General features: G+C 43.7%; 1 protein-coding gene across 1 annotated transcript; it reads right to left on the bottom strand.

Moving 5' to 3' along the window:
- Window positions 1-106,574: 106,574 nt before the first annotated feature.
- LOC136628571 (CD109 antigen-like) lies at window positions 106,575-283,761 on the bottom strand. The gene is made up of 35 exons (XM_066604580.1): window positions 283,688-283,761; window positions 283,330-283,492; window positions 265,688-265,848; window positions 262,875-262,903; window positions 260,760-260,990; window positions 247,187-247,312; window positions 223,073-223,112; window positions 222,882-222,966; window positions 221,096-221,192; window positions 220,231-220,348; window positions 208,296-208,405; window positions 206,633-206,866; window positions 204,194-204,295; window positions 201,182-201,244; window positions 198,924-199,100; window positions 198,135-198,287; window positions 197,331-197,402; window positions 193,430-193,493; window positions 183,642-183,765; window positions 183,411-183,528; window positions 172,480-172,593; window positions 170,261-170,473; window positions 155,623-155,767; window positions 153,827-154,000; window positions 152,058-152,139; window positions 148,158-148,386; window positions 135,576-135,741; window positions 133,299-133,489; window positions 126,444-126,596; window positions 125,263-125,328; window positions 121,334-121,476; window positions 115,703-115,859; window positions 115,493-115,595; window positions 108,378-110,807; window positions 106,575-107,929 (listed from the first exon to the last, which is right to left on the bottom strand). Exons 2-34 carry the CDS (start codon window positions 283,395-283,397, stop codon window positions 110,638-110,640), a joined length of 4,278 nt encoding a protein of 1,425 aa, XP_066460677.1. The 5' UTR covers window positions 283,398-283,492; window positions 283,688-283,761; the 3' UTR covers window positions 106,575-107,929; window positions 108,378-110,637.
- Window positions 283,762-288,358: the final 4,597 nt, after the last annotated feature.

Raw genomic sequence — 288,358 nt, 5'->3', positions numbered from 1 at the left:
GCTGCTGTCCGCTGGTGGAGAAGAGAAGTCTGGGGAAATCCAGGCTTTGTTCATCTTGATGAGTGTAAGCCTGTCGGCACTGTCGGTTGACAGACGGGTACGCTTATCTGTGATGATTCCCCCAGCCGCACTAAACACCCTCTCTGACAAGACGCTAGCCGCAGGACAAGCAAGCACCTCCAGGGCATACAGCGCGAGTTCAGGCCGAGTGTCCAGCTTCGACACCCAGTAGTTGTAGGGGGCAGAGGCGTCACGGAGGACGGTCGTGCGATCGGCAATGTACTCCCTCACCATCCTTTTACAGTGCTCCCGCCGACTCAGCCTTGACTGGGGAGCGGTGACACAGTCTTGCTGGGGAGCCAGAAAGCTGTCAAAGGCCTCAGAGAGTGTTCCCCTGCCTGTGCTGTACATGCTGCCTGATCTCTGCGCCTCCCCTGCTACCTGGCCCTCGGAACTGCGCCTTCGGCCACTAGCGCTGTCGAATGGGAATTTTACCATCAGTTTGTCCGCCAGGGTCCTGTGGTATAGCATCACTCCCGAACCCCTTTCCTCTTCGGGTATGAGAGTGGAAAGGTTCTCCTTATACCGTGGGTCGAGCAGTGTGTACTCCCAGTAATCCGTAGTGGCCAGAATGCGTGTAACGCGAGGGTCACGAGAAAGGCATCTTAACATGAAGTCAGCCATGTGTGCCAGGGTACCTGTACGCAACACATGGCTGTCCTCACTAGGAAGATCACTTTCAGGATCCTCCTCCTCCTCCTCCTCCTCCTCCTCAGGCCATACACGCTGAAAGGATGACAGGCAAGCAGCATGTGTATCTTCAGCAGTGGGCCAAGCTGTCTCTTCCCCCTCCTCCTCATCCTGCTCATGCTCCTCCTCCTCAACGCGCTGAGATATAGACAGGAGGGTGCTCTGATTATCCAGCGACATACTGTCTTCCCCCGGCTCTGTTTCGGAGCGCAAAGCGTCTGCCTTTATACTTTGCAGGGAACTTCTCAAGAGGCATAGCAGAGGAATGTTGACGCTAATGATTGCAGCATCGCCGCTCACCATCTGGGTAGACTCCTCAAAGTTTCCAAGGACCTGGCAGATGTCTGCCAACCAGGCCCACTCTTCTGTAAAGAATTGAGGAGGCTGACTCCCACTGCGCCGCCCATGTTGGATTTGGTATTCCACTATAGCTCTACGCTGCTCATAGAGCCTGGCCAACATGTGGAGCGTAGAGTTCCACCGTGTGGGCACGTCGCACAGCAGTCGGTGCACTGGCAGATGAAACCGATGTTGCAGGGTCCGCAGGGTGGCAGCGTCCGTGTGGGACTTGCGGAAATGTGCGCAGAGCCGGCGCACCTTTCCGAGCAGGTCTGACAAGCGTGGGTAGCTTTTCAGAAAGCGCTGAACCACCAAATTAAAGACGTGGGCCAGGCATGGCACGTGCGTGAGGCTGCCGAGCTGCAGAGCCGCCACCAGGTTACGGCCGTTGTCACACACGACCATGCCCGGTTGGAGGCTCAGCGGCGCAAGCCAGCGGTCGGTCTGCTCTGTCAGACCCTGCAGCAGTTTGTGGGCCGTGTGCCTCTTATCTCCTAAGCTGAGTAGTTTCAGCACGGCCTGCTGACGCTTGCCCACCGCTGTGCTGCCATGCCGCGCGACACCGACTGCTGGCGACTTGCTGCTGCTGACACATCTTGATTGCGAGACGGAGGTTGCGGAGGAGGAGGAGGGTGGTTTAGTGGAGGAAGCATACACCGCCGCAGATACCACCACCGAGCTGGGGCCCGCAATTATGGGGGTGGGTAGGACGTGAGCGGTCCCAGGCTCTGACTCTGTCCCAGCCTCCACTAAATTCACCCAATGTGCCGTCAGGGAGATATAGTGGCCCTGCCCGTCTGTGCTTGTCCACGTGTCCGTTGTTAAGTGGACCTTGCCAGTAACCGCGTTGGTGAGGGCGCGTACAATGTTGCGGGAGACGTGGTCATGCAGGGCTGGGACAGCACATCGGGAAAAGTAGTGGCGACTGGGAACTGAGTAGCGCGGGGCCGCCGCCGCCATCATACTTTTGAAAGACTCCGTTTCCACAAGCCTATACGGCAGCATCTCCAGGCTGATAAATTTGGCTATGTGCACGTTTAACGCTTGAGCGTGCGGGTGCGTGGCGGCGTACTTGTGCTTGCGCACGGCTGGACGGTGCGCTGACAGACATTGGTGGATGGGGCCGAGGACAGCGGAGGTGAGGGTGTGGGTGCAGGCCAGGAGACGGTAGTGCCTGTGTCCTGAGAGGGGGGTTGGATCTCAGTGGCAGGTTGGGGCACAGGGGGAAAGGCAGCGGTGCAAACCGCAGGCGGTGAACGGCCTTCGTCCCACCTTGTGGGGTGCTTGGCCATCATATGTCTGCGCATGCTGGTGGTGGTGAGGCTGGTGGTGGTGGCTCCCCGGCTGATCTTGGCGCGACAAAGGTTGCACACCACTGTTCGTCGGTCGTCTGCACTCTCAGTGAAAAACTGCCAGACCTTTGAGCACCTCGGCCTCTGCAGGGTGGCATGGCGCGAGGGGGCGCTTTGGGAAACAGTTGGTGGATTCTTCGGTCTGGCCCTGCCTCTACCCCTGGACACCGCACTGCCTCTTGCAACCTGCCCTGCTGCTGCCCTTGCCTCCCCCTCTGAAGACCTGTCCTCAGTAGGCGTAGCAAACCAGGTGGGGTCAGTCACCTCATTGTCCTGCTGCTCTTCCTCCGAATCCTCTGTGCGCTCCTCCCTCGGACTTACTGCCCTTACTACTACCTCACTGATAGACAACTGTGTCTCATCATCATCGGCCTCCTCACCCACTGAAAGGTCTTGAGACAGTTGCCGGAAGTCCCCAGCCTCATCCCCCGGACCCCGGGAACTTTCCAAAGGTTGGGCATCAGTCACGATAAACTCCTCTGGTGGGAGAGGAACCATTGCTGCCCAATCTGAGCAGGGGCCTGAGTACAGTTCCTGGGAGTCTGCCCGCTCCTCAGAATGTGTCATTGTAATGGAGTGAGGAGGCTGGGAGGAAGGAGGAGCAGCAGCCAGAGGATTCAGAGTTGCAGCAGTGGACAGCGCAGAACCTTGGGTGGACGATAGATTGCTGGATGCACTTTCTGCCATCCACGACAGGACCTGCTCACACTGGTCATTTTCTAATAAAGGTCTACCGCGTGGACCCATTAATTGTGAGATAAATGTGGGGATGCCAGAAACGTGCCTCTCTCCTAATCCCGCAGCAGTCTGCTGCGATACACCTGGATCAGGAGCTCGGCCTGTGCCCACACCCTGACTTGGGCCTCCGCGTCCTCGCCCGCGTCCACGTCCTCTAGGCCTATCCCTACCCCTCAGCATGCTGTATTACCAGTAATGCAGAAACAGAACGCTGTAATTAAATGTGCCGCTTATTGGCCTGTGGTTGGAGGCTGACTTCGCTTACGGAACGCCAGGAAATAATTTTGTGCAAGCCTGCTGTAACACTTAGCTGGCTGCGTATGAGTTAGGAGGACTACTACACCCAGCACAGACCCAGAACACTGAGGACAGTCACAGGCAGCCCAAATAGATTTTTTTCCCCAAATGTTTTTGCAAAGGCCCACTGCCTATATTCAATAAATATATCTCTTGTCTCTCTGCGTCACCGCTACTGGCCCTGGAGTATGTCAAATAACTGCAGAGTGTTGCACTGTGGACTGGAATACAGTGGTGATTTAACAGCCAACACAGAGCCAGGAAATAATTTTGCGCAAGCCTGCTGTAACACTTAGCTGGCTGCGTATGAATTAGGAGGACTACTACACCCAGCACAGACCCAGAACACTGAGGACAGTCACAGGCAGCCCAAATAGATTTTTTTCCCCAAATGTTTTTGCAAAGGCCCACTGCCTATATTCAATAAATATGTCTTCTGTCCCTGCCTCACAATATATGTGTTCTGTCCCTGCCTCACAATATATGTCTTCTGTCCCTGCCTAACCACCACTTCTGGCCCTGGAGTATTACTGCAGGGCACAATGCTCTGCACGGCCGATATATAAAAAAAAATGTGCAACACTGCAAAAAGCAGCCTCCACAGTACTGCACACAGTTAGATGTGGCCCTAAGAAGGACCGTTGGGGTTCTTGAAGCCTAAAATACTCCTAACGCTCTCCCTATAGCAACTCCACCAAGCCAGCACTTTCCCTAAACTATGTCAGAACGCATCTGTGGCGAGCCGCGGGAGGGGCCGATTTTTATACTCGGGTGACACCTGATTTCGCCAGCCACTCACTGCAGGGGGTGGTATAGAGCTTGAACGTCGCAGGGGGAAGTTGTAATGCCTTCCCTGTCTTTCTATTGGCCAGAAAAGCGCGCTAACGTCTCAGAGATGAAAGTGAAAGTAACTCGAACATCGCGTGGTACTCGTCACGAGTAACGAGCATCTCGAACACGCTAATACTCGAACGAGTATCAAGCTCGGACGAGTACGTTCGCTCATCTCTATTCAGGACCTATCGGGGTGTGTTCTTGCGGGACCGGAAAAAATTCTTTGTCTTCTGGGAGGCTTGTAAGTAGTTTTTTCGCTTGTGGCCTCGTTCCTCTTGGTCGAAGCCCCAACGGGTGGGGATTGTTAAGTCTCTGTTCAGAGAAGGCCCTCAGTCATGGGCCTATTCTTTACCGGCTGATTCTGATTGTCCGCAGTTGGTAGACTCTTTTTTCATTGCGCTTGGAAATATTTTTGATGAACCCGATTGTGCAGGTTATGCAGTCAGTAAGTTGTTGGCTCCACGCTAGGGGCGCCAGTCGGCAGAAGAACATTGTTCTAGTTTCAGGCAGTATTCAGGTTAATCGGCATGGAACGAATGTGCGCTCAAAGATTTGTTTTTGGTAGGCCTGTCTGATGCAGTAAAAGATCTATTGCTGTCCCATCAGTCACCCTCTACTTTGAATCAGGCTATGGAATTGTCAGTCAGAGCTGATCATAGACTCAGGTCTAGAAGGGAAGCTAAGCTAGAGTACCGTCAAGAACATGGTGCTAAGTCTCTGGCGACTTCTACAGCCTGTACCCCATTGTCAACCCCCGGAGCTGAGGGTATGGAAGTGGACCAGTTGAGTCCGGAAGAACGGAGGCGGTTCAGGGTTTCAACCAACTCTGTTTCTACTGCGACAAGGCTGGGCATCGCATCGCGTCCTGCCAGGAAAGGCAGATACGAAAGCAGCAGGAAAACTTCAGCTCCTAGGTGACTGTCAGGAAGGTAATCTAGGAGGTCAGGTACTCCCTAAATTACTGGTGCCTTGTAGTGTGTCTTACAAGGCCTTTTACAGGGTGGGACAGGCAATTATTGATTCTGGGTCGGCCACGAACCTTATCCATTTGCAGTTCGCAAGACCACTGTTATCAAGTTTTACCGCGTTAGGTTTGCCGATCAACTTTACCAGTATCGATGCAACCCCTCTGACCTCAGGGGTAGTGCGTTGGAGGACACCAGAACTTCGGTTCATGGAGGGCGCATTACATTGGGAGGTTATTTCATTTCTGCTCATGGAGAAGATGTCCCTGAATATCGTTCTGGGATTGCTGTGGCTAAGGATGCACAATTCTCAATTCGATTGGACTACTCTGGAGCTAGTTCAGTGGGGAGGGTTCTGTCAAGATCATCTAGGGCCTGTTACATTGTGCTCCACCGATACTATTAGTATTCCAGACTATTTATGGGATTTTCAAGATGTGTTCTCTAAGAAGCTTTTTGAGGTATTACCGCGAATGGGATTGTAGGATTTATCTGGTCCCGGATAGTCCCATCCCTAACGGGGCCATATTTAATCTGTTGGGTCGGGAGAATGAGGCTCTTAAATCCTATATTTCAGAGGCTTTACCCAAGGAACTTATCAGACCATCAAAGTCACCAGCTGGAGCAGGCCTATTTTTTGTTGAAAAGAAAGATGGGTCTTTGCGGCCTTGTGTCGACTATCGGGCTTTAAAGAAAATCACCATTAAAAAATCAGTGCTCGCTCCCTCTGCTCCCTGATCTATTGAATCAGGTGGTTGGAGCACGCTGGTTCTCTAAGGTTGACCATAGAGGGGCTTATAATGTTATACGTATTAAGTCTGTTGACGAGTGAAAGGCCACGTTCAACACTCCGTTGGGGCACTTCGAGTGTCTGGTTATGCTGTTTGGGTTATGCAACACCCCTGCGGTTTTTCAGGGGTTTATGAACGTGGTCTTCCACGATTATCTAGGGGTTTTTATGGTTGTCTATTTGGACAGCATTTTGGTGTACTCATTGGATTGGAACACACATGTCAGACATCTCTGTTTAGTGTTAGAGTGGCTACGGGAGTACCAATTGTGTGTTAAATTGGAGAAGTGCTCATTTGGGGTCAAACGCGTGTCATTCCTTGGGTATATCGTTACTCCACCTGATGTGTATATGGAGTCAGGCAGGGTTGCGGCAATCGCACAATGGGCTAAACCAGATAATTTGAAGGCTCTTCAGCGCTTTCTTGGGTTTGCCAACTTTTACAGAAAATTTATCAGAAATTTTTCATTGATTGCACAACCACTGACTGATCTCACAAAAGAAGGAGCGGACATGATGTCATGGTCTCCGGAAGCTTCAGAGGCGTTTAAGCAACTTAAGAGGGCTTTTTCCACCGCGCCGGTGCTTATTCAGCCGGACCCTCAGAAGCCCTTGTTCATGAAGGTAGACGCTTCAGAGGATGCGGTGGGAGCAGTCCTCTCCCTGGAATTGGGGGGCAGTTCAGGGTATAGTCCGTGTGCCTTCTTTTCCCGTAAATTCAGTAGCGCCGAGCGCAACTATGATGTTGGGAGCAGGGAACTGTTGGCAATAAAATGGGCATTTGAGGAATGGTGTCATCTTCTGGAGGGGGCTCAACACCAGGTGACAGTCTTCACTGATGACAAGAACTTAGTGTATCTTGAGAATGCTAAGCATCTCAATGCGCGGCAAGCCAGGTGGGCGCTTTTCTTCTCGAGATTCAATTTTACAGTCACGTACCTGCCAGGAGATGTGAAAGCTGACGCCCTCTCCTGCAGTTTCAGGACTCCAGAGGTTAAGGACTCTTCTCCAGAAGGCATCCTCCCGCCCGGTGTTATGGTGGCAGCCCTGACACGGAACCTTTCGGCTCAGCTTCAGGAATATTAACAAGAAGCACCGGAGGGGGTTCCGGCAGGGAAGTTATTTGCACTGATGTCTCTGCAGTTGTTGGTTCTGGAAGAGTCTCATTCCTTCATTTTTGCAGGGCATCCGGGAGTCCAGGGGACTCCTGAGCTATGTTCCTGATTCTACTGGTGGCCCGGCATGGCATGGAAGGTCTGGGAGTTAGTAAATCGGTGTTTAGCTTGTGCACATGGTAAGAGCCGCATAAGAGCCCTGAGGGACCGTTAATGCCGCTGTCAGTATCTGGTAGTCCATGGTCGCAAGTGTCCATGGATTTTGTCACTGACCTGCCTTTGTCACAAGTTTGTTCCACCATTTTTGGTAGTTGGTGACAGGTTCTCGAAAATGGCCCATTTTGTTGCTTTGGAAAAATTACCAGCTGCTGCTATATTTGTGAAGATTTTCATTAGAGAAATTAAAAATTTGCACAGAATACCAATCAATGTAGTTTCGGATCAGGGGGTGCAATTCGTGGCCCAATTTTGGAGGGTCTTCTGTAAAAACTTGGGAACATCTTTGTCTTTCTGATCAGCATTTCATCCGCAGACGAATGGGCAAATGGAGCGTAAAAATCAAGACCCAGTACAATACTTGCGTCCTTTTGTGGGCGAGATGGTCAGTCAGTGGGTAGAGTTTTTACCTTTGGCCGAATTAGCTATAAATAATCATATTAGTTCTGCGACTGGGGTGTCACCCTTCTTCTCTGTGTTCGGTCGGCATCCCCGGTTCCTGACTTCTATTCCAGTACCTACAGCTTGTCCCGCTGTTGATGTTGTTACTATTGAGTTGCGGGAGGTCTGGAATGGTGTGCACAAGAATCTGGAGGAAGCAAGTGGTCATATGCAACTACGTAGTTGTAAAAAGTCCACTGTGTCTGAGCCATTTGAGGTCGGTCAGAAGGTCTATCTGTCCACGAAGAATTTAAAATTGAAGCTCCCCTCGGTAGAGCTTGCGCCATGTTTTATCGGTCCCTTTGCCATAACTAGAGATGAGCGAACACCAAAATGTTCGGGTGTTCGTTATTCGTAACAAACTTCCCGTGATGCTCGAGGGTTCGTTTCGAACAACGAACCCCATTGAAGTCAATGGGCGACCAGAACATTTTTGTATTTCGCCGATGCTCGCTAAGGTTTTCATGTGTGAAAATCTGGGCAATTCAGGAAAGTGATGGGAATGACACAGTGACGGATAGGGCAGGCGAGGGGCTACATGGTGGGCTGCATCTCAAGTTCACAGGTCCCACTATTAAGCCACAATAGCGGCAAGAGTGCCCCCCCCCCCCCCCCCCACTGTCAGCATAAAGATCGTCCTCCTCTGGCACAGCTGTAACAGCTGTAGCAGAGAAGAACGATGTTTGCCCATTGAATTCAATGGAGCGGCAATACAGCATGTTCCACTGAATGCAATGGGCTGCCCGCGATCGCAGGATGAATGGTCGGAAAGGGGTTAAATATATAACCCCTTTCCTGCAATTCATCCAGAAATGTGTTACACTAAAAATATATACCGGCGTATAAGGCGACCGGGCGTATAAGACGACCCCCCAACTGTCACCTTATACGCCGGTATATATTTTTAGTGTAACACATTTCTGGATGAATTGCAGGAAAGGGGTTATATATTTAACCCCTTTCCGACCATTCATCCTGCGATCGCCGGCAGCCCATTGCATTCAGTGGAACATGCTGTATTGCCGCTCCATTGAATTCAATGGGCAAACATCGTTCTTCTCTGCTACAGCTGTTACAGCTGTGCCAGAGAAGAAGGATTTGTCTTCTATATGTTCTCAATGGGGTCAGCGCTGCTGCCGCTGGCCCCATTGAGCGCATATAGAATGCATCCATAGCGAGCAGCGGGAGGGGCAGATTTCAATACTCGGGTGACACCTTATCTCCCCAGCCACTCACAGCAGGGGGGTGGTATAGGGCTTAAACGTTGCAGGGGGAAGTTGTAATGCCTTCCCTGTCTTTATATTGGCCAAAAAAAAGCGCTAACGTCTCAGGGAAGAAAGTTTAATTTACCAGAACACCGCATGGTGTTCGTTACGAATAACGAACATCCCGAACACCCTAATATTCGCACGAATATCAAGCTCGGACGAACGCGTTCGCTCATCTCTAGCCATCTCTAGCCATAAGTCATTAATCCTCTAGTTTATGAGTTGGATTTACTGAGTTCTTGGAGGGTGCAGAGGGTGTTTCATAAATCCCTATTGAAGTTGTTTATCCCTCTGGAGCCGAGTAACAGAAAACTTAGTGTAACTGTGAAAGAAAGCCTTAATACCCTGGACTATAGACTAATTGATATCAACAGTATATATGGTTGCATTTTAATGTCATATTTGTATAATGTATACATATTTAATCATCATAAAGTTTCTACATAGCATTGCAATATGAATTCACTCATTGGATTTATTTACTTTTTGTTTGTACCTGTATATAAAATAGTTTTATGGCATTTGTTTACTATTGTGTTTTATTCTAAACTTGAGTTGTCAACTATTACTAGTAAATTTATAGCATTTTTACATCAATTTGAATTTATACTCTGCCAAGAAATAACAGTTAAAACATCATAAACTGGAATTAAGTTTTTCAACAAGACTCTGCAAACAGTGTCCCAGCAGATATAAAGAGGCTCTGAGTATTATGGCTCTGATTATTAGCCCTATATTTAGTTCTAAGAACAGGTTTGGATCCCATCCAGTTCATTCCGTCCAGTGAGGTCCTTCATTGTGAAGGCTTTCCTGATCTCACAGGAGGGGATTGAATCCCTTCCTTGGCTCTTAATATATGACATATGCTTGGAGTTATAATACAGTGATGTGCACGAGGCTTTAATAAAGTATGCCAGGTTTTGGGACTCCATCAAACTGCAGTAAATACCATTATCTCCAAATGGAGAAGACTTGGAACAATGGTAAATCTGCCTAGTGCCAACTCATGTAGAAAGTAAAAGCAATTCCAAAAGAACATTAAATAATCTCCCAGGCCGCTCAAGCCTCAGCTAAAATGTTTTTGATTACCCATTAAGAAGAAAATATAGAAAAATGGGATTCTAGGGAGTTATAAGACAAAAACAACATTTATAAAACCATCAATTCTGCACTTCAATCCAATTTTGTTCATCTTTATTTGTAACTAGTAAGGATCATTTTTGGAGTAGGGATACAACATCTTTTGGAGTACACAGTGCATGCCAGACTCCATTTCTGGTAATTAGTAACCTAATTGGGTATTACCATTTGTAAGGAATAGTGATGAGCGAACTTTTAAAAAGTTCAGTTCTGTCAGTTTGCTGAACTTATGCAAAAAGTTATGTTTAGTTCAAATTAATTTAAATCAAACTGGAACACTAAGGGCCATAAAAGTCCTGTATAACACTCTGGGAGTGTCATACAGAGCTTTTATGGCTCTTATTGTTAGCACAAGTGTTCAAGACTAGTGTTGAGTAAACCAAACCAGTAGAACCCTGTTTCGGGTAGAACTTTGCTGAAAGCTTGGTTTGGGTTTGTCTTTAACCAAACTTTTAGCAAAGTTTGACCCACAGGGTTCTGTTTGTTTGGTCCACTCAACACTAGTATGTTACTGTAGTTTGTAGCTGTTGAAAATTCCCTGCATGTGAGTGTTGCTACAGAGAGGTCTATGAAAAAAAGATCCATTGTTTGACACAGTCCCAATGCAATCTTAAGGAAATGTATAGAATAATAAGAAGAATTAGTAAAATTATTTTCCTGTACTCCATCAAAGATCTTACTGATTAGTGTGTAATGATAGACAAATCTGCAGTTACCGATTGCAGTGGTGACTGAATGCAGACTGAGCAAAAAGCAGACCTCCTTCATTGAAAAAGAAAACAAATGCCATTTGCATGATCTATATAGTAATGCAAAAAGTAAGACTTTTTATAAGAACTTGGACCAAAATAGAGGCCCAGAGGTCATTATAAGAATGGTATAACATGGCCAGCTGGGCGCTACATGGTCAATCTTGACTTCACCTTGTTTTAGCTGTCACCTTTCCTGGGTACTAAACATGCCTCCCAGTCTTCAGATGCTTTAAGGACGTACAGTAGAACCGAATAGTGTAACAACTGGATATTGCAAGAAATATTGATATTTTACAGTGTATAAACACAGTAAAATGCAAAAGGTACTGGGAACTCACTATTAGGATTTATTCTGAAGCGCGAGTGCATGCAAAAACCTCCGCCACAAATCGCATCAGACAGCACACTGACACCCTCCTGAGTGCTATCCGAACTGTGAGGACAGTGCACATTGCCTCTTTTCTTCATCAGTGATACAGATGGGAATAGGACATGAGGCAATTTTTTTCACACAGGCCATTGATTTATGTGAAAAATCACTTGTGTGTATAGCCTAATAGGCTATACTGGCTCAATGTGATGTCTGTGAAATACAAGGAAAGCATGCTAGCTCTCCCTACATCTTTCCCTAATTTCTCCATGATACTATCCCTCGACACCAGGCACTACTGCCCCTAAGAAGCCCTCAGCTGTCCATACTGGCATCCCTGTATCAAACACTATTCATGAGAGCAAGTGGACATGAGAGGCCAGACAAAAAGCTAACAAGCAATGCAAAAATATCCAGCAAGGCAAACAGAAATAATGAATGACAAGATAAAACATGGGCTAGAAAATACAGACTAGACTAGAAATAACCAAGGAACAAGATACTCTGGACATATTAGACTAGACTAGAACAAGATATTCATAAGTAGAACAAGTGTAAGGGTTAAACTAATATGCATATCTAATGAATACTGGAACTATATATCTGTAAGGAGGTCACATGTGGTCAGGTCTTGCTCTGAAGCTTTGAGTTGCCAGGACCTTAAAGTGATGCTGATTGACTGAGAAACGGAGCACAAAGTGATGCCTTTTTCCCAGTTTCCATTATCATGCAGCAATGAGAATGGAGCAAGAGAGAGCTATGTGGAGAACATTGTTAGCGCTGTAGGATAGTCACATCCCGCGCCCTTGTGATATACCTGCTATCTGAAAGAGAGGGCATATGTTGCAGCAACTGATAGCAGGCTTTGGATCCTTTCTTTGAAAGTAGCATCCACAAATGAGAGACTCTGGGAGGAAATAAAGTCAGATAACATGCTACCTGTAGCACTTCCTTTTTTGCACCGTTACCCTTGACTCTATTCAGCATCTTGCTGGTTCTGGATCCTGTGAAAGAGTCACCTTATGGAAAGTACTGTCATACTGATCTATACTGAATGTAGAGACTACTTTTCAGACTTGTGGCATATACCTACAAGCTGTGTGAACTTTACTAACTTCTGGGACTCTTATTAAGTACCTGAATCTGAACTGGAGCTAGTTTATACACTCACATTGAGGAAACTCTCGAGTGCAATGTGGAATTTACTGTTATAGTAAATCCCTGGATAGGGTGAAGTATTGAACAAGCTTTTTATAAGAGTAAAAGTTTCTCATTTTATTTAAAGGAGAAAGGACGTTATTAAAGATACCTAACTATGTGATAGGAGGTTTCTTTCTACCATTATAAGGATAATAGAGTATTGTGAACACTGTTTATAAATGCTTCAGTAAAGAATTGTTATTACTATGGTACTTCATGCAGGCTCTTGATATATGACATCATATTCAGCACCTGTTACACAAAGAATGCTGTTTTAAATATTTGTTGTCACAGCTATCAACTGCACCACACTGCTGAAGCCATGAATACTTAAAGAGAGACTACCCAGTCAGACACTCCTCTCTGAATAAAGCTCAGACTTAGCAATGTGGTCACTGATCCTGTCCAGCGAGTCAGCTGTGTGAACAGATGCACAGCAACTGCCCCATCAATAAACTGAGAAATCAAGAGATAACTATGCAGCAGGAGACCTTCTACTGACCGTAAGAGATGGGCCCTTACCACCAAAACTTTTCTTCTAGTGTTCAGGTTCAGCTTAACTTGTCATTCCAGTATACCAAGCAGGTTTTTTTAATAGTTTGGTAAGTACTTTGTCAGAAAACTGTCTTGAAAGATAAATACTTGAACTTTAAATGGCAGTCAGTAGAGAAAACTTTCAAAGTTCTTAAACTGAAATCTGACACAAGAATTTTGATAGAGCATTCTACTTACTGCAATGAGGAAGAGATTAACATCAGAGAAGGCTAAAATTCCTGGATCACATCTATGAAAATCAATCAGTTGAAAAGATATTCACCTGCTTTAAGCAGTGACAGCAATGGATCACTAGGCTGGGAAATGAATTCTACTGGCTGCAATAGATGGTGTTAAGCCAGGGATACAGAATAAAGAAGACACATGCTATTGCAAATAAAATAAAAGTTTTTCAATCTGAGATATTTGTTTGGCTTGTTGCAAAAACTCATATTGCTGCTCATAAAGGAGCCATATATTTAGTGCATTTAAAAATATGATGTATTTCTGCATGTTCTGAGAGAATTTTAGCTGGAGTTAGACTCCCAGCTATAAAGTTAATCAGTGGAGTGGGTGCATAAGTCAAATAGCTAGAAATGTTTTTTGCAGTTTTAAGATCTTGAGAAGGCACCCAAAGTAGTTTTGTTTCGGTGTTCCATTGGACATTTATATGACAAGTGTTCTTCATTATTGAAGATGGGAGCAATTTTCAAGCTTGTAAACCATAAATACCATGTGAAGTATCTACAGTTGCTCAATGTAAACCCATTCTTGCCACAAAAAATACTGCTCCCATACCAAGCAATATTACAGACTTTGGAATGACAATTCCCTAGTTGTAGCAGTGTTACCAAATACAAATGGTATAGATAGATAAAAGCGGAGAATGAAAGTGTTTAACCCCTTTCTACTGCAGCCAGTTTGAGCCTTTCTAACATAGCCTATTTATGACACTTTATGTGTTAATAACTTTGTAATGCTTTTATTTTTCAAGTAATTTAGAAGTTATCTTTGCAACACATTGTACGTCTTGTTAATGCTGAATTTTAACTGGTATGTTTCGCATGTATTTATTTAAAAATCAAAAATTGAGAAAGTAGAAAAAGTAGCTTTTTCAAAATTTGGAATTTTCTTGTTGGAAGACCGATAATCATGTACCATAAAATAGTTAATAAATAACATTTACTATATGTTGGCATAATTTTTAAAATGTTCTTTTTATTATTTCAAGATGTTACAAGGTTTATAATTATTTTAAGCAATTTTTCTAGTTTTCAAAAACATTTCCAAAATCTATTTTTGGGACCAATTCTGTTTTGAAGTAACTTTAAAAGAGCTACATATGAGGAATTCACCATTAATTTCCTGATTTTAAAAACTACATCAAAGTGTTCAAAATAAAAAAAATTTAAAAAAAACATTTTTCTTCCAGATTCTTAGTTTTAGGGCTTATACACACGGGCGTATATTGTACGAGTGTTCATGTCCGGCCGGTATACGCTGCCCTGCTGATGTATTGGCTTATAATGCATCAGTGCACAGGGGCGTATTTCCATGGCATAAAAGCACCCGAACCACACCGGCGGTTGCAGCTGCATAGATCCCTATGGGAGCCTATGCTGGCTGTTGGAGAAGGGAGAAGGGAGGGAGTTTAGCAGCGTGACTTAGCTCTGCCCCCACCCTGCACCCTTCCATTGCAAATGGCCGAAGGGGAGGAGAGCCCTCAGCGTAAATTGCCCGGGTCCTTTGCGGTTCACATTTTTACAGCGCCGTGTAAATGGTCCTGTAAATGGGTCCAGGTTTTTCTGTAAAACAACAAGAGTTAACACAGGAACAAAATTCAATAATTATTACCCCGATTAAAAAAAAAACAAGCAGCTTCACACAGCTTCATTGACGGCAAAGGTTTTTCATTTTCTTAAACATAAATTATATTTTTTAAAACATAAAACTATACAAATTTGGTATTGTTAGAATTATACTGACCCCCAAAATAAATTTAACATATCATTTTTATTGCATATTGTATTCTGCAAAAATGAAAGCCAGAACGGAGGTGCACAGTTACGTTTTTTTTGGTTTCCACCCCACATAAAATCTTTCAGAGTTTTTCTTGTTTCAATGGTTTTTATTGGATTTTGCATTTTCAAAACAAGATACAGCAGATTGAGTACTTTTCTGGCATGTACACACATTATACCAAAAGGTTCCCGTAAATATAAATCATACAATGACTGAGCAATGTAATAAAAGGTCATAAACATTAAACTTTAAAACGTGGAAAAAAGAAGTAGTAGGAAAGTAGTTACTAGGTAATCAGAAAATTTTGATACAGGTAGCTCCAGGTAGCAGTCAATTGAATAAAGCTAGCACAGAGATATTGCAGTGAAGTAGAAATTTACAAGCATCTGGATATATAGTAACTACTTGACATCAAAGCAGATATGGTTAAATTTAGAAAGGGCAAAGGCATTGCATGCAATCATTTACTCATAACTATGTCTGATTTATCAAAGTTATCGTTTATGCTTAGAGATGAGCGAGCACCAAAATGCTTGAGTGCTCGTTACCCGAGTCAAACTTTCAGTGATACTCGAGAGTTCGTTTCGAGTAACGAACCCCATTAAAGTCAATGGGCGACTCGAGCATTTTTGTATATGACTGGTGCTCCGCTAAGGTTTTCATTTGTGAAAATGTTAGCAAATCACCAAAGTCATGTAAAAAACACAGAAATGGATAGGGCAGGCGAGGAGCAACATGCAGGGCTGCATTTCGGGCTCCGAGGTCTCACTATTAAGCCACAATAGTGGCAAGAGTGAGACCCCCCCCCCCCTTGCACTGTCAGCATAAAGATCGTTCTCCTCTGCCACAGCTGTAACAGCTGTGGCAGAGAAGAACGATGTTTGCCCATTGAATTCAATGGGGCCGGCAATACAGCCGGCTTCATTGAAAGCAATGGGCTGCCGGCGAGCGCAGGATGAATTTTCGGGAAGGGCTTAAAAATATAAGCCCTTCCCTGAAAATCATCCAAAACTGTGTAAAAAGTTAAAAAAATATATACTCACCTTGTCCCGGCAGACGGAGTTCAGCTGCGGCCGGCCGGCAGTTTTCCTGAACTGCTGTGAGTAGTATTCAGCCGCGGCTGATCTCCGGCTGCAGGGACAAGGAGAGTATATATATATTTTTTATTTTTACACATTTTAGGATGATTTTCAGGTAAGGGCTTATATTTTTAAGCCCTTCCCGAAAATTCATCCCGCGCTCGCCGGCAGCCCATTGCTTTCAATGGAGCCGGCTGTATTGCTGGCTCCATTGAATTCAATAGTCAGTGCTCATTTAATCGAGACGAGTACCGCCTGGTGCTCGTCTCGAGTAACGAGCATCTCGAGCACCCTAATACTCGAACGAGCATCAAGCTCGGACGAGTATGCTCGCTCATCTCTATTTATGCTATATTGGGGGTAGAGATGAGCGAGCATACTCGCTAAGGACAATTGCTCGATCGAGCATTGTCCTTAGCGAGTGTCTCCCCACTCGGGAGCAAAGGTTCGGGTGCCGGCGCAGGTGACAGGTGAGTTGCGGCAGTGAGCAGGGGGGAAAAGGGGGGAGAGAGGGAGAGAGAGATCTCCCCTCAACTCCTCCCCGCTCTCCCCCGCCGCTCCCCGTCCGCTGCCGGCAGCCGAATCTTTGCTCCCGAGCGGGCAGGTACTCGCTAAGGGCAATGCTCGATCGAGCAATTGTCCTTAGCGAGTATGCTCTCTCATCTCTAATTGGGGGTGTTAACACTTTCCAGAGTCTCAAAATAATTCGATAAAGCTAGCACTTTACATCCCAATACATGACATTTCAATGAAATTACATGTTACCCAGTATTCATCAAGGCTAGGGAAAAAACGTTTTGGGATCACATGTTCATCAAGACAAGATAAGAGCTAAAACACAGAGTCCTATATTTTTCTGAAGCATGGGTAGCTCCACAATATATTAAGCAATGTACCCCTGCTAACGCAATTCCTACAACAGTCATCCGTACAGTTAGTGGATACGTAATACCATTTCAGGGTTATTTTCACTATTGTCTCCACATGTGAACTACATGTGAGAGCTTTATGTGTCAAGTGAAAAGTTAATTCTAAATTCTTGTGCTACTCCCACTCTTTTAATGGATACATTTACAATGTTTAAGGGTTTTAACCCTTTGATTTCCCTTGAATACATCTATATATATAAAGACGAAAGCCATCACTGACTCACTGACTGACTCACTGACTGACTGACTCGCCAAAAGTTCTCCAACTTCCCGATGTCTTAGAAACATGAAATTTGGCACAAGCATAGATTATCTCCAAAATAGGAAAAGTAATTGGGTCCCAACTCAATTATTCAATTCTAGCGCAAAAGAATTGGCGTCGAAATTTTACGTACGTAATCGAAATCTCTCACTTCCCAATGTCATAGAAACTTAAAATTTGGCACGGGCATTGAATATGTCATATATAGGAAAAGCTAATGGGTCCCAACTCGATTATTCAATTCTAGCGCAAAAGAATTAGCGTCGAAATTTTACGTACATAATCTAAATCTCTCACTTCCCAATGTCATAGAAACTTAAAATTTGGCATGGGCATTGAATATGTCATAAATAGGAAAAGTTAATAGGTCCGAACTCGATTATTCAATTCTATGCGCAAAAGAATTAGCGTCCAAATTTTACGTACGGAATCTAATTCTCTCACTTCCCGGTGTCATAGAAACTCAAAATTTGGCAGGAGCATTGATTATGTCATAAATAGGAAAAGCTAATAGGTCCCAACTCGATTATTCAATTCTATGCGCAAAAGAATTAGCGTCCAAATTTTACGTACGGAATGTATTTTTCTCACTTTCCAGTGACATAAAAACGTGAAATTTGCCACGAGCATTGATTATATCATAAATAGGAAAATCTAATGGGTCCCAACTCGATTATTCAATTCTATGCGCAAAAGAATTAGCGTCCAAATTTTACATACGGAATGCAATTTTCTCACATAGAAACTTAAAATTTGGCACGGGCATTGATTATGTCATAAATAGGAAAAGCTAATGGGTCCCAACTCGATTATTCTATTCTATGCGCAAAAGAATTAGCATCCAAATTTTACGTACGGAATGCAATTTTCTCACATAGAAACTTAAAATTTGGCACGGGCATTGATTATGTCATAAATAGGAAAAGCTAATGGGTCCCAACTCGATTATTCAATTCTATGCGCAAAAGAATTAGCGTCCAAATTTTACGTACGGAATCTAATTCTCTCACTTCCCGGTGTCATAGAAACTCGAAATTTGGCAGGAGCATTGATTATGTCATAAATAGGAAAAGCTAATAGGTCCCAACTCGATTATTCAATTCTATGCGCAAAAGAATTAGCGTCCAAATTTTACGTACGGAATGTATTTTTCTCACTTTCCAGTGACATAAAAACGTGAAATTTGCCACGAGCATTGATTATATCATAAATAGGAAAATCTAATGGGTCCCAACTCGATTATTCAATTCTATGCGCAAAAGAATTAGCGTCCAAATTTTACATACGGAATGCAATTTTCTCACATAGAAACTTAAAATTTGGCACGGGCATTGATTATGTCATAAATAGGAAAAGCTAATGGGTCCCAACTCGATTATTCAATTCTATGCGCAAAAGAATTAGCATCCAAATTTTACGTACGGAATGCAATTTTCTCACATAGAAACTTAAAATTTGGCACGGGCATTGATTATGTCATAAATAGGAAAAGCTAATGGGTCCCAACTCGATTATTCAATTCTATGCGCAAAAGAATTAGCGTCCAAATTTTACGTACGGAATGTATTTTTCTCACTTTCCAGTGTCATAGAAACGTGAAATTTGGCACGAGCATTGATTATGTCATAAATAGGAATATAATTTTCTCACTTTCCGGTGTCATAGAAATGTGAAATTTGGCACGAGCATTGATTATGTCATAAATAGGAAAACCTAATGGGTCCCACCTCGATTGTTCAATTCTAAGCGCAAAAGAATTAGCGTCCACATTTTACGTATGAAATCTAATTCTCTCACTTCCTGATGTCATTTTATATAAAGGAAACGTCGCATGGTTACCTCTCATGGTGTTTCCTGGGTAACGCAGAGAACTATGCAAAATGGTGAACATATGTTTTTCCGGTATCTCTAAAGTAACCACGACTTTATAAGATTTCCGTGTGACCACCAGATAAACACCAGTACCAAATTAACTTGGGCGAAGCCGGGTATATCAGCTAGTGTTAAATATATTCAGATTACCATAGAACTTTGAGAGTTTGGGAGCACTTACTAAATGGTAAGTTTGTAGGTATTTGTAGTACTTACCTGTAGTCTAACAGTATTGAGATGATAGCTGTTCATATGGTACAAGAGATTCTCCTTGTAGTAATTGTGCCAGATTGGAAATAGCTAATGAAGTCCATGTGGAAATGTTCAAAAAGGGTACAGCATGCTGGAGTAAATCCAAGAAAACATATTCCTTCGGAAGGGCTCCTTGGGGCTGTGTATAATCATGGGATGTATTCTATGCCCTTATAGGTATGTAGGTCACTAGGAGGAGACAGTGGGACAGGGGCAAATTTCATGAAGGGATTACAAGTAAAGATTTTATTTAGGCAGGAGATGTTAAAAAATTCTTGATAAGTATCCAATGTATCTGTGTCTCAGACCGCCACCATGGAGCTAATCCAAAAACATGTGCCAGGTAATCATAGATATCCGGGAGGCACAGACCTCCTACACACCTATCTTTTGTGAACATGGCGCTACCTAGGCAAGATTTATGTTGCGTCCAAACAATCTGAGATAGCGCTCAACTCATAGCAGCAATTAAATATCTTGGTAATTCAATGGGAAGAGTGCGAAATAAATATAACAGTTTTGGCAACATGATCTTATTAAAAGTAGCTATTCTTCCTAAATGTGATATCTCAAATTTGGATAGTTTTTGAGATTCGTCATGCAATGTCTTTAGCATAGGTTCAAAATTATATTGATAGAGATTCTTTTGCAACGCAGTTATTGTATTGCCCACATATTTAATACCCTTATATTGCCAATTGAAGGAATATTTGTCTTGTAGCTAATATAAAAGATCATTAGAAATGTTAAAAGGCAGAATCTGGGAGTTCTGTGTATTTATTTTTTTAATAGAAAATCTGTCTGAATTTTTTGATAATTTCCAGTGCACTGTCCAAGGAGACTATTGGATCTGCTAATATCATCCGCATGTAACAATATTAAGTGGGTATGATCCCCAATCTGTATTCCTTTGAATAAAGGGTTTTCTCTAAGAGTCTGAGCTAATGGTTCTAGTGATAGCATAAATATCAATGGGGAAAATGGAAACCCTGCCTAGTACCATTCGTGATATTGAATTATCTGACAAAGCCCCATTTGTAAATACTTGAGCTGAGGGGTTTGAATATAATGTGGTGATAGCTTGAAAGAAACGCCTCCAAAGCCCATTTTGCCCAAGGCCGCAAAAGCATACAACCAGTTTATATAGCCAAATGCCTTTTTAGCATCTACCAATAGAAGAACTGCAGGGATTTTCCTAGATTCAACATAATGCATTAGTTTTTAAAGCCCCCTAGTATTGTCAGGTGCCTGTTGGTCTTTCACAAATCCCACTTGATCACCTCTGATCAATATTGGAAAAATGTGTGCCAGTCTAGAGGCCAATATTTTGCATAGATTTTTATGTCCATATTTAGTAAAGAAATAGGTCAGAAATTTAAGGGAACATCCGGGTTCTTTCCCTGTTTGGAAAGGGTAATTATGAGGGCCTGTTGGTTTTCCCTACAGAAAGAACCTTCCGTAACTGCTAGCCGAGAGGCTTTACACATATGTGGGGATAAAATGTCTTGAAAAGATTTATAATAAGAATTTGTAAACCCATCTGGTCCTGGCAATTTTCCAACTGGTAAGAAATTGATATGGTCAAGCACTTCTGCTACTGTGATAGGGGAGTCAAGGACTTCCTTTTGAACTTTAGAAAGTGTAGGAAGATTAATATTTTGTAAAAACGATTGAACATGATGCACTGTGTTAAGGAACACAAAGTGATCATCTTTCAAATTATAAAGAGCTGAGTAATAGTCCCTGAAGCTGTTTGTTATGTCTATGGGATTTGTTAATTTCCTTGTAGTTTTTGGACTCAATAGATATGGGATTCTAGATTTGAGGTGTTGGGCTTTAATCCTAGAGGCCAATAATTTCCCAGATGTATTGTTTTGTGAGTAGTACTGGGCTTTAATTATTTTAAATTTCCTTTCATAGTTCTGAAGTAATATATTGTAGAGTTTTTTGCCAGCACTGAAAAAGTCTTCCACCTTCTGTACCATTTGTCCTAGCTTATTTTGTTATTTTATTTTTCAAGAGCCTTCATTTTCTCCAATAGTTTATCTAAAGGTCTACTTCTTTCTTTTTTCACAAAATGTCCTAGTCTGCTAAAGGAGAAGATCAAACCAGGTAATTGTCTTGATCTTTTATTCCTAATAGAGTAGTAATAAGTTCCTGTTAAGTGTGAGCATATCAATCCACGAATAGTTACTGTGAACGTTTCAATAAAAAATAGTAGTCTTTTTGGAACTATGCATTGCTTGCCATACACTGAAAAATTCTTTCTTCCACGATATATAATCTGGAGATTGGACATGTCTATATAAGTTGGAGGTTGTAGTTACGTTAGCATCTGAGTCTGCATTAAAATCCTCACAAATAAAAGGTTTGCCCTGTTTGTATTGAGAGACGATGTGTAAAATTGTATGGGTAACTCTCCTATGCCTTTTATTTGGAGGATAAATAGAGGCTAGTGATGAGCGAACGTACTCGTCCGAGCTTGATGCTCGGGCGAATATTAGGGTGTTCGGGATGCTCGTTACTCTTAACGAGCACCACGCGGTGTTCGGGTTACTTTCACTTTCCTCTGTGAGACGTTAGCGCGCTTTTCTGGCCAATTGAAAGACAGGGAAGGCATTACAACTTCCCCCTGTGACGTTCAAGCCCTATACCACCCCCCTGCTGTGAGTGGCTGGGGAGATCAGATGTCACCCGAGTATAAAAGTCGGCCCCTCCCGCGGCTCGCCTCAGATGCCTTGTGAGTTAGCTGAGGGAAAGTGCTGATGCTGGTGCTGCTGTAGGGAGAGTGTTAGGAGTGAGTGTAGGCTTCAAGAACCCCAACGGTCCTTCTCAGGGCCACATCTATCCGTGTGCAGTACTGTGGAGGGTGCTGTTAGCAGTGTTGCACAATTTTTTTTTTTTCAAAATCGGCTGTCTGCAGAGCATTGCGCCCTGCAGTAATACTACAGGGACAGAAGTGGTGGTTAGGCAGGGAGAGTGTTAGGAGTGAGTGTAGGCTTCAAGAACCCCAACGGTCCTTCTTAGGGCCACATTTAACAGTGTGCAGTACTGTGCAGGCTGCTGTTAGCAGTGTTGCACAATTTTTTTTTTTCAAAATCGGCTGTCTGCAGAGCATTGCGCCCTGCAGTAATACTACAGGGACAGAAGTGGTGGTTAGGCAGGGAGAGTGTTAGGAGTGAGTGTAGGCTTCAAGAACCCCAACGGTCCTTCTTAGGGCCACATTTAACCGTGTGCAGTACTGTGCAGGCTGCTGTTAGCAGTGTTGCATTTTTTTTTTTTTTCAAAATCGGCTGTGCAGAGCATTGCGCCCTGCAGTAATACTACAGGGAGAGAATTGTGTAGGCAGGGCCAGAAGACATATATTATTGATTGAATATATTCAGTGGGCCTTTTCTTTAAAAAAAAAGGGAAAAATTCTATTTGGCCTGCCTCTGTCAGTCCTCAGCGTTCTGTGTACGTGTGTGGTGGGTGGAGATAGTAAAAAAAATCATACGCAGCCAGCTACGTTTAACAGCAATCTTGCGCCAATTTATTTCCTTCCTGCCTGGGGAAAATCACCGCTCTGCTGCACTTCATATAACTGCATTTCTGTGGAACACATTTCTTATCTGATTGAATATAGTCAGTGGGCCTTTTCTTTAAAAAAAAGGGAAAAATTCTATTTGTCCTGCAGGCTTGCGCCAATTTATTTCCTGCCTGGGAAATCACTGGTAATACAGCATGCTGAGGGGTAGGCCTAGAGGACGTGGACGTGGCCGAGGACGCGTAGGCCCAAGTGAGGGTGTGGGCACAGGCCGAGCTCCTGATCCAGGTGTATAGCAGCCGACTGCTGCGCGATTAGGAGAGAGGCACGTTTCTGGTGTCCCCACATTCATCGCCCAATTATTGGGTCCACGCGGGAGACCTTTATTAGAAAATGAGCAGTGTGAGCAGGTCCTGTCGTGGATGGCAGAAAGTGCTTCGAGCAAGCTATCATCCACCCACAGTTCTGCGCCGTCCAGTGCTGCAAATCCGAATCCTCTGGCTGCTGCTCCTCCTTCCTCCCAGCCTCCTCACTCCACTACAATGACACATGCTCAGGAGCGGGAAGACTCCCAGGAACTGTTCTCGGGCCCCTGCTCAGATTGGGCAGCAGTGGTTCCTCTCCCACCAGAGGAGTTTATCGTCACTGATGCCCAACCATTGGAAAGTTCCCGGGGTCCGGGGGATGAGGCTGGGGACTTCCGGCAACTGTCTCAAGACCTTTCAGTGGGTGAGGAGGACGATGACGATGAGACACAGTTGTCTATCGGTGAGGTAGTAGTAAGGGCAGTAAGTCCGAGGGAGGAGCACACAGAGGATTTGGAGGAAGAGCAGCAGGACGATGAGGTGACTGACCCCACCTGGTGTGCAACGCCTACTCAGGACAGGTCTTCAGAGGGGGAGGCAAGGGCAGCAGCAGGGCAGGTTGCAAGAGGCAGTGCGGTGTCCAGGGGTAGAGGCAGGGCCAGACCGAATAATCCACCAACTGTTTCCCAAAGCGCACCCTCGTGCCATGCCACCCTGCAGAGGCCAAGGTGCTCTAAGGTCTGGCAGTTTTTCACAGAGACGCCTGACGACCGACAAACAGTGGTGTGCAACCTCTGTCGCGCCAAGATCAGCCGGGGAGCCACCACCAACAGCCTCACCACCACCAGCATGCGCAGACATATGATGGCCAAGCACCCCACAAGGTGGGACGAAGGCCGTTCACCGCCTCCGGTTTGCACCGCTGCCTCTCCCCCTGTGCCCCAACCTGCCACTGAGATCCAACCCCGCTCTGAGGACACAGGCACTACCGTCTCCTGGCCTGCACCCACACCCTCACCTCCGCTGTCCTCGGCCCAATCCAGCAATGTCTCGCACCGCACCGTCCAGCCGTCGCTAGCGCAAGTGTTTGAGCGCAAGCGCAAGTACGCCGCCACGCACCCGCACGCTCAAGCGTTAACCGTCCACATAGCCAAATTTATCAGCCTTGAGATGCTGCCGTATAGGGTTCAAAAGTATGATGGCGGCGGCGGCCCCGCGCTACTCAGTTCCCAGTCGCCACTACTTTTCCCGATGTGCCGTCCCAGCCCTGCACGACCACGTCTCCCGCAACATTGTACGCGCCCTCACCAACGCGGTTACTGCCAAGGTCCACTTAACAACGGACACGTGGACAAGCACAGGCGGGCAGGGCCACTATATCTCCCTGACGGCACATTGGGTGAATTTAGTGGAGGCTGGGACAGAGTCAGAGCCTGGGACCGCTCACGTCCTACCCACCCTCAGAATTGCGGGCCCCAGCTCGGTGGTGGTATCTGCGGCAGTGTATGCTTCCTCCACTCAACCACCCTCCTCCTCCTCCTCCTCCAACGCGACCTCTGTCTCGCAATCAAGATGTGTCAGCAGCAGCAGCGCGTCGCCAGCAGTCGGTGTCGCGCGTCGTGGCAGCACAGCGGTGGGCAAGCGTCAGCAGGCCGTGCTGAAACTACTCAGCTTAGGAGATAAGAGGCACACGGCCCACGAACTGCTGCAGGGTCTGACAGAGCAGACCGACCGCTGGCTTGCGCCGCTGAGCCTCCAACCGGGCATGGTCGTGTGTGACAACGGCCGTAACCTGGTGGCGGCTCTGCAGCTCGGCAGCCTGACGCACGTGCCATGCCTGGCCCACGTCTTTAATTTGGTGGTTCAGCGCTTTCTGAAAAGCTACCCACGCTTGCCAGACCTGCTCGTAAAGGTGCGCCGGCTCTGCGCACATTTCCGCAAGTCCCACACGGACGCTGCCACCCTGCGGACCCTGCAACATCAGTTTAATCTGCCAGTGCACCGACTGCTGTGCGACGTGCCCACACGGTGGAACTCTACGCTCCACATGTTGGCCAGGCTCTATGAGCAGCGTAGAGCTATAGTGGAATACCAACTCCAACATGGGCGGCGCAGTGGGAGTCAGACTCCTCAATTATTTTCAGAAGAGTGGGCCTGGTTGGCAGACATATGCCAGGTCCTTCGAAACTTTGAGCAGTCTACCCAGGTGGTGAGCGGCGATGCTGCAATCATTAGCGTCACCATTCCTCTGCTATGCATCTTGAGAAGTTCCCTGCAAAGCATAAAGGCAGACGCTTTGCGCTCGGAAACAGAGCCGGGGGAAGACAGTATGTCGCTGGATAGTCAGAGCACCCTCCTGTCTATATCTCAGCGCGTTCAGGAGGAGGAGGAGGAGGAGCATGAGGAGGATGAGGAGGAGGGGGAAGAGACAGCTTGGCCCACTGCTGACGGTACCCATGCTGCTTGCCTGTCATCCTTTCAGCGTGTATGGCCTGAGGAGGAGGAGGAGGAGGATCCTGAAAGTGATCTTCCCAGTGAAGACAGCCATGTGTTGCGTACAGGTACCCTGGCACACATGGCTGACTTCATGTTAGAATGCCTTTCTCGTGACCCTCGCGTTGCACGCATTCTGGCCACTACGGATTACTGGGTGTACACACTGCTCGACCCACGGTATAAGGAGAACCTTTCCACTCTCATTCCCGAAGAGGAAAGGTGTTCGAGAGTGTTGCTATACCACAGGACCCTGGCGGACAAGCTGATGGTAAAATTCCCATCCGACAGCGCTAGTGGCAGAAGGCGCACTTTCCGAGGGCCAGGTAGCAGGGGAGGTGCGGAGATCGAGCAGCATGTACAGCACAGGCAATACAACAGTCTTTAAGGCCCTGGACAGCTTTATGGCTCCCCAGCAAGACTGTGTCACCGCTCCCCAGTCAAGGCTGAGTCGGCGGGAGCACTGTAAAAGGATGGTGAGGGAGTACGTAGCCGATCGCACGACCGTCCTCCCTGACGCCTCTGCCACCTACAACTACTGGGTGTCGAAGCTGGACACGTGGCCTGAACTCGCGCTGTATGCCCTGGAGGTGCTTGCTTGTCCTGCGGCTAGCGTCCTGTCAGAGAGGGTGTTTAGTGCGGCTGGGGGAATCATCACAGATAAGCGTACCCGCCTGTCAACCGGCAGTGCCGACAGGCTTACACTCATCAAGATGAACAAAGCCTGGATTTCCCCAGACTTCTCTTCTCCACCAGCGGACAGCAGCGATACCTAAGCAATACGTAGCCTGCACCCGCAGATGGAAGCATCGTTCTCTCTCACCATCCAAAACGGGGACATTTCTGCTTCATCAATCTGTGTATAATATTCCTCCTCCTCCTCCTCCTGCTCCTCCTCCTGAAACCTCACGTAATGACGCCGAACGGGCAATTTTTCTTAGGGCCACAAGGCTCACTCATATAATTTTTCTTAAAAATTTTTATACGTTTCAATGCTCTTAAAAGCGTTGAAACTTTAACTTGAACCAATTTTTCGTTAAACTGGGATGCCTCCAGGCCTAGTTACCACTTAAGCCACATTAACCAAAGCAATTAATGGGTTTCACCTGCCCTCTTGGTTGGCCAGGGCCAATTTTTCTGATGTACATTAGTACTGTTGATACAGCAATTTTTGTGGGCCCTCGCCTACAGTGTAATCAAATTAATTTTTAGCCCACCTGCATTACAGCTGACGTTACATCCGCTGTGTTCGGCAATGCAATGGGATATTTTTATGTACCGCCGGTGGGTTCCAGGGAGCCACACATGCTGTGGGTCCACAGGGAATTATAAATACATCTGTTTCCACTTCTAAAGAACCCCAGTCTGACTGGGGCATGCAGTGTGGGCCGAAGCCCACCTGCATTAAGCACGACATTACTACCTCAGCTGTGTTGGGCAATGCAATGGGATATTTTTATGTACCGCCGGTGGGTTCCAGGGAGCCACCCATGCTGTGGGTCCACAGGGAGTTATAAATGCATCTGTTTCCACTTCTAAAGAACCCCAGTATGACTGGGGCATGCAGTGTGGGCCGAAGCCCACCTGCATTAAGCACGACATTACTACCTCAGCTGTGTTGGGCAATGCAATGGGATATTTTTATGTACCGCCGGTGGCTTCCTGGCACCCACCCATGCTGTGGGTCCACAGAGAATTATAAATGCATCTGTTTCCACTTCTAAAGAACCCCAGTCAGACTGGGGCATGCAGTGTGGGCCGAAGCCCACCTGCATTAAGCACGACATTACTACCTCAGCTGTATTGGGCAATGCAATGGGATATTTTTATGTACCGCCGGTGGGTTCCAGGGAGCCACCCATGCTGTCGGTCCACAGGGACTTCACAATAGGGAGTTGTACCTGCCTGTGTCTATGAATTAAAAACCGCGGTCTGACTGGGGCATGCAGACACCTTGACTGAATGAATAGTGTGTGGCACATAGGTTCCCCATTGCTATGCCCACGTGTGCAGCTCCTGATGGCGGTGGCACGGGATTATATTTCTCATTGCTTCTGTACAGCATTGTGGGCTATCGCCCCACCCCTTTTAAAGAGGGTCGCTGCCTAGCCGTGCCAACCCTCTGCAGTGTGTGCCTGCGGTTCCTCGTCATGGCAGACGCACTTATAAATAGACATGAGGGTGGAGTGGCATGAGGGCAGCTGAAGGCTGCGCAGGGACACTTTTGTGTGCGCTGTGGACACTGGGTCGTGCGGGGGGGTTGGGCAGCATGTAACCCAGGAGAAGTGGCAGCGGAGTGTCATGCAGGCAGTGATTGTGCTTTGTTGGAGGTAGTGTGGTGCTTAGCTAAGGTATCCATTGCTAATGAGGGCTTTTCAGAAGTAAAAGTTGTTGGGAGGGGGGGGGGCCCACTCTTGCCGGTATTGTGGCTTAATAGTGGGAACTGTGAACTTGAGATGCAGCCCAACATGTAGCCCCTCGCCTGCCCTATCCGTTGCTGTGTCGTTCCCATCACTTTCTTGAATTGCCCAGATTTTCACACATGAAAACCTTAGCGAGCATCGGCGAAATACAAAAATGCTCGGGTCGCCCCATTGACTTCAATGGGGTTCGTTATTTGAAACGAACCGTCGAGCATCGCGATAATTTCGTCCCGAGTAACGAGCACCCGAGCATTTTGGTGCTCGCTCATCTCTAATAGAGGCTAAAGTGTAAGTGTTAATAGTAATTTGTAATCGCAAATAGAACTCCTGTAGACCTGGAGGCATAATGAGAGTGAAGTATTGTAGGGTGGTTTGGTAGAGACTGTCTGTGTCTCTTATGCACATAAAATATCTGGGGATAACTTTTTTACATACAGCTTGCTTATGGGACTGTATAGCTGTTATCGGAGCACACCGGTACCGATCTGATGACCTCGTTGCCAGGTGCCAAATTGGTAGATATGGAAGCTCGTGATGAGAAGATTTGCTGGCAATTATCTATCAATAGCATGAAATCACTCCATGTTATGTCAAGACACTTCTCCATGAGAACTCAATGAATTCTACTTTATTATCAACATTACCAACTCTTATACAGAAAGAAGAAGGCGGATTCAAGAGTTACTTGGTACAAAGATTAGTGTTACATGGTGACAAAGCTTATTGATCATAAGGCTTATTGACATCTAGCGAATAGTCTCAAAGCTCTTAAGGCTCGCCTCAGACATAGAAATTACCTAAGTCAGGATATTGCTGTTGCATTAGACAATATTTCTGCTATAGCTGTGTGTTTTCTTTGTTAACATATTTAATTTGTCTGTTGACTTCTTATCTTAAAATCCCAGTTACCGACACTACAAAGCATAGGTTTTAGTCTTCTATTTAAGGTTCAATAGTCCAATACAAGGTAAGAAACATACTTGCATTCTGAAATGTAACACTTTATATTCCATGACATAGCCCTATAACATTTAACAATACTACCTGAATCACCAAAATTAACAATGCATAGATGAGGCATATTTATGCAGCGTTTCATGCAAACAGAGTTGTGCAAAATTACCATCCTAGAGGCATCTGTCTTGTGCCAAGTAGGCCGGTAAACAAAAAAGAAAAGAAACTGGAGAAAAAAAACAATAACAGCAACCAATCTTTCGTACAACTGTAAATACAGAAAAAAACATTGCAGCTTTTCCAGAGCTGGGCAGTGTGTGTGTGGGTGGGGGTAAAAAATTTTGGGTGTATTCAAATGGTTAGTGTTTCATCATTACGCACCAGCAGAGCAGGTTTGTTGATTAAGCATGGGCTTGTTTATAAACTTTCACCAGGTGCCATTTTCCTATCAAACAGTGGATAGATTGATTAAAGTCTTTAGTGAGTATGGACACAGTTAGGTTACATTGATGTAAGAGGTTGGTTCCATCATCCAGTGATCTGATGACAAAACTTGTGTTGTTATTGGTGATCAGCAGATGTACAGGTAACCGCTATTTGTATTCCCCTAAGCATTGTGGTAACAGGGAGTAGTTGTCATCTCTGTGCTTAAGGTTGCTGCTGATAAGTCAGTATGGAGAGATAATGATTGGTATGGTGCAGGTAGCAGACCAGCTTTACTAGCAACCTTCAGTAATTTTTCTTTCATGTGGTAGAAATGAACACAGACAAGAACATCTCTTGGAATGTGGTCAGACAGATGCTTTGGGCGAGGAAGTCTAAGCATCTTACCTATTTTGAAATCCTCTGTGGAGCACTCTGGTAGCAATGCTTTCATAAAGTACTGCTGATATTGCATCAATTCGGAGGCAGACACAATCTCTGGGGTCTTGCAAAATTTAACATTATTGGGTTGTGACCTATACTCCAAATCAGCCACTATAGCTCTCAGTCAATCTAGCTCTAATTACAGAGTATAATGCACATCAATGAGGTCGTTATGCAAAGTTGCAAATTCTGCCATTTTGGCTTCCACGTGTTTAATCCTATTCTCTGCCTCAGGCCTCAGTCAGACGGGCGCTTTTTCGCCCAATTTGCGCATGCGCATGCGTCCGGCGATTTTTTAAAACCATTGCTTTACAATGGTATCGGACACATGAACGCTTTTTATGCGCTCGTCCGATAAATTATAGAACAGAAATCGCAGATCGCACCTATCTGCGATCTGCGATTCCTGTTCTCTTCTCTATATGCGCTCAACGGGGCCGGCGGCAGCAGCGCCGACCCCATTGAGAACATATAGAAGACCAATCATTCTTCTCTGCCACAGCTGTAACAGCTGTGGCAGAGAAGAACGATGTTTGCCCATTGAATTCAATGGAGCCGGCAATACAGCCGGCTCCATTGAAAGCAATGGGCTGCCGGCATGCGCAGGATGAATTGTCGGGAAGGACTTAAATATATAAGCCCTTCTCTGCAATTCATCCAGAAATGTGTTAAAATAAAAAAAATATATATACTCACCTTGTCACGGCAGCCGGAGTTCAGCACGGCCGGCCTGCAGTGGGTGTGAAGGGGGTGTGAGTCAAACCTGCCCCCTGATAGGCAGGTCTCACTCACACCCCTTCATGAATTCATGAAGTGCCCTATAGTGCAATATGCATGAAAATAGAGTATGCTGTATATTTTTTTTCACGAACGAAAGTTTTATTCACTGCGCATTACGTGTGCAAATTTTGCATCCATAATATGAAGTAAAAATGTGTTCATGTGAATAAGCCCTAAGTGTTATGTTTTGTATGCCCACATCTACCTATTCAATTGTAATGTTATCATGTGACTACTCCATGTGACCTATTCTGGATAGTGTGTTCTTTATATGTAATGAAGAATGATAATGCTGAAACATTTTACTGTCTTGTTTGTCCCTAATGGATGTTGGATGCAGGGTTTTAATTTTTGCTAAATAAAGCAGAAGTTTTTTATAGTCATACTCCTGGATGCTGGACTGTTTTTTACAATTGAAGTTTGTCTGCTGTTTATCCATTGCACCTTGGATTGGATCCATGTATGGAGTGGAGGAGGTATGTTGAAGTCTGTGAGCTGGTAAATTCTGAGACTAATAATACACAAGCATTAACAAATAATAATAATCAGAATTAAAATCATTTTGTCTCTTGTAAGGCTGGTTTCATGTCTGCGTTAGAACTTCTGGCTAGAGGTTCCATCACTGATCCTGCTGACAATACCAGAAGAAAAGTGCTGCGTGCAGCTGGATGGAAAGAGGGCAGACCCCATTATACCCAATGGGGTGCATCTGGCGCTGTTTGACTCTGTTCGCGGGGATTCCCTTTTCCTGCTCCCTGCTGCAGATGTGAAACCACCTTTACTCCTAAATTTCAAATCTTTAACTTTGATAGTAAAAATAATATGAAGTGGAGTTCAATTCACTAATCATTTGATTAAAAAAATTACAGTGTTATAGTATATTCTCAAAGCTGCATGTTCAATACTTGAGGATAAGACGGAAAATACTTGGAAAAGCTCTGACCTTCAGTAGTTGTTAGAATGTGTTAAAGACATAAAAGTCTTAATAAAAAAGTACAAACTATTTTACTTCCTTTTTAGGGCAAAGAAGCTTTGCAGACCACAAATATAACTCATGTTTGAACAAAATGTCTAATATACTAAGGAAAATATATTTTGATACAGACGGAGTGCTATTCCTAGGAATAAGATCGAGGGACTGTTCTCATTTTTTCCAAATTTCTCCATAGCACATTTTCCAGCAGGATATTCCAAAATGATCATATCCATGTTAAACTTTTCATGAAAAGAAAAAATTGTTAATGTGATGCCTGTAGATTCTTCTTCAAGAAGGAAAACATACAGTAGCAATGTCTTCTTCTCACATAACCAGCAGTGCATAAGAAAAGGCAACTATTTGTGAAATTACTCTATCGTTCCCTGAAATTGTGTGCAATTATTTACAAGTAGAAATTAACAAAACGGAAGCATATATTTAGCTGCATCAACACACAGAGCTCGATGACGTTTACCACATAGCTAGGTTTAACAGACTAGGTCAAACTAACCTAGTTAGCTCCACTCATGCCAACTTGGGCAACATCAAGCATTAACTTACCATAAAACATGCACAGTTATCTAATGCCAACTTGTAAAACCAACATAAATAGATCTTAGATAAGTGATATAACTACAGTACCACCTCAACCCCCAGAAGCTACTGCTGTTGCCATTTTTACCACCACCACAAACAACTGCTTCTGATCATAGTCAGTATGTTAAAAAAAGGTTAGCTCTATCTGTAGCATCTGACACCATAGATCCCCAACTCCTCTACAGTATGCTCCACTTTCTTGGCCTTCAGGGCGATGCACCCCTGTTACTGCATGAAGAAGACGGCGGCACTGCAGGTGCGGACGACTCTCCGCACCGCCGGAAGAAAAAACACATGACCGGCAATAGAGCTGTGTTCTTTCTTTCGGCGGTGCGGAGAGGCGTCTGCACCTGCAGTGCCGCCGACTTCTTTGTTCAGTAACACATGCTCATCAGCACCCGGATGCGCCCGTGTGACTGAGCCCTCAGGATACTGATTTCCTTCTTTTCCTTTTACTTCTTTGACAGCTCATCCAGTGTGTAATTTTTCATCTCTACTTCTCTTGCTGTTGAGGTTTTTTAGGGATATACACATACACTTCTCCTGATATCACACCCTCAGTATTACAAAACACCAGTGATTGTCTGACCACTGTCTCTAGCAACATGTGCTCTCTCCGTCTATAACTGAATCTTTCAAAAACTGAACTTTTTGTTTTTCTTTTGTCTACTAAATGACCTAAACATGATATTTCCATTTCAGTTTGCAGTATCATCATATCTGGTCTTGGGGTCTTTGATCTTTCCTTCAATTTCTATATTAAATCATTTCCCCACTCATGTCACCTGCACCTCAAAAATATTTCCAGAATCTGCTCTTTTCTTACTGTGGATACCTTAAAAACTTTTATTGTTGCCCTAATTCACTCTCTGCTTGATTACTGCAACTTACTACTAATTGGTCTTCCCCTCACTAAACTTTCCTTTCTCCAATCTTTCCTGAATACAGCAGCCAGACTTTTCTTTTTGTCCAATCGCTAAACTGATGCCTCTACCTTGTGCCAGTCACTGCGCCGGCTTCCCATCCACTATAGAATTCAATTTAAACTCCTCACTCTCATCCATAAAACTCTCCACAGTGCTTCGCCACCCTATATCTTTTCCCTCATCTCAGTCTACCACCCTACCCATGCTCTCCACTCTGCTAATGACTTTAGAATTTAAATTCTTTATATATATATATATATATATATATATATATATATATATATATATATATATACATACACACACACACACCTGAGTATATGTGTATGGCTTCTTCAGGACCTCTTACTCGTGTATTTACTGATGTTATTCCCAGTATGTTATATGTAAGTACTGTTGCCATTTTACATACTTATAGATTATTATTATAACCTTATTTGGCATTTCTGTACACTTAAAGGAGATGTCTCGAGGAAGCAGTGATTTTTTTTTTTGCCCAGTCCCCCTAATTAAACATACATTACTAATTACCCCTGTAAATGACTTTCCTAGCTGGTTTGTACTTACCGTTCCAGCGTTTCAGCAACTTATAAAAGTTTCCCCAAGATGGCCGCCGGCTCTTTCCCCGTCGCTCGCTGCAGCCCGACGTGCGCGCTCCCGAGACGCTGCCAACTGTGTCTCCATGGCAACCGGACGCCCCGCAGCCGCCGACCAGACGCCCCGCAGCCGCCGACCAGACGCCCCGCAGCCGCCGACCAGACGCCCCGCAGCCGCCGACCAGTCACCCACCGCCAGGCAGCAGGTAACCGGCGCTAGCCCCCGGCTCCCCAGCGCTACGCTCCCGGCTCCCCAGCGCTAGACCCTCAGCCCAGGTGAAGGCCCCGGAGCCCAGGTGAAGGCCCCGGAGCCCAGCGCTAGGTTCCGGAGCCCAGCGCTAGGTTCCGGAGCCCAGCGCTAGGTTCCGGAGCCCAGGTGAAGGCCCCGGAGCCCAGCGCTGGGCTCCGGGGCCTTCACCTGTCAGTGAACATCACCCCCGACCCATCACTTACCCCCCTGGCCCAGCGCTAGTTCCCCCGGCCTAGCGACAGCCCCCCCATCGCAGCGGCAGCCCCCCCCCGGCCTAGCGACAGCCCCCCCATCGCAGCGGCAGCCCCCCCCGGCCTAGCGACAGCCCCCCCATCGCAGCGGCAGCCCCCCCGGCGCAGCGACAGCCCCCCCATCGCAGCGACAGCGACGACAGCCCCCCCCGGCGCAGCGGCAGCCCCCCCGGCCCATCACTTACCTGGACGGCAGGACAGCTGGACGGCTTCTCCGGACAGCTGGGCGGCTCTGCACCTTCCTTTAACAGAGGATGGTACAGAATGGCCGCTCCAGCGCGCTCCCGAGCAGTGACAGCTCATCTGCGCATGCGCAGAAGAGCTGTAGCGGGGAGCACACTGAAGCGGCTCGTGCTGAAAGGAGAAGACCGGACTGCGCAAGCGCGTCTAAAAAAGCAAGCTGCCAGCGAATTTAGACGGAACCATGGAGACGAGGACGCTAGCAACGGAGCAGGTAAGTGGAATAACTTCTGTATGGCTCATATTTAATGCACGATGTATATTACAAAGTGCATTAATATGGCCATACAGAAGTGTATAACCCCACTTGGTTTCGCGAGACCACCCCTTTAAGGCCCTTTTACATTGGACGAGTGTCGGGCAAACGATGCCCGACACTCGTCCCTGTATCACTGCGCTCCCGTGGAGCTAGTACAGCTGGCTCACACACGGAGCGGCCAGCAGAGGGGCGAGGCAGTGCAGGAGATTTCTCTCACTCCCCCGCCCATCTCCATTCACATAACACAGGCACCGTTCGCTATTGAACAGCGGCTGTTTAAACTGCACAATGGGTGATGATCGTCATCTTTTGTGCTGCAAAAAGATGAGTGATGAAGATCATCAGTCATCGTACAGCTTAAACAGCTGCCTTTCAATAACGAACGGTGCCTGTGTTATGTCAATGGAGATGGACGGGGGAGCGAGAGGAGGGAAATCTCCTGCACTGCCCCGCCCCCCTGATGGCCACTCTGTGTGTGAGCCAGCTGTGCTAGCTCCACAGGAGCGCGGTGATACAGGGACGATTGTCAGGCATCGTGTGCCCGACACTCATCCAATGTAAATGAGCCTTAAGTGATGCAGTGTAATCTGAACAGTGCTCCTTGGTATATCTGTTTATTGTAATTTACAGTTAATTCTCAGGAAGAGATCTTTCCCTAATTAAGGGGGCTTTATCCTGGGTGGAGGCACTGATAGAACTCACACACCCACTCTTTCATTCAAGTTTTGTTGTGGGAAGGACAGTGTTCATACCCCCCCCCCCCTAAACAGGATTACACGTATGTACCCCAAAATTGTACCAATTAAAACTACAGCTCTTCATGCAAAAAAACAACAAGCCCTCACAGAGCTCTATTTATGTAAAAATTTAAAATATTTATGGGACTTTGAATGCAACGATGTAAAAAACAATAATTTCCAAAAAATGTTGAATTTATGCTGAATAATTAACACTATCAAAGAAAAAAAAACTGTGATGAACTGATGGTTTTCCTCCCTACCCTCCAAAAAATAAAAGTTTTACAATACATTATATGTAGAAAAAAATTGGAAAAATTGTACCAATAAAATTATATGGTCATACTGATCAGTTCGTCGTCACGACTGATCGTTTTGGTTGCTTCCTCTAAGCAGGCTAAAATGGCACTTAGATCTCTAACCACTCCACCAAGTGACCGATTCATACAGAACCTGCTAACAGCATACACCATTTTATATTCTCTGTTGCTGGCTTAGTCGCTGCAATAGATGCAATGTGTAATTCTTTTTTCAAGATCGATACAGTGTAACCAGTGGGGATTTTACAGCAGAGCACAGAACAGAAAAGCTGCATCACATTTATATGCCTATATAAAATGTAATCTGTTGTTAGGGGCAGATAATCTACAGACGATATACTGCTGCTGCTGTAAGAGTGTGTATACTGGGGTTCTATTGGAAGGACCAGAGGAAGAAGCTGCATCACGTTTATATGCCTATATAAGATGTGATCTGTTGTTAGGGACAGATATTCTACAGAAGATATATTGTAGCTGCTGTAAGAGTGTGTATATCGGGATTCTATTGGAGGGACCAGAGAAAGACGCTGCATCATATTTATATGCCACATGATAATAAGCTGATCACATTGTTGAGACACCAAAATATCAAAACTGTAATCTATAAGCAAATCTGGCAGCAAATTCATTTATTTATTAGTTCCATTGCAGAAGAAATGAGAAATTACTCACTCCCGTTCACATCAGTGGACAGGTTGGTGTCTCCAGGGAGAGAAAGATAGTCTTGGTAGGCATTCTTTGCTGTGGCTAATTCAGTAGGATCTTCTATAGAGAACAATCCTTCTCTATTAACTCGGAATAGAGTATTTGTAAAAGGGATTTCTAAACCAGACAACCCCTAAATGCTAATATGGGTGCATGATCAAAGAAGCTATAGCTAGCAATGTTTTCCTCTGAAAGCCTCTGAGGACTGTGTATATGACTTGTGGACCTGTGCGGTTCTTACATGTTTCCTTCGAACAATGCACTTTAATGCTCCATGTGCTCCATAGTAATAGATCGCCTGTAATTAGTTCCATTAGGTAATGTGAAATTGCTCTTTGAGAGTGAAGGATTTCAAAGGTCATTGCCGTTCTTAGCAAACTCAGTGGGCTTGATATAATACAGAGAAAACATTCAAATTCAGTCATTCCATTAATGGGAACCATCTACAAAATGCATTTTCACAAACAAACCAATTAATGAATTCAGTAATACTAACGCATTCTTCTAACAAGTGAAGAATGCTTCTCTGGATTTCACACAATGTCAGTGAGAAAGTTTACATATTGTTTGTGTTAATTTGAATGTCAAATGAAGCACAGACAGATGGACCAAACATTTTCTGAAGTCTCATCTGGAGTGTGTCTGTTCAGGCAGGATGACTCATAGTCTAGCAGAGAAGAAGTGTATAATCAAACGTATCATCATATTCATCCCATGATCAATAACTATACTGTAAATCTACAGAATGGCTACTTTATTAGGGACGCCTTCCCTTTTATGATTGGAGCTTCTCTGTAAGAAAAGTAGACACGTGATCCCAGATATCACATGACAAGTTTTCTGTGGATCAGTTTCAGTGTGAATGCACATTAGAATTGGAAAAACTACCAACCTTGTTGGAGGTTTCTAGTGCAGTGGTGTCAAGAGTATACCAAGAATGGTGTGAACGACAAAAACATCAGAGAAAGTAAAACCTGTGGACGTAACCAACTCCTCAACAAAAGGGGTCAGAAGAGGTAGTTAAGAATCATTTTGATGATTGTGCTTTCTCCGAAATGCACAATTTTAATACAAAAATAATGATAATAATAATATTAATATAGTAGCAACATATTCTGCAGGGCTCTATAAATAAGAAGGTACATGAACAGACAAATTTAGACATTACATACACTAATAAAATATTGAATAATAGGGGTGAGGGTCCTGCCCAGAGGCGTAACTTGAAGCTTCTGGGCCCCAATGCAAAACCTGTAACAGGGCCCCCAACTATAATGCTTTACTCATAGTACTGGGCTCCCTATATGGAGAAGAGAGACCTTATGGGCCCCCTAAGGCTCCTGGGCCTGGGTGCAACCACATCCCCTGCACCCCCTATAGTTACGTCCCTGGTCCTGCCCCCAAGAGCTTACAAACTATAAGGAAATAGAGATGACTTAAGAGGTACAAGTACTTGTTCTCTGCAATGGTCCAACCATCTTTTATATAAATAGGGAAGTATATATTAAGTAGCATGAGCCGATCCCCAAACCGTAACAGTGTATGTATGAACATGAAATACATTACTGTATATGGAGTGTGGGTGATACTGTTGAATGAAAGGGATCAGGTTCTATGGAAGAATTTAGAAAAGGGGTAAATGTAGAAGAGTTAGATTACAGAATGTGGTAGGCCTCCCTAAGGAGATGTGTTTTTAGACATATGCTTACTGATGATTAACCTGATTGTCTGGGTTAGTGCATTCCACAGAACTGATGCAGCTCAGGAAAAAAGACCGATATGACTGCAGTGGATAAACATCACCTGGTCACATGAATCCAGATTTCTGTTGTAAAAATGATAACAGGAGAGTCAGAATTTGGGTCAAGCAGCATAAATCGATTAAGCCTTCCTGTTACGTCACAGTCTAAATACAAGTTCGCTCACCTATGAGCAGATGTAGAGACCCATGGAGAACAATCAAACAAAGGAATCCAGCACAGCAAGGGACGTAGTTAAAAACTCCATCTTTATGTCCACTTTTGTATTTCAGGGTATTGAACGGGTTAGCAGGCCACAGAGGGGTGGAGACGAAATACAACTGCTGTAGAGCTGAGTGGCCATGTGGATATTTATTTTACAAACCAAGGTTACAAAAAGATTGAATTTCTCCAAGACTTGCTATTCTATTATGAATGATACTTTTTACCAGCACTTCTTCAGTTATCATGTATTTTACATGATAAAGTACACAAAGTGATTGTGTGAGGAATATGTTCTTCACACACCCTGGGCCCATTGATATCGATGGAATAGACATTTGGACAGTAGGGTTCACCTAAGCAATGTGGCCAACCAAGTGCATTCCTTTGTGGCAATGGCTTACCTTTTGGCAGAAGGACACTTTCAGCAGAACAAAGCATCATGCCATGGATTGGATTCAGGAACTTGACAGTGAGTTTTCCTTACTTCCCTGGTTTTCATAATACCAAAATCTTAACCCCATAGAGCATCTCTGGGACTAGGTTAAACGGGTTGTTTAGAACATGTCAGTCCCCCCCATGTAATTTACAGCAGCTGCAAGAAGCTATTCTGTCCACACGGGCCAATATTCCTGCATAACAATTTCAAAAACTAGTGGAATCTATGCCATGCCAACTTGCTGTAGTTCTGAAGGTTAACGAAGGTCCAACATGCTTCTAGATAGGTGTCTCTAATAAAAGTGACCATTTAGTGAGTATACACTATATGGACAAAAGTATTTGGACACTGCAGAAAATCAGCAAATATGCAAATACTGAGTTTGCCGAATGGTAGGCTGGAAAAGGAAAGGGGAAAATAAGCTGCTCATTTTGTAATAACTATTCATTCATCTGATCGAGCACTTGTGGGACAAACTGGAGCGATGGGTACAACACGCCACCCACGCCCATCTTCACAACAATCTCTTCTCACAGCCTTATAAGAGGAATGGGGAGCTATTCCTGCCCAGACTTAGAGAACTTGTGGAAAGTATTTATACAGATAAAGCAAGTCCTTACATATAACAATCATAAAGAACTGCTGGAAGTTGAAAATCATGTTCTATATAGAGGACAAGAGCTTCTTCACTGTCCTATAGACAGCATATAGTGTAGCAGAAAATAACATGGAGCCACTCACATCTGTGTCCAAAGGAGCTGTTCATCCTGGGACGAGTAAAGGACAGTGCAGAACACATAGTACCATACTATACTGTAGACAAATGCTACTATATTACCAATCATTGCATGCGGTTCAGTAATACAGTTGTTTTATTAGTGAAGTGCCCATGCTAATTGGCTGAATTTCCCAGAATAGTGCACATACCACAGATCCCTGATAATGTATGTTGAACCTGGCTTCAAAATGCACTGTATTGTATGTTGAAAATATTGTATTGTATGTTGAAAAGGTTATCTGTTTTTTTCTTTGTATGTATGTTTTCCATATGTCACTGTAGACATTAAACTAACACCAGGTTGCAGCATATGTTTTTTACTTGAAAGGGCCAATAAAACCACCAATGAAAACATCATGAAAAATACAGCAAGACTCTGTGTGAAGTTCAAACCTAAAATTCCATAAAAGAGCAAAGATAAGATAATGATATGCAACCAATTACATATTTAAACAATAACATATGTATGCTTTGGAAGGCTCATCCCCTACAAAGAGAAAAAGTTCAATCCCACAATTGTGTCCACCTCCCTCCACTATGACAAAAATTTGAAACATTTTTTTGTAAAACAAAATGTTATTCATTATCAATGCAACATCAAAAAGACTTCTCGGCAGAGGTATTTAATATTATCAAATAGATGTTTACAAAATCCTATGAAATGTGACCCATGAATTCGAAAATAACATAAACATGACAAACAGATTAATATAAACAATTCCGTATTTGTTCATGAACAGCAGTTCATGAACATAATATGTGGCACAAATCAGAATTAAAGCGACCCTCCAGTTACAGGATAAAATTCTGGGCCCTGTTTTCTTCCATTCAAGCTATTTTCTTACTACTTAATGCACACTGTGCATTGTTCTCTGATTGCCCAGTGCTGATCACAAGAGGAGCTCTAGCCAACAAGAGTGCAGGTGTAGTGCGTTGGTAATCTAGCACTGCCAACGCACTGTCTGCAAATTGTGTCAGCCATCTTGAACATCTAAAAACGAGACCTGGAACCAGCAGATGGAAGGGCCAGCAGAGACATACAACTACAGCTAATATAACCCCTTTCCCTCTAGCCCTGGGACAGAGGTTTGTTCTGAAACTGGACGGTGACTTTGAGATTTATTTAAAATTATATTCTACAAAACAAGTACATGAAAATTTCGCAGTAAGCCTGCAGCAAAATCCTCATGTCAGGACGAAAACTCACTGCTGTGAGTTCAACTATGCTTGGTAGTACGGAGCTTAGCTACGTCTGAATGAGGGAGATTTTCTCTCCCTTGCCAGCAGTTCAAATTCTGTGCCAGAGTGCAGGAGTTTGAAAAAAGAGGTGGGAAGATAGCATGTCCTATATTTTCTTGGCCATAGTATTCACAGATGAGAAATCCCAGCAGTTAAAACAAAACCACTGAACTCCTATTGAGATCAGTGGTTTAGTTTTTTCCGTTATATGGCGGTAATTATCATGCTCATGCGTTTAAGCAATAAGGTGGAATTTGGTGTAGATGTGTAGATCCGGAGTCCCAACAGGACTGAGGGTCTACTGACTTGAATGACTGCGAATGAGTAGTTCAGCAGTCTAGACAGAGTACTTATATTATGGGTGCAAAAATGTATCTCTATTACGGACATGCAAAAGTGACTTGAAAGGGGTATTCTGGATAGGTCAAAATTGATAGATCTTTGGGGGTCCAACTTCTTGAACCTCCACCAATCCCAAAAATGGGGGACTGGTAGGCCTCCAAGGAAACAGAATAAAGGCCATGTGCAGCGACCGAGACGCAAGGCACACCACCAAGGAGTTGGCGGGGTAGCTGTTAGGATATCACGGTGGCATAACAAACTCCTCCCTTGCCATGTGACCCTTTGCCAAGGCCCTCACAGACCTCTCCAGGCAACATCGGTGTAGCGGTTATCTGAATAAACTTGAGTAACTGAACTTCAGATTTTGCCATGGGTAATGCCACCGTTTCTTACTCTGTGGTGCATCTGACGTGAAATAATAGAGTCCACACACACGGGATAACTTGAAAACACTCAGTTGCTGGGAACGGTCGGCAACCGGAACTTTACTGATACCGGTAGAAGGCACCTTGACACGGCATTACGGTCCGTAGATAAATTCACACGCCAGTGCAGGAAAACAATTGAGGAGGTCAGGGAGGAAAACACAGGATAAAACCGGGCCTACAGTCCAAGTTATCTGTATGACTTCACTCCTAAACACACACATTCCGAGGAGGATAAGAACACTCTACTGAACACTCACTCATTACTGAAGTCTTTGAACACTGTACGGCGGATTCTCTCTCTACTTCTCTTCACTCTCTTTCAGGTAGGGGTCCTGGGCATGGACTACCAGAGTGCCTCACTTCAGCCTCCATTCTTCACCACATGAGGGCTGAAGGTACCCCCATGTGGTTGGCACTCACACTCCAACTGCCACTCTACTAGGCTAGTGAAGAAAGACAGACATTTGCACCTTGCAATCACATATATCCTTCATACTCAACATTGAATAAACGAAAACGGTTACATTTCCAGACGTATCCCAAACATTCATAGATGTTAACCTCTTCCATGCTGCAGCTGTACAATACACATAACTAGTGACAAGACAATTTGCACAGAGCATCCACTCTGAAGACATGACAATTTAGACAATTACAGAGGGGCCAGATATTTGCATTGTGGGCCACTACATATACAAGCGCACTGCCACTCTAGCCATTTAAATGAGAGTAATGGAGATTGTTGAGTTCAAGAACTCTATTGGAGACCAGCCTGATTTTCAATCTATCAGTTTTCAACTATTCATTGGATGGATGAAAACTTGAAAAAACAAAAGCAGAACCTAAAGAGAGAAAGTATAATGGAAAGATTGGCATTTCTTCCATATTTTGAACTAACTCCTGGTTTTGGCTTACGAAATACAGATAAAAAATACGCCCATATGAAGGAGCCCTGATTCTGCACAAATTTGATGACAAAAAATGAAATGCTCCATCAGACTATGTGTTTAGGGAGTTTTTTCCATACTGAATGAGCACAACAGAACCTGTACAGTGATACCGGGAGGCATCACAGCTCTGTTCTAAAGGAGCCACACGGGCTTTGTGCAATGTCGTACAGGCTTGGCTCCAGTGTGCCTGATCCCTTCTATTTATTTGGACTAGTAATTATGAAATGCCAACTAATCTGATGAGGGATTAAGTGAGCCTCACCCTTTATAATGCTTACCAGAATGAATTAATCGTATGATGTCATTCTGTTTAATTATTGCTGGATTGCAATATACCTATGAGACTGGACTTGCATACGTAAAAGAAAGGCTTGTAAATGAAAGACAAATGTGTCTGGAATGAGCATTCCCCATTTACAACACATGTACAGATGGTGATGTCTGGAATGAGAACTAGTCATTTTCTCTCTTTCCTTTCACACTGCTCAGTGGAAATGTTCATATACAGCTTTCGGAATACTTTGGCAAAAGTGAATAAAATGCACAGTGGTGCCTGCTATTTAATAGTCTGTGGAATTTTTGTCTGATTTATTAATGCTGTTGTTCTTCCTGTCCCAAATTCTAGGAAAAAAAATGTCAGGAAGATGAAAACATACTTCTAGATCTACATGTGCTTGTTCCAAATGGACTTCTTTTAGTGATTGAGTCGGTGACAATATTTATTTTCATTCTAAGGGCTCCTTCACATAGCTGTGTTTGTGCGCAGTTTTGCAGACGCAAAATCTGCGTGCGCTAAAACCAGAGAATAAAAGCCTTTGATTCCTATGGGGGCCTGCCCTATTGTCCTGCGTTTTATGCAGCAATAGCCCCATAGAAATCTATAGGATGTGCGCAAATACGCAAGACGAAGGGTGAAACACTGCACAAAATGCAGGAAAAGAAGACAGCTGTATCTGATGAGGCTCAATTCCATGTAAAGGGAGTGTCACTCGTGCATGTGGACTAGCCCTGCGCGCAAATATTACAGTAATGGTGGCTGACATGCACACAGTAGGCTGATTGTGGCTCTTCAAACATGGTTGATTTGCAAAGTCGCTGCGCTGAATTGTGAATTGGTATTTTATAGTAGTTCGTACAAAAAGTGATACATGAGGAGCTGCACTTTCCAAAAGCATGAAAGTGTGATTATGAGGGCTTAAGCACATGGGCACATGCGCAAATACGCTTCCTGCTGCGGAATGTATCTGCACATGAATCGGTGATTTTTTTTTTAATTATTCAAACTCTGTGCCATTGTGCGTGAGTTAAAAACAAAACAAAACAGGAAGGTAAGTCTTGTCCTATTCTTTCTCACATGTAGAAAAACTAATAATATTGCGCGAGAATCCCACTAGTCAAAACGAAACCATTGAAATAAATAAATAAATCACTTTAACATCACCTCAATGCTGACGACACCCAGCTATACACCTCTTCCCGTGACATTTCTGCACCTTTCCTCCAAAACATCACCAATAGAGATGAGCGAACGTACTCGTCCAAGCTTAATACTCGTTCGAGTATTAGCGTGTTCGAGATGCTCGTTACTAGAGGCGAGTACCACGCGATGTTCGAGTTACTTTCACTTTCATCTCTGAGACGTTAGCGCGCTTTTCTGGCCAATAGAAAGACAGGGAAGGCATTACAACTTCCCCCTGCGACGTTCAAGGCCTATACCACCCCCCTGCAGTGAGTGGCTGGCGAGATCAGGTGTCACCCGAGTATAAAAATCGGCCCCTCCCGCGGCTCACCACAGATGCATTCTGACATAGCTCAGGGAAAGTGCTGCTGATGCTGGAGCTGCTATAGGGAGAGTGTTAGGAGTTATTTTAGGCTTCAAGAACCCCAACGGTCCTTCTTAGGGCTACATCTGACCGTGTGCAGTACTGTTGAGGCTGCTTTTAGCAGTATTGCACAATTTTTTTTTTTGTATATCGGCCGTGCAGAGCATTGCGTCCACAGTCTGCAGTCATTGTACAGAGTATAGGGCCAGTACTGGTGAGGCAGGGAAAAAGATATTCAGGCTATATAGGCAGTGGGCTTTTTCCAAAAAATTGATCGCCGTCATCCCGCCAGAGCGAAACAGTATACATAATATTATACGCTGCCTACAGTATCTATCTGCTGGAGCTAGTAGTCCTAATTAATACGCAGCTAAGAGTTACAGCAGGCTTGCGCAAAATGGTTTCCTGGATCTGCTGTCTCTGTTACATCAGCGCCGTCATCCCGCCAGTGGGAAACAGTATACATAATATTATAAGCTGCCTACAGTATCTATCTGCTGGGTTAGTAGTCCTAATTAATACGCAGCTAAGCGTTACAGCAGGCTTGCGCAAAATTGTTTCCTGGATCTGCTGTCTCTGTTACATCAGCGCCGTCATCCCGCCAGAGGGAAACAGTATACATAATATTATATGCTGCCTACAGTATCTGTCTGTTGTATCAGCTCAGCATTTAAAAAAAATAGAAACAAAATACTTAAGGCCTACTACTGGCCTTTGGCCACTTGACTGCTTCTGCGCTGTGAATTCCACTAGCTCAGTCATACGCACCTACGTCTCACTACAGGCGTGCGCAAAATTGTTTCCTGGCTCTGCTGTGCGTTCCGTAAGGGAAGTCAGCCTTCAACCACAGGCCAATAAGCGGCACATTTAATTACAGCGTTCTGTTTCTGCACTACTGGTAATACAGCATGCTGAGGGGTAGGGGTAGGCCTAGAGGACGTGGACGCAGGCGAGGACGCGGAGGCCCAGGTCAGGGTGTGGGCACAGGCCAAGCTCCTGATCCAGGTGTATCGCAGCCGACTGCTGCGGGATTAGGAGAGAGGCACGTTTCTGGCGTCCCCACATTCATCTCACAATTAATGGGTCCACGCGGTAGACCTTTATTAGAAAATGAGCAGTGTGAGCAGGTCCTGTCGTGGATGGCAGAAAGTGCATCCAGCAATCTATCGACCACCCAGAGTTCTGCGCCGTCCACTGCTGCAACTCTGAATCCTCTGGCTGCTGCTCCTCCTTCCTCCCAGCCTCCTCACTCCATTACAATGACACATTCTGAGGAGCAGGCAGACTCCCAGGAACTGTTCCCGGGCCCCTGCCCAGAATGGCCAGCAATAGTTCCTCTCCCACCGGAGGAGTTTGTCGTGACCGATGCCGAACCTTTGGAAAGTTTCCGGGGGTCCGGGGGATGAGGCTGGGGACTTCCGGCAACTGTCTCAAGAGCTTTCAGTGGGTGAGGAGGACGATGATGATGAGACACAGTTGTCTATCACTCAGGTAGTAGTAATTGGAGTAAGTCCGAGGGAGGAGCGCACAGAGGATTCGGAGGAAGAGCAGCAGGATGATGAGGTGACTAACCCCACCTGGTTTGCTACGCCTACTCAGGACAGGTCTTCAGAGGGGAAGGCAAGTGCAGCAGCAGGGCAGGTTGGAAGAGGCAGTGCGGTGGCCAGGGGTAGAGGCAGGGCCAGACCGAATAATCCACCAACTGTTTCCCAAAGCGCCCCCTCGCGCCATGCCACCCTGCAGAGGCCGAGGTGCTCAAAGGTCTGGCAGTTTTTCACTGAGAGTGCAGACGACCGACGAACAGTGGTGTGCAACCTTTGTCGCGCCAAGATCAGCCGGGGAGCCACCACCACCAGCCTCACCACCACCAGCATGCGCAGACATATGATGGCCAAGCACCCCACAAGGTGGGACGAAGGCCGTTCACCGCCTCCGGTTTGCACCACTGCCTCTCCCCCTGTGCCCCAACCTGCCACTGAGATCCAACCCCCCTCTCAGGACACACGCACTACCGTTTCCTGGCCTTTACCCACACCCTCACCTCCGCTGTGCTCGGCCCCATCCACCAATGTCTCTCAGCGCACCGTCCAGCCGTCGCTAGCGCAAGTGTTGGAGCGCAAGCGCAAGTACGCTGCCACGCACCCTCACGCTCAAGCGTTAAACGTGCACATAGCCAAATTTATCAGCCTGGAGATGCTGCCGTATAGGGTTGTGGAAACGGAGGCTTTTAAAGGTATGATGGTGGCGGCGGCCCCGTGCTACTCAGTTCCCAGTCGCCACTACTTTTCCCGATGTGCCGTCCCAGCCCTGCACGACCACGTCTCCCGCAACATTGTACGCGCCCTCACCAACGCGGTTACTGCCAAGGTCCACTAAACAATGGACATGTGGACAAGCACAGGCGGGCAGGGCCACTATATCTCGCTTACGGCACATTGGGTGAATTTAGTGGAGGCTGGGACAGAGTCAGAGCCTGGGACCACTCACGTCCTACCCACCCCCAGAATTGCGGGCCCCAGCTCGGTGGTGGTATCTGCGGCGGTGTATGCTTCCTCCACTAAACCACCCTCCTCCTCCTCCACCTACGCAACCTCTGTCTCGCAATCAAGATGTGTCAGCAGCAGCACGTCACCAGCAGTCGGTGTCGCGCGTCGTGAGAGCACAGCGGTGGGCAGCCGTCAGCAGGCCGTGCTGAAACTACTCAGCTTAGGAGAGAAGAGGCACACGGCCCACGAACTGCTGCAGGGTCTGACAGAGCAGACCGACCGCTGGCTTGCGCCGCTGAGCCTCCAACCGGGCATGGTCGTGTGTGACAACGGCCGTAACCTGGTAGCGGCTCTGCAGCTCGGCAGCCTCACGCACGTCTGGCCCACGTCTTTAATTTGGTGGTTCAGCGCTTTCTGAAAAGCTATCCACGCTTGTCAGACCTGCTCAGAAAGGTGCGCCAGCTCTGCGCACATTTTCGCAAGTCCCACACGGACGTTGCCACCCTGCGCACCCTGCAACATCGGTTTCATCTGCCAGTGCACCGACTGCTGTGCGACGTGCCCACACGGTGGAACTCTACGCTCCACATGTTGGCCAGGCTCTATGAGCAGCGTAGAGCTATAGTGGAATACCAACTCCAACATGGGCGGCGCAGTGGGAGTCAGCCTCCTCAATTCTTTACAGAAGAGTGGGCCTGGTTGGCAGACATCTGCCAGGTCCTTGGAAACTTTGAGGAGTCTACCCAGATGGGGAGCGGCGATGCTGCAATCATTAGCGTCACCATTCCTCTGCTATGTCTCAAGTTCCCTGCAAAGCATAAAGGCAGACGCTTTGCACTCGGAAACAAAGCCGGGGGAAGACAGTATGTCGCTGGATAGTCAGAGCACCCTCCTGTCTATATCTCAGCGTGTTGAGGAGGAGGAGCATGAGGAGGATGAGGAGGAGGGGGAAGAGACAGCTTGGCCCAATGCTGAGGGTACCCATGCTGCTTGCCTGTCATCCTTTCAGCGTGTATGGCCTGAGGAGGAGGAGGAGGAGGATCCTGAAAGTGATCTTCCTAGTGTGGACAGCCATGTGTTGCGTACAGGTACCCTGGCACACATGGCTGACTTCATGTTAGGATGCCTTTCTCGTGACCCTCGCGTTACACGCATTCTGGCCACTACGGATTACTGGGTGTACACACTGCTCGACCCACGCTATAAGGAGAACCTTTCCACTCTCATACCCGAAGAGAAAAGGGGTTCGAGAGTGATGCTATACCACAGGACCTTGGCGGACAAACTGATGGTAAAATTCCCATCTGACAGCGCTAGTGGCCGAAGTCGCAGTTCCGAGGGCCAGGTAGCAGGGGAGGCACAGAGATCAGGCAGCATGTACAGCACAGGCAGGGGAACACTCTCTAAGGCCTTTGACAGCTTTCTGGCTCCCCAGCAAAACTGTGTTACCGCTCCCCAGTCAAGGCTGAGTCGGCGGGAGCACTGTAAATGGATGGTGAGGGAGTACGTAGCCGATCGCACGACCGTCCTCCGTGACGCCTCTGCCCCCTACAAATACTGGGTGTCAAAGCTGGACACGTGGCCTGAACTCGCGCTGTATGCCCTGGAGGTGCTTGCTTGTCCTGCGGCTAGCGTCTTGTCAGAGAGGGTGTTTAGTGCGGCTGGGGGAATCATCACAGATAAGCGTACCCGCCTGTCAACCGACAGTGCCGACAGGCTTACACTCATCAAGATGAACAAAGCCTGGATTTCCGCAGACTTCTCTTCTCCAGCAGCGGACTGCAGCGATACCTAAACAATACGTAGGCTGCACCCGCAGATGGAAGCATTGTTCTCTATCACCATCAAAAACGTGCACCTTTCAGCTTCATCAATCTGTGTATAATATTCGTCCTCCTCCTCCTGCTCCTCCTCCTGAAACCTGACGTAATCACGCCGAACGGGCAATTTTTCTTAGGCCCACAAGGCTCAGTAAAGCATTGAAACTTGCACCTGAACCAATTTTTATTTTAACTGGGCTGCCTCCAGGCCTAGTTACAAATTAAGCCACATTAACCAAAGCGATTAATGGGTTTCACCTGCCCTCTTGGTTGGGCGTGGGCAATTTTTCTGACGTACATTAGTACTGTTGGTACACCAATTTTTTGGGGCCCTCGCCTACAGTGTAATCCAATTAATTTTTTGCCCACCTGCATTAAAGCTGACGTTACATCAGCTGTGCTGGGCACTGCAATGGGATATATTTATGTACCGCCGGTGGGTTCCAGGGAGCCACCCATGCTGTGGGTCCACAGGGAGTTGTAACTGCATGTGTCTACTTCTAATGAACCCCAGTCTGACTGGGGCATGCAGTGTGGGCCGAAGCCCACCTGCATTTAATCGGACATTACCTCAGCTGTGATGGGCACTGCAATTGGGATATATTTATGTACCGCCGGTGGCTTCCTGGCACCCACCCATGCTGTGGGTCCACACGGAGTTGTAACTGCATGTGTCCACTTCTAAAGAACCCCAGTCTGACTGGGGCATGCAGTGTGGGCTGAAGCCCACCTGCATTTAACATGACATTACCTCAGCTGTGATGGGCAATGCAATGGGATATATTTATGTACCGCCGGTGGGTTCCAGGGAGCCACCCATGCTGTGGGTGCACACGGAATTCCCATTGCGGAGTTGTACCTGCCTGTGACTATTTATAAAAAACCTCGGTCTGACTGGGGCATGCAGACACCTTGACAGAATGAATAGTGTGTGGCACATAGGTTTCCCATTGCTATGCCCACGTGTGCAGCTCCTGATGACGGTGGCACAGGATTATATTTCTCATTGCTTCTGTACAGCATTGTGGGCTATCGCCCCGCCCCTTTTAAAGAGGGTCGCTGCCTAGCCGTGCCAACCCTCTGCAGTGTGTGCCTCCAGTTCCTCCTCATGGCAGATGCACTTATAAATAGACATGAGGGTGAGGGCAGCTGAAGGCTGCGCAGGGACACTTTGGTGTGCGCTGTGGACACTGCGTCGTGTGGGGGGGGTTGGGCAGCATGTAACCCAGGAGAAGTGGCAGCGGAGTGTCATGCAGGCAGTGATTGTGCTTTGTTGGAGGTAGTGTAGTGCTTAGCTAAGGTATGCATTGCTAATGAGGGCTTTTCAGTAGTAAAAGTTGTTGGGAGGGGGCCACTCTTGCCGCTACTGTGGCTTAATAGTGGGACCTGGGAACTTGAGATGCAGCCCAACATATAGCCCCTCACCTGCCCTATCCGTTGCTGTGTCGTTCCCATCACTTTCTTGAATTGCCCAGATTTTCACAAATGGAAACCTTAGCGAGCATCGTCGATATACAAAAATGCTCGAGTCGCCCATTGACTTCAATGGGGTTCGTTATTCGAAACCAACCCTCGAGCATCGCGATAATTTCGTCCCAAGTAACGAGCACCCGAGCATTTTGGTGCTCGCTCATCTCTAATCACCAACTGTCTGCCAGCTGTCTCTAACACCATGTCCTCCCTTTTCCTCAAACGTAACCTCTCAAACACTGACCTTCCAGTCTTTCCGCCCTCTGCCAGCTGACCTCCCCCCAACATCTCCATATCAGTATCTGGCACCATCATATCCCCCAGACAGCACACTCACTGTCTTGGGGTCACATTGGATTCTGACCTCTCATTCACCCCCCACATCCAATCTCTGGCCTCACCTGCCACCTGCACCTCAGGAATATTGCCAAAATCCATCCGTTTCTCACCACAGACACGCTAAAGACTCTCATTGTTGCCCTCATCCATTCCCGACTCAACTACTGCAACTCGCTGCTCATTGGCCTTCCCCAGATCAGGCTCTCCCCTCTCCAATCTATACTAAATGCGACAGCCAGACTCATCTTCCTATCCAGCAGCTTCTCAGACTCCTCTGCACTATGCCAGTCGCTGCACTGGCTGCCCATGTATTACAGAACTCAATTTAAACTCATCACCCTCACTCACAAAGCTCTCTATAGCGCTGCGCCACCGTACATCACCTCCTTCTATCCATACATCACCCAGCCCACGCACTCCACTCTGTCAACACAGTCAGACTAGATATCCCCCTAATACAAACCTCACATGCTCGCCTCCAGGACTTCACCAGAGCAGCACCGACCCTATGGAACGCTCTACCCCAAGACATCCGGACAATCCCTGATGCACAGAACTTCAAAAGTGCCCTAAAGACCCACCTCTTCGAAGAAGCATACCAACTCTCCTAATTTAGTTCACCACCCTCAAATTATGCCCATCATGTACATTCCCTGCCCCCATACCTCCTGTACCACCCCACCCCATCCTGATTGAGCCCCTCATGCATCAAAAGGCCTGCGGAATAAGTTGGCGCTATACTAATAAAGATTAATATTTATTATATTGGAGCTGTGATTCACATAGCCGTAAAAACCTCCAAAATCATGGCCATTTGAAGTAGCCCTAAAAGAATATTTTGTTATGTGCAGAAAACAGACAACACTGAAGACGTACTGTGAAAGCTTTTAAAAACAGAAGCAACATTCAATTGGTTTGGATACATATCTAGTACCCATTATGTTTCCCTATTTCTTGCTGTGCCCACCATTTGCATTTCTATAGGGGCTTAAACAGACAAACGTGATTTGCAATATGCTCGCTCCTGCGCCATTATCTTTGCACAGTGAACAAGTGTATTTAGCGCTTAAGTGTATTTGCACAGGCACCACTCGTGATTTCCCTGCCCTGCTTCAACAAGCTTATTAGCCTAATGCTGGGCTAGTGATCACGGCGCGGCCAGATGTGAATGTTTGCGTACCTCCCATAGACCTTTATGGGACATCTTTGGTGCGCAACTATGCATAGAATAGGGCAGATCCTATTTTTTTGCACCCAAAAACAATGGGAGCCAAAAAAACCATGAGAACGAACGCATTGAAATCAATGTGCTCTATTCTCTGTGTTATACTTTCCTGCACTCAAAAAGTTTGAGCCCTACACCTGGTATTACACAGTCACATCACTAATACTAGGGCTCATGCGCACAGCCATATTACAGCTCCAGTTTGTATGGAGCTACAATAGAGGTGAAATAAGGTTGTATATGAAGGTATGCAGAGATTGTTTGTGTTGGTTTCTGTCTGTATCAGACTCCGTATGTACTGACGTATTCTCCATTTGCTTCCAAGCTCATTGAACTGTGGTAAAGAATCTGTATGCTCTGACAGGTCATAAGTCCTTCATATTAGCCCCTGTAAAGAGCATAGTTCAGTAATGTATCATCAGTTGGATCATCTAAAACAGTGGTCCCCAAGCTTTTTGGCACCAGGGACCGGCTTCAAGCAAGACCATTTTTACAAGGCCCGGCAGGGTGGGACGGGACATGGGTGGGGCTTTGGTTATATGGGGCGGTGTTATGAAGGAATACAATATACAACTTCATGTCAGTGCTAAGCCCCTCAATGCAGTCCTTCAGAAAACTGGTTCCCATGTCCAAGTACAGTGTCTCTTTAAATATCACAGTCCATAGAACAGATTTGAGCTCTTTAAATGTCGCAGTGTTCACAATACTAGGCCTTCCTATAGCAGGCTTGACAATGTAGTGTGCCTAGTAGTGTGCACATGTAGGAATTTTTACTGAACTCGGCCTCACTTACAATCCGTGCCAACAAACTCCTAAGTGTCCTCTTTAGTCTTGGCCTGTTGCTCTACCATGTAATCCTGGGCTCTTCTTGACTGGCAGCAGAGAGTCTGAATTTCCTTTGCCTGGTGCTCTCTGCCTTCTGTAAATAGCCTCTCTCATCCAGAGGTTCAGGCTTCTGCTGTCATTTCCTCTCTGGCAGCAGCAACTCCTCTGCAGATCATTGCACCTTTTCAACAGCAGCACCTCAGCTCACTTAGGCCACTCTCACATGGGTGCTTTTTTCCGCTTTCACAGCAACGTTTTGAATGCCACGGTAAACGCGGTATAATGCTTCCATTGATTTCAATGGGAGCCTGGAATCTTCACATGCAATTGCTTTGGCTAGAGATAGTGATAGATATTGAGTTTGTTCATCTACCATCGCTTGTACAGAGTCTATCCTCACACTCAGAGCTCACTCATACATACATCAGTGGCAGAATAGTCAAAGGAAAGCTAGATCTACAATGTCTACTTGCATGTATACACAGCCTGCAAGCAAGTTTAGAGCCACCCACCAATTTAGTAATAAAGCGTGTCTGCAAAAAGCTCTACCCATTCTTCTGTCACTGGACTGAAGCAAATGTATCATGATTCAGGCAACAGAGATGTACAGAAAGCAGAGTCTAGACTTACTGCAGAACAAAGTGTACAATGCAAAAGTGTGATCGAACCTACACAAAAGATTAGAGAAAACTCCGAAGCAACCAAAGATGAGTTTTGCAGCAATCTGGATGAGTTATGGGAAAGAACTGAGCTCTACATAGCCGTTCTTCAATGCTTTAACAATGACGCAGCAGATTTAACTGCATCTTTGAATTTTTGTCTGCCGCCTATGATCGCTACCAGCGTCTGTCTGCAAAATGCATCACATTCCTGAGTAACTCCGAAATGGAAAACGCTTCAGCAGAGCTAGCTGAGACAGAGACTCTACTCCAAAGAAAGGATGCCTTAGTGCAAGACCTCAAGGGTAAGGCAGAACTCCGCATCACACACCTGCAAGAGCTTAGGTCACATTGATCAACCTCAACCAAACTGGCATCTCAATCTTCCAGATTGTCTTTCTCCAGAGGGTCAACATTATGGGACAAACTCATAGAAGTCTGTGAGAATGCAGAAGAAGCTAGTTAGAAGTTCCTTTGCTAGGAAGGTAGCTGAGATGGCACACATGGAAGCAGAGGCAGCAGGCCAAGGAGAAAGAACAGAGGTCCAATTGAAATCCCAATTAAAAATTCTCCAAATGGAAAAGTAAGAAGCATCTGCTTGGTCTAGACTGAAAGTCCTTGAACAAGCATGAATACAGATCTGGACTGCTTCATCCCAGAAGAAGAGGAAGACCCAGCTGATTACACTGCTGATTACATGCTGAGGGTGCTTTTACACGTAACGATTATCACTCGCCCGAGTGAACAGGAACATGTCCCAATTTACTCATTGCTTGTGCAATCAATTTAGATGCAAAGATAAGTACTTGCTTTTTTTAACAGGATCATTCAGTCATTCAGTTCACTGTACAAATGATTAGCGAAAGAGCTAACGATGATTTTTATGCTTGAACGATAAGCGAAGAACTTATCGTTCAATCATTTGTCGTGTTTATACTGAACAATTAGCATTCATTTTCACTCATTTAAACAATTTTTTTGAACTATAATCGTTCCGTGTGAAAGGGTAATCATTGCCTAGGCCCCCTGCTAGTCACAATGACCTCAAAGCAGAAACCTCAGGCTGCAGGTACCAGAGCCACTTCCAATCCGCACAGCTGCCTACCAATGACAAAATAACTTCCACCACTGTTCAAGCTTCAGCCAGCAGTACTTACAGATACTTAAACACAGTTTAACCCTAATGTGACATCATTCTGTTCTAATATATCTCAGTTTTATATGCCAGAAAATTTACACACCCCAGAGGTACCACAAGTTAATCCAGCAACAAGGAGTGCCAAATCAAACATGTCTCTCAAAGTTTGGTGACTGCGCTGAGAATTATAGAGCCTGGAAGTCAACCTTTGAAGCTGTAATTGCAAATCCTAATATTACCATTAACTAGTTATGCCCAGATTCTGAAGAAACCATCAGGATAATAAGAGCAGTTCATGATGGCCAGTCAGAAGAGGTCATGCTGCAGCATAGGACAAGCATGAGCAAACCTACAGCAACTCCAAAGTTTTAGAAAGTGCCTTATTCAAGAAATTTCAAAACTTTCCCAAAATAATGAATAAAGACAAACAACAGCTCCAAAATCTGAGTGACCTGCTAAAGGAAGTAAAACTAGCTAAGTTAGATCCCTGTCTGCCAGGACTGAGTTACCTAGACACCGCTCACAGAGTGATTTCAGTATTGTCCAAGCTTCCATATAGCATGCAGGAAAAATGGGCAGACGAAGACTTAAGGTACAAAAGAGAACATTAAATGTCCTTCCCCCTTTTCTCTTACATTTGCTGTTTCAGCAGTGACCATGCTCAGAAGAAGAATGATCCTAGCTTTGACTTTGCTGACCCTGCTCCGTCATCTTCATCATCCTCAAGGTATGGTAACATATTAACCAAATGTAGAGATTGAAGGGGAACAGTGTCTGTAAGAAAGACGGATGTTTACCCTTCACTCCTAGGCAGAATTCTCCTGCTCATAAAGAAAAGGACCCCAGTTGCATATGCCATATCGATAAAAGACCTCACCCTCTTAAGGAATTTTATGGGCTCAGGGCAAAGACTTTGCAGGAATGCAGAGACACTCTCAAGTAGTTTAGGATATGCTACAAGTGTTGTGCCTTCTAAAGCCACACTGCAAATGACTGTAAAGCTGTCATTAAGTGTACTGAATACAGTAGTGCCAAACACTTTAAAACTATGCACCCTACTCCACCTCCTGTCCATGCCAAAACCTTCAGAAACACTTAAACCCACCTCAAAGCATGTCAGGAGCCAAAAGCTCATAATACCACCACAACCACTAGAAGCGCAGTATCCTGTTGTGCATGGAAGTGGGGAAGAGCACAGGTCCAAATGCTGTGCCAAGATATGTCTGGCCAGGGTCTGCCTAGATGGGCATCCTGAGAACGCTAACATAGAATCCTTGAATGGTAGAGTTGAAAGGGACTTCCATGGTCATCGGATCCAACCCCCTGCTCAGTGCAGGATTCACCAGAATGTATGCCATTATAGTTGATCAAAGCAACATGTTTCTGGCAAAACCTAATTTTTTGACATAAAGGTACAGGCGACACAGTATACCCTAAATACCTGCTCTGGCCATATTGAGAATTCCAGCTAGAGCAGGTGTTGACGCAAAAGGGACAGTAGGTTAATTGTCTCCTCAATCAAGAGGGATACACACATGCCCTTGCCAATGTCAATGGAATGTGTCCAGTTACCTGATAAAAGGGAAGAGATTTCCACCCCAGAAGCTGCCGCATCAGTGCCTCGATTTAAAGCACTTGATTAAAGAAATTCTTCCTATGGACACGAACGCTGATATTCTAATCTTACTAGGAAAAGACATTCTGAGGGTCCTTAAGGTGCACCAACAATGCAATGATCCAAACGATGCCCCATATGAGCAAAAACTCGATCTAGGCTGGGTACTTGTCGGCGGCGTATGCTTGGAGAAGAGCTATAAACCATTTGAAGTTAACTCCTTCAAAATCCACATGCTCAAAAATGGCTGCATGGCTTTAAACCATGCCCTCATCATTGCAAAGTGAAAGAAAGGTTTCCTAACCTTATCTAGGCTCCTGACGTTATCTCTACCCGCTATGATGATACCTTAGGGAGATCAGTGTTCTGCACAACACAAGATGACAACATTGAAGACAAAGAATTTATGAAAATAATGGATAGTGGATTTGTCAAAGATGAATGTAAGCGCTGGGTTGCAACCTTGCCCTTTGGGGCTACAAAAGCCAAGCTTCCAAATAACGTAGAACAGGCGTTAACCAGATTCAACTTACTGCAGTGAACTTAAAGAAACAATCCAGAAATGAAGCATCATTTTGTGGCCTTCATGGACAATATATTTTTCAATGACCAAGCAGGGCTAGCTCCAACTTTGCAAGAACATGAAAAGTGCTAATATCTTTCCTCCTTTGAAATATATCACCTGCGCAAACCTAAACAGATCAGGGTGGTATTTGACTCAAGTGTCAGCCATATTGGTGTATCTCTGAATGATGTTCTCCTCACTGGTCCTAACTTGACAAATAATCTGGTAGAAATGCTTATGAGGTTCGAAAAGGAGCCAGTCGGCAATACTGCTGACAATGAACAGATGATCAATTGTTTTATTGTACAACAAAACAACAGAAATGATCTTATAACACAGTGGTAATGATACAAGCCAAGAAATTATTGAATTACACATGAAGGTGCATGTGTTTGGTGACAGTTCTTCACTAGTAGTTGCAAAATATGGCCAATGTAGGACTCCCTTTGAAGGTGGATCGGAGTATAGCTAGGACATCTGACACTTTGTGACTCAGATCCTTGCCCACTGCGGAAAAGGTAACAGATCATAGAATAGTAGAAGTTGAAGGGACCGCCAGGGTCATCAGGTCCAACCCCCTGCCCAGTGCAAGATTCACTAAATCATCCCAGACATATATTTGTCCAGCCTCTGTTTGAACACTTCCATTGAAGGAGAACTAACCACCTCTCATGGTAACCTGTTCTACTCATTAATCACCGTCACTGTCAGAAAGTTTCTTCTAATATCTAATCTGTGTCTCCTCCCTTTCAGTTTCATCCCATTGCTTCTGGTCTTTCCTTGTGCAAATGAGAATAGGGCTGATCCCTCTGCAGTGTGACAGCCCTTCAGATATTTGTAGACCGCTACTAAGTCTCCTCTCAGCCTTCTTTTTTTGCAAGATAAACATTCCAAGAAGCTTTAACCGTTCTTCATAGGACATGATTTGCAGACCGCTCATCATCTTGGTAACTCTTCTCTGAACAAGCTCCAGTTTGTCTGTGTCTTTTTTTAAAGTCGGGTGTACAGAACTGGACACTAAATCTGCTCAAAAGGACACAAAATATGCTTTCTAAAGCTTATCTGAGGTTAAGTACAATTACTTCCAAGAGTGCTGCTGCCATTAAAGTCTTTCACCATTCTTTGGTTTTCAGGTTAATTATTTAGGCAGACCATTCCCTAAATGTGGGGTTCTCTCAGTAGTGAACAGCAGATATGTTCCACTGGGATTTGTAACACCCTTGACTATACCAGGAAAATTTCTGCTAAGACAGCTCTCAGACTATTAAGAACTGGGATGCTCTACTGCCCACCAACAAACAGTTGAAGTGGGAATCTTGGCAAAAATCTGTATATGCCTTAAATAAGATTCAAATACCGCAATGCAACGTCTCTTGCCACGAGTCAGAGAAAAGAACCCCCTTGTGTTCTCAGACGCTCCACTGATGCCGTAGCAGCTGTCACCTATTTGAAGGTAACAGGCTTTTGCAATAAAACTAATGTCAGGTTTCTGTATAGGAAAGTTTAATTGCTTTTCAATGTCAGTTTATATACTGTAACTCATTTCAAATATATGTAGTCAGCAGCACACTCCTATATAAAGCAGAACTTTTGCTGAGGCCATATATCTCTATGCCAAACGCCACTTGGAAGTCAGAACCAATACCTCCAAAGAAAGTGTGTATTTACACAACTGTGTTTGTGTGGGTATTTGTGCACAGAGCATAGTACCCATTGATTTCAATGGGTTCATTCTCAGTAACGGGCTTTAAATGTACATTTTGCCTGCAGTAAAAAGTAGGACCGGTTCTATTTTCCTACATTTTCTGCAGCAAACGTCCTTTCGAAGTCTATGGAAGGTGCACAAATACGCAAGGGGAAGAGTGTGCCACTGCGCAAAATGCAGGTAAAAGAACACATCTGGATCTCATTGGGCTTAAATAGAATATGGACTGACCCTGCATGCACAAAAGGTACAGTAATATGCGCTAACACACACGCGAATCTGCCTCTTCAAACCTCTTCTGCACTGCGGCAAGCATTTTTGTGCACAGCCTCATGTGAAGCAGCCCTAAGAGCTTAAACAGATGGGTATGATTTTGTCCTGTTATTCGGCCATGAAAAGCATAACGAGACGAAACCATTGATTTCAATGGGTATCATTTTCGCTAGCGGTATTCTCTGGCATTAATACCATGCCCGAGAAAAGATAGGACTTGCTATATCTTTCTTTCACGAAGTTAATACTACATGCGAGAAAGATAGGGCAGAACCTATCTTACCATTTTTTCTTTTTCAAACAACCTGTTCATGCACAACTATGTTCCATAGCGACGAGTGTAGTTGTGCATCTGTTTAAGCCCTCACTCTGTTTTTCAGTGGTCTGGGCATTTATGTAATATGCTCCAAATCATTGGTCCTTCGAGTGGAAATTAAGCTGGCCATTCACATTGGATAGAAGCAGGTTGATGGTTGAAAAACTGTCAACAAACAATTGCCTGGTATAAGATTTTTTTTCAGATGTAGCTACACACATTTTAGTCCACAGTTTGGCTGTTAGCGTTGCTTAGATTGGCCAAGCATGTTCAGTGAAACTGGGCACTAGATAAATGATCAATCAAAAGATAGTTTGTGGGTGAGAAAATACTTTCACTGAAATGAAAGATATTTCATCGGACAAAAAGTTCAAATATGGCTGACTTCTTTCCAGATGATGACAGTATGTCATCCATCAGCTAATAGTCGTTTGCTGTTAAAGTTCACCCGACTATAGTTTTGGTTGCAATTGCTTATTTTCATCAACTTTAGTCTAATGTGTATGCACATGATAACTTTTAGATTGGTCAAAGATATACTTGAGTGGTAATCAATTATCCACATTACGGAACTTTAGAAGCAGCTGTTGACTCTATCAGAGATCTCCTTATCATGTTCATCGAGTATCTGCATAGCTGAAATTCAAAACCTTTTAAAAACTGAGAGAAATTGAAAGTTAACCCAAAACGTATGATGATGTTGAAATAGAGATATGTAGTCGCTCATTTGTTGGTGTTGTGCTCTGGTCACAACAACTTTCTATGTTCCAAAATATTAAGCTGCTACTCACCAACTGTTACAAGTATTTTTTCGGGTTCAATATTCTGAATTTAAGATTTAAAGAAAAAAAGGTCTTCTTAGGTACTGCTTATATGTAATGTTCAAATAGAAATAAATCAAATCTAATTTGATATATGCTTATAAAGCACTGGTACTTGCATGAGCAAGATGAGTGCCATAATGTCAAAAGCTGGCCAAACATTTTCGATAGCAGACAGCCAAATGAACAGCTAATCCCATGTGAATGTATGCTTGACTTAAACGAATGTGCATATGTTCTGCATGGGGACAGGGGAGTAGGTTGCTGCCAGACACCTCTGACAATGGCTAACAGTATGTCTTGAGAACAAAAGATCAGGAGGCCCACACAAATAATAGATGGTTGTACAATCCCTCCAAACTAAGAGATTTGGCTGACATTAATCTAAAGTGTATGCCCAGTTTAAGTGTATGTTCACACTGCATGGATTTGCACTAAGTACAGTGGTGACTTGGGTTAAGAGTTTAATTCGTTCGTTGACTGAGCTTTTAACCCAAAACACTCGTAAGTCAAATCAATTTTCCCCATTGAAATGAATGAAAAAGCCATTAATCCGTTCCGGATCACGAAGCTCTCCCACTGATTTAAATGGGGATAGTGTTGCCCTATTGAAAGAAATAGGACGCTGGAAACCCCTGCAGTGATTTTCGGGGAAAGGCTTTAAATATAAGCCCTTCCCTGAAAATGATCCCTAGCTGTAGTGAAAAAATAAAAAATATATATACTTCCCTGTCTACCGGGGCTCAGGCGTGTCAAGCCGCCGCTTGTGCTCACTGCACTGCTCTGAAGCTTTTCAGCAGGCAGGGATTAAAAATGCAGGGAGAACAAGTGGCGGCTAGACACGCCTGACCCGGAGGACAAGTGAGTATATATTTTTTACTACAGTTAGGGATGATTTTTCAAGGAAGGGCTTATATTTAAAGCCCTTCCCCGAAAATCATTGCAGGGGGTTGCTGACAGCCCATTGCTTTCCATGGGGCTGCCAGCAGCAGCGGCAGCCCCAATGAGAGCAAGGTTCTTAACCCAAGTAGAGCCTGCTCTCAAGTCAAAAAGCTTGTAAACTGAGGGACTCTTAACCCAAGGTATCACTGTATATCCAACATGGTTTAACAATAATCCACAGCAGAAATCTGCAACTGAAAGCTGGATTTTTGTTGCAGATTGGCATGGGAATCCATGTGTGCTTTAGTTTCATTGTAATTTATTGTAGTGAATGTTACATGGAATCTGCAGAAATCAGCATGGAGTCGGTAGGAATAATGAACTTGATATAGATTATGACGTGTATATTTTTCTTAAACCATGTAAATGGGGTAAAACCCCTTAACCCTATTTGCATGCAATGTTGTGAGATTATTAGTGGTTTCTGTCAGGATTTAAACACAGAATCTGTACCTAAATCTAGACTGAATCTACAACATATGATCTTGACGTAAAGATGAGTAAGTAATTGGCAAATACTTCTGGGAATGGTTTAAAACATCTCAAAATATTTAAAGGCTTCATTCAATCTCTGAAAAATTGCATTTGTAGTAAAATTGTAAGTGCAGTATTTCAGCCCAAGGCAAATATCCTGCCAAGATGAAGAGCTCCTAAGAAGCCCCTTCGCACTTTTTTTGAAGGATTCCCTTGTGCCTGGGAGTTTCCAATTTAATATAGGTTTCTCCATGGAAAATTTGTACATTCCTTTACTCAGTGGAATAAAGATTATATATACAACCTCTGTAAAAGGATAAGTGAGAAGAGATTCTGAAGAGGCTTTTCTTTGCTAACTGTAATTTTTATTACATTTTTCAAAATGTATACACAAAAAAGAGGATAGTTTTGTCAATTTACATACAAACTAGTAAGTAAAAGAAAAACGTTTGCAACCTAATGTCAAAGTACACAGACAACAGAACATTGCAGTGAAAATAGGTTGGCACGAAAGAAAAATCACAGAAAATCCAAACATGACTAAACAAAGATATAGTAAATCACAACAAGATTTCGAATCATACTGACCAAAGACAAACAGGTAAATTATGGATTTATTAAAATAGGAACTATGTGGCTGAATATATCCAAATGCCAGGCACTGATCGATAGTGCCATATGCAACAAAACAACACAAAGAACATAGTGAACAAACAGAAGAATGGTACACAGGAATTTATTAGAAAGGGAACAGGGGAGAGTGGTTATTTTGGCCTTGCCTATTCCTATAAGGGTAGATGGCTACACAAATTTTACCTAGAAGCAAAGATATTTAAGGTGTCCCATGGAGCTTCAACCCTAAAGCATCTGCTCTGCTTACCCTCCGTTGATGCCGAAAATACATTTGACTGGATGTTCCGCCCTTGAACAGATTGGCTTAGGTCCCAGGTTCCTAGGTAAAGTGATGGCCTATATTCTGACCCAACAGCCCAAGTAAAGGCCAAAAGCCTTTTATGTGAACCATTTTCGATTAAAAATGGAACTCGACAAGACTGCCCACTTTCCCCAATGCTGTACACAATTATAATGGAACATCTGACAATAGCGTTTCAGAACAACCCAGGCATACATGGCGGTACCATCTTCCGGGAGCAATACAAAACAGCTCTCTACGCTGACGATCTCCTCATGTATATTTTGCAGCCTAGAAACTTTTCAAGAGAGAGAGAGTTTGCACGCTTCGGCCACCTCAGTAATTTTCAAGTCAACATGAACAAAACTGAGACCCTGAACATATTTTTTCCTGACAGAGGTGGTCAAACAGTTAGCCAGTCATTTTCCCTTCAAGTGGAGATCCTCCTCCTTGAAGTATCTAGGCGTCCACATCTCAGCTGACCCATCCCAGTTATTTTAATTAAATTACACCCTATTGCTGGAGAAAACCCAAAAGTTGAACACCCACTCCAGAGAACACTTATCCTGTTTTGGGCAAATCAACACTCTTCAGTTGGGCATAGTTCCCCGATTCTTCTACCTCTTCTAGACGCTCCCTATTAGAATCCAGGCCCAGTTTTTCAGGCAAACCCAACCAGTCTTCTGCAGATTTATGTGGGGATGGGGGAAAGGGAGCAGGCTGAGCTACTGCAGACCGTAAGCTCTACTGTTTTGTAGCTATACTCACTAGAATGCTTGAATGGCGCTTGTTCTATTTCCAAACAATGGGTTAAAATAGAGAGGGAAATAATCAGAACTAATATTCAGATCCTGCCTTGGCTGTCCCCTACAGACAAACCCCCCTTTTCATCAGACTCTCCACTTGCAGCTAACTGCCTAGATGTCTATAATGGGTTGGTGTCCAGTAAAACAAATGGGACAATGCTCCACATTTGGTGAGAATGCCTGGACCTGAAGCCCTTCTGGAGCCACATATTCTCCTATGAAAAGGTAACACATGAAGTGGTTACCCAATCATCCCAGCTAGCACTGCTCTTCATCATTCCTGGCAGTTTATCAGCAGTAAAAAAGGGTATTCTGTATCACTTTCTTACAGCACTGAGGGCTGTGATCCCTGGGTACTGGTGGAGTACCAGCCCCCCTTCAATAGTTGAATTTGCTTAGGAATTGTGCCACCTGAGACATACAGTATGGAGGAATTGATGGCAGGGGATCATTTATAACATGGGGATGGTCTTGGAAAATGGGTGGCATGGTCCCTTATCCTGCAAATGACAGAGTTTTAGGAAGTCTTGATATAGGCAAGTCAATTCAAATGTTAAGGCTCAAACTCAGCAGCTCCTGAGTTCCAAGCGCAGCCTTCCCTGCTGAGCTATCCAGCTGTCTAGACAGCTCCACTGCTGGACTTAGCCATTTTACTGTACTCCTGGTCTGGTTCCCTACCGTAGCTCCACCCTGCTCCTGATTGGACAGCCTATAAAAGCCTGACATTTCTACTCCAACAGTGCATGATTATTGTGCTCCCTGCCAGTAGTCTAGCCCCTCTATCCATCTGATCCTACATACCTGTTACTGACTCCTAGCTTCCCTCTGACAAAGTTACCTGCCTGCTACCTTCGTACTGCAACTGATACCTACCATTACCGACCTCCATTAGATCTCTAACTACCCTCAAGAACGAAGAAAGGAGAGGGAACTCCCACAATATATGGAAAAGTGTGCCCACATCAGATAGCCATCGCCAGTAAACAGAGGTAATAGAGGCACTAATTGTATGTCGAAGGGCTGGAGGTGTGGTACCAGTGCATTAGGATTTTGTAAGGAGTCTCCTTATGCATTGTGCAAATAGAAGGTTGTGTTGCCTTATTCCAGATGAACAGCCACAAATCTTGGAAGATTCTGGTTGACCCAGAATTGTTTCCCATTTCAACATATATTTATGACAAACCAGAGCCTCTGCAGTAGTAGATACCCCACTTCTACAAATTCTATCAAATAGAGGGAGGGAGACCCTAGAGGAACCAAGTAATCAGATCATTAAAATCTTGAATTTGGTGGTAGTAAAGGCATGTCACTGGACAGCAAGTGATGGGGCTGCATCATGGATTTCAAAGATATAAGTTCCTGAGAAACGGGGTTTATCATATCCGCCAGATGGAAGAACCCAGCCATTGACTAGGATCACATTAAGGCCGCATGCACATGGGTTGGGATTCCGCATGTGGGAGCATGCAGCGGAATCTGCCTAGCTGGTATTCACGTTTACCTGTATTTTCTTGTTTTTTTCTGCTTTTCTCCCCGTCCGCAAAGCCGGGGGTTGGATGGCTTCCATTGACTTCAATGGTAGCCATCCATGCGGAATCTGCAAGAAAATGGAGCATGCTGCGATTTTTTATTCATGAGCGGAAACCCGCAATTGGTTTCCACTCGTGTGCATGAAAAATCATTTTTGCATTGCATGCTATAGGCGTAATCCAGAGACGGTTGCCTGCTCCAGATTCCGCAATTCAAATCCACCAGTGTGCATTTACCCTAACTCTGCAGTTAAACTCTTGGGATTAAGGGATTTTAGTGGATGGGATGCCAGAAACAAGGGCCTATCACAGGAGTTTCAAATATACCTCATGAAGCTCATTGGTCCCTGAAATTTGGCAGGAAAAGGGGTGGATTGAAGACCACAAAAAAGAGTTGAGATGCATTGGAGCAATTCGTAGCTTTTCAATTTCAGTCTACTTGGTATCTCTGACAGCAAGACTATCTGGTAGCATTCAAAGTAGTAAAGTAGTTTGGGCAGAAGAGTCATTTTAACCTCTGAAATACAACTGAGGAGGGATATGTAATGGGACCACCACTTAGGTAAGGAAGATTTAAAGTCGCACATTTTTTGCATATAAAGCAGATTCAAGGCAGATGATCATCACAGACACTTGTGATGATTAAACATATTTAAAAACACAGCAACTTTTTACTTCCTTTAGGCTCAGTGAATCTACCTAAGATGTTTATGCATAGAGAAGCTTCACTATAGCTGGTTAGTAGAGCATTCAATATGATTCTTTATCCAAGGGCCCACAAATAACATGACTGGTATAGTCACAATGAACTACATTGGGTAATATTTCGAGCTCCAATATTCAAGTGAAGCTCCACTTTACTGGTGATGTTAGGTGGTTGATTAAAAAAATTCTAATAAAATTTTATGTTTTTATAGATCTCTTTACAGATAAAAGTGAAATGATCTTCTAGGAATTTCAGATTCCATGGTGCGGGTGCAGACTACACCCACTTCCTTGCAACTCCAGTGCCTCATCTCATTTCACCTCACCAGGTCTGTTTACAAGCTGAACAGAACATCACAGACTGCTGCAGCCAATCACAGACATCATAGGTTGACTTCTGAGGCCTGTGATTGGCTGCAGCAGCCAGTGCTGTCCAGTCAAAAGATTGACAGCAATCAGAGTGCTGGTAAAGTGAACAAACCACTGACAGTGGAGCTGCGGGTAGCTGGGATAGGTGACTAAAGTCTGCTTTATTATTTTTTCTCATGGTCAGTATTAAAAGAACCTCATATAATCCCTTTAAATTGGATAGAAAATTGCCATGGATGGGACTTTACTATCCAGTTTAAAAGACTGATGGGGACAGAAACTATGTGAGATGGAGAGCAAGGAGGTCTCTGTCTTTCATATACACTTCTATGATGCCTTCCAGGTTCTGAAACACATTCTGGCTTTTGCAGTATTCTGTGAAAGAAGCCTAATAATAGTCTGACACTTCCTGTTCTTTAGAGAAAACATTTCAGTGGTAATAATTATTTTCACAAACAAGATTATAATGAAAAGTGACACCGACATAGATAATGCAGGATTCACAATAAGCGATGGTCACAGCTTATCTACTCCCAACCATGCACAATGACCTCTGCAGAGATCACAGAGGATGCCTAGAACACTCTCCCATAGAAATCAATAAGTTCTCTTCAGTTTATTGTGTCTATGGTCCACGAGGATACTCTACAGTACAAGAAGTTTCACCTTGCTATAGACTGAGTGGTTGTAGTTAAAACTACAAGATATAAGGAGTATTTAAAAAGTATATACATATTGACATAAAAAGATTGAAAACATCATCAAAATGTTTTTCTTAAAATATATGTTTAATTGTAACATACTAACTCTGTGAACAAACCTGAGCAAATCACTATCTGGCCCATGAGAGCACTCTCCTGCTCCTATCAGTCAGAGAGATGGGCGCTCTACATGACCTCTCAGTGTGCTTCACTCAGGGCCACTTATTAGGTGTACTGTTTGAACTCCGCTTTGTACTAGTCCTAGCTTGTGTTATTATTATTTTTGTCAGTTGGCTGATTGCCTGGCTATGAACTCCTGGACTCTGCCTTTGTCTTGCCATCTGGATTTGTCTGCTGTTCTCCTAGATTCTGACCTCAGTCTGTACCTGCCTAATCCCTCTGATACCTTCACTGGAATCTATGGTAGTGTGCCTGACTCTTTTTAGTGGACTTGACTATCGACTGTATTTATCCATTCTGTACCTGTATACGCTTGCCTGCTACTATAGCCTGGATAGCACTAAGCAGCCTATGAACAATGCCATTAGCAGCTAAGCAATAACTTAACATTAACATAAAACTTTATTTAACCCCACAGGTGTTTGGTGGTAGCTTACAGTAGGCCATGAAAATTAAAAACGTCAATTTTTAACAAAAAAACATAGGTTTGGGTCCAAATTTTTCATTTTCATAAAGGTATTAGGAGAAAAAGCAATACAAAATTTGCTACCCAATTTCTCTTGAGTACAGAAATATGTTCCATATGTGTACAACTGCTAATTTTAAGGTACCATGTTGCATTCGTAGGGCATCGGAGGTACCTCCCAAAAAAGACTCCATTATGGAAAATGAAATTAAACAAGGGGTTTTGGGAGCATTTTGACTCCACAGGTGTTCGGAATATTTTATTAACATTAGGCCATGAAAATGAAAACTTACGATTTTTCTAATAATATGTAAGTTTAGATCTAAATATTTCATTTATACGTGAGGCAATAGGAGCAAAACCCATGGATGTAAACTGCTGTTTTGGTAGATGATAGGGCTCAGAAGGAGACGAGGGTACATTTTGCTTGAATACATTCTGGAGACCATGTCACATTTTCAGAGACCTGCAGTGCCCAGTGCAGTGGAAGCACCCAAAAAGTGATAACATTTTATAAACTTTAATCCTTATGGCAGGACTGTCCTTTTGCAACCAGACCATGAATGCAGGCCATATAAAATGACATGGCTGGGTGGATTCATTCCATGGGCCATGAGCTGGACACATGTGCCTTATGGTATCCATCTAGGAGTATTTGCTATAATGTGGGGGTATATGTAAGCTGTGCAAAGTACATCAGGACTTAATAATTTTCTTAGGGAAGTGGGGAATAAAACAAAAACCAGCAAATCCATTACTGTCTTGTTTTCACAGCATTCAGCATGAAGTATACATGACAGGCTCACTTCATTCTGCCAGTCAGTATGATTTTATGATTACTCATATTTTTTTTCTTCTGTTTTACTATTTTTGTTCAATAAAAGTATTTTTCATCGCCATACTCAGAAAGTCATAGCTTTTATTTTTAAGTCTACAAAATTGTGTGAGGGCTTTTGGAGGGGGAGCTTACATTTTCATTGATACCATTCTGCTGTACAGATAACTTGTTTATCACTTTTTTCTTGCTTTTTTGGAAGCCGAACTATACAAAAAAATGCAACTTTGACATGACTGTATTTTGCTTCTCCACACCATTACCATTCATACCAAATTTATAATATTGTTGTTTTACTTTTACATAAAAAAAACATTTTCCATAGAATTCTCTCTTGCATCGCTATATTTAGAGAGCCATAACTTTTCCGTTTACAGAGCTGTTTTTTGCAGGATGAGTTGACTAATTATTCTTGTTTTATTCAGTTTTTGGAAGGTGTAATAATCAAAACCAGCTATTCTGGCATTATTTTTTTTACAGCGTTTACCACTTATAAATCACATATTAATTTTTTCCATAGGTTGATATAGTTACACGTTTTTTTCTAGATGGTGCGTCAGCATATTCTGGGGCCATAACTAACTGGGAACTTTAGGCCAGTTAGTTTGACATCTGTAGTGGCTAAACTAATGGAAACTCTCATGAAAAAAGAATATTTGACCACTTAAAAAACAACCTAAACAGCACTGTTTTACTGTGAGCAGATTATGTCAAACTAATCTCACAGATTTCTTTGACTATGTCACAAAAGTGGTGGATGAAGGTAGTGCTGTGGATATCGCTTTTCTGGATGTGAGTAAAGTATTTGATACAGTTTCACATAAACAACTCATAAATAAGTTATTGCAAAATTGGACTCAATCCTTTGTCCAGTGGACTCACAGTTGGTTAAAAGATATCAAAGTAATGTTGAGAAGAAATCCTCAGATTATATCAGGTCTTCTGTGTTATCCAGGATTGAAAGACTTAGGGGTTTTGATTTCTAACAGCCTCATTATGATCCTGGAGTGTGGTCAGGCAGCAAAGAAATCAAGCAGGATGCCCAGCTACATAGGTAGAGGTAAACCAGTAGAAACAAGGAGATTGTGATCCCACTGTATAGATTTTAGTGAAATAAAGGTACCTCCCAAAAGTGACTTCATTATGGAAAATGCACCCCTCTAGGAATTAAACAAGGGGTTTCGTGGGCATCTTGATTCTACAGGTTTTTGGAATATTTTATTAACATTGGGCAATGAAAATGAAAAATTATAACCAGCAGAAAGAGGGAGATTGTGATCCCGCTGTATAGAGCTCTGGTGAGACCACATCCTGAATACTGTGTTCAGTTCTAGAGACCTACATTTACAGAAAGATATTGCTAAAAAAGAACAAGTCTAAAGATGGGGTACAAAAATGGTGAAAGTTCTCAAGGACAAAACGTAGCAGGAAAGAATTAATTTGTACAGGCTAGAGGAATGAAGGGAAAGGGGGGGGGGACATGATCAAAACTTTTTATTATGTTAAAGTTATAAAAAAGAGTTCAGGATCGAAGTGTTTTATTAGGATGCAATGAGCTAGAACAAGGAGGCACAATCTGAGATAACTGGGGGAAAAGTCAGAAGCAATTTCAAGAAAAAAATTTTTACTCAAAGATTATTAAATGCTTGGAACAAACTTCCAGCAAATGTAGCTGGAAAATCAACAATAAATGAATTCAAGCATGCGTGGGATAAGCATATATCTATACTGATGGAAATAAAAAGAATTAATATAAAGGCAGACTATTTGGACCATTTGCTCTTTTCCGCAATCAATTTTCTTCTATGTTTCTAACTTTTTAATTTTTCCTTGTACAGAGCTGTGTGAAGGCTAGTTTTTACAGGACAAGCTCACATTTTCACTGTTTCCATTTTAGTAATCTTGCACAGTTCAGTAATTCTCGTATTGTTTTTCTTTCTTTTCCTTTTACGGCGTGCACCATGTGGGATGGATAACACAGGTCTGCAAAAACAAATTTTTAAGAGCTATTTTGGTTATTCCACGTAATCTTTATATTTTTTGGTACACCAATTCTGAAAATGACCTCCGTTTTGTCATAGGACATCACAATTCCTGACAATTCAGTTATCTATGTTAAATAAGGCAGTACCTCAAAATAAAAATGAACATAGACTTATAAAATTAATTACAAATTTTACATGAAAATCATTTTTGAACTGAAATGAGCTCACTAAAACACACTAAAATCATTTCTTCTTCCCTGTGAGGCTCCTCTTGGTACATTTATGCATGTGAGTAGCATCTGGAAGGTCTCTCTGAAGCATCCAACAGTAGTCTGCCATCATTGTGATGCTCCATTTTCCCTGGTATCTCCTTTCCATCTCTTTAATGTCCTGGTGGATTCGTTCACCTTGTCCTTCACTCACAGCTCCCAAATTTTCAGGAAAGTGGTCAAGGTGGGATTGGAGGAAATGCACTGTCAAACTCATCAGGCAACCGAAAGCTTGAAATGCTTTCAGAATTTGTCCAACAATCTTTTTGTAGTCAGGATCTTTCTTATTGCCTAAAAATTTCTCGACAACCTCTTTAAATACAATCCACCCTTCTTTTTGGGAATCCATTATGGTATTGACAAACTCTTGATCAGCTATAAGCCTTCTAATGTCTGGTCCAACAAATACACCTTCATTCAATTTTGCCTTCGAGAGGCCTAGAAATTTGGTGACCAAATATTTGAAGCATTCTCTATCTCTTGGAAGTGATTTCACGAATTGCTTCATCAATCCCAATTTTATATACAGAGGTGGTAGATGAACTGTATGTGGAGGTATCAAAGTTTCTCGGAGGACATTTGACCGACTGTGAGCCCCTTTGGCTGCCAATTCTTCTTGGTCTAGTGATTTTGACAGTCTTGACTGTCCCATAGACACAGAAAATAAGGACATTTGGTATATACAGCTAGAGGAATCTCATAACGGAAAGCTTTTTTCTTACCCTTGAACCAATTTTGGAGGTCCTCAACACACCATTTGCACACTTTATGAGACTCCCAAACTTTATCTTGATCTCCAAGTTTTAGTCCGAAGCATTCAAAGTACACTTTTTTTCACAAAGTCTGTAATATTCAGCTGTTGCTTCAACACTGTATATTCACCACAAATAAAACAGAAACTGTCAGCCGAATTAATACAGTTCTGCGGAGCCATGACGCTAACTTGGGGAAACACGATTTAAGAATTATGAGCTAACACAAAGAGATTATGGGAGTTACTCCCTCTGTTTCCGTTTGTCAGTGGCTGCAGCAGCAGAGAGCCGGCGTCACTGGCAGCGGCGGCAGACACCGAGCGGATGAGCGAGCTGTCAGCAGACACAGCAGCAGAGAGCCAACGTCTGGGACAGAGCTGAGAGGCAGCACAGACACGTCTGCGGAGGGAGCAGATGGCCAGGGGAGATGCTCTGCGGCTTCGTAACTCACAGTGCAAGGGTTTTGCCAGGAGGATTCTTAGAGCGGCTACAGTATCCCACTGTCAGCGTAGGTGCCGCGTAGCGGTTCACCACAGGGTGAAGGAAGGGGGACAGCTGCTCCGGGAAGAGTGATTGCTGAAGCGTGCTAGGACCTTGCTCGTGGCAGCAAATCAGATCCTGGGGGTGTCACCGCCCTGTGAAGCACCCTGTATCTTGTCTCCACCCATACTTCCGGTGGTGTCAAGATACAATAGTACCACAAGCGAGAACCAAAAAAAAAAAATTAAATCAAGCCCGTGCATGTCAGTGCCTGCATGTTCAGCTTTCCACATGTTGATGCTGGTTTTCATTAGCTCACTCTGGAAGTTCTTTTCTTTGAAAGTTATGTTTTTTTGGCATTGTATATCTTAAATACACTGATGTGAATTAATTAATAGCAATTTTGACTTTAAATTTAGTTTAAAACTCTAAGATAAAAAAAATACCAAAAATTGAGAAAAATGTGCTTAATTTGAAGAGAATTTTGCATTTTGTGGTAAATCCTGATGTCTAGGATTTTTTTCAATTTTTTTTTCGTTTTCAGCATACCAAAATACATGGAAATTAGTTGAAAATAATCAAACAGCTTTTTAGTCACAGATCTGTGTAACATACAGTAATACCTTTATAGTATTGGTCATTAGGAACATGGCAATACCAATTTTGTAGGATTATTTTTGCATTCTACCCATATTATATCATGTTCTATTGGAAAAATGTTGATTTTTATTTTTTTACATGATTTCTATTTTTACTTGTTAACTATTTTATTTATCTTTTCCACACGTATTCGCCTCATGAGAGATTAAAGATGTGATGATTCGATTGCTTGGATACATCTCAAACAGTGACTTTCTTCACTTATTCTTTCGGGGACCTAATAGTCCACCATACATGGCAAATGCAAAGGCCATTATTTGGCTGCTATGTCAACCATTATCACCATACAGTCGCATCACATGGAGGAGAATGGCATCTGGAAGGGGGCTCCAGACCATTTTCATATTGTTGTCAACATTGAACACGGCAATTAAGAGGTCAAGTGGCCTGGATTGGAGTTTGCTCTGATCTCGGCCACTGCAGCAGGATCATTGCTATCAGATACAGTTGCAATCCTGTGGCCTCCTTTTCTAATGCCATTCATAACTAGCACCATACATGTACGGCAAGATGTGGGTATTACTGTCTCACTTTGCCATACATGAATGGCACATGTCGGGAAGGGATTAAACTATAGTTCATTTTCTCATGACACATGTCTTTTAAATTGCTTATTTTATTACATCTTCTATTGCATTATTGTAAATGTGTCGCTTCTTTTCTGTTCAATCTAAGCAGTTTTCACATGCTTTTAAAGCAAGAGTTTTGGATTATATATTGCTGGAAAACAACTTCCTAACATATAAGTATAGGTTCCTCAAAGTTAGATCTATGCTATAAAGCGTGCCTATAGTTAAAAAACTAAATTTCTCTAGAAGCTGCTGTAGATATGTATTAGATGTACAGTAGTGTAATAACAAATGCTGTGTATAACCTGCATATCATTTCTTTTCACTTCTATTCACATGATTTTAAATGTTCATTTCCCCTCTATATGTATGCTGATTGGGCAAGCTCTTCCAGATGTGGAGCAGCAGACCTGTACTGCGTGCACACACTCAAGCCGAGACTGTAAGGTGATCCCCCTCTTCTCCCTCTGTGGTATTCACTTTTTTATACTAGATGGAATTTAAGGGGCTGATAAAATCAGAGAGCCTCCAGGAAGGTAAAGAAGAATGACTGGCTGCCGAGTCGGAAAGAATATGATACTTTCCCCTCATATTTTCACACGTACTACTGATTTATTTTTAAAAAAATGATATATACCTCATAGGTAAGACAGCGTGGCGCAAATGCAGCATCATAGCCAAGGAGATTTATTGTGGTTATTGCTGTTGAGAGCAGAAAATGTTCTTCACCTGGGACCAAAGACAATTATGTACGCTCTCCTGAAATTCTGGAACATTTTGTACCTGATTTATAAAATGTTACTAAGTCTATACGAATAACATGGACAAACATAAGGAACTGCTTAACAAAGCCAATTCTAAACGAACAGTTCAACAGGCAATACATCGAGCAAAAGGGGTGATAGAGTAAATGATAATCTAAGATGGAATCAGGCATTTCCATATATCAGAAATGATTATTCCATATGTTACAAAGCTAAAGGATCACGGTGGAATTAAAATATATAACACATGATTTAAGATATAGATTAAATGTTTTAGTCCAAATTATGACCTACTTGAAAAAGTTTGCATAATATCAAATAAAGTGTCTTCCTTTTTTTGTGAAAAGAGGTTACTCTAAGGTTAAATATGGTAGTGGAAAAAGCAGTGTGTTGCAATAGCTGTAGACTTGGAAAGTTGAAGGAGAGGAATTTGACAAAAAGTAAGGAGTTTGTTGGCAGTGTTAGTGACTGAAGACAGCTCACAGGAAATATCTTTTTCTTAAAAGTAACAGTAGGCTCTCCTGCTATGGTTGCACACTGACACCTACTGGATGAATGCTTAGCTGTTTAAAGAAAATACATTTAAATCTCCATTTTTACTGGAAAGTCTTCAAAATAGACTCTCAATAGATAGATATACTGCTGGTCAAAAGCCTTTGGACACCATAAGCATTTTCGGAGTTTTGGGGGGGAATACTAACAACTAAAATGCAAGAACATTGTTTCACTAAAATATAACATTACTATATGTTAGTAAACAGCTGAATATGCAGAATGTAACCTCCTAAAAGTAAGCATGCAGTTGAAAACACTGATCAGTTTACATCCAGCTTGGCATTTTATCTTTGTGTTTACAAATGTTTATGCTGTGTTTGTAGTTTATCGGTACTTTATCAACATGGAATCAAGTGTAAAAGGGTTAAAGACGAGTATTTACTAACAAGGAAATTATCGTTATTATTGATATCACACAGTCATAAGGATTTGTAGTTCGTGAATAGGAGATGGTTTCCTGGTTGCCATTAAATGTGGACCAAGAGACAAGGGCCTTAATCAATGCATCCTAAAACAAGGATGGTCTTTTCATTTATGTTAAGTCCACTGTTGCATATACCATCAAGTGTTTTCATGAAACTGGGAGCAACCAAGATCAACTGTGAATCGGGAAGCCACGGTTGACTACAAAAACAGAAGATAAGTCCATCAGACTGTTCTCCAAATGAGACAGATGGTGAAATGTTCCTGAAATTTAAGCAGGTTTAAACTTATGCCACAACAAGCAGCTATCTGTGGAATTTCATCGGCTGACCTCTTTGATAGAGTTGCTATGCAGAAATCACTTCTTAAGGCCGAAGTCAGACGAGCGTTATTTGTGCACAACTGTGTGCGCACAAAAAGTCACGTCTATTAGAACCATCGGTTCCCTATGTAGTGTTCACATGTCTATTTTTTACAGGAGCAAAATACTCGCACCTGCAAAAGATAGGACATGCGTGCCTGTAAGGTCCATGCTGCGTGTAACATCAGGCAATGTTATAGGAAGTACTCTCATCACTGAACACTGTGACAGCGCTGTTACAGTGTTCAGTGATGGGGGACTGCAGTGGGGATGAAAAAATCCCCTGCCACAGCTGTCACAGCTGTGGCAGAGGATCGCGATGCTCTCCCATTGCTTTCAATGGAGCCGGTGATGCTGCTGCCCCATTGAAAGCAATGGGGTGCAGGCAACCCCCGCAGTGATTTTCGGGGAAGGGCTTGAAATACAAGTCATTCTTTGAAAGAAAAACCAAGCTGCTTCCCGACACTCTTCTAAAGTATGTTCTGCTGGCTGGGAATTTAAAAATTCCACTTCAGAAAGCGCTGGGTCTGATTGGCTAAGCGCTGTGTCCAATCAGAGGCAGCACTCAGCCATTGAATGACAGTTGAGCGCTGCCTCTGAAGGAATCCCCTGCCATTGCTGTCACAGCAAAGGATCATGATCTTCTCCATATGTCTGCAATGGGGCTAGCGCTAGCCCCAATGAAAGCAATAGGCACGGAGCTTCGGTCACGCACATTTTGAACATGCAGGGAGTGATTTTTTTTTTGCGCAAAGAAAAACGCTTGTCTGACTGAGTCCTAAGGCAATAAATTAACAGAAAAGACTGCAGTGGGGGAAGAAACACAAGATTTGAACTGTAGAAGATTTTTAAAAAGTGTTATGGGCTGATGGTCCAAATTTGAGGTGTTTGGGAGCAAAATAAAAAAATACGTACAATGCTCGATGAACGCAAAGATGACGTCCAACTGCGTTACACCAACTGTCAAACGTGGTATCGGGTCCATAATGGTTTAGGAGGCATTTTCCTATGGTGGACTGAGTACGCTGTATAGAAATCAGTGGAATTCTCAAACAGAAAGGATAGCACAAAATCCTTGTTCACCATGCACTCCAAAACTGCGGTAAGCTAATGATGACCTAAAGCATACCTCAAAGCTTAGCAAGAACTAGCTGGTGAATAAAGAAGAAGAGGATACGATGAAAATAATGGAATACTGTATTTTTTGCTTTATAAGAAGCACCTAGGTTTTAGAAGAGGAAAATAGGTAAAAAATATTTTGAACTCAGCTAGTGACTTTTGTTGACAGTGTAAGGCATAATACAGGGTGGCAGAGGGTCACTTTTACACCTCTTCTTTCTGTTCCACAGAGCTTTGAAACAGCAGAGGTCCGTAACAGTGGCACTCTTGTACAGTGGAGGCGGGGGAGCAGCAGTTTCTCCCGCCGCTGCTCAACACCATTCAGTGGTACGTACAGGCGGCAGTGCAGAGGAAAGAGAACTCCTTACTGATCACACGTTTGTTTGCACGACCACAATTTAGTTTGCACGTTTGCGATTAAACTGTGCCTCATCGCAACAGCCAGCTTGAATTTCGGCAGGTCGCTTTATAAGACGTACTGACTTTTTTTCCCACTTTGGGGGAAAGAAAAGTGCGTATTATAAATTGAAAAATGCGGTATTCACCACAATTGTCTAACTTAAACCCAATCGAATTTCTGTGGTAAGAACTCAGCCATAAAGTGAGGAAACAGTGACCAATCTCTCTAAGAAACCTCTAGAATAGTTTATAAAGCCTCATGGCAATTAGAACAACATGTTTTACAAAGTCTAGTCAACAGGATGTCTAGAGTAGTCAAAAGTGTTTTAAAGGCTAAATGTGGTTTCTTTCATGAAAAGAAAGTTTGATTTTTTTCAATTGCCTCGAATGACAATGTTTTTGTTTAGTTTCTTATACTCTATAAATAACTAATGTTTTCTTTTGTTTTGATCGAATATTCTTGTTTTTCTTAAATGTTTTCACCTTTTAACCATTCTTTTTCATATGGCTAGTTATAATAGATAGATAGATAGATAGATAGATAGATAGATAGATAGATAGATAGATAGATAGATAGATAGATAGATAGATAGATAGATAGATAGATACAGGGGCATATCTAGAGGCTTATGGACCCTGATCAGCATCTTTCAGGGCTCAGTCACACGGGCGCATCAGCGCCGATGCGCCCGTGTGACTGCAGGAAGGAGACAGACGTACCTGAAGACGGCCGTCTCTCTGCAGCGCCGGAGGAAAGAACACATAACCGGCAATGAAGCCAGTCACATGTTCTTTCCTCCGGCGCTGCAGAGAGATGGCCGTCTTCAGGTACGTCCGTCTCCTTCCTGCAGTCACACGGGCGCATCGGTGCCGGTAAACAGATGCCGATGCGCCCGTGTGACTGAGCCCTTAGTTGCATTGCTGTATCTCTAAAGTGAGGCAGTGTTCTTTCAGGGATCTTAGATGTTTTGACCCCACTCCCAGCACCCCCATTCAAAAAATATTTATATATTGAAGTCAGCAGGTTTATAAGACAACTATTATAACACAAAAGACTTAGATACAGTAGCATGGCTCAGTCTTTTTATATGGTAATAATTCCTCCAGTTCCATCACTAATTAATGGCTCCTTTAGGCATCACAGTAGTAGTGCCCTATTAGAGCTCATCTAGTAATACCCACTTTGTGCCCCAAAGTAATTAGAACTCTTTGACAAGGTATTATTAGTAGTCCTCCTGTGTCTTCACAAAGTAACAGAAGTTCCCCTTTGCCCCCACAATGTAAGACTGGTCCCCCTGTGCATCTTGCTCAAGTAAAAGTGGATCCTCTGTGTAAATCCCTCAACAGGAATAGTGGTAATAGGGTTCCTATGTGTTCTCCCAAAGAGTAATAATGGTTTCTCAGTAAATTCTCCCTTGAGGAGTAATAGTGGCCAGTCTGTGCATTCTACTACCCCCACCAGGCATAATAGTGCCCCCTTTCTGAATCCTCCACCCTCCCCAAAAATAATTTTGGCTCCTCTATGCACCCTCCCCCAAAAAGTAATAATGATCCCTCTGTGCATTTTCTACTCCCAGGAATAATAACGGCCCCTTTGTGTCCTCACCCTATGAATGATAGTGGCTCCTATGTGTATTCTCTTATCCACAGGAATAATAATGTCCCCTCTGTTCATCCTCCCCAGAGCAAAATAATAATGACCCCTCTGCATATTCTCCCCACAGGAATAATAATGGCCCTTACGTGCCCCCACCTCCACCCAGTGCATCCTTCCCTGAGGAATAATAATGCCCCTTCCTTGCATCCTCCCCCCAACAATTATAATGGCCTCTTTGTGCCTTCTGTACATCTTCCACCCTAGGAATAATAGTGGCACCTTTTTGCATGTACCCCCTCTGTGTCTCCCATCATCTCTAGTGTACCTTATGCATCCACTCTAGAATATTGGAGCTCTAGGTGAACCGAAGTTGATGAGACTGAGGAAGAGGAGCCAGCACTGCATTGAGGAATGAGATAAAATCAATGATGCGTGCTACAGTGATGGTGGAGTGTAGTGAGGGGGACCCATTTCAGTAAAGTTTATGGGGATAGTGAGAGCATATAGTCTTACATTCTCCTTAGATAAACACTGATAGTAGTATGGGTTTCAGTGACTTTAACCTCTCACGTTCAAGGCTTATTTTGGTACCTAATGTCTGTTGGCGATTCTGGATTTCCTTCTTTTGTTTTACTGCTATATTTTACTTCCTATTGTATATATTGTAAGTAGTGCACAATCCAGAATTTATCTGATTGAGGGGCATTGACCTGAAATGGGTAATATCTGTTGGCATTATTAAAAAGAGAAGTCAGGTCCAGCCTTCACACAGCTATTTGTTTCTTTGCCATGACACCTATGCATCAAAGCTTGTTTTTCATGCCTTCATCTATCCGGCAGTTCACACTCACTCCCCACTGGGTTAGCATTTTTATTAGGCCGGCAGCACGGTTTTTCACCACCACTGGTTGCACTGATACTTTGAATAGGATCACTATCCCTGCAATCCCTACAGAGGATCCCTTTGGGGTGCTCCGTTACTTTTTTCACTCAGTTGTGTAATTTTTTTAAAGCTTTTATACTTTTGCACAACAAAAATAAATGCCCACAGGATTTTTACTTTTCTTTCTATGTAGCTGTGAGGGGGCTTGAGTTTTGCAAGATGATTTGTACATTTTAATCAGTTTTTTATTGCATTTTTTCACTGTACAGGAAAAATAATGTTTTTCTTTTTATTGCATGGATCATTCATTATAGATTAGGGATGAGCGAGCGTACTCGGAAAAGCACTACTCGCTCGAGTAATTTGCTTTATCCGAGTATCGCTGTGCTCGTCCCTGAAGATTCGGGTGCCGGCACGGAGCGGGGAGCTGCAGGGGAGAGCGGGGAGGAACGGAGGGGAGATCTTTCTCTCCCTCTCTCCCGCCCGCTCTCCCCTGCTCCCTGCTGCGACTCACCTGTCAGCTGCAGCAGCACCCGAATCTTCAGGGACGAGCACAGCGATACTCGGATAAAGCACATTACTCGAGCGAGTAGTGCTTTTCCGAGTACGCTCGCTCATCTCTATTATAAATGTCGGAATAACCATTGTTTTTTACAAAAATCAAGGGCCAACAGTGTAAAGAAATAAGTTTTATTGTTTTCTTGCTTGGATTTCTTTTTTTTACTTTTTTGATACATTGCAATACTTTGATTGCCTTTCAGAGAGCCCTAACCTCAACCACAGGGAATACTTTTGAATTAGAATTAGATACTGGTTGCAGACTAGATCTTCTCAACCAGTAACATTGCCTGACCTCACAAGTGATCTTTGGGGTGTTTGCCTACACATTCCCCCAGACACATTAAAATTTTGTGGAAAGCGACTCAGAAGAATGAAAGCTGTTGCAGCCACAAAAGGCATATAGCAATACTCCAGATTAATGCCCATGGTTTTAATAAGATGCCCAACAAGCTGATCTAGGTGTGATAGTCTACATTTTTTGGAAATGTAAAAGGGAAAATTTACTAAGACTGGCATTTTATATGTCATTGTTAAACCAAATGATATTGGAATGAAATCCCTCATAATAAATTTGGTATATCATTGGTTTTCCTTGAGTGAAAAGTTGAAATCTATGCATACTAAGGGTTACTGTTTGCCAATGCAAGCAAGAATGCAGTATGCATAAAAGGCTGTCATGGGACAACCATCGAAATGGGTTGTCCGAGTTATGTAAAGTGCATTTGGATGGGTCTCCCATAGTGTAAAATAAAATAGCTGATACTCACCTCTTACCGCTCGTCTTCCTCTGGCAGTTCTACGTCTACTAGCTGATGTCATCTTTGTCATCTTAGTATGCAGCCTGAGCCATCTCCAACCAAGCTGCTGCAGCCAATAACAAGGCTCAGCAGAGGAGACTGGAGCTGCCGACAGGGGACAAGCCACAAGTAGGGAGAGGTATGAGCTGTTCTGTTATTTGGCACCATGGAGGTTCTTTTGAGATGCTCTTTACATAACATGGATTCGGACGGACAACTCTTTAACTAATTACAAATGTAACGAATTTACCTGTGGGCAATCCTGAAGTACAATTCTTTTGTATCATGTGGTCGCTGTCTTTTTGTTCACATAACATATGTATTGTCTTTATTTACCATATATCATAACTGTTGTTCTCCTCCAGGAACAATTTTTGAAATATAAATAACATTCTAGAATTATATATTTTTTAGTACATTTGGTGTTGTTTATGTATTTGTTCCATAGTTTACTATTAGAGATGAGCGGGCACCAAAATGCTCGGGTGCTCGTTACTCGGGACGAAATTTTCGCGATGCTCGAGGGCTCGTTTCGAGTAATGAACCCCATTGAAGTCAATGGGCGACTCGAGCATTTTTGTATATTGCCGATGCTCGCTAAGGTTTCCATTTGTGAAAATCTGGGCAATTCAAGGCTACATGTTGGGCTGCATCTCAAGTTCCCAGGTCCCACTATTAAGCCACAATAGCGGCAACAGTGCCCCCCCCCCCTCTCAACAACTTTTACTTCTGAAAAGCCCTCATTAGCAATGCATACCTTAGCTAAGCACCACACTACCTCCAACAAAGCACAATCACTGCCTGCATGACACTCCGCTGCCACTTCTCCTGGGTTACATGCTGCCCAACACCCCCCCCCCCCCCCGCACGACGCAGTGTCCACAGCGCACACCAAAGTGTCCCTGCGCAGCCTTCAGCTGCACTCATGCCACACCACCCTCATGACTATTAATAAGTGCGTCTGCCATGAGGAGGAACCGCAGGCACACACTGCAGAGGGTTGGCACGGCTATGTAGCGACCCTCTTTAAAAGGGTCGGGGCGATAGCCCACAATGCTGTACAGAAGCAATGAGAAATATAATCCTGTGCCACCGCCATCAGGAGCTGCACACGTGGGCATAGCAATGGGGAACCTATGTGCCACACACTATTCATTCTGTCAAGGTGTCTGCATGCCCCAGTCAGACCGCGTTTTTTTATAAATAGTCACAGGCAGGTACAACTCCGCAATGGGAATTCCGTGTGCACCCACAGCATGGGTGGCTCCCTGGAACCCACTGGCTGTACATAAATGTATCCCATTGCAGTGCCCATCACAGCTGAGGTAACGTCCGATTAAATGCAGGTGGGCTTCGGCCCACACTGCATGCCCCAGTCAGACTGGGGTTCTTTAGAAGTGGACACATGCAGTTACAACTCCGTGTGGACCGACAGCATGGGTGGGTGCCGAGAAGCCACCAGCGGTACATAAATATATCCTATTGCATTGCCCATCACAGCTGAGGTAATGTCATGTTTGATGCAGGTGGGCTTCGGCCCACACTGCATGCCCCAGTCAGACTGGGGTTCTTTAGAAGTAGACACATGCAGTTACAACTCCGTGTGGACCCACAGCATGGGTGGCTCCCTGGAACCCACCGGCGGTGCCCAGCACAGCTGATGTAACATCAGCTTTAAAGCAGGTGGGCAAAAAATTAATTGGATTACACTGTAGGCGAGGGCCCCCAAAAATTGGTGTACCAACAGTACTAATGTACGTCAGAAAAATTGCCCATGCCCAACCAAGAGGGCAGGTGAAACCCATTAATCGCTTTGGTTAATGTGGCTTAATTTGTAACTAGGCCTGGAGGCAGCCCAGTTAAAATTAAAATTGGTTCAGGTGAAAGTTTCAATGCTTTAATGAGCATTGAAACGTATAAAAATTGTTTACAAAAATTATATGACTGAGCCTTGTGGGCCTAATAAAAATTGCCCGTTCGGCGTGATTACGTCAGGTTTCAGAAGGAGGAGCAGGCGGAGGAGGATGAATATTATACACAGATTGATGAAGCAAAAAGGTCCCCGTTTTTGATGGTGATAGAGAACGATGCTTCCATCCGCGGGTGCAGCCTACGTATTGTTTAGGTATCGCTGCTGTCCGCTGGTGGAGAAGAGAAGTCTGGGGAAATCCAGGCTTTGTTCATCTTGATGAGTGTAAGCCTGTCGGCACTGTCGGTTGACAGGCGGGTACGCTTATCTGTGATGATTCCCCGAGCCGCACTAAACACCCTCTCTGACAAGACGCTAGCCGCAGGACAAGCAAGCACCTCCAGGGCATACAGCGCGAGTTCAGGCCACGTGTCCAGCTTCGACACCCAGTAGTTGTAGGGGGCAGAGGCGTCACAGAGGACGGTCGTGCGATCGGCTACGTACTCCCTCACCATCCTTTTACAGTGCTCCCGCCGACTCAGCCTTGACTGGGGAGCGGTAACACAGTCTTGCTGGGGAGCCAGAAAGCTGTCAAAGGCCTTAGAGAGTGTTCCCCTGCCTGTGCTGTACATGCTGCCTGATCTCCGCGCCTCCCCTGCTACCTGGCCCTCGGAACTGCGCCTTCTGCCACTAGCGCTGTCGGATGGGAATTTTACCATCAGTTTGTCCGCCAGGGTCCTGTGGTATAGCATCACTCTCGAACCCCTTTCCTCTTCGGGTATGAGAGTGGAAAGGTTCTCCTTATACCGTGGGTCGAGCAGTGTGTACACCCAGTAATTCGTAGTGGCCAGAATGCGTGTAACGCGAGGGTCACGAGAAAGGCATCCTAACATGAAGTCAGCCATGTGTGCCAGGGTACCTGTATGCAACACATGGCTGTCCTCACTAGGAAGATCACTTTCAGGATCCTCCTCCTTCTCAGGCCATACACGCTGAAAGGATGACAGGCAAGCAGCATGGGTACCCTCAGCAGTGGGCCAAGCTGTCTCTTCCCCCTCCTCCTCATGCTCCTGCCCCTCCTCCTCCTCCTCCTCCTCAACACGCTGAGATATAGGCATGAGGGTGCTCTGACTATCCAGCGACATACTGTCTTCCCCCGCCTCCGTTTCCGAGCGCAAAGCGTCTGCCTTTATGCTTTGCAGGGAACTTCTCAAGAGGCATAGCAGAGAAATGTGACGCTAATGATTGCAGCATCCCCGCTCACCATCTGGGTAGACTCCTCAAAGTTTCTAAGGACCTGGCAGATGTCTGACAACCAGGCCCACTCTTCTGTAAAGAATTGAGGAGGCTGACTCCCACTGCACCGCCCATGTTGGAGTTGGTATTCCACTATAGCTCTACGCTGCTCATAGAGCCTGGCCAACATGTGGAGCGTAGAGTTCCACCGTGTGGGCACGTCGCACAGCAGTCGGTGCACTGGCAGATGAAACCGATGTTGCAGGGTGCGCAGGGTGGCAGCGTCCGTGTGGGACTTGCGGAAATGTGCGCAGAGCCGGCGCACCTTTCCGAGCAGGTCTGACAAGCGTGGGTAGCTTTTCAGAAAGCGCTGAACCACCAAATTAAAGACGTGAGCCAGGCATGGCACGTGCGTGAGGCTGCCGAGCTGCAGAGCCGCCACCAGGTTACGGCCGTTGTCACACACAATCATGCCCGGTTGGAGGCTCAGCAGCGCAAGCCAGCGGTCGGTCTGCTCTGTCAGACCCTGCAGCAGTTCGTGGGCCATGTGCCTCTTCTCTCCTAAGCTGAGTAGTTTCAGCACGGCCTGCTGATGCTTGCCCACCGCTCTGCTGCCACGACGCGCGACACCGACTGCTGGCGACGTGCTGCTGCTGAAACATCTTGATTGCGAGAGAGAGGTTGCGTAGGAGGAGGAGGACGAGGAGGAGGAGGAGGAGGGTGGTTGAGTAGAGGAAGCTTACACCGCCGCAGATACCACCACCGAGCTGGGGCCCGCAATTCTGGGGGTGGGTAGGACGTGAGTGGTCCCAGGCTCTGACTCTGTCCCAGCCTCCACTAAATTCACCCAATGTGCCGTCAGGGAGATATAGTGGCCCTGCCCGCCTGTGCTTGTCCACGTGTCCGTTGTTAAGTAGACCTTGCCAGTAACCGCATTGGTGAGGGCGCGTACAATGTTGCGGGAGCGGTGGTCGTGCAGGGCTGGGACGGCACATCGGGAAAAGTAGTGGCGACTGGGAACTGAGTAGCGTGGGGCCGCCGCCGCCCTCATACCTTTGGAAGCCTCCGTTTCCACAACCCTATACGGCAGCATCTCCAGGCTGATAAATTTGGCTATGTGCACGTTTAACGCTTGAGCGTGCGGGTGCGTGGCGGCGTACTTGCCCTTGCGCTCCAACACTTGCGCTAGCGACGGCTGGTCGGTAGTGCCTGTGTCCTGAGAGGGGGGTTGGATCTCAGTGGCAGGTTGGGGCACAGGGGGAGAGGCAGCGGTGCAAACCGGAGGCGGTGAACAGCCTTCGTCCCACCTTGTGGGGTGCTTGGCCATCATATGTCTGCGCATGCTGGTGGTGGTGAGGCTGGTGGTGGTGGCTCCCCGGCTGATCTTGGCGCGACAAAGGTTGCACACCACTGTTCGTCGGTCATCTGCACTCTCAGTGAAAAACTGCCAGACCTTTGAGCACCTCGGCCTCTGCAGGGTTGCATGGCGCAAGGGGGCGCTTTGGGAAACAGTTGGTGGATTATTCGGTCTGGCCCTGCCTCTACCCCTGGCCACCGCACTGCCTCTTCCAACCTGCCCTGCTGCTGCACTTGCCTCCCCCTCTGAAGACCTGTCCTCAGTAGGCGCAGCAAACCAAGTGGGGTCAGTCACCTCATCGTCCTGCTGCTCTTCCTCCGAATCCTCTGTGCGCTCCTCCCTCGGACTTACTCCAATTACTACTACCTGAGTGATAGACAACTGTGTCTCATCGTCATCGTCCTCCTCACCCACTGAAAGCTCTTGAGACAGTTGCCGGAAGTCCCCAGCCTCATCCCCCGGCCCCCAGGAACTTTCCAAAGGTTGGGCATCGGTCACGACAAACTCCTCCGGTGGGAGAGGAACCATTGCTGGTCATTCTGGGCAGGGGCCCGGGAACAGTTCCTGGGAGTCTGCCTGCTCCTCAGAATGTGTCATTGTAATGGAGTGAGGAGGCTGGGAGGAAGGAGGAGCAGCAGCCAGAGGATTCAGAGTTGCAGCAGTGGACGGCGCAGAATTCTGGGTGGTCGATAGATTGCTGGATGCACTTTCTGCCATCCACGACAGGACCTGCTCACACTGCTCATTTTCTAATAAAGGTCTACCGCGTGGACCCATTAATTGTGAGATGAATGTGGGGACGCCAGAAACGTGCCTCTCTCCTAATCCCGCAGCAGTCGGCTGCGATAGGATCAGGAGCTCGGCCTGTGCCCACACCCTGACTTGGGCCTCCGCGTCCTCGCCCGCATCCACGTCCTCTAGGCCTACCCCTCAGCATGCTGTATTACCAGTAGTGCAGAAACAGAACGCTGTAATTAAATGTGCCGCTTATTGGCCTGTGGTTGGAGGCTGACTTCCCTTACGGAACGCACAGCAGAGCCAGGAAACAATTTTGCGCACGTCTGTAGTGAGACGTAGGTGCGTATGACTGAGCTAGTGGAATTCACAGCGCAGAAGCAGTCAAGTGGCCAAAGGCCAGTAGTAGGCCTTAAGTATTTTGCTTCTATTTTTTTAAAATGCTGAGCTGATACAGCAGACAGATACTGTAGGCAGCGTATAATATTATGTATACTGTTTCCCTCTGGCGGGATTACAGCGCTGATGTAACAGAGACAGCAGATCCAGGAAACAATTTTGTGCAAGCCTGCTGTAACGCTTAGCGGCGTATTAATTACGACTACTACCCCCAGCAGATAGATACTGTAGGCAGCGTATAATATTATGTATACTGTTTCCCTCTGGCGGGATGACGGCAATCATGTAACAGAGACAGCAGATCCAGGAAACAATTTTGCGCAAGCCTGCTGTAACGCTTAGCTGCGTAATAATTACGACTACTACCCCCAGCAGATAGATACTGTAGGCAGCGTATAATATTATGTGTACTCTTTCCCTCTGGCGGGATGACGGCGATCATGTAACAGAGACAGCAGATCCAGGAAACAATTTTGCGCAAGCCTGCTGTAACGCTTAGCTGCGTATTAATTAGGACTACTACCCCCAGCAGATAGATACTGTAGGCAGCGTATAATATTATGTATACTCTTTCCCTCTGGCGGGATGACGGCGATCATGTAACAGAGACAGCAGATCCAGGAAACAATTTTGAGCAAGCCTGCTGTAACGCTTAGCTGCGTATTAATTACGACTACTACCCCCAGCAGATAGATACTGTAGGCAGTGTATAATATTATGTATACTCTTTCCCTCTGGCGAGATGACGGCGATCAATTTTTTGGAAAAAGCCCACTGCCTATATAGCCTGAATATCTCTTTCCCTGCCTCACCAGTACTGGCCCTATACTCTGTACAATGACTGCAGACTGCGGACGCAATGCTCTGCACGGCCGATATACAAAAAAAAAAAAATGTGCAACACTGCTAAAAGCAGCCTCAACAGTACTGCACACGGTCAGATGTGGCCCTAAGAAGGACCGTTGGGGTTCTTGAAGCCTAAAATAACTCCTAACGCTCTCCCTATAGCAGCAGCAGCACTTTCCCTGAACTATGTCAGAATACATCTGTGGCGAGCTGCGGGAGGGGCCGATTTATATACTCGGGTGACACCTGATCTCGCCAGCCACTCACTGCAGGGGGGTGGTATAGGGCTTGAACGTCGCAGGGGGAAGTTGTAATGCCTTCCCTGTCTTACTATTGGCCAGAAAAGCGCGCTAACGTCTCAGAGATGAAAGTGAAAGTAACTCGAACATCGCGTGGTACTCGTCTCGAGTAACGAGCATCTCGAACGCGCTAATACTCGAACGAGTATCAAGCTCGGACGAGTACGTTCGCTCATCTCTATTTACTATACTAAAAATTCACTGATTAAACAGTGCTGGAAAAGTAAGTTTTTCTGACTGTGTAATATATGACATGCCTGAATTCCAGTCCGGATGCATCACAATATGACCTGCACACTTTATGAGTCATGTTTGGCATAAGCTGTTGTGTAATTTTTATGTGGCTGAAGTGAATGAATTGGAAAATATGTATAATAGATTCCATGGTTAAAGCTTCCCTCTATGTTTTCTTTATTTCTGCAATACAATGCAAGGACACTTTCCTTTGAGGTACATTGTTCAGTCTACATGTGTTTTTGTTTTTTGTAAATGATTACTACATACAAACTTTCCTCTTCAGGACAAACTCTAAGGCTCAACATATACATTGTCTCCACAAACCGGTAGAGTTCAGCAATCATTTTCTGACATAAGACGTTCTTTTCCTTCTCTTTTAGACTTTTATTAATTACACAGTTGGCTAACTCCCTTAATGCAAGCCAAGCTGTATGTAGGTTACCATAAACGTATTTTGTGCACGCATTTAGTTTGTGCAAAAACATATGTAGCATGCTCTAGTTTCCTGTGCAAATTGCGCGTATTGAACTAATTAATTGCCCATTTCAATGAATGGCAGAATGCTTGGTGATTTTTTGGGCTTGCAAATGAGCATGATTTGCATGCACAAAAAGTACAGTAAAACACGCACATGCACACGCAAATACGCAATAATTACATCATTGTGATTTACTGCTTCAAAAGACTTCTATCTGTAGGTTTGACAGGTAGAGTAGACTTGCCTGGGCCGTGTAGCGCCTCCAGTGGACTGCTGAAGGTTGAAAGATGGTCTTGTGGACTAATAAATCAAAATCTGACATCTTTGGTACATCTAGCAGGGATTTTGAACACAATTGTATAGGTTAAAGGGTGGTTGCTGAGTGTGGGAAACCAACTGTCAAACATGGAGGAGGGAGCATAATGGTCTGGGGCTCTTCTGCTGGTTTCAGAGTTAGCAACTTGCACAGGGTGACTATCACATTGGACAAAAGGACTACCACAGCATTTTGATATGCCATGCAATACCCTCTGGTGTACGCCTAGTTGGTCACTGGTTCACATTACAGCAAGACAATGATCCAAAACCTACTTCTAGGCTATGTCACAACTACTTAAGAAGACAAGCAGAAGCCAGTAGGCTTCAAAGGATGGAATGGCCTGTACAGTGTCCAGACTTAAATCCCAGTAAGATTGTTTGGGATAAACTGGACAGAAGGGTGAAAGCAAAGCAAACTACAAGTGCAGCACATGTGTGGGAACTTCTGCAACAATGTTGGGAAGAAATTTCTGAACAATATCTGAATGCAATTGTGGAAAGGATTTCTCGACTGTGTAAAGTTTTTATGTCAAATAGAGGTAGCTAGATTTAATTTGGTGAAACAAAGTTAAACCATTATTTCTATTTATCTTAAGGTTCATTCACATCAGCATTGGAGGTTCTGTCCTGAACCACCGTAGCTGATTGGTGATAGAATGCAGGATTAAATGTCACAGCAAGCAGTGCTATTTCGTCTTGTAAATTCGAACTGCTCCCCGGAATGCTAACGGATCCCATTACAGTCAATGGGGGTCTGTTCCGCGCCATTAGGTCCCATTATAAAACAAAAGAATACGTACAGGGTGAGCCGTTTACCTGCTCCCCGAATGAAGCAGGAAAACTGAACCCTATAACTCTGATGCGAACAAGCCCTAAACTTGTTTATTTGCTATATGCTTTAATTTCAAAGTACATTTGAGACAATCAATTGTGTAAATATCAATGAAAACTGGAAAAATTGAGGTGTTAAAACTTTTGATCGGTAGTGTAAGTTGCACTATTTTTTTTTTTCCATTTAACTTTGCAAGTAGCAAGCTAGGTATCAGCTACTGTATGTACTGCATCAACCCAGTTGCTGGAATTTCATAAACATACTACATGTGTTTTCACTTTAATTGCTCATCCATAACTGATAGAGATGAGCTAATAGAACAAATGTTGATATTTCAAGAAGACCGCATTCATTTTCTGGTCAATGATCGTGTTTCTGTTTTCCTTCAGCATCTATCACAATGTACTGTCAGCTCTAGTTCAAATGTATCAGGATAGAAGATATGATTATTACGATAAAAAATTGTGATTTTTATGATGAATGGATTTGCAGAAGGATGTTAACAAAATCAGTCTACAGATGACTTATGCAGTCTGCTGGGGCTATTTCCCATGGTATCTGTGGGATTGAGAACACTACACAAACTTTGTGTGTACTCTGCTCTCGTAGTCATTTATTACTCCTCGGCCTCTTGTAAGCACTGCAGATCAGTTCTATTCACACATAACATGTTTTATGTTGTTGAGAAGATTAAGGGTCCTTTTTATAGATGAGCGAGCGTACTCGCTAAGGGCAAATACTCGAGCGAGTATTGCCTTTTGCGAGTACCTGCCCGCTCGTCTCAAAAGAGAGCCTGATGGTCAACCTGTGTAAAATGATGGTCAAATGATGGTCAACCTGTGTAAACAAGCAGTCATTGATCTGTTAATGACTGCCTGTTTACTGTGAAGGGAGGCAGGCAGATGGAAGCATTCTCTCGGCTGCTCTGCCTGCATTCACTGAAAAATTCTCTCTCCTGTGCTTTTGCATTGTTAGAATGACTGTTGGACATTTAAGAGCCTGACAACTGTCTTGTGTAAAAGGACCATTAGAATAACAGAGGTGGGAGTGGGATATAGGTTAGAACAGTGAGAGAAGGAAGAGCAGGAAGAGAGAATTTTTTACAAGGCTGAGCCCTGAACTTGTAGGTCCATAAGCATGGATGTAAAAAATATTTAAAAAAAACAGGTCTTGAAAATCAAAGGTATAGTTGCTATGATATAGCTCACTGCACAGCAAAGCTTCAAAGAGATTTGGGGGGGGGGGGGACAGTTAAAGCTAAGTTGACTTAGTAAACAAGAACAGCAGGTATGAATTAGCAAAGACAAACTTCATATATTCAGGCACAAGCATATATAAAGGTAAAGTGTCAGGTACAAAATACAAAATTCAGGGTATTGTTGCAGTCTCTGGAATAATTTGGCCCCCAAGTACAAGAAACAATATAGAAACATAGCAAAGGTCCAGATTCAAATTCAGGGTTCAGGAACATATTAGAGCTGAGTCACACCCATGAACAGCATAGCTGAATTGGCACTTCAGAAATAGTAAAACCAAGTATACAACACGGAGCAGGCAGAATTCAGAGTACAGGCACATGATTCAGATGCAGTATTTAGGTACACCGATTTACACCCCAAGGGTTCCTTGCAAAAGTATGACCTGTTACATTCGTGTCAGCAAATGAGCCCCAGGCCCACACGATCGTTACCGGAGATAAGGACTGCCAACAAGAAACTAACACTCACCTTGCACACCAGCACACATAACAGATGGAATTGCTGAAATATGAGGGATTAGTTCGTGAATTGGACACACCTAATGTCTGGCCACCTGTACAAACACTGGACTAGCCCCTGTTCCAACACATAACACCTGTACAGGCATGCAAAACCAACAAATCCTAGAGTGAAGGATACCAGCTTCCTCTTGCAGAGGCTGGATATTTATCTGCAAACAGACCGGTGGTGATTGGCTAGCAGGAGAACACCACACCCAGCCAGCTTAATCATTACACACCTGTGGGACTGTGCTACTAGAAACCTATGTGGTACAACAGATACCAGCCAGCACAACCCATACAGTAGCTCCCTTTAAAAAAAGGGGTTTCTGGACTCTTAAAGGAGATGTCTCGAGGAAGCAGTGAATTTTTTTTTTTGCCCAGTCCCCCTAATTAAACATACATTACTAATTACCCCTGTAAATGACTTTCCTAGCTGGTTTCTACTTACCGTTCCAGCGTTTCAGCAACTTATAAAACTTTTTCCCAAGATGGCCGCCAGCTCTTTTCGCATCGCTTGCTGTAGCCCGACGTGCGCGCTCCCGAGACGCTACCAGCTGTGTCTCCATGGCAACCAGACGCCCCGCAGCTGCTGACCGGACCCCTGGAGTGAACGCAGCCGACCAGTCACCCACCGCCAGGCAGCAGGTAACCGGCGCAGCCCCCCCCCATCACAGCGGCAGCCCCCCCCGGCCCAGCGCTAGTTCCCCCGGCCCAGCGCTAGTTCCCCCGGCCCAGCGCTAGTTCCCCCGGCCCAGCGCTAGTTCCCCCGGCCCAGCGACAGCCCCCCCCCGGCCCAGCGCTAGTTCCCCCAGCCCAGCGCTAGTTCCCCCAGCCCAGCGCTAGTTCCCCCAGCCCAGCGACAGCCCCCCCGGCCCAGCGACAGCCCCCCCGGCCTAGCGACAGCCCCCCCGGCCTAGCGACAGCCCCCCCCAGCCCAGCGACAGCCCCCCCCCAGCCCAGCGACAGCCCCCCCCCAGCCCAGCGCTAGTTCCCCCGGCGCAGCGACAGCCCCCCGCGGCCCAGCGCTAGTTCCCCCGGCCCAGCGCTAGTTCCCCCGGCCCAGCGACAACCCCCTCCGGCCCAGCGACAACCCCCCCCGGCCCAGCGCTAGTTCCCCCGGTGCAGCGACAGCCCCCCCCCCCCCCGGCCCAGCGCTAGTTCCCCCGGCCCAGCGCTAGTTCCTCCGGCGCAGCGACAGCCCCCCCGGCCTAGCGACAGCCCCCCCCCCCCCCCGGCCCAGCGACAGCCCCCCCCGGCCCAGCGCTAGTTCCCCCGGCGCAGCGACAGCCCCCCCATCGCAGCGGCAGCCCCCCACCCCCGGCGCAGCCCGGCGCAGCGGCAGCCCCCCTGGCCCATCACTTACCAGGACAGCTGGACGGCGGGACAGCTGAGCGGCTTCTCCGGACAGCTCGGCAGCTCTGCACCTTCCTCTAACAGAGGAAGGTACAGAATGGCCGCTCCAGCGCGCTCCCGAGCAGTGACAGCTCGTCTGCGCATGCGCAGAAGAGCTGTAGCGGGGAGCACACTGAAGCGGCTCGTGCTGGAAGGAGAAGACCGGACTGCGCAAGCGCGTCTAAAAAAGCAAGCTGCCAGCGAATTTAGTCGGAACCATGGAGACGAGGACGCTAGCAACGGAGCAGGTAAGTGGAATAACTTCTGTATGGCTCATATTTAATGCACGATGTACATTACAAAGTGCATTAATATGGCCATACGGAAGTGTATAACCCCACTTGGTTTCGCGAGACCACCCCTTTAAGGCATAAAAAGAAAATTGATGCAACTCCTCCAAAACGCGCACGTGTACAAGATTTACTTATAAAGGTCCTGACACCAAGGCAAAGATGGCAAAATGGGAGAGCATAACAAATAGTGCACCTGAAAACAGGGCCACTGTGCCTTACACAATCAGCCTCAGTCACAGTAGCCTGCAAGGAAAAGTACACTAGTCCAGAGCGGAAAAAATGGCAACCCTCCCTGCTGACATAACATGCTCAGGACTTATTCATACTGGCCTGATGCAGACGCCAGCTAGTCAGCAAGGGAAAGGGAATACAAACAGGTACATTTCAAAGCGGTCTGGTACAAAACAGTAGTAGGCTGGTCAATATATTATGTCCGCTGGGCGCTCCTCGCTGCAGCACGGACGCGGATCTGGTATCGTGTTCCCACAGAATGCACTTGCTGGAACACCAAAGGGACAAAGAACTGTATACAGAAACCTGGACTCCTGGACAGACATAAACCATGACATTCAGCATAACCACATACCAACATAATATATGAACACCACTCAGAAGTCATGCATGCTACCAATTCAACCACAAGCTGTATGGAGCCACCACACCCACGGTACAAGGGGAAGGGACGCCAGGCATCACCCATCTGGCATACAAGGAACCTCATGGCTGACATCACCAGCCCACACCACGCACAGAAACATCCGATGTTTGGAGGCTGCACCTGCCAAGGGATAAGGAAAAACCTGCGAGTGAATGCACCTGTGCGGTCACCGTACCACACACTACTGGATGCAGCACCCCTGAACGCCAGGAGGGGAGGAACAGCAGGTGTCCAAACCATCTTCAGGGAATACGTGGGAACTCGCTCCAACAACCACATGCAAAGACATTCCATTCTGAGCACCACCAGAGGCAAATGCAATAGTTATGAGACTAACAGCCACACCAGACCGTCTGCAACATAAACGTGTTACCAATATAACATTTTGCAACATACCATACTACAACATAGTCCAACATAATGCATACCAACATTATGCCCCTCTTTTGAAACTGGGGGCATTATGCTATGTTCATGTGGGCAAATAAGCACCAGGCCCACACGAACGAGACCAAGGATAAGGACTGCCAACAGGAAACCAACACTCACCTTGCATAAAAACACACATAACAGCTGCAATTGCTGTAGTAAATATGAGGGATTAGTTTGTGAATTGGCTGAGTCACTTAAGCCGTGAGCCCAGCGATCAAGTGTCCTCGTGTCTCGCGGTCCCTACCTAAGACAACTGACCCCAAGTTGCAGGGAGAATGGCAAAACCCTACCTGTAAGCAAGGGGATCACCTCGATAACGGTAGCCCCGCGCTTGAACCTCAGTCCTGACTATCCCTAAAGGGTCAATACACTGAACCAGACAGACTGGCACACAGGACACAAATCACACACCAACACACTAGGGCTAACATGCAAGACAGAACAACCACATAGAACAGGACAGTTCACTCCTCATGTTTAGCCACCAGTATAGAAATACAGAACATGACACTGTTCACGCCATATACACAAAACAGGGCTATCCACGCCTAATGTCTGGCCACCTGTTCAAACACATAACACCTATACAGGCATGCAAGACCACCAAACCCTAGAGTGAAGGGATATCAGCTTCCTTTTGCAGAGGGCAGATATTTATCTGCTAACAGACTGGTGGTGATTGGCTAGCAGGAGAACACCACACCCAGCCAGCTTAATCATTCCACACCTTTTAGGGGCTGTGCTGCTAGAAACCTATGTGGTACAACAGATACCAGCCAGCACAACCCTTACATAACCAAAGGGTTTCAGGATACAAGTTCATCATTTAAATACAGTGTGCATATACAAGGTACAGGTCTGGCTCTGAAAACAGTAGTGGAAACATGATACAAGCACAGATATATAGTTCATAATCGTAGAGTCCAGAGACAGTGCAAAGCCACAAGTGCAGACTGAAAGACTCCATGACAGGCACTGACGTAAGTCCATGGGTGATTTAAATAGCTCTCACGTCACTCTGATTAACATAGAATCATAATGTGTAATGCTGAAAAAAGACATGTATAAATCCAGTTCAGCCTATTAGACTGCAATGTTAATCTAGAGGAAGGCAAAAAAGCCCCGATGAGGTAGAAGCCAATTTTCCTAATTTTAGGGGGGAAAATATTCTTCTTGACTCCAACCTTGCAATCAGAATAATCCCTGGATAACCAACCCTTCTGAAGTAATCAGTGATTATAACATGTAATATTATTACACTCAAGAAAGGCATCCATGCCCCTCTTAAACTCTTTTATCGAGTTCGCCATGCCCACATCCTCAGGAAGAGAGTTCCATAGTCTCACTGCTCTTACTGAAAAGAACCCCCTTCTATGTCGGTGTAGAAACCCTCTTCCCTCTAGACGTAGATGATGCCCCCTTGTTACAGTTACAGTCCTTGGTATAGATAGATCATGAAAAAGATCTCTGTATTGTCCCCTAATATATTTATGCATAGTTTTTAGGTCGCCCCTCAACCATCCTTTTCCTAAAATGAATAACCCCAATATTGATAACCTCATTGGGAATTGTAAGTCTTCTGTTTAATATGTATGTATGATAGGTGTGCAAGGTGAACTCTAAAGGTCCTTTTACACACAAAGATTATCGCTCAAAAGCCATCTTTTGAGCAATAATCGTTGCATGTAAATGTGTGCCCATCGTGCATTTACCATGCACTTCAGGTCAGCATGAAATCCTCGTGCCTGATGAGAGGGACTGCATGCTAATAACATTTTTTAACAGCTGTTAATAGCTGCTGTCCCGATGGAGAACAATAGTGCCAACCAACCCTCTAAGGCTGCATTCCCACGAACGTATATTGGCTCGGTTTTCACGCCGAGCCGATATGCATTGTCCTCATGTGCAGGGGGGGAGGATGGAAGAGTCAGGAGCAGGAACTGAGCTCCCGCCCCCTCTCTGCCTCCTCTCCGCCCCTCTGCACTATTTGCAATGGGGAGAGGCGGAACGGGGGCGGGGCTAATTCTCAAAAACTTAGCCCTGCCCCTTTCCAGCCTCCTTTCATTGCAAATAGTGCAGAGGGGTGGAGAGGAGGCAGAGATGGGACGGGAGCTCAGTTCCTGCTCCTTGCTCTTCCATCCTACCCTCCTGCACATGAGGACGACGTATATCTTCTCGGCGTGAAAACCGAGCCGATATACGTTTGTGGGAATGCAGCCTAAGATACACAGATACTTAACAAAAATCATTTTTTGCATGACTAAGTGCAGAACATAGGTTTTAGAAATTACTGTGCAATATTAGCATTAATTATATATTAGTGCATACAAATTACTTCATTACCTGCCGTAACTCAATATTTACTAAGTAAAATAATATATAGTTCATAACTGTGACAATCTCTAACCAATAGGAATCAAATATTTTAATTAGTTTTTACCTCATGTATTTTATATTCAAAATAAAAATGTAATCATCCACACTGTCCAGATGTCAAAAGAAAAACAGAAGACTGCGCAAATTTTCAGCATTCTTAATCCGCTCTTGGAGACATGCCATGTGGAAACATGTTGTAGTAAGACAAAATAAAAACCACAAAGCTACTGATGGAAAATGTCTTTAAAATTTCAGATTTGGTTTTACAAAACAAAGAAAGCTACATGTGCTTCCATACTCAGCCTTTTTCAGCTCATAGGTGTACTGTATGGATTCATTGGCCTTCTACGTTGATCTTGATTGAACCATATATTGTCATGGTGTGATTTGGCTGGCAGTCCGGACTGCTTATCTGTTTCATCTTAGTCCCACCATTCCTTTTGAGTATTGGGGCTCTCGAGGATGATGAAGAGATGATGTGTTCCAGCGTGCTGTCATTGCAGAGGTTGCCTGTTTCGGCTATTCGAATACCTCAGAAGTCCCATTGCTGCAGAAGTACCTTGTGTCGGCGATTGGGAATGTCTCAGGGTTCCCCTCTTCTCTTATCTGCTGCATCATGCCCTGCAGTGCATGTTCTATGTCTGTTTTGTCCAGTTTTGTCTGGTTTGGTGATGCCTGTGCAGGGCATCGTGTATTACTCTGCATACATGTGACATATATGTAAAGGAGGAGGTAGAGCTTTTTTTTCTAGTGTGTCATATTAGAAAACCTTCTGCAATGTAATTATGAGGTTATTTAAAGAGAACCTCCAAGCCTGTACAAACAACAATGGACGAACCGCTTCTCTGGGTACCTGATACACACTGTGCATTAATACACAATAGCAGTCTAAGAGACTACATGCTTCTCTGACTAACTAACATGGCTCATGTGGAAAGCACAGGTTAATCAAAACAAGTGTAGCATCTTAGATGAATGATGCATACTAATACACAGTGTACATCAGGTAGAGAAGTTGGTTCAGCCATCTTTGTTTGTTCAGGATCGGATAGGCCTCTAAAACAGTGTTTCATATTGTTATTGCCCTAAGATTGCTGAGGGCCCCTGTTAACGGCAAAACATGTCAGTGGGGCATTGATCTTAGTTTTTAAAGAGAGTTTGGTTCTGCTCAGTAATTTCCTATATGTGATGTGAACTGCAGTCTCCTCCCTCCATCTACAGCAGAATATTCTTTATTTACTGCCTATGGATGGATACCAGGGGCATATGCAGGAAAGGGGAATCCCTGTAACCAAATGGCTCAGTATCTGGATGGAACCGAACAGCGTTAGATGGAACCCGTTGACTTTCTACCCAACTGCCCGGCTTTTGGACCAAAGAAAAAGCGCTGTGTGCAGTGCTTTCTCTTCTTGTATTTTCAGGCACATCTATGACGGAACCTGTGTCCGGAGGTCCAACGCAGGTGGGAAACAACCCTAACCCTGTGAATGCGATCCCTCAGAAAAGGCACATTTGGAAATCAAGTGTCGACTCAAGCACTTCTGAAGCAAATAATCAAGGACTTTGTTAGTTGCATCAGGTGTGCTTGAGATAAAACACATCAAATACCTAGACTGGCTAGGACTTTGCTGACTGTGATATTTAATTGCATGTTAGAAATATGACAACATAATGGTCCAAAAAGATGATGACCTTGTACAAACAAAGAAATGAATACAAAAAGGCACTGATCTGGAGCATACCTGAAAGTCCACTAAGCCTGAGTTTCAGAAGAAGTTCTGGAAGATTCTGGAGTGGCCATTACAATCGCCTGGCTTAAACCCCATAGAAAAGCTTTGATGGCATTTGAACAAGGCACATAAAGCCAAGAATATTAGTATACTGGAATGGGGAATGGGCTACGATTTCTCAAGTATGCTGTAAGAAGTTGATATCTGGCTATGCATCACATTTGCTGCAGGTCATAACAGCAAAAGGGTGACTAAAAATGCTTCTCAGTAAGGGGTTGAATAATTCTGATACTGCAGTAGTCATTAAAAGTGGCATTTTGTGATGAATTTGGAGAAACCACTTGTTAGTTATGCTGAGCTTTTTAAATGTAATAGTTTTTACTGCAACTACATAAATCATTATCCAAGTTAATTGACAACAATATTGGCTTTCACTGATATTTTACTATCAGCAAGTAACATCTAAATTTAATGTATTTTATCCCACTAGACTCTGTAAATCGTAACTTTCCTACATTCTAAAGGTTAACTTTTCTGACCACTTTTCAAGCACACTCTGAAGAGCCAATCTCTGCAGCTTGGAAGATGGCCTCAGCTAAGCAGCACACACTGACTGAAGAGAGGAGGCAATGAGCTAAACACACTCTTCTCTCCACACAACACAGGTACAAATAGAGAAAAGAACGCCTGGCTCCCATGCCACTGCATCAGTTACATGGTGCATTACTTCCATCTGTCATATTGATGGAGCCCAGGATGGATTGCTGCTGAACGTGAAAATCAACTCATCTCCACCCCTCCTCCCTGCAGACAAATAGAGGTAGAAGAGTAAGGGTCCTTTTACATGGAATAATTATTGTTAAAAAATAGTTCAAACGAGCAAAAATTAACTATAATCATGAGTATAATCATCAGTGTAAATGCAGCCAATGATTAAACGCTAAACAATAAATTGTTCACTTTTTGTTCATCTTATGCAGGCACAAAAATCATCGTTGGCTCGATCACTAATCGTTCAGTTTAAATATCGATTGTTCAGTCGTTCTCATTCATTTACACAGTGAACCTGATTGACTGAACAATTTCTCGCTTGATCGAGCCAACAATGTATCTGCCTGTATAAACAGGCTGCCCAGGTTAATGAGCCAACTCGGACACCATTCCCTCATTCAAACAACAAATTGGCAGGTCTAAATGGACCCTAAGAAAGTCCTAGGATTCTCCAGTGCATACCTTATGTTGAGTGCAGAAGAATTTCACATCTTTGTTATTCTTTTGCCTCCCAGCCAAAGGTGAAGAGCAGAACTTTCACATACAAATAAGATAATATATTATAGGTGTGCCATATCTAATGCACTATGGTCTTGCCATGCTCTAGTATTCAGTTATTATACAGAAACGTTCTGGACTTATGATCATATTTATGAGAATTGGATGCAACCTAATGTAACTATAGTTATTCAATTCCATGTTATTCCATGTTTTTGACTGTGCACAATCCCTATTGAATCCTATGGTGTATTTAATTTCAGTTACAAAATGCATAAAATCTGTAGTGAATGTAAACTTTTGCGGGATGCTGAGTAACCCATTTTGCTTCCTTTTAGAACATGGCTGACCTCTCTGTCACATTTGACCAGGATGTACCAAAACTGGTCCCCTAAACAGTTCCCAGGCTATGTTTTCACAGTGGAACAAAGAACATAATTCCACACCTTACCATGTTATTCCACCACATGTAACATGTGGAATAATAGATGGAGATGGGAACTTTCTCTATATGACTCTGAATAAGAGACCATACCTGTCTCATAAGAACGCACCGAACCCACGTTCCACAGCCACTCACTGTCTCTACCTGGCACAGAAGTAAACAACTACCTGGCACAGAAGTAAGAACACAACTACCACTAGTAACCATAGTACTTAGCTTGAGATGAGCAGGAAAAAACTGGAGACCAAGATCCAGCTCTGATTCCAACAACAATCAGATGAAGACTGAGAATAATCAGCACAGGTCCACAGCCAAGACAGGAATAAAAGCTCTCCCTAATTTCTAGGTAGGTGCAACAGGTAGCAGAACACTCCCATCGACCCTCGCAGCAGTGCGAGAGAAAGCTGATAGGAAAACCCGAAACGGCACTAGCATAAACTAGATCACCATGAACAAAAAACCAAAACCTGCCTAACACCACTGATGTATGAAAAATAGCAATATAGCAGGGTTGCCAGCGGTCTGTTAATTAATGGGAGCAGAAAAGGAGCATTATTACTCATTGGGACAGAAATAACGGCATTACCTACAGAGGCAGGAGAGATGACTTTATTACTGATTGGGCGTAAAAGAGTGGCACCTTTGTGGAGGACACTAAAAGCAGCACTTACTGTGTGATGCCTAATTACTGTCTTGGTCACTATTAATAGGTAGATTATGTAGAGGTGAGGGAAACATAGCAAGCATGCTGGAAAAGCAAAAGCCAGAGATGTTCATGTACCAAATTCTATAGTGACAAGTTGTGGCCAATCAGACGTCATTATAGTGGCCTGAGTCCAGATAAAAAAGAAAAGGGAAAGAGAACAAACAACACCGATCAGAGAAGATGCCCCGTTTGATCAGTAGTGGTAAATGCACTGTAACTGCTATCATTGTGTAGAGCCGGTATATATTATTTAGAGGTATACAAGTACTATTAGGAGGTCAGTAATGGACACTATTAGGCTTTCTTCACACAAGTGTTTTTACACAGCTATTTAGCCGCGTTTTTACATTGGCCGAAAATAGCGACCATCTGAAGCATTGGCTTCCCATGTATTTGTTCAGTTAGCCGATTTTTAGCTGCATAAAAATGTTGTGCCAGAAAAATACCACATACACGACCAAAATCAGCATCCAAATTTATACGCTGCCAGAAAAGATAGGTCTTACTCTATCTTTCGACCAATATACGCTGGCAGCTCCCATAGACTCCTATGGGAGCTGCAAAAAAATGGAGAGGGAGTTTAGCAGCGTCCAATGCACGAAAAAGCTTACATGTGTCTCTATTTAGGCATTAGAAGTCATTCCAAGGATTTATGCCGAGTGACGGTTTTCTAGGCAGCGTCGTATTTTTTTACTAATACGTCGCACCCGGTTGCGTGAATAGACAAGAAAACGCTAATTAAGCTCAGGACTTGGTTGTTTCTTTTCTTCAGTCATGTGTTTTTACGGCGCATGCGGGTGACCGTAAAAACACATACGCTCGTGTGAAAGAGGCCTTACTGTGAGACGATACAAAAGATGTGGCTTAGCATAAAAGGAGAGGGTATTGGACAAAAAAATTCACAGTCTTGCACTACGCATAATGGAAAGTTTCCCCCTCTTTTCCTTTTTCCACAGGTGGGTGGTATGATATGGCTGCTGCTTCTTTTGCCAAAGAAGAAGGCATGACAAAATAAGCCAGGGACAAAGCTACAAAATTAGCCTGTTTTGGAGCATAGTTTATAACAGGTTGTACCTGTCAAATGCATAAAAGCATTGTTGTAATGAGGGAAGCTCCTTCATGATTGAACAGCTCCATACCATAGGCAGCTTTAATCTGGTCCAGAAATCCAGGATCACGGATTATTAACCAAAAATGAAAGCTGAAAAAGAAAGGAAATTAATGTAACATGATGTATCTCAAAACATCTATCCAGATGAATATCAGGGAATGAAAAGCAGATCCAGGAAACAGGCAACAGGATTCCAGGTGGTGGTGGGTAATTCTTCTTACCTGGGAATTCATATGGCAATATTAGAGAAACATTTTTCTATTAATGTAGCACCATTAATAATATGAGAAATAAGGTAAGATGTTGGAAGCCATTGCCCATGTTGATGTTAAGTAGATTCAATATAATCGAAATCATATTTTTACCACCAATTCTTTTTCTATTCCAGAATAGTCCAATATGGCTAAAAGAAAAAACGTCTAGTGTATTCAGTAAAATAATAGGCGATTTAGTATGGAAGAGTAAAGGGCTGCATTTAGCGCAAATATATTTACAGTATAAAGTTAAAGATGGAGGACTGATACAAATTGGAAGAAACATTTCTTGGTATCATAATCAGTGCATTGGGCAGAATGGAATAAGAATTATGTACAGGTAAACAGTATAAAAAATGATGGATATTAATGATACTATACATATATTTGGGTTATTTTTTAAAAAGTCATTGAGAAAATATTTATTTTGGGGACTTTATAGAAAGTGTGGAAGGTGCTGAAAAGTAGTTTGAAAAGAGTTTTTTTTTTTTTACAAAACATTATGGAATTATAGAAGGTACGGGGAATTATACAAGTTAAAAGCATTCGTTGACTTGAGGACATTTGGAATCACAAAATTCTGTGTGCTTTTAGACTAGCGAAAATGTACGATACGAGAATCATTGGCGTTTCTCGCATCATTCATTCTATGCAGGCATAAAAGTCATTGTTGGCTCGTTAACTTGTCGTCACTGATTGTTCAGTGTTTCACATAGCAAACATAAAACATTGAACAATACTTGACGATTGTCGAATGAATCACTGATGATTCTGCCTGTCTCAACTGCCTGTCTGGTGATGACATCACTGCCTCATTCGCTTGTGCAAATGAGAATCATCCTATCTAAAAGCACCCCTAGGCCTTATCCACATGAGCATTTTTATGCGGCTAATCTAGCCCTGCAATAAAATCCTCACCATCTGAAGCATTGGTTTCTAATGTATTCATTCAGACAAACAATTTTTTGCTCGTCAAAAACGTCTGACCGAAAAATATAGTACATGAGTGACTGAAATCAGCGACTGAAATTTCATGCTGCTGAAAAATATAGGCCTTGCTCTACCGTAACACACTGGCGGCTCCATAGACTCATATGGAAGTCAATGGGAGCCATGAGAAAAGGGAGGGAAGGGAGTTTAACAGCAGCTAGCACTGCTAAACACTGACAGGTGCCTCTAGTGAGGTATTTAAAAGTCATTAGTAGTTCTGCCAACCAAAGAATTTTGGGGCTGCAATGTATCTTCCCTGCATTACACCACAGTTGGCCATGTGAATGAACGAAAAATCGCAAATAATAGCCGCGACCAAGTCTTTGTTCATGCAATTTTCGGCAGAGATGCAGGCAGCATTAAAATGCAATGCCCGTGTGAAGGAGGCCTTAGTTATGTTTGGGGAAATGAAAGTATGAAAATTGCTGATTCAATTGATGGGGAGTTTGATTTCCCGCTCACTATGGGGTTTTAGTTTTTTCAAGTCGAGAAAACAAGGGAGGATTACAAAATGGTGCTGGAGTTATAAATTGATCTGTAAATATGTCCCCAAAAAGGTTTAGTTCCAAGTTTTATAGACTACAATTATATGAGTATTTGTCTGAGGTGAGCTGAGATTTATTTTTAAGTGGACTGAAAAGGTAGGCGTATTATCACCACAAGATTGGGACGAGATATTTCAGCAGATTCATCAATAATGAATTTCTCAGAAATCTTGTCCACACGGGACGGCCAATCCGCTGCGGTAAGTCCGGCTGAAACCGCGGCTGCGGTTGAGTTTTAGAAAATAAACATGGTATTGACTTATCGTGTGATATAAAAGCATAGATCTTAGCTTTTATTCACACAAGCATATATTGGCCGTGTTTTCACGCCCGACCGATATACGCAATCATCTGATGCATTGGTTTCCAATGCATTCGTTCACACGGGCGAATATATGGCACGTAAAAACATTGCACCATAAAAAATGGAACATGCGTGACTGAAATACATGCCAGCGATATATGGTGGGTAAAAAGATAGTTCTGGTTCCATCTTTTGTCCAACAAAGCATTGAAATCCCCCCTCCAACAAAAGATTGTTCTGATCGGCAGAGCCAGCGGAGCGTCAGCTTGCTCCGCCAATCAGAGCTGGCACTCAACGGCACCAGCTAGGTGAGTATTGAGTTTTTCTTTTCAGCATCCTTGGCTGAGCTTTCAGCTGTGCTGAAAATGCAGCCAAATTGTCAAAAATGCATGCCAGCGCTGCTGAAACCGCAGTAAACGCAGCATTGAAAAATGCTGCGTTTTTGCAAATGCCTGTGTGAGGGAGGCCTAATTTCTTCTGGAACTGTAGACATATCTTGGTCTTTTTTGATAAACAAAAACTACTTCTTGAGCTGCAATTTTCTGAAAAATCATTCACAAGTATTCCACATCTGTGTTTTCTCCAAACATTTTGCTGGACAAGAGAAAAACCCTTTTTAGAGAATCACTGCTGTAGTTTTGTTTTGTGAAGATTATATGAGAAAGTAACCAAAAAGCTCATTTTGTGCGCTATTGAACAACTAGTTTATTAGGGGGCGTTGAGAACACATGCCACTATAAAGACGCTCTTCTTAGAAGCTAATGCTGCCTGCTCATCTTAACGCTGTCATTGAATCTCCCTTGGCAATCACACTTCACTCTGTGCTCCTACTTAATTGCAGTACCCTCACAAGTTCCTCAAGTCTTGGCGACACATACCGGTAGAGGCTGCAATATGGCCACTGCCACTGAAACCACAGTGCTTCCTCCAGTTGGCTTCTGTTCTCCTCAGGCATACACACCTTCTCACTCACCTGGTACTCCAACACTCCCTCTATGCACTACATTTCACCCCCATACACCAATTGGTCCCTAAGCTCTATACATTCTATGCATAAAAGATGGGTAGCAGTTGAACAAGAAACAACAGAGACACCACTATATAACCTATCATAGCTACCCTCCCCAAACGCCTTAATACATTACTAGCATGGCATAATACGCAAAATGTTGCACCCTGGCTATCAATTCTTTACTAATTCTAACCTTTCCTTCACATCTCCTCTCTTCTCGATCTTAGGAAATCCAACTTCTCCGCCGGGCAATGTTAGAGATGGGGAAGATTCCCCTTTGTACACCTGCCATCTATTTCAACTAGATAGTTTCCTATCCTCATTCCCTTCTTCCACACATACAACTTTAACTTTCAACACCCTTCGCGTCTTTATGCACAACTCTGGGCCAGACCAATCTATTTTTATGATCTATAGCTGGCTCTTCTCAACCTCTGAAAACTGGTTCCTTTATTGTCTCTCCAAAGGGGAAAGAGACCTTCAAGCCACCTGGACTGCTGAAGTAAAATCTTATTTACTTCTGGTTTTGCACGAATTTATAAATGATATATCATTGTTACCAAGTTCCCACAGTATAAGAAAAATATTTCCCAAAGTCTCTACCCTGTGCTGGAGGTGTAGAGGAGAAAAAGTCTCCTTCCTGCACATCTTCTGGTCTTGTCACATCACTGCTTCATTCTGGCAAAGGTCTTTTCCATAATCTCACGGATCATGGATTAGTATTGCAGAAACATTCCATTTCAAAAATATGAATGCTCCGTTTTAAGACATCTTCTCATTGCTGCTAAGGCAGGTGTACTGACACTGTAAATCTTAGACTCCTCCACTCGCAATGGTTTACCCAGATTAATAAGATTATGAGCATGGAGTACCTATGCTTCAGCTTCTGGAAAAGAAAACTCTTCTACTGTTGCTAAAACTTAGTTTTAGTGCCTACAATATATCTGCTCAACCAACTACACCTGCCTCATGACTGACAAGACTTAACCTCTGTGGCGCCTCTATTGACAGTTATACTTTATATGAAACCCTTCTCCTTGTTGCTCCCTATTTTCTTTCTCTTCATTCTCTCCTATCTTTTTCTAGTCTTCTCAACTATGTATTATGTCTAGTGTTGCTTATCTTGATCGCCTGGACAACAAAATCAACCAGGTTGTGTGAAAATCATGGGAAAATCGAAGTTCCCATAATGCCTACTAAGCCTTTTCAACACCTTCCACATTAGCATAGCTATCCACATGTGACAATATCTGGGCTCTATACAGTGCTGCTTATTGTAAACGCCAACATGCTGTCCTAAAACTCTTATATGTAGGGGAGCACAGCTAGATAGCCAATGAGCTGTTGATGGCTATGCAGGACCAGGGTAACACATGGCTGACCTTGCACAATCTGAGGCCAGGCGTGATGTATAGAGGAAAAAGAGCAGGAAGAGAAGGAAGAGGTGGGGAATGGTATAGGTCCAGAGGCATCATAGGGGGCTACACAACATTCATTCTATGCATTATTAGTCTCTGCTGTTATATGTGCATGACGGAACCAGAGGAAGGACACTTTTAGGTCTGACCCCTAGGAATGTGGGTTTCCCCATGGCCACAGGGATGCATCTGCAATGGACAGTAGCTCTGTGATTAAAATAAATTGCAGTTTTGCTAGTTATCATGCTGGCTATCACGTAAGCACAAGTTGTTTGAAATCTTAGTGTCCATTTATAAAAAATATGTGAACGACAAGTGAACAATTTTGTCAATTTTTTTCTAATTCACACTGAACGATTATTTAGCTCAAATTCATTTGTTTGAACGAACTTTGAGCGATAATCATTATGCGTAAATGGGCCATTAAAATGCAGAGATTAGCTGCTATGTTTTAAAAAGTCTGAGGACCTTTGTTAAGCCCCCGTCTGCCATAGAAAATCATTGTAGTTCTGAGACCTTGCTGCGGGGCACCGATGGGTTGACAGATATTCGTTATTAATCACTGCATCTAAGGGGTTAAGTGATTGACGACCAACTTTATTGGCTTCTGTTAGTAACATCCTGCACATCAAAGTGATCTTTTTATCAGAAACTCTGCTGTAAAAAAGAGTCACATCAGAAGAGCTCACCTAGATGATCGCTATAGAATTAAGATATGGTCTGAGATCTATACTAGTACTGTAACTACTATGTGTGAAAATATGAATGAATGTAATAGAGATAAAAGACACGCATATCCAGTCTACAAGATTACTGTAGAAATGTTTAACTAATGTGAAAGTGATTACCATTGTAAACTGGTTTTATAGTAATGTTTGTAATACTCATCAATATTTTACACTACAGTGACCTATATAAGTGCCACACAATAATTTTAGACAATCTATATGTATTTTAGCCTTTAAACCTTTACCTTCTTATAGAATATGGAATACACATAAAAAGAAATTCATTCCATCAGGGCAAAAAGGTGCACGATGCAAACTTTCAGTGATTCATTCACCTTTATCATCGCTCATAGAGTTAAAAAGATTATAAAGTGTGGATTATTAGAATTCAAGGAGAGAATAAGTTCCAGTGAATGTCACATCTTTACAACACCATCACAGAAGTAAAGTAACGAAAGCACATTCCAAAGTGACAGTGGAACAAAACAATATTTTAATAAGAAAGTGCAAGTAGAAGCATTTATAGAGGTACAAAAGCCCTCACAGTCATCTACAACCGTACTATCAAAGCTAAAAGTTTAAGGCAAAGCATGACTATGGAAATTATCAGAACCAATTATGGCCAAATAGAGATCAGTCAGATCAACTTCAGAAACCTGCTTTATGATATCAATTTTTATTCAGAAACAGTAGCTGTCACTTTTATTTATGATTACACTTACAATATGACAATTGTTACTCTTAACCCTTTCCAATCCAGTTGGTATTCTGGTTTTCCTAGAGGGCTTACTCTTTTTCTGCCGTTATACAACGGCGCTATCTGCTGGCTAAAGCCAGTACTGCATGAGGTGACACGTTGGATAGGCTCTGACAACAGAGAGGCTGCCATTATACAGTAAAAGATCCCCGACGGACGTCTTCCAACATCAGAGCTGTACAGCCTTAAATCATAATGTCTTCAGAGGTCAGACAGTGGATTGGAAAGGGTTAATACATGAAACAGCTGATTGCTAATATTGTCTGTTTTATCACTCTACTTGAATACTACTCACAGTAACTAATGAACTTTCATTTAAAAAAAAATTGGGGATATAAAAATAAAGTTCACTATGCAGAAAATGTTACAAAATTGTAATAAACTGTACCGTACTTAACTTATTGTTTCTGTGCAGTTTCTCCAGCACTAATAGCCCCCACACAAGCAAGACATGGGTCTTTCTAGTTTATCGACTTCCACAAACTAATGACCAAATGCTATTTTATTGTGGCACGATTGCTTTGCTACATCAGCATGGATGAAACGACATTTTTGTGGGCCTTGACTGACTACTGATTGACTACTGCAGCCATAAGCTATTATATAACGTGGAGGTCACATCATTATACAAAGTTTCGTAAACAAAGGTTAGGAAAGGGCAATTTTTACCCCCCACCCAAATGAAATAAAATAAAATAAAAATCCTCCTCTTCTGCTAAAAGGTTACACACACCTCTAGTTGCTTTTTTAGCTTTTGAAATGAGGCTCTCAGACTATGTTGGTCCAGTTGTGTTGCATTTGTTAGTCATATAGCTGTACTGAAAAAAATATATGTAACTTGTAGCCCTTGAATACAGCATGTGTTCTCATTGACATGTATTAAAGACAGACATGTCATCTATAAAAAGCTATTAGTACATTACAATATTACAAACTTTTCGAACCCAGAAGAGACATGGACTGAAAGGTTGGGTTGGACTATTGAGAAGTGTTCAAGTTCTTTGCACCAAAACGTTTCCTGCCACTCCACACAGATGATGAGATGATGGAGAGAGAATGAACCCCTACCTTCCATTTACACTTGAAAAAGTCACTGCTAGGCGACGAAACACGTCGGACATATTTGGATTTACTTGTTAATAAAAGTATGTATGATTATTCAAGGAGCCTCTCATTGATTTAAGTCAGAAAGGTCTCTCTGGAGCGCTGGATCTTTTTTCTTTTTCTTATATCTACTGATTTTTCGTCGCATCACCACCCAGTGGTGTGACAGATCCCTGCCTGCTCCTTTTGTTTTATGTTAATTTTTCCGGTCTGGAGGGAGGATTTCCAGAAAGTTTGGACGAAGGTTTTCCAACTATATAAACAACGCCCACCAGGACGTGGAGGTGCTTGGTGGGGGGTCACACATCAGGCCCACCCACCTGCAGCGGGTAAGTCCCATTCACATATTCTCCGCAGTAACCTTTTTCCATAGTGGGAGGAGCGCTGTCTCATAATAGTTTTTTTGTTTTACCTTCCATTTATAGATATTCAGGAAAATGGCTAACCTGTACATGATGCACATAGGGCCTTATTTTCTGATCCTTTTCTAAAAACAAAATTGCCTTAGGGCTGCCAAAAATATCCATAATGCTACATTCACCGTAAAACACAACTTTTAATTGATAATAAAAATAAAATATGAAAACCAAAACCTTGTTAATTAAAAGAGAACCAAATCATTTCCTGATCATAACACCCAGCCTCAATTTGTTTAAAGGACTTTAAATAGGTGCTGAAAACATACTAAACATTTATCAATATACTGTATGTAAACTTTCTTTTTAACTCTCTGATAGTGTCTTATCTGCCGTGTGACATATTTATTGACCATGTGCACCAGAATTTAGAGCCATTTGCGCCACTCACATCAGAGTGTATAAATGTTTTTTGCTTTTTTAAAGATATAGCTTGCCCTGGATTTTGTAACATTTAGAAGATGCAATTTTTCTTTTAAAATGGGCAAATAACCTTCACATCTCTACAGACTCTGGTGTGGAATAGGATACATGCAGACATAAATGTGTCACACCATGTGTCAATAAATTAGCCAAGCTGTTATGATGGCCATGTACCTTGGATAGCTGTCAGCTGAATGCTCATTCAACCAACAGCTATTCCTCCCCACACTCCCCAACATAAAATCCAGCAAACCAGCCCTTCTTTTCCTCAACATTTGCCATACACATTAGATGACTGGTGAATTGGACCAACATTCATCTAATGTAGATGACCACCTTTATATCATACATTGGTTAAAATGGCACCACTTTTTAGCTTACCTTAGCCCTTTCATTTGCTTGGCATTTGTTACCTTTATAATGTCTAAAACGATAACTACTACTGCTGCTATTATGGCTGTGAATACTAGTTTACTTTGTGCATGTATTTTTTTTTTGCTTTTTGTTGCCTGAAACTGCTGAGAAAACCACATACCATGTTTCCCCAAAAATAAGACACTGTCTTATATTAATTTTCGCCTAGCCCACAGCGTCTGGGTCCCTCGCAATGGTCTCTGGCGCTGAGACTGGCGCTTAAAGAACCAATCACATCTATTCAGTGATGTCATTCACTGAATGGCTGTGAATGATCGAGCGCCGGTTCTGATTAGCTGGCGCTCGATCCAATCACTGCACTCACTTGCTGAAGGCGGGGCATTCAAAGCCTAGTCACCTGAAAGAGAGTTGTATGTCAGTGCAGAGCTTGCCGCAGTGCTGGGGACCAGCACGAGGGACTCAGACGCTGTGGGCTGGGTGAGTATTGTTGGTTATTTTTGTTCATGTAGCTTAACTAGGGCTTATTTTCAGGGGGCGTATGTTTCAAGCCTCTCTGAAAATCAGGGTAGGGCTTATTTTCGAGGAAACGCGGTAGTTGTATTTCTTGCAGAAAGAGAAATATAGAAAAAGATTACTTCTGCAAAAATAAATACTATGCTAAAATAGAAAGGATTACTATGATACAACTATGCAGATGACATATTGTAACTAGAAATGAGCTGAAAAACCATCACTTTAGGGTGTTGCTTTCTAGCCATCCAGAAATGGATCCTAAAGACACCAAGATGATAGCAAAGTATATCCACACGTTTTACTGATGTAAATAATGACAAAACAATGTTTTTCCCTCAACACCAGGGTCTTCATCAGGTATAAGTTGTGGCTGACAAAGACATTGGCATAGGGTGAAAAAGCATTTTAATGTAACTATTTTCATTAATAATAAGTTTGGACATGCAGTCTATGCTGTCATTGCGGTGTTTTTAGGATCCACTAGTGGACAATTAGAAAGAAAGCCTTAAGGTGATGCTTTTTTCAGCTCTCTTTGTACACAACACAGCAGGTTTAAAGTTCCAAGACAAAACTTCCCTGCTTACATCATAGCTTGAGAGACGCAAACCCCAGGAATTATGTGACCCATAGATTGAATATACATCACTGGAGTTGTACCGAGTGTAGCATAACTACATCAGGTGAGAGTCTCACAGCACTATTATTTTTTATTGATTTGAGTTCTGCCCTGTGTTCTCTCCTTTTTCCACTTTTTTGAGCCTTATATGATAATGTAACATGGCATTCATTAGACAAATGTAAACCCAGGTTTTTCGTATTTAAAGCATTTGAATAATTTGACATGATACAAGAAACAAATGTTACTTGTAAATACTGTTTAGAATAATGTAAACATGTAGAACACACACATGAAATGTAACATTGCTAATACTGGGAATTGTTTCTTTACAGACATGTGACAAATAATATAAATAACAATAGAGAAAGACATTGGGCAGTTGATGGTCGGGATGCATGGTTGCCGTCCAAACATATGCTACATTCATCTTTACAGAGTGAACAAGGGGACAGTGTCTTCATTATCTCAGAATTGTAACTTTTTACGGCCCTTCTCCCTGTTAATAAGAAAAAGAAATATTGTAGAAGTTACTTAATAACCACACATATTGTTCTGGGGTATTTAAACAGGTATTCTGAGTTAAAAAAGGAGCCAAAACATGTACAAATACTTCAGCACACCTGATGAGCCCATGTAAGCAAGAAATCTGTTTTTACAGGCTCTTATTATCACTGGAGAGCCCTTTATTCTTGTTTACACTTGAATCTGAATGGCGAGTCTATTTATTAATGTATGCAAATCAGACCTGTGCAGGTTTGGAGGTGTTTGTGTGGGTGCGTGAGTGTGCGTACCCATCTTCTTATAATTCTTGCCAGGCTGCCTGTCTATAGCACCATTCTCCCCGGATGCTAGATTCCTGACGAAACATGATGTGTGGTTGGCGTATTGTTGCACTTCACAGTAATAGACTAGTTAAAAACTCACGGGCCTACATAAGCAAACACACATATAACATTATACATAGGATCTCTCATAGCCCACTGATTTGTAGGAGCCTTGAAACTCCAGACATCATGGACAAATGTAAGGTGTTGTCACTCCAGATGCAAGAAATAAATAACTTTAAACTGAGAGCTATATATGTCGCGGCTATATGAGAGAGTCTATGTTTCTAATTGGAGCGGTCAGTATCCAATGCAGAGATTAATGAAAACTCTGCTAGACATATAAATGGCTCTCAATACTGGTTCTAGTGGCACAGTTGGTCAATGGCACCTCATAAGTAGTTTTTAATTTTGGTTCTGAGTCCAGTGCTCAAGATGGTCAATGGCACCTCATGAATAATTCTTAGTTTTGGTTCGACACATTTCTATGTCTGATGGCGACATTTAATCAGGAACCTTAGAGTAATGGTATCAATATTAGAAAGTGATATTGACAGCTAGAAGCTGGGGGGGGTATGGCTGGAGTGACTTTTAACCCTGTCCAATCCACTGTCTGATGTCTGAAGACATTATGATTTAAGGCTGTACAGCTCCGATGTTGGAGGACGTCCGTCGGGGTTCTCTTACTGTATATTGCCAGCCTCTCTGCTGTTGGAGCCTATCCAACGTGTCACCTCATGCAGTACTGGCTTTAGCCAGCAGATAGCGCCGTTGTATAATGGCAGAAAAAGAGTAAGCCCCCTAGGAAAACCAGGATACAAATTGGATTGGAAAGGGTTAATAATTGCATGTATTCTGATCAATCACCAGGACTTAATAGGTTAGCGCATTTATAGTGACTGGAGGCTTATAACTGACACCACCAGAGCTGAATGGACTCTCATTAATAGTGGCTGGGAAACCTGTGTCTGTCACACTCGAGGCACATACACCCAGAACAGCACAGGTCCCAGTCCTATCGAGTCCAGATTGTATAACCTGATGTAGGCCTATTCCTGACATACACTGGGCACGTAGACCCAGAGCAGCACAGTTCCCAGTCCCAATCCCAGTATTCAATAAGTAGATATAGCCTGTGTCTGACGCAGTCTAGGCACATAGACCCAGAACAGCACAGGTCCCAGTCCTGTAGAATCATATTTAGGCGTGTAACATGCAGAGAATAGAACCCATTGATTTTAATGGGTTCATTCACATTTGCATATTTTTCATTCAGTTTTCAGTTGCGTTAAAAAATACACAGCATGTCCTATTTTAGTGCATATAACACACCGAAATAGGCCATTATAGTGAATGAGCCAGCTCAAATACACAGTAAGGGCTTATTCAGACTGCCATAGAACATAGTTGCGCCTGAACGAGGAGATCTTCTCCTTCACCAGCAGTTCAAACTCTGTGCCTGAGCGCAGGAATTCAAAAAAAGAGGCAGGAAACTAGCGGCTGCCTAATCTCTCCCCCAAAAGAGGTAGTGATAACGAAACCACTGAAATCCCATAGAGATCAGTGGTTTCGTTTTGTCCCATTATACTACCATGATTATCACGCCTGTATAAGCGGACAAAACCATGCTCATCTCAATCCGCCCTGAATATGAAGGAAACCTGCATAATCACTGCGTATTTCCATATTTAAAAAATGGGCTCTTCTGCGTATTTTTTTGAGCGTCTAAATAGTCTGCTTATTTATACGCACAAAAAAACCCCCAGAAGGGCGGATTCAGTTGAATGTACTTTTCTCCCATTATACGGCCGTTATGAGTCCTTACTGTCAAATCAGAGTTTGAATAGTCCAGGTAAAAAATACAGTTGATGCCCTCTGTAGCGGTGAGCGTATTAGCGCGTGCCCAGGTTTTTTTTGCCCTAATTGCCACATTACTAGTAGTCAATGCAGAAATACAGATAGTTTCAAAGGGTTCACTTACTTTTTCTTGCAACTGTACCTTCATTCATGATGTGTATGGTAATAGACTCATGTGTCGAAAAACAGATCAACATATCTAGGTTTTTGCCACTTATTTAATAGCAAAAATTAATGGAAACTAATCTGCCATATTTTCTTAGAATTACATAAGCAGAGAAAAATGTTTTGCGGTAAGCATTGTTTGATCAGCTTTTGTTTTAGTCAGTACAGTGTTAAATGTAGTACAAAGTGTTCTAGGAGAAGGGATGGGCAAATCTGCTAAACTACTTACTGACTGGGTCAATTTTGCTTGTATACTATGATGACACCATTCATTTCCCACTGTTTGCCTTTCCGCTTCTCTTACGTGACCTATTACTTCAGTTAGAAATATGCTGACGACTTTTGCATTAAGTCCAGCAAATCACACTTTCAATCTGGCATAAGAATTGGTTACCCGGTTTATTATTCATTACGTTATTTCTTGGAAGCAATGTCCTAAAATAGGCTCATTTCCCACTGCTCATGTTGATGTAAAACTGCATTACACAAAAATATGACCAGACACAGTGAACTTGTACTGACATTTCTTATAATCAATATAATCATCATTCAAAGCAATGCCATATTGTAGAAATGATGAACAATTCATGTTGAACATATAACTTCATGAAAAAAAGAACTGAGAAATTCCTGAAATCTTGCAGGTCTCACACTGGCCACAGAGCCCTGACAAGTGTCAATAGTACAATGAAAGGGTGCCAACACAGGATCATGCCATTGACAACAGATTACAGAGGCAGCTCAGCTGCTACTCCCTGTGCAGTGACTTCTGTCACAGAGCATGTCCACAATCCCTTGCTGTAGAGGTCAATGAGAGGCTTTCTGGCTGATGATTCTTATATACAGGTGCCTGCTGTGAAGCAAATCTGTAAAGTACTTTTCACAGCAGCAGCTCAGGCAAGATGGCTGCACCCATAATCATATAAAATAATTAAATCTATATACTGAAACATACTCACTTTATTGTATATATGCTTTAGCGTGACCTGTGTCATGTTGCAATTCACCATATAGTCGAATTGCAACATGACATGCTAAGGTATTTATATATGTAGGCCAATAGAGGGGGACTTGATACCTTATTATGTATACTGTAAAGCACACTATGGCCCACAGACACCAGCCACTGGGTGGGGGTTGAGAATGGCACTGCATCACCCACTTACCACTGTAGCAGAGAGCAGCTACTATTACATTTACAGGTAGCATCCACATCAAAGCGCTGCACAGGAATGTACAGCATGATGTGGACGGTACTATGTGGTGGGGGGGGTAGGGAAGGAAGGCGCCTCATCCAAACTCACTCCACTATGTCCTATGCCATGACCTCAGCAGTGTAGCAGAGAGCGACTCCTTCTACACTAGCCTGTACGTTTGGCTCAGCTGCTTTTGCTTCACCTGTGACCATGCGGACTAGCGCTGTACATTCTCAAGAGAAAGGAGATATTGTGTACATATATGTATATGTGTATAGATAGTCATTTTTCATAATTGGAATAGCTGCTATCTTTGTATTACAACTATTATTTCTATTTCCACTATATATATATATTGCAGTTGTTGTCCTGGGGGTGGATACCCTTAAGTGGATACTTTTCTATTGCAGTTAATGTCCTGGGATTGGCTATAGACAGACAGACACAGAGTATATGTTGTAGTATATAGTTTTAATTAATTAGCAATACAAATATATGTTTATTTATAAGTAATACAACCAGGTCCCTACTCTGCACTAATGAGGGGAAAGCACCCTGATACAGTGTCTGGTTTGGTTTATATCTAGAGATGAACGAACCCCATTGACTACAATGGAGACTCGAGCATTTTTGTATGTGGGACGCCGAGTCCCAAGCTTTTTTTTTTTTCCCTAGGTTCTCGTTCTCTCTCTCGTTCTCTCTCTCTCTCCTTCTCTCTCTCTCTCCTTCTCTCTCTCTCTCCTTCTCTCTCTTCTCTCTCTCTCGCTTGCCAAAAAATTTGCCAATGACGCGCGCTGCATCACGGCGGGGAGGGGCCAAAACAGGCACCTCGCAGTGGGGAGGAGCCAAAAACTGGGGCAATGCATACCCTTTGCAATGCATAAAAGGTAACTATGTTGCTAATCTGTGGCAAAGTCCACAATGGAAAAACCCTGCTACTTCTGGTGTAACCTCATAGTTTTATTCGGTTACATAAATAAAGCCTGCATATGGATTTCACCACCTGATTAAAGCCCCCGAGGCTAAATATACTTAAATTATGAGGGTAGACATGATACTTTATATACTACATGATCAGTTATCTTGCATGTGATTGATTCTACTTGGCTACATAGGATATGTAAAATGACAGCACCTACCAGGTTCATAGTAGTCAATGACTGATACAAATGCATCTTGAGTATAGCCAACATTTGAACTTCGGGTTGTTGGTATATTCATACAAAACTCTGTTTGGTTGAGCTGAAAGGGGAAATTTCCATAATTATTCCATGTACATTTTAATAACAAATACTGAAGAAAATAAACTAATGGCTTGTAACATAATAAGACACAATAATGCTACTTACAGAATCAAGGTATATGTTAACTTTGTCATCAACCGTTTCCACTTTTTTAATGGGATATTTCCATAAAATACTATCTGGAGCAAAACTGAATCCACTGAGTAAATCCACTTGCAAAAGAGCCATGCCACTTCGAGCAGAGGATTCTCTTTCAGAGTACCTGACATAGTGCATATGATGGAAAACGGATTAAAAATGATAATCAGATTATATTACTATATGTACAGTATGCAATTTATGTTTTGTATTAATTTAAAAGAAATCTACACCCAATGTACTTAAATGGTGCCTCTCTTTAGAACCTCTCCATCTCAAACATCTTGTTGGATTCAAGAACAGCTGTGCCACATTTCGAATCAAAGATGCAGAACTGTAATGTATTCTTTTTTTATACTCAACAACTTTATTAAGAACATTTTTATGATTTTGGATAGAAATGTCACAAGAGAGTTACACACATACAAGATCAGTTGAGGTTTTGCCACAATAAAAAACCTTGAAGGTCCAGTGAAAGACAACTCCATTAAGAGTTGACTTTGGAGCTCTTCACTTCCTATTAGGGTCTTTTTTATGTTTTTAATCACAAAGAAGCTAAGAAACCATATATAATGATAACTTTATGTTGCTATTTAAAGTCGACGTGCATGCAGTATATTATATTGAGATGAGGATGGGCCCTCAGAATCATCTTCTCTGGTGGGCCAAAGAGACTTTGGTCTGAAACTGCAAGCATAATTGTTTTATTTAAATAATAGTCTCACTCAGTTGTTTTGAAGGTAACCTGTCATGTCGCCACAGAATTATAAACTAAGTTACGGTGCTGTCAGGGGACGTAACAAGGAGCCAGGTGATATATTTTTATACTCACCTGTTCCTGCAATCCAGCACTGTCAACTGGTGAAGTTCATGTGGTGCATACAAATCTGGTTCTTTTCAGAGCCTATGGGAGAGCGCGCATGGGTCTTTGAAAAGAGTTAAGTTTTCGTGGATCATGCGGATTTCACTAGGTAGGAAAAAATAAAAACTGCCAAGGAAGAGGCACAAAGACTGATCGCCAAAGAGAGCACAAATAAAAACTATTTTTCAATTATATAAACGGTAAAACCATTTGCACTGAAAGCCCTGGCCCCTTAAATAATGCAGGAGAAACCCTAGATGAGGATGGGTAGGGAAGGTGAGTCAATTAAATAGTTTTTTCTCAAGTATATTCACGAGGAAAAAAGAAATTTGAAACGAGATGCAGGGGGATTAAATGAACCACTTCAATAACTGGAAAAATATTCGAGGGGTTTCTGAGAGACGCCATCCCAAAATACCTTGAGGAAAACAACGGAATAACTCCTGATCAGCATGGGTTCGTGAGGGGTCAATCATGTCAGACCAATCTGATCAGCTTGTATGATGAAGGAAGCTCTAGGCTGGACCTGGGAGAGTCTATTGATCTCGTATATCTGGACTTCTCTAAAGCTTTTGACACCGTGCCGCATAATAGGCTGATATATAAGATGAGACAGCTTGGACTGGGCGAAAACGTGTGTATCTGGGTAAAGAACTGTCTCAGAGATAGAAAGCAGAGGGTGGTAATAAATGGTTCGTACTCTGTTTGGGCCATCGTCACTAGTGGGGTACACAGGGTTCAGTATTACGCCCATTCTGTTCAATATATTTATCAACGACCTGATAGAGGGGCTGCACAGTAAAATATCAATATTTGTAAGTTCTACAAGGTAATTAATACAACGGAGGTAGAGATGAGTGAGCATACTCGTCCGAGCTTGATGCTCGTTCGAGTATTAGGGTGCTTGAGATGCTCGTTACTCGAGACGAGCACCATGCGGTACTTGTCTCGTTTAAACGAGCACTGACCATTGAATTCAATGGAGCCGGCAATACAGCCGGCTCCATTGAAAGCAATGGCCTGCCGGCGAGCGCGGGATGAATTGTCGGGAAGGGCTTAAATATATAAGCCCTTCCCTGCAATTCATCCAGAAATGTGTAAAAAAAAATATATATATATATACTCACCTTGTCCCGGCAGAACGATGTTAGCCCATTGAATTCAATGGAGCTGACAATACAGCCGGCTCCATTAAAAGCGATGGGCTGCCAGCGATCGCGGGGTGAATTGTCGGGAAGGGGTTAAATATATAAGCCCTTCCCTGCAATTCATCCAGAAATGTGTAAAAATAAAAAATATATATATACTCACCTGGTCCCGGCAGACGGAGTTCAGCGCGGCCAGCGGCAGTCCTCCTGAACTGCTCTGAACAGCTGTGAGTAGTATTCAGCAGCCGGGGATTTAAAATCCCCGCCTGCTGAATGAGCTGCCTCTAATTGGTCACAGCCTGACCAATCAGAGGCAGATTCCACTCACACACCCATTTATGAATGGGTGTGTGACTGCTGCCTCTGATTGGCTCAGCGGGACCAATCAGATGAGAGGCAGCAGTCACTCACCCATTCATAAATTCATGAACTCCGTCTGCCGGGACCAGGTGAGTATATATATATTTTTAATTTTTACACATTTCTGGATGAATTGCAGGGAAGGGCTTATATATTTAACCCCTTCCCGACAATTCATCCCGTGATCGCCGGCAGCCCATTGCTTTCAATGGAGCCAGCTGTATTGCCAGCTCCAGTGAATTCAATGGGCTAACATTGTTCTGCCGGGACCAGGTGAGTATATATATATTTTTAATTTTTACACATTTCTGGATGAATTGCAGGGAAGGGCTTATATATTTAAGCCCTTCCTGACAATTCATCCCGCGATCGCTGGCAGCCCATTGCTTTCAATGGAGCCAGCTGTATTGCCGGCTCCATTGAATTCAATGGGCTAACATCGTTCTTCTCTGCCACAGCTGTTACAGCTGTGGCAGAGGAGAACGATCTTTATGCTGACAGTGTGTGTGTGTGGGGGGGTCTCACTCTTGCCACTATTGTGGCTTAATAGTGGGACCTGGGAACTTGAGATGCAGCCCAACATGTAGCCCCTCGCCCGCCCTATCCGTTTCTGTGACTTTCCCATCACTTTCTTGAATTTCCCAGGTTTTCACAAATGAAAACCTTAGCGAGCATCGGCGATATACAAAAATGCTCGAGTCGCCCTTTGACTTCAATGGGGTTCGTTACTCGAAACGAACTCTCGAGCATCACTGAAAGTTCGACTCGAGTAACGAGCACTCGAGCATTTTGGTGCTCGCTCATCTCTAAACGGAGGACAATGTATGGCTGGAAACAGACCTGGATAAGCTGGGGGTTTTGGTAGAAAAATGGCAAATGAAGTTCAACATTGATAAATGTAAGGTTATGTACATGGGCAGGAGAAACGGATGTCACCAATATACACTAAATGGGGTACTGCTAGGGAAAAGTGAGATGGAAAAAGACCTGGAGATACTAGTTGACTGTAGAGTCAATTGGAGCAACCAATGCAAGTCAGCTGTTGCAAAGGCAAATATAGTTTTGGGGTACATTAAAAGAGGTATAGGGGCGAGGGATGAGAACATTATTCTTCCACTATATAAGGCACTTGTCAGGCCTCACATGGAATACTGTGTACAGTTCTGGACACCGCTGCTCAGGAAAGATGTTGCAGTGGTTGAGGGGGTTCAAAGAAGGGCAACTAAATTAATAAACAGAATGGAAGGACTGGAATACCCAGAGAGGCTATGAAAATTGGGATTATTCACCCTAGAAAAAAGACGGTTAAGGGGCGACCAAATAACTATGTCTAAATACATGAGGGGACAATACAAGGATCTCTCTCATCATCTGTTTATACCCAGGACTGCATAGGTAAAAAGAGGGAATCTGTTACGTCTAGAAGAAAGCAGGTTTTATCACCAACACAGAAGGGGGTTCTTTATTGTAAGAGCAGGGAGATTGTGGAACTCTCTTCCTGAGGACATAGTGATGGCAAAATCCATAGAGGTGTTTAAGAGTGAACTAGATGCCTTTTTAGAGCGCTATGACATAACAGGATATAGACATTAAATAACCCAAAGGGTTCTTGATTAGAGATGAGCGAGCGTACTTGGCCACGCCCCTTTTTCGCCCGAGCGCCGCGATTTTCGAGTACTTCCGTACTCGGGCGGAAAGATTCGGGGGCGCCGTGGGTGAGTGGGGGGTTGCAGCGGGGAGTGGGGGGAGAGAGAGGGCTCCCCCCTGTTCCCCGCTGCTACCCCCCGCTCCGCCACGCCTCCCCCCGCCCCCCGGCGCCCCCCGAATCTTTTCACCCGAGTACGGAAGTACTCGAAAATCGCGGTGCTCGATCGAGTAATTACTCGAAACGAGTAGGTTCGCTCATCTCTATTCTTGATCTCAAATGTTGATCCAGGGATTACTCTGACTACCATTATGGAGTCTGGAAGGAATTTTTCCCTCCAGATTAAGGGTAAATTGGCTTCTGCCCACTGGGGGTTTTTTGCCTTCTCCTGATCAACAAGGAGGGGGTTGAAACAGGCTGAACTGGATGGACATTTGTCTTTTTTCATCCTAGCATACTATGTTACAGAGCTGGATCGCGAGAGCAGGCGAATATAAAAAATACATCATCTGTCACATTTCCTGTTAGCAAAATGATTTAGTTTATGGTGCTATACGGACATGACAGGTTCCTTTTAACTGTGCATTTTAGAAATTTACATACACACATTAAAAAATGTATATGTAAACAAAAATACCTACAATATATACTGTGCAAGCTTGAAAAACCTGAATAAAACCCCAGCTCGTTTTACTCAGACATTTTTTTATGAAAACAGAATGTAACTTCTGACTTCACTTGGCTCTGATATGAAAAATAATTGAAACCATATGTTATACTGTGAACCAAGGAAGAATGTATTAAAAGAAAAATAGAAGGAACTGGATATAGTGATCGGTTCCTACCAATTAGTGATACAGAAGAACATTAAATTCTCAGGTGGCAATGATAAAGGGCAATATTAAGATATAGATAGGATCTGCCCACAAATGACAATCATAGCCTACTGGATATCCCCAAAAATGTATGGTAGATGATGGTTCGGCTTCAGAAATGCTGTACATACTTATATCTTTTGTCAATCAAGCTAAACTCCCTAACACATGACAATATACCAATGCTGACCTTTTGAAAACTAAGATTAAATAGCTTTAGTTCAGAACTTTCTAAAACAAAGCAGAGAGATTACTTTGGGAACAACTGGGGTACCATGAGCGACCATGAATGACCCCATTGATCTATTTGTAAACATAACCCCAAATCAAAAAAAGGGCAGATGAATAGAACTTGAGACTCTCTATGTGATGGGTTTTACAGATTTGAATGCTAAAACGGATTATGTGCTGCCTTTGCACAGTGGCTTCTTTGGTCAACTTAATGACTTTCCCAGATGATACATAAAACATGTAAACAAGGTTTTTACGAGTAGATTGTCCTGAGATATGGCCCAGATATTTTCCAACACTACTCACCAAAATGGTGAAAGAAACTATTATGCGATTAGTGTCAGGTAAAACTTTGGAACTACTTAATTTAATTCAGTTTTGGAATATTTCTTGTGCCTACAAAAACTATTGTTATATTATAGCAATGCATTGAAATAGACAAGCTTCTACTTTAACATAAATGAAAACATTACATACCTTGTACATATATTTAAAGTCACAACATTTATATTTTCCATATCATCCCGCAAAGTAACATCTAAATCAAAAGGGTCTTCACTTGCAGTCGATCTACGTGTTCTTTGGGAAGCAGAACTTATTGAATTATAGATGATGTGAAGCTGAAGAAAAAAGAAATTATACTTGTAAAGCATGCTCATTGCTCAGGCTTTAACATTAGAGTAATGCATAAAGGGACCCTGCCACTAGCTCTATGCTGTTTGAACCACAGGTAACATGAAGTCTGCATATTCACCCATGTTAAAGGGCAGTAGGTTTTATTCTGAAATGCTGCAGAATTTCAGAGAAATCATATTTTAGAAAGGAGTCAGAACAAGGAAAAAATCACTAGGGCAGCTTGATGCTGGCTTCGTACCACCCAGATTGGCAGGCCTCTTCCTATACACAAGCAGGGAGAAACCTGTCAATCTAGCTAATCTGGGAGAGGAGAAGCCTGCGGGAGCCTTCTCCCCATTCCATGTTTTAAAGTATGTTTTCTCTGAAATGCTGCTGCGTTTCAGAATAAAACATGCATCCATGAAATATGGGTGGCTGTCTGGACTACATGCTGCCTGTGGTTTAAGTATCATTAATCTAGAGACAAGTTCTCTTTAAATTTAGTAATAGCCATGTTTAAAGCATAGCTAACTTTTCAGAATATGCTGTTGTGTGTGTACATGAGGAATAATCCTATTTCTGATAATATATAACTATATCCTGTATTCTTCCCTACTTTCTTCACTGAAGGCTATATATCTGATTCTCAATTTTCTCTGAACTGGTAGGAGGGGCCTGGCTGTTGTTGTGTGCCTGCTGGGTTCTATGGACTCTACAGAAAACTTCAGATGCTGGTTTCTGTCTGTAACACACACAGACATAAAAAAATATATAGAAATATATGTAGGAAATTATACAGCAAAACCAAACAGTAAACAGTGAATTACTATTAGCTGCAGACAGGGTATCACCTTCTCTATCCCCCCATCCTCCTCCGCTTTATTACTCTCTATATGACTCAGTGAGCATGATGACTCATCACCCTCCTCCATTTCATCCCATTGTCTCTCACACATATAGCAGCAGGCAGCAGACATTAAAGGAGATGTCCCGCGCCGAAACGGGTTTTTTTTTTTTTTAAACCCCCCCCCCCCCCCCCCCGTTCGGCGCGAGACAACCCCGATGCAGGGGTTAAAAAACCCACCCGCACAGCGCTTACCTGAATCCCGGCGGTCCGGCGTCTTCATACTCACCTGCTGAAGATGGCCGCCGGGATCCTCTGTCTTCATGGACCGCAGGGCTTCTGTGCGGTCCATTGCCGATTCCAGCCTCCTGATTGGCTGGAATCGGCACGTGACGGGGCGGAGCTACACGGAGCTACACGGAGCCCCATAGAGAAGAGGAGAAGACCCGGACTGCGCAAGCGCGGCTAATTTGGCCATCGGAGGGCGAAAATTAGTCGGCACCATGGAGACGAGGACGCCAGCAACGGAGCAGGTAAGTATAAAACTTTTTATAACTTCTGTATGGCTCATAATTAATGCACAATGTACATTACAAAGTGCATTAATATGGCCATACAGAAGTGTATAGACCCACTTGCTGCCTCGGGACAACCCCTTTAAGTTAGAAGGAAAGAAGACCCCTAGTGGCCAGTACTTTACAGTGATTTTTCAGCACAAAAAAAATGTAATTTTAGGTAAATAAAGTAAATCTCACTTTTGCTAGTTATTGCACTGGCTATGATATAAGTACAAGTTGTTAGAAAAGTTAGGGTCCATTTAAGGTTCATGCATACAACAAAGGCATGTGCACAGACCCTGTGGAGCAGTACACAGAGTCCCTTTGGCTTATGAGCTCAGTTCCCGGAATCATGTTGGCTTGGTGCCTAAATGGAGAATATTTATTAATGAGTGTATTGCAGAGATGTTTAAAGTAGTTGTGCCAAGGTATACAGTCTTTCTCAGACTTCTGAGCCCAGGGCGAATAGCTTATTGCCCTATGTCCTTCTCTCAGCATCTCCAGCACACCGCTGATTTTGCCAATGCAAGCCATGCCCAGCCAGACGTTATAATGCAGGCAAAATATAGTGCTACGGGATGGCCATTCACATGAATTGGACATCCTGTAATACAAAAACAACATAAAGTTTGCCACAGGGTTTCTTTGTTCCAGGTTAGGGCTTACTTACACGCTCAAGAGAAATGCACTAGTTCTGTGCTTTTGCACAATGCACAGAAGTTGCGCAATATATTAATCCATTGTTTCCAATAGGTTAATTTATACTGGCCTTTTTCTTCTCGCACCAATAGTGCGACATGAGATAACTGAAGCATGTTCCATTTTTTCGTGATTCTAGCCTGAGAATCACCCATTATTCTCTATGGGAGGCCAAAAGTCGTATCACACTCGTATGTACATGTGATTTTCATGCAAGTGCAATGCACTTTTTAAAATTTTTTCCTACTGAAACAACATGCAATTTTCACATGCATGAAAATCACATGTACCGTGTTGTGATTTTCTCACAGAAATGCATCGCACTTGCATAGAGATCACAGATTTAAGAGTGTCCACGTTTCTCAGGCTGATATTGCACTCGCCTTTGTAAATCCAGCCTTATAGAGGTAGTCATACATATAACAGCAGGCAGTAGACAGCAAGTTAGAAGGAAGGAAGACCCCCTAGTGGCCAACACTTTACAGTGATTTCTCAGCAGAAAAAAAATCAAGTGGGTGCTGTGATAGAGCATACGAACAGAGCGTGCCTCTTGACAGAATATCATTAATCAGTGCATTGTACATTATTTAGTGCTCTCTGCATCCAAACATATTAAAAATAAAAGGATTATTACTACATTTTATTAGGTAATATAGAGCTCCATGGTTTTCCTAATATTGTATGTGGCAACATCTACATGCGTGAATCCAAGACTATGGCCATCAATGTGAATCGAAATGCAACAGACCTTTATGTCATTATGCCCTGGGGAATTAGAAAGTTGTTGTACAGACAGATAATATTGTATTGTGGTACGAGGACTTATAAGCTATTGTTTTTCTGTTATTATCCGAAGGCTGAAGCGTATTACAAATTGTTATATATCTACTAAATGAAATGTAGCTACTGTATATACTAACTTTACCTTTTATTAACTTCCCTTAATATAAACATAATTGTCTGTATATGAATTCTGCTCTGCTGTGTATCTAATGTTTTCCGGTGTGATACTAGTTGTAGCTAAGATACACTGTGTAACTAGATACCAGGAGCCTGTACTGGAATTCACTCACTAACTCCTGCTTGCTTTACTCACTCTAGCCCTCCCTACCCTTCCTGTAATATGTCTCTCACATGGATAGCTGAGGAACAGAATGTAATTGGATACTAGGCTGCAGCGACATTTCCCCACGGCCCCCTTACTTTCACTCTGTCTTACTTCCTGTAGCGGTATCTACGTAACTTGTATAAGTGAAAGTAATATATACTACCAGTGTCTACATTGAGGAATAAGATGAACCAATAATTGTTAGCTTTTAATAAGCCTGCTACTGTCTGTGATGTAATAGCCAGTCTGAGATTTCTGAACATATGTTTTCCTCAGGCCGTAATTGTGTCGACACAATAAATCTTTGTTCATTTCCTATGTCCCCTTGGTATACATCAGAAGTCGGATCATACATCAGTATCATAGATATATAGATAGATAGATAGATAGATAGATAGATAGATAGATAGATAGACATAAATATATATATATATATATATATATATATATACATACACATATACACACATATATGTATATATATATATATATATATATATATATATACACACACACACACATAAACATAAATATAGGGGGGGAAAGAAAATAAACTTATTTACATGAGAACAAACTTATTTACCTGCAATATGGCAAATCCAACTCCTTCTGCATGGACTGTAATATTAATGCCTTGCCCAACAGCAATCTAAAATTAAAAAAAAAAACTTTTATTCTTAGCTCATTTCAAGAACAGAATCTATATCACCACAACTAATAATATTCATAAATGTACAGTATGTAATATTGAGTAAGTCATTAGCCAAAATATTTAAGACCTGTAAATCTGTTCGAAAAGTACAAGTAATTATTAGGAAATTATAGTGACAGTGTTTCTGGTGGCACAATGCACCACACAGCTGTGCTACATGGTACATCCATTATGATCCATGCATCACACACACACCTCTACTACATCCATCCTGACCCCACACATTGCACACACAGCACATCACTCAAACAGCTCCTCTATATCCATCCTGACCCCACACATCACACAAACACATCACACACACGGCTCTGCTACATCCTGATTCACACACACAGCTCTGCTATATTGTACATCCACTATGATCCCCACACATCACACACAGCTCTACTACATCCATCTTGATACCCACACAAGACAAACACAGCTTGCCTCCTCCCACAGCAGTGACATCACCACAAGTCCTTTAGCTCACTGGATCTCTGTGGTGGTGGTAGGTCGGTGTCTTCTGTCAGGACTGCTGAGTTGTGTCTGAGATAATAACAGCTTAGTTGTATTCTCATTTTGTTATTTTTATCCTCCCCTTTTCAAGAGTCCTAATTGTGTTCTTCTGTCAGTCAGGCTCTGTATTTTATATATCCAATAGGACCTGCGATGATGTTACCAGGGGGGCGGAGCATGAGAAGAACCCACATACAGTACTGCAAAATGGCTCCTCCCACAGCAATGACATCACTGCAGGTCCTGTAGCCCACCGGATCTCTGTGGGGGCAGTAGGTCAGTGTCTTCTCTCAGGACTGCTAAGCTGTGTGTTAGATAATAACGGCTTAGTGGTATTCTCATTTTGTTATTTTTGTCCTCCCCTTTTCAAGAGCCCTGACTTTGTTGTTCTTCTGTTGGTCAGGCTCTGTGTTTTATATATGTTATAGGACTTTCGATGACATCAACAGCGGGAGGAGCGATGATGTCACCAGGGCCGGAGCATAAAAAGCACTCACAAACTAACTGAGAAGTGGTCATTAGTAGTTTGATTCTAAACACACAAAATGTCTTACCTGTTTGCTTTGAAGTACCATGTAGTTCTCAGCATTGACTCTGAAACTTGAAGAATCCATTTGGTTCCCTTCCAATGTAATGTGCAGATCCGGTTTGCTATTTGAGTATTTTGATGCAAAAGATGACATTGCTTGCAGAGCTACTACAGTGTCCTGTTGAAGATTGAAATAACAGTGCTACTGTATACAGTCATGTCAACTCTGCAATTAACCCCTTCTTAGTCAGTCACTGTATATCATTAGTATTTCATGTTTAGTTTTTATATACAGAGATCCCTCAAGTTACAATATCCTCAGGATACAATAGTGCAAGCTTACTAATGCTGTCTAATAATAATTACACAGTGTAAACTTTAGTCAGTCTTAAAATGCTGGCTCATGCTGGATGATAAATCTGGTATATCTTTAGAATTTCTAGTCTAACTTTTTACCACCTATACAAGTTGGCTTAGCTTATGTCAAAAATTGTATAGGACACTGAGACACTGTACAGGACCCCTGAACGTCTGGTGCAGGCTGTTCTTACAGCGAACACCCAGCGGCAGCAGTTCCGACAAGCCGCGCCGGTCGTGGGAACTGTTAACGCTTTAAATACCGTTGTCTATTCTGATAGCAGCATTTAAAGCTAGTCAGAACTGCTGCCCCCGGGTGTCCGCTGTAAGAACAGCCTGCACCCGACGTTGTATGGAGCGGGATCCACCCGCGATCCCGTCCATACAACCAATTGTTCGGACATACAAACAAATGTACTTGCGAACCGGCTCTTTGAACGGAACCTGTTCGCAAATAGGGGACTATCTGTATTGTATTTGTTTCAGGAAACTGCATCAAAATGGCATGTGAGTCCAACCTTCCAGCTTGATAAATCATCCTTAATGTGTTTCAGTGAGTTTATGGCTCTAAAGCAAATTAACATTAATGTAACACAGGTTTTTTTATTCGGAACATATAATTTATATATTTTAGTTAATTCTATGGAGATGGAAACTTGTTTAGTAGCACAGGATGTCTGCTGAGCTGGTTTCCATTATGCATGCTGCTGATGATGGAAAAGGACAATATCAGAAAATTGTGTTCTTTTTAATTTGTTGTGATGTTCCTCATATTCTTAGTATGTGTTCCTCACAAGCAAGAAAGTCGTTTTTTACTATAAACACAACTGGGTTTACTGTGCAAGGCATGTTATGACTAGATATAGGCTGAACAAATATGTATGTATAGTCATACAACGAAGGCTGTCAATCACTGATAGCTCCGCCCATTGGACTGTTCAGCTCAGAATGTGCAGAGATATAAATGAGTAAAATACAAGTTATACTGAATTTTTCCCCATAAAACTATATGTGAATCTGCTCAGTTCCCCCTGCTCTGCAGGTTGTACAGAAAGTTTAAGCTGACAGAGTCCCTTTAAACCACGTGTCAAATACAAGGCCCGAGGGTCAAATCCAGCCCACTGCCTCATTTTCTGTGGCCCGTGGCATGCCGACGCCACTCACAACTGCAGCGATTACCAGCTGGGGTGCCGCAGCATCCCGCTGGTAATCGCGCTGTTACAGCTGATCCCGGCACACACTCTGATGTCAGTGTACAGCCGGGATCCTCCTCCCCTGAGTCCCCTGCTCTTCAGTTCCGCAGGAGGGGACTCGGGGAGGAAGCGTTCCAGGCTACACACTGACATCAGTGTGCACCTGGGAATCAGCGCGAGCAGAGGAGGAGTGGCGCTGACAGCAGGGAGGAGGTAAGTATATGGGTTGGAGAAGGAAGGGGGGTTAATATTATTGCTGCTGCTTGGGGGTGGGGGTGGTGGTGAGGGTTGATATTGCTGCTGGTGATGGTGGTGGGGGTTAATATTGCTGCTGCTGTTGTTGGTGATGGGGGGTTAATATTGCTGCTGTTGGTGGTGGTGGAGGGGGGGTTAATATTGCCGCTGTTGGTGGTATTGGTGGGGGGGGGGGTTAAGATTGCTGCTGTTGGTGGTGGTGGTGGGGGGTTAATATTGCTGTTGTTGGTGGTGGGGTTAATATCGCTGTTGGTGGTGGTGGGGGTTAATATTGCTGTTGGCGGTGGTGGGGGGGATTTATATTGCTGCTGCTGCTGGTGGTGGGGGGTTAATATTGCTGCTGGTGGTGGTGGGGGGTTAATATTGCTGCTGGTGGTGGTGGTGTTAATATTGCTGGTGGTGGTGGTGAGGGGTTAATATTGTTGGTGGTGGGGTTAATATTGCTGCTGATGGTGGGGGGGGTTAATATTGCTGGTGGTGATGGTGGGGGGGGTTAATATTGCTGGTGGTGGTGATGGTGGTGGTGGGGGGTTTAATATTGCTGCTGGTGGTTGTGGTGGTGAGGGGTTAATATTGCTGATGGTGGTGGTGGTGGGGGTTAATATTGCTGCTGTTGGTGGTGGGGGGTTAATATTGCTGACGGGGATAATATTGCTGTGGGGTTATTACTACTTTGGGGGTTGCTCTTACTACTGGGGCTACTGTGGGGGTCGCTCTTACTACTGGGGCTACTGTGGAGTACCATGTTACTACTGGGGGTACTGTGGGGTACCCTGTTACTACTGGGGCTACTGTGGGGTACCTTGTTACTACTGGGGCTACTGGGGGTACCCTGTTACTAATTGGCCCATTGTGGGGTCAATATATTTACTGGGGCCACTATGAGATTCACTATTACTACTACGGCCACTATAGCGGTCAATATGACTACTGCGACCACTATATAGGGGAAACTATGACTATTGCGACCACTATCAGGGTCACTATTAGGGCTCGTTCACATGGGCGTAATTGTATTTTGGTCGCACAAATACGCTGCGTATTTGCACAATCGAAAATCACTTATGCCTGCATATTTAGGAACGCAAAAAAGAATGCAGATGGGCCCAGTGAGATGGTGCGCAAATATGCAGGGAATACACAGGTTTCCTGCACATTCACCATGTATTTGTGTGGCCCATTCACTTCAATGGCCTATTGGGGTGCGTAGTATGTAACAAAATAGGTCATACTGTGTGAAAATATACATCATGTGAATGAACTCATTGACATCAATGGCTTCTCTTCACTGCATATTATGTACGCAAATACGCTTGTGTGAACGAGCCCTTACTGTACTGTCTTACAATCGGCCCTTTAAAGGTCACTATAAGCCTGATGTGGCCCTCGGTGAAAATGAGTTTGACACCCCTGCTTTAAACCATGGCTGACACGTTGATTCCGGCGATCTGTCACTTATAGAGTAAAGTGCTGTTACCTTTTCATAACTTTTATTTTTATAGACCAGTCCTTGACTGGAAAAGAGTCAATGCCGCGACTGACAGCTTTCTAGTTATGTGCTGTAATACTTAGCTGGTAATCATGAGCACGGTTAACGGCCGCCATTACTCTTCTCTGGCTGTGGCTCATGTATAAAGATTAGAGATGAGCGAGCACCAAAATGCTCGGGTGCTCGTTACTCGGGACGAACTTTTCGCGAGGCTCGAGGGTTCGTTTCGAGTAACGAACCCCATTGAAGTCAATGGGCGACCCGAGCATTTTTGTATATCGCCGATGCTCGCTAAGGTTTTCGTTTGTGAAAATCTGGGCAATTCAAGAAAGTGATGGGAACGACACAGCAACGGATAGGGCAGGCGAGGGGCTACATGTTGGGCTGCATCTCAAGTTCCCAGGTCCCACTATTAAGCCACAATAGCGGCAAGAGTGGGCCCCCCCCCCCCGCACTGTCAGCATAAAGATCGCTCTCCTCTGCCATAGCTGTAACAGCTGTGTCAGAGAAGAACGATGTTTGCCCATTGAATTCAATGGAGCCGGCAATACAGCAGGTTCCACTGAAAGCAATGGGCTGCCGGCGATCGCAGGATGAATTGTCGGGAAGGGCTTAAATATATAAGCCCTTCCCTGCAATTCATCCAGAAATGTGTTACAATAAAAATATATACCGGCGTATAAGGCGACGGGGCGTATAAGACGACCCCCCAACTGTCACCTTATACGCCGGGAATACAGTGGAGCAAAGAATAAAAATCATTACTCACTTCTCCCGGCGTTCTGCGGCGCTGCTGTAGGCTGTCGCTCCCTCCTGGTCCCTTATATATTTAAGCCCTTCCCGACAATTGATCCCGCGATCGCCGGCAGTCCATTGCTTTCAGTGGAACCTGCTGTATTGCCGGCTCCATTGAATTCAATGGGCAAACATCGTTCTTCTCTGTCACAGCTGTTACAGCTGTGGCAGAGAAGAATGATTTGTCTTCTATATGTTCTCAATGGGGTCGGCGCTGCTGCCGCCAGCCCCATTGAGTGCATATAGAGAAGGGCAGATTTTAATACTCGGGTGACACCTAATCTCGCCAGCCACTCACTGCAGGGGGGTGGTATAGGGCTTGAACGTCGCAGGGGGAAGTTGTAATGCCTTCCCTGTCTTTCTATTGGCCAGAAAAGCGCGCTAATTTCTCAGGGAAGAAGATGAAAGTAACTCGAACATCGCGTGGTACTCGTTACGAGTAACGAGCATCTCGAACACCCTAATACTCGAACGAGTATCAAGCTCGGACGAGTATGCTCGCTCATCTCTAATAAAGATGTAAGATATGAAAAAACTCCATAAGTGAAAGACCACTGGAATCAGCATGTCTGTCATTACTTTATGGAGCCTTCAGTGAGGACAGAATTACAGGACATGACAGGTTCCCTATAAAGTTATCTGGCTTTTAAAACTTGATGGCCTATCCTCAGAATAAGCCATCAATATCTGATTGATTGGAGCCTTCTGTGTTGGACTCCTGATGATCAGCTGACTGATTGAAGTGCCTGCAGTGAACCTGCAAACGATGCAGCCTCTTCAATGTTCACATATGAATACAATCCTGTTCATATTCAGAACGCCAATGGGACAATGCTACAGTACTCAGAACGGCTGCTAGCAATAGTACAGCATTCTGAGTAGGAAGAGCATTGTACTTACATGTAAATATTGAAAAGACTGCAGCACGCAAAAGAGTGCAACGGCGGCAAAGCTCCATCAATTACATATTGATGGCCTATCCTGAAGAGTAGCCATCAATTTAATCAGATTTATGTGCCGATAATAAGCATCATATTACATTTCAAGCTAAGTGGATGAGATTTCAAGAAAATTCTTCCATATGCCGCAAATTTTAGGTGCATAATTTGAGTGCAGACAATCCACAGCATTTACAGTAGCAGCAAAGTGGATGAAATTTAAACAAATTTTGTTAACACATTTTAGAAGAAAAATACCTGAAATCTATGTGGAAATTGATCTCCAGTGTGGATTGTAAATTTGCAGTATATAAATTTATAATACTAATTTTCAGAATCTTCACCAAAATATGCATGCAACATGGATTTTGCTGTGGATTTTTGGTTGACTTTTCACAGCTGAAAGTATGACCCATGTGGAGATAGTAGAGATGAGCGAACGTACTCGGTAAGGCCGATTTCGCAATCGAGCACCGCGATTTTCGAGTACTTCACTACTCGGGTGAAAAGATTCGGGGGGTGCCGTGGGTGAGCGGGGGGTTGCAGAGGGGTTGCAGAGGGGAGTGGGGGGTAGAGGGAGAGAGAGACAGCTCCCCCCTGTTCCGCGCTGCTACCCCCCGCTCCACCACACCACGCCCCCCCCCCCGAATCTTTTCACCCGAGTAGTGAAGTACTCGAAAATCGCGGTGCTCGATTGCGAAATCGGCCTTACCGAGTACGTTCGCTCATCTCTAGGAGATACCCTAAAGGATATCAGCCAGGTTAAAAATGCTGTTCAAGCTGCAGGTATGATGTTGTAGAGCAGGAAGAGCTGAGCAGGTTGACATATGATTTTGTGGGAAAAGATTCAGTATAACTTGTATTTTATTCATTTAAACCTCTGCTCATACTACCGTGTTTCCCCAAAAATAAGACTCTGTCTTATATTCATTTTTGCCCTAGGTCTTATTTTTCAGGGGATGTCTTATTATACTTACCTAGGAGACACTGTCCATGTCTCTGGAGCACCGGCGCTTGCTTGCAGTCATTAACCTCCGACGTTCGTCTCAGCAGTCTCTGCATTTCTGGCGTCCGCTTTTCCTCACTACGTAGCAGACATCGCTATCACCGCCGAAGATGCAGAGAAAAACGCTGCTCAGCTAATTCAAAAATCCAGCTTCCACAACATGATGGTTGTTGATTGGTTCCTAGAGCTCTGCTCAGCCAATCAATGCAGCACTCAGTGAACCAATCACAGCCATCACATTGTTTCATTGAGCACTACATTGATTGACTGGCAGCGCCCGAGAACCAATCAGAGCCATCACTTCCTGATGGCAGGATTTATGAATACCAGATAGCAATCGCCTGGCGGCTGAAGACTGCAAGCAAGCGCGCTGGAGCTCCGGAGACCAGAGGGAGGACACAGACTGTGGCTGCTAGGTAATATATTGTTTTTTATTTATTTTTTTATGTAATTCAGATAGCGCTTGTTTTCAAGGTAGGGCTTATATTTCAAGTCCACCTGAAAATCCTGAAAAATCAGGATAGGGCTTATTTTTAGGGAAACACGGTAAGTCCAGAGTATAGTGGGCAGTCCTAATAGTGATTGACAGCCTTACTACATGAGAGTGAGTATGGGCATAGCTGTCAATCATTGAGGAGGTTCGCCCACTGTACTCATAACCCCTGAATGAACATGTATTTCATTCAATTAAAAAACATATAATTAATATATAGTTTTGTGGGAAAAGATTAATAATCTACTCAGCTTCTCTTGTTTTATCATAATTTGCCTGCAGACTGGACAGCACTTTCAATGTGACAGATTCCCCTCACGAATGACACAGGAGACTTTAACTAGTTTAACTAACCTGGGTAGAAGAATATCCGCCAAGGTGGTTTCTTTGTTGGCTTAACCATTTCATCACTGCTACTCCTTCAGAAACACGATTCTGTATTACATGTGACAATAGGACATAAGATGCCACTTCTATGTCAGTAGAACTTGGTTGCCACCAGCCTGGGGCTTTTTCAATGTTAGACTTCCAGAACCTTAAATGACCTGTGGTTGAAGAGTATCTACCATATAAATGCTGTTTTGTATGTTTTTTAATTACTTTAGAATGATAAAAATGATATAATAAGGAGCATAAGTGCACAAGACACTAAGGCTGTATTAGGGCACACAATGCCCATATGCATACCACCATAGCATGCTTTGTTGTGTGCCATCTGTAGAGAACTACTCTTCCCTGGAGCAAAGCATCCAATAGCATGCAGAGATTTTCTTCCTTTGCACCTGAATATAATCCAATAGAAAATAAAGCCCCATATGCCTCTTAGCAGAAACATACAAAAGGTACAGTACATATACTTTCATGATTCTCTATTCTACTCTCATATAAAATGAACTGTAGTTCTGTCTTGTGCATGAGGCCTTAAAGGGCTTTTCTGAGTTAGTGGAAAATTCCGTAAGGGCAGTAAATGGTTAAAGGGGTTGTTCAAGTAAAGAGAAAGCCCTGTCCTCCATGGTATAAAATAACAACTGAGCAGTTACTCACCTCCCCACTCCCCCCTTTATCCTGCGTTGCAGGCTCCGGTCTCCCTGTCTGTTCGCGGACAACTGTGATATCCCGTAAATCTGCTGTAGCAGCGAATGACAATGCGCAGCACTGTCATTGGCTGCTGCAGCTTGTTTGTAGGCGTGCCCAGCATGCAGAGTGACATCACAAGTAGATCGCAACCAGTGGCAGAGGATAAACAGGAAAGTGGAAAGAGGTGAGTAACTGCTCATCTGTCATTTTATACCATGGGTGACCTGATGACAAGGGTGTCCTTAGCTCAGTCAACCCCTTTAAAAACAACAAACCCTCCTTCACACGAGGGGTTAAAATCCGCAGCGTTTTTCCCGCACTCCATAGGGATGCATTGGACACCCGCAGGTAGTTAAATACCTGCGGATGACATTTTCCCCTTCAGGCGCGGATCCGCATGCGGGAAAAAAAATGGACATGCTCCATTTTCGTGCGGGTCTCCCGCAGGCTTCTATTAAAGTCTATGGAAACCGTCCGGATCCGCGGAACACCCGTACCAGAATTAAACTCACCTGTCCTTGGCGCTTCGTGTCTCCCTTCCGTCGCGGCCGGATCTTCTTTCTTCGGCCCAGCGGATGTGCCCGATGCATGCGCGCGGTACGCTGACGGCGTACCGAGCACATCCGCCAGGCTGAAGAAAGAAGATCCGTCCGCGATGGAGGGGAGACACGCAGCGTCAAGCACAGGTGAGTTTATTCTTATTTTCAGGCCTCATGTCCCCGGGAAAGGAGGGACCCGCTGCGGATTCTGCATGGAGAATCCGCGGCTGGCCTGATTTTCCCCGTGGACATGAGGCCTAAATAGAGGCACCTGTAAGCTTTTCACAGCGCTGCATGCAGCTAAATTGCCTCCCTCTCCCTTTTTTTCCAGCTCCCATAGGAGTCTATGAGAGACAAAAGCTTATATCGGTCAAAAGATTGAGCAAGACCTATCTTTTCCAGCAGCGTATAAATTCGGTCACCGATTTTGGTGCGTGTATGCTATTTTTCCTGGCAAAATGTTTTTACGCCACTAAAAATCGGTCATCTGAATGAATATATTGGAAGCTAATGCTAAATATCCACGTAAAAATGGTCATGTGAATAAAGCCTAGATTACACTCACCACTTCATAGCCTACTGGTCCAGCGTTGCACTCCCATCCTCTTCGCTAATTTGTGTTTATTTATGCTGCATCAAAGACTATTCGTATACACATGTGACCACAGCAGCCAATCATTGGAATTAGCGGTATATGGCTCAAGACTGCCGAGGCCAGTTATTGGCTTCATCAGTGATATGTCAACATTGCAGTTTGCAAACACAGACTGGTAATGAGGATTGGAACAGTGATGCTGGACCAGCAGGGAAATTAAGCAGTTAGTATAACTTAATGAAAAATGCCAGGGGGCAGTAAAAGATTAAAAACAATAAACTAATCCGGAAAATCTCGGTGAACTAATAGTGACAAAAAGCACAGTAAAACTAATTCCATAGCTAGTGTAAACTGCTAACATGTAAAATGATTGTTCTTAACACTTTTGCTACATATGTATCTAACCAGAAATAAAGTTACCATCGTTCTCTGCCCGGCGGTTCAGAAGGTCCAGGCCCTCTTTAGCTTTACTTCTTCCAACCAATGATAGTGCGTATGTCACAAGACTGAGGGTGTAGTTATCTGAGATGACTTCATTCATTTGAGACTCCAAGTAATTTGTAGCAGCTGTTATTTGAGAAGAATTCTAGAAGAGCGAAAAACATTTGTTTTAAATCAAAAAGTATAAAAGAAATAACATTTCACTGGAAATAGCACACGGAGCTTTCATTTACTCAAAGACATTTTAGATTCTTTGTTTTACTATATCGGTGGTTAAATGAAATTCTCCTCTGCATGGGATCAATGTTCTCAGATGTAAAGCCAAAAATGGCATATAGAATGCATCATTTATAGTTCACAAAAAGTACAATGGCATGGGGTCTTCTATTACCTATAAGGACAAACTAAGAAATTGTGGTTTTAGACAATTATTATTCAAAATAAGAAAACATATAGATTTATGTATAAAGCAGGGAACATTTTTCTGTATTGCTCTGCCTACAGAAACTTTTGCTGGCTTCATCTACGTTTTAAGGAAGAGTATGTTAATTGCTGTTACTTGAGTCCTAGCGTTTAACCATATTGGCGCTCAACTCTATTAAAGCTCTTTATCACTCTAATGTACGTATTATGACTGCTACATCTGGGTCTTAACTGAACTGAACTTAGATCACCATAGATCAATACTGAACCCCTATGGTCAGTGGTGTTCATAGAAAAGCGGAGGACTCATAGCATAGGTCTGGTGTCTGTTTTCCTCAAATTCCTTTCCATAACCTTTACGATATTTCCCAATTCCCTTGCTTTAGGGCAATTCAGTTCCTCTGAAGGTGGAAGTTCTGCACTGCTTCCAACCATGCAATAGAAAAGGCAGTGGGACCAAATATTGCTGGGTCCCGTCTCTCCATGGGCCCCATGGCAACCACATTGTCTGCCTCTAGGGTATGTGTACCCCTGCCTATGGTGACCTAAGTTTAGTTCACTTAAATCCCTTCCCCTGCAGCCAGCTTTGGTCTTCCTGACCAAGAGCCAATGTTTCAAATCTGACATGTGTCACTTAATGCAAAAAAGGTAGATGGAACAATACCTCTGCAGCAACATCTATTGTGGTGAAAACCTGGAAACAGCTGTCTGTGCATGGTTTTCTGGCTTGGTTTTCAATTCCCAATTATTGTTTAAAAGACGTGTTTAAGGGTCTAACATTGATTTGCAGGAATGTTGCCACCCAATAGGTGGCGCTACAGAGGTATTGTTTCATCATCCTTCTTTGCATATATTTCCCAGAGGAGCGTACATGGCCTTATAAGCGTCCTCACTCACCTCTTAGGTGTCTCTTCACACACCTTCTAGGTGCTCTCCTTTAGGAGAGATCATACCCGTCCCGACTCACTTAATGCAGTAATAGTTTGGAATGCTTTTACTTATCCAAGTGATTCTGAGGCTCTTTTTCATGCCACGTTGTATTTTATATTAGTGGTAAATTTTGGTCAATATGCTTATCTATTAAAAAATCATAAATTTACAGAAAATGTTCAAAAATTCACAATTTTCTGCCTGTAAGTGCCCATGTCCACAGGTATTTCTCGCCGTATATTATGCGTGCGATACCCAGACGTGTGATGCGTGGTGTATTGAGTCAATGAAAGTAAATGGACTTTCATTGATCCATGCACACTGGCATGTAGACACTGCATGTAAACACACACGCAAAATAGATAACAGCATGCTCTATTTCTCGGCATGCCACGTAGTGTGAGCTCTATACTTTTGTATAGGCTGTATATATAAATTGCTGTCCATATGCAAAACATTGGGAATTGAAAAAAAAAAACCACACTGCACATGACCATGTTTGTGAGACACTCGGTCATGCGTAGCACACTTACTGCCCATACACGGTCTCTGATGGCTCTCGGCCGGCAGAGCCAGCATCACAAACACCAGTGTCCCTGCAGCATTTTACCGAAGCACCCATGGACATGAGGCCTAAGACAGATACTAATATGACCAAAAAGGGTAAATAAATAACATTTACTATATGTTCACTTTATTTTGCTATCATTTTGTAAGCATCCTTTTATTTTTTTCATACATCTTTTTTTTCAGGGTAACGAAAGGGAAAAAACGGCAACAAAGTCGTTATTGTATGTGTTTACGTTTTACAGCGTTCACCATGCAGTAGAAATGAAATGCTAACATTATTCTGTGTGTTATAGTAATATTGTGATAATATATTTTATGGTTATTTTACTACTTTTGCTCAATCAAAATGTTTTTGATTTCCCTAATGTTTTTATTTTTCAATATACAGGTGCTGTGCGCAGGCTTGTTTTTTTTGCAGTATAAGCTGAACTTTTTATTGGTATCATTTGGAGTACCGAAAACCTTTTAATTGCTTTTTATTGCGTCTCTAGGGAATGTTCACACCTGTCGGAATTCCAATGGACTTTCCGTGTGGACCCTCTAAATGGAGAATCTGCAGTATTTACAGTAGCACCAAAGTGGATGTGATTTTCAAAATTTCATTGGAAGCCATCCATCCTGCGACGATTCCAAGCGGATCCTTGGCATCACTGGCAGGTCAGCCGGCACATCCGTGGCACAGAGATGAAGAGAATTGACAGGTACACGGGGTCACCGCCAGGGTACAGGGTCTAATTCTGCTGCAAGATCTCGTGGTCGGAATCCGACCTGGCAGTGTGCAATCGGCTTAAAACCCGCATGGAAATTGATATGTGGAATTTATATATATACACACAAGTTTTCCTTATTCTGTGGGTCAATACGATTATAGGGATACCAAATTTATATAGTTTTTTGTTTCACTACTTTTGCACAATAAAAGCATTTTTCATAGAACTTTTTTCATTGCCATACTCAAGGACAAATTTTCTTATTCTCCTATCTATGGAGCTGCATGATGGCTTTTTTGTGGAATAAATTGGTGTTTTCACTAACTTTTTTGGGGGGAGAATAAGTTGGTACCAATCTGGGGGTGCATACGATTTATTGGTTTCTTTTTGTTCAGTTTTTTGGGGATGTAGAGTGATCTTTTTTGGGATGTAGTGTGATCAGCAATTCTTGCATAGTTTTTCTTAGTTTTTTATTCTGTGTATTGTGAGGCATAGGTAACATAATGGGTTATTAGGAATGTAACAATACCAATTATGTTATTTTTTTGTTTTTTTTCCAATGGTAAATCATGTTTTTTTGGAAAAATTTGAGTTTCTATTTTTTTTATGTGATTTGTGTTTTTATTTATTCCTGACTCCTCCATGATATGGTACTAAGTTTAACAACAAAAAAAAATCACAAAATTTTACTTTCCTGGGCTTAATAAGACAGATAATGGTCATAAGGGTTAAATAATGCACAAGTCACTTTAAGTATGCATAGTAGGTGTTCCAGATACTGTCATTCCTTCAGCATTATTCAAGAATGCCTAACTTTTCAGAAGAAGTGGCTTTATGCGCATATGAGGGATAATATTATTTCTGATTATTATATGACATGTATTCTGTATTTTCCCATTTTCCACTTATCCAGCCTGTATATTTTGATTCTAAATTCTATCAGAACTAGTTGGAGGAGCTTGCTGCTGAGCTGTGTTCTATACACTGTGCAGAAGACTGTAGATTCTGCTCTGTCTGTAACACACACATATAAAGCATCATCATATAGGACAGTGTAGAGCAGGACTAAGCAGTGTTGATGTGAATAAATAACATTAAATAAATCACCATTAGCTCTAATATTAGGTCTATCTGTATGTCTCTCCTCCGTTCCTCCTTCCCCTCCACTATGCTCTCAAAAGACTTCAATGAGCTCAGTTACACACCCTCCTCATTCACTTCCTGTTCAACCACTGTGTTATCTCCAGGAACACATTTGACAACAGGCAGTAAATTGCAGTTTTGTTAGTTATCATGGTGTCTATCATATAAGCACAAGTTGTTTGAAAAGTTAGTGACTACTTCACAGGGGTCGGAGCAGCTACTTTCGCTTTGACCTAGTGCATCTGGCACTGACAGCGGGTGCTGCCTAGAAAACCCCTTCAAGAACACGTCTCGATGAAGTTGCCTAGTTAGTAATTGATCTTCCTCCAAGGAGAGAGCAAAGGCATTACCAACACTTACAGGCTTGAGAAAGAAGAAATACAGGACATCGTTATGACGCATGAATTTGGACTCACCACAAAAAAAATGTTTTTCTACTGACATATAAAACCTGATTACTTGCTAAGATCAATGGAAAGGTTGCTGCAATTTGGGTTGTTATTGAAAGTTCATTTGATCACAAGCCCATGATCCATAAAATTGATGGTTTTAAGACCATGATAAAGAATGTTAGCTGTTATGACTACAAAAATGTTTATCAATGCGATGTAAGCAATGTTAATCACAAAAAGGTGTTCTTTCATCATGGACTAAGGACAATATGTATCAATAAGTTGACTTATTGCACAGTAGGTTCATAGCAGTGTTTGGACGGCATAAACTGTGTTACTTAGAAAATGTTCCAGCCACAATGAATCTTATTAGAAAACATTAGAAGGCTGAATCCTAGAGAAGGTTCATGACGTTGTAGTAGTAACATTTTATGGTTATTTTCCAGCATTATGATCAGTTGCTGTGCCTATGAGTAGCCTTTGTAATGCCTCCAGATTGCTTGATTACTTAAGAGCAGCGAGAATGTATTCTCAACACTATTCAGACAAGTCATTACCATGACATGAGCTGTTTTTTCCCCAAGTCATAACTTTTATTAGCAGTGTTTTCAATTTAAATGTTATTTTTATGTGTCGAAACTGTTATAAAACTGCATCATTGGAGAAAATCACACATAAATCGTGCTTATATGACATATCCATCATGGTATGAAGCAGATTACTTCATTGTATTTTCATAAGTAGGTTTTAAGTAGAGGAATCCCTTGTTCTGTACATTGAATTGTTTTAACTATGACATACAAGTTGTGATATGATTTTCATCTTCTCGATAAGTATATAGACAATGGGCAAATTTATCAATGCAGTTACACAGTTTCTTGCATAATTGTATTGATAAGAGCGAGCTATTACCATGATGTGATGATGAGTACAGAATAGAGCTGAGCGAGCATACAAGCTAAGGCAAACTACTTGAGCGAGTAGTGCCTTATGCGAGTACCTGCCCGCTAGTCTCTAAAGATTCAGGTGCCGGCAGGGGGTGGGGAGCGGCGAGGAGGAATGGGGGGGGGGGGGAGATCTCTCTCTCACTCTCTCCCCCCTGCTCACTCCCACAACTCACCGCTCTCCCCCACCGGCACCCGAATCTTTAGAGACGACCGGGCAGGTACTTGCATAAGGCACTACTCGCTCGAGTAGTTTGCCTTAGCGAGTATGCTTGCTCATCTTTAGTACAGAACATGATAAATTAAAAGTCTACACTAGCATGCAAAGGCCCATCTACATGGAATGACTATCGCTCATAAATTGTTCAAATAACCAAAATCGTTACATGTAAATGCGGGTATCATGCACTTTTCATTTGAACGATGATTTAAGGTGAACTTAAAATCCATCATTCAGCTACTGAGAGGTAAAGCAAACACATTTATCTTTCAATAGAGCACAGGCTGTTCTCCCCACAGCATGTTTCCGCGAGGAGAACAAAGGAATGTGTCGGCAGCTGTTCAAACAGCTGGGCGTGTGTTTAAACAAAAGCTGGTCTCTGCAAACAACTCCTTGAGGTCCTTTTACATGCAAATGAAGATGATAAAATGTTAATGCCCATTAATAGCTATTAATACTTTATTAAACTTGATTGCTAAAGCTTTAAATCTTTCAGTCTTTGAAAGATTATCTTTGCGTGTAAAAGGGACTTAAGTTGGCAAAATGCAAAAGAAGATATACTTGCTCTTAATAGAGTTACAAGGCTATGTTTTACACTATAAAGCATTATGAATTATATTAATATGTGATGAGGTTACACTGTTAATACAATACTATTTATTGCCATGTACCCACACCAAGTAAACCATTTCTCAGCTTCCATGTTAGTTGATTAAACCAATGAATGTTTCCCTGCATAAGGAAGAGGTGTCAGTCAGACAGGACATTTTCCATGTACCCTGAGGTGACAATGAGACATGCTGTGAGATTAAGAGGTCTGGGCCTATTCAGCCCCAAAGGAGCACGCTGGTGGTCTGTGAGAGAGAGAGGCCAGCAATGTGACTGAAACCTAAGGAGGAATGGAGACACTGCAAACACTATGTGACGAGAGGGACAGAAGAGTCCTGGAATTGGAAACCCTCAGAGACTTCACCTGGAGATTGAGAGACAGAGCAGTAGAAGCTGGTGATCCTGAGACTGTTGCAATGGAAATCAGTGTTTAAGCCCAAAAAATTTCAGTATTATATTACGATTGGTTGTTCCATGGCTGAGTCAAAGGCCACATACTAAGTGCTTTGATTAGAGGAAGACAGGGAGCGTGTCTATAGTCGTCGCACTAGCAATTTACTACTATGAGATCAGTGTCTGTAATTGCCCTCCACCTGCAAATAAATAATGGTGCAAGAGATATCCAGAATCAAAAAAAGTCAAAGGGGTGTAAATACTAAAGTTGCTGTAAAGTTCAACTGTGTGCTGTTGTTAAATTTGAAGTAGTACTCTTAAAGAGGCAGTGGCCCTGTGATGGACTGTGTAAACTGCGTACTTGTTAAACAGTGTTAAAAGAAACACTGTTGCTCTCTATACAAAGACAAGTGTTATTGGTGTGCACACTATATACAGACAGCATTGACTAATTAGAGTGAATCAGGAAATGGGTAATGACGTGGAAGTCACAGAGACCCTCGAAGTAGCAAAGACATCATATACTAGAGGCTGATGCAGTACAATGAAGAACACCCAGACGGGCTTACTGTCGTAGGGATTAGCCTCCCTTGGACCCATAGTGGCATGGAAGGTTTGGATAAGAGCAGGCAGGCATCTTTAGCAGAACCTGACCCCTCCAGGGCTCAACAAGACATTGCTCATATTTCTGCAATTGTCCTGCTGTTCTACTTTTTAAGAAACATTGTCCAACAAATGTGAGAAAAGCCACCAAGCCATTGTACCTTTTCTAGAGACTGTAACCATAACAATTGTGTACCACCTGAAGTATTAATAACCATCAAGAGTGTTATGCCTGCATGTGAAAAAACAAATATAGTGTCTATAACATTCCAAAAGGAACTAGCACCTCCTTCTATCAAATTATTATGTCCCAACCAGAAGAGCAACTTGAAGCCTCTGGGCCCCAATGCAAAATATGTAACAGGGCCCCCAACTATAATGCTTTATTCATAGTACTGGGCTCCCTCTTTGGAGTAGAGAGACCTTATATGTCCCCTGAGTCTTGTGGGCCCGGGTGCAACAGCATCCCCTATAGATATGCCCCTGGTCCTACCTCTTAATAATATATGTTTTTACATGCATACAATATATGTATAAACAATAATGCTTATATCTTATACTTTGTGATATATTCTGGTATCATTCTAAATTTCTATAAAAACTGTTGCATATCTGTCACACTGAATGGTTGGTAACAGACACATGGAACCTAAGTAAGAGGTATCTCTAGCCTCAACTGAGATCATCCTTTTTGATCTACCAGAAGGAAAAGACTTGGCAAAAATAAAATGTAGGAGAGTATCAAGGCACTGCTGTCCAAGAGTGATGTCATTCATCTCAAATTTATAAGGGAAAACACATGGATGATCAACAAACATTTGGGTTAACATTCTATGAAAAGATACGTAAAAAATTGAATTCTTTATAAAACAGGCTCAATTTTTCATATGATGTTAAGGAAATACATCAGGCCTGTAATGTCTCCAGACACTCCTTTCAAATAGAGCTTGCTGTGCTTACAGGTGTTTCCAAAATATAGATATTCAGCTACATTCCCTGGGCTCACTATCTGGAGAACATTAAAGGGGTTTCAGAAAATATGTTATTTTTTTGTGTATTGAAAAATTACACAAATTATAAAAATACTTGAAGTTTCTATTAATACTCTAAGATGTCTACTTACAGTTGTTAACCCCTTCCCATTTCATACATTTACATCATGAGTGGGAAGAAGTTAATGTGTATTTTATGGCATAGTGAGAGCATGGGCTCAGAAGCTGAGCCCACGACACTAGCAGCGCATGTCAAAGATAATACACAGCTGACATCGTACTTCTGCGGTAGGGATCAGAGTATCACAAGATCGAAATCCTGTAAGCTTTTTTTTTTTAGATTTTGACATTGACTATCACTGCTACCACCACAGTCCCTCATGATATGAGGTGTGAGATACCACTTGAGAAATCAACAATTCCTAAGATTATAGTAAATGTTTTTACAGAACCTTTTAGGCCAATTGACTGTTTTTTTCCTAATTTGCAGTATCAACAGCCTGGTTAAAATTCTACTCCCATTTTTACACGGGTGACAATTTAGAAAAATCCTACTGTGAGGTGAGCAAAGAGAAGGTCATCAAAGAGTTCTACTGGGAGCTGAAGGTTGGGATGTGGGTAGCCCTCAAGGTTCTATTTTACCCTTGAGGACTTTTCACGCAGAATGGAAAATTCCTCAACGACATTGCAGAATATGCCGTCCTGTGGAATATTCAACACCAAACTTGAACTGCTAATGTGAGGATTTTGATGCGGAATTGAAAACAGTGGAATTCCGACAATTTTACATTAAAATCGGCAGTTAGCCATGTAGGTTTTGGTGTGGAATTGCAGGACAGCGGATTCTGCAATGCTATCGAGGAATATTTTATCCCGCGTTAAAGGTCCCTTAAGAAGTTAAAGTAGTTTTGGTGCAGTGAAAGGCATTTTGGTTTGCATCATATAAGTGTGAAACAGTAGTGATAAATTATGCTAGCTATGAAGTAAGGTCTAGGTCAAAAGTTTTCGTAAGCATATAGTACATAGGTAAAAGTTACCAATAAACAATTTTTGGGTGTGTTCATACATCACTGCTTTGCTGCAGATTTCAGTGCAGATTTCCCACATTCAAATGAATTCCAATTGAGCTGTTCAAATCTGCTGCAGATATGCATCAAAATCTACTACAAAATCTGCAGAAAATCAGCAAGGTGTGAACACACCCAAAGAGTCTTTAAAATGTGAAAGTCCTTCCACAATCTTATGGAAGTGAGGTTGGACTTCCAACAGTCACACGTTTTGTTTTCTATGAAACCTCCTTCTCTTCCAGAAACTGGTGCACATCTACGTCTTTCTGCCTAACACAGTCCTGTAACCCAAGCATTGCCGAGGAAGAGGCTTGTTGCCTCGAAGCGCCTCTATTGTGCTAATACTACAAATAAAAAGAGTAGTCCGGTTTAAATCCTCTGACTTTGTTCCTTTCTTGCTATTCAAAAGGTTGCACTGCACTCCCAGTATTTCATACTTTTGCACTCCAAGTTCTATATTTATCCATCTTTTTCTAGAGGAGGGTCTCCACTACTCTTTGAGTTGATCCAAGATAGCTGTTGATCCAAGATACATTTTAATATCAGGAAAACCTAGCCTGCAATGAGGTCATGTCTGTGACATAACTTTAAAGCAAACTTTTAGACTCAGCTTCTTGATGGACCAAATGAAAACATTAATTGCTGCTCGTGAGTGCTTGTAATAGGGATTGTTAAGAGAAGTCATTACAGCTTTGAATTTGTACATTCTGGGACTCAGCCTGCAGTACCAGCCCAGGACACTGAGCAGTGTATGGAGCTGTCTGCTTCCTGCAACAAAGCAGCTAGAAGTGGGACAACCTGTTTAATGCTAATATATTTTACATGATCAGTATTATATTTATGGGTAAAATTATTCTTGCAGTATAGTCATGTTAGCAGATATATTTTTGGTTCAGAATTTGTAATTTATGTAAAATAACATTATTATAAGAGACCTTCCAAATGCTTATAAAATGTGATGTACCCTTGGAAAGGTTACTTGTATAAGTGAGGACTAGGATCACTTCATCCGTATTAAGTGGCAGGGAAAGGAGGAGTCCAAGTTTGGTAACAGACCAGGCTGTATGATTTACTTAATTCACCACTACTTCAGCACACAGTTCTTTTAGTTTTGGCTTTGTTAGGCTACTTTCACATCTGTGTTAGGACTTTCAGTCACAATTCCATCTCTCTGTTCTGTTTTTGAAGCAGAAAAATGGAATTAAACATTTCTGTTTTATTCCCCATTGATTACAATGGGTTTTCAGAAGAACGGATGATGTCAGTTGGCTTCTGTTATGTTAGGTTTCCTTTTTTTTTTTTTTTACAGAAACAAATATTGCTGCAAACTGCATGGGAGCCTATTGTAATGGATGGCCAGTGAATGGCATCTGTCAGATGCATCCATCATATATATATATATATATATCTCTATACATACATATATATATATATATATATATATATATATATATATATAGATATGTGTGTGTGAATATATATATATATATATATATATATATATATATATATTAGAGATAAGCGAGCATACTCATGTAGGACAAATACTCGAGCGAGTATCGTCCTTTTCTACCTGCTCCTCCGCAAAGATTCGGGTGCCCGCGGGGGTGAGCGGTGGGTTGCGGGAGTGAGCAGGGAGTAGCGGTGGGGGGGAGAGACAGATTGGCTGGCGCTCGTCCAATCCCAGAGCTTACTTACACAGTGCTGATGGCAGGGAAATTCAAAGCTGAGTAGGGATGTGACAGCGGGAAGAAGTCTCAAGCAGCTTGCTGCACTGCTGGGGAGACCATCGCACCGGGGACACAGACACCGGCTGGGAGGTAAGTATTGCGTTATTTTTTTTTACCTAGTATCTACTTGAGTATAGCTTGGCTTATACTCGAGTCAATAAGTTTTTCCAGTTTTTTGTGGTAAAAATTATTGACTCAACTTATACTCGGGTCGGCTAATACTCGAGTATATACGGTAATTGAAATTCAGTCTTTTCAAAAAAAATTCATAGTTTGTTTTTTAATATTTTTTTTACTTTTAGCATCATACTTTGTGACATGAGGAGAGTTTCAGTTCATGTGAGGTGTCAACAGAATATTCAATATGTTTTAAAAAATAAAATTTTAAATGAAAGGTATAAAATGTAAGATGATCCATACACTAAGAACGAGCATAGAAACACCACCTCTGATCGAATATCAATGGTTTATCCTAAGTTTTCCCCCAAAAAACTCTTCAACAGCGGAAAATCCACAGCATATTACACTACCAGCAAATCTCACCCACAAGCAGGAGGAAAAAATCCATGCAGAATCAAAATGCACATAGACCTGTTGTGTGGATTAAAATCCCACCGTATGTCAATTTATGCTGATTGGATTTCGCTCCTTTCAATGAGTGGGGTGAATCTTCTGCAAATTCCACAGCACTTTCACATGTAACATGCTTAAAGGGGTTGTCTCGCGGCAGCAAGTGGGGTTCAGCACTTCTGTATGGCCATATTAATGCACTTTGTAATATACATTGTGCATTAATTATGAGCCATACAGAAGTTATTCACTTACCTGCTCCGTTGCTGGCGTCCCCGTTTCCATGGCTCCGTCTAATTTCACTGTCTTCTTGCTTTTTTAGACGCGCTTGCGCTGTGCGGTCTTCTCCCCTTCTGCTCGGTCCGGCACGAGCGGCGTTCTGGCTTCGCCCCCTTGTACGCGTCATCGCGTAGCTCCGCCCCGTCATGTGTGCCGATTCCAGCCAATCAGGAGGCTGGAATCGGCAATGGACCGCACAGAGCCCACGGTGCACCATGGGAGAAGACCCGCGGTGCATCGTGGGTGAAGATCCCGGCGGCCATCTTGGTGAAGGAAGAAATAGGAAGAAGGAAGACGTCGCAGAGCGGGGATTCGGGTAAGTAATATATATATATTTTTTTAACACATCCCTTGGGTTTGTCCTGCGCCGAACAGGGGGCCTATGCAAAAAAAAAAAAAACAATTTCGGCGCGAGACAACCCCTTTAATTTGCTGAGGTGCAAAATCCACCCTGTGTGGCCATGCACTTAAAGGGGTTGTCCGGTTACGGGACAACATCCCTTTAATAGTTCTCCCTGTGGTAAAATAATTAAATTGCAGTGTCACCACTCATTCTTCTGCATCAGTGCTCCCATCCTAAGTGCCATGATGCTAGGACTTTGGGAATGTGATGCTGCAGCCAGTGATTGGCTGCAGCAGTCACCCAACACCCAACAAATGCCAGGACCACAGCAGGACTGCAGCACTGGATCTCGGCAGCAACCAAGGGGAAAGTACTTCTCACCCCATAGAACTGCTGTTAAAGGGATGTTGTCTGGTAACTGGACAACCCCTTCAAATGAATAAATGGTTAAAAAAGTTGTTTAATTGAAATTAAAGACAAGTCCAGATTTTTGGCTTTTTTATGTTATCAAAAAAGTAATTGCTAGAAAGGAAATATCCATAACGCTATGCACAAAGTAAAAAACACCATAAGTATAGATTATCTACAAATCAGTGTTTACTGATACACATTTACTGTCTATATTTTATAGCTATGAACTTACCATGAGTCCAGGATATTCAATAAGAGCTGACATTATATAAGCAGTCAGTGTAACGGGACTATAGTTGCCACCTTGAAGCTGAGTGTTTATTATTCTCCCAGGTTCCCAAAATTCTCCATTTTTCTTCTGATGTGTTAAAAGCCATGTAAGAGTATCATGAAGAACCACAGGGTCAACTAATATAAATTGTCGGGATTTTAAAAAACAGCGGAGAACAAAAGCAGACAACCTAAAAATTAAAACAATATATTTTATAGGTAAGTGTTGCAAACAAAGAATAAATTCTGCTTTGCAATAAATTCTACTGCTGTTAGGCCGCCTGCACACGAGCGGAAATCCCGCCGCGGGATTTCCGCCGCTGAAAGTTTGCATAGGAGTGCATTAAAATACGCACTCCTATGCAGACGGCCGCGGTTTGGCCACACGAGATCTCGCGCGGCAAACAAACCACGGCATGTCCTAATTTTCTGCGGGGCACGCACTCACCCGGCCGCCGGCTCCGGTCTGCGCATGCGCTGGCTGCGCGGCAGCCGGCACATGAAAGAGCCGGGGCCGCCAGGCGTGGGTGAGTACGTGCTCGTCCCTGCAGGCGCTCGGGTCGGATCGCGCGGCGAGAATTCTCGCTGCCAGATCCGACCCGCTCGTCTGCAGGCGGCCTTACTGTATGTTTTATACATTTAAGTTACATTTATTTTCACAATTTTAAATTTTCAAGACCAGAAACTCTGTCAGCAACACATTAAAGGGAAATCCTGGTCAAAAAGATGTATCACATATCCACTGGATAGTTAATAAATGGTAGATTGTTGGGGTCTTGCTATTCGAACCCCTATCAATCACTAGATCTTGCTGAAAAATAAGGAAAAATTATTTTTAAAGTTAAAAAACAAATATAAATGAAATATTGCAGCTGTGAACTGAAATGGTAACTCCAGCCAATCACCCAAAAATACTAAAGTCATATGGTATATCAACATGGACCACATAAAATATGGAAACACATTTAAGTATTTTATTTGAAAGAAATCTTATTCTCCTAAATTTTGAATTTGTAAAACTATTAGAGTTGAGCGAACATACTCTGCCGAGCTTGATGCTCGTTCGAGTATTAGCGTACTCGATGGTGCTCATTACTCGAATGATCATCAAGCCGTGTTCGACCCTGCCCCAGTTTTTGGCTTCCCTCCGCTGTGACGTGCCAGTTTTGGCCCCTCACCGCCGCAACGGAGAGAGAGAGAACCAAGAAAGAAAAAAAAAAGCTTGGCACCCAGCGTCCCACATACAAAAATGCTTGTGTCTCCCATTGTAGTCAATGGAGTTCGTTACTCGGTAGAGCTCTCGAATTTTACGAAAAGCTCGACTCGAATAACGGGGACCCGAGCATTTGGGTGCTCGCTCATCTCTAAAAACTACGCAAAACGTTTGGTCTTTTTTGGTGCTAGTAACTGTAAAAGGAAAAATTCTGTTTGTTTAAAAATAATAAAGCCATACCTGACATGAAAAGATGATCTAAAAGTTCATTTTTTCTCATTAGTCTGCACTGGGTCATTCTTCTGTTATTCCTCCCAAAAATGTATGAATATATTGATAAGGGGGGGGTGTCCCTACCCAGCTTGATACCATCAGCAGTGATTGGACAGTGTCAGACTGTGTTTGTACATACCACCAAACGGTAACACCTACTTGTCAGTTTATTCCTAAATTTCTAGTATTAATAACTGAGGAATAACACCATGCAGAGTTATAAGAAAATATGCTGCATAATTGTTATTTTATGAAGAATACATGCAATTACTAAATTAGATCTATCAAGATAGCTGACAGGTTTTATTTAAGGAATAAAAACACCTTGATCCCTAAACAAATAGTCCACTTTTTACAGTCAAACCATTTGTAGGTCCAAAATCATGTGCTGCTCAATTAATAATATAACTATTATAAGGCTTCCTTCTTTGTCATGGCCAATACAGAGACAAAAAGGGGGCTGGCATACTTATTAAAATAAGCCAGTCAGCCAGCCCCCTGACATGATGTCATTTAAAACAGGAGGTCCATATCACAGCCCCTTAAAAATTCAAAGCACGCCCTATCTGTTTTAGATGCCAGAAGAAATGCTACAAATTTGGACCATTCTATGGAAATCGGTTAAATCAGTATCAAAATCCACAAAAAAAATGACAGAAAGCGGCCATGTACTCACTGCTATACGGATACAAGAGGGCGGGCATATACACCACTTATCCCTCAACATGCAGACAGCCAGAATGCTAAATGGAGGAGCAAGTAACACATGTGCGGGACACTGATGAACAGCCACTCACAATCACTGTCAAAATCCACATGTAAATACATGTTGAGTATATTGTATTTCATCAGTGCTTTTTTTCTCCTTATGGCTCAGTCACACGGGCACATCGGCGCCCGTGTTACTGCAGAGAGGCAGACGGCCGTACCTGAAGACGGACGTCTCTCTGCAGCGCCGGGAGGAAGAACATATGACCGGCTTCATTGCCGGTCATGTGTTCTTTCATCAGCGCTGGAGATAGACAGCCGTCTTCAGGTACGGCCGTCTTCTAACTGTCAATCACACAGGCGCACAGCGCCGGTGTGCGGGTGCCGATGTGCCCGTGTTACTGAGCCCTTACAGTCTTATTTTCCCTAAAGAAGGTTTTGGAAAATGGTCTTTCCTGATCTCACAGGTTATTTGTGCACAGAGATGCATAATTTAACCCCTTCCCTCCATATGACGTAAGGGTACCTCATGGCAGGGTACTTCCCGCAACATGATGTACCCTTAAGTCCTGGGGATAGCGCGAGATTATGACAGATTTCGCGCTATCCGGCAGCGGGAGACGGCTGTCACTGATAGCCGGCCTCCCACTGCAACAGTGAGGATGCATCGGAGATGCGACCCCCGCTGTTAATCCCTTCCTTGCCACGATCTATGTAGATTGCCGCATAGGAAGGGTTCACAAAGGGAGCGCGCTCCCTCTGTGGCATTAGCGGGCTCTCGCAGAGAGCCCAGCTGGTTACCATGGTAACAGGACTTCACCTACAGGCATCCTGTATTACTTTTGCCTATGATCGCTGTAATAGGCGATAAGGCATTGCAGGAGAGAAGTCCTGCAATGCCTTATTATAGTACTCATCGGTGCTACGTTGTAAGTCCCCCAGAGGGACACAAATGGTGTAAAAAAAAGATCAAAACAATGTACAAAAAATAAAAATGTAAAAAAAAATGTAAAAAAACCCCTTTTTTCATGCTTTCTCTCATATTAGCATAAAAAAATCCCACATATTCGGTATCATCATGTCCATAAAGATATACACAATAAGTTGAACATGCTTTTTATCCTGCACGGGAAAAAGCGTTAAAAAACGCGAAAAAACTGAGGCAAAATGCTAATTTTTAGCATTTCACCTTCCAAAAAACCCAATAAAAGTGATTAAAAAGTTATCGGACTTTGAATGCAGGGATTTAGAAAAAAAAAGATTTCCAAAAAAAGGGGTTTGTTTTGCAAAAAAATGTAAAAAAAAAAACAAAACAAAAAAATCTATTGCAGATTTCATGCATTTTCTCTTGTTGCGATCATAAAAAAAAAAAAAAAAAGTTTTACAATATAGTCTATGTACCCAAAAATGGCAACAATAAAAACTACAGTTTGCCACGCAAAAAACAAGCCCTTACACGGCCGCATCGACAGAGAAATAAAAAAGTTATGGCTTTTGAAAAATGGAGATTAAAATCCGCCAAAAATCATTTGGTCCTTAAACCCAAAATAGGCCATGTCCTTAAGGGGTTAAAGCAGAGAACTTTGAAGTGTAAAATAGAATACTATTAACCAGTATTACATTTTTTATCCTTTTAAATCATTAGATATTAGACAATTACTAATGTACCAGGTACTTCCTGCAGGATCATCGTTTCCAAAGGCACTAAAAGACCCATCTTCTCTTTGATAGATAAGTTCTCTCTGGTAACCTAAAAAGCAAAAAGTGTTTTGTTCATAAAACAAGAATATTTACAGTAATTGTATTATCGGACAAAGCATATTTAAAAGAGTATTTGATAAAATATATTTATGGTATATGTTGATAAAGCTGTAGTGGTAAAGTGAACTCTGATGAAGCGGAGGTTATGGCGATGCAAACAATATACACAGGTACTTCATGCCTACATAATATCTTCAGGAAGGAATATCTTCAAAAAAATTTTTTTGTCATATTTCTTTCCTTTTTACCTGCACATGCTTACACATCATTTTTGGATTTCATACTTGGCTAAATAGAAAACTATTTTTTTTTAAGATCACATTATCAAATGTGCTTTAGGATAGTAAGCAACAAAAGTACATTATTCTAAAGAAAACATATTTACTAGATTAAGTTAGTCAACACACTAAAATGTATCACTTCTAGAGATGAGCGAGTATACTCGCTAAGGCACATTACTCGAGCGAGTAGTGCCTTAGCCGAGTATCCTCCCGCTCGTCTCTAAAGATTCGGGGGCCGGCGGGGGGCGGGGAGGAACGGAGATCTCTCTCTCCCTCTCTTCCCCCCGCTCCCCCCTGCTCTCCGCCACAACTCACCTGTCACGGGCGCCGCCCCCGAATCTTTAGAGACGAGCGGGGAGATACTCGGCTAAGGCACTACTCGCTCGAGTAATGTGCCTTAGCGAGTACGCTTGCTCATCTCTAATCTCTTCTCATTTGTTCTGGTGAAACATTGTAAATGATATACTTTAGTTAGACATCAAAGCAAAATTATAATATAGATCAATTCTACAAGTACTTTACACCACAAATATTGATTATATTTTAGCACGTAAAGGGAATGTATCACCTGATTACTAATTACAAAACAATAGTGAAACATTTTCCATTTTTCTAATTTGTTATTTTTTATTATAGATTTTTTTTATTCTATTGTCTGTATATAACTATGGGGCTACCACCATGCAAGCTGAAAGACCAGTGATTTGTCTATGTAAATTGCTAGGCTTGGACTTGTCCATTGGTGGTGTGTTAGTGAACTGGAGGCAGGAGTGACTTGTTCATCTAGGTAGCATCAGCAGGCTGGAGGCCAGGGCGAGTAACAAGTGGGGTTTGAAGATGTTACATAATGGGTCACTTAGTGTGCTCTTCGGAGACTCATAAGTGAGTGGTGTCATTTTAGTACAGTAGCAAGTACTAGAGAACACCAATATGAAACAGATAGTGAGCTGACCTTGGCAATTGTTGCCACTTTAGAGTAAAGAGCTGGATAGTCTCGCCATGGAAATGAATAGCTTCTAGGACTCTATGCAGCCTGATACAGTGTGGGCTGGGAATGCTGATAGCCTCAGAGTAGTTAAGCATTGTGACCCTGAGCTTTATAGTAACCTGTCAAAATTAAATTTCCACTTTTCTAACACAGATAATAAAATGGAAGAATAATCTAATTGATAGGTTTGAAATCATAGAATCTATGATAGCTGCCAGAGATAGGGTCATTGATTTTATGATAGCTGTCTGTTAGTTCTCATCACTATTTAATATACATTACCACATGGGAGAAGATGTTTTTTGATGTCATCGATAACATTATTAGGGGGGACTGTAGTTATTATTTAATATCAATGAATAGAATAATATAGCATGCTCATTCGTAAAAACATGGCTGAAACATACCTTCTTTCATGTATGAAATCAGTTTAGGAGCAAGCTCATTTGGCTGTCTGGTATTACTTAGGTATTCCATTATAAATACTATTGGTGCAAATCTGACCATATTCTGTTCACCACAACCACAGGGCAACTGAACTAATGATTGCAAGCTGGCAGCAGATGGTCCCAAAATGTCACCTTAAAAGAAAATTAGAAGAACATTGTTATTTTCAGCACAGCAGCACATTTCTCATATGGTATACCAGTCATATAGGTAGGAGAGGTGAAGAGGAGGTTTAAAGAGTATCTGCACTTTCAATCTGTACCGTTCATGCTTCATCTACCGTTTTCGACTCTTTCTGTCATCTACAGATGCCCCATATAGCGCTTATGGGGCTGTCTTCAGCTGCCAGAAGAAGCCAAAAATGGCCAACAGAGCACAAGTGCTGCAGACTGAAAGTGCAGATGCTCTTTAACTGACACAACTCTTCATATATTAGGCACAGACAAGGATAATATGAAATGTTGGTCTTAATAAATCTCTCCCATAGCCTTTTAGTAGCTGCTGAAAAACTATAAGTTCCATCATGCTGCACCTCTTGTTTCTCAGCGCTCCTACCTGCCTCTCTAATATTCCCATTCTTTCCTCGAAAACATAATATAAACTTACAAGCACACGATGGTCAATTCATGAATGCACAGATGGCTTCGGTAAAAACAACAAGTTTCTCCTCCCCGTCTAATAAAGACTTGCAGAAAACCCTTAGGGTACATCCACATGAGACATAAATGCAACAAAGAAAATCACGTGGAATCCACGGCAATATGTGCATGAGTTCTATTTAGATTACTGCTGATTTGCCACACATTTCACCCCACTCAGATGAACTTTCATATGGACTCATTATGGATTCTATCAACAGCCTTTGGATGAGATTTGGTAAAGCTGCCTGCAATTCAATGGTGGAAAAAAACTGCAGCTTATGTACTGTCCAGTCATGTGGACATACCCTTTTAATAAAAAAAAATTGGTCATAACACTGTCAGGATTCAATTATAACAATGCATGACCTAACAATGTCAAGCAAGGAGCTGACACTAATAGACTATGGTATGACTAAGCACATAGCTTGAAGCTAGCCCCTTGCTTCTCCATCCCACTGGTGTTGGGACATCACCGACCACCTGAGAGCAGAGGGCAATTCCATTCTGTTCAAGTCCTATGTGGTCACATTACTGATGAGCCAACCTGAATGGAAACCAGACCTCAGTTAAGTGGTGCTGTATGGATATCTCTCAACCGAGGAATAAGCTACAGAACTTCTTGTGCCATTAGACTGAGGATCAATAGATCTTTGTGACCTCCGACCAGCGGTCCCAGCAAGCTGCAACTTACACTGTAACCCCATTCACTTCAGAGTATATTACCAGGTCACAACCCCTGTCATGGCTAAAAGTCCCCAGGTAGCCCTAGCCGAAAATCGTAATGTGATCCATGTAGGCTGTTGATGCCAAATGATTTTCATTCCTATATGAAGAAATATTTTAAATCTGTAAAGTACCCAACTGTATAAAGGTGGTTGTTCTACATAGAGTATTCTGAAGATATACTTGTAATGATAAGTTCATTGCTTTGCTCATGTACTATTTTGCTCATGTCTCATGTATTATGTGTATTGCTTTATTGTAGCCACCTTAAGCTAGGTGTCTAAAATAGTTTGCTCAAGTGAAACTTCTGTTATTCCCATCTTTTTTAGGTGATGTGTGTTGCTTCTGGTTCAATGCTCAATTATTTAAGAACGTAACAATATTATCCTTACCAACAACAGTGATAAATGCCTTTTCACTGCCACTTACTACATCAGGAGGGAATGTAAAGTTCAAAGACTTTGAAATCATTTGTGGTTTATTGTTGATCAGTTCCAAGAGCAAAGTTTGTGAATATGAATGTTCTATTCCTTCAGCCTGTCAAAGTAATGCAATATGATATAATTATCTACACAGCCATTACGTTAGCTTAAAGTATAATACATGCTAACTTTCCACATTTCTAATGCTAGCTATTAAGATATTCTACGAATGACATCATAAGACTACGGCATATGAAATGGTGGACATTCATGTGATCAAGTACCAGACAGTTTTTATTATAACATTTCATTTTCTATTAAATAAATGGGATTATAATAGCATATTTGTTGTCTGTTGTTTATGGAACATATTACTAATGTTTCACAGAGCATTATATGCTTATCGGAGCCATATATACTCACTGGCATACGCTATATTTTCTGGAGACCGAAGAGTTAAATAAAATTCATCATCAGTTAGTGGCCAGCAAGTATTATCAGTAAGTGCAGTACTACTAGGAGATAAATGACCCACCATTGTTGCAGTAAGTCAGTGCAAGGATAGTAGGACAGTAAGCTAACAGTGATGCACTGACTTGCTAATAATGATGGTACCAACACCTGCAATTATCAGCTTTTTCCATTTTCAGTGCAGGGCTGCAAGCTCTTTGTCCCTACAGAGTTGGCTCTGCCCCCCCCCCCCCCCCCCCCTCCCATGGCTAAATCTGGAGCAGGCATCCGCCTCAGGGTTCCGCAGCAAATTACATCAATAGAATGTTGTGGAAAAGTGATTCTTCCTGCAAACTAATTGCCGTTTCCTCTTGCGGAGGAGAATTCTCAGCATGCTCCATTTTTGAGTGGATTCCACGTGGACAGCTTCCATTGAAGTCAATGGAAGTCGTCCGACCCGCAGCCCTTCCGCAATTGACATTATGGAAAGGTTGCAGATTCTGCGACATCGCCTAGCAGGAATTTAAAAAAAACAAACTGTACTGCGCATGTCCGATGGTGCGCCGTGCGGACCATCTGCAGTACAGATGAAGAGTAAGAAAGACAGATACTCGCGAATGCCACTGCTGCAAGGGCCAGATTCGACTGCAGGATTCTGGAATCCGGCTGTGCCGTGTGCAGGCAGCCTATCTCTTGGATTCAGGGACATTCAGGGTTTGGTGTGTCTCCATACTTCTGGTATCCAGGCATGACAAAGCATGAGAGTGATTCAGAAACGTGAGCAACTCTTGCAGGAAAGCTCTGCAAAGTCAAAGTCAGCAAATAGATTTCTGTCCTGCAGATGGTTACAGCGTAACGTAATGGCCCTAGGGACAGCAAGGTCTCGCTCTCATAGATCGCCAGACCTTGCTGCCTCTGTGAATCCTTTCCACAGCTTCAGATATTAGGTGGCCGCCACTGCATCTTCGGACTTAAGCACAATAGGCCTGTTTACAGGTGCCGGTTTCCCAGGCAATGTTGGAAAAGAGACTTTTGTCAATAATCTGGTTCCTGTGCAAAGTTGAATAAAGACTGTTGTTGAATTCCAATTACCCGGATGTGTTGGTTATTGTGGACTTATTCATATCTGACCAGTACACAGAATATCTCTGTTTTGTGGTCCAGTTATGACATGTTGTTTCCTGTTAAGATTAAAGTAGTTTTGGAGTATTATGTTGGAAGAGAGAGCCTTTATTGCATACCCGTGGCGCTCCCGTTACACAGTTATATCTGAAGAATATTTTAAAGTGAATCCACATTGGCTGAAATAAAGCTTAGAGTGGCTGAAACTCTAAGAAGCCCTTCTTAGATCTCTTTCCCCATTCCTTGATATATCCACTATGGCCCCTTTGTTGGTGCATTCTCTGGTACAGATGGAATGGGCTATGTCTTCATTAAAAGACCAACAGCCTGATCCCTTTGCCAAGTTCTATCTGGTAGGGAAGCTGCCCCAGTCTTCCCTACCCTGGCCTCGTCCTTCAGCAGCAAGCGGTGTTGGTCTGTAGAGACTGAAGTTCTAACTGCTGCTCGCTTGCTCATAATGAGGGAATGAAGGGTGAGCACTTACTTGTTTTCTGCCTTCTAGTCACTGTGGCAGGCTGCTGAGCTTGAAGAGATGGTGATGTCTGCATTGGCAATCACTATTGATGATTGCTGATGCAGATGTAAGGCACTTTCTTCAAGCTGTCTGTCTGTCTTCAAGCAGCACTGCCACCATTACAATAAGCCTGAAGACAAGACAGACAAGTAAGTGCTGACATTCTGGTCGCAGGTTTGCTTAAAGGATGTGAAGGATAATGGACTGTCTGGACAGATGTTCAGTCAGACCGTAAAAAATCTGCAGAGACTGCTAGGGGGATGTTTTAAGTCTGTTCTCACCCCCTTGTGTATGCCCCTGTGTACAGTACATATACTAGTAAAAGAATACCAAACAATTTTAACCCTTTACTGCATGAACTTCCAAAAACATGGCAAAAAAGATACTCTATATTATCTGCAACTGACCAACTATGCCATCTAGTGTCTGCTTTCAGAACCATGTAGTAATACCACAGAGTATCCCATATCTGTTACACAGTAGGGGGGCAGAACCATCTCCTAAAGCCGTGATGGCGAACCTATGACACGTGTGTCAGCACTGACATGCGTAGCCATAGTCGCTGACATGCGGCCGCTTACCCAGTTAATGAATACCGGCAGGGGTGCGCTGTCGCTGCTTGGGGCCGCTGTGGAGGGCGCTGTCGCCGCTGGGGGCTCATCATTAGTGAGATAGGTGAGGGGGAGGCAGTGAGAGGCGAGGGCCTGTGCTATGGGTGTTTGGGGTTTATTAAATACAGTTATACATTACAATTATACATATTTGTTATTTAAACTATAAATATTGCGAATTTATGGATTTTTTTTTTCAAAGTGACACACCACCCGAGTTATGCTCGTTTTTTTTGTGAATTTTGACACACTGAGCTCAAAAGGTTGGCCATCATTGTCCTAAAGAAATATATGGAAATATGTGTACTGTATCATATATGATACAAAATACAGTGAAGGGTTAAGTCTGTAGACGTATTGTATTGGAATTAGAGATGAGCGAGCATACTCGTCCGAGCTTGATACTCGTTCGAGTATTAGGGTGTTCGAGAGGCTCGTTACTCGTGACGAGTACCACGCGGTACTCGAGTCAATAACATTTCCTTCCCTGAAATGTTAGCGCCATTTTCCGGCCAATAGACATGCAGGGAAGGCATTACAACTTCCTCCAGTGAGGTTCCAGCCCTATCCCACCCCCCTGCAGTGAGTGGCTGGTGAGATCAGGTGACCGCCGAGTATTTAAATCTTTCCCACCCGCTGCTCACCTCAGACACGCTGACAGAGATCACGGACAGTGCTGCTGCTGCTAAAGGGAGAGTGTTAGCATCTACAAGAACCCCAATGGTCCTTCTTAGGGCCACAGCTCACCTAGTGCACTACTGTTGTGGCTGCTGGGAGCAGTTTTGCACAAAAAGTTTTTTTGTTATATCAGACGTGCAGGCTATAGCGTTCTCAGGCTGCAGTCTGTACTACGTAGTATAGGGGCAGTATTGGTCAGGCAGGGACAGTGGGTAGTGTACAAGAACCCCAACGGTGCTTCTTAGGGCCACATCTTACCGTGTGAATTACAGTTGTTGCTGCTAGGAGTAGCTTTGCACCAAATTTTTTCCTTCATCTTGGGCTCTGCAAACTATTGCGCTCTCAGTCTGCAGACAATTCTACAGAGTATAGGGGAAGTATTGGTGAGGCAGGGACAGTGATAGTGTGGAATCCTGTCTAGAAGAACCCCAACGTCCTTCTTAGGGCCACATCTTACCGGTTGAATTTCAGTTGTTGCTGCTAGGAGCAGCTTTGTACCAAATTTTTTCTTTCATCTTGGGCTCTGCAGACTATTGCGCTCTCAGTCTGCAGCCAATTATACAGAGTATAGGGGCAGTATTGGTAAGGCAGGGACAGTGCTACTGTAGAATCCTGTCAACAAGTACCCCAAAACAGCACCTGTTTAGGGCTATCTGTGACCGTCTGCATTTAACTCTGTGGCTGCTGGTAGTTGTAGAACCTCATTATTGCACAGCTAGGCGTGCTTGCAGTCTTCCAAATCCTTTTTTTCCTGGCTGCAGTTTGCACTGTCTCACTCCAACTGAAGGCCAATAAAAATTCAAAAACTTTTTACACCGCTGTGTGTCTGCTGTAAACTGCACGCACGGTGACAGACCTCCATACAGCGAAACTCACATTAGCGCAATCTAGCCTGCATTGCACAAAAATTACCCCCAAAAAAGGAAAATCATTACGGCTAGCTGTGACTCTTCATTTCACTGCATGGCTGGTGTGAGCTCAGGAGTATCAGTATTGCATATTGTACAGATAGGCATGCTTGCAGTCTTCTGAATATTTTTTTTCCTGGTTACTGTTTGCGTTACATAAGCACTGTCTCAGTCCAATGACGATGAGGTGACTGACCCCACCTGGTTTGATAAACCAACTGAGGACAGGTCTTCAGAGGGGGAGGCAAGTGCAGTCGCAGGACAGGTTGGAAGAGGCAGTGGAGTGGCCAGGGGTAGAGGCAGGGCCAGAGCTAATAATCCACCAGCTGTTTCCCAAAGCACCCCCTCGCGCCAAGCCACCGTGCAGAGGCCAAGGTGCTCAAAGGTGTGGCAGTTTTTCACTGAGAGCGCGGACGACTGACGAACAGTGGTGTGCAACCTTTGTCGCGCCAAGATCAGCCGGGGAGCCACCACTACCAGCCTCACCACCAGCAGCATGCGCAGGCATATGATGGCCAAGCACCCCACAAGGTGGGACGAAGGCCGTTCACCACCTCCGGGTTGCACCACTGCCTCTCCCCCTGTGCCCCAACCTGCCACTCAGATTCAACCCCCCTCTCAGGACACAGGCACGACCGCCTCCCGGCCTGCACCCACACCCTCACCTCCGCTATCCTCGGCCCTATCCAGCTATGTCTCTCAGCGCAGCGTCCAGCTGTCGCTAGCAGAAGCGTTGGAGCGAAAGCGCAAATACGCCACCATGCACCCACACGCTCAAGCTTTAAACGTGCAGATAGCCAAATTGATCAGCCTGGAGATGCTCCCGTACAGGCTTGTGGAAACTGAAGCTTTCCAAAACATGATGGCGGCGGCGGCCCCGCGCTACTCGGTTCCCAGTCGCCACTACTTTTCCCGATATGCCGTCCCAGCCCTGCACGACCACGTCTCCCGCAACATTGTACGCGCCCTCACCAACGCGGTTACTGGCAAGGTCCACTTAACAACAGACACATGGACAAGCACAGGCGGGCAGGGCCACTATATCTCCCTGACGGCACATTGGGTGAATTTAGTGGAGGCTGGGATCGAATCAGAGACTGGGACCTCTCACGTCCTACTCACCCCCAGAATTGCGGGCCCCAGCTCAGTGCTGGTATCTGCGGCGGTGTATGCCACCTCCACTAAACCTTCCTCCTCCTCCAACGCAACCTCTACCTCGCAATCAAGACGTGTCAGCAGCAGCACGTCGCCAGCAGTCGGTGTCGCGAAGCAGCACAGCGGTGGGCAAGCGTCAGCTCGCCGTGCTGAAACTACTCAGCTTAGGAGAGAAGAGGCACACGGCCCACAAACTGCTGCAGGGTCTGACAGAGCAGACTGACCGCTGGCTTTCGCCGCTAAGCCTCCAACCGGGCATAGTCGTGTGTGACAACGGCTGTAACCTGGTGGCGACTCTGTAGCTCGGCAGCCTCACGCACGTGCCATGCCTGGCCCACATCTTTAATTTGGTGGTTCAGCGGTTTCTGAAAAGCTACCCACGCTTGTCAGACCTCCTCGGCAAGGTGCGCACATTTCCACAAGTCCAACACTGACACTGCCACCCTGTGCACCCTGCAACATCGGTTTAATCTGCCAGTGCACCGACTGCTTTGCGACGTGCCCACACGGTGGAACTCTACGCTCCACATGTTGGTCAGGCAGCATGGGCGGCGTAGTGGGAGTCAGCCTCCTCAATTCTTTACAGAGGAGTGGGCCTGGATGGCAGATATCTGCCAGGTCCTTGGAAACTTTGAGGAGTCTACCAAAATGGTGAGCGGTGATGCTGCAATCATTAGCGTCACCATTACCCTGCTATGCCTGTTGAGAAGTTCCCTGCAAAGCATTAAGGCTGACGCTGTGCAGTTGGAAACGGAGGCGGGGGAAGACAGTATGTCGCTAGATAGTCAGAGTACCCTCATGTCTATATGTCAGCGCGTTGAGGAGGAGGGGGAGGAGCCTGGGGAGGAGGAGGAAGAGACATCTGGGCCCACTGCAGAGGGTACCCATGCTGCTTGCCTCTCATCCATTCAGCGTTTATGGCCTGTGGAGGAGGAGGAGGAGGGGGATCCTCAAAGTGATCTTCCTAGTGAGGACAGCCATGTGTTGCGTATAGGTACCCTGGCACACATGGGTGACTTCATGTTAGGATGCCTTTCTCGTGACCCTCGCGTTAGACGCATTCTGGCCACTACGGATTACTGGGTGTACACATTGCTCGACCCACGGTATAAGGAGAACCTTTCCACTCTCATTCCCGAAGAGGAAAGGGGTTCGAGAGTGATGCTATACCACAGGGCCCTGGTGGACAAACTGATGGTAAACTTCCCATCCGACCGTGCTAGTGCCAGAAGGCGCAGTTCCGAGGGACAAGTAGCAGGGGAGGCGAGGAGATCAGGCAGCATGTACAGCGCAGGCAGGGGAACACTCTCCAAGGCTTTTGCCATCTTTATGGCTCCCCAGCAAGACTGTGTCACCACTCCCCAGTCAAGGCTGAGTCGGAGGGAGCACTGTAAAAGGATGGTGAGGGAGTACGTAGCCGATCGCACGACCGTCCTCCGTGACGCCTCTGCCCCCTACAACTACTGGGTGTCGAAGCTGGACACGTGGCCTGAACTTGCGCTGTATGCCCTGGAGGTGCTTGCTTGCCCTGCGGCTAGCGTCTTGTCAGAGAGGGTGTTTATTGCCGCTGGGGGAATCATAAGCGTACCCGCCTGTCAAGCGACAGTGCCGACAGGCTTACACTCATAAAGATGAACAAAGCCTAGATTTTCACAGACTTCTCTTCTCCACCAGCGGAAAGCAGCGGTACCTAAAGCTTATTTTCGCTGCAACCGCGGATGCAAGCATTGTTCTCTATCACCATAAAAAATGGGGACCTTTACCTTTGTCAATCTGTGTATGATATTCGTCCTGCTCCTCCTGCTCCTCCTCCTGAAACCTCACGTAATCACCCCGAACTGGCAATTTTTCTGTGGCCCAAAAGACTCATATAACTTTTGTAAACAATATTTATACGTTTCAATTCTCATTAAAGCATTGAAACTTCCACCTGTACCAATTTTTAATTTAACTGGGCTACCTCCAGGCCTAGTTACAAATTAAGCCACAGTAAGCTAAGCGATTAATGGGTTTCACCTGCCCTCTGGTTTGGGCATGGGCAATTTTTCTGGGGTACATTTGTACTGTCGGTACACCAATTTTTGGGGCCCTCGCCTACAATGTAATCCAAGTAATTTTTATGGGCTTCGCCTGCACTCATGGTACACCAATGTGTCTGGGGTTGGCCTACACTTTTGCTACAGAAATGTAACTCTGTTCTGCCTACCTATACTTCTGCCACAGTAATGCTACAGGGGTCTGACTATACTTCAGCAACAGAAATGTAACTTCGGTCTGCCGATACTTCTGCTTCTGAAATGTTACCTTGGTTTGTGTATACTGCTGCTATTGAAATGTTACTAAAACTGGGCTATCCCTATACTGCTTCTACGTAAATGTTACTGGGGTCTGTCTATACTGTTGCTACTGAAATGTTACTGGGGTCTGTCCCTACTGCTACCAAATGAAATGTTATTGGGGCCTGTCCTTACTGCTGCCAATGAAATGTTACTGGGGTCTGTCTATACTTATACTACTAAAATGTTACAGGGGTCTGTCTATACAGCTGCAAATGAAATGCTACTGGGGTCTATCTATACAGCTGCAAATGAAATGTTACTGGGGTCTGTCCCTACTGTTACTACTGAGCTTTTACTGGGGTCTGTCTACACTTACACTACTGAAATGTTACAGGGGTCTGTCTATACTGCTACTACTGAAATTTTAAAAATACTGTGCTCTCCCTATACTGCTGCAACGTAAATGTATTTCTGCTGCTTTGGCTATACTGCTTCTATGGTAATGATACTGGGGCCTGTCTATACTGCTACTACTGAAATGTTACTAATACTGGGCTCTCCCTATACTGCTTCTACGTAAATGTTACAGGGGTCTGTCTATACTGTTGCTACTGAAATGTTACTGGGGTGTGTCCCTACTGCTGCCAATCAAATGTTACTGGGGTCTCTCCTTTCTGTTAGTACTGAACTGTTACTGGGGTCTGTCTATACTTATACTACTGAAATGTTACAGGGGTCTGTCTATGCAGCTGCAAATGAAATGTTACTGGGGTCAGTCTATACTGCTGCAAATGAAATGTTACAGGGGTCTGTCCCTACTGTTACTACTGAACTGTTACTGGGGTCTGTCTAAACATACACTACTGAAATGTTACTGGGGTCTGTCTATACTGCTACTACTGAAATGTTAAAAATACTGTGCTCTCCCTATACTGCTGCAATGGAAATGTAATCTGCTGCTTTGCCTATACTGCTTCTATGTAAATGTTACTGGGGCCTCTCTGTACTGCTACTACTGAAATGTTAGAAATACTGTGCTCTCCCTATACTGCTGCTACGGAAATGTTAATCTGCTGCTTTGCCTATACTGCTTCTACATAAATGTTACAGGGGCCTGTCTATACTGTTGCTACTGAAATGTTACTGGCGTGTGTCCCTACTGCTGCCAATGAAATGTTACTGGGGTCTCTCCCTACTGTTAGTACAGAACTGTTACTGGGGTCTGTCTATACTTATACTACTGAAATGTTACAGGGGTCTGTCTATGCAGCTGCAAATAAAATGTTACTGGGGTCAGTCTATACTGCTGCAAATAAAATGTTACAGGGGTCTGCCCTACTGTTACTACTGAACTGTTACTGGGGTCTGTCTATACTTACACTACTGAAATGTTACTGGGGTCTGTCTATACTGCTACTAGTGAAATGTTAAAAATACTGTGCTCTCCCTATACTGCTGCAACGGAAATGTTAATCTGCTGCTTTGGCTATACTGCTTATACGTAAATGTTACTGGGGCCTGTCTGAACTGCTACAACTGAAATGTTAAAAATACTGTGCTCTCCCTATACTGCTGCAACGGAAATGTTTATCTGCTGCTTTGCCCATACTGCTTCTACGTAAATGTTACTGGGGCCTGTCTATACTGCTTCTACTGAAATGTTAAGAATACTGTGCTCTCCCTATACTCCTGCAACGGAAATGTTTATCTGCTGCTTTGCCCATACTGCTTCTACGTAAATGTTACTGGGGCCTGTCCCTACTGCTGCCAATGAAATGTTACTGGGGTCTGTCTATACTTATACTACTGAAATGTTACAGGGGTCTGTATAAAGCTGCAAGTAAAATGTTACTGGGGTCTGTCTATAATGCTGCCAATGAAATGTTACTGGGATCTCTCCCTACTGTTAGTACTGAACTGTTACTGGGGTCTGTCTATACTTATACTACTGAAATGTTACAGGGGTCTGTCTATACAGCCGCAAATGAAATGTTACTGGGGTCTGTCTATACTGTTGCCAATGAAATGTTACTGGGGTCTCTCCCTACTGTTACTACTGAACTGTTACTGGGGTCTGTCTATACTTACACTACTGAAATGTTACAGGGGTCTGTCTATACTGCTGCAAATGAAATGTTACTGGGGTCTGTCCCTACTGCTGCCAATGAAATGTTACTGGGGTCTGTCCCTACTGTTAGTACTGAACTGTTACTGGGGTCTGTCTATACTTATACAACTGAAATGTTACAGGGGTCTGTCTATACAGCTGCAAATGAAATGTTACTGGGGTCTGTCTATACTGCTGCCAATGAAATGTTACTGGGGTCTCTCCCTACTGTTAGTACTGAACTGTTACTGGGGTCTGTCTATACTTATACTACTGAAATGTTACAGGGGTCTATCTATACTGCTGCCAATGAAATGTTACTGGGGTCTGTCCCTACTGCTGCCAATGAAATGTTACTGGGGGTCTGTCTATACTTATACTACTGAAATGTTACAGGTGTCTGTCTATACAGCTGCAAATGAAATGTTACTGGGGTCTGTCTATACTGCTGCCAATGAAATGTTACTGGGGTCTCTCCCTACTGTTACTACTAAACTGTTACTGGGGGTCTGTCTATACTTATACTACTGAAATGTTACAGGGGTCTGTCTATACAGCTGCAAATGAAATGTTACTGGGGTCTGTCTATACTGCTGCCAATGAAATGTTACTGGGGTCTGTCCCTACTGTTGCTACTGAAATGCTACTGGGGTCTGTCCCTACTGATGCTACTGAAATGTTACTGGGGCCTGTCTGTACTGCTACTACTGAAATGTTACTAATATTGGGCTCTCCGTACACTGCTGCTATGGAAATGTTACTGGGGCCTGTCTATACTGCTACAACTGAAACATTACTAATACTGGGCTCTCCCTATACTGCTGCTACGGAAATGTTACTGGGGTCTGTCCATACTCTTACCACTGAAATGTTACTAATTCTGGGCTCTGCCTATACTGCTGCTACTGCTATGTTACAGGGTTGTGGAAATGGAGGCTTCCCAAAGACATGATGGCGGCAAGGCCGCACTACTAGGTCCCCAGGCGCGACAATGTTTCAGCTACGCGGTTACTGAGAAGGTGCATATAACCACAGACACGTGCACAGGACACGCACTGCCTCAAAAACATCCCCCTCCTCCTCCAACAATGAAAACATTCTTGGCAAATGCTTTCGCAGTGGTCCGTCTGGTGGCAGTCCAAGAATTTCACCTTAAACGACATAATAAGAAAGCCCCCCACCACGGCCCACTTAATCCTGGCCACATTCCGAAAACCAACTAAATAAAACCGCGCTAATAGGTCCACACTCCACAACTTAATCCTGGCCACATTCCGAAAACCAACTAAATAAAACCGGCCTACTATGTCCACACTCCATAACTTCATCCTGGCCACATTCCAAAAACCAAATAAATAAAACCGCGGTACTAGTCCGTTATCCCTAGCTGAAGCTTTCAGCCGACTGGTAGAGCAATGGTGGCTTCCAACTTGTTGGTACTGCTAAGTCCAAAGATAAACGTACAGCTGAGGTCGGAATACAGGTGACTATAGAACACAGCATCCCTGCAGGGCAAGGGACAGAGTAGCAGCAGGCACCGATCCTTCGTGGAAGCAGGCCAGCTGAGAACCACATACTCCCTGAATGATTTTGGACTGACTGATGATGAGGCCTTTACTTGTGATCATCTTTAGTAATTCCTAAGAAAGATGCGTGTTAGTAGCCGGAAACTTGGATTGCTATTTGCTAACACTTTGAAATGGACAACAGAAAACATATGAATGAAGCCTTTCCATATTTCAGCTTGAGATGAGGAGGAGTGCAGACTTTCAGTACCTTGAGTATCCTTTTCATTGCAATCAAATGCCCCTCTCTTGTCTCAGAAAATACTAGCTTTTCCACATAGGTGTTGTCTATCTGTCTATACTGTTACTACTGAAATCCCACTAATACTGGGCTCTGCCTATACTGCGGTTACGGAAATGTTACAGTGGTCTATCGATACTGTTACTACTGAAATGTAACTGATACTGGGCTCTGCCTATATTGCAGCTACTGAAATGTTACTGGGGTCTGTCTGTACTGTTACTACAGAAGTGTTAATATGGTCTCCCTCGACTTCTGGAACATAACATTTAGTGGGGTCAGCTTATACCTTTGCTACAGGAGTATTACAGGGGTCTGTGCATACTATGGGTGCACTAAGTGTTCCCATCGCAGTGTTCAACATACATGGCCCCCCAAAAAATTACCCAGACTGACTAGGGCATGCAGTGTGGGCCGAAGCCAACCTGCATTTCTTCTCACGTTACCTCAGCTTTAAGGGCGGCACTGCAATGGGATATGTTTATGTACCGTCGGTGGCTTCCTGGGAACCACCCCTGCTGTGAGTGCACACAGACTTCCCATAGCGGAGTTGTACCGACCTGTGACTATGTAAATTGCCCAGACTGACTGGAGCATGCAGTGTGGGCCGAAGCCAACCTGCATTTCTTCTCGCGTTACCTCAGCTAAGGGAGGCACTGCAATGGGATTAATTTATGTTCTGTCGGTGGGTTCCAGGGAGCCACCCATGCTGCGGGTGCACACGGAATTCCCATTGCGGAGTTGTACCTGCCTGTGTCTATTTATTAAAAAACCCCAGTCTGACTGGGGCATGCAGTGTGGGCCGAAGCCCACCTGTATTTAATCTGACGTAAGCTCAGCTGTGCATGGCACTGCAATGGGATTTATTTATGTACCGCCGGTGGCTTCCTGGGCCCCACCTATGCTGTGTGTTCACCCGGAATTCACATAGGGGAGTTGTACCGGCCTGCGTCTTTTTATAAAAAAAACCCAGTCTGATTGGGGCATGCAGTGTCGGCCGAAGCCCACCTGTATTTTATCTGACGTTACCTCAGCTATCCGGGGGACTGCAATGGGATTTATTAATGTACCATCGGTGGCTTCCTGGGACCCACCCATGCTGTGGGTCCACTCCACACAGACTTCCCATAGGGGAGTTGTACCTGTCTGTGACTATTAATTAAAAAACCCCAGTCTGACTGGGTCATGCAGCGTGGGCCAAAGCCCACCTGTATTTAATCTGATGTTAGCTCAGCTGTGCAGGGCACTGCAATGGGATTTATTTATGTACCGCCGGTGGGTTCCAGGGAGCCACCCGTGCTGTGGGTGCACACGGAATTCCCATTGCGGAGTTGTACCTGCCTGTGACTATTTCTAAAAAAAACCCAGTCTGACTGGGCATGCAGTGTGGGCCAAAGGCCACCTGTATTTAATCTGACGTTAGCTCTACTATCCGGGGCACTGCATTGGGACAAACTACAGGAGCAATACAGCACTAATGAGACATTCACAGCTACGCTAGCATTGGAGTCTGCTCGAGGCCCACGATTGCTGAGGGTTTGTGCAGAGGCCTATGTCCTGGGTGCAGTGAAAATCCGCTTCCTGCCTATGATTGCTGAAGCTGTGGGCCAAGGCCTATGTTGTGGGCGCAGTGCAAGTCTGCCATGTTTGGCCGCTCAGATTCATTAATTGTTCATGTCTTGGGTTGCCTAGGACCCACCTATGCTGTTGGTGCCCACTTAGTTCCCATTGCGGTGTTTGACCTGTCTGGCACAAAGACACTGACTGACTAGGGTAGGGGGCAGAGTGCAGATGGCTTTCCCCTTGCAATGTCGATTGAGCTATGCGACACCTTGATAGAATGAATACTGTGTGGGCACATGGATTCCCCATTGCTATGCCCACATTTGCAGCTCCTGACGGAGGTGGCACAGGATTAGATTTCTCATTGCTTCTGTACAGCATTGTGGGCTATTGCCCCGCCCCTTTTAAAGAGGCTCGCTGCCTGGCCCTGCCAAACCTCTGCAGTGTGTGCCTCTGGTTCCTCCTCATGGCAGACACATTTATAAATAAACATGAGGGTGGTGTGGCTATGCAGCCAGCGTGTGGCATGAGGGCAGCTGAAGGCTGATCAGGGACACTTTTGTGTGCACTGCGGACGCAGGGTCGTGCGGGGGGGTTGGGCAGCATGTAACCCAGGAGAAGAGGCAGCGGTGTGTCCCGCAAGCAGTGCTTGTGCTTAGTTGGAGGTAGTGTGGTGCTTAGCTAAGGTGTGGCTTACTAATGAGGGTTTGTCAGAAGTAAAAATTGTTAGGGGGGGGGGGGAATCTTGTCGCTATTGTGGCTTAATAGTGGGACCTGGGAACCTGAGATGCAGGCCAGCATGTTGCCCCTCGCCTGCCCTATCTGTATCTCTGTCGTTTCCATCACTTTCTTTGATTTTCCAGATTTTCACAAATGAAAACCTTAGCGGAGCATGGGTCATATACAAAAATGCTCTTCAATGGGGTTCCTTACTCGAAACGAACTCTCGAGCATCGCGGAAAAGGTCGACTCGAGCAACGAGCACCTGAGCATTTTGGTGCTCGCTCATCTCTAAATGGAATCCCTTCATCCAGTAGTGTCTACCAAAAGTTGCCCTCCATTGTTTCTAAGCTTCCAGAATGCATTTATCACTTATTTGCATTCACAGCCATTGACACAAACACAGCAGGAAAGACTCCCAAAAAATGTACACTTGAACTTAGAAATTGCACCACCAATGCAATTATGTGGTGATATCATGTAATGCCTAGTTTTAACTATTGTTTCTGTAAGCTGTTTGCAACCACTGTAACTCTCTTGTATACTATCACTATCTTTGTATATGCTTCATAGACCATATGTTGTTTGTCTTGTGCTATGTTATAATGCACTAAATATATTATTAGCTGCTTAAAAGAGGGAAAAAATTGGCAGTATTATTATGCTGGCATGAAAAATGGCCATGTTAGAAGTACCTTGACTATGAGTTGTTGAGTTATTCCATCTGAAGCATGGGAGGATGTGGCCTCCACCGTTATTGGAATCTTGCCCAGTTGAGTAGCTCTGATTGGAAAGTAAACAATTTTTCCCTCTTGACTTGGGACTAACACAGTCTGTTGGACCTCAGTTGCATTTATAGACGATATTTCTATGTAAAATGCAGCACTTTGATAAAGGGTAACAGAAACCTATGGAGGGAAAACAAAAGGTCAAGTGCTTCAGCCAAAGTTATGTGTAATGCACTGAGCTGATTTATTCAATGCAATACAATGTTTTTAATTAAAATGTCTAGTAAAGAATATCTACATGTACGCTGTAATGAATGCAGAACGATACAGGAAATCAGAAAATACAAAACTGAGAGCAATACAGTTGTGTCTGCTCTAATGTTTTTAACTGGTTCACTTGTGCATAAGTAAACCATAACGTCAGACCTTTTGTCCTTCTCATACTGGAATAATCCTTCTGTAGGAAAGTGAGCTCAACTGGAAATGTTTATTGGTTGAAAGGTGATTAGCAATGTGATTTAAAGCTACAAATACTTAGCATTTTTGATTTCTCTCTTTATTAATATCAACTTTAACACAACCTTATCTGTGTCTAAGTAATCATAACAATGAGAAGACTTTCGAATTGGGTTAGTAAATATGCAGTCTGGAACGGAAATTCTATTTCCCCACCTGTCCACACTTAAAGTCTACAGATTATAGTTACTTCACATGTAGTGCACCAGAGGACATAGGAGCTTCTATAGAGGCAGACTTCATGTTGGGCTGCTCTTTTTAGGGTGCATGGTCTACTTGGATAGGGACATAAACTTAGGGACACAGTAGGATCCAGACAAGTGTGCATATCATGAGTCTGGTGCAGTACTGGAATCACTTGTTATAATCACAGCTGGCGGCAAACCTGGTCAAGGAGGCAGCCGGAGTCTGGTACATGAGATGGCCATGCAACACAAAAGGCTCAAGCAGTAGCGAAGTCAGGAGGAAATAGCTGGGTACTGGTACACGAGATGGCAGAGCAGCACAAAGGATTCAAGCAGTAGCAAAGTCAGGAGCAGATGGCCGGGGTCTGGTATACGAGATGGCGGTGCAACACAAAAGGTTTAAGCAGTAGCGAAGTCAGGAGGAAATACATGGGGTCTGGTGCACAAAATGGACGATCAGTTAGTAGAAGGGCAGGTATGCAGGAAAATAGCTTGGTTAGAGGCACAAGGCACAATAAACACGCAAGGAAGGAGAATACAGGACCAGGTTTACATAGGAGGCTAATTGGGGAAGGTACAGGACACAGGGAAACATGGAGCCAGGACATGGAACAGGAGACAAGGGACGAAGAACATGAAGGTAGGAATCAGGGGAGCTATCCAGCATGGTATAGTTCAAAAGAAAGGGCTGCTGCTTGGAGTGCAGGAGGTTGTAGGTTCATCCAACAAGTATGGAAGTATCTCTTCCAACTAGTTGACCAGACACTGAATTTCCTATTTTAGTTTTTAGTGAAGCTACCAATAAAAATTAAAGTTTAGTGCTTTTTTTATCTCAATAAATATAATCCTAGCACAGGACCCTGTCAGTCTTAGAATATAGAACGCTTTCCTCTGTCAGTGAGTATCAAAAGAAATGTTAAATGTTATACCATGTAAAAGAAATGTTAATGTTTTGCTGTGCAATGCTTAAAAAAAATTGGACTGGTTTCACATTGCGTTTTGAGAAACTGTAGTATGACGCAGCAAGGCGCCCAGGGACATTCGAAACGATGCCGAGTAAAGACATGTGTTTACAAAAATACAGTTTTATTTTGTTACAGGTTTGGGGTGAGTGGTAAGAGAAAACCCTGAAACACATCAGGAAGAAAACAATATTATTAATAATACCCAGCTGCTGACTACAAGTTGTTGAAAGTCTATTCTGATTGCAATATGTCATGTTGTACTTACAATGCCCAAATTATGCCCTCAATGCCCAAATATAGGTAAAAATGTATTAAAAATTAAAATGTGTTTCCTTGATCCTTATATCTACAAAATATACAAGTACATGAGGGGTTCAAAGTCTTCATTATCGTTCAGAAGTTATTCAGCAAACTTGTTTCCAAAGTTTATTATGCTTGACATTGTAATATCTGACCACTAATAACTATGCTTTCCTGGCTATCTTTATGCGCATGAGACTAAACAATTTTTATTCTTTACCTCTGTCTCTTCTTCCAAATAATTGAAGATAACAACTTCCAAGATAAATTGTTCTCCTCTGGTAATATAACTGGGGAGATTCAAGGAAAGAAAAAATGGCTGAAATGATTCCAACTGCAAAATAAAAATAAACAGTTGTGATGTAAGACAAATGTAAAATGTTATGTCCATGAATTAATAAGGAAATGTCAGAATGAGTTGTAATGAAGACTAAAATAGGTTAATTGGCATTTCAATTGAGCAAGTTTAATTTACTGAAAATTGGTTTTTTGGCTTTATCGATTTGGAAGTAAAGAATTATGGAAACACTGGACACATGAAAATAATAATACACCAAATAGAATCCGAGCTGAGCTTTGTCTAAACATTATTTGCTATTATGTCATCCATGTATACAACTAATGAATCTTAATCTGTTACATGCACTTTTATGTGTTTATGTTACCACAAGACAATATTAGACTTGAAAGTACACGATGAAGTATAAACTAACTGGGGTATAATACATGACTGGTTCACCATATACAATATAGCATATAGCAAGTAGTAAATAAGATTCGTAGGAATTGTTTGGTGCATGAAAGCCAGTTGTTTTGAATGTTTGAATCAGAATAGCAATGTGAGCAGTTGAAGATACATTCTTCATTCCTGTTAACGTTCTTTATAGTAGATTTATTTAATACCCTATAATTCAGTGGCTTAATTATTAGAGATGAGCGAACGTACTCGTCCGAGCTTGATATTCGTGCGAATATTAGGGTGTTCGGGATGCTCGTTACTCGTAACGAGCACCACGCGGTGTTCCGGTTACTTTCAGTTTCCTCTCTGAGACGTTAGCGTGCTTTTCTGGCCAATTGAAAGACAGGGAAGGCATTACAACTTCCCCCTGTGACGTTCAAGCCCTATACCACCCCCCTGCTGTGAGTGGCTGGGGCGATCAGATGTCACCCGAGTATAAAAATCGGCCCCTCCCGCGGCTCGCCACACATGCCTTGTGACTTAGCTGAGGGAAAGTGCTGCTGCTGGTGCTGCTGTAGGGAGAGCGTTAGGAGTCAGTGTAGGCTTCAAGAACCCCAACGGCCCTTCTCAGGGCCACATCTACTAGTGTGCAGTACTGTGTTAGCACAGTATTTTTATTTTTTTTTGTCCAAAATTGGATCTGCAGGGCATTGCGCCCAGCAATAGGGACAGAAGTGGGGGTTAGGCAGGGAGAGTGTTAGGAGTTAGTGTAGGCTTCAAGAACCCCAACGGTCCTTTCTAGGGCCACTTCTATCCGTGTGCAGTACTGTCCAGGCTGCTGTTAGCAGTGTTGCATATTTTTTTTTCTTCTCAAAACCGGCTGTGCAGAGCATTGCACCCGGCATTAATACTACAGGGATAGAATTGTGTAGGCAGGGCCAGAAGACATTTATTATTCATTGAATACACACAGTGGGGTCTTCCCTAAGCTAAAAAGGAAAAAAATTATATTTGGCCAGCCTGTGTCAGTCCTAAGGTCTGCGTGTACGTGTGTGCTGCGTGTACAACGTACAAAAATCAGACGCAACCAGCTACGCTTTACTGCAGCCTAGCGCCATTGTCTTTCCTGACTGGCAAATACCTGCTCTGCTAGAGTTAATAACTCTGCTACACTATACTTGTGTGACACTTTTTGAGGGCCACACCACAGATATTAAACTTCTTGTTCATTGAATATACGCAGTGGGTGCTTCCCTAAGCTAAAAAGGAAAATAAATTATATTTGGCCTGCCTGTGTCAGTCCTAAGGTCTGCGTGTACGTGTGTGCTGCGTGTACAACGTACAAAAATCAGACGCAACCAGCTACGCTTTACTGCAGCCTAGCGCCATTGTCTTTCCTGACTGGCAAATACCTGCTCTGCTAGAGTTAATAACTCTGCTACACTATACTTGTGTGACACTTTTTGAGGGCCACACCACAGATATTAAACTTCTTGTTCATTGAATATACGCAGTGGGGTCTTCCCTAAGCTAAAAAGGAAAAGAAATTATATTTGGCCTGCCTGTGTCAGTCCTAAGGTCTCCGTGTACGTGTGTGCTGCGTGTACAACGTACAAAAATCAGACGCAACCAGCTACGCTTTACTGCAGCCTAGCGCCATTGTCTTTCCTGACTGGCAAATACCTGCTCTGCTAGAGTTAATAACTCTGCTACACTATACTTGTGTGACACTTTTTGAGGGCCACACCACAGATATTAAACTTCTTGTTTTTCATTGAATACACGCAGTGGGGTCTTCCCTTTGCAAAAAAGCGAAAACATTATATTTGGCCTGCAGGCTTGCGCCAATTTATTTCCTGCCTGGGAAATCAAATCACTGGTAATACAGCATGCTGAGGGGTAGGGGTAAGCCTAGAGGACGTGGACGTGGCCGAGGACGCGGAGGGCCAAGTGAGGGTGTGGGCACAGGCCGAGCTCCTGATCCAAGTGTGTCGCAGCCGACTGCTGCGCGATTAGGAGAGAGGCACGTTTCTGGCGTCCCCACATTCATCGCCCAATTAATGGGTCCACGCGGGAGACCTTTATTAGAAAATGAGCAGTGTGAGCAGGTCCTGTCCTGGATGGCAGAAAGTGCTTCGAGCAAGCTATCATCCACCCACAGTTCTGCGCCGTCCAGTGCTGCAAATCCGAATCCTCTGTCTGCTGCTCCTCCTTCCTCCCAGCCTCCTCACTCCACTACAATGACACCTGCTCAGGAGCGGGAACACTCCCAGGAACTGTTCTCGGGCCCCTGCTTAGATTGGACAGTAGCGGTTCCTCTCCCACCAGAGGAGTTTATCGTCACTGATGACCAACCATTCGAAAGTTCCCGGGGTCCGGGGGAAGAGGCTGGGGACTTCTGCCAACTGTCTCAAGAACTTTCTGTGGGTGAGGAGGGCGATGACGATGAGACACAGTTGTCTTGCAGTGAGGTAGTAGTAAGGGCAGTAAGTCCAAGGGAGCAGCGCACAGAGGATTCGGAGAAAGAGCAGCAGGACGATGAGGTGACTGACCCCACCTGGTGTGCAACGCCTACTCAGGACAGGTCTTCAGAGGGGGAGGCAAGGGCATCAGCAGGGCAGGTTGCAAGAGGCAGTGCGGTGGCCAGGGGTAGAGGCAGGGCCAGACCGAATAATCCACCAAGTGTTTCCCAAAGCACACCCTCGCGCCATGCCACCCTGCAGAGGCCGAGGTGCTCTAAGTTCTGGCAGTTTTTCACAGAGACGCCTGACGACCGACGAACAGTGGTGTGCAAACTTTGTCGCGCCAAGATCAGCCGGGGAGCCACCACCAACAGCCTCACCACCACCAGCATGCGCAGACATATGATGGCCAAGCACCCCACAAGGTGGGACGAAGGCCGTTCACCGCCTCCGGTTTGCACCGCTGCCTCTCCCCCTGTGCCCCAACCTGCCACTGAGATACAACTCCCTCTCAGGACACAGGCACAACCGTCTCATGGCCTGCACCCACACCCTCACCTCCGCTGTCCTCGGCCCCATCCACCAATGTCTCACACCGCACAGTCCAGCCGTCGCTAACGCAAGTGTTGGAGCGCAAGCGCAAGTACGCCACCACGCACCCGCACGCTCAATCGTTAACCGTCCACATAGCCAAATTTATCAGCCTTGAGATGCTGCCGTATAGGGTTGTGGAACCGGAGTCCTTCAAAGCTATGATGGCGGCGGCGGCCCCGCGCTACTCGGCGGCGGCCCCGCGCTACTTCCCGATGTGCCGTCCCAGCCCTGCACGACCACGTCTCCCGCAACATTGTACGCGCCCTCACCAACGCGGTTAGTGGCAAGGTCCACTTAACTACGGACATGTGGACAAGCACAGGCGGGCAGGGCCACTACATCTCCCTGACGGCACATTGGGTGAATTTAGTGGAGGCTGGGACAGAGTCAGAGCCTGGGACCGCTCACGTCCTACCCACCCCCAGAATTGCGGGCCCCAGCTCGGTGGTGGTATCTGCGGCGGTGTATGCTTCTTCCACTAAAGCACCCTCCTCCTCCTCAACCTCTGTCTCGCAATCTAGATGTGTCAGCAGCAGCAGGACGTCGCCAGCAGTCGGTGTCGCGCGGCGTGGCAGCACAGCGGTGGGCAAGCGTCAGCAGGCCGTGCTGAAACTACTCAGCTTAGGAGATAGGAGGCACACGGCCCACGAACTGCTGCAGGGTCTGACAGAGCAGACGGACCGTTGGCTTGCTCCGCTGAGCCTCCAATCGGGCATGGTCGTGTGTGACAACGGGCGTAACCTGGTGGCGGCTCTGCAGCTCGGCAGCCTCACGCACGTGCCATGCCTGGCCCACGTCTTTAATTTGGTGGTTCAGCGCTTTCTGAAAAGCTACCCACGCTTGTCAGACCTGCTCGTAAAGGTGCGCCGGCTCTGCGCACATTTCCGCAAGTCCCACACGGACGCTGCCACCCTGCGCACCCTGCAACATCGCTTTAATCTGCCAGTGCACCGACTGCTGTGCGACGTGCCCACACGGTGGAACTCTACGCTCCACATGTTGGCTAGGCTCTATGAGCAGCGTAGAGCTATAGTGGAATACCAACTCCAACATGGGCGGCGCAGTGGGAGTCAGCCTCCTCAATTCTTTTCAGAAGAGTGGGCCTGGTTGGCAGACATCTGCCAGGTCCTTCGAAACTTTGATCAGTCTACCCAGGTGGTGAGCGGCGATGCTGCAATCATTAGCGTCACCATTCCTCTGCTATGCATCTTGAGAAGTTCCCTGCAAACCATAAAGGCAGCCGCTTTGCGCTCGGAAACAGAGCCGGGGGAAGACAGTATGTCGCTGGATAGTCAGAGCACCCTCCTGTCTATATCTCAGCGCGTTCAGGAGGAGGAGGAGGATGAGGAGGATGAGGAGGAGGGGGAAGAGACAGCTTGGCCCACTGCTGACGGTACCCATGCTGGTTGCCTGTCATCATTTCAGCGTGTATGGCCTGAGGAGGAGGAGGAGGAGGATCCTGAAAGTGATCTTCCTAGTGCGGACAGCCATGTGTTGCGTACAGGTACCCTGGTACACATGGCTGACTTCATGTTAGGATGCCTTTCTCGTGACCCTCGCATTCAACGCATTCTGGCCACTACTGATTACTGGGTGTACACACTGCTCGACCCACGCTATAAGGAGAACCTTCCCAGTCTCATTCCCGAAGAGGAAAGGGGTTCGAGAGTGTTGCTATACCACAGGACGCTGGCGGACAAGCTGATGGTAAAATTCCCATCCGACAGCGCTAGTGGCAGAAGGCGCAGTTCCGAGGGCCATGTAGCAGGGGAGGTGCGTAGATCGAGCAGCATGTACAGCCCAGACAGTGCAACAGTCTTTAAGGGCCTGGCCAGCTTTATGGCTCCCCAGCAAGACTGTGTCACCGCTCCCCAGTCAAGGCTGAGTCGGCGGGAGCACTGTAAAAGGATGGTGAGGGAGTACGTAGCCGATCGCACGACCATCCTCGGTGACGCCTCTGCCCCCTACAACTACTGGGTGTCGAAGCTGGACACGTGGCCTGAACTAGCGCTGTATGCCCTGGAGGTGCTTGCTTGTCCTGCGGCTAGCGTCTTGTCGGAGAGGGTGTTTAGTGCGGCTGGGGGAATCATCACAGATAAGCGTAGCCGCTTGTCAACCGACAGTGCCGACAGGCTAACACTCATCAAGATGAACAAAGCCTGGATTTCCCCAGACTTCTGTTCTCCACCAGCGGACAGCAGCGATACGTAAGCAATACGTAGGCTGCACCCGCGGATGGAAGCTACGTTCTCTCTCACCATCCAAAACGGGGACATTTATGCTTCATCAATCTGTGTCTAATATTCCTCCTCCTCCTCCTGCTCCTCCTCCTGAAACCTCACGTAATCACGCTGAACGGGCAATTTTTCTTAGGGCCACAAGGCTCACTCATAATTTTTCTGAACAATTTTTATATGTTTCAATGCTCTGAAAAGCGTTGGAACTTTAACTTGAACCAATTTTTCGTTAAACTGGGCTGCCTCCAGGCCTAGTTACCACTTAAGCCACATTAACCAAAGCGATTAATGGGTTTCACCTGCCCTCTTGGTTGGCCATGGCCAATTTTTTTCAGGTACATTAGTACTGTTGATACAGCAATTTTTGTGGGCCCTCGTCTACAGTGTAATCAAATAAATTTTTAGCCCACCTGCATTAAGCACAACATTACTACCTCAGCTGTGTTGGGCAATGCAATGGGATATTTCTATGTACCGCCGGTGGCTTCCTGGCACCCACCCATGCTGTAGGTGCACACGGAGTTTTTACTACATCTGTACACTTGAAAAGAATCCCAGTCTGACTGGGGCATGCAGTGTGGGCCGAAGCCCACCTGCATTAAGCACGACATTACTACCTCAGCTGTGTTGGGCAATGCAATGGGATATTTCTATGTACCGCCGGTGGGTTCCAGGGAGCCACCCATGCTGTAGGTGCACACGGAGTTTTTACTACATCTGTACACTTGAAAAGAACCCCAGTCAGACTGGGGCATGCAGTGTGGGCCGAAGCCCACCTGCATTAAGCACGACATTACTACCTCAGCTGTGTTGGGCAATGCAATGGGATATTTTTATGTACCGCCGGTGGGTTCCAGGAAGCCACCCATGCTGTCGGTCGACAGGGACTTCACAATAGGGAGTTGTACCTGCCTGTGTCTATGAATTAAAAAGCCCGGTCTGACTGGGGCATGCAGAGACACCTTGACAGAATGAATAGTGTGTGACACATAGGTTCCCCATTGCTATGCCCACGTGTGCAGCTCCTGATGGCGGTGGCACAGGATTCTATTTCTCATTGCTTCTGTACAGCATTGTGGGCTATCGCCCCGCCACTTTTAAAGAGGGTCGCTGCCTAGCCGTGCCAACCTCTGCAGTGTGTGCCTGCGGTTCCTCCTCATGGCAGACGCACTTCTAAATAGACATGAGGGTGGTGAGGCATTAGGGCAGCTGAAGGCTGCGCAGGGACACTTTGGTGTGCGCTGTGGGGGGGAGGGGGGGCGGTTGGGCAGCATGTAACCCAGGAGAAGTGGCAGTGGAGTGTCATGCAGGCAGTGATTGTGCTTTGTTGGAGGTAGTGTGGTGCTTAGCTAAGGTATGCATTGCTAATGAGGGCTTTTCAGAAGTAAAAGTTTTTTTTTGGGGGGGGCCCACTCTTGCCGCTATTTTGGCTTAATAGTGGGACCTGTGAACTTGAGATGCAGCCCAACATGTAGCCCCTCGCCTGCCCTATCCGTTGCTGTGTCGTTCCCATCACTTTCTTGAATTGCCCAGATTTTCACACAAGGAAACCTTAGCGAGCATCGGCGAAATACAAAAATGCTCGGGTCGCCCATTGACTTCAATGGGGTTCGTTACTCGAAACGAACCCTCGAGCATCGCGAAAAGTTCGTCCCGAATAACGAGCACCCGAGCATTTTGGTGCTCGCTCATCTCTATTAATTATAGATGGAAGTCGTTGTATTTGGTATATGCACAAATCTCAATTGAAACAAAAATGTATCTGTTATACAAATTGTGGTTGATATCCTTCTTCACCTAAAGAAATCTGTCACTACACATTTTTGTTGGAACTTCACAAGAAAAAGCTATATTTACAGAAAACATATCACTATGTCAGCCCTAATAATATATGAGCCTTGGTGTGATGCTGTAATAGCATTATGTTACTAGGTACAGTTATATCTTTATTAGAACATGATTAAAAACTTTGGCTTTTCCCAAATAAAAAATTCAAACTACAGCTAGCTTTTCCTTACATCATCAACATGCTATGAGTAAGAGCTACTTATAGCTTCAAACAAGTAGGATATTTTTCTTAGAATCTGTACCCCAAGTTTTAATCATGTTCTAATAGAGATATAATTTTTTACCCTACTTGGAAATAACTCTTTTTGTTATTTCACAAGATTTCACCTGAGAACCAATTTAGTGGCTTTTTTTTCTGCGATGTGAGTGGTTTCAAGGACAATCAACACATATAAGGAGACAGTGGGCTGATGTTTTTCAATTTTTTCTGTGTGACAAATCGAGCGGGCGAAAGGAAGTACAGGAAGATAGACTGTTTAATATTCATTGTAGTTCTCCCTTATCACCTGACTACCCAATCCTAACCCAGGCATTTGCTTAAAGGGGTTTTCCCATTACTTTAAATGTTTTTCATAACCACTCTGTCCTTCCTGGTTGTTGCTGACCAGGACATATGACTGCTGCAGCCAGTCACTGACTATTAAAGGTCACTGCTGTGTCCAATGATTGGCTGCAGCAGTCACATGTCCTGGTGAGCAGCACCCAGGAAAGACAGAGTGGCTGTCAAGCAATTTTAAGTAATGAGAAAACCCCTTTAATGAACTAATGTGCAGTTCTGCAAACTGGGCTAGGGACTGGGAGCCTTTAAGTATCTGTGGAACACTAAGAATATGTTTAGGTTTTAGAGGCCAGCCTAAACTGAAATACATTATAATTTTTTTCCCAGCCTTGGGGACACAGAGACATTAAGAACTTGTTGTACGTTAGGGTCTCTCTATTTTTCTTAATTTTATTATCAGAACTGTTTTGTATTTATTGTATGCCATTTTATTTTGTCTTCCTTTTATCTTTTTCGTAAACACTGCATATTTTGTATTATAATTAGAGATGAGCGAGCATACTCGTCCGAGCTTGATACTCGTTCGAGTATTAGGGTGTTCGAGATGCTCGTTACTCGTAACGAGTACCACTCGATGTTCGGGTTACTTTCATTTTCTTCCCTGAGAAATTTGCGCGCTTTTCTGGCCAATAGAAAGACAGGGAAGGCATTACAACTTCCCCCTGCAACGTTCAAGCCCTATACCACCCTCCTGCAGTGAGTGGCTGGCGAGATTAGGTGTCACTCGAGTATTAAAATCTGCCCCTCCCGCGGCTCGCCACAGATGCATTCTGACATTAGTTCAGGTAAAGTGGTATCTTGGTGGAGCTGCTATAGGGAGAGTGTTAGGAGTATTTTAGGCTTCAAGAACCCCAACGGTCCTTCTTAAGGCCATAGAAATCGCAGATCGCACCTATGTGCGATCTGCGATTTCTGTTCTCTTCTCTATATGCGCTCAATGGGGCCGGCGGCAGCAGCGCCAACCCCATTGAGAACATATAGAAGACAAATCATTCTTCTCTGCCACAGCTGTAACAGCTGTGGCAGAGAAGAACGATGTTTGCCCATTGAATTCAATGGAGCCAGCAATACAGCAGGTTCCACTGAAAGCAATGGGCTGCCGGATTGCGCGGGGATGAATTGTCGGGAAGGGCTTAAATATATAAGCCCTTCCCTGCAATTCATCCAGAAATGTGTTACAATAAAAATATATACCGGCGTATAAGGCGACGGGGCGTATAAGACGACCCCCCCAACTGTCACCTTATACGCCGGCAATACAGTGGAGCAAAGACTAAAAATCATTACTCACTTCTTCTGACGTTCTGCGGTGCTGCTGCAGGCTGTCGCTCCCTCCTGGTTCCCGGCAGAGCATTGATTTCTCTACGAAGGGCTTTAAATCCCCGCCTCCAGAAACACACGTGCCTTCAGCCAATCACAGCCAATGACAATGATGTCATTGAATGGCTGTGATTGGCTGTGTTTCTGGAGGCGGGATTTCAAGCCCTGCGTCCAGAAAGCAATGCTCTGCCGGGAACCAGGAGGGAGCGACAGCCTGCAGGAGCAGCGCAGAACGTCAGAAGAAGTGAGTAATGATTTTTATTCTTTGCTCCACTGTATTGCTGGCGTATAAGGTGACAGTTGGGGGGTCGTCTTATACGCCCCGTCGCCTTATACGCCGGTATATATTTTTATTGTAACACATTTCTGAATGAATTGCAGGGAAGGGCTTATGTATTTAAGCCCTTCCCGACAATTCATCCTGCGATCGCCGGCAGCCCATTGCTTTCAGTGGAACCTGCTGTATTGCTGGCTCCATTGAATTCAATGGGCAAACATCGTTCTTCTCTGCCACAGCTGTTACAGCTATGGCAGAGGAGAACGATCTTTACGCTGACAGTGCGGGGCGGGGGGGGGCCACTCTTGCCGCTATTGTGGCTTAATAGTGGGACCTGGGAGCTTGAGATGCAGCCCAACATGTACCCCCTCGCCTGCCCTATCCGTTGCTGTGTCGTTCCCATCACTTTCTTGAATTGCCCAGATTTTCACAAACGAAAACCTTAGCGAGCATCGGCGATATACAAAAATGCTCGGGTCGCCCATTGACTTCAATGGGGTTCGTTGCTCGAAACGAACCCTCGAGCATTGCGAAAATTTCGTCCCGAGTAACGAGCACCCGAGCATTTTGGTGCTCGCTCATCTCTAATTATAATCTAAAAACGAAGATGTGTGGACATTGTGTATCTGTCTCTAAGCCATCATAGTTTTATGCCTTTGATTGTGGAAAAGCAGTGTCTGTGTATGGAGATTCCTTGGCCTTACCAAGAATGGTAGTAGTGAGTATTTTGGAGTGTGTGGACTGTGTTGGGGTGTGATCTATGGTCAATTTCTAACCTGAGTGGAAGGGGAGAGCAAGACTGTGTGAGATAGATCAACCCCTGGTGGTTGCACCCAAGTCACGTGTTATGAGAGTGCGTATGTGGCAGATGTTATCACAGAGGAAGCCACATATAGGCACATAATGTACGTTAGCAGCAAAGATAAGGGCCTATATGCAGCTTTTCCTATCATAACGCAGCCTTAAAGGCAATTTCTTGAAAATCACTTTAACAATGCATTAACTAATTCAATGAGCATCAATCAGTATAGAAATTGCTCAATATATATTCAATTTATGTATAGAAGGGGGTTAAAAATTATGCTTTCTTGCTTGTGTAATTACTGTTAATATAAAACAATCATTCAATTGTATGTATAAGAACCATGTCATACTCTCTGTACAATTACAATTACCTGCACAGGAGATTCCAAAATCCCAAATCCTAAATTCTCTGAAATTACAAATGCTTTTGTGATCCAAGTAGTGATGGTATCTGGCACAATCTCATCTATTTGTATAAAAGTTTCTCGTCTAAAAATAAAGGAAAATAATCAGTACTTTTACATCATGGTTCATACAACACAGTTATAATATATAATTGACTCTGAGAATACAGATTAATTCAACGAATTGTTACATTTTACCCTGTATTAATATTCTTCCAAATCCATGTCTCAGGAAAATAAGATCTGATACGAGAGCCACCAAAATTGAGAGAATGCCAGGTCGGCAAGAAGTCCGCTGAAGAGTCATAATGTGTTTTCATCACTGTAACAAAAATTGAGATTTTCTGAAATAAAATAAATTCATAGATTCTGAAGTCAAAGTATAAAGTGACAGAAACATCTCTATTTAACATAGTTGGAGATATGCTTTCAGAAATTTTTCCTGTAGTCATGGAAATGTAAGTCAACCTTCTAAATGTTAGTAAACATTTTCATAACAAAATTAGACACATGTAATGACTAGAAATTGTGAAATAATGTCCACAAATCTAAATTCTGATATTGGCAAAGAAAAAACTTAATTTAATTTATTCAGCAAAATAAACCATATTTTACCTTGTAAGTACACTTGGCTTTTTAATAACATATATGCATGCAAAAGTTGGACACTCAGATAGACACTCAGATCGAAATATGCGGCTGAAGAAGAATGCTGCATATATGATGGTTGGCAATAGTCACCAACTCAATGGTCCTAGAGCAGTGGTGGCGCACCTATGGCACGTGTGCCAGAGGCGGCACGCAGAGCCTTCACTGCTGGCACGCACGTTGGCGCCCGCATACCATGTTAGTGCATATCAGCCAGTGTGCCACGGCTCCCCTGCCGGTATTCACTCAGCTGATCTGATCCCGGCGCACAGTGTGACATAACTGTGCAGCTGGGATCCTTCTCCCCTGATGTCTCCTCCATGGTTTCAAGAGAGTGGAGGGGAGGAGGCATCCAGCAGCACTCTGATGTCACGATGTGTACGTGGGATCAGCGCTGCTAGCAGCACCGAGCAGAGGAGCAGCAGCACTTCAATGAGGAGGAGGGGGTAAGAATATGGGTCTCGGGGGCGCAATCGCTACTGGGGCTGATATAGGCAAAACTATTAGTAATAGTGTCCCCTATATAGGCCCCAGTGTAATAGCATTACTACAGAGCCATTGTGGTATGTCACTATTACTACTGGGGCCGCTGCGGGATGTCACCTTTACCACTAGGGCCACTGTGGGAGGTAACTATTGCTACTGGGGCCACTGTAGGATGTCACTATTACTACTGGGGCCACTGTGGGTGTCACTATTACTACTGGGGCCACTGTGGGATGTTATCATTACTACTGGGGCTGCTGTGGGATATCACTATTACTACTTGGGCCGCTGTGGGATGTAACCATTACTACTGGGGCCGCTCTGGGATGTCACCATTACCACTGGGGCCACTGTGGGATGTCACCATTACTACTGGGGCTGTTGTGGAATGTCACTATTACTACTGGGGCCGCTGTGGGCTGTCACTATTACCGCTGGGGCCGCTGTGGGGTCACTATTACCGCTGAGGCCGCTCTGTGGGAGGTCACTATTACTGCTGGGGCCACTGTGGGGGTCATTATTACTGCTGGGGTATGTTTACAGGGGGCGGACATGCTGCAGAATGCCCTCAATGGAAATTCCCGGGCCAAATTCTGCAGCATTTCCGCATGCAAAAAGCAGTAATAACCTGCACCCTGTTTATTTTGAATCAGCCCTGTCCTTTTTATAACGACGAAGGTAAAAATCATACGTTGTGATAAGCCCCCCCCCCCCCGAGATGTTGGCACTTTGCGGTAAATAAGTGGGTTTTAGGTTGTAGTTTGGGCACTCGGTCTCTAAATGGTTCCCTGGAAACAACATGGATGCTCGACACAGTTAGTGAGTTGCGAGGAAAAGAATGCCAAAGAACACGCTGGCTGGACACAATCAAGGTGAAGACAAACATGCAAATGAAAAAACTGAAAGAAATCGGTCAAAGTTAGGAAAGCATGGAGAACAATGGTCCATAAAGTAACCGAAGGTCGTCCTCAATTGAATGGATAATCATTATGATCATTTAATAACATTCTAGTTTGTACTTCATAGAATATACGCAGTGGAAACTTTGTTATTACCTTGTGTACTTTTTTTAATACTAGTTGGTGTACTTACATTTACAAGAAAACGTAAATGAACACTTTGAAACTACCTGGATTTCTACATTGATTACTAATAAAATGTCTGATCTTTATCTAAAACACAACAGCACACTAAAGCCCTTATTTACAAGGAACGAATGTCGGGCAAATGATGCCAGATACTCATCCCCACATGTACTCGCTCCCGTGTCATTACATAGGATCGAGTAACACTGGCTTTTTCACTCCTTACTCTCTCCCACCCCTCTCCATTCATTTAAAGGGGTTGTCCCGCGAAAGCAAGTGGGGTTCAGCACTTCTGTATGGCCATATTAATGCACTTTGTAATGTACATCGTGCATTAATTATGAGCCATACAGAAGTTATTCACTTACCTGTTCCGTTGCTGGCGTCCTCGTCTCCATGGTGCCGTCTAATTTCAGCGTCTAATCGCCCGATTAGACGCGCTTGCGCAATCCGGTCTTCTCCCTTCTGAATGGGGCCGCTCGTGCCGGAGAGCTGCTCCTCGTAGCTCCGCCCCGTCACGTGTGCCGATTCCAGCCAATCAGGAGGCTGGAATCGGCAATGGAACGCACAGAGCCCACGGTGCACCATGGGAGAAGACCTGCGGTCCACCGTGGGTGAAGATCCCGGCGGCCATCTTCGCAAGGTAAGTAAGAAGTCACCGGAGCGCGGGGATTCGGGTAAGTACTATCCGTTTTTTTTTTTAAACCCCTGCATCGGGTTTGTCTCGCGCCGAACGGGGGGGGGGCTATTGAAAAAAAAAAAAAACTGTTTCGGCGCGGGACAACCCCTTTAACATAGCAGACGTTTAGTACTGAATGGCTGCTGTTTACACTGAACGATCATCGCTCAGCTCATTTCTCATTGTTTATGCAGCCCAAGCAATGAAAGATGAGCTGAACGATGATTGCCATTCAGTACTGAACGGTCAGTGCATTAAGTCAATGGAGAGAGGCGGGGGAGAGTGAGGAGTGAAATCTCCTCCATTTGCCCCTCTGCAAGGCAATCATACTCGCTCCTGTGTAACAGCATGGGAGCGAGTACATGCGAGGACACGTGTCAGGCATCATTCTGCCAACATTTGTCCTGTGTAAATGGGGCGATAGTCAGCTGACCACTTCAGCATTATCTTGATTATCTCTGCAGGAAGGCTCAATGAGTGATAGAAGAGTAGATCCAGAAGCAAACAAAACGATTTCCAGCACCAGATGCAATCAGTAGAAAATGAGCATTTTTGTTCAATTGTGGCAGAACTTCCAAACATAAAAAAGCACAGTCTACCTCATTTACGTGTTATAGCACTGTAATGGTCCATTTACACATGAAAACGATTGTCGTGCAAAATTTGTTCAAACGAATGAAAATGGCCAATAATTGCTACATCTAAACGTTAAGCACTATTCGTATACTTTTCGTTTGTCGCTTAGTTTGAACGATGAATGATAATTTATTTGCTTATTGTTTACTTTATGCAAGCATAAAAATCATTATTGAAGCGTTTGTTGATCATTTGGACTAAACATCAATGGTTCAATTGTAATCATCCAATGGTACAGTAAACTGAATGACTGAACGATCCTCTTAAGAAAAAAATAAACGATTTATCTTTGTGTTTTAACTGACTGCCCAAGTAAACGAGCCAAATGTGACATTGTTTGCTCGCTTGATCGGGCAAACGATCATCACTACAAGTAAAACTACACTTGGTCATAACCTGCAGGTATACAGCAAACCTACTCTTTTAAAGCTCTCCTTGTTCACATGATCAGATCAAAAGGTTAGTAGAGATGAGCGAACGTGCTCGGCCCCGCCCCTTTTTCGCCCGAGTACCGCGATTTTCGAGTACTTCCGTACTCGGGCGAAAAAATTCGGGGGGCGCCGTGGCGGCGCAGGGGGTTGCGGCGGGGAGTGGGGGGGAGAGGGAGAGAGAGAGGGCTCCCCCCTGTTCCCCGCTGCTACCCCCCGCACCGCCGCGCCTCTCCCCGCCCCCCGGCGCCTCCCAAATCTTTACGCGCGAGTACTGAAGTACTCGAAAATGGCGGTACTCGGGTGCGTAAGTACTCATTACGAGTACGTTCGCTCATCTCTAAAGGTTACATAATCCACACATAAAGCTCTCCTTGTTCACATGATCAGATCAAAAGGTTACATAAGCCACACATACAAAAAAAACAGCTATACAAATAACAGCAAAACAAAATCAAAAAGAATATTGGAAAATTAGATTCTTCCATTGATTCAAACTATGGGATTGTTGGCTACTTAAAGCAAAAATTCAATAAGATTCCCTATTTAACAATTTCCTCTGATAGTCACCTCCCTTTATCAGTTAGGTTCAAAAAGCTTTTATTGAGAGGAATCAAGACAGTAGTGACATTAATACATGAAAATGCACCCTGAAAGGTTGGGAACCAAAAACTGGAATAACAGTAAAGAGCAACATCTGAAAACCTTAATGCACATTTGAGGGAGATTCCCCTATCAGTTGTTTTCAATTAAACAGGTGTACATCTAATCCTTAAAAAAAAAGGAAACTGTATAACTTGGGAAAGGGGAAGGAAGGGATGGGGGAAGGGGGAGGATAAGGCAAGGGGGGTTGAGCCAGGAGATTGGCTGTTACGAGAACCACCCCTGCAGGGGACGAATTTAGAAGAAATGTAGATAGTCTGGAGATAGACCAGAGGGGAGAGTAGCCACCAGATCAATGGAGAGGGAGGAGTAGGGTGTGCGCCCTATGTTGAGAATGCCTCCGAAGACAACCACTCTCCAAGTTTAGGTGATGACCTGAAGTCTAACCAAGGCTGCCACAGCGCATTGAGCCCCTCTTCTGCTCCCATCTCTTTGTACTGCACAAGAGTTCTGACCGCTTCTACTCATTGGATTCTAGATGGGGGTAAACTGGATTTCCATAATCTGGGAATAATTTGCCTGACAGCCTGGACGAAAAAACCTTAACAGACCCTTCTTTACACTAGCAATGCATCCCAGGTATATCAACAACAAGGCCATCTCAAATGTGAGAACGACAAATAGGCTGCATATATCAGTTTATAACCACATGATGTCCAACCAAAGGGCTACCACTGGAAAGCATTCTCACCAAATATGGAACATATTGCCCTGGCTTCTAGAGCAACTCCAACACAAGTGAGAGGACTGTACAAACATTCTGTGTAAGCGTTTCGGGTTCTGCACAAGCGTGACAAAATCTTATAATTGAGGTCTGGAGAAAGATGTTCACTTAAATGTTAATGTAAAAGCTTTCTGGCAGGACCCCTCAGCAACATGCAATCCCAACTCTTCTTCCAATGCCTTCACGAACTCTGGATGTCCGTCCCCATCTCCTTGGACAGCAGCATCTTCTATAAAAGTGAGATTAGATGGTTGGGAGAGTCCATGGCTAAACTAATTTCCTCGAAAGGGTGGGTGTTTTAATTAAACCTGCCTGGGATGTCAGGGAGTCCAAGGATCCCCTCAGCTGAAAGTATTTCATCCAGGCTCCAGGAGGGGCACAGGACTCTGCAAAGAACTCTGCCAGAGGTCTCAACCCCGAGATGCAGACCATGTCTCCCAAGTGTGGAATAGAATTTGTGGGGGTGAATAGAAGTCACATGCTGTGTTCAAAAGCTTTAAATTGGGGGTTAGCCAACAAAGGTGTAAGAGAGTCAGAGTTAAAAAACCAATGAGCCCAACCAACAATCCATTAGTTGTGAGAGCAGGGGGACAAATTAGGTAAGTCCCTGAGCATACTACCTGGGATCAAAAACACCTCCTGTGTCAACCTGGGGTCCATGTCATATTCCATTTCAACCCAAAGCTTGGACGCATGATGGTTGAAGAGATTCAAAACACAGTTTGCTATTTTGGCCTTGTAGTATAATGAGAAATCAGGGAGACTGAGACCCCCTGATACTTTTGCCCATGTGAGAACGCAAAATTTTATTCTAGGCCTACGCCCCCTCCAAAAAAACCTAGTTATTAGGGCACGAATGCGCAGCAGGAAGGGCCTGGGTAAGCGTATTGGAAATGCCAAGTATAGGTACAAAAACTTTGGCAGGGAGTCCATTTTAACAGAATTTATTCTTCCACACTAGGACAGGTTCCATTTGTTTAGATCTTTTTCAAGACTTGATAAAAAAGGTTTATAGTTTAACGAATAGGCGAGGGAAGGATCAGCTGGAAATTGAATACCTATGTATTTAATGGCAGACATTTCCAATCTTAATGGAAACTGCTTCTGTGGGAGCAATGCCTCAGTTTGCGCCAGGGTGATATTCAGGGTCTCTGTTTTTTGAAGATTAATTTTAAAGTTACTTACTACACAAAATTTATTGAACTACTGTAATAATACAGGTATACCCACGCTGGGGCAAGATAGGTAAAGGAGAGGGTCATCAGCAAAGAGGGACAACTTATAGTCCATCTCACCCACTACCACTCCTCTAATGGAGTTGTTCTGTCTGATAGCATTGGCCAGAAATTCCATTGTTGGGATGTATAAGAGGGGGGACAACGGGCATCCCTGCCGTGTTCCATTTTGAAAACTAAAATGGTCCAATAGAGACCAGTTAAGTCTGACCCTGGCCAATGAATTGTTGTACAAAGCCATTCTCTAAGCCCTCATGTGGGACCCCATCCCCACCTTCAACAGAGTGGCCTCCAAGAATTTCCATCTCACTCTGTCGAAAGCTTTCTCCGCGTCAACTGCCATGAGGCAAAGCAGGGACCCCCCATGTCGGGCTCTCAACACCAAGCACATGGATTTTATTATGTTATCTCTGCCCTCCCTCCTGAGGACCAAGCCCACCTGGTCTTTGTGAATTAACCTTAGAATGGAAGGCCATAATCGAGTTGCTATCAATTTGGCAAAGAGCTTTATATCTATGTTTATGAGTGAAATGGGATGACAATTGATGCAAACAGAGGCATCTTTTCCTGATTTAGGCAGTACCACTAGGTGATCTTGCAGGGCCTGAGCAGAAGAGGCACACCCAACAGAAATCATGTTAAAGGGTTGGAGAAGGAACAGGGATAGCTCATATTTGAAATGTTTATAGAATTTAGAGGTGAAGCCATCTGGGCCCGGGCTCTTGCCCATCGCCTTATCGGTTTGAATACTTTCTCTATAATACAGACCTTGAGATCGCTCACATTACCAGCACGTGTCCAGAAAATGGCATGAAAGCATGGATAGACCCACTGCTGTACCATTCCTTACATCTGCTAAATGGCAACTATACCATGTTTTTAAGAGATTACAAAAACTTGTTCACATTAACAAACGTGTAAATAAAAAGTTCACTTGACTCTTTACGCAATGCACATACACTGTTTAAAAATACTTCAGGCACTTGCTTTTGCACTTGTGAGTGTCTGTTGTTGACTGCTGCAAAAACCAGCAGTAGTCACTCATCATGTTGGAGTTGAAGAGGCCTTGATTAGAGATGAGCGAACGTACTCGTAATGAGTACTTACGCACCCGAGTACCGCCATTTCCGAGTACTTCAGTACTCACGCGTAAAGATTCGGGGGGCACCGGGGGGCGGGGAGAGGCGCGGCGGTGCGGGGGGTAGCAGCGGGGAACAGGGGGAGCCCTCTCTCTCTCCCTCTCCCCCCCACTCCCCGCTGCAACCCCCCGCGCCACCACGGCGCCCCCCGAATTTTTTCGCCCAAGTACGGAAGTACTCGAAAATCGCGGTATTCGGGCGAAAAAGGGGCGGGGCCGAGCACGTTCGCTCATCTCTAACCTTGATATCTTTTTTTCCATGGTGGCAATTTCCTGGTGGAATCTTTCCCCATGTTTATCACTCACGTCACCCAAAAAATCCAGATGAGAATGTAAGAAATTAATTTTGAGCAGCATTTGGCAGCCAAATTGCGGACACAATGCTAACATGTTCCTTACAAGTTCAACGTGGTTGTCACACCCGATGATTGCCAAAAAAGTCTTGCACAACTAGCATAAATGCATCCCATGTGGTGAGTTCAAATTGCTCAATTTCGATCTGAATGTGTCATCATGCATTAATCCGCAGATTTCAGGACCAACAAAAATTCCTGCTTTTAGTGTGGCTTCCATTTTGGTTTTTCCAAACTAGTCCTTCAGATACCGGAAACCATTTCCATTATGATCCATAGCCATGACAAAGTTTTCCATTAGTCCCAGCTTTGTGTAAAGTGGTGGAAGTACACTTTCATTGGATGAACCAGTTACGCATGTAACACATTGTATCTGCCAACAGAGAGCCCAACTCTGAATGGCCACTGCGTCACATTGTAACAATTGCTCACAATCAGGAGAAACGTTTACTGTTTCTTATTTGAAAATCCAGCAACATTGCTCATTCAGAAATAGCAGCGATGACTTTTCGGTTCACGCCAAATCATAGGCACAGCAAACAGCATTGCCTTCCTCTTACCACTGAGCCACTGTGTGAGACCAGAGTAGCATACAGTGCAGCAGATGGGAGGTGGCCATCTTTTGCCTTGATCTCCAACTTTACACCCAAAATAATACTTGTAAGGAATCTTCACTCTCTTCGTCAGGTTTTTGCACTGAACACATGCGGTGTATTTACAACAAATGTAGTAAGCATTGTCTGGATGGTTATCAGCTCTGTCTGCTCATCTTTAGGCTAAAACAGACATACTAGGTATATAAGAAAATATAATTGTCAACTAGAAGCTTGTGCTTGGCCCATCTCGCAAGGTATAGGCATAGCAACTGCTGACGTCAGCTTACCGACGTGCTCAGAAGTGCCTAGATGCTACAGGAACCCGTTGCTGCCAGGATGCGTTGTAGACGAGGTGCTGGAGGGCATGATGCAGGTAATGGTGCAGCAATTATAATGTTGCCATGCATCAGTATCAGTATCAGTATGTGGACTAATCTACTAAGCTGTCACCAAACTGTAGTTGGCCTATAATTTAAGATCTAGGCGTCCTAGGCGAAGTTTGACTTCGGATCCGGATTCAGCACACCCGATTTCATGTAATTAATAATAATTGTTTATCAGTGTGATCAATACAGAAATCCAGATAATTCCAAAGGGTTCACTTAATTTTTGAAATCTAAATGTTTCTATTACATTCCAACACAATGGATTTTTTAAATTACTGTTTAATGGTAGCTTGCATTTCTACTAGAACAAAATGAAAGATATATTCCAGTAACGGCATTTATGATATAGTTATAGTATATGTCATAAATGTTAGGGCTCAGTCAGATGGGCGTTGGTTCGCATCTATGCAGAGCCAATGCTTTTCAATGGTAGCAGTCACATGTCCGATTTTTACAAGCACATAAAATTCATACCTACAAAAGATAGAACATATGGGTGTCAATGGACGTGGTCATGCAATTTTTTTCACGTGTGAATACCGGCATGTAAAAAAAAACACCTGTCTGACTTAGCTCTAAGAGTAGTAGAGTTTGCAGCACTATGACTGCCATCAATCAAGAATATGGGTGCTGCCAAATTTGCATCCCACGCACATGTAACAAAAGAGCCTGGGTGAACTATTACTCCTTCAAACCCTGATAAAAAGGGAGTAGAGTGCCATCTATTTTGCCTTGTGTATACGGTAGAAGTCTACTTGGAGTAATGAATGAAGCCAAGCAAGGATATTTGCAGTAGAATACAATGGCAAATGGATCATTAAGTCTCTGCAGCTGACTATATTTTACCATAGGAATTATCTTTGAAGGGCTTCAATTTTGGCATAGAAGTCCTACAAAACTACAACTGCAAAGCAAATTCTAACACTTACATATTTCATAATCCTCTTCTTCTTTTTCAAGGATGGCATCAGTAAGAACTCCAATATTACATCTCTATAAAAGAAAATGCATTTATCAGAATGACCCTAAAATAAAGTATTATATATAATGTAACTTATATATATATATATATATATATATATATATATAACACATATTTGTAAAATCTTTGTACAGTTTGGTTACCCCTAGATGAAATAAAAGGCTTAGAGCCGCAGCTTTTGGTGATAATATAGGTGCCTTAAGACCCCCATGTGGGTTGGTACGATTAGCACAATACTAAAATTATATATATTTTTTAGGTTTTTCCAGTTTTACACAATAAAAACCCCTTTTTTGGAAATTATTATTTGTCTTTGCATCACTGCATTTAAAGTCCCATAATACAACAGAGATGTGGGGACTTTTTTGTGTAAGGAGCTCTAGTTTTTATTGGTACCATTTGGAGGTGCATAATCTTTTTTTGATCACTTTTATAGCCCTTTTTGCTAGCGATTATATGCCATTGCAGACCCAGGCAGAAGGCATTGGCATGTGGTTGGCATGTGGTTGTCACAGCAACTTACCAGCCTTCCACGATGACATCACAAAAGGACCATGCTCACTTTGCAAATGCTGTGATAAACATTGATCATGCCATGTAAGGGGTTAACAGTTTATGTGTTCGGAAACTTGAGCATGTGAGAAGCAGAAGTTCACTTAGTTGTTTCTCTAAATCCAATGGGATTGCTCGCTGCTATGATTGAAGTAAGACAAGAGTATAAGAGTACTCAAAGTGGCCTCTTTCTGCTACAATACATGCATTTAACTGTTGTGTACCTGTTTTCATTCTAGGGTCTCTCAACGTGGATCGGTACCTGAATCTCCTGCAGACGATGGTGGATAATGTCCTGTATGTTCTGCCCATATGGTAGCATATGGAGGCCACCCCAAGTACGCTTTCCTTACTTCAGTCATAGCAGAGGTCCCACAGAATGTAGAGAGAAGCTGAAAGCGGATTTCTGCTTCTCACATGCTACTCTTAGGTTTTACTGCATAACTCTTACAGGGGCCACAACACAAAATAGAAATCCATGTTCCACGGCCCTCAGGGGACCATGCACCCTAACATCATGTGGCGCATCTATGTCTTACTATTTAGGTACACTACTGTTATTTCAATATAGGACACCAGTATTGAGATCTAGTGCTGGAGCAGCCTTTTTTGACTACACTCTGTATATGCAAGTATCACTGCCTTCTGTAATTTTTTAGATATCATGAAATCCTTCCAATGTACAGTGTACCTCCGGCAGAAGGCTCAAAAACTCTATCCATTTTACTGTTGAAAGAAAAATGAAGATTTACTTGACATTTTCATCAGATAGAATGAAAACATACAGTGTATTGTATCCAAATGTATGTAAATTCAATTAGATATGCCTGCCAATGACCTCTATTATGAAAAACATACATTTCAACATTTATCATATTTTGGTTTCCTGCTGTTATAAAAAGCATAGCAGCCTACACTTTTTAGTACTGTAGAAACATATCCAGACCTGCCAGATTCAGTGGTATAACTAGATTTTTGGACCTGCCTCTTGCCCCATCCAACTAACACGCAATATACCCAAACATATAATGTCTCCACTTCTATGTGGCATTTATGGATTATATACCCTCCCCATGATGAAATCTATGTGCCATTCATGGATTCCTTTATTAATTCATTTGGGTGAATACCTTTTAGCCCTTTGATTCTGTAGGCCAATGGAACTCCCCACAGTCTCTGTCCAGTTCCTGCTACTCCTTTGGCTAATCAAGAGATCCAACCAGCACAAAGCCATCTTGGTTGCCCAGCTCATTAGGTACTTGCAGATTATTAATTAGGAGCGAACCTATGACATGCCTCTGCTATGTGTTTACTACATACTGCTGGCCAAAACACAAATTTCTTGTGTCTGAACAACCAGCTGGGGAGGTCAACGTTTCTCATATGGTGAGTGGAACAAGAGTGAAGTACATTTTCTTTGTGTAGTGACATACCTTGCCAATCCCTTATATATGTAAGTCACCCATCAACAGAAGAAGGAAAGTAAAAGTGGAACAAGGAAACTCTTACATTTGCTCTTTTAGTCAGATACCAGGCCCATAGAGGAGCTCTGAAGCCCCCCAGACCCCAAACCAGACTTTTAATTAAATTCAGATCACAGATCAGACACCAGAATAAATACAGACCGTAGATTAGTCTCCTGAATAGGTTCAAACCCAGACAAGTTGCCAGAATAAAGTCAGTTCCCAGAATAAATACAGACCCCAGAACAGACCCCCAAATAAATTCAGGCCCTTAGGCCTCATGTCCACTGAGTAAATGGAATTGCGGATTCCGCAGTGGTTTTATGCTGTGGAATCCGCAGGGGCTGTTGCCCGTAGGGAATCATTGGCCATCCGCGGTCCATTAAATTGATTTTTGCACCCGTGGATGGCATTTTAAAAGAATTGCGTTTTCCACGCGCGGGAGAAAAAACACAGCATGCTCTATTTTGCCGCGGATTCTGCGCGGATTGGCCACATTGCTATCACATTGATAGCAATGTGTGCGGATATCTGCAGGCAAGAAAAATACCATTTAAAGCAAATCCGCGCATTCTGCGCGGATTGTATTTTTCTAGTGGACATGAGGCCTTAAACCAGACACTTAAAGGGGTTATCTAAAATACATATTTTTCTATAAAAACAGGACCCCCAGTTTGGGAAACCTAATTAAGAGCTTATAGAACTCATACTAACAGCTCCCCACTCATCCTCAGCTGACTGCTCACTCAGCTCTGTCATTTTCTGCAGCATCAAGTTTATGGGATGTCACAGGCTGACTACAGCCTGTATACATTATATCAGCAGGGAGACCCAGAGCTGCCAGTGAGGAAACAAGCCCAAGAGTCAGGGGGAGAAAATGTTAATCATTATCTAGTGAATAATTCCAATAGATAACAGCAAATTTTAAATAATGCATTTGCATAGTGGTAATTTCCCTCATTGCTCTCCCCTCCTTAAAACTGCCGCTTAGTGGGCACTATTCCTTTTTGGTCTTAGTCTTACACTCTACAATCATGACTGTTGCAGCACTTTCTAAAAGTATATGTATAAAGGACACAAATTCAGCATACATCTCCCTATAGAAACCTAGGGTACAGTACAATATACTAGATACTTTTTTTAATATCCAGACATACTGCCTCCATGTTCTGTAAAGTATTGTAAAATAGGCTGCACTATATCCACATCTTAAAGAGAACCTGTCACCACCTGTGAGCACTATAACCTAAGTTATGGCGCTCATAAGGCACATTCCGAGGAGTCCGGGAATGTCACACAGTGCGCAGACAGTACAGCGGACTCACAATATAAGCTGTGTATACACTCCCATAGAAAACATTGGAAGTGTACACACACAGCTTTTAGAGATGAGTCTATTGCCGTGTCCGAATGCGACTTCCATGGGTAACAGTGCAGGAACAGAGAGCCCGGTTAGTTAAAAATAATCCCTGGACTCCTTGGAGCATGTCATATGAGCACCATAACTTAGCGTATGTTGCTCATAGGTGGTAACAGGTTCCCTTTAAAATGGAAATACATAGTATTTTCCATCAAAATTTGCAAGCAAAAACCAGGACTGGTTCCAAAAAACTGAAGAGTTGCAACTCTTTCTATTATACTTTTACTCTGCAGGTTCCATTCCTGATTTTGCATTACAGATACCGACCAAACTACTGTTGAGTGAAAGTGGCCTTAGAGATATACTAAAGATTTGTTTTGCAACTACAGTTTGATTAATTCAAGCACTTATACAAACTTTCATATGTCACATTTATGTAGAATAACTGTAAACCTAACAAAACATTATATTACCTCAAAAACGTGATAAGCACTGGTGACGCGCCTTGGATTTATGGTGTTGTAGTCTTTCAGTTCATCAGATACCTAAAGCAAAGGAACATAGTGGTTTGCAAAATGTGTTTTTAAATAAAACAAGAGCTAATAAAGTTTTAAAATACAACAGTCACTGACCACTTTATTTCTGTCTGTATGCAACTTTGGTATTAACCCTTTGCAATCCAATTTTGGACTCAGGGTTTCCTAGGGGTCTCTCTTCTTCTGCCATTATACAATGGTGCCATCTGCTGGTTGGAGCCAGTACTGTGTTATGGGAAATACTAGAGAGGCCCCCCGACAACCGAGCGGCTAGTAATATACAGTAAGAATACCCTGCCGGACATCTTCCAACATCGAAGCTGTGCAGCCTTCAATCAGAATGTCTTCAGACGTCAGACAGTGGATTGGAAAGGGTTAATGGCATTTTATGATATGAAATATAAATATTTCAAGTTTGGTTATTAGAATCTGTAAAGTTATTACAATGTTCTCAGTGGTATCAATTACGTTAAGTGTTGTAAAGTATTTAGAACTATAGAAAAAGTGTGATCATAACTTGTTACAGTAATCCATGTAACCACCACAGTAAAGTAAATCTGTCATGAGAACAAGAAGAAATATAGCGGATTTCTAGTTATTAGTCCACACATTTTAAATATAGGCAGTTTCTTTGAATCGTATTGTAGAGATAAAATCTGAATCCCAATATACTAATATACAGTATACAGCACTATACTATACGGAATCACAACATACTTTCCAAAAATAAAATGGTCTTACCCGTTTTGTGGTAATTTCTTGTCTATCTCCAAGTAAAGTTACACTTTTATCTAAAACTGAAAGTCCAACCAGTGAATTCGGCTCGGTCACATTGATCGTCAAATAGACTTTATCAAGTGGATTGGCTTGCACTTTATTCCATGATATAAAAATCTAAAAGAGACAGAACTATTTAAAACTATTGAATCTGTAGTATTATACAGACTTCATTACATATGTATATTATATTGCATGTCAGTAGTTGATAAATGGTATGCAATTACAACATCATTGGAGATACAGATTTCATTGATCGATTATGGTCATGCTGTGCATTTCCTATTTTTTACACTGTTGATCCAGGGATTATTCGGACAGCCATTATAGAGTCGGGAAGGATTTTTTTTCCCCCAAATTAGCTAAACTGGCTTCTGTTAATTGTCGGGTTTGTTTCCTTCCTCTAGACCAACAAGGGGTGGGTGGGTGTAAACAGGCTGACCTGGATGGACATTGTCTTCTTTCAGCCTAACATACTGTGTTACCTTAGACCTTATACTTGTAGTTGAAGTGCAGCATTACCATTTTATACAATAATGTTGATTGGAAGTGAAATTATATCATTATGCAGTGATGAGTTATATACTGACAATGGTACAATGTATGAAGAGATGACTGGAGTTGACAAATGAGAGTCGATACAGTTTGGTTGTACAAATAGTAACTAGGTGGAATACTTATGATGATGAAGGCTAATACAGTACTCTTCTAGCCATTAAATATATTATATTTTATAGCACAGTAATTAGTCACCTTGTTTTCAAAGTCAGGATGGACAGAGAGGGTTGCAACATCATTTAGAAGTGCCCCATCTTTTGTTACATGATACACGATCAAATATGCTTCGGGGGTCCATGAGCTTTGAGGAATTAGGGTTAGTAAAGCAGAGTTCTCAAATCCAAAATGAACAATTTCTCCCCGAGAAATAATCTAGAACAAAAGACAAAGGAAAAATGATAAGAAAATCTGGCTTCCTTATTTCCTCCAAATTTTAATTTGATTCAAAATAACACAATTCTAAAGTGATCACAGATCTGTCCTAATATATGTCTGTAAGTGGAATGGCCTCTGTAAGGATTTGAGCTCATAAATAGAGCAGAATTTCAAATGGTCAGTCTGAAAGAAAATGATGGGATGGCAAAAGGATACCAGAAATCAGAAAGTTCACCACCTGTGCTGTTTTTCATTAGTTTATTTACTTATCCAACCTTTTGTTAACCCTGTCCCAACTTTACGATGTGTTGCTGATATCAATTTCTAAATTAGTTTTTTAATTTTTAATTTTTTATTTAATGAAATGAAAAAAGGTCTCACTTTCACCTTCTGATATGTGTTCTGTTGTGAATAAAATATGAGATTTCAAATTCTTTGCATTTTTTTTTCTTCTCATTTATTTACATTTAAAGGCCCATTTACACGGAGCGATGATCGCTCAAAGATCGCTCAAGCGACAGTTTGAGTGACAGCTTTAAGCGATTATTTTGCATGAACTATTAAGTAGCTACTCAGCTACTTAAAAGCAATTTAGTGTGCAAATAAAGCCTTAGTTGAATGCAGTTAATAGCCCGAGGGTTACACTTCGTTCCAACTTTTTTGCAATTGGGGTTGTAGAACTGTGTAAAGTAAAGCTTGAGCACTTTATTCTATAATGGGGAGGTACCAAAAAGGATTTAGGATTTCTCCAGACAGAGTTTTCATCTGGCATTTGTCCTGTCTTGTAAAAACCGTCATGAACTTCCAACTTTTTTACAAGCTATTTTGTTAACACATTTTACACGTTTTTTTTCAAGCATCTTTTTCCTAAAGAGAAAGCTATGGAAAAAGCCCAAACTACAGCCTGCTTCATTTGCAAAAAATCGCCACTGTCCCAAAAAGCGTGCGAGAAGTGAAAAAAACTACACCATAGGATTTCTCAGATTTTATTAGCATCATAAACTACGTTTAGGAGCTCATAGGAGAGGGCCCGTTAAGTCTGGGGGGTGCTTCTATATAAAGTAAAAGGCTGCATGATATGTAAGCACTATATAAATAAAAGAGTTATATATTTGCCTTCACTTCTTTGCCTAAAAATTGTGGCAAAAATGCCTTGAAAAACACAACAAAAAAGTGATGCTTTTCTTAAAACTTTGTGTGAACCTGTTCTTAGGCTTTCTTTAAACATAGCTTTCATTCTGTCATTTTTTTGCCCAAAAAATGGCAGAAAAAAAGTCTCATGATTTTTTTCCAATATGTTTTTTTTTCTACATGATGGTGTTTTTTGATCACACGCTTTTCTTGGGATTTTTTTTGTATACTGAAGCCTATGGGAAGAAACCAGAGAAGACAACAGACCCAGAGCATTCTGCGACTTTGAAAAAATGCTATGAACCCAAAATTGCAGCAAAAGTGATAAAAAAAACACCAACAAAAAAATCATTATTTGTAGGTTGCTTCATATTTTACCACTGAATGACAGCAAACATCTATGTTTTTTTTCAAAATCATCCAAAACAGTTGTTTTCTTTTTTATTTATATGACTTTGGGTGACTACCCACTAGCGTTTTTTTTTTCTGCAGGGGTCTTTGGACTATGGGACATGTAAAGCTAATCGCGATTAGCGCGATCGCGATTTTAACATTACAGGTCCCATAGACCCCTGCAGAAAAAAAAAAACTCTGCGAATTTCGCAGTGAAAAAAAAAACGCTAGTGGGTAGTCACCCTAAGGGCGCCCACCCACTGGCGTTTGCGATTTTCGCGGCGTTTTTTGCGGCTTTTTCGCGCCTTTTCCGTTAATTTCCATTGACATTCATGGGTGCATTAAGAGAAAAATAAGGACACATATGCAACTGACAGTTCCTATGTTAAAAATTGCAACGGACTGAAAAAAAAAATGCAAATGGACAGGAACACATTCAATTCTAATTGCTCTTGAGAAAAAACGCAAAGGAAAAAAAATCGCCAGTGGGTGGGCGCCCTTAATCAGTTCATTATTTCCATATCAAGTGTTTAATTAAGCAGATTATTAAGTACCAAGTATTTTAATGCATCCACGGGTGTGTTGCTCTTTACTTCGATAGTAAATGGTACTCCAACCTGCAAAAAACAAACATGTCATTGTACAGACAAGTAATAAAATGACACTGGTTAACAAAGCCACTGCAGCATGGCAATGAAGTGCTTTTCTATATATGATTTTTTCCCATGAATTCAAAAGTGAGCACAGAATGTTTCAGCTATAGTTTCGAAATTACGGACTCTTAAATGTAGAACTCATACTGTAATATATGTATATACACTGTATGACAAACAGTACTATACAAACGTTTTAGGCAGGTGTGGAAAAAATACTGCAAAGTGAAAATGCTTTTAAAAGTAGAAGCGTTAATTGTTTTTTTGTCAATTAAATGCTAAATCAAACCAATCTTTGGTGAGACCAGGCTTTGCCTTCAAAATAGCATACATTCTGGGCTCTGTTGGTGGGACTGTGGTAGAGGAGGATCAGTGATGCATTTGTTTTGGGCATGTCCATAGCATGTCCGTAGCTGTCAACATTTTGGGAGGGAATCTTCAGAGTCTCTAAAAGCCCAAAACTTGCTTTGCTGTTGATTAATCTTAATGACGATAGAAGAGTTTGTGAACTGGATGGCAAAACACTGGCTATTTGAAAAATGGATGGCCATTCGTTCCAATGCATTTAATAAATACATAGATGCGTGGGATATGTGGCTGAATTACCATCAACATTAAGAACCGCATACAGTTGGTTAAAGATGCCGAATTAGTGTTTACAGTTTGGTTATAAATGTTAGAAAAGATCTAAGCCCGGAAAAAAACACAGACGTACGCTATAAAGAGGCAACTATTTACAGGGCAGTTTAAGATAATAAGAAAATTAAAAACCCAGGGGACTATATGAGAATTGTAAAGATAGGAGCATGATATGAATATTGTTAAATGTACACTTCCTTTATTGGTACTCCGGTTTAATGGAATAATAAGCAACATGTTGTATTTCAAGTATTCTCATATACTTGCTTCAATAAAAACATAATGTTTAATAAAAAAAATAGCATCAATTTTTCTAGGTACACTTGCACACAGATTTTTGAAGGAACTTGGCCCAAACATCTTGGAGAACTAACCACAGATCTTCAGTGGATGTCAGCTTGCTCAAATCCTTCTTTTTTTTCATGTAATCCCAGACAGACTTGATGATGTTGAGTCAGTAGGATGCCTTTTATTTATTTATTAAAATCTTGCTTTGCAGCATTTTATCCACACCTGCCTAAAACTTTGAAATAATACTGTATAAAAGAGACTAAATAAATCATTAAATGTAAGATAACTGGAAGAAGCCAACATCACTAACCACATTACTAAAAATTGTTCTCTTTCAACCATTTATTCATCCTTAAAAAGTGTCGTTGTCCCCCACACTCCATATAAAGTGTGGTCTCATAAAGAACACTATTAAAGTGATGGATCAGAGATGGATTTGCATACTTAAGGCTCAGTCAGATGAGCAATTTGTTTGGGGCACCTATGTGCGCAAAAAAAAAGCGCAGCATGGATGTGCAAAATGTGCGTGACCGAAGCTCCATGCCCATTGCTTTCAATGGGGCCGGTGCTACGGCTGCCCTATTGAAAGCAATGGGAGCGGATCTCTGTCCCCTGCTGTGGCTGTGGCAGGTGCCCCATTGAGAACATATGAAGAAGATCACGCTCCTCTGCCACAGCTGTGACAGCTATGGCAGGGGACAGCGATGTTCTCCCATTGCTTTCAATGGGGCCGGCACTACTGCCGCCCTATTAAAAACAATGGGATGTAGGCAGCCCCGCACAGTGATTTTCAGGGAAAGCCTTGAAATATAAGCCCTTCCCTAAAAATAAACCCAAGCTGCTTGAAAAAAGCTAAAAAAATATATACACTACCTTTCCCACACTGTCCAGCTCGGGCGCGTCTTCTCTCTGTCTCCCCGGCACTCTTCTGAAGCATCTTCTCCTGGCAGGGGATTTTTTAAATCCCTGCCTCCAGAAAGCACTGGATCTGATTGGCTAAGCGCTGTGTCCAATCACAGGTGGTGCTCAGCTGTCATTCAATGGCTGAGCGCTGCCTCTGATCGGACACAGTGCTCCGCCAATCAGACCCAGCACTTTCTGGAGGCAGGGATTTTGAATCCCATTTGTGTGCTGTCTGATCTCCACGGACACTGCACATTGCATGTCCTATTCTTGTTCATGAAAAAATATGTAAATAGGACTTTTCTTTCCACATGGAGCAATGGACCCTGTGAAAAGTTGTTCAAGTGGATAGCCTTATGGGCTATAACGGGGCCATATTCTATCTGGAATACACAGTACAGCCTGAAAATACATGTGCTATGTGAATTTACCCTAAGGGCTAAGTCACACAGGCGCATCGGCGCCCGTGTTACTGCAGGAAGGAGACGGCCGTACCTCAAGACAGACATCTCTGAGGAGCGCCGGGAGAAAGAACATGTGACCGGCTTCATTGACGGTCATGTGTTCTTTCTTCTGCGCTGCAGAGAGACGTCCGTCTTGAGGTACGGCCATCTTCTTCCTGCAGTGAGGGCTCAGTCACACGGGTGCATCACCCGTGTGACTGAGCCCTAAGAGCAATGTTCTGGAGGCAAAATACAGTATGAAATCCTATGCTTCTACCCTTCAGGTGTATAATGCTTTATTCTTTGCAGATTATAAACTAGAAGTAATACTGTAAACTTCAAGTGGGTATCACACAAAATCCTAGCATAATAGAGAAAGCTTAACAATATTTGATTACAGCACAGAAAATACTATTAAAAATCACAGATTCTTCATTTTCTTACAAAACTTTGTTTTCATTGACTAGTGTAATTGGTAAGTTAATATAATACAGTACTGTGTTTGGTTATATAAAAGATAATTAAGTAATAAAGATGAATTAGAATTTGGAACTATTGCACATATTTGAATATTATTCCATTATCAATGGACTTTGCAGGTACATTGTATACTTTGTTAAATTACGGTACTCTTTACCTTTACATTCTGGTTTGTATTCTCTATGTGAAGATACATTTTGTTTGGTGAGTTAAACACATCATCAACATCCACAGAATTCACACTGTCCAAAAACTCTGCCTGTAAAACACATTGTTCATGTCAAAGACCTGAATTAGAAAAATATATGAACTGTATAAAATTCTATTACAGAAATGTAAAGACATCTTGAATCTGGCACCTATTACAAAATGAGTAAGCTTGGATAAGGCTTGGTTTTATGATCCAAGTCAGTGGCTCGACAGGAACATGTAGCGTTTTGGGTTGCAGGCATATGGGTCTACCTTTTGCCAGCTACATATGGCATTAATAGGCATCAGGCAGTTGCCAATAGAACCAAATTACTGGACAGGATCACATTAAACTCATACTTGCCCTTCATCGTTGCACTCTCACAAGGAAATGTTACGCTGTTGATAATTTGGTTTAATTAAACTGCTTCAAAAGTGTAATTTAAATTGAATCTTAGTAGTTTTAGGCCTTAGTCACACGGGCGTTTTTTCACGCGATTTGCGGATCGCATGACGGATGCGCATCCGCAAATCGCGTGACCAGTGCGTGCAAGTCGCCCGTAAATCGCCCGAAAATCTGCTCCTAGCCGCGTTTCATTAGAAACGGGCCGGAGCTGTCCAGCGCATTGCATTCAATGGAGACGGCAATAGAGCCGGCTCCATTTAAAGCAATGCGCTGCGGACGAGCCCGGGATGAATTGTCGGGAAGGGCTTAAATATATAAGCCCTTCCCTGCAATTCATCCTAAAATGTTTAAAAATAAAAAATATATATATACTCACCTTCTCCCGGCAGCCGAAGCTCCCCGCGGCCGTCCTGCAGTGGGTGTGAAGGGGGTGTGAGTCAGACCTGCCCCCTGATTGGCTCAGCGCTGAGCCAATCAGAGGCATGTCTCACTCACACCCATTCATGAATTCATGAATGGATGTGAGTCAGACCTGCCCCTGATTGGCTCAGCGCTGAGAGGCAGCAGTCACTCACCCATTCATGAATTCATGAATGGGTGTGTGAGTGAAACCTGCCTCTGATTGGTCAGGGCTGTGACCAATCAGAGGCAGATCATTCAGCAAGCGGGGATTTTAAAGCCCCGCCGGCTGAATAGTGCCGAGAAGCAGTTCAGGAGAACTGACAGCGGCCGTGGCTGGACTCCGGCTGCAGCGGAAAGGTGAGTATACAATTTTTTTTTATTTTAACACATTTTAGGATGAATTGCAGGGAAGGGCTTATATATTTAAGCCCTTCCCGACAATTCATCCCCGCGCTCACCGGCAGCCCATTGCTTTCAGTGGAACCTGCTGTATTGCCAGCTCCATTGAATTCAATGGGCAAACATTGTTCTTCTCTGTCACAGCTGTTACAGCTGTGGCAGAGAAGAATGATTTGTCTTCTATATGTTCTCAATGGGGTCGGCGCTGTTGCCGCCGGCCCCATTGAGCGCATATACAGAAGAGAACAGGAATCGCAGATCGCAGATAGGTGCGATCTGCGATTTCTGTTCTATAATTTATCAGACGAGCGCATAAAAAGCGCTCATGTGTCCGATACCATTGCAAAGCAATGGTTTTATAAAATTGCCATGCGCATGCGCAAATCGCGGCTAAAAACGCCCGTCTGACTAAGGCCTTAGAGTAGGGTTTAACAACATATTTTGTAGATTTGAATGTACGTGATATTCAGTACTTTTGTATAAAGAAAGCAAAGTATTATAGAGGTGATAACTTTATTGCCTAACCAAAAATTATACTCGTAAGCTTTCAAGGCTACTTAGGCCTCTTCATTAGGCTGATATAACAAAATATGTCTGAAGAAACACACATATATGTGTTTACACATACTGTACTTACGCAAAAGAGCAGAGACATGGTATCGCCTCTACAATGCTTATATCTTTTTTATACAAAAGTATTTCACATTACATAGATTTTTCTGACTAGCACAGTACCACGATACCACGTTGGCTCTACGTACATTTGAATGAATAGGTAAAGTGGTGGTCTACTATACATAACTACATTCCATGTGGATGTAGTAAATTGACATTCTACACTTCAGCCATTTATTTACATCATGAAAGAGTGCCACTCCTTGTGGAAGAACCATCTTTTCTGTGCATTTAATGGCTTTTAATGTACACTATGGTCATAGTCATCGTCCCTTTATGACATAAGGGGTTGTCCAAATTGTATCTGAATGTATTTAAAGACCTAGAAAATATAAGCTAAGTCAAAAGATGTCTTTACATTAGTCCCCATATTGTCACCATGTGCATTCTGACTAGTAAAAGTTAATATCCTTATGCATGACTTCAATCACGCCCTTTGCACCCTCCACATATAACACAGGAGGCCATGTAATGTTGTCGTTTTTTTTCAAGGTACATTGCATAATTGTAACAAAAGGTTCTCACCTTGATCTTTAAATGGACCGTGTCAGCAAATAAAGGGAATTCAATCTTAATATCACCATTTTCAGGAATGAAATAAGTGAAAAATTGTTGTAATTCAATATTCTTTTCTTCTTCTGATATTACATTAAACATTCCATCAGTAAAATACATTTTAGACTGGGTAACTGTCACAGAAACTTCATTTCGTCTTTCTTCTGCAGTCAGATCTCTTCCATCATATCTCCGAATCTTAAGCTGAAATAACCAATTGGAAAAATATACAAAAATGGATAAGGGAAAGGAAGAATACTTTCACATCGAGGTACAATTTTACTTTGCAAATAAACTAAAACCAAACTTATATTTCTCTTATTGTTAAGCACAATCAAGCTAATTGATTTTATCTCCTTGCTATCCAACCATCAATACTGTCTCAGAGGAAAAGTGGAGTTTCTTATGTTCACAGTGCAATTCAGAAAATAATAGCTACACCCTGGGCTCTTTTTGCAATGGGAGTTTCCAATGTTTCTAGATGCACTGACCAAAACTATCCAAATTATGCTTCAGAGAAACTTAATTCTATAGGGATGTTTTAGTTAACCAGTTTGCTGTATGACCACATGCTGTGATAAACAGTACAGTACTGTAGGTGTGTGTATGCGTGTGTGCATGTCATTTGTCTGGAAATTGCATTGTGGAAATACAATATGTGTGAATCATATGGGGTCAAAGGTTATGTTAGCCTCAGCAACCATATTTAAAGGGGTTATCCAAAGAAAGAAAAATGTATTTGACTGTACAGGCAGCCTTATAAGCATGAACTTACAAAATATAAATGTAGCAACCACAACCTGCCATTGCGCTGTTCTAACCACCCCTATGGTCCCACAGGAAGCTCTGCAGTTTCCTCCCCTGTGAAGACGAACCGACACAGCCTCACGTGACAAAGACCTGTGTCTTCCCCATTTTTGTCAGGTCGTAATACTTCACACCACTGCAGAGGTGGAAACTGACAGCTCCATAGGTCACGTGATTACTGACGTTCTGGAAATAATGGGGGGGAGGGAAGGGAGACAAGTGAGCTCCATTCCTGCAAGGTGCTGGTATACTTGTATAATCAGACATGTGCCAGCATTTTGTGATTGTGGTCACGGTGCTGGTGTAATGCTCATTGCATTCTGTCCTGCCAGCTGGAATTCTGCAGAGATAGAGATCTTTGATCCAAATACCCTTTAGTGCCCAGTCGAAGAGAATACATTTTAACCTCCTAAGCAGATATTAAAAATACTCTGTGTATTTAAATATTCCATCTGTCCCTTACTTTCAGATCTCCAGATTTATGCAGGAGCTATGAGTAGACAGATGAAGAGAGTATAAATACGAAATCAGACTATAAAGAGTTTGTTTGTTGTCTGTTACCATGGAGACGCAGAGGTCAACACAGAAGTTGTAAAAACAAAAAAAAACAGAAATTTGAATTCAAGACTCCTTGAAAGTTGCTTCATTTTTTCATTATAGATGCATTAAAACAGTACTAAAAATTGGTTGCGAAGGTTGTTATAGGTTTGATCTCCATTTTCTAATATGTATGTTATGGCATCAACTATGGGTTTATGATTACTGATGTCATAACAAAAGGACTAAGATCCTGGGGGAAAATAGAGAAAATAATTAATAAACTTACATAGCTAGTGAAGTTCATTGTAGGTTTCAACACTGTAGGAAAGTTGTAAAACTCACTGTAGTACTCTTTGTCTATAACGTACACGCTGGATGTTTCATTTATTGATATACCTATATTAGGATAACAGAAACAGTTAATCACATTTGATGCAATTCATTTTAATACTAATAAAAAGAAAATTTTTATGTAATTTCAGAGGACACAAATCTCTACAAAGCATTCATTACAAATATTAAGCAGAGCCTTGAGTCCAACTGCTCTAATCTGAACTACAAAGGATATCAGATTGGTCTTCCCTTCTCCAAAGGCAAAACCAAAAGTTCCAGAAAGCGTTAAACATACAGACTGTAACCTAACTATGTACCCTATATGTTTATGTTGTTTATATTGTAAAAATGCAATAAACTCTGATTTATAAAAAACAAGAACAAATATTAAGCAGAAAAAATTGAATATTCAACTATTAGAGTATGTTCACACCCAACCAATTTGATGCAGAAATTGGTGCAACAGAAAAATCAATTCCATACATGTGAATAGGGTTCTTTATGCAGAAAGTAAATGGACTTATGCAAATCCCATTTCAGAAGTTTCTGCAATAAATTAACTACATATGGTCATATCTAGGGATGAGCGAGCACCCAAATGCTCGGGTCCGAGTTATTCGAGTCGAGCTTTTCGGAAAATTCGAGAGCTCTACTCGAGTAACGAACCCCATTGACTAGAATGGGAGACTTGAGCATTTTTGTATTTGGAAAAGCGGGTGCCGAGCTTTTCTCTCTCTTTCTCTGCCTGCCAAAAAATTTACCATTGACATGCGCGCTGCGGTAGGGAGGGGCGAAAACAGGCACATCACAGCAGGGATGAGCCAAAAACTGGGGTGGGGTCGAACACAGTGTGATGCTCGTTCGAGTAACGAGCACCATCGAGTACGCTAATACTCGAACAAGCACCAGGCTTGGCAGAGTATTTTCGCTCAACTTTAGTCATATCCTTTTCCCCATTCTACTATAGAATTATCTCCAGGATATAGACATGGGGGAAATATATCAGGACAATTATTTTGATATTATCTATACTGGACTAAAATGTACACAATTAATTAATTAGGCACATCTCAGGCTACCCATAGCACAAGTCAGGCAAATCTATATTTTAGATTTGCTCCATAATTTATGCCAATTTCTGGCATGAATTATAGCATAAGTGGTAGGTCACATGAGACCACACACCCTCCTACTAAGTCTAAACGATTTTTCGGGAAGTTTGCAGAGGAGGCGTAAAACTTCAAAAGTCACAATTATGAAGTGACTTATGAAAAAGGAAACAGTTTAATTAGCAAAAAATTGTTTACAAGCAACATCAAACAACATATTTGTGTGCCTCTCATTGGATTTTAATATTGCTTCGGCCGTGTCTGGAAATTTCTAATGGATTTTAAGATCATGTCCTTTATTTTGGGATTGTGGAACAAGACTTTTAATAGTCTCTCAAATAACTTAACTTTCTTGGTGACATGCCCCTTCTGCATTCATTTTGTTTTACAGGCTGCACCAAACATTTGCAATCACATTCTAATACATTATTCTTTTACTTTATGCAGATGACGTGGACCCTTTACCGAGATGTCACCCTAGAACATTAGTTTGGCCAGATAGGAATTCTTCTATCATCCATTATTTTAATCATTAGCTCATCGAAGAAGCACAATTTTGGAACTCTATTTCTTAAACTGCTTGGACCAAGTCAAAAGCTGCTTCTTCGGTCAATAAGCTTAGCAACCTGTATTGCACAGCCTCCTCCTTAAAGGGGTTGTCCCGCGCCGAAACAGGTTTTTTTTTTTTTCAATAGCCCCCCCGTTCGGCGCGAGACAATCCCGATGCAGGGGTTAAAAAAGAAAACCGGATAGTGCTTACCTGAATCCCCGCGCTCCGGTGACTTCTTACTTACCTGGTGAAGATGGCCGCCGGGATCTTCACCCTCGGTGGACCGCAGGTCTTCTGTGCGGTCCATTGCCGATTCCAGCCTCCTGATTGGCTGGAATCGGCACGTGACGGGGCGGAGCTACAAGGAGCCGCTCTCCGGCACGAGCGGCCCCATTCAGAAAAGAAGAAGACCGGACTGCGCAAGCGCGTCTAATCCGGCGATTAGACGCTGAAGATTAGACGGCACCATGGAGACGGGGACGCTAGCAACGGAACAGGTAAGTGAATAACTTCTGTATGGCTCATAATTAATGCACGATGTACATTACAAAGTGCATTAATATGGCCATACAGAAGTGTATAACCCCACTTGCTTTCGCGGGACAACCCCTTTAAGTTCTACTAGTTTTCCACTAGCATTTTCAAAGATTTGGAGCATGCTTTCTATTTTATCCTGACAGTTTGAAAGGTAATAGGTTATCACTAGGGCTGGTAATTTATTTTCTTCCATGGCAACCCACTCTGTTCACCGATAAGGCCAGTTAAAAATCCAGTTGCTTTTTTTATTTGGAGCACCACCACTTGATCTATGAAGAAGTTTCTACCTATTTTGGAATGAGCCATTGAAGTATTTGGAAGCAACACTTCAATTTTACACCGTTTACGAGGTGGAATATCACACTCTCTGCACATTTTTGCAAAACTTGCCAACAATGTTGTACAGTAGATTACCAGACAAGTCACAACACGAAGAGACAAATCCTTCGCATGCACAGTAGCATTTTGCTGTCAATATTCCATAGATATGCTATCTAATAGTAAAAGTTCACACCACAGCACCTATAGAATTCCAACAATTATTACATTTTTACAACAAAAATACAACTAAAACATAACTGTCTAATAGAAACACTTTCTTTGTTGTCCATAGCAAATAATCAGAGCTCAGCTTTCATTTCTGAAACTGGTTTGGTAAAATGAAGGCTGTGATATGATTGTTTCTTTGGGCAACAAAGCAAGTTTTTCTTTTGGACAGTTTTGATAAATGAGATCCACAGTATATCAATGCAAAATATAAGATTTATTTGGCCAGTATTAAAGGGGTTGTCTCGCGAAACCAAGTGGGGTTATACACTTCTGTATGGCCATATTAATGCACTTTGTAATATACATCGTGCATTAATTATAAGCCATACAGAAGTTATTCACTTACCTGCTCCGTTGCTAGCGTCCCCGTCGCCATGGTTCCGTCTAATTTCGGTGTCTTCTTGCTTTTTTAGACGCGCTTGCGCTGTGCGGTCTTCTCTCTTCGGCTCGGTGGCATCGGCGTTTTGGCTCCGCCCCTTGTACGCATCATCGCGTAGCTCCGCCCCCGTCACGTGCCGATTCCAGCCAATCAGGAGGCTGGAACCGGCACGCGTCATGGGGCGGAGCTACGCGATGACACGTACAAGGGGGCGGAGCCAAAACGCAGATGCTACCGAGCCGAGCCGAAGGGAGAAGACCGCACAGCGCAAGCGCGTCTAAAAAAGCAAGAAGACACCAAAATTAGACGGAACCATGGCGACGGGGACGCTAGCAACGGAGCAGGTAAGTGAATAACTTCTGTATGGCTCATATTTAATGCACGATGTACATTACAAAGAGCATTAATATGGCCATACAGAAGTGTATAACCCCACTTGATTTCGCGAGACAACCCCTTTAAGTATTGCACAAAGGTGTCGTGTTTTACAACTTTAGTTATAAGAGGGACCTCTCATCTCATTTGTTAATACAGTTTTCAACATTTGAACTTTCTTCAACTCTACTATTTATAGTGTGCAAAATGTACAATATTTAAAATGAAGCTTAGAATAGATAGATCACTGCAGGGGAAATGTGGTATTACATGTGTAATACATGTACAAGGGCCTTTCACTCATTAGAGATGGAACCCTCTTCCGCATTCATGATCTTATGCTCTTTCAAAATCCACAGTCGCTCTACCACTGTTTCTTGAACCATTGTTAGTCTTTGTTCACAATGTTGTGGCAATGACTTATTGTCTTGGTAAGTTACTGCACCCTTGTGATGTCACAAATGCAAATAAAGATTGACTTCCACAGTCATGTATTGAGGAGGATATTATATCCCTGCAGCATTGTATATAAAGATCAGTATTAGTTCTTTTGAATGTTGGCAGGGTTATCCCATGCACTACAATAGCTTAACTCAGTGTTTCTCAACTCCAGTCCTCAGCGACCCCCGACAGGTCATGTTTTCAGGATATCCTATAGTAAGAACACATGTGGCAATGTCTGAGGCATCGACAATAATTACATCACCTGTGCAACACTGAGGAAATCCTGAAAACATGACCTGTTGGGGGTCCCTGAGGACTGGAGTTGGGAAACACTGGCTAAACTCATAGTTAAGAGAGGTTAGAGATCCTAGACCAACATTATTCCCACTAAAAACATTTTATCATAGGTGGTCAAAACTTTTCTACTGCAGACAGGAGTATGCCGTAGGATGAATATAACCATGATTATGTCACATTCTAGATCATTTAACCCTCTCCAATCCACTGTCTGACCTCTGAAGACATTATGATTTAAGGCTGTACAGCTCCGATGTTGGAAAACGTCCGTCAGGCTTCTCTTACTATACATTGCCAGCCTCTCTGCTGTCGGAGCCTATCCAACACGTCACCTCATGCAGTACTGGCTTTAGCCTGCATAAAGCGCTGTTGTATAACAGCAGAAAAAGAGTAAGCCCCCTAGGAAATCCAGGTTACAAATTGGATTGGAAAGGGTTAAACTGATATTTTATGACTAGCATTAACAGCATGGGTTAAGTTATTTGTAGAAATAACTCCCCATAACCAGACGAAATGAGATATACTGTAATCATGGTGCCAAATGAAAGTTATCCAATGGGCTTTGTTGCAGTGTCCATCTACTCATCTTACATAATCTAGGCTGTAAGCCCAGCATAATTATGAGACTGCTGTACCAGAAAGGATAAATTTCTTGTGAACTGTATGTGCACTATGAAAATAGGAACCTTATAAAAGCAGGCTTGAGAGTGTAAATATATGTTTACATTTAAATATTCTAAATTGTGATACGCACATTGCATTACATTAATATAATTTATCAGAACAGTGGGTGTGGACCTACCTTGCCACAAACCAATTTAGCTTGGGGTTAGTCCTGAGGGCATTCACCCTTTAGCCCCACTATCAAGATCCAGTTTTTGCTGCAAGCACCACACCCCCCCAGGCTGTTATCCAAGAAGTAGTCTATGTTGTGGCAGCTATCGCAAACCACTCAGGCTAACAAGGATGAACTACCCCCTGATGCTCCAAAAACTGGTTATCGATCTGTGTGGATAGGGAGATTAACTTATCCAGAATAGCAAGAAAGCAGTGCTATCTTAATGCATAAGCCTGATGGGCACTTGCCCGAGGCTCCCACAAGCATTTCAATACATGTTGTATCATATATGATAATGTTGTGGGATATGAACTTTTCTTTGATCTTTTTATGCCATGTGTGAGGACTTTAATTTTGCCACTTTCTGTTTCACTTTCAAATTACCCATAATTCCTATTGTAAGTTATCTATAATTGGAAAATGGACCCTAGAGACTGAAGGCCCATTTAGACACAGCAATTATCACTCAAAATTCACTCAAAAGCCATCTTTTAAACGATAAATCGGTGTGTGCAAATGTGTGTCCATCGTGCACTTTTTGTGCACCGTTTGTTCATCGCTGACTTTAAGCAAGCTTAAAGTCAGCGATGAGCCTTATCTGTGCCACATGTTGAGTTCTCAGTGGGATACCGCTGATAGTATTCTTTCAGCTGCTATCCTGCTTGAAGTTCTCAGCGGGATACCTCTGAGAGCTCAGAGAACAAAGTAGCTGTTTGCAGTTAACTGTCCCCCTTCTGTCATCTGCATACAGCAGGAGCCTTCATTTACATGCTAATAAACTCTTAAATAGCTAATTAGCTACTTAAGAGTCTGTACAAAGTGATCGCTCAAAACTGTCACTCAGACTGCCGTTTGAGCAAATTTTGAGTGATCATCTTTCAGTGTAAATGGGCCTTAAATGTCCTTTTACATGCAAAGATAATCTTTCAAATGTACAAAAGATTTAGTGATGTATCTGCATAAAGTGACAATGGCTTTAATGGCCATTAATACTTTAATCATTTTCATTTGCATGTAAAAGGACCTTGAATCTTCTTCTTTTTCCTCCAGGAGTTGTTTGCTAAGCTTGGCTTGTGTTAAACATCGTTTAGAGTAAACATCTATCAGCAGATTCAATAGTTCTCCTCATCGTAGAGTACACTGTGTACTCATTATGTATGCGAAGCAAAACACCAGCAGTGTACTGTTATTGTGCAGTCTTTTGAAAGATGAGTGAAATGCATTCAAATGGAATGTATTTGCTCTGTCTTTCAGTGGCTGAATGTTGGATTTATGCAGAGCTAAAATTCATTGTTTAAACAAAAAGTGCACGATGCCCATGTTTACATGTAATGATTATCGCTCATTTTTGTCCTTTTGGATACATTTTGAGTGATAATTGTTGCATGTAAAAGGGCTTTTAGACTTCCAGTTCTCTGGCCTAGGTTGACAGTTACTAACTCGCTTGTCCGCTTTATTCCTGTGAGTAGTTGTAATAGGGGGCCTCAGTGCACTGCTTTGCCTGGGGGCGTATAACGATGTTAATACAGCACTGCAGAAATGTCAGTAATTTAGCCTGTTAAGCCCTCCCAGGAGGTAGCCATGAGAGCCTCATTGTTCCAAGCTAACTCCAAGGCCAGGGTATGGAACTGCATTGCCTATGCACCTGCAGATGTGGAGCCCTGGTGTAAACACAACAGTGAAAATTCAGCAGACGTCACACATCCAGGTTCCTCAAAGACTTTGTGGAAAGCAAACGGGAAAGTCTGCAGTTTTTTGATAATAGGATCACCTCATTCCCAGAGAGGAGCTGCAGACATGCTAGGTCTTCAGGTCCCCACTATAGCATAAAGTCAGTGTAAGATGTCAAGAATTATCTGGATGTGAACTTAGATGTGGCTTAAGTAGTGGACACAGCTTGGGCTTTGAGTTGTGTAGAGGCCTGGGCTGTGACTTAAGTTGTGGCTTGGACTGCTACTTGAGAGGTAGTGGCCGGATCCAGTGTATCTAGACAACCACAGACTAGCTGCAGGAACTGGAATATCTGATTCTGCTGTGCATGCTGTTGCGCTATTTCCTTGGCCAGCTACTTTGTCTCAGCCGACAAGAATCAGCAGGGCCTGTGGCATGAGCAATCTTTCAGAACAGCAGGTTTGGACCCACCGTACCATAAAGCAGTTTGGTTTGGGGCTAATCCTGAGGGCAGCACCTGGGATTAACCCTTTATCCCATTACGAAACAGTCTTGGTGTTGTGACAGCCGATGAAAGCTAGTCAGGGTAACTGCATCCTGCTAGCAGAGGAGCAGACCGAGACATGGTTGAGAAACAGAGTGAAGATCAGGGGCAAACTAAATTCTTGCATAACGATATAACAAACCAAGGATCGAGGCAGGCAACAGACAAATATAATATGGTCCTGAAATAAGCAGAAGACAGAAATGGCAAAGACAGGAAAGCTAAGTAGAACAGCCATTGGTCAAACTAGGAGTCAGTCAGAACTAGCAAGCAGCTATGCATATCAGACAGGACTAATTGATAAGGCAATGTCTAGTGGGAAAGGGTGCCTTAAATAGTTAGAGCTTGTCGGAATTGGCGGAGGATGGAAAAGCTGGGTGCACGTGCTGGCCATTTCACTTAAAAAATTATCTCATTTAGAATTTGATGGCAGCAACACATCTCAAAAAACTTGGGACTGAGGTAACAAAAGGCTGGAAAATAAGTGGTACTAATGTAAAACAACCATAGGGTCAATTTTCTACTATGTTACTGTGACAGTGTATAAAACAGCATATTAGAGAGGAAAAGTCTCTCAGAAGCAAAGATGATCAGAGGTTTCCCAATCAGTGAAAAACTGCATCTAAATATTGTGGAACAATTTCAGAAAAATGTTCATCAATTGCAAAGACTTTGAATATCCCACCATCTACAGCACATAATATTATTAAAAGATTCAGAGAATCTGGAGACATTCGTGTGCACAAGGGACAAGGCTGACGGTCAATATTGCATGATCAAGATCTACAAGACCTCAGGCATCACTGCATTAAAAGCAGGCATTATTCTGTAATTCAAAACACTGCATGGGGTCACAAATACTCCCAGAAATCATTGTCTGTGAACACAGTTTGCCATTTAATTCACTAGAGCAAGCTGTATCATGCACAGAAGAAGCCATATATCAACACAATCCAGAAACACCAGCATCTTCTCTGGGCCAAACCTCATTTAAATTAAACTGAAGCAAAATGGAAAACTGTTCTGTTGTCAGAAGAATCAAATCTGAAATTCTTTTTTGAAATTACAGATGCTGTGTCCTGTGGACTGAAGAAGAGAGGTATCATCCAGCTTATCAGCATACAGTTCAAAGGCTGGCATCTCTGATGGTATGAGGTTGCATTAGTGCCTATGGCATGGGCAGCTTACACATCTTGAAAGGCACTATCAATGTTTGAGCAATATATAAAGGATTTAGAGCAGCATATGCTCCATTTCAGACAATATATCTTTCAGCAAAGGCCTTGCATATTTCAGCAAGACAAACCTAAACCACATACTGCATCCATCACAACAGCATGTCTTTGCAGAAGAAGAGTCTGGGTGCTGAACTGGCCCCCTGCAGTTGAGACCTTTCACCAATAAAAAACATTTGCCACATTATGAAATGAAAAATCCGGCAAAGAAGACCCAGGACTGTTGAGAAGCAATTGGTTCCCTCACTTCCCAGACATTTACAGACTGTTGTAAAAAGAAAAGAGGATGCTATACAATGGTAGACACGACCCTAGTCCAAGTTTTGTGAGATGTGTGTCTGCCATCAATTTCTAAATGAGTTAATTTTTTTTTTAATGAAATGGAAAAATGTCTCCCTTTCACCTTCTGATCTGTTTTCTATGTTCCCAACTTTTTTGTAATTGTGGTTGTACTTTCCTTGCCGTTTTAAAGGTTAATAAATTGATTTGCAACTACTGAAACTAGTAAATGTAAGGAAAATCCATTTGTCACAGATTTCTGTGGTTAACAACATAATTTTGGGCTGATCTACACTCTTATGAGATGACTTACTAGATAATTCACTCTCTCTGTTAGGGAGACTTGTGACTCATTCAAATAAACGTTCCAAAGGAATTCATTTCTTTTTTTTTTAACGCAAAGGCAAAAACTCAGTAGGGAAATATAAGGTCACAACTAAATATTTGGACATGGATTCTTCACCAATTCATTCTTTAAATATTTTAAGGTGAAATTTTAGCTGATAGATAAATGTACAACTATATACTGTGTAGCAATGTTTATTTTAAATACTGCTAGACAGTAATAAAAGATTAATACATCTCCCTGTGTGTTATGATACTATCACCCAAAATGTAATTGGGTTGTTTTTCTCTCCTTTCCATGTAAAACACTGATGGTATGTCTCTATTGACCTGTTTATGTAATTGTTATATATGTCTATATGCATGCTTATGTAACTGTGTTTACTGTTTTCTCTAATGGTTTTATTCATATGAAATCTAATGCATAGAATTTATGCCAACAATATTAGCTGTTGCCACTAGATAGCTTTAGTACCATAGATCAGAGGACGTTTATATAATGAGAGCCTAACAGGAAATAAAGTGAGGGGCTAAAACCACATGGCAGGCAAATATTCCTTGTTACTGATGAGAGAAAATAACTGTCACCCTTAAATTCTAAATGGGAAAACACTAAGTAAAACTAACATAATAAAGAACCTAGGAATTAGTTGACCATGAACTTAACTGGAGCAACCAGTGTCAGGCAGCTGCTGCCAAGGCAAATAAGATCATGAGTTGCATCAAAAGAGCCATAGGGTGCATGATGAAAACATTGTTCTTCCTCTTTACAGATTACTAGTCAGAGCATATATGGAATATTGTGTAAAATTCTGGGCACCAGTGCGCAAGAAAGACATATCAGAGCTTTAGTGCGTTCAAAGGAGGGCAACTGAAGTAATAAATGAATAGGTGGAACTAGAATACCCAGAGAGATTATAAAAATTAGGGTTATTTAGTCTAGTTTAGAAAAAATATGGCTGAGGGGCACCTAATAAACATATAAATACACCAGGAGTCAAAATAGAGACGTCTCCCATGATCTATTTATAGACAAATGATCCTGTATATCGCTGTAAACGGGGCCAGTGGAGCACCTGGATACAGTGCTTAATCCACTTCAAAAATTCATATGACTCCAAATCACACCTCAATTATGTAGATTGATTAAGACACATGAGCAAACAGTCCAAGGTGTTTAATCTCAGATTGTACGTTTTGGTCCATATGAGCTTTCTGAAAAAACAACAACTAAGCAAACAAAAAATATTTGCATAAAAATAAAAATACCTACGATGAACATAAATACATATTATCAGAAATAAGAAAAACACATGAAATCACATGTAATATAATGTTCAAATCCAAAAGAACACCAACATCAAAGAACAGTAACAGCTACAAATCAAAATTAAAAATGTGATGAAAACACCAATTGATCACCTACACCTAAACTACAATCCCACAAAGACATTCCCTTACTACTGGATAATAAAGTAAATAACATATCAAAGCATAACATATAAAGAATGCTATAAATACATCCTCTTATGCCAAACCAGAAAATGCATTAGATTTAATCTAACTGATCCACACAAAACCCCAATAATCAAAAGAAACCAGGAACATATAAACTAAACAAACCCAGACAATTGCCAATCGCTAAGGAGTAATGCTTATCGAGTGGACATGACAGCGGTAACATATGTGGCTGTATGATGTCCTGAACATATTGCTGAGATGTCATTGTTCCTTGCACTACTACTAGAGGTGATTGACTGTTTCTATGTGATGGCCCCCCAGACAATCACACCAACAGTGTGCTGTTCCACAGCAAAGGCAAGAGTGAAGTGCACAACCCTAGGTCGCCAAACAAGAACACAGCCGTCATCCGTGCCCAAATTAAACCTGGGTTCATCGCTGAAGACAACCCGATTCCACTATGTAGCAGTCCAGTTTCTTATTGAATGACACAACTGCAAATGGAAGTGATGCCGGGTGGGTGTCAAAGGCAGTACATGTAAAGGGTGCCGTGAAACCAAATGCCCTTTAGCTAAGCACCTGGAAATGGTTCCAACAGACACAAAGGCCTGTAACGATGATGTCACCTATCTCTGGATAACAGACAATAAAACAGTGGGAGCTGCTCATGCTTGTTGGATAATCAGATGCTCCTCTCTACTGGTGGTCTGTCGAGGGCGTCCTGAGCCTAGTTGCCTTGTGTGCGTGCCCTCACAAATCCACTGGTACCAACACCTTCCAACAGTCTGGTCATAACGGACAAGGTGGCAGACAATTCATCGATACAATCATCTAGCTTCTCACATTTCAATAATACACCCCCTCTTAAACTCTGTTAACTAAGTGAAATCTCTTTGATTGCATTGTCGTGGCATGTTTAGTGGTCAACAAGCTCTACACAGAAAAAGACGTCCACTAAACAGTAGTAGCTTCTGAGAGCCTTTTTATAGGCCAAGGGTAGAACCACTTTTAAGGACTCAGGTGGCAGGATTGTTCATCTAATCACACCACAAATCTAATCACTTGCATGTCAGCCTGAGATGTAACTGCATGTTAAGTCTTGCAACAAAACGACAACTACTTCTAGGTGCTGGATTTTTTTTGACAATGAGTGTAATACCATCCATCAATCAGAGAATAAAAGAAAACAATTACAGCTTGCAATACTCCATATCATAACAGCTGATGAGCTGGAGACCCTGTCTCTCTAAACCTAAGTTAATAGAGTTAATATACCTGTAAGATCCTCAGTAACCATTGCAACAACATCCATTGGTCCAGGAGGTGCATCCTCATGTCTCATAAGTTTTTTCAAATCTAGATCAGTAAAGCTAAACTTTGAAAAACCATTTATCTGTAAGCATAAAAAATGACAAATCATGATACAAGGAAATAAAGAAGAACTGAAGTCAAATACACTGTACTCAAAATATAACTAAAATGCATGCAGCATGTCATGCGAACAACAGGGCAATGTCAAGGCATAAACAGGACAATAAAATATGCAGGAGAGATTCTTTATTGCTTACAATTTAGCCACTAGTTGGTATCTAGGCTCAAACCCTGTGTAAAAGTGTTATTTGGCTCTATACATTTCTTTATATGTAGTTGATTTTTTATGAGCTATCCTGTTTAAATGACTTGCCTAGGGTTAGAAAAAACATGGCTGCTTTCTTCTAAAAACAGCACCACCCTTATCCATAGGGTGTTGTGTTGTATTGCAGCTCAGCTCTATTAAAGTGAATGAGGGCTGAGTTTCAAAACCAGAAACAATCCATGGACATGGGCACTTCTGTGTTTGGAAGAAAGCGTCACATGACCATAACACTAGAAAGCCAATTTCAATGAAAAAAATGTATTCTAATAGACTGTAAAATGTGATTGTTCTCAGTAAGAACTAAGTGATCTTGTAGATATGATAACTTTTAATGACTAACAAAAATACATGATGTTATAGCCAGCTTTCAAATCCTACTCGGGATTCTTCCTCAGGCATAATGAAACAGATCTGTACAAATGTACACATATGAAAAGGCACAGACATAGCAAGAATAATTTGTACTTAAAACAATACTAGACTGGAACACCTAAATATACTTACATCAAAATGTTTGGTAATATTGTTTTTCTTCTGAGAAAATGTATTATAGTGTAAAGTAACAGTCAGCTTCCCTTTTACCGGCATTCCATAGGTATATCTATAATGCATGAGAAATATATAATTGTGTTGTGTTTGTGATAAGTGATTTTATACAAATGGGAAAAAAATAAAGAGTTATTAAATCAGCGTACAGTCAGTTTCTATGAGCAAATGTGATTATCCACTTTTGCTGAGATTTGCCATATGACAAGTTTCTGACACCTGGTGCTAAGAATCTGACTTCACACTATTTCTCAGTGTAAGCAGCAGATTGTAGCTGTTATGACTTTAAAGAAAGAGTCCCATCTATAGTAGACAACTATACCTTATATGAAAGCTACCCTGACAATCAGGGGTACCAGACATGGGTGACTCGCCTATATTGTATGTTGTCCATACAATAATAGGACATATAGAATAAAGTTAACCTGTTAAGACAAACTCTTTAAGGGCTCTTTCACACGGCCATAGGCGTTTTTATGTGCGCCCGCCGTCACCGTACAAACACGTGAATGGACGCACAAATCTAACCTTTGTGTGCCCATTCAGACAGCACAGCCTCGGAGCATATAGGCCAAGGCCGCAATGCCATTGGGCATGGAGAAACAGCTTAGCTGTCTTCCCCTTCCCTCCCCCTTGCCGGCTCACCTCCTCTCTCCTCCCCTCTGGCTTTTTGCAATGGGTGGGGACGGAACGGGGTGGAGTTAAGCTCCACCTCTGTCCTGCCTCCTCCTGTTGCAAACAGCCAAAGGGGAGGAGAGAGGAGGAAGAGAGAAGGTGTATAGAGTTTAGCAGTCATGCTGCTAAACTCCCTCCCACCTCCCTTCTTCGGCCGCTGTCATTGGCTCCTTTAAGAGCCCGTGCAGCGACCGATGTATTCCGGATGGCGTAACAACACCCGGCGCTTTTACGCCACGCGGGAAATACGACCATGTGATCTGATGCATTGGAATCCAATGCACCAGATTGTAGCGTGTATCGACCAGTCGTGAAAACGGCGTCCGATATACGCTCGTGGGAAAGAGCCGTAAGGCTCCTTTTACATGTAATGACTATTGGGCACTTAAGCACCTGACAGTCGTTCCAGTGATCATTTCTCTTGTGCTTTCGCACGGAAGCAATGATCGCTCAGTGAATGAAGGTGGAGCAGGCTAGAGATTGCATCTGGCTGCCCACATACATTCACAGCAAATAGGTTGTTGTTCATAGATAAACGATAGCCTGTTTACACTGGCCGACTGTCGTATGATTTTCATGCCTGCACAAACTGAACAACAAACAATAAGCAAATGACTTTTCATTAGCTGTTCAGTCGCTGCAGCATTTACACTGAATGATTATCATTCAGATTTGCACAGTCCAACAAGAAGCAACATCTCATGTAAAAAAGCCCTAAGAGTAATTAATATGCGATGCGTACATCTGATAGATTTAATGGTGTTGAAGAAGAACAGATGGAGGGAATTTATAACACCATTTATGTGAGTTTTCTGACACAAAAAAGTTACAAATTTAAGTGCTTGCCATATTTGCACTAAAATTTGCAAAAAGTGTCAGGAAGAGGGGGAGAGGCTTCCTGTGAACCAAAAAATATACTACAATTCACAGCATAAATTATGACTCAAATTCATGCCCGCTCACAGCTGAAGTAGAAGTGACTTTCTGGAGCATAGACAGGAACAGATGCACCACATTCATCAAGAGGCATGAAACACCCGTCTTAGTAATTAACCCCCATAGAACCTACCTTGCAGTGACTGTACCTTCTAACAAATTAGTCTTCATTGAATGGTGTGTTGGCATGGACAGGAGAACTTCAAATTTTGGTAAAACTTTTGTGCAAATAAAAAAAAGAAATGGTAAAATAATAAAATCAATGTGCTTTTTTTTCATAAAATTATAATATTATTAAGATTACATTGATTGAAGAATACGTACCATAATGGGTTACAGTGAAGGTTTGATAATGAAGTTGTTGCTACAAAAAAAATACATGAAAAGGTGTTACATTCCATAGTTGCCTTTCATATACATTACGCTATCCTAAGGTTAAGTTCACACTAGCTGTCCTAAAGTCCAAACGACAGATAAACTGGGAACATTGGATCTGGCATATGCCGGACGCAGTACTGGCTACAATGCCTTTATTTCATCTGGGATTTCATGTTGGATCTGCAGACGAGGCTCTGAAGAAAGCCTACAACATAGATGTTAACACAAGCCTCAGTTCATTGAGTAATTTGATGAGCAAATGCACATACATGATTTATTAAAGAAAGCAAAACCTATACCAGCCATCCATACTAATATTATAAATGCAAAGGTAACTGTCTGCTTGTTACCTTTTCACGGCTAAACCACTGAAGCGCTTTCATGAAGGGAGATAGCTTGTGTCTTGATGTCTTGAGAAAGAACATAGGAAAACTTATAGAGTTCTCTAAGGTAGCGTGACAAGACAGATTTATTTGGTGATGCACAGGCGCACCTCTGCTCCGCCACCGGCACTGTGCGGTGAGGCGAAAGGGAAGGGGATGCACATCATAAGTTATGCCTACACAAACTGGCAGACACATGAGGGCAGACATCGTTGCTGCACGTATGGGATTATTAAAATAGCAGGTATACCCCACATTTCAATATAGAGCAAAACACAGATTAGATTAAAAAATACAAATTCCACGCGGACGAAGTCGTGGGTGATAAGCTAGTGTATTATAATATAATAAATCCTATTGGAAGAGTAGTTGTCATTACATTTAGTTATCAGGAGATCATGTGATACTTTAGTAAGGGTGGTTTCAGTAAAATATGGAATCCAGATTCTAAGGGGTCAAGAAGACAAAAGAGATCGTTTATTAGATGAGAGTAGACCAAGTGTTTCAGAAGTAAGAGATCAAGGGGACATTTGAGATTAGTTAGCAGTACAGAAGGAGTCAAGAGATGATTTTTTTAGTAAAGGGAACATGACAGCATGTTTAACCCATTAAGGACCAGGCACAGTAAATATACAGCGCCTGGTCCTGGGCTTTAAACCCTGCCGATAGTAAAATTACGGCGGCGCTTTAAGCTTCCTGGCTCTGCAATCAATTAGAGGCAGGATGGGTTATCAGCTGTTAATGACAGCTGATAACCTGGAGGAGAAGGCAGGAGGGGTATTTAACCCTTCCTGCCTTTTCCTGCCCTGAGTACACAGCGCTCAATGAGCACTGTGTACTAGAAAGTGAAAGTGGAAGGATTTCTTCCTCTGCGGGAGTCGGCGGGTTATGTGACCGCCGGGGTTCCCTGCTACAGCAGAGCTGGAGGGTCATGCTAGACCCTGGCCAGCTCTGCCAGTAACTAATGTCACTACAGGGGTTGTTTTTCTCTGTATCTGGGGCTCCTATGGATGCCCCAGCTACAGTGGGAAAGTGTCAAATAAAAAAAAAAATGAATGTCTCCCAGAGGTCTTATATAACGTCATGGGGGACATAGATATTAAAAAACATAATTGTATACATCAGTAAAACAAAATTACAGAATAAAACAACAATACATACATTAGAAAGAAAATAACACAAGGCCGACGCCAACCAAAACCGTCGCCGTATGCGCCCTGTAATCCAAAACCATACATATTATATATCAAAACGTCTGAAATAAATAGAGGAACCCATTCCTATACTTTATTTTAGCATAAATATACTAAATTAAAAAAAACTATATTTTACCCCTAATAAAACTAAAAAATGTGAAAAAGAAATTTAAAAAATCGCCCTATATGTCACGGGAAAAAAAACACAGTAAAAATAATTTTGGTAGCTAAAGGAAACAAAATACGGCAGTAAAACTGCCACATGGGTAAAATCCCTAAAAAGTGTCTGGTCCTTAAGGTACACAATAGCTTGGTCCTTAAGGGGTTAAAAGGGAAGTGAAAGACATCAGAGGAAAAAGAGGTTGACTATTGCAGTGAGGTGACTGAGAGATGGGGATGAAGACTGAAGTAGGCAACTAGATTATTAAATGGGATCAGAGATCTCTCTTATCATGACGGGCCAGAAAATTTGAGCTTGTCCAGTTTGGAAAAGATATCTTAGAGATGATCTTCTTTACATGTTTGGTCAGTGGAAAGAACGGATACATGAATTATTATTTCCAAGGACTATAGAAAGGAGGGGGGGGGGGGCATTCTTTAAGTATGGAGGAAAGATAATTTAGACAAGGGATAGAAAGGGTTTTTATAGATAGTGAATTCAAATTAGAGAATGCCCTACCCAAAGAGGTATAAATGGCTGCATTTAAAAAAGGCTAGATGTTTATCTAATAATAAACGTCACTGAGAAGTAAAGGAGTATCTATTACTCCATTGTTAGGTGACATGTTTCTGATACCACATTTTCTCTGTAACATAGTCAGCCATAGCGTTCCCAAACCAGATTCCAACAAAGTGTCTTCAAAATCTATCCAGTGACTATGCTACATTAAATTGCCTGTCAGTGTCCACATTAAATTGGCAATCATAATGCCTCCCCCCAATTAACCCCACCAACAAAAAACATAAAGGCATATGAGAACATAGAAAGGCATTAAAACAAACACTAATAAATTACGCCTATGGAAATCCATGACCTTCATGGCCTCCTGCACACAGCAGAGCCACGAAATAATATGGTTCCTCTTTACTGCACTCAGTAGAACATGTCCCAGTTTCTATGGCCTCAGATGGTACAGTTTGAGCTGATACATTTCCATACGTGCCATGTACAGCTCTATACAACTTAGAACTTGGACAGAGCCATACTATAGTTATGTGTATGAGTCCTTAGAGAGAAATAACTTGGAAAGGGGAAATAGAATATTAAAAAGCTTCATTTGAGAGGAGAAATCAGGGGACTAGTGATTTCAGATAGGAAAGCATTCTGTAAAGAAATCATTTTATATGCCACATACTGTACATAGTAAATCTGCAAATAAAAAAATGTGGTGATGATAAAAGGAGTTGTAAATTTAATAGAAAAAACTCATTTAACAAATTCAATCTGTCTATCGAGTGACTCCTCAGAGTTTCACATCTGCTACCAATTTTTAACATTTTGGAAAAGGTGTGTGCCATCACATTTTCCATCTAGTTAATGACTTTTGCCAATTATTTTAACCTGACTTTAACCTTATCCATAAAACAAAGTCAGCTGGCGTCTATTAATTGTTTTGCTCTAGTGTCTTTTGATGTACACTATCAACCATAACAAAAGAAATATTCCAAACTGTTCTATAAAAATCTGTTCCACTGAAAATTTTGTCTCCCTTCCCTTACAAAAGGTTAAATCTCATTTCTTTACTGATCACTAACAGATGGATGACATTGAGTTTAATGTCCAGCCCATGACATAGGGCTTAAAAAATCTACTGGTCATTAATAAAAATTCAAAATGAGAGACCAAAGCAAAACTAATAATGTGATAAAACATTCAGATAAAAAAGTTTGAAAAGGACATTAAAAGGATTTAACAAAATCACACATTTGTACAGTTTATCAAAACATAAAGCTATGGCATACAAGCACGCTATTTTTTTTAAAATGTATTACATAAGGACTTACCACACCAATATCTTCATTCAATCTTATAACCATTTCTTAAAGTGTAAGGGTCTTTTCATATTAAAGGATGGCTCCATGACAGGTGCCGATGAGCAATCTATCAGGCCTTCACACAGACTTTGTTGGGACTCAAACCCTTGACCTCTTGCTCTCAGATCGGCAGTACTCCCTGCTGAGCAATCCAAGCCTTTGGACAAGTTCCCCTGAATACCTTGACCTTGTTTCCAGATCTTACTATCCAGTCCCTGTTCTAGCTCTGCCTGTTCCTGAGTAGGACTTCTTATAAAAGCCTAGCCTTGACACTCATTCCTTGCGTGATCATTCAGCTCCACAGCATTGGTCAAGCTTCACTTCTGCCTGCTGTTCTGCTATTGCTACAAGACCTCCTGATACAAACCCCTAGCTTCTCTTCTGACTACGCTACCCACCTCATCCATCTGTACTGCAAACTGAGACCTCCCGTTGCTGACTCCTGGCTCTTCCCTGACTACTCTCCAGACCTGTGGCTATTACACCTGAGGCTCCAGCCCCTAGCCCGATACCGCTACACGGACCTATTCAGATTGTTAAGGGATGAACAATTGTTTATACAATCATTCATTCCATTCATCATTGTTGGCAGCACCTTTTCCGGTCACACGGGAAGATATACCATCAACAATGATAACTTAATGTGTCACATAAAAGATATGACCACCAACTCACGATCATCAGTTGATTGGCAGCACCTTCACGCGGCCTGATATTTGGGTGATGGAACATTTCCAGGATCATTCTTGTCTGATTATCAGGCCATGTAAAAGGCCCTTAAGTATAGGTCCTATAGCACCAAATCTTCTGCAACACTAAAGGGAGACATCATCACTTGCAGTTCTTGTCTCTTATGACTCACAATGAAGTTTTCCTATCTCAAACCTATAGTGCACACATATTAGAGCTAATTTGGTATTCAGTTAATTAACCTAACAGCTTGGGTGTAATAGCTACCATGGGACCAGGCAGATGAATTAAACTGGGTTCATGGTGACGTTTTCGTGTGTATTAATGGTGTACTTTGGTGTGATTTTGCTCCTTTTCCCCATATAATGATATCACTGAATGCATTACTATTGTGCTGTTACATTACCCTACTTATTAGGCTTGTATTGTGCCATCACTGTATGCATAATTCCGCTGCTACAACTTCTCTGAGTAGATTATCCATGTACTGTGAAATCAGGGTGTACAACATTGCGTATGCGGCAGATGTTTTCTTCATCCCCACGGGGAATAAAGAATTCCCTGCTGTACCTGCCACATCTGTTACAGATGCAGCAAAGGAATTCTTCATCCCCAAGGGGAATAAAGAATTCCCTACCACAGCTGTCACAGATGACAGCTGCAGTAGGGGATCCAGCTGCCGGCATCCTGTAATTGTTTTTCAAGGACGGGCTTTAAGTATAAGCCCTTCCCTGAAAAACAAGAAAAGATGGTGATAAGAATTTTAAAAAAAAATACTCCCCTTTCTTCAGCTGCCGGGGCTCAGCCGCGTCCAGCCAGCTCTTCTGCACTGCTTTGAAGAGTAATGGGCTGCCTCTGATTGACTGAGCACTGTGACCAATCAAAGGAAGCTCTCAGCTATTGAATGACACCTTAGAGCTGCCTTTAATTGGTCCCTGCGCTCAGCCAATCAGTGGCAGCACTCACCCATTCATGAATGCATGAGTGTGAAGCCACCCTTAGGCCGCCTGCAGACAGCAGGGTTGGATCCCGCTGCGAAAATTCTCGCAACGGGATCCGACCCGTGCCCCTGCAGAGGCCTGCGGCTCACCCGCCCCCGGCGTCTTCCGTCTCTGGTATACGCCGGCTGCCGGCCAGCTGGCGCATGCGCAGAGTGGAGCCGGTCTGGCACTACTGACATTTCTGTGCGGGCCTCTGCAAGACCCACACAGAAATAGAACATGCCGCGATTTGTTTTCCACGTGTGTTTTCATGCAGACAAATCGCGGCCGTCTGCATAGGATTGCGTTTTATAATGCAATCCTATGCAGGCAGGCACGGGCGGAAATTCTGCGGGAAATCCCGCTGCAGAATTTCCGCCCGTGTGCAGGGGGCCTTACTCTGACATCATTGTGTTCAGTATCACAATAGGTAAAGACACAGGTACAGAATGGAGAGAAAAATAATCTTTTCATGGGCTGATCTCACTGCTAAAGAAGGTCATGTTGAAGCCCTATTCTAAGTTCTGCTATAATGCTCCACGGTTATTTGCTAAGCCTTCGCCTTTTATGTAATCTTCTGCGGTCTGGGAGGAAACTAGAGAAGCCAGAGTTGTTGCAGAATCTGCAAACTGACTAATGTTAAATTCTACCCATACAGGGTCAGGGAAAGGGACAGTCATAGTTATTTCTCAATTAAACTATTTATCCGTGAAGTAGTATTCTCCACAAATCACACCATGTGATGACATAATGGTACTGCAATATAATTTACAGGCTTGCCTTTACTGCCATCTGGTGTCCAATAAAAGAACACAGCAATAGAAGCAATTGTATTACTATTAATATTTGTATTAGTAGTAGTAGTAGTAGTAGTAGTAGTAGTAGTAGTAGTACTATAATCACTGTGGGAAACCTAATTAATTAAAATCTAACTTTTATTAATATATAGTTTAAAATAAGATAAGAAGACCCACTGGGACAGACACACATATACTTAGAGGAAAAAAAATAGATAAAGGACTAGTAAATAATATATCTACTCCATATCTATAATGAATCCAGAACCCTAAATTGGGCTACAGTGCAATATCTTATATTTTTGTGTGCTGGTGTAGGCTGTCAATTGATGTATTTGTCAACCTATAATTTCCACAGCACAAAAAAAAATGCACTGTAGACACGGGCCCTATAGGTCTGTCAGTTTGTATCGAGCCTTCATGCCCTGCGGCTCTATATCGGGCTATACTGCATATGCCCTATGTTTGTATGTTATCACTAAGTGTTAGAAAATAATTACCACTTAGTAGACTTATGTGTTACAACTGTCCTGATGAAGCAGTGAGTGTATAACGCTGCAGAAATGCGTTGACAATCCGACAGACCAAAAACCTAAGGCCTCATGTCCACGGGGAAAATCAGGCCCGCTACAGATTCTCCATGTAGAATCCGTAGCGGGTCCCTCCTGCCCCGCGGACATGAGGCATAAAAATAAGAATTAACTCACCTCTCGCCCGCTCCGCATCTTCCCTTCGCCGCGGCTTCATCTTCTCTCCGTCGCAGCCGGATCTTCTTTCTTCGGCTCGGCGGGTGCGTAGGGCACGTCGGTTGCCTGCCCCGCGCATGCGCCGTCCTGAAGAAAAAAGATCCGGCCACGACGGAGAGAAGATGAAGCCGCGGCGAAGGAAAGATCCGGAGCAGGTGAGTAAATTCCGATTTTGGTCTCCCGCAGATCCGGACGGCTTCCATAGGCTCCAATAGAAGCCTGCGGGAGCCGTCCCTGCGAAAGACCCGCATGAAAATGGAGCATGGTCCAGATTTTTTCATGCTCCATTTTTTGAAAAATCACTTTTATTGACCATCTGCCAGTATTTATCTACCCGCGGGTGGTCAATGCATCCCTATGGGATGCGGATCCGCGGGCGGGAGAAGAGTTAAAATCCGCTGCGGATTTTAATTCTTCTTTTGCCCGTGGACATGAGGCCTAATAGACAAATTTCTGACTGATTGCTATTGCCATCAGTCAGTCAGTGATAGCTGAGTATCTAGATAGTCACACTTATACTAACCTGATAGTGTCTGTACAGTTCCCCACTTCCCTATGATGTGGCTAGTGGAGCTCCCCTCAGACCATGCAACCTAACTCACCACAGCCTTATTAATACACTACAGCTCTATTATAGACCAATGCAGAGGCATTGAGCTGCATATGTGGAGACATCTGCGTGTGTGGTCTCAGGCCCTTAGTACTTATAGAAAGTAAATATTTATTAACAAAGATATAGAGTACAATGCGTTTCAGAGCTAAAACTGCTCTTTTTTTCAAGCACAAGTCTATTGAATAACAGTGAAATGTTAAAAATAACAGTATAAATTATATGGGGTGCAAAAGGTGACAGATGTCACAAGGAAAAAATTCATAAAGAAAGAAAAGGATACATAATTATTAAACACATTATTAAAAAGCCATTCTGCATGATTACAGACTTATAGGGCAATTATTGGCTTAACAAAAATGTACATTAGAAAAAATGGCATATCTATCCTACATATCTGACCACTCTTTCAGTGTCTCCTTTGCTGGCTCTACCTCCCCTCCTCTTCCCCTTGCTGTTGGGGTCCCCCAGGGCTCGGTCCTCGGCCCCCTCCTTTTCTCTATCTACACAGCCCCTATTGGACAAACCATCAGGAGATTTGACCTCCAATACCACATCTATGCTGACGACACCCAGCTATATACCTCTTCCCGTGACATCTCTGCACCTTTACTCCAAAACATCACCGACTGTCTGTCCGCTGTCTCTAACACTATGTCCTCTCTCTACCTAAAACTAAACCTCTCTAAAACTGACTTACTGGTATTTCCACCCTCCACTAACTGACCTCATCCTGACATCTCCATCTCAGTGTGTGGCGCCACCATAACTCCTAGACAACATGCCCGCTGCCTTGGGGTCATATTCGATTCTGATCTCTCTTTTACCCCCTATATCCAGTCTCTCGCCCGAACATGTCAGCTGCCCCTCAAGAACATCGCAAGAATCCGCTCTTTTCTCACTGTGGACACGCTAAAAACGCTTACTGTTGCCCTCATCCACTTCCAGCTCGATTATTGCAACTCGTTGCTGATTGGCCTCCCCTGCACCAGACTCTACCCTCTCCAATCCATCCTGAATGCGGCAGCCAAGCTCATCTTCCTGTCCAGCCGCTACTCGGACGCCTCTGCCCTGTGCCAGTCACTGCACTGGCTGCCCGTTAAATACAGAATTCAATTTAAACTTGCCACCTTCATCCACAAAGCCCTCCACAGTGCAGCGCCCCCCTATATCGCCTCCCTCATCTCAATCCATCAACCATCCCGGGCTCTCCGCTCTGCTAATGAAACCAGACTGAGTGCCCCTTTAATTCGAACTTCTCATTGCCGCCTCCAAGACTTCTCCAGAGCAGCACCGGTCCTCTGGAATGCACTACCAAAGGCTACCCGAGCAATCCAGGACTCGCAGAACTTCAGGCGTGCTCTAAAAACGCACCTCTTCAGGGAGGCATACAGCATTCCCTAAACAAACCCTTCTGTTCTCCGCCTGATAACATGCTCCCTGACCTACTGACTGCAATCCCTGCTAGCCATCATAAACCGCTCCTGCAGTCATACTGTTTCTGCCGTCACACGGCTAAATGTCTGACCATTGTCTATGTGTATAGCATCCCTCACTCTCCACCTCACCATACTGTGCAAATCTCCAGCCCCTTTACCTTCTGTATCACCCCACTATTCGTAGTATGTAAGCTTGTTGGAGCAGGACCCTCACCCCTATTGTACCAATTAACTGATTACTATGTAACCGTGGTTCTGTAATTTTTGTATTTTGTCTTTCTGTATTTCCCCCTGTCTATGTAAGCGCTGCGGAATATGTTGGCGCTATACAAATAAAGATTATTATTATTATCTAATATGTGCATTAAAAAAAACATGTCTAATATAAAATACATCTTTGTTTTTTTTAAACAAGCCCTGCTATGTCTATGTTGATGGTAAAGCAGAATACAGGTACGGCTGATGAAACGTGGAGGTGCAAATATTGAAGGAAAAATTGTCTATGATGAAAAAGGGGTCAAAGCTTTTGACAATGTAAGTACAGATACTTAAAAGGCATGTATTTCTTCATTCATTTATGTCCCGTAGCTTTATTAGCGCCCCCCCCCCCCTATCAGTATACATCAGCAATGTGGGGGAGACTAGAGTACCTGGAAGTAAATGAAACATTGGCAGACTACAAAGCAATTGTAGAATTGCTGCACAAGGTACATTGGCTGATTCGAACGTCTCTCCAAGCAGAGTGAGGCTATTTTCAGACAAGTGTATCTTAGCGCCATATTTGATCCCTGTTTTACCGAGCTAGTAAAAATCTATGGATTTTTTCACATGGCCATATTTTTCAAGGCCGTTTTAAAAACACAGCATGACCTATTTTTTGCATTTTTGCCTTCATATTGCTATTCTTTTCTATTGGGCAACTACAGATCAGTATTCCAGTACAATGTTAAATATACGGAGGCAAATACTGATCAAATATTGATAAAATATGGATGAAATACTGATAATATATCACCACACCTCCAGCTGGCTGGATCATCTTCTTCCTGTGACGTTATGTACATTGCTGACAGTCTTCTTCCTGCAGGTCAATGTACATTATGTCACTAGTGACGTAACGTTCACTGCCTAGCATGGAATGCCAAACTATTGCTGAGACTGTGCATGCGCGCTGTCCCGCCGCAAGTGTTCATATACTATTATCACGGGACAGCGTGCATGTGCATCTTCGCCAATAGCTCGGCATTCCCCGCTAGGCAGTGAACACTACATCCCTAGAGACAGAGTACATTGCCCTGCAGGAAGGAGACTGCTGGCAATGGATGCTTCATTGCTAGAAGAAGAAAAATCAACCGGCTTGCAGTGAGGTGACCCGTGGGGCTGCAGAAGCCAGGAGAAGATCGTCGAGAAGAAGATGTGGTAAGAAGACTGACGGTGGAGGAATAGGTAGTAGAGATGAGCACCAAAATGCTCGGGTGCTCGTTACTCGGGACGAAATTATCGCGATGCTCGAGGGTTCGTTTCGAGTAATGAACCCCATTGAAGTCAATGGGCGACCCGAGCATTTTTGTATATCGCCGATGCTCGCTAAGGTTTTCATTTGTGAAAATCTGGGCAATTCAAGAAAGTGATGGGAACGACACAGCAACGGATAGGGCAGGCGAGGGGCTACATGTTGGGCTGCATCTCAAGTTCCCAGGTCCCACTATTAAGTCACAATAGCAGCAAGAGTGCCCCCCCCCCCCTCCCAACAACTTTTACTTCTGAAAAGCCCTCATTAGCAATGCATACCTTAGCTAAGCACCACACTACCTCCAACAAAGCACAATCACTGCCTGCATGACATTCCGCTGCCACTTCTCCTGGGTTACATGCTGCCCAACCCCCCCGCACGACCCAGTGTCCACAGCGCACACCAAAGTGTCCCTGCGCAGCCTTCAGCTGCACTCATGCCACACCAGCCTCATGTCTATTTATAAGTGCGTCTGCCATGAGGAGGAACCGCAGGCACACACTGCAGAGGGTTGGCATGGCTAGGCAGCGACCCTCTTTAAAAGGGGCGGGGCGATAGCCCACAATGCTGTACAGAAGCAATGAGAAATCCAATCCTGTGCCACCTCCATCAGGAGTTGCACACGTGGGCATAGCAATGGGGAACCTATGTGCCACATACTATTCATTCTGTCAAGGTGTCTGCATGCCCTAGTCAGACCGCGTTTTTTTATAAATAGTCACAGGCAGGTACAACTCCGCAATGGGTATTCCGTGTGCACCCACAGCATGGGTGGCTCCCTGGAACCCACCGGCGGTACATAAATATATCCCATTGCAGTGACCAACACAGCTGATGTAACATCAGCTTTAATGCAGGTGGGCAAAAAATTAATTGGATTACACTGTAGGCGAGGGCCCCAAAAAATTGGTGTACCAACAGTACTAATGTACGTCAGAAAAATTGCCCATGCCCAACCAAGAGGGCAGGTGAAACCCATTAATCGCTTTGGTTAATGTGGCTTAATTTGTAACTAGGCCTGGAGGCAGCCCAGTTAAAATAAAAATTGGTTCAGGTGAAAGTTTCAACGCTTTAATGAGCATTGAAACGTATAAAAATTGTTTACAAAAATTATATGACTGAGCCTTGTGGGCCTAAGAAAAATTGCCCGTTCGGCGTGATTACGTCAGGTTTCAGGAGGAGGAGCAGGAGGAGGAGGAGGAGGAGGATGAATATTATACACAGATTGATGAAGCTAAAAGGTCCACGTTTTTGATGGTGATAGAGAACAATGCTTCCATCCGTGGGTGCAACCTACATATTGTTTAGGTATCGCTGCTGTCCGCTGGTGGAGAAGAGAAGTCTGGGGAAATCCAGGCTTTGTTCATCTTGATGAGTGTAAGCCTGTCGGCACTGTCAGTTGACAGGCGGGTACGCTTATCTGTGATGATTCCCCCAGCCGCACTAAACACCCTCTCTGACAAGACGCTAGCCGCAGGACAAGCAAGCACCTCCAGGGCATACAGCGCAAGTTCAGGCCATGTGTCCAGCTTCGACACCCAGTAGTTGTAGGGGGCAGAGGCGTCACGGAGGACGGTCGTGCGATCGGCTACGTACTCCCTCACCATCCTTTTACAGTGCTCCTGCCGACTCAGCCTTGACTGGGGACCGGTGACACAGTCTTGCTGGGGAGCCAGAAAGCTGGCAAAGGCCTTAGAGAGTGTTCCCCTGCCTGTGCTGTACATGCTGCCTGATCTCTGCGCCTCCCCTGCTACCTGGCCCTCGGAAATGCGCCTTCGGCCACTAGCGCTGTCGGATGGGAATTTTACCATCAGTTTGTCCGCCAGGGTCCTGTGGTATAGCATCACTCTCGAACCCCTTTCCTCTTCGGGTATGAGAGTGGAAAGGTTCTCCTTATACCGTGGGTCGAGCAGTGTGTACACCCAGTAATCCGTAGTGGCCAGAATGCGTGTAACGCGAGGGTCACGAGAAAGGCATCCTAACATGAAGTCAGCCATGTGTGCCAGGGTACCTGTACGCAACACATGGCTGTCCTCACTAGGAAGATCACTTTCAGGATCCTCCTCCTCCTCCTCCTCCTCAGGCCATACATGCTGAAAGGATGACAGGCAAGCAGCATGGGTACCATCAGCAGTGGGCCAAGCTGTCTCTTCCCCCTCCTCCTCATCCTCCTCATGCTCCTCCTCCTCAACGCGTTGAGATATAGACAGGAGGGTGCTCTGACTATCCAGCGACATACTGTCTTCCCCCGCCTCTGTTTCTGAGCGCAAAGCGTCTGCCTTTATGCTTTGCAGGGAACTTCTCAAGAGGCAGAGCAGAGGAATGGTGACGCTAATGATTGCAGCATCGCCGCTCACCATCTGGGTAGACTCCTCAAAGTCTCCAAGGACCTGGCAGATGTCTGCCAAGCAGGCCCACTCTTCTGTAAAGAATTGAGGAGGCTGACTCCCACTGCGCCGCCCATGTTGGAGTTGGTATTCCACTATAGCTCTACGCTGCTCATAGAGCCTGGCCAACATGTGGAGCGTAGAGTTCCACCATGTGGGCACGTAGCACAGCAGTCGGTGCACTGGCAGATGAAACCGATGTTGCAGGGTGCGCAGGGTGGCAGCGTCCATGTGGGACTTGCGGAAATGTGCGCAGAGCCGGCGCACCTTTCCGAGCAGGTCTGACAAGCGTGGGTAGCTTTTCAGAAAGCGCTGAACCACCAAATTAAAGACGTGGGCCAGGCATGGCACGTGCGTGAGGCTGCCGAGCTGCAGAGCCGCCACCAGGTTACGGCCGTTGTCACACACGACCATGCCCGGTTGGAGGCTCAGCGGCGCAAGCCAGCGGTCGGTCAGCTCTGTCAGACCCTGCAGCAGTTCGTGGGCCTTGTGCCTCTTATCTCCTAAGCTGAGTAGTTTCAGCACAGCCTGCTGACGCTTGCCCACCGCTGTGCTGCCACGCCGCGCGATACCGACTGCTGCCGACGTGCTGCTGCTGACACATCTTGATTGCAAGACAGAGGTTGCGGAGGAGGAGGAGGAGGGTGGTTTAGTGGAGGAAGCATACACCGCCGCAGATACCACCACCGAGCTGGGGCCCACAATTCTAGGGGTGGGTAGGACGTGAGCGGTCCCAGGCTCTGACTCTGTCCCAGCCTCCACTAAATTCACCCAATGTGCCGTCAGGGAGATATAGTGGCCCTGCCCGCCTGTGCTTGTCCACGTGTCTGTTGTTAAGTGGACCTTGGCAGTAACTGCGTTGGTGATGGCGCGTACAATGTTGCGGGAGATGTGGTCGTGCAGGGCTGGGACGGCACATCAGGAAAAGTAGTGGCGACTGGGAACTGAGTAGCGCGGGGCCGCCGCCGCCATCATACTTTTGAACGTCTCCGTTTCCACAACCCTATACGGCAGCATCTCCAGGCTGATAAATTTGGCTATGTGCACGTTTAACGCTTGAGCGTGCGGGTGTGTGGCGGCGTACTTGCGCTTGCGCTCCAACAGTTGCTCTAGCGACGGCTGGACGGTGCGCTGACAGACATTGCTGGATGGGGCCGAGGACAGCGGAGGTGAGGGTGTGGGTGCAGGCCAGGAGACGGTAGTGCCTGTGTCCTGAGAGGGGGGTTGGATCTCAGTGGCAGGTTGGGGTACAGGGGGAGAGGCAGCGGTGCAAACCGGAGGCGGTGAACGGCCTTCGTCCCACCTTGTGGGGTGCTTGTCCATCATATGCCTGCGCATGCTGGTGGTGGTGAGGCTGGTGGTGGTGGCTCCCCGGCTGATCTTGGCGCGACACAGGTTGCACACCACTGTTCGTCGGTCGTCTGCACTCTTAGTGAAAAACTGCCAGACCTTTGAGCACCTCGGCCTCTGTAGGGTGGCATGGCGCGAGGGGGCGCTTTGGGAAACAGTTGGTGGATTATTCTGTCTGGCCCTGCCTCTACCCCTGGACACCGCACTGCCTCTTGCAACCTGCCCTGCTGCTGCCCTTGCCTCCCCCTCTGAAGACCTGTCCTCAGTACGCGTAGCAAACCAGGTGGGGTCAGTCACCTCATCGTCCTGCTGCTCTTCCTCCGAATCCTCTGTGCGCTCCTCCCTCGGACTTCCTGCCCTTACTACTACCTCACTGATAGACAACTGTGTCTCATCGCCATCGTCCTCCTCACCCACTGAAAGGTCTTGAGACAGTTGCCCGAAGTCCCCAGCCTCATCCCCCGGACCCCGGAAACTTTCCAAAGGTTGGGCATCGGTCACGACAAACTCCTCCAGTGGGAGAGGATTCGGAACCCTTGCTGCCCATTCTAGGCAGGGGCCCGGGAACAGTTCCTGGGAGTCTGCCTGCTCCTCAGAATGTGTCATTGTAATGGAGTAAGGAGGCTGGGAGGAAGGAGGAGCAACAGCCAGAGGATTCAGAGTTGCAGCAGTGGACGGCGCAGAACTCTGGGTGTTCGATAGATTGCTGGATGCACTTTCTGCCATCCACGACAGGACCTGCTCACAATGCTCATTTTCTAATAAAGGTCTACCGCGTGGACCCAATAATTGTGAGATGAATGTGGGGACACCAGAAACGTGCCTCTCTCCTAATCCCGCAGCAGTCGGCTGCGATACACCTGGATCAGGAGCTCGGCCTGTGCCCACACCTGACTTGGGCCTCCGCGTCCTCGCCCGCGTCCACGTCCTCTAGGCCTACCCCTACCGCTCAGCATGGTGTATTACCAGTAGTGCAGAAACAGAACGCTGTAATTAAATGTGCCGCTTATTGGTCTGTGGTTGGAGGCTGACTTCGCTTATGGAACACACAGCAAAGCCAGGAAATAATTTTGCGCAAGCCTGCTGTAACACTTAGCTGGCTGCGTATGAATTAGGACAACTACCCCCAGCACAGACCCAGTACACTGAGGACAGTCACAGGCAGCCCAAATAGATTTTTTTCCCAAATGTTTTTGGAAAGGCCCACTGCCTATATACACTGTATATGTCTTCTCTCTCTGCGTCACCACTACTGGCCCTGGAGTATGTAAAATAACTGCAGACTGTTGCACTGTGGACTGGAATACAGCGGTGATGTAACAGCCAACACAGAGCCAGGAAATAATTTTGCGCAAGCCTGCTGTAACACTTAGCTGGCTGCGTATGAATTAGGACAACTGCCCCCAGCACAGACCCAGTACACTGAGGACGGTCACAGGCAGCCCAAATAGATTTTTTTTCCCAAATGTTTTTGGAAAGGCCCACTGCCTATATACACTGTATATGTCTTCTCTCTCTGCGTCACCACTACTGGCCCTGGAGTATGTAAAATAACTGCAGACTGTTGCACTGTGGACTGGAATAATGCGGTGATGTAACAGCCAACACAGAGCCAGGAAATAATTTTGCGCAAGCCTGCTGTAACCCTTAGCTGGCTGCGTATGAATTAGGACAACTACCCCCAGCACAGACCCAGTACACTGAGGACAGTCACAGGCAGCCCAAATAGATTTTTTTTCCCAAATGTTTTTGGAAAGGCCCACTGCCTATATTCAATAAATATGTCTTCTGTCCCTGCCTCACCACCACTACTGGCCCTGGACTATGTATAATTACTGCAGGGCGCAATGCTCTGCACGGCCAATATACAAAAAAAAAAAAAAAAAGTGCAACACTGCAAAAAGCAGCCTCCACACTACTGCACACGGTTAGATGTGGCCCTAAGAAGGACCCTTGGGGTTCTTGAAGCCTAAAATAGTCCTAACACTCTCCCTATAGCAACTCCAGCAAGACAGCACTTTCCCTGATCTCTGTCAGAACGCATCTGTGGCGAGCCGCGGGAGGGGCCGATTTATATACTCGGGTGACACCTGATCTCGCCAGCCACTCACTGCAGGGGGTGGTATAGGGCTTGAACGTCGCAGGGGGAAGTTGTAATGCCTTCCCTGTCTTTCTATTGGCCAGAAAAGCGCGCTAACGTCTCAGAGATGAAAGTGAAAGTAACTCGAACATCGCGTGGTGCTCGTTTCGAATAACGAGCATGTCGAACACGCTAATACTCGAACGAGTATCCAGCTCGGACGAGTACGTTCGCTCATCTCTAATAGGTAAGTATTGACAGAACCCTGTAAAGAAAAAGCATAATCATAGTTGCTTATCCCTTGACCTGTTAGAGACACGGTTATTTTGGACCTAAATTTGGGGGGATTTTCCTCTCCAGTTTTTCAAAAGCTATAACTTTCTTATTTTACCATCCAAATGAACATATGAGGGCTTGTTTTTTGCATGGCAAGCTATTGTTTTTACATATAATGTATTGTATAACTTTTATTTTATTTCAGTTTTTTTTCAGGGCTGGGTGAAAAACATAATTTAATATGTGGGGCAGACATGTCTTTGGTCTCCATTTCACTTAGTTTCAGACCATAATTCTTTTCAGTTTGAAAGAAAAGTGCCGAGGTAAATTAATCTGTACTATGGATGTTAAATCTACAACATGTCAAATTATGCTGCAGATTTTCACCACAAATTTTACCCCTTCAAATAAAGGAGGCATAACGATGGAAAATCCACAAGAAAATCTGTGGCCAAATCATTGGCCCACCAAAACCACTTTAAAACTGAATTGGTCATAAAAAGCACAATTTGCATTATGTTGCTGAGGAAACAGCATAAGAAATCTATACAGAGCTGTAGAAACACGTTAATGGGGAAGTGGGAGCTATGGGATGCTATACAGAGCTCCTAATAGTTTCAAGTAGCTGGCAGTGCATGGAGGAAGTGGTAGAGTCCTCGGCGATCAGTTAGCCAGAGAGTTATCTAGAATAGAAGCTATTTAGCTGTAGAGAATATCTAATAGACAGATGTGAGTCATATCCGAATCACCTACCCCGATAGGGAAAAGTCTATTTTATACTATATGGACTGTGAATGAGTGTATGGGTACAAAAACAGTGAATGCTGTGCTTGAAGTAATAACAGCACCAGCTGCATAATAGATTCCAAGTGGTGGGATGTGTGGATGAGAAATTGTAAAGCTGCTGAACAAGCCTACTTAGGCTAAGAGAAATAATAGGACCTCTGGTTGATGGTAGAGGTTGTGCCTACAGCTATAGAACATCAGATGGTGGCAAGGTAGTGGCACATCCAATGAATTAGAGAAATAAATAAATAATCGCATATCTCTGAATGTCAACCCAAAGTCATTGACTGTGACAACAATGGAGAAAAATGTATGCATGGGTGTCATGGTCTAAGACACTTATGTATACAGATGACCCATACATCTCTCTGTAACTATATCAGTCCGTATGTAGAACCTTAATGATCTCTATTTATCAGAGATAGGTAGTTGGTATCCAAAAAAATAGGAGCGAACTAAGCCTTTCCATCTCGTTATCAGGAGTTTCATCTAGTATTGACAAGTGAGATTAGATATAAATCTGACATATATATGATCTGTTGAGTACGGTTATAATATATGATGATTTATTGAGCACCTAGATATGATAACCTGAGAGGCGGGTGTTCAGTGTATTAGGACTTCAATATATGAGGACTAGTTCATTCACCCTGGATATGTTTTATATTAATAAATGTGTGACCTGGAGGTCACACAAAGAATAGGATTTATGTATATGTATATGTGTACACGTTTTTAATTGAGATAATCAACCTTTAATCAATAAAGGTTATATTCAAATAAGGAAGATGGAACATATTTAACTTATGTTAAAAGGAGATGTTTTATTGCAAAAAATACATTTCAGAATGTGGTTCCCTGGGTAAACAGCTGGTGGCCGTAGATCACGCTCCTTGCACTGTGAGTGTCTCATCGGTGCCCCACACAGGTGCAATTAGCTCCCTCATCTGGTAGTCAGCTACCTGCATGGTGAGAGGATACATCTTTATGCATTCCTTAGTGAGTAAGTATATGGCCATTTTCTGTGATTGTTTTTGTGTTTCTATATTTCCCCTTCTGTAATGTATTTATATTAGTGTAGGGACCCACTACATGCAAGGAACCGTGATGTGGTTAGTGGGCTCATGTATCTTGGCTAAAATCCAACCAATGCCTTGCATTTATTATCTATCATTCACATGTAGCGTGGCTTTAGGACTCCAGGGTGAGCCCAGGGTGGCAGTACCAATGTGGTTCACTATTGGAAGTACATGGCAACCCGCCAAATTATTATGGCGTCATTAATAGGTTGCTGGTTTGCATGGTGAACTACATGTATCAGAATGATCTGGCACTTTGTATCCACTCTGTGTGGGAGTATACACCAAGCAGCCACCCCCCTCATTATCAAGAGGCAGTGTGAGTGGTTGTCTCATCGGTGTCCTGCACAGGTGTTATTATCTCCCTCATCTGGTAGTCTGCTATCTGCATAGTGAGAGGAGGATGCATATATATGCACTCCTTAGTGAGTAAGTATATGGCCGTTTTCTGTGATTGTTTTTATGTTTCTATATTTCCCCTTCTGTGATGCATCCTACAATAGGACCCACTCTTAGAGTGCTGTCTCAGGTTCTCCACAAGCCTGGGGTTTCACCCAAGCCCTCACCCCTATTTCCCATCCTAGGTAACCCAGCCTTCCCTCCAGTCTAGAGGTTGCTGGGTTTCAAATTGTGGCTCCGCAATGGCAGGTTTAGAACAAACCATTTTATCTCAGAGGGGCATAGGTTGTTGGTAGATGAGTTCACCAACATCACAGACCCGATGCAGTTGAATTTCTGGCAAATTCATCAAATTAGGCATTTTCTCCTTTCTCTACTCTAGGCAATGGGATTCTCATGAGCAAAGACCTCACTTGAGCAACTCTGTAGTGGGACAGGTCCCTCGCACCATACCCTTTAACGTATGCATAATATTCTAATGCTGGACACGGAGAACTCCATACCTTCTTATGTCTTAGCTTGGGAGAAAGAGTTGGGGCTGTCGCTTACACCTGAACAGTTAACCGAAATTTACACCTACAAGCATAAGTCCTCCATTTCAAGCAAAATTCAGGACACAGCAAACAATGGGCTCTATGTTGTGGATACCCACAGTAAAATAGAACATGCTGCGTTCTGTTTTCTGCAAGTGGATTACATAATTCTGACCCAATAATGTGAGCAGAATTGTATAATCCAATGCATTTGATTGGTCCGCGTATTACCGTGGATCAAAAGCATACAGAATCTGCAATTTCTATGCAGTCGTCTGAGACCGCCTAAGGTAGATTGCTGCCTTTTTATCACATGACCAGGGACTGCTCAACAACGCCATTGGTCACTGCTACAGGCTCTTGGCGACCTTTCATAGCTTGGAGCAAGGAGATTTACATTTTCCCAGGCCCTCCCTGGCTTTTGCACATGTGTCCGGCATTTTACTGGTGGGCGCATGCGCAGGAGTCAGAGAAGGTCCGTGAAGGAGGATCATGTTGGCGTTCAAATGTGGAGGCCTCCAGTAAGAAGTTTCATCTCTCCTCACGGATTGTATCGGTGAAGGTAGATTAAACTTCAACTTACTTTTACGTGATCGCCATTATACATTATACATTATACATAACGGCGATCTCATAACTGGGGACTGCATATCACGGCCCTCGGTCACTGCTCCAGGCTCTCGGCTACCTTTATTAACCAGGAGCAAGGAGATTTTAAATTTCCTGGGTCCTCCCCAGCTTCTGCACATGCATGTACCATTTTGCCGACGGCGCATGCGCCGAAACTGGGGAAAGGTCCACGGGTAAAGATCCCCTCGGGGGACATCGCCGGAGGTCCTAGGTAAGTAATTTCACCTCCTTTCATGAATCAGATCCGTGACAGGAGGTTAAACTTTAATGCTTTTATACTTTTACATGATCGCCGATATCCACTGGATAACGGTGATCATGTGACCATGGACCACGTACCACAAATGCCCGTGAAATCTCCAGGCTCTCGGCTACGTTTGGTATTATGTACATGGCTTTTGCGCATGTGTCTCTCTTTTTGCTGATTGGCACATGCGCAGAAGTGGGGCTGAGGTCTGTGGATAAAGGTACGTAATTTCATCTCCCCTCACAGATATGATCTGTGAGGGGAGATGAAACTTAAACTTTATTTTAAACTTTTTTTTTTACACAGTTTTTTTACTTTACGTGATCGCCATTATCCATTCGATAACAGCGATTATGTGACCTGGACCGCATACCATGGTCCCCGGTAACATCTCCCTGCTCTTGGTTACTCATGCTAGCCAGGAGCAGGTAGATTTTAAAATCTCCCGGGCTCCCCAGCCTTCTGCGCATGTGCCTGACATTTTCCAGAAAGGACCAGAACGCTGCAGACATTGTGGAGGACAGAGGTGAGTACTTTCAGCTCTCCTCATGGATCCGATCCATGAGCAGAACTGAAACTTCAACTTTTATTTAATTTTTAAAAACTTTTTTTCTACTTTGCATTAGGTTGCTATTATCACTGATAATAGCGATCTCATGCATGAAAACTGCAAACTGCAGACCCCAGTCTCTTCTGTCTGCTCTCCACTGCCAAACGCCAAAAATTTCACATTTCCTGGGTCTCTCCTTCCATTGTGCTTGCGCCTGCCATTTTGGCCACGGGTGCAGGCGCAGCGCATGAAGACGGGACGCCGGAAAGGAAGATGGTGGTGGGAGACTGCGGCAGGCAGGCCATTTCAGCCCCTCAAAGCGATCCGATCACTGAGGGGAGCTGAAACAGTCACCCTTCGTGCTCCGCCATGCACTTTAATGTGGTCACTTATATATGTTAGATATGAGAATTGGATGACTGGGGACTGCAAACCGCAGCCCTGAGTGTGTGCTCCAGACTCCCACCTACCTACGGTAGGTGAGAGCCTGCAGCTATGACACCTCCTGGGCCCGTAGCTCTATTCCACAGGCAGGCGGTCTTTTGCTGGTCCCAGGAGGCCATCAAAAGGTTGTTAAGGGGTTAATTACATAGAAAAAACTTACCCAAACACAACATTTTGATATGGCAGTAATAGATATGAGAAAACCACATCTCAGATAATGAATTATTTCCAAAAGGAATAAGATCTAAAGACCTTAAAAGTGCAATTCTGTGGCAAAGCACAGCATAGGATACAGTTTAAAAAAGGGCAGAAAATCCCTTTCATTTCCTTTTCACACCTCTGCTTATGACATATTAGAAAATAGTTTTGGATCAAAGGGTTTTTATTAAACATTTTCCAGTATACATGGTATCAATCAATAAGAGGGAAAGGGATTAGGTGTGTGTCTGTGTGTGTGTGTGTGTGTGTGTGTGTGTGGGAAGGGGGGGGGGGCAGTGTGGTATAGTAATCTACATGTAGTCAACATGCAGGTGGTGGTGATGGCAGGGGGTGGGGGGGCTCCACAAGTCAGCCATATTGGTCTTTTAGAAAATACGTTGCGCTACCCGAAAAGCAGTGGTCGGACAGTGTGTCTTGCTTGCATTTCTGGGATATCTGGGCTGTACGGGTGTTCACTGGCGTTTTCTCTACTATTCTAAACCTGGGGGCTTATGCTAGCTGGTTTTCATCCTTGAGAACAGAGACAGAGGAAAAGGTCTAGCAGGAAGGGTGGGGGTGGGGTCACGGGAATAAGGTGCACTCCCCATCAGGGTCTACTCCCCAGGGTGAGGTCCCGTCACCCTAGAGGGCGCCTGAATCTATCCACCTCCCCAGTCTATCTGAGGACCTGAAGGCCAATCACATCCTCCATGTGCGGTAATTTTCCTCCCAACTATCTGAATCCTCTGCTCCCAGCTCATCAAAGTGCATGAGCATATGTAGTTCCTCTACCCACATCACTCAGGATGGGGCAGTTGTAGTGCGCCATAGTTTTGGGATAATTCTCCTAGTTGCTATAACGAAAAATCTAAGGAGGCTGGTCTTGGCCTCCCTCACCGATCCGGGGAACATGGATAGCAGTGCCAATTCCGGGGTGGGCACAACTCTCTCGTGACAGATGTGGTTGTAGAGTTCTATTACTTCTCCCCAGAGGCTCAACACCTGAGGACATCCCCACCAGATGTGGGTCATCATGCCCCTATTGTTATTACATCGCCAACAAGTGGGAGAAGTCTGGGGGAACATCCTCTGGAGCCGATCCGGGGTTCTGTACCATCTGGAAAGAATTCTGTAATTCAGGTCTTGAACTTTACAATCAGATTAGAGCTTATGTGTTAACACCCAGGTTTTCTTCCAGTTCTCATAGGAGAAGCTCTTACTCAATTCCCTCTCCCAGGCCCCCACATAGTCTGGGTCCTCTCCCTCCGCCTCCCGAGACAGCAGTGATTTATAGAGTCTGGAGATCATGTGTCTGGGGAGTGAGGAGGAGAGACAAAATTGCTCATATTCTGTGGGGATCACAAGTGTATTCGCCCGTGGCGTCAGTGAACGTACAAAACGTCTTAGTTGAAAGTATTGTAACCAATAACCTGGTCGTGTCTCGTTCTCTCCCAGAATCTCCGATAGTGGTTTTAAGCCTGATAGTGACACAACGTCTCCCAGTCTTGGGATTGGAAAGTTCGGGAGCACCAGCAGGGAGGGGCCTCTAAAGGTGGCCTCAAACTGGGGGTTGAAAACTAGAGGTGTGAGAGGACCTGGTATGTTAACCAGGCCGTTTAGGGTTGCAAAGCTCGCCCAGTTTTCAATGAGTTGGGTACAGAATGGAGATGGAATGGGTAGGCCCTTGATCATTTTTGGGGGGATCCAGAAAGCTGCTTGCATGTGTCCCACATCCCCTTCATGTTCTGTTTCCACCCACAATTTTGATGATTTATTTTTCAGTATGTCTAAAACACAGTTGGATATACTGGCCTTATAGTAAAGAGTGAAGTCGGGGAGGCCAAGGCCTCCTTTTTCCTTCTCTCTCGTGAGTAATGAGAAGCGCATACGCGGCTTGTGTCCTCTCCGCACAAATGCTGTGATCAGGGTTCTCAGTCTCTTCAGGTATGTTCTAGGGAGTCTAATCGGGATGGTTTGACATAAGTATAAGAATTTGGGTAGTATGTTCATCTTGACCACATTGGCCCTACCACTCCAAGAGACAAACAGGGGTCCCCATCTATTCAGGTCTCCCTCCATTCTTGCAGCGAATGGGAGAAAGTTAAGCTTGAATACCTAGGACACTTCTGTAGGTAGTTGTATACCCAGGTACTTTATACTTGAGCGACACCAACGGAAGGGAAACGATTTTTCCAGGAAAGACGCCTCTGCCTGCGGGTGTGATGTTCAAGACCTCAGACTTTTGGGCGTTAACTTTATAATTGCTCACTTTACTGAACCTTTTGAACTCCCAGAAGATAGTTTTGACTGTATTTCTCTTAACCCTTTGCAATCCAATTTTGGATTCAAGGTTTCCTAGGGGGTTTTCTCTTTCTGCCATTATACAATGCTGGCTAGAGCCAGTACTGCAGTATGGGACATGCTGGAGAGGCCCCCCCCCCCCCCCCCCCCGACAACAGAGCGGCCAGTAATATACAGCAAGACAACCCTGCCGGATGTCTTCCGACATCGGAGCTGTACAGCCTTCAATCAGAATGTCTGAAGACGTCAGACAGTGGATTGGAAGGGGTTAAAAATATTGCAAATAAAATAAAAGGAATTAGATCGAAACAGTACTATAAGGTATACAATATCCTTTTACTGGAAAACATTTTTATCATGGTCACAAACTTGCCAACACTGTAACATTTTACATTTAGAATAGTATACTCACATGCAGTTTTACTTTTATTGACCAATCTCCAAGTGGTGGATTATCACTCAGTTGGAAAATATTTGAAACAACTCCTAACTCAGCTTTTTCTTCCAGCCATTGCTCTATTAAGTTTCCACGTGGATCCTTGAAAAAAGAATAAGATAAACATTACTAGGAATGTGGCTATTATAGGTTAGGCTAGGTTCACACCATGTCTGTGGATTATGGCCAGTAGCTGCACTGTTTTATCCAGTCAATGGAGTCCATCAGGCATTGATTCTGTCTTTCATGCAATGGATCTGGCACTGCAATTATTTTTAGCATTCTATTCCTATAATGGGACTTTTTAATTTTCCATTTATATAGCTGCATAAGCCTTGTTTTCCTCAGGACAAGTTGTACCTTGTATTTCGGGGTGCATACAGTGCCTTGCAAAAGTATTCAAAATGCCCCACCGCTCTTTTCCCTGTTTTAATGCATTACAACCTGGAATTAAATGGATTTTAATTTAGATGTTACAATATAGTCTAAACTGTTAGGGCTCCCACCCACTAGCGTTTTTTTACTGCGAAATTCGCAGCGTTTTTTTTTTTCTGCAGGGGTCTTTGGGCTATGGGAGTTGTAAAGCTAAAATCGCGATTGCGCAAAATCGCGATTTCACGGTAAATCGCGATTTTGCGCGATCGCGATTTTAGCTTTACAAGTCCCATAGACCCCCTGTAGAAAAAAAAAACGTGCAAAATTTCGCAGTGAAAAAAAACGCTAGTGGGTGGGAGCCCTTACAGTGGAATGAAAAAAATCCTGCTTAAAAAATAAATAAAAGCTGAAAGGTTGTGAGTACGTATGCATTCACTTAATTTTCTGTGAAACCATTAAGTAAGGTGTGGTTATACAAATTATTTTAAGAAGTCACATAATTAGTCTTCCTGTCACAGCAGAAGGCACTTGAGGTGTCATCAGTCGGAAATCCTTCAGTGGGTTTAGTGCAATAAAGTATATATTATCAGCGCTCCAGATATGGAAAAGAGAATACTGGTGAAGGTTTATTATATGGAAATCCACAAAAGAGTGTCTGGTGTGGGGTCTGTCATAAGACTGAACTCCACACCAAAGGGTCCACTAATCAGATCAAGAGAAGAGCAGGAAAAAGAAATCCTGGATATTTAGCCTCAGCAATCAGCAGTGCAAAAACAAGGAAAAAGGCTCAACTCCTTTGGACCCTACGTGATGACAGAATAGGGGGAATGTCATCATAATGGAGCGTCCAACGTCATCAAGCGTTCCACATTCATTCCACAGTGGACATAGTCCCCGATACTGGATACTCATGTGGTACTTCTAATATATATGTAAGTATGATTATTAGAGATGAGCGAGCACCAAAATGCTCGGGTGCTCGTTACTCGAGACGAACTTTTCGCGATGCTCGAGGGTTCGTTTCGAATAACGAACCCCATTGAAGTCAATGGGCGACCCGAGCATTTTTGTATATCGCCGACGCTCGCTAAGGTTTTCGTTTGTGAAAATCTGGGCAATTCAAGAAAGTGATGGGAACGACACCGCAACGGATAGGGCAGGCGAGGGGCTACATGTTGGGCTGCATCTCAAGTTCACAGGTCCCACTATTAAGCCACAATAGCGGCAAGAGTGCCCCCCCCCCCTCCCAACAACTTTTACTTCTGAAAAGCCCTCATTAGCAATGCATAACTTTGCTAAGCACCACACTACCTCCAACAAAGCACAATCACTGCCTGCATGACACTCCGCTGCCACTTCTCCTGGGTAACATGCTGCCCACCCCCCCCCCCCCCCCCCCACGACCCAGTGTCCGCAGCGCACACCAAACTGTCCCTGCCCAGCCTTCAGCTGCCCTCATGCCACGCCACCCTCATGTCTATTTATAAGTGCGTCTGCCAGAGGAACCGCAGGCACACACTGCAGAGGGTTGGCACGGCTAGGCAGCGACCCTCTTTAAAAGGGGCGGGGCGATAGCCCACAATGCTGTACAGAAGCAATGAGAAATATAATCCTGTGCCACCGCCATCAGGAGCTGCACACGTGGGCATAGCAATGGGGAACCTATGTGCCACACACTATTCATTCTGTCAAGGTGTCTGCATGCCCCAGTCAGACCGCGGTTTTTTATAAATAGTCACAGGCAGGTACAACTCCGCAATGGGAATTCCGTGTGCACCCACAGCATGGGTGGCTCCCTGGAACCCACCGGCGGTACATAAATGTATCCCATTGCATTGCCCATCACAGCTGAGGTAGTGTCGTGCTTAATGCAGGTGGGCTTCGGCCCACACTGCATGCCCCAGTCAGACCGGGGTTCTTTAGAAGTGGACACATGCAGTTACAACTCCCTGTGGACCGATGGCATGGGTGGCTCCCTGGAACCCACCGGCGGTACATAAATATATCCCATTGCAGTGCCCAACACAGCTGATGTAATGTCGTGCTTAATGCAGGTGGGCTTCGGCCCACACTGCATGCCCCAGTCAGACCGGGGTTCTTTAGAAGTGGACACATGCAGTTACAACTCCCTGTGGACCCACAGCATGGGTGGGTGCCAGGAAGCCACCGGCGGTACATTAATATATCCCATTGCATTGCCCATCACAGCTGAGGTAATGTCATGTTTAATGCAGGTGGGCTTCGGCCCACACTGCATGCCCCAGTCAGACCGGGGTTCTTTAGAAGTGGACACATGCAGTTACAACTCCCTGTGGACCGACGGCATGGGTGGCTCCCTGGAACCCACCGGCGGTACATAAATATATCCCATTGCAGTGCCCAACTAAGCTGATGTAATGTTGTGCTTAATGCAGGTGGGCTGCGGCCCACACTGCATGCCCCATTCAGACCGGGGTTCTTTAGAAGTGGACACATGCAGTTACAACTCCCTGTGGACCCACAGAATGGGTGGGTGCCAGGAAGCCACCGGCGGTACATTAATATATCCCATTGCAGTGCCCAACACAGCTGATGTTACGTCAGCTGTAATGCAGGTGGGCAAAAGATTAGTTGGATTACACTGTAGGCGAGGGCCCCCAAAAATTGGTGTACCAACAGTACTAATGTACCTGAGAAAAATTGCCCATGCCCAACCAAGAGGGCAGGTGAAACCCATTAATCGCTTTGGTTAATGTGGCTTAATTGGTAACTAGGCCTGGAGGCAGCCCAGTAAAAATAAAAATTGGTTGAGGTGAAAGTTTCAACGCTTTAATGAGCATTGAAACGTATAAAAATTGTTTAGAAAAATTATATGACTGAGCCTTGTGGGCCTAAGAAAAATTGCCCGTTCGGCGTGATTATGTGAGGTTTCAGGAGGAGGAGCAGGCGGAGGAGGAGGAATATTATACACAGATAACTGAAGCAAAAAGGTCCCCGTTTTGGATGGTGATAGAGAACGATGCTTCCATCCGCGGGTGCAGCCTACGTATTGTTTAGGTATCACTGCTGTCCGCTGGTGGAGAAGAGAAGTCTGGGGAAATCCAGGCTTTGTTCATCTTGATAAGTGTAAGCCTGCCGGCACTGTCGGTTGACAGGCGGGTACGCTTATCCGTGATGATTCCCCCAGCCACACTAAACACACTCTCTGACAAGACGCTAGCCGCAGGACAAGCAAGCACCTCCAGGGCATACAGCGCGAGTTCAGGCCACGTGTCCAGCTTCGACACCCAGTAGTTGTAGGGGGCAGAGGCGTCACCGAGGACGGTCGTGCGATCGGCTACGTACTCCCTCACCATCCTTTTACAGTGCTCCCGCCAACTCAGCCTTGACTGGGGACCGGTGACACAGTCTTGCTGGGGAGCCATAAAGCTGGCAAAGGCCTTGGATAATGTTCCCCTGCCTGCGCTGTACATGCGGCCTGATCTCTGCGCCTCCCTTGCTACCTGGGCCGCGGAAATGCGCCTTCGGCCACTAGCGCTGTCGGATGGGAAGTTTACCATCAGTTTGTCCACCAGCGCCCTGTGGTATAGCATCATTCTTGAACCCCTTTCCTCTTCGGCAATGAGAGTGGAAAGGCTCTCCTCATACCGTGGGTCGAGCAGTGTGTACACCCAGTAATCCGTAGTGGCCAGAATGCGTGTAACGCGAGGGTCACGAGAAAGGCGTCCTAACATGAAGTCAGCCATGTGTGCCAGGGTACCTGTACGGAACACATGGCTGTCCTCACTCAGAAGATCACTTTCAGGATCCTCCTCCTCCTCCTCCTCCTCCTCATGCTCCTCTGGCCATACACGCTGAAAGGATGACAGGCAAGCTGCATCTGTACCCTCAGCAGTGGGCCAAGCTGTCTCTTCCCCCTCCTCCTTATGCTCCTCCCCCTCCTCCTCCTCCTCCTCCTCCTCCTCTGGCCATACACGCTGAAAGGATGACAGGCAAGCAGCATCTGTCCCCTCAGCAGTGGGCCAAGCTGTCTCTTCCCCCTCCTCCTCATGCTCCTCCCCCTCCTCCTCAACGCGCTGAGATATAGACATGAGGGTGCTCTGACTATCCAGCGACATACTGTCTTCCCCCGCCTCCGTTTCCGATTCCAAAGCGTCTGCCTTTATGCTTTGCAGGGAACTTCTCAAGAGGCATAGCAGAGGAATGGTGACGCTAATGATTGCAGCATCCCCGCTCAGCATCTGGGTAGACTCCTCAAAGTTTCCAAGGACCTGGCAGATGGCTGCCAACCAGGCCCACTCTTCTGTAAATAATTGAGGAGGCTGACTCCCACTGCGCCGCCCATGTTGGACTTGGTATTCCGCAATAGCTCTACGCTGCTCATAGAGCCTGGCCAACATGTGGAGCGTAGAGTTCCACTGTGTGGGCACGTCGCACAGCAGTCGGTGCACTGGCAGATTAAACCGATGTTGCAGTGTCCGCAGGGTGGCAGCGTGTGTGTGGGACTTGCGGAAATGTGCGCAGAGCTGGCACACCTTTCCAAGCAGGTATGACAAGTGTGGGTAGCTTTTCAGAAAGCGCTGAACCACCAAATTAAACACATGGGCCAGGCATGGCACGTGCGTGAGGCTGCCGAGCTGCAGAGCCGCCACCAGGTTACGGCCGTTGTCACACACGACCATGCCCGGTTGGAGGCTCAGCGGCGCAAGCCAGCGGTCGGTCTGCTCTGTCAGACCCTGCAGCAGTTCGTGGGCCGTGTGCCTCTTATCTCCTAAGCTGAGTAGCTTCAGCACGGCCTGCTGACGCTTGCCCACCGCTGAGCTGCCATGCCGCGCGACACCGACTGCTGGCGACGTGCTGCTGCTGACACATCTTGATTGCGAGACAGAGGTTGCGTAGGAGGAGGAGGAGGAGGAAGGTGCTTTAGTGGAGGAAGCAGATACCACCCCCGAGCTGGGGCACGCAATTCGGGGGGTGGGTAGGACGTGAGCGGTCCCAGGCTCTGACTCTGTCCCAGCCTCCACTAAATTCACCCAATGTGCCGTCAGGGAGATATAGTGGCCCTGCCCGCCTGTGCTTGTCCATGTGTCTGTAGTTAAGTGGACCTTGGCAGTAACCGCGTTGGTGAGAGCGCGTACAATGTTGCGGGAGACGTGGTCGTGCAGGCCTGGGACGGCACATCGGGAAAAGTAGTGGCGACTAGGAACTGAGTAGCACTGGGCCGCCGCCACCATCATGCTTTTGAAAGCCTCCGTTTCCACAAGCCTATAAGGCAGCATCTCCAGGCTGATCAATTTGGCAATGTGCACGTTTAACGCTTGAGCGTGCGGGTGCGTGGCGGTGTACTTGCGCTCGCGCTCAAACAGTGGCGCTAGCGACGTCTGGACGCTGCGCTGAGAGACATTGCTGGATGGGGCCGAGGACAGCCGAGGTGAGGGTGTGGGTGCAGGCCAGGAGACGGTAGTGCCTGTGCCCTGAGAGGGGTGTTGGATCTCAGTGGCAGGTTGGGGCACAGGGGGAGAGGCAGTGGTGCAAACCGGAGGCGGTGAACGGCCTTCGTCCCACCTTGTGGGGTGCTTGGCCATCATATGCCTGCGCATGCTGGTGGTGGTGCCTCCCCAGCTGATCTTGGCGTGACAAAGGTTGCACACCACTGTTCGTCGGTCGTCAGGCGTCTCTGTGAAAAACTGCCACACTGTAGAGCACCTTGACCTCTGCAGGGTGGCATGGCGCGAGGGGGCGCTTTGGGAAACAGTTGGTGGATTATTCGGTCTGGCCCTGCCTCTACCCCTGGCCACCGCACTGGCTCGACCTGTGCCCACACCCTGACTTGGGCCTCCGCGTCCTCGGCCGCGTCCACGTCCTCTAGGCCTACCCCTACCCCTCAGCATGCTGTATTACCAGTAATGCAGAAACAGAACGCTGTAATTAAATGTGCCGCTTATTGGCCTGTGGTTGGAGGCTGACTTTGCTTACGGAACGCCAGGAAATAATTTGGCGCAAGCCTGCTGTAACACTTAGCCGGCTGCGTATGATTTTGCAGAACTACTACACCCAGCACAGACAGACCCAGAACACTGAGCACAGTCACAGGCAGGCCAAATAGATTTTTTGCCCCAAATTTTTTTGCAAAGGCCCACTGCCTATATTCAATCAATAATATGTCTTCTGTCCCTGCCTAAGCACTTCTGTCCCTGGAGTATGTCACAGAACTGCAGAGTGTTGCACTGTGAACTGCAACACAGCGGTGATTTCAGAGCCCAGACAGAGCCAGGAAATAATTTGGCGCAAGCCTGCTGTAACACTTAGCTGGCTGCGTATGATTTTGTAGAACTACTACACCCAGCACAGACAGACCCAGAACACTGAGCACAGTCACAGGCAGGCCAAATAGATTTTTTCCCACAAATTTTTTTGCAAAGGCCCACTGCCTATATTCAATCAATAATATGTCTTCTGTCCCTGCCTAAGCACTTCTGTCCCTGGAGTATGTCACAGAACTGCAGAGTGTTGCACTGTGAACTGCAACACAGCGGTGATTTCAGAGCCCAGACAGAGCCAGGAAATAATTTGGCGCAAGCCTGCTGTAACACTTAGATGGCTGCGTATGATTTTGTAGAACTACCACACCCAGCACAGACAGACCCAGAACACTGAGCACAGTCACAGGCAGGCCAAATAGATTTTTTCCCACAATTTTTTTAGCAAAGGCCCACTGCCTATATTCAATCAATAATATGTCTTCTGTCCCTGCCTAAGCACTTCTGGCCCTGGAGTATTACTGCAGGGCGCAATGCTCTGCACGGCCCATATACCAAAAAAAAAAAAAGTGCAACACTGCAAAAAGCAGCCTCCACAGTACTGCACAAAGTTAGATGTGGCCCTAAGAAGGACCGTTGGGGTTCTTGAAGCCTAAAATACTCCTAACGCTCTCCCTATAGCAGCTCCAACAAGATAGCACTGTCCCTGATCTCTGTCAGAATGCATCTGTGGCGAGCCGCGGGAGGGGCCGATTTTTATACTCGGGTGACACCTGATCTCGCCAGCCACTCACTGCAGGGGGGTGGTATAGGGCTTGAACGTCGCAGGGGGAAGTTGTAATGCCTTCTCTGTCTTTCAATTGGCCAGAAAAGCGCGCTAACGTCTCAGAGATGAAAGTGAAAGTAACCCGAACATCGCGTGGTACTCGTTACGAGTAACGAGCATCTCGAACACGCTAATACTTGAACGAGTATCAAGCTCGGACGAGTACGTTCGCTCATCTCTAATGATTATGTATTATGGTTAGGCTTGAGAAAGGGGTGTGCAGATTCCAAAACGCGTTGCCCGTTACTACTGTTTGTTATGTTGAATGCTGATCGTTTGAAAACCGATTAAATAAAGAAACTTGAAAAGAAATATTGCGGTTTCTACATTGTCTAAACAAACCTGGAACAGGGGGAGATGGCTGATCCCAGATCCCCCTAGTGAAGTTACTTCGACTTTGCTTAAGATTCTACCCATAGGTGGCTAAGTAGCACAAAGGGGTTGAGCCTTTCTCTTTGTTTTTACACATCAGTGGGTTTAGTGTGTAATGTCATTATCAAAAAACATCAAAAGAGCTTAAATCTTTCTATAAACATACTCAATATTAAACGGCACAAAGGGACCACTAATGCTATGTTCTCATATAGAGGTATTATTACTTTTCTGGGGCACGAAGTGGGCCAGCTGTGAGCTTGACCATGACCCTGTGTATGGCTGCGTAATTGTTTTGTATCCGTGACCCTGTATACAGCTGCGTAATTGCATTGCATATGACCACATACTCACGCAGGCGGTCATGCACAGTACACTTTTTTGGGGGCTTATAATTCCCACGCCATCGCTTAGCAATACCAAGGGTACCTACAGCCCATACGCAATGTAATTGCGTATGGGCTGCAGGTATATCCGCGACCATATAGCCCAATGAACTCTATGTCGCGAATATCCGCGGTAAAATAGAACATGCTGCATTCTATTTTCCGAGAGCGGATTACGCAATTCTGACCCGCTAATGTGAGTGGAACTGCGTCATCTAATGTATTTGATTGAACAGCATATTACTGCGTGGAATCCGCAAGACTGATCTAAAACTGAACTTTTTGGCCTTTCCAAACAGAGGAGTAGCAAAAGTATTACAGATAAGTGCTATATGAAGCAAACATACGTGAGTGAGTTAAAGAGTGCATATTGCTGTACAAAATGTGAGCATGTTGCACATTTAAAAACCCAGATCCTGGATCGAAATGTGCCGCTTACAACACTGAGATCTATTAGCAACCTGGAAAGGAATTTGCTGCTCACTGAGCAGACAATTACTGGGGTCGATGTGGGGGTGGATGGTAGTTTGGGAGAGCAGGATAACCAGACAGCTAGCTGGGTGACACTTAAAAGGAGGAAGAGAACAGGACTAAAAACTGACAGTGGAGAAGGAGCAACACTCCAGGCTAAAGCATGTAGGATGTGACCAAAGGTGTGGAAAACATCTCCTTTTTTTGATTAAATTACGTTATCAGTAGAGATGAGCGAACACCAAAATGTTCGGGTGTTCGTTATTCGGAATGAACTTCCCGTGATGCTCGAGGGTTCGTTTCGAACAACGAACCCCATTGAAGTCAATGGGCGACCCGAGCATTTTTGTATTTCGCCGATGCTCGCTAAGGTTTTCATGTGTGAAAATCTGGGCAATTCAGGAAAGTGATGGGAATGACACAGTGACGGATAGGGCAGGCGAGGGGCTACATGTTGGGCTGCATCTCAAGTTCACAGGTCCCACTATTAAGCCACAATAGCGGCAAGAGTGCCCCCCCCCCCACTGTCAGCATAAAGATCGTTCTCCTCTGCCACAGCTGTAACAGCTGTAGCAGAGAAGAACGATGTTTGCCCATTGAATTCAATGGAGCCAGCAAAACAACAGGTTCCACTGAATGCAATGGGCTGCCCGCGATCGCAGGATGAATGGTCGGAAAGGGGTTAAATATATAACCCCTTTCCTGCAATTCATCCAGAAATGTGTTACACTAAAAATATATACCGGCGTATAAGGCGACGGGGCGTATAAGACGACCCCCCAACTGTCACCTTATACGCCGGTAATACAGTGGAGCAAAGAATAAAAAGCATTACTCACTTTTTCAGATGATCTGCGGCGCTCCTGCAGGCTGTCGCTCCCTCCTAATCCACGGCAGAGTATTCCTTTCTGCACGAAAGGCTTGAAATCCCCGCCTCCAGAAACACAGCCAATCACAGCCAATGACAATGATGTCATTGAATGGCTGTGATTGGCTTGAAATCCCCGCCTCCAGAAACACAGCCAATCACAGCCATTCAATGACATCATTGTCATTGGCTGTGATTGGCTGAAGGCACATGTGTTTCTGGAGGCAGGGATTTAAAGCCTTTCGTGGAGAAAGGAATAGTCTGCCGGGAACCAGGAAGGAGCGACAGCCTGCAGGAGCGCCGCAGATCATCTGAAAAAGTGAGTAATGATTTTTATTCTTTGCTCCACTGTATTACCGGCGTATAAGGTGACAGTTGGGGGGTCGCCTTATACGCCGGTATATATTTTTAGTGTAACACATTTCTGGATGAATTGCAGGAAAGGGGTTATATATTTAACCCCTTTCCGACCATTCATCCTGCGATCGCCGGCAGCCCATTGCATTCAGTGGAACATGCTGTATTGCTGGCTCCATTGAATTCAATGGGCAAACATCGTTCTTCTCTGCTACAGCTGTTACAGCTGTGCCAGAGAAGAAGGATTTCTCTTCTATATGTTCTCAATGGGGTCAGCGCTGCTGCCGCCGGCCCCATTGAGCGCATATAGAGAAGATTTATGGCCCTAAGAAGGACCGTTGGGGTTCTTGACACCTAAAATACTCCTAACACTCTCCCTATAGCAGCTCCAACACGATAGCGCTTTCCCTAAACTCATGTCAGAATGCATCCATAGCGAGCCGCGGGAGGGGCAGATTTCAATACTCGGGTGACACCTTATCTCCCCAGCCACTCACAGCAGGGGGGTGGTATAGGGCTTAAACGTTGTAGGGGGAAGTTGTAATGCCTTCCCTGTCTTTATATTGGCCAAAAAAAAGCGCTAACGTCTCAGGGAAGAAAGTTAAATTAACCAGAACACCGCATGGTGTTCGTTACGAATAACGAACATCCCAAACACCCTAATATTCGCACGAATATCAAGCTCGGACGAACGCGTTCGCTCATCTCTAGTTATCAGCATATAAAAAAGGCATTTCGGGGATAAGACCTTCATCACTTCAGCTGGTGTTTAAAATATACAAGCAATTTGTGACCATAATATAATACAATACATTTCCACTTGTCTTTCAGAAGGGAGCTAAAAGAAAATAAACTGTAGGAACACAAAATTCGATCAGCTCAGAGATGCCCTTAACCTAACTGACTGGAATAATGTCCTCAAAAATAAGAGTACAGAAAATAAGTAGGAAATTTAAAAAAAAACATCTTAAATACTTACTGTGAGCGGTTCATATCTTACAGGAATAAAGGAATTAGAAATAAGAGTAAACCAATGTGGCTCAATAAAGATGTAAAGGGGGCAAAAAACAGCAGAAAGAACGTGTTTAAACTACTAAAACAAGAGGACAGTGAAGAAGCACTAAAAACCTATAGCGAAAAAATAAAATATAGAGAGACTCGTTGCCAAAAAGAGTAAAACTAACCCTAAAATGTTCTTCAGTCATATAAAAAGTATAAAAATTAATACTGAAAGTGTTGGCCCTTTAATAAATAATATGAGAAAAATTATAGAGTGTAATGAGGAGAAAACAAATCTATTAAATAGGTTTTTTTTCTAGTATATTCACAGAAAGAAAGGAAATATCAGATGAGATGCGGAGTGATAAAGTAAACTCTCCACAAAGACCCAGGAAGAAGTGCAGTGCCATTCTAAAAGGATTCTAAGGGAATGTGATAGACAGTTTCTTATATTTAAATACTTTATAGCGTTGGGGGTTTGTTTCAGTGGATTGGTACATAGCCAATGTGGTGACAATATTCAAAAAGGGGTCAAAAAGTAAATCTGGAAACTAGAGGCCAGTAAGCCTTACTTCTATTGTGGGTAAAATGTTTGAAAGGTTTCTAAGGGATGCTATCCTGGAATACCTCAAGGATAATAGCCATATAACTCTGTACCAGCATGGGTTTATGATAGACAGCTTTTGCCCAACTAATCTGATCAGCTTTTACGAAGAAGTACATTCTAGACTGTACCGGGAAGAGTCATTGGATCTTGTAAATCTGGACTTTTCCAAAGCGTTTGATACTGTGCTGCATAAAAGGTTGGTATATAACATGAAAATGCTTGGTCTGGGCAAGAATGTGTGTAAGTGGGTAGGTAACTGGCTTAATGATAAAAAGCAGAGGGTGGTTATTAATGTTACATACTATGATTGGGTCACTTTTACTAGTGGGGTAACACAGGTGTCAGTAGTGGGCCCTATTCTTTTTTTAACACTAAGTGGGAAACCACTGGGCAAAATTTACATGGAAAAGGACTTGGGTATTTTAGGTAACTGTAAGCTGGAGCAACCAGTGTTCAGCAGCTGCTGCCAAGGCAAATAGGATTATGGGGCGCATTAAAAGAGGTAGAGGGTCACATGACCAGAACATTGTTCTTCCTCTTTACAAGTCACTGGTCAAACTTAAATGGAATGGGCGGACTACAATACCCAAAGAGATTATCAAAATTGGGGTTATTTAGTTTAGAAAAAAGATGTCTGGGGGGTAACTATATATAAATATATCAGAGACCAATACAAAGATCTCTCCCATGATCTATTTATACCTAGCACTGTGACTGTAACAAGGGGGCATCCTCTTCATCTAGAGGAAATAAGGTTTCTACACCAATATAGAAGGGGGTTCTTTACTGTAAGAGCAGTGAGACCATGGAACTCTCTGCCTGAGGATGTAGTGATGGCAAATTCAATAGAAGAGTTTAAGAGGGGCCTGGATGCCTTTCTCAAGCATTACAGTATTATATGTTATAATCTCCGATTACGTCAGAAGGGTTGTTGATCCAAGGATTATTCTGATTTCCAGATTTGGAGCCAAGAAGGATTTTTTTTCCCTTAAATGAGGAAAATTGGTTTCTACCTCAATGGGATTTTTGCCTTCTCTGGATCAACATTTGGGGGTAATAGACTGAACTTTAAGGACATATGTATTTTTTTCAGATTAACATACTATGTTACTATAATAAAAACTATTTGTACAGCGAACCAACACTTCCCATTACCCCAAAGATGGTAGATATGGTTGTCATCTGCAGGGACTGAACAACTGGTCAGATTTGAAGGAAAGATGATAGCATTAAATACAGGTCTATTCTTGAGGAAGACCTGTTTTAGTCTGTCAAATATTTGAGACTGGGATGGCGGCTCACCTTCCAGAAGGACAATGACCCTAAATATACTGATAAAGTTGCAGAGGAGTGGTATAAAGGGAAACATTTACATATCTCAGACTGGCCTAGTCAAAGGTGGACATCAATCCAATTAAGAATCTGTATTATGACTTGAAGACTTGTGTACACCAATATAACTCATTTGACTTAAAGTAGTTGAAGCAGTTTTGCCTGGAAGAAAGGGCCACAATCCCAGTGTCTAGATGTGCTAAACTAATAGAGACATATCCCAAGAGACCTGCATCTGTAAAGCAAAGTAAAGATTTAAAGAAGTTTGTTAAAGTTATTGGGGTACTAGGATGTCCTCTAAACTGCATACTAAGGAAAGTAATCTGCAATAAAAGCAAGAACTAATAAAGATCTACAAGCCCAATAAAAGCTCTACCATCTGCAGGGTTTGGAATTTTTATCTATAATTTTCATAATTTCAAGAGCATACATTTCACTTCTGTCCTCAATCTAACACTGGCTCACAGGTACACTGGCTAGGCCAGATTAATATTTACCCATGATGTTCATTTATGCCATGGTTTAGGGGAGGGTCAACAATTCAAATCACAATAATGTATTCACTTTTCTTCTTCCATGTAGACATTCTTTTATCTCAGTTTTTTACTTTATGGTGGTCAACAGGTCATTCAATTTTCAGAGGAGCTATACTTTACTGAAAACTCTAAATTCATATTTTCGTTCTTGCATTAGTGTAAATAAAATGTGCCAACTTACCCTAATATGTATATCAATCATAGAAGTGTAAGGTTTCAAATCTGATGAAAAGGTCAAAATCCTTATCTTCACTTCTTGACCCGGCTTGTAAAAGATGCTATTTGTCTCAATAAAGACAGAAAAACTCTTGGATTTGAATTCAACTGATGTTGTATTGAAAAAGATCATCTTATCCTCAGAAAATCCTTTAACCTGAAGTTCATAATTTCCATAGATACTAGTGAGGGGAAGCTGAAAGGACATGAAGCAAAGTTTGTCATCTTTTAACATGTGTTTGTTATTTTTATGAACAATATATACGTAAAAGTAATACAAAGTAATGTATGTATTGCAATTCAAGATTATTTCTATGAGAGCTATACTTTCTATTGCACTTCTGGCTCTAACCCTGATGCAGATGGAGCTGTCAACATCAGGCCCATTGCAGTGAGTGTAGGGGCCAAGATCAGCTGATCCCTGGGGACCTGTGAGGAGGACCCTTGTTGATCAACTATGGATAAACTATCCTGAGGATAGGACATCAATACTGCAAGAATTTAAATGCTAGTATTACCCCTTTAACACTTTAGGGACACTGCCTAGTTTGGCACTTAATGACAAGATGCCTTTTTGTATTTTTTTTTCTCCATAATTCAAATTCCATATCTTTTTTACTTGGTGGAGCTGGATATATATCGGCTTTTCTGTTTCAAATCCCTACTATTTTTAAGACCTCTGTTTGCTTTTAATAAATCTATGAGAATATTCTTGTTGGGGGGACTATTCAAACTCCGCACTATTGCGAATTCCTGCTGTATGATAGTTCTTGCCCTATCTTTCTGGCACATAGGAAAACTACGTGTGAAAGAGGTAGGGCAAGTCCTATCTTTTGTTGCGCATAGTATTAACGTACCATTGGAATCAATGATTTTGTTTCATTTCGTTATGGGGCCGTGATTTTCATGGCCCCATAACAGGACTAAAACACACCCATGAGTTTTAGCCCTAAGGCCTCATGTCCACGGGGAAAATCAGGCCCGCTACGGATTCTCCATAGAGAATCCGTAGCGGGTCCCTCCTGCCCCGCGGACATGAGGCATAAAAATAAGAGTTAACTCACCTCTCGCCCGCTCCGGATCTTCCCTTTGCCGTGGCTTCATCTTCTCTCCGTCGCGGCCGGATCTTCTTTCTTCGACTCGGCAGATGCGCAGGGCACGTCGGTTGCGTGCCCCGCGCATGTGCCGGCCCGAAGAAAAAAGATCCGGCCGCGACAGAGAGAAGATGAAGCCGCGGCGAAGGGAAGATCCGGAGCAGGTGAGTAAATTCTGATTTTTGTCTCCCGCGGATCCGGACGGCTTCCATAGGCTTCAATAGAAGCCCGCGGGAGCTGTCCCCGCGGGAGACCCGCACGAAAATGGAGCATGGTCCAGATTTTTTCATGCTCCATTTTTTTTTAAAATCACTTTTATTGACCATCCGCGGGTATTTATCTACCCGCGGGTGGTCAATGCATCCCTATGGGATGCGGATCCGCGGGCAGGAGAAGAGTTAAAATCCGCTGCGGATTTTAATTCTTCTTTTGCCAGTGGACATGAGGCCTAAGGCTTAATAGAATAGCAGCACAAATCTCTCTTCTGTGCTGACAGTTTGCTATATTGTATCGATGTAGAAAAAATTTATCAGTCTGGACTCCAGGCTTTTTAGCTCACAAAGGATTGCCTAGACTAAATACAATTGCATCAACCTCTCAGTTGTAAACTAGACTAGGTCTGTACAGGTGAAGAACTGAAACATAAAGAACAGTACTGTAAATTTGAAGATTATTTCACATTTCATTATATAGTAACTCAACTTTATGTACATAAGCTGGAAAACAGCTTTAATATCTGTTAATAATTAACAATTTCATATAAATGTATAATAAAACTCAGATAGGAAATGATAGATACTCAAACAATACTGTAGATTACATATAGGTAATCCACAAAAGAATCGCCAAAAAGATTCTGCTTAAATATTATACAGGTCTATGGAAAATGTAAATGCCATAGAAAGTAACTGACGATAAATAATGTGAAGAAACCAATTGATTAATTTTCCATACACTGAAGAAATAACCAGATTGTAAGTACTTACGTGTGGGAGAATTAATGTTCCAACAGTTCCTATAAAAAATATAGACATATTACAAAAGCAGTAGTGAGCAGACTGGAAATGTGGTAGAGCTGAGTTTGTCATTTGCCATGATATATTGTGAAACTGAAATTTTTCGTGGTTTTCTAAAAACCTCCTCAAAAACCTACTGAGTGTCTGTTTAAGCATTTTTCTCGGAGTTTAATAACAATTATATAGGGAGGAAAAGTAAAGAATTAACAAATAAACCATACTCACCTCTCTTGTGATCCCTGCAGCTCTGATCCCGGTAGTAGCTGAAGCAGCCATGTGCCATTCATTGTGCAAATGACCATTCAGCCAATCACAGGCTTCAGCAGGGATTCTGCCATGAACGGCACTTGAATGTTGGAGCTTGTGAACATCTAAGAGAACAAGTGCACAAAGAACGACATGTAGCCGACTCATCTCTCTCCCAGATTGGAGTGGTGGGTACCAGGGCTTCTGCACTGGACTGGAGGACCATAAGAGAAGTGAGGATTTCTTATTTTTCTATTTTCAGCCTTTCTGTGATTATAATTTTTGAAAACCTCTGTAAGGCTGCATACACACATAGCATTTTATGATGTAGCTTTCAACCACAATTTAAAAAAAAAAAAAAAAAAAATCACATAAAAAAATGCATTCGGTTATCAAAAACCACATACATTTTTAAAAAATGTATTGCTAAAAACCACGTGTATTGGATTGCAGTTTAAAGAAAAAAAAAACTGCTGTGTGTGAACACAGCCTAAGATTTCACAGTGTACAAAAGCAGTTCACCTAAGGGCACGAGCTTATCTGTGTGGGCAAAATTTGTGCGCACAATATGCAGAGAATAGAACCCATTGATTTCAATGGGTTCATTCAAATTACCCTTTTTAGCGCACACATTTTGCATGCACGAAAAATAATGCAGCATGCTCTACATTTGTGCACCAAAGGTCCCCATAGAAGTCTATAGGGTACAAAATACACAACAGTAGAAGGGTGTTACAGCTGGCCTTTATTTGGCTTTAATTAACTATTCTATTTCACGGAAAGGGAATATCACACACGTGTGAATTGGCATTTTGTTTAGCAAAATATTTATTGGTTTTATGATGTTCAAAACATTTCAATCAAGAATTACAACATTACATTCATGTGTAAAGTCCAGCAGCAAGTAGATTGAACAGATAAATCAGGAGATACATTGCCAGATGTAATTTCTAATGAACATACAAGGTAAAATAAAAGTAAAATAATGGTACCATGACAACCAAGTTTTTTCGTACAACCCTTCCGGATCCATAAGAATAGCTGTCAGCTTCTCATTGACCATGATCCAAGATATTTTAGTTTTCACAAAGTCAATACTAACTAAGGTTTTCCTCCCGGAGTGGGCAACTGCGATCCGCGCAGCTAGGAAGCAATAGGATATCTATTTGTGTGTGTATTTGGGGATGTTAGGAATTTGTTTATGCAGTAGTGCTTCCCAGGGAGATTTTTGTAATGACAGGTTTGTAATGGAGAATATTAGAGTATATACCTGGATCCAGAACCTTAGAAGCCTGGGGCAATTCCACCAAATGTGTAGGAAGGAACCTTCCCCTCCATATCCTCTGAAGCATAAGCCTGATGTCCCCGTGAACATGCTAGCTAATCGTCTTGGAACCATATACCATTGCATTAAAAGTTTATAGCCCACCTCTGTTATTGCTACATTAATAGAAAGCTTTGGAGTTGAAATGGCTATTTTATACCAGTCCTAGATAGGCAAGTACTCGCCCAGCTCTTCTTCCCACCTCCTCATATATTGGAGTTTATCCGTGGGTGTTATAAAGTGGGAGTACAATTTGGGGATTTTCCTAGGCCACCTGGCATTAGTGTTGATAGGCTTTCAAAACTAATTAGTTCAGAAAGGTTTTGTCTATCCTCCACGAGTTGAATTGGCATTTTGAGTGCGAAAATTACATTACTATGCACTGACATACGCGTATCAGCCTGATTATTACCATCTCCAAACCTTGTTCATGTACAAATACGTATTTGCACATACACTCATCTGTTGAAGCCCTGATACTGAATCTTTCCCCATAAAACTATATATCAATCTGCTCAGCTCCTCCTGCTCTATAACATGAAGGCTGCTTTGCTGAAAGATTCCCTTTAAATATTTAACAACTGTATCTTAGGGTCCATTTAAGCACAGCGATTATCACTCAAAATTCACTCAAAAGACGTCTTTTGAGTGATAACTGTTGCATCTAAACGCACGGCCATCATGCACTGTTCATGCACTGTTCGTTCATCGCTCACTTCTAGCTGATATCTCAGCTGGCAGCACTGATAAGATTCTCTCAGCTGGTATCCCGCTGGCAGTTCTCAGCAGGACACCAGCTGACAGCGCGGAGAAGAAAGTACCTGTATACAGAAGACAGCGCTCCAGCTGTCTTCTGCATACCCCGCTCAGATTACTCAGTTGGATACCAGATGAGCGCTCCGAGAACACAGCAGCTCTATACAGAAGACAGTGGGAGCCTTTATTTACACACTAATAAGCTCTTAAGTAGCTAATTAGCTAAGTGAACGCTCAAAACTGTCACTGAAACTGCCGTTTGAGCGAATTTTGAGTGATCATCTTGCCATGTAAATGAACACAACGATTATCGCTCAAAAGATTGCTTTTGAGCGAATTTTGAGTGATAATCGTTGAGTCTAAATGGGCCTTAACTTACATATTTCTTAACTTAACATTTAAGAGACAACATAAAATGTTTCCCCACTTATATCTTTTAATAAAGTTATTTTCTTACCTTTTTGAAACACTCCTTCTCCTTTAAGCAGTGTAGCATTGTCCATTAGGACTTCAGCTTCAACCTTTACTACCGATGGACTACCGGATAGCAGATCAATTCCTATAACAACATTTTTTCCTGGGCGAATTTCTAAAGGAGTGGTCAGCAGAAACGTTGGCCTAATACAAAAACAGAGATACAAGAGGACAGAATGTTATTAGGTTCACTATTACAAGAGCAATAAACAGCCATCAATTTAGAAAATATACAGTCGCATTAGTACCAGGATGAGTCTTAAGAGCCATTTACATGGGATGAATATCACTTAAAATTAGTTTAAACAAGAAAAATTGAGCGATAATAATCGTGCAGTGTAAATGCAAAAAAAAATTGTTTATTATTCGTTCACTTCTTGTTATTGCTGACTTTCAGTCAGCATAACAAACATCACTGGATTGTGGGATTTTCCCTCAATGTAAATGCTCCCCACTTAGAAGCCAGCAAGAAACTGCTTGTCTAAGGGCTCCTTCCCACTAGCGATCGCGAAAAAAGGCAGCAAAATCAAGATTTTTGAGCGTCAGCGCTGCTTTTTCTAGCTTCCATTTATGATTTTCTCATGCATTTTTTGGCGCGATTTTGCCATGCTTTTTTCAGTGCAAAGGCCAATAGGACTTTCCAATGTTAAAACTGCATCTGATTACACGAAAATTGCAAGTTCGTGCTTTGGGATATGATAAAAAGGAGTATTCATAGGGAAACTTGGAAGATAAAAAACACAAAACGCAGAAAGATAGGGCATGCCGCATTTTTTTTCCTCGCAACATCACAAATCTGAAGGAAACCATTGAAAATCATTGGTTTCATAATTCTGCATTTTCACTTACTCTCACATTGCACAAAAATTGCACGATTCTATCGCCAGTCTGAAGGAAGCCTAAACGCTCTGCATGAGTGCTAATGACATTAGCGGTGACATTAGATAAAACTCTTTGAAACAGACGGCTGTGACAGTTTCTGTTAATAATCTGGTAATAATTGGTCATGTTCCACTGCAAAAATGACCTCTTAATCTGCTGAAATGTTGATCCACTGTTTTGGACTTTTTCGGTTTTAATTGGCCATTACCAAATGATCTGCAGACCACTGACGATTGCTCAGATTCCAAATAAACCTTCATATAAGTAACATTTTGTTCACATTGAACGTGGGATTTGCGGCAAATACCTGTTTGCAGAGGCTGCCATACAGCCTATGGTGGGATTGATTAACATAAGTGACCAAGATATGTTCATGCAGAGGTGTAACTTGAAGCCCTGGTACCGAATGCAAAATGTTTCAGACACCTACCTTATGTTACAGAGGGGGTTTGGGCCTCTCATGCATCATGGCCTCGATGAAACTGCTCCCCCTGCTCCCCGTATAGTCTATGCCACTGTGTTTATATTATATTTTCTTGAAATTTTGTTGATTTCTAATATCATTGCAAATTGTAAAATATCTAGACCCAGGCATATCAGGGATATCAACTAGTACTATGAAAATGATACTGATTTAAAGAAGACCTATCATGTCCATGCAACAGGGGTAACTCCCTTGGCTTTGATGGTTTCTGAAGTAACAAGCCACAGGGATTTAAACTGTGTAGTATTTTATATCCAGGTATGTGCAGACCTCTACAGGCCAAATGATGTTACTGCTATGCAGAATTTCGCTCAGTATATACTGTTGTTGCTGATTGGCTGCCGCTGTCCACATGGGGCGTGCAGTCATTGGAAGCACACGACTAATACATGGTATGAATACAACATGAGATGGGAGAGTTTGCCACTAGGAAGCATTGGTCCAAATGGGTTGCTGTATCAGGTCTTCCAGCACAGTATTGCATCATGGTTCGATGACTGTGGGATGTCTGGACAGTCCACCAATGGGGAAGCACCTTCAGAGTTAAAATCTGGAGCCAAAGCTGCACTCCACAAGAGTTTTGGTGTCAGCCGCATCCACGTTTCCAACCACTGCTCCTCCATTCTGTTGCACATTTATTGCTGTGAGTTGTTTATCAATAAAACAGTTTGTTTGGAGCATCAGCTATGAGTGTCTATGTTCAATGAATACCCTACGGGAGGCCGCTCTTGACCTGGTGCCAGCTCTGTGATAGTGTACCTTCTGTACATCCTGGACTCCAGGACCCAGAACAGCATGTTCCTGGCTTTAGTGAATTCTTCAGGGAAAAATTGGATTCTAGCTGCTATACCGCTCCCAGTGCCCAACTCTCAATGCTAGTCCAGTCCCTATTGCCAAGTGTCTCAGGTGCCTGCAGGCCCTCCAGCTAAAGACCTGCCTGTGGCCCCTCTGACATCCCAGGGGCACCTTTCATCGTCATGCTAGCATTTTGCAGCTGCGGCCTCGCTGACTCCAACAATGTCTCTATTTTCCTTCTACACCCTCCCATTCCCCTATACTTAGTTTTGGTGTGAATGTGTCGGCTGGGAAGTTCCCACTGCTCACTGTCAATCAAGCCTAACATGACACACTGACAGTGAGCAGTGAGAACCGCCCACTTGACACATTCACACTGAAACTAAGAAAAGCCTATATAGGGGGATGAAAGGAAGTAAAAAGAGAGACACTGACAGATGCTGCAAAGTTATACATGATAGGTCCTCTTTAAAGTGGTATTTCTGTGCATTCTGGGACAAGTTAGCCCCGGAGCTGTAACTATAGAGTGGCGTCTGTACTGAATGTTTGTACGCTGTGCTTGCATATATATCATGGAGATTGCTAAACTCCGTGACATAACTCCAGAGTTTGCGGGCGACTATGGCAGTCGAGGTCAAACGCATACTCCAGTCCAGGAGTTACCTGAACCTGGAGTACGGCTGAAGCCTAAGTGGGAAAGGAACAGTTGAATGCTCCGCAAGGTGAGGTGTGTTGGTGAGTGAAGAGCATGTCCAGAGTGAGAGGGAAAGTCTCTGTACAGAAGCTCTGGAAAGCTGGGTGGAACTGACCTGGGAGAGCTTAATAACAGTAACCCCTAAAAAGGATGGGTGAGAATCAATGTGAAACTGGGATTGTGGGCATTGTTCTTGCTGGAGAAAGCTTGTTTACGTTTGTTATTTAGAGTTTTTGCAATAAACTTCCCTTAGTTACAGTCACTTCCCAGTGATGTGGAAATAGACCTCTTATATGATCCTGCGTACAATATATATATATATATATATATATATATATATATATATATATATATATATATATATATACACACACACACACACACACATACACACATGGTAATAATTCTCACCAGGGGCATTATTAAACCTGGAGTTTTGATTACTGGAAAGAAATAAAGTCTTATTACAAAAAGTCTAAATCTAGCACTAGCCTTACAGCTATGTCATCATAGAATCATCTATGTCTTGTGACTCGGCTGTTGAAATCAATTAGAGAAGTGGCCAGCAGGGGAAGCTCTAAGTAAAGATACTCTGAGCTAACTCCCAGCAATCAGCTGTTAGTATCACATCTGCTCATTGAACTTGCTTGCAGAATCAGGAGAAATCTATGATAGAATTACATGGCAGCCATTCAAACGTATGTCTGCAGCTGTAACGTACGATGGGTAGGGCCCTTCATATCAGAGGCTTACAGAGCATATCACCATTCTGGCTCACGGCAGACTTCAAACAGGGGTTCCTCCTTTATAATGTCTGTTTAAGAGCGCGTTGTCTTTCCTGCTGATATCAGAGGAAACAATAGTTTCCTAGATTCTCTATTTGGAGAATTGTGGATGCTATGGCTGGCATAGTTATAGGGCTCTGTGGCTGGCATAGGTATTAAGGCCTTACGGTTTATACTTTTCTGGAGGCACTTTATTAAAGGGGCTGTTTATGTCTCCATTATGGGGACATTGCTGCTAGAAAGTTCTCTGTACTTGTTCTGTCACATTAATCTCAGTTTATGCTGACTATGCTGCATGCGTTTCCAACTTTTTTATTGAAGTCAAAATATTGTATTTAGTCCCATGACTGACCACACTGTTTATATAATAGACAATACACAGTAACAAATATGCTAATAACACACAGGCTTAGTAGTGACAAAGGCTGGGCTCACAGGATTGGGTTGGATTCCGCATACAGGAGGTCCGCAGCAGACTCCAACTGTGACCATGCGTATGTCACATAACTGTATTGCGTATGACCGCGGAGGCATGCAGGCAGTCATGCGCAGTACAGTTTGTTTTTTCTTTGTTTTTTTTGTATTTCCCATGCCATCGCTTAACAAGGACACGAGTACATGCAGCCCATACGCAATGTATGGGCTGTGGGTCACATGCATCCATAGACATCAATTGAGGCCATCCACATTAAAATAGAGCATGCTGTGATTTTAGTTTAGTTTTTTTTTTGAGAACATACCATTCGTACCCACAGGTGTGAAGGAAAATTTGAAAGTGCAGGCCTTTCAATGCCCACATTTTACTGCGGATCGTCCTCACGGACAGTGATTGCGGAATCCAGTTGTGTGAGATCAGCCATAGGGTGCATTCACACGACCGTATATCGGCTGCGTTTTCACGCCCAGCCGATATACTGCATCTCTCTCTGCAGGGGGAGGAGGCTGGAAGAGTCGGGAGCAGTGCTCTGAGCTCCCGCCCCCTCTCTGCCTCCTCTCCGCCCCTCTGCACTATTTGCAATGAGAGGAGGTGGAACGTGGGCAGGGCTAAGTTCCGGGAATTAGCTCCGCCTCTCCTCATTGAAAATAGTGCTGGGGGGTGGAGAGGAGGCAGAGAGGGGGTGGGAGCGCAGAGCACTGCTCCTGGCTCTTCCAGCCTCCTCCCCCTGCAGAGAGAGACGCAGTATATCGGCTGGGCGTGAAAACCCAGCCGATATACGGTCGTGTGAATGCACTCTTATACTGAATCTTTCCTCATAAAAGTATCATCTCAATCTGCTCTGCTCCACCTGCTCTATAATTTGCTGCCTGCAGTTTCGGTAACATGTTCAAGCTGACAGGTATCCTTAACCCCTTAAAGACCAAGCATCGTAAATTTACAGATCGCAGAAATACAGCGCAGGATTAAAGCCTCTGTTCTGCAATCAAGAAGAAGCAGGTGCGGTTCTCAGCTGTTAGTCACAGCTGAAAAAAATGGAGAAGGGTAATGCGGTTTGTACTAAGGGAAGTGTTTCTTCCACTATGCAAACCGGTGATCACGTAACTGCCAGGAGTCCCCTGTTACAGCAGATCTGCAAGGTCCTAGCAGACCCCAGACTATTGTCACTACAGGGGGGATGTTTTCCCCAGCTACAGTGGAAAAGTGTAATAAAAAAACAAAAACATGTGAATGAACCCCAGAGGTCTTATATGAGGTCATGGGGCTAAAAGTTTAAAAAAATAATTACATAAATAAGTAAAAAATATTACAGAATAAAATAAAAATGTATGTATGAAAAAGAAAATGACCCAAAGCAGATGCCAACCAAAACCACTGCCGTATGCGCCCTGTAATCCGAAACCATACATACTATTTATCAAAACGTTCAAAACAAAATGAGGAACCCAGTCCCATACTTCATTTTAGCGTAAAGATACTAATTTTGAAAAAAAGTTATTTTTTTTCATAGCTTTTTACCCTTTACCCCCAATAAAACTGAAAAAAACCAAAAAAAAAGTCAATATAAGGGTTTATTCACAAGACCCACAAGAGCATATATCGGCCAGCGTTTTCACGGTTGGCCGATATACGCTACCATGTGATGCACAGACTCGGCGTATATGCCATCGGGCGGGGGAAAACAAAAGTTAATAATATAGTTTTAATAACAGCAATTATGCTTACTACATTGGCAAGAAGAGCAGAACCATCATCCATCTGCAATAGTGCTCTTTTACACGGCCGTAGGCGTTTGTACGTGTGCCGGCCGGTGCCGTAAAAAGCATGAACTGGCGCAGAAATCTAACGTTTGTGCGCCTGTTCAGACAGCCCAGGCCCATATATGCTGAGGCCGAAATGCTATTGGGCGAGGAGAGACAGCTTAGCTCTGCTAAGCTGTCTCCCCCTTTCCTCTGCCTCACTGGCTCACATCCCCTCTCCTCCACTCTGGCTGTTTGCAATGGGAGGGGGCAGAGCTAAGCTCCCACCCCTTGTCTGCAGCCAGCAATGGGAGGGTCTGAGCTTAGCTCCACCCCCTCACATTTCAAACAGACGGAGGGGAGGAGAGAGGAGAGGAGAGAAGAGGGAGGGAGTTTAGAAGTCACGCTGCTAAACTCCCTACCACCTCCCTTCTCTGGCCGCTGACATTGGCTTCCATAGGAGTCTATGCTGTGGCCGGCATATTCCGGGGAGAAAAATAGTTCTAGGAATATCTTTGCTGTCTGGCATAAAAGCGCCCAGTGCTATATCGGCCGGGCGCTTTTACGCCGCAGGAATACGCCTGTGTGATCTGATGCATTGGAATCCAATGCATCAGATGGTAGCGTATATCGCCGGCCGTGAAAACTGCGTCTGATATACGCTGGTGTGAATAAGCCCTTTAGTACCAGGGCAGTGCAAACTGATTATTGGGCCACTAAACTACAAATCCATGTACGCATGTCTTCATACAGGCATTTGAAGGCATTAGGGCTCAAACACATGGGCGTGCTTTTGCTCTGTTTTGCAAAATGGGATGAAATGAAACTAATGATTCTAATGGTTTTATTTTCACTATCGGGATATTCATGCATAGTTTTTCTACGTGTGAGAAAGATAGGGCAGGATCTATCTACCCGCTTTATTGTTTTATTAAAACTTGCTCAAAAAAACAACTCCAGTTAATTTGCTAATACCCGCTCTAGCGGCGAGTCCTCATATTTGTGACAAAATATCAAATTTCCCATAATACCTATTGCAGAGGTCAGCATGCAGCCAGGGCGCCTTGCTAATGTCACCAAATGTGTCCTCCACCTATCATATGGGCAGCAGTTTCATTGGACTGTCTATGATAACACATGGTTTGTTGTTAGGGTCAGATATTCCACAAAGGATATAATGCTGCTGGAGTGAAAGCTTCATTATACCAGGATTATATTGCACCCGGGCCCAGGAGCCTTGGGAGGCCCATAAGACCTCTCTTCTTCATATAGGGAGCCGAGTCCTATAAATAAAGCATTATAGTTGGGGCCCTGTTACAGGTTTTGCATTGGGGCCCAAGAGCTTCAAGTTACGCCTCTGTGTTAAGGGGTTACGAAACGTTGGGGGGCCCCAGATAAACTTTTGCACCCGGGCCCATGAGCCTTAGGGGGGCCATAAGACCTCTCTTCTCCATATAGGGAGCCCAGCACTATGAATAAAGCATTATAGTTGGGGCCCTGTTACAGGTTTTGCATTGGGGCCCAGGAGCTTCAAGTTACGCCTGTGTGTTAAGGGGTTACGAAACGTTTGGGGGGCCCCAGATAAACTTTTGCACCCGGGCCCATGAGCCTTTAGCTACACCTCTGCTACAGAGAATATATTCCTGCTGGTTTGAAAGCTTGTATATCAGCAAAGAAGATAAATAGTGTTGCATTGGAGGGAGCAGAGAAGGTTTCTGCATCCTTTTTATATGACTCTATGAAACCTGGTCTGTACGTTGGGAGAGAATATATCTCTGCTGCTGTCAACATAAATGGCAGCAAAGCAGGCAGACAAAATACACTTCGGCATGAAGAATATTGCAGTCTTCTGTTTGTGGCCTCAAATGTCTATCATATTCACCAGTCCAACTATTACACATTAGCATCACACAGTGATCAGTCTAAGTAGCTGTTTGATCATTCAGTGCCATGGATGTCAACTAGCCTGTTCAAATAATAAGAAGGAGAAGACCAAGACAGTGAATACATTGATGCTCAACCATTTTTTTTCTCTGAAGAGAAATATGAGGGTGGGTCAGTGTACATGGTCAGCCCTCCACAGGCAATGTATATTCAAGGTGATATAGACATCGAATGCCCTCAAGAGAAGAAAGAGGAAGATAATGACATAGTTGACCCAACATGGACTGATAGGGAGAGTCATGATAGCAACTCACAGGGGAAAAAGGAAGAGGTAGACACTGCGAGGCAGCACCCTGATAAGGCAGCGAATAGGATGTCACAGAAAAACAAAAAGGCAGTGCCACCACCCTCAGCTACTACTAGTCGCAGTAGCAACAGTAGGCACACAGCTAGGTCTACTCACAGGACTTGTGCAGCCTGGACATTCTTTGAAACTCCACATGATGACAAAAGAGTGGTTTTCTGTAGGATCTGTGGTAAGTATTTAAAATGTGGCAAGAATGTAAACCACATCAATACAACGTGTTTGAACAGTCACGTGAACTCCCACCACCCGCTGCCTTGGAGAGCCCACATGGGCAAAAGAGTCAGTTTCATCTTGCTCCATATTCCACTGCCACTTTCTCCCTCCCTCCCTGTTCCTGCAGTAGCCGCTGAGCACAGAGAGACAGTTTTGTGTAGGGCAGTAGCACATCTACTTCAGGCTTCTCCTAAACAATTGACAACCCGGCTGCAGGCTTTAGAACCAAGAGTGTGAAACGGAGGGCAAAGGTTGAACAGCCACCATCACTATCATCTTCACTGACATTAACATCTACACCATATTCCAGCGTGTCCCAGATCAATAGCCAGCCTTCCATCCCACAGCTATGGAAACATTAAAATATATATATAACCCCAACCATCCACAAGCACAGAGCCTGAACACAACCATTGCACAGCTGCTTGCTGCAGAAATGCTGACCTTATGCTAGTGGACGAAGATGCCTTCCACAACATGATGCTCTACGCTAATCCACAGTACCAGATGCCCAGACACCGTTTCCTTGCCCAAAAAGCTGTCCCTGCCCTGCAGCTGTGCCATGGGAGTGATAACTCAGGGTGTTACAAATCCTTACAGCACACTAGGTCAATGTCCTGTAGGTGGGGCATGAACCTGAAAGTGATTGTCTGCATTTCATGGTTACCCCAAGAGTTGTGGGATATTCATCCTTGTCTGTTCCCTCCTTCTCTTGCTCCATCTCTTCATCGAACTTCCACACAGCGGTGCACACGCCAAAGTGCTGCCTTAAAACTCATATGTCTAGGGGAGTGCAGCCATACAGCGGAAGAGCTGTTGATCACTCTGCAGGCGCAGGCTGACATGTGGCTGACCTCACACAATTTGAAGCCAGGCAAAGTTGTGTGTGACAATGGGGCAAACCTGCTGGCAGCACCACTCCTCAGCATAGACACAGTAGTTCTGAAACCAGAAATACTGCCATACAAGGAACACCAAGGGACAGTAAACTGGAACTTGACTCACGGGCAGACATAACCTAAGGACTGACAAATGACCAAAATGCTCACCTTGCATACCTGCACACATAAGCAGATGGAATAGCTATCATATGTACGAGATATTGGTTCATGAATTGGCAAAGTCACTTAAGCCTGCGAGCCCGCTTCAAGGGTCCTTATTGTTTCATGGCTCTCTACCCCAGAAAACCTGCCTGCAAGCAGGGTGATCATCCCGATAAGGATGGTCCCACACTGGAACCTAAGAACCTAACTCGCCTAGAGATGGTAAACTATCCACATCGGGACAGGACACTGTTCACACAACACACTATGGATAGTATGCAACACAGAACAGGACAGTTCATACCTAATAACTGGCTATCTGTGCAGACCCACAGAATACATCACTGTTCACACACATATACACTGAACATGCCTGTTCACATCTGATGCCTGTCCACTTGCACAGACACTAAACAAGACACTGCTCACACCCATACACATAACAGGCATGCAAGAAACCTAAATCCTAGAGTGAAGGGATACCTTCCTCTTTCAGAGGGACTAGTGTATATATATGCAGCAAACCAGTGGGGATTGGGTGGCTGGAGAACACCACACCTAGCCAGCACAAATATGCCACACCTGTGGAATTGTGCTCCTGGAAACCCATAGTACTATAGGTCCCAGAAGCACAACCTAACACCTGGCCCATGGGATGAACCTGTTAGTGCAACACTTCCTAAACAATTACCCAGATTTACTTCCAGTGCTGGAAACTTCGCTGGCACTTTCAGAATTCACACCTGGCTGCCTCTCTTCTGGCAGAGGTGCAGCGACTGTTTGGGCTACCACTCAACTGTTCCAACTGTAATGTGCCTACATGGTGGAATTCCATGTTGCATAACTTGCAGAGGCTAAGTCAGCAGCAGACAGCAATCATACAGTACCAGATGATGTATGCTATTAGCAGACGCTGTATGGAGGTCAGTCAATTGACTCCCATGGCATGGCTGCAGGTCAAAGACGTGTGTGCCATTCAGCACTACTCAGAGTGTGATAACTGACAGATGCATCCACCTGTCCACAGACAACGTGTATTCCCTAACATTTATGAAAATGAACCAGGCATGGGTTTCATCTGACTTTTCCAACCCCATTGGCAGATTCTACTGATTAGTTAGATGACAATTTTTACTCACATATGACTGAGCATAGATTTATATCAAAAGCCACACTGCTCTCAATGTGCTGTTGATTGTTGTGGAACTGCTGCTGATCTCCTTTTCCTGCTTCTGCCATGTTTCCTCCTCTCCCAAAATTAAAATGTTCTAAAGCACAAGAAACAGCTGTAGCTCTACAGCTTTTCTTTGGCGGAGGTCCGTGTTTGGCTGTTCTGTTCACCTGGTAGAATTTGACCTTTACAAACTTTGACACTGCTTTTAAAACAAGTAGCACGCCTCCTGTCTTGCTTAGCAATGGCAGAATTTCACCTTGTAAAATTGATGACATAGCTTTAAAAAAGGCCACACATATTTGGGCTTTCTTTTGTTTTCAGTGACACCCCTGTGCTACGATTGACCCCTATACCACTGTATATTAATTTGAACAATTTTTGGGAGGAGCACAGTGTTACCCAGATGTGTGGCTGTGTTTCCACAAAATTTGGAGGGCTTTGGCTGCATTGGGGACCTTCAGGGAGTCAAAATTGACCGTCCCAATTTGTGATGATTTCCGTGCAATTGGCCTGATACCGACGCAATCTGATTATTCCATCAATCGCACATCATTAGTAATAAACATGATAAAATGTTTCCTGTGAGTGCAAATACGTTTTGCACAATGTTAAGTAGTAATTTTGGAAAATTACTCCCTGCAAATGTGTTTCAGTGCATCAAAACTTCTGAGATGACTTATGTGTACACACTTCTTCAGGTTTGCCACAGCATGCTGATAGAGTTAAAGGGGCATTCCAGGCTCTTTTTAACTGATGACCTATTTCCTGGAAAGTTAATCAGCAGTTGATGGACAGGGGTCCACCGCTTTGGACCCCCATCTATCAGCCGATCGTCTGACCTGGTGCATTGACAGGGAGCCAGACATCATCATCAGTGGTCAGAGCAGTGCAGCCAGACGGTACTCGTCTGACCATTGACAGTGGGTCAAACAATCCGCTGAAGGATGAGGGTCCGAGCGGTGGATCCCTGTCTATCAACTACTGATGACCTATGCAGGAGATAGGTCATCAGGTAAAAAAGCCCAGGATACCTCTTCAAGGAACAGACTCTTACCTGGCCATTCCAAAACACAAATGATCTTCTTATTCAGGGGTGTAAATAGGCTGAACTAGATGGACATTGTCTCCCTTCAGCCTAACATATTATGTTATGTATTCTCTAGTTGATTTACTTGTGAGCTTTGGGTCATTGAATTATTACATCACTCATTGTCCTTTCAGCTCAAGTCCATGGATTGCTGTCCTTATATTCTCCTGTAAAATGTTTTACTACACCTTGGATTTAATTGTTCCCTCAGTGATCACAAGGCATCTAGGCCTTGAAAAGGCAAAGCAGTCCCAAATTATGTTGCTACATTCACCATGCTTTATATGTAAATAAAAAATAAATAAAAAATCTTGTTACTTGTATAGTATCAAGTTATTCCACACAGTGCTTTCAGGTAATTTATTTATTACCCCCCCACCAAGCTGGGTACTCATTTAACCGACCTCAGAAGGATGGGTCGACCTTGAGCTGGCTACCTCAACCATATAGGGATTGAACTCGCAACCTTCAGCGAGAGCTTAGGGTTGTATTTCTGCTGCCTTAGCACTCTACGCCACACTAGGCTCTAAAGAGTTCTACTTTGTCTCATTTTTCTATAGAACATTTTCGCAGAAGCATTGAGGAATATCTAAGTGGTCTCAGGCAAACTCAAGACAGGATACAATGTGTCAAGACCGCAGATGTAGATCGTTATGCCAAAAAAAACTATTTGCATAAAGCTAGATCTGGGGACACCTTCGGTCCCCTGGTATTTATTTTATTAGGTTCTGGTCTTTGCTGCAGGAGACGCAGGCTGTTTCCTCAGTAGTCTCAGTTATGTGGCAACTGGCACAAACTGATCAGGGTTACTATAACACAGTACTGGAGGATCCAACAGATGTAATTATAGAACAGAGCTGAGGTCAGAGCTGACAAAATACTTGCATAAGAATGAATAAGGCCAAAGCTCAGGGCATGCAATACAGTATGCGTGGACAATAAACAAGCCAAATGGACAAGATGGGAAAGCTGGGTTGAACAGGCATCAGGAAACAAGCAGAACAATATAGCACCTTTCCACACTAGACAGACTAATTGATTCAACACTCTGCAGAGTGGAAGAGAGCCTTATATAGACAAAATACCTGTCAAGAATGGCTGGGGATGGAAAAGCTGGTTGTACATTGGCCCTCTAAGAGGCGGCCCAGGGGCACACACACACTCTTCAGGCAGGAAAAAACGGGGACCCGTGTGACAGAAGGATGCATCTGTCAGCTGGAAGGGAACCATAATTGCTACAGGAAGGAGTAGTCTATTAAATACGTGCCTAAATCTCTAGACATTGACACTAGTTAACCTCAGGTTAAGCCCAATGCTGTCAGCACTGGTGAGGACTTTGGAGATAAACATTTAGATGTCACCTTTCTCCATTCCTGGCCATTAGTGCAGGAATATAGCTGTCAATCACAGTTAGGCCTCCTGCACATGGGCAGAAATTCCGCGGCGGGATTTCAAGCAGAATTTCCGCCCGTGGAAGCTACCATAGGATTGCGTTAGCAAATGCAATCCTAGGCAGATGGCCGCGACTTGTCTGCGCGAAATCACGGCATGCTCTATTTTTCACACAGAAATCTCACTCCCCGGCCGCCGGCTTTGGTCTACGCATGCGCCAGCTGCCCAGCAGCCGACACATCAAACAGCCGGAGCTGCGGAAGCAGGTGAGTACGTGCTGGTCCCTGCAGGGGCGCGGGTCGAGTCCCGCTGCGAGAATTCTCGCAGCCGGATCTGACCCGGCCGTCTGCAGGCGGCCTTAGGCATCCATCACACATGAACCGAATTTTAGCACTCTTCCTCATCCCAAAAATAGAACAGACTCCACTGGAAAAATCACGGCGCTGGAAAGAGCCATAATCGAGCAGCTGCCTAAGAGTCTCCATTGAAAACAATTGTCTATGTGTGGGACGCCTTAAACTACTTCTGCTGATCGAACACCGCTATTGTGCCTGCGCAATCACTGATAATATACAAGTACATGGGAACCACAGCCTGCTGCTGATGAACAATTGCAAGAAAAAGTAAATACCTGGATTTCTGCATTGTTTACTAATAACATGACATTTGATTGTTACCTAAGTCACAATTATAGATAAACAAATTTAACTAATGACATACAAACAGTTTTATTGGTATTGAGCACAATGAGTAAACAATCATAATGAAGGTAGAAAACGTAAAGGTCCATTTACACACAACGATTGTTACTCAAATGATGTCTTTTGAGTAATAATCGTTGCGTGTAAATTCCACCATCATTTGCTTTAGTCCAAATGATGATTTTTAGTTGAGCATAAAATCCATCATTCGGCCAGCGGGGACCGCACGCTGTGATTCTCCATGTGAGCGCTGATAACATTGTATTCAGCTGCAGTCCCATGCAAGAACAATGGGGCTGTATGCAGATAACAGACCATCTGCTGTTATCTGCATACAGGGAAGGGAGGTTCATTAATATGCAAATGAAGCTAATAAGCTACTAATCAGCATTAGTGCCCATTAGCAGCTTATGCAAAATGATTGCTCAAACCGTCACTCTCCCTATCTTTTGAATGAATTTTGAGCAATCATTTTTTGCGTGTTAATGGGGTTAAAGTGGACCTCTGTGTTAATAACTTTTCAAACAGATAATTGGCAAGTGATGTTTCAATTAGGGCAGCTTCAGATGCACAATTGCGCACTCTTCAGCTGATTGTAATTGCGCCGTGAACAAGGTTTGCTCCGTCTAAAAGCACCCTACGTTTGCACTGTCTAACCTTTAGGGTGCATTCACACGAACGTATATCGGCTCGGTTTTCATGGCGAGCCGATATACGTCATCCTCATCTGCAGGGGGGGGAGAGGATGGAAGAGCCAGGAGCTGAAACTGAGCTCGCGCCCCCTTGCCTCCTCTCCTCCCCTCTGCACTATTTGCCATGGGGAGAGGCGGGAGGGGGAGGGGGCGGGGCTAATTATCGGTACTTAGCCCTGCCCCCCGTCCCACCTCCTTTCATTGCAAATAGTGCAGAGGGGCGGAGAGGAGGCAGAGAGGGGCTCAGTTCCTGCTCCTGGCTCTTCCATCCTCCCCCCCTCTTGCAGATAAGGACGACGTATATCGGCTCGGCGTGAAAACCGAGCCGATATACGTTCATGTGAATGCACCCTTAGGCAGTATTAGTAAATTAGGCCCTATGTTTGGAGGATAAAGAACATTACACACCAATACCAAAACCTCATTCCAACTGTGAAGTGTGGTGGAGGGTTTGTGGCTGCTCTGGTGCCTAAGGGCCTGGATGCCTTGTGATCACTGAGAGAACAATGAATTCTAAGACTGATCTGGAGGGCAGCAGTCCATAACCTGAAGCTGAAGAGACATTAGGTAATGTCTACTAGACAAGATCCAAACACACAAGTAAATCACCTAAAGAATGGCTCAAAAAGAATGCTTGTGTTTTAGAAAGTCAAGAGTCTTGATCTCAACCTTACCAAAATGCTGTGGCATGACCTGAACAGGGCTGTGCATGGAAGGCTTATTGGATATATTGATGAACTGAAACAAATCTGCAAGGATTAAGGGCTAATGCCCACAGCTAATGCATGCGTAAAAGGCCGCGAGTCTCCGTTGCGTTTTACACATACACAGCCCATATGCTCTGCCATTAGAAAGATCCGGCAGAGATCATGTACTGCTGAGTAGGCACTGCACATGCCCGGGAATCTGATGTCACAAATTTGCGCAGTGTAGTGTTTTGTTTTTTGTTTGTTTGTTTTTTTTTCAAATTCCCCGCTCTGTTCAGAGCAGAGATGCGTATCGAAATGCTGCAATTTATTTCTCTGGATACACGCTGGTGTGTATGGAACAATGAAAGTCCATTGACTTTTATTACCTCCATTCACCATGTATCACGCATTATACACAGTGAAAAAAGGCCTATGTACATGAGCCCTAAAGCCTGTGTCACACAGGTGTATTTGCACACAATACACAGAGAATAGAACCCATTGTTTTCAATGGGCTCATTCTCACTTTCACTTTTACGGGCACATTTCATGAATGCAAAAAAAAAATGTAACATGCTCTAATTTGGTGTGCATTTGCACACCAAAGGCACCATAGGAGTCTATGGGGGGGTGTAAATATGCACCTGATACCCATGCAATTTCACAAAAGGCTGTGCAATTCACCAGGAAATCAATGCACCAGGGACTAATTAAGGCTACACAGCCTTTAAAACCACGACGTGGGTGTGTCCCATGCCGACAGGAACAGTCCTTGGTCTCGCAAAAAATACTGTAAAAAGCACAAATATGCTATTGCGAGCGTTTGTGCACTTACGCTTGTCTGTAACCCTAAAATGCAGTTGCACGCACTAATACGTAACATCCATTCAGCAAAAAATCTGCACAAATGCACATGTAAATACGCATACACCCATGTGACACAGGCTAATGTTCCAAAATCCCTCCTCAACACCATGCAAATCCTATTCGCAACAACATGAAATGTTTTGTGGAGATAATTGGTACCCAAACTAGATCTACAGATTATTTATTTCTATAGTTCACTTGCTTTTTCTCCCTGCATTATGTATGCCTACTTAATGTGCTCAATAAAAGACATGAAATGTCATACTGTGTTTTAGGGCTTATTCAGACGACCGTATATCGGCTGGGTATTCACGCCGGCCCATATACAGCATCCCTCTCTGCAGGGGGAGGAGGCTGGAAGAGCCAGGAGCAATGCACTGAGCTCCAGCCCCCTCTCTGCCTCCTCTCCGCCCCTCTGCACTATTTGCAATGAGAGGAGGCGGAGCTAAGTTTTGCAACCTAACTCTGCCCCTGCCCCCTCCCATTGCAAATAGTGCCGAGGGGCGGGTACTCAGTGCACTGCTCCCGGCTCCTCCAGCCTCCTCACCCTGGAGATAGGGACACTGTATATCGGCCGGGGTGGTTACGTCTAAGTGTGACTTGGATAACAGACCAGATTTTATTAGTAATCAATGCAGAAATTCAAGTAATTCAAGAGGGTTCACTTACTTGTTAATGCACTTGTACATGTATGATATTGGCTGTGGGGGGATTAATAATAAAGCATTCTGTTGCAAGGCGTATATATATTCTAAAAATGGATTGTAAGGCCCAATATCCATGGGCAGATGTTAATTATAAAATCTCCGAGGGTCACCCGTGCTGGAGATCTGCAGCTCTAGAAGCCCACAGGGACGCATTATCATCCGCAGGGCAATTTAATGCATGCAGATTGCGCGCGCGGAAAGAAATCGAAGCATGCTCCATTTTCCAGCGGATCCCGCAGGGATAGTTGCCATTAAAGTCAATGGAAGCCATCATATCCATGGCACAGCCACAACTGTCTTTGTGGCTGTGCCATGAATCCGCGGGGGAGCAGGAGATTCAAAAAAAAAAGAAGAAGAAAGACGATCCGGCCGTGATGGAGGAGAGCCCCGCAGTATCCGGACAGGTGAGTAAATGTCATTTTTGACATCATGGCTGCGGGCACGGGTGGAAACCGCTGCAGGATTCCACACTTGTAAACTGTGCGTGCCCGTGGACATGAGGCCTTACAGTGACATTCAAGTGATACTTTTTGTACATTTTATAACAGTTTATTATTATTCATCTGCCAACCAAACAACACAATAAAAATAAAAGTTGGCAACAAAGTAACAAGTAGCCATGCACTTTGAGCATTGCTACAGAGTTATTAACACTATGCATACAATGCCCATCATTCATTGCTGTGATATAGTATCACTGTATATATTGATTTCTGCATAACGTCTGGGTGTTTTGTGAAGCAGGGAACTTCTCTACAAAGAAAAACTGACTGCATTGATGACATGAATTCTGAGTGAATCTATTGAACACTTCTAACACATGCAAACCTTGATTTGCACACAGCAGTCCGATCATACTGTGATCTGCATGCAGGCATTGGCTACAATGTGCAGCTGACTTTAAGGCCTGCTTTATTTCAAGACTACATCTTTCCATTACATGCTAAAGCCTATGTAACACTTCCAAGGTTGAGACAAATGTAATGATTCCTACCCTGCCGCAGCATAGGATGACAAGAAGCAAAGAATATGAGGGAAAATGAGCAGAATCTTCAGCAGCATCTTGTTCAGTCAGTTTCAAGTTCTCCAACAGGCTCTTCTATTTTTTCACTGTTCCCACAGGCTTTATTTTTTTTTAAGTTAATCTTCAGGATGTTCTTATTGGAGCAAAGAAGTAAATCATGTTAATATTCACAGCAGCCAGTGATTCATACAGTCAGCCAGTAACACACCCGCCCTTCTCTCCTTCCCTAACTACGAATACTGTATATGTCAGCGGCTCTTGGCAGCTCTTCCCCTGTACTGAAGCTTGTTTTACTCTTTCTATCACTGAAGAATACAACAATACATACCTGTGTTCAAAGCAGAAGATGACAGCAGCTTTCAGGAGGAGAGTATAGGATGACTTTGTGAAGTCTAAAGTATGTACCACACCCTCACTGATGAGTTTAGACGTGAAATAAGCTAATCATAATGTGGAAAATATGCCCTAGCCACAAATGAGTCAGGAGTAGACAGGGTACATGGTATAGGATTACTTCCAAAGCCTCCGACAGAAACCCCTTAGCCTGCAGATTTCTCTATGAATTACAGTATATTAAAGCTTTGTATTAACCAACTAGCCTCTGTACACTGAATACTATTTATATTATTGCGTGGGTGGCGATAATGAAATTCACATGACACGGGATGAAATGTACAATAGGACACGTTCCAATTCTACTTTCTATTCCAACACTACAAGCCAGAAGAGGATGGACACATGTAAGAACCGCACTGTAACTGGATAGATTACCTCATCAGACCACTGTTTTGTCAATCTGAAAAACAATTCATTGCTGCCCTATGAATATGAAAGTTATTGCCATCCGTTATTTAGCTTCAGAACACTTTGGCATCTTTCACATTGGAAGTATTTGGGTACATATTTAGCATCGATATTTGCAAGCAAAAACCAGGATTTGGTCCAGAACATGGGAGAGGTGCTAATCTTTCTATTAAAGTTTATGTTGAACTTCCAGTTTTGGATTACAGATGCCAAATACTGATCTAAATACTGCAGAGACTTAAGTTTGTGTCACTGACATATGGTAGTTGATCTCGCAGGCACATGCTTGCTGCATATACAGTAGTAGTGTACCACATAAGTACCATGTAGTAATCCTTTAGCCTTATTTACTTCTTTCGCTGCAGGGGTGTATGGAGGAGACTCAGTAGTGGCGCCCACCACTTACTGAGCAGGTGCAGGCTGTGTGAAACCGCTGACATCAGCCCACAACAGACAGAATTAGAGCTAGCTAATGTCTTAGGGATTCTTCACATGGACGTATTTGCGCACACAAAAATTGTGTGTGCAAAACACAGAGAATAGAACTTATTGATTTCAATGGGTTCGTCCTCCTTTCCTTTTTTCCTGCGTATTTGTGAGTCAAGGGTCCCATAGAAGTCTTTGGGAGGTGCGCAAATGCGTGTACAAAACGCAAGGACATGTGCAATACACTGCACAAAACAATGGGGAAAATGCAAATAAGAGAGATGGAATAATACCTCTACAGAGCCCCCTATTGGAAGGCAGTTTTCCTTTAAGCCAAAGTTAGACTCTTTATGCAAGCCTTGTAACATTGACTGGGAATTAGCTGCTCTCCTTAAGGAGAAAAGATAGCATGGGGAAAATAACACATGTGGTCCTCATTAGGCTAAATAGCCTCTTAAATCAGGACGTGTACAAAAAAATACTGGACTATTCAAGACACATGCGCAAATACGTTGCAATAAGGCGAGCATATTTGTGGACATGCTCGTCTGAAGAAGCCCTTAATGGGCAACAATGAAAAGTACAACATACTGCAATACAGATGCATCTAAAATACCACCAAAAATACAGAATGCCAGAATTGTGAGGGGAGGGGGGGTTGTCAGCCTACAAAATGTCATTTTGTAATTTCACAATTGTGTTTCTTTTCACTTTCTTCCCAGTTTTTATAAAGTACATGAAATGGCTCCATTAAAAACAGTCAACTTCTCCCCACAAAACTAGACGAGGCTGGCCCCCATAGCAACCACTTCCCCCCTCCCCACCCCCCAATGCCCAAGAACGGACATAACTAGCTCCAGTAAGTGTGCCCGTGTAGGCTTAGGAATAGTGTAACAAGCAGCCAAAGCAGTGATATGTTACCCAACACCAGACCTCGAAATACTATTGAATACCATATATGCAAGGTGCAAATATTATCACCATCCACATTACTTTCATATTATTACTGAACAAAACCCACTAAACCAAGACCAATAAAAACACCTGTAAGGGACAAATACTACCACTATACCATGATTATACATTACCACCACAATTATGGCTAACTACTAATGTTACAGAATTCGGACCACTACATAGATCAGTGTTGCCCATAATAACATGATATGAGAGCCAAATAATACCCCAGACTGTGAACACGTATTGCTACCATACTGAAAAGAAAATGTCTGCACTTAGTAATAATGCCCCCACTAATGTATACTGTCATTATGTCCACATTCAATAATTATGCCCCCTTTTACACCATCACTCAGATATAATGCCACCATTTGGTAATAATGCTCCCTTATATGCCCCCATGTAGTTATAATGCTACTATCCAGTAACAATGCTCCCTTATATGCCTCCACTCAGTTATAACAGCCCCTTATATGCATTAAAATGAAAAACAGCTTATACCAACTTCTTGGCTGATGTAGTCTGCACTTCTATGACTTCCAGGTAACGTGATTATGTGACTGACACATAATAGTTGCAGCCAATCCCTGACCTCTTCAACACTGATGGCAGGGATTGGTTGCAGCAATCATGTGGTCTGTCACATGATTGCACTACCCAGAATTCAGGTGACTAGAGTGGCAGAGACTTGGAGGTGAGCAAAAGTTTATTCCCAACTGCCTTCATTCAAAAACTTTAACTCAACAAGGCCCAACTGCTGTGTAGAACCCAGCAGTCCAAATCTCCCTCACCCCCTAGGCCCTTATGCAGCTGAACCAGTTGAACAGTCAGTATGTCTGTCCCTGCCTGTGTAAGAGGCGGCTGCTTAGGTGCTCTGTATCGACTCCCTGTCATCTGCGACAGAGCCACAATGGCCTCTTCGTGGTGTTATTGCGATTTTATTAGTAAATCGTGACGCCAGAGCTGCATTAGCACAAGAATGTTAAGCAATTAAGAAATCACAAGAACCAGGGCTTAAAACATAATAACTTTCTTTTCCATGTCTTTGTTGGTGTCAGTAGCGATCATATATCAGTGGACACATACAAGCTTTCAGTAAAAGTGGTTATTCTCTTCCATGTTAGGAGTATCATTAACAGGAAGAACGCACATGGGATTCTTCAGGTTAGACAGAGATGATGCTCTGAATAACATACGGATGTGCTGGTAGTTTTCCTTGGGCCGGTTTAATGGTGATTCAGTGGTGTGAACTGTAAGCATTATACACCTTCGTTTCGGCCCAGATTATGAGGGTATTCTGTGGTGTCCGCAATTATAACTGCTCTGTATTTGGGGCCCCCTCCTCACAGTAAAATTAATACTTCTGTGTTTTACGTCTCGTATCTCGGCCACCTTGCAGGGACTCTCCTGTGACAGGCTGCAACTCGCCTCTGCATCCAACAACTTTTCTGGTAGCTTCCAGCAGCTCCCAAACTGCAATGCTGACAGGGATCTTTCTTGTCCCGGTAATCCTAACTCACTCTCTATACACACTAACACTGTCTTTCTCACTCTCTGATGGACGCCTGAAGATTTTTACTATCTAACTCTCTCACTGGTCTGACTAACTCCTCTCAACTACACACATGATCACACTGACTACACTGACTAACTATATGGTTCACTTGTTTAACAGACGACTTACTGACAAACTCTGTGCACTTTACTGTTCTGATCTGACTGAAATCTCACTGACTATCTTCTCACTATAACCATGACACAACTCCTCTCCTACCTCTCTCTCCTCTTCACTCCCCAGACCTGCCTGATCAACTGCCTCCCAACTGTGACTCCACTGGTTTGCAGCCAATCAGAGTTCACCCTTCCGGCAACCAATCAAAATTAACTGTCCACCTGGCAGATTATTATTGTCAGAACCAGCAATTCTCGGGGGCCCCGTGCCCACACCACCGGTCCTGCCACCCGGGTTACAGGAGTGCGGCGTAGGGGAGCCCCGGTTCTTGTGATCTCCCCGGGCCGCTGTCAGACTGGTCGCCGCCGGGTTGCTAGGGAGGCAGCAGGTGCTTCTCTAGGCACTTGACTACCAGGCTGGCTTCCCTAGTAACTGTCTGTGCTGCAGACTGGGGGTGTGTCCCCAGCACCTCCCTGATTAGCCCTGCTGCTGTCAGGCTCCCCGCCCCTATCGGCTTCTGGGGCGGGAGCGCTGACAGCATTTAAAAAGGTGTGTTTTCCTTTCAGCCCTTGCCAGTGTTAGTTTGGTCTTCCAGCTGCACCCGCGTATTCTTTTGACTCCTGTTTGTGACCCCGGCTTTCCTGACCTCTGCTTTTGGACCTTGACTACGTTTTTGCCTGACCCCCCTGTACTGCGTACCCTCCTGTTGCCGACCCGGATTGTCTGACCATTCTACCGTTGTTTGTCTTCAGTGTCTGTTTGTCTTCCCGTGTCCCGCTTCCCTAGTGAGGGTAGGGACCGCCGCCCAGTTGTCGCCCTGGGGGTTAGCCCAGGGGGGCAAGTAGGCAGGGACAGGGGTTGCGGGATATCTCAGGGACCCCCATATCCCGGACACTGTCCTGACAGTAACACTGGCCGAACGAAGGTCAGACCCTTGCATCCGCCCGGCAACTCTGAACCCCTCGATGGAGGCCATGGCAGCTTTAGCGAACCAGGTCCAGTTCCTTACGAACCTTGCCCAGGACCTAACAGCCCGCTTGCAGCGACAGGAACAAGCGGCAGCTGCAGGTCCCATGCAGCCCCCTTCCGCTCCAGGAACAATGACAGAACCTCGAGCCACGCTTCCGGATTGTTTCT

This window comes from Eleutherodactylus coqui, chromosome 1 (assembly GCF_035609145.1).
Source record: "Eleutherodactylus coqui strain aEleCoq1 chromosome 1, aEleCoq1.hap1, whole genome shotgun sequence".
NCBI lineage: Eukaryota > Metazoa > Chordata > Amphibia > Anura > Eleutherodactylidae > Eleutherodactylus > Eleutherodactylus coqui.
This window is presented reverse-complemented; position numbering and strand designations above follow the sequence as displayed.

Bases quoted from the DNA above. Each gene is read 5' to 3' on its own strand.
- LOC136628571 (XM_066604580.1), bottom strand. From the start codon at position 283,397: ATGCTGCTGAAGATTCTGCTCATTTTCCCTCATATTCTTTGCTTCTTG. The intron at 223,113-247,186 runs GTGAGTATACTA...TTTTTTTTGTAG, and splicing joins CAATAAAAGTAAAACTGCAT to CAACAACTTCATTATCAAAC. The intron at 172,594-183,410 runs GTAATTGTAATT...TTTATTTTGCAG, and splicing joins TTTTGGAATCTCCTGTGCAG to TTGGAATCATTTCAGCCATT.